Here is a 285,483-nt window from a genome sequence, read left to right as displayed (position 1 = left end):
GTGTGTGTGTTGTTATGTTACAGCTCCCCTCGGTGGAGTGAACGGCTGGGGTATGTGGCTCCTGTATGCACTGGCCGGCGTGTGCTATGGGGGCGTCCTGTTCTCCAGCTCTTCCTTCCTGCTTGATTTTCTGGGCGGTGGCGGGACCCGCCCCCGACTCCTCGCCACCCTGCACGTGGTCACAGGTGATCTGCCCAAACATCTCTCTCTGTGACAGCAGCAGCTGCATGGCTTGGCCCCACTTTAGTTTGGTCTGTTCTGGATAGTCATTTCAATTCAGATGATTATTTTAAAGGAATGACTGGAGTGTTCTAAGGTGATTTGTCAATTAGAAGAATTGGGCTCTCAGTTCATTTCCTGACTTGACTGAGTTGAAACAGAATGGGCTCAGCTTTGTTGGAGTGCAGGCCACACACACGGACAGAGACGTGCACACGCACACACACATGAACTCACACACACACACACACACAGACACACACACACACACACACACACACACACACACACCCATGCACCCACAGGGGAAAGGGGAAGAGCTAGCGAAACTCGTTACCACAGAGGGCTGTGTGTATTAATTCCTTATTTGATTCCAATCACTCATTCAGCCATATGCATTGAAGCACAGAATATAAGCAATAGTTGTTATTTAGACAACACTTTAACCTTATATACATGTACAAACCTAGACCCCTAATTCTGCAAATGAATTGAATGAATAATCAATAATCAAGGCTGGAATAAAAAGTATACACAGCCCTCCAAGGCACTGAGTTTGAGACCACTGGTCTGCTGTGTTTTTTAGGGTCACTTCATTAACATGTCAGAATCAAGACCTCAGAGCCATAGCTCTTTGAAATGACTTTGTGTTAATGACCAATTTGTAATCAAAGTGTCATTCAAAACCCAGAATGCATTTTGCCATCACTGCATGCTGGGGATTGAGGTCTGAAAGGGAAAAGTCATGTCTCAGTGAAAATGGTGAGATGGTATCCTGTAGAAATATTTCGCCCTTGTGGCTGTTTTCATTCTTCCTGTCTAATAAGGACCGATTTAAACCTGGGGACACATTGTGAGCTCAATCTCTGGCCAGTCAGTGGCATTCCATCAGTTAACTATCAGGTAGAAAACAACGGCCAGATTTGAGCATCCCTGGAACAGTGAGAACTTCCCTATTGGAGGAAGTCTGAAGTATCTATTCACTTTTAAGTCACTAGAAGGCAGGGTTGAGCCGTCAGCAGGAGTGCGCAATGAGAAATGAAAGGCAGAGTTTTCTGCCCCCTAGGGCAAATTCAGGTATTTGCAAAAATGTGCCTCAATTATTGCATGCCCTGATATACATGTACAGAATGTTTTTTTGAATGAGCTAATAAATGAATAGTTGAATTAATGAATGTCTTAATTTTTCTTAAGCACTTTGATCATCCATTCATTATTTACATTTTGCAGCTGCGCTCTCAAGCCTTTAGTTTCAACCTCTATTGCACTGATTGTACTGAAACGCATCTGGGGTTAGAGCTAACGTTACCATACTGAAAATGTCAACATTGAGAATGAACTGGGGTTAGTGCTTAGCACTAATGCTACCACGCTGAGAATGAACTGGGGTTAGTGCTTAGCACCAATGCTACCACGCTGAGAATGAACTGGGTTAGTGCTTAGCACTAATGCTACCACGCTGAGAATGAACTGGGGTTAGTGCTTAGCACTAATGCTACCACGCTGAGAATGAACTGGGGTTAGTGCTTAGCACTAATGCTACCACGCTGAGAATGAACTGGGGTTGGTGCTTAGCACTAATGCCACCACGCTGAGAATGAACTGGGGTTAGTGCTTAGCACTAATGCCACCACGCTGAGAATGAACTGGGGTTAGTGCTTAGCACTAATGCCACCACGCTGAGAATGAACTGGGGTTAGTGCTTAGAACTAATGACACCACACTGAGAATGAACTGGGGGTTCGGGCTTCGTAGTAATGTAAACACACCGAGAATGAACTGGAGTAAGCGCTTAGCACTAATGTTAACACACTAAGAATTTACTAGGTTTAGGGCTTAGCACTAACATTAACACATTGAGAATTAACTGGGGTTAGTGCTTAGCACTCATGCTAATGCACTGCGACTGACCTGGGGTTTAGTCGTTAACATACTGGGAATGAACTGGGGTTAGCGCTTAGCACTAATGCTAACACACAGAATGAACTGGGGTTAGCGCTTAGCACTAATGCTAACACACAGAATGAACTGGGGTTAGCGCTTAGCACTAATGCTAACACACAGAATGAACTGGGGTTAGCGCTTAGCACTAATGCTAACACACAGAATGAACTGGGGTTAGGGTTAGGGATTTTAACACACTGCATGTCTCTCCCCACACAGCTGTGTTGTGTCTGGGAGCCCTCAGCGTGTGTGGAGCCTGCCTCTGCGTGATCGTGCACAACCTACGGAAGGGCCTGATTGGTTGGTACCGGGATTTGGGCGGAGCTCGGTCTGGGGGGGCGGTGCTCCAGTCCTCCCCCGGAGAGAGTTTCTACATCGCGGTCCTGGCCCTGCTTTTCTCCAGCCTGGCCGCGGCCCTCAGCCTACGTGGGATGTCCCAGCCCCCTCCAGGGGGAGACTACATGCCCATCGAGTCCGGGGACAGTGATTCAGAGCCCCCGCCGGCCAGGGGGCCGGGCGAGGAGTGGGGGGAGGTGTTTCCTGAATGAAACGGGCTGAGGAGAGATCGCCGAAATGACCACCCCCCCCTTCCCCCAGACCCTCCTCAACTGCAACCAGTGGTCCACGTTACTGAGCTGCCACCTCTGCTCCATCTTCCTCCGTGACAATTTTTCATTTATTTGGTTTTGTTAGCCGTTGGAATTGATTGATTTCTGCAGTGAATTTGGAAATATATTTGTTTCTGATTAAGAGATACTTGGGGCAGGAAAGTAGAAAGTCTCTCTCCCTGTCTCTCCCTCTCTCTCTTTCTCTCTCTCTCTCTGTCTGTCTCTCCCTCTCTCCCTCTCTCTCTCTCTCTCTCTCTCTCTCTCACACACTCACACTCACACTCACTCTCACACTCACTAGCACCATGCTCCACCTTTGTTCTTCACTGTTTCTTTGCTTGTGCATGTGGGCTTTAGCCTGAGCACTGCGCCCCCTAGAGCATGGGTATAGTCACGGGAGGCCACTCCCCATCGGCCTTGTGCAACAGCACAACTCTGGTCAGTCGGGACCCTGCAGTCTGACTGCATCCAGCTGCCTATGTTGTGTAGCAACTGCGCAGCTTGGCATACAGACTGCTGGTGAAGAGAAACAATGGCAGGCTGAACCACTGACAGGCAGTGGCTTCTTAATGCCCCATCACCATAATTTTCAACGCTATCACCTGTCGACTGAGTTGCTGCCTATATATTGATGTTAGTAAAATTGTGTCATTCGACAGGCACTGTTGAAAAAGTTGATTTAAACATTGTATGAAGTGAGAAAACAAGCCTCTTAACTGCATGTACTCTAAGGATGAATGTTATTCTGAAGTGCGAAATGCAGAGCATGATGTGTATAGCCTTAAACTGCGCCCCCTTGAGGCGTGATGTGTATAACCTTGAAATGAATGTGTACAGCAGGGGAGTGCAATCCTTTCCGAAAAGGGTCCAGGTTTTTGTTTTAGCCCTGCACAATGACACTGGATTCTACTAATGAACTATTTATGGTCTTCAGGCAAGGCCTTGATAAGCAGTATCACAGGCCCTTGGACAACTATTATGTTCACCCTTTCAGTCCCTTGCCTAATATTAAGCCTAATATGACTTTGGTTGAGAAAGTTGAGAGAATGTACTAGGGTTTTGATAGGGGCTCAGAAATTGGTTGAAAAAGTAGAAATTCGAGAGTGGGGACTGAAGGGGGGGGGGGGTCAAACTCCAGTCCCATGGGGCCACGGTGTCTGCCGGGTTTTGTGGTTTTCTGTCCGTCAACAACAAGTTTAGGCCACCAAACGGGGTGCATGAGTCCCTCTTGCCTCATTGAGCTTCATTAAGCTTTCTACATGGCCAGGAAAATGCACTAAAAACCCGCAGACACTGCGGCCCTCCAGGACTGGAGTTAAACCCGCAGACACTGCGGCCCTCCAGGACTGGAGTTAAACCTGCAGACACTGCGGTCCTCCAGGACTGGAGTTAAACCTGCAGACACTGCGGCCCTCCATGACTGGAGTTAAACCCGCAGACACTGCGGCCCTCCAGGACTGGAGTGAAACCAGCAGACACTGCGGCCCTCCATGACTGGAGTTAAACCTGCAGACACTGCGGCCCTCCAGGACTGGAGTTAAACCTGCATACACTGCGGCTCTCCAGGACTGGAGTTAAACCTGCAGACACTGCGGCCCTCCAGGACTGGAGTTAAATCCGCAGACACTGCGACCCTCCAGGACTGGAGTTAAACCTGCAGACACTGCGGCCCTCCAGGACTGGAGTTAAACCAGCAGACACTGCGGCTCTCCAGGACTGGAGTTAAACCTGCAGACACTGCGGCCCTCCAGGACTGGAGTTAAACCTGCAGACACTGCGGCCCTCCATGACTGGAGTTAAACCTGCAGACACTGCGGCCCTCCAGGACTGGAGTTAAACCCGCAGACACTGCGGCCCTCCATGCCTGGAGTTAAACCAGCAGACACTGCGGCCCTCCATGACTGGAATCTGACACTCCTGCCAGTTTGGTTCTCATAAAGAGTTTAGGTAATATAATATAATATGCATTTCTATATGGTAAATCATCATATCCAAAATATAATACATATTTAAATGTTTGGTGTGTACATGTAGCAGTTTTATCCTAACTGTGTGTTCTGCGTATAATCAAGACAATGCATATGTTTTGGCCTTTTTAATTATTCATCAAAACACATTCAAAATATGCTTCTTCAAAGTTTTTTGCTTGTTAACATTACTTAAATCTCATAATCCAAATCTTCATGCACCAGTCGACTGTACATATTGAACAGTATATTCTTAAGGACCTAACATTTCAAATATTGTTTCTAAAGTAACAAGGCTCATATCCCACACTGAAGGCGAACAAAAAATGGTTCACAACCCTGGTCCACAGGGTTTGCTGGTTTTCACTATCATTTTAGTCAAGTTGATAAAGCAGTCCATTACACAATGAAATCACCTGTGATTTAAGGTGAAAGTAAAAAGCAGCAGTGCTCTTTTCTGCCAGGGCTTGACCCTTGCTTAAGCATAGAGCCCTTTGTTCTGAGGTTTCGCTCATTTGTTGTTTCAGGTGTACCTTGTGTCCATACATGAACAGATATCGTGTGTCCTGCAGTCTTCTAGCAGAGCAGACCTCGGTCAAAAAGTATTTGAAATACTTTAACTGTTAAGATGCCAGTTATCATTTTAAATCACTCACTGATCCTTCAAGGATTTTCAGGGAAATGCTACTGACCGACACACTCATTTTGTTCAGTCATATGAAATAATTAAATTCAGAATGTTTCGGAAAATAGAGGTATCTTTTTTTTTTTAATTTCAGAATTTCACTGGTGTCTAAAAAAAAGGTTGCTGTATTTCATTCTTTTGACCCAGGCCTTCAGGAGAAAGTTGTCCGATTGTTAAGCTGGTCTTTAAATGCTGAGCGTGGCTCGTGACACATGACACTGAGGAGGAGTTTATGTCGTGGCGCACTCTGGTTACAGGCTGCCCTGGGCTGAGCTGGGAGATCACCTCAGGGCATGTTGTCTCTGCTTTGGGCCACAGTGCACAGCGACTGCAGAACCAGCGCAGCAGAAACGAGCTGAGCTGTGGCCTGACTGAGGCCGGACAGGGGGGCGGCGCGGGGAATCTGCACTAGCATGCTCAGCCCGTGCAGCTGAAGTGGACGTCCCCTGGAGGGCATTTTGTTTTTTTTGTTGTTGTTTTGTTTTTTTGTATTGATGTCTTATTTACTTTACTACCATGTGAAGCGGCACGTTCCTACAACGGAAGATTGTTTTCGTAACTTAATTTTCGTAAATTTGTAATGTTTGTAAGCGTTCACGACCTTTTTTTGTATGTGCTTTGTACAGAGAGACTGTGACCCTGTGTTGTGTGTGGCCTTTTGCTCATCGGTGTGTGTCCGTGCGTGCGTTGCACCCGAACGATGCTGCTTTCAGTTGGCGCTGTCGTCCTGCTGAACTGCGTCGGGTTGTAGACTGTTAAGCTCTGCTATTTCCCTCCTCAGCCAATCAGGTGATTCTGAAATATACCTCCTCTCTCTCTCAGCCTGTCTCTCGTCTGGTGTTTGTGTGGTCTTCAGCAGTGGTCATGAGCGGGGAACCGTGCGCCCGCGTGCCTTCATGCACATCGCTCTCTGGAGTCACGTCAGGGTAGGAAAGACGGTGCTGAGAAGGGGGGGGGGGGTTTTAGTAGGGTTTTAGTAGGTGACCGAGAAGGACGTTGAACGAACACGTCTCCGTGGTGGCAATGCAACAACGCTGTCATCCTATGAGCTCATTGTTTGTTTGGAGCGCAGCACAGATTAAGAAAAAGTGTATTATAATCTTTTGGTGCAGAGTAATTACATCTACAATAACATCCCTGCAGATTCTGAAATGATTTATTTTCCTTATTTGAGATCTCATCCCTCCCTCCCTCCCTCCCTTCTTCACGATCGCTTCTCTCCCCCTCTTTGCACGTCGGCAGCCCGGCCCTGGCATTGGCTGGGATGCGTCGCCATAGTAACCTTGACACATTGTTGATGTCACCAGTGAATTTGTGAATGGAGAGAGAGACAGGGAGGAGGGGGGGAGCGCATGTTCCTTGACGCGGTGATGCGTGCATGCCCATGTATGTGAACACGCTAGCGTCCGTGTGCATGCCGTGTGCACCGCTGGCCCTGTCATCACCAGCTGACATGTGACGCGACTTCAAAGTGAGTGATTTTCTCACTTTCACACTCACGTCTGTAGGGAAAAAATCTGTTGTCTGCTATCTTCCTCTCTTCCCTGAGAGTGCTGTCTCTCACGCGCTCTCCCTCCCACCCTCCCTCCCTTGCCCTCTCAGTTGTTTTACGAGCCCCTCTCTGCACCGTGTGGGGGGTGGGGTGTGAACACTGCTACACTGACAGCTCCACTTTGGGGAGGGAGGGGGGGGGTGGAGGGGTAGGGGACGAAAAGTGAGCGAGAGAAGGAAAGGGAAGTGCCTGTAGACCGCAGACCTGAATGCAGGAATGCGGTGAGTTCTGTAGCTGAGACGGAGGGAACGACGGAGGGAAAGGAGAGGATGAAGAAAGAGGGGCACGGTGCCAGAGGAGCAGGGCAGTCCGCTTCCTGGCTCCCTCTTTCCTCCAGCCCTTCGGTTGACATTCAGGCGTTCCTGCCGAGGGAGAAAGAGGGAGAGAGGGAGAGCAGGGTTAGTGTTGACGTGTGTGTAAAAACTCTCTTGCAGCTACGTTTCCTCCCTGCCATGTGCACGCATGAGTCTCGTGACAGTGCCCATGGAGCGCGTGCAGTGTGTCAGCGCAGGGGTTAGCGTAGCGTAGCACTGCACGCTTGTGTGTCAGTCATTCAGCATGTGCCTTAGCGTAGTGTAGCATGCTTGTGTGCCAGTCTGTCAGCCCGTGCATTAGCATAGCATATGCTTGTCAGTCTGCCAGTGTGTTAGTGCAGCACTTTTGTGTGTCAGTAAGCCTGTGCATTGGCATAGCGTAGTGTAGCTTGTTTGTGTGCCAGTCAGTCTGCTGGTGCGTTAGCATAGTGTAGTAATGCATACTTGTGTGCCCATCATTCATCCTGTGCATTAGCGTAGCGTAGCTGTGCCTGCTTGTGTGCCAGTCAGTCTGCTGGTGTGTTAGCGTAGCATAGCCTGTTTGTGTGCCAGTCAGTCAGCTGGTGTGTTAGCATAGCGTAGCCTCTTTGTGTGCCAGTCAGTCTGCTGGTGTATTAGTGTGGTGTAGCGTAGCCTCTTTGTGTGCCAGTCAGTCTGCTGGTGTATTAGTGTGGTGTAGCGTAGCCTCTTTGTGTGCCAGTCAGTCTGCTGGTGTGTTAGCACGGAGGTTAGCAGTTGCCGGGACGGGGGGTAAAGGAGGGGGAGCCTGTGGTCGTATGGGTGTGTTTGTCCCACAGCCGGGTTGGGGATCAGGGGGTGGACGTTCCCTCCCAGTCCCGCCAGCTTTGGGATAACGGCTGTAGCTCTACGTTGGGTTACGTGCGTGATGGCATGCACATTTTTGGGGCACCATGCCTGTGTGCACCTGCCAGGGAACGCACTTGGGGGCAGATAGGAACAGTTCATCAGCAGTCTCTCACCGGTGGCCTGTGGCCTGTGGCTCCCTGTTACAAACAGGGTCTAAATCTTCCAGCATCCTTCCCAGGTCTGGGACTAATTCGTGCAGGGTTGGGGGAGGGTCACGGGGCTGTAGCAAATTACATTCTCAAAGAGGGGAAAAAAAGACTTACCCTCGCCTTTGAGGAACGTAAACTTTACTTTAACCCTCTCTGCTTAGCATTGTGGTACAACATATGTGACATATATAAACAGCACTTTAACTCTGCCTTTTTAGGATTGTGGTACAGCACTTTTGACAAACATGGACAGAACTTTTAAGTTCCTCTTATTGTACATTGTGGCACAGCACAATAAAGACTGTCACTCATACCATTTTTACCTTGCCTTCAGATCAGTGACCTACCATGTTGGCTCTCATTGTTGTTTTCTAATGTAACCCACAGCAACACATGGACGCAAGGTCTCCACGGTGCTGGACAAACTCCTGGTTCTTTAGCCAACGTTAGTACATTTCAATGATGTGACAACCAAATGTTGAATGATGTACATTGTTCCTGTCAAATAAGTAAATGGAGAATTTGAACGATAAGTTATTTATCTGAAGCTGCGACAATCCAATATTATACATCGTCTGAATATTTATAAATATTTGGATGGCACAGTGATGCAGTGGATAGAGTTGTTGCATCACAGCGAGAAGGTTACGAGTTCGAATCCACATGTTCTCCACATGCGAATGTGGGTTTCCTCCCACAATCCATAATGCAATACAAAGACATGCAGGTTAGGCTGCTTGGGAGGGCTAACAGGAGACTCAGCCTGTGTGCTCCGTCAAACTAACCTGTATAAGTAAAGCTTATTTATTCTTAAAGGATACATTTCTGCAGGGGTAAAACCAAGTGCGATACTGTACAGCGGAGATTCTGCACTTCAGAGAGCCTCTGCGGTTAAGGAGCAGAGCGGATGGATGGCTGGATAGAGTCTTTGACTGAGCCGCACTGCGCGGTTGCGCTTTGGCTACAGTCACCGGAACAGGAACCAGTACAAAGGGTCTGTGTACAGCTGAGGAACGGCAACTTTCCTCCAGTTATGAAACTAGTTAAAAATGGAACAAACTGCTATAAAATAGGACCAATAAGGTAAATGTTAGTTTCATAGAATTAGTCATGGCACCAGAGCTAAGTGAAATCCATCAGTTGGAGAAAGTAACTGAACTGAAATGAAACAAATTAAATGCATACTATACCACTCCAATTTGTCTTGGCTTGGTGGATTAAAAACCTGGCCAGACCCAGGACTCAAGGTGTTCCCACGGCCACCCCACATCCCCCGTCCTGATGTCTACAACCACCCTGCTCAGCTATGACGAATGTGGCAGCTCGCTGCAAGGCAGGGGTGGCTGCTTTTCCGAAAAGGGCTGGTGTGGGTGCAGGTTTTTGTTTTCGCCCAGCATTGATACCTGCTTCTAATTATCAAGGTGTTCATTGAAAATCATAAGTAAATTAATAATATTCAATTAGGTGTCATGGTGCTGCACAGACCCAGAGTCGTTAACGCGAGAGGATATATACGGATACAAAGGTTCTGAAAATCACACGTTCTGGATTGTGTGCGGTAGCGGCTCATGCGCCGTGGGTCTTTGGGGAGGGGGGCGGTGTTGGCGTGTGGCAAAGGGGGCGGGGCGGAGGTGGGTGTGTGATCCAGCTGATGCTCACAGCCGCCGCTTCCTCCATCGCCCTATCTCAGCCACAGGCGATAGCAGCATCAGCCTTTGGAGCCACACACGCACACATACACACATTGCCTCCACAACATCCCCGCAACCTCAGAACCGGATCGAGGCGGGGAAACCAGCCGAGGAGCAGCGATCTTTTGCCTGGGCATTTCGGAACCGCACGCCCGCTGCCCGCGCCGCTGCTAATAGTAAGTGCGGAGCGTTGCGTGAGGTGATGCCGCGCTCGTGCCCACAGAAATACTCACACCAGATGCTCTGCAAGGATGCTCGCTTGCACCTGCATGCTCAAAATGCATTTGCATGTACGAGCGAGCAATTGTATATTCCGATTTACGCGTTGAGTAGTGCCAGGGAATCGTGGATGGGGTGATGCTAAGGTTGATCAGAGAAAAAGAGGGGAAATCAGGGAGAGGGACCAAGTGCGATGCCGTGTTTGTTAATGTTACTCATCCGAGTGGAAGTAAAGACGGCGTAAGACTGGAAATCAGAGCTAGGCTGCGCGGCGTTGAAACGGTGATCGCTCGCTCGCCGGGATGCTAGTCACCAAGACCGGGCTGATCAGTGGCGTGTACCGACATGCATTATGTAATGCGGTGCGAAAGACTGAGATTAAAATGTACGATAGGTATTCAGTCATCGTCACCCTTCACGGCAGATGACTGACGCGGTCGGTGCGAGGGACCAACGTTAGGTCTCTTTTGTGCTTCTACAGGAACCGCATCAGCGGGGTCTATCCTCCTGTCTGTCTGCCCGTCTGTCAGCCACGGCAGCTGGAGGTTTTCACCGTACGTGGGGGTAGGGAGGATTACACCGTGCAGCAGAAGCAGCAGCAGTGTATGGTGTAGTCGGGGTAGCTGTGGGTGCGGAGCTGCAGTGAGTTGGGGGGTTACGTGCAGTAGTAGCGCGTGAGCGTCACGGTGAAACAGAGCGGTTGTGAGCGGAACAGTGCATTGCGCGAGGTGCAGTGCTCCATACGGAGATGTGTAAGGACCTGAATGGAGAGGGCTAGGAAGGGTACACCGTGTTATAAATATGAGCGTGGCATGCAGAAGCTGCAGGAGAAGTGTGCGCAGCAGGAACTGCACAGCATGCACACTGACAGCTGCAGAAAGGGAGAATACATACCGTATATAAATACTGCACCTGTGCGAAAGGGATGTGGTGTGTGCAGGTTAATAATGGGCGGTTTTGGGGGTGAAAGCAGAATCTGTGTGGGGAGAGACAAGCAGAATATGAACTGATGGAGCAAAGAGACTCTGTGGATGGGTGAGGTGCACTGTTTAGGGGAAAGTGTGTTATGTGTGGAGTGAAAGGATGTATAGTGAACATGAAGGGACTACAGAGTGTAGATAAATGGCTGTGGTTTCAGGGGTACAGGGTGTAGTTAAATAAAAGATTACAGGGTGTAGATAATGGGGTACATGATGTAGTTAAATACAGAGGTTCAGGGTGTAGTTAAATAAAAGATTACAGGGTGTAGATAATGTGGTACATGATGTAGTTAAATACAGGGGTACAGGGTGTAGTTAAATAAAAGATTACAGGGTGTAGATAATGGGGTACATGATGTAGTTAAATACAGGGGTACAGGGTGTAGTTAAATACAGGGGTACAGGGTGTAGTTAAATAAAAGATTACAGGGTGTATATAATGGGGTACATGGTGTAGTTAAATACAGGGGTACAGGGTGTAGTAAAACACAGGGGTACAGGGTGTAGTTAAATAAAAGATTACAGGGTGTATATAATGGGGTACATGGTGTCGTTAAATACAGGGGTACAGGGTGTAGATAAATAAAAGATTACAGGGTGTATATAATGGGGTACATGGTGTAGTTAAATACAGGGGTGCAGGGTGTAGATAAAAAAAGATTACAGGGTGTATATAATGGGGTACATGGTGTAGTTAAATACAGGGGTGCAGGGTGTAGGTGAAGGTGCACATGGTGTTGATAAAGGGCTACAATGTGTAGTTAATAAAAGATTACAGGGTACAGGTGAATAAAGGACTACAGGGTGTAGTTAAACAAAGGGGTACAGAGTATAGATAAACAAAGGGGTACATGATGTAGTTACATAAAGAGGTACAGGGTGTAGTTAATAAAGGACTACAGTGTGTAGTTAATAAAGGACTACAGTGCGTAGTTAATAAAGGACTACAGGGTGTAGTTGAATAAAGGAGTACAGAGTGTAGATAAACAAAGGGGTACATGATGTAGTTACATAAAGAGGTACAGGTTGTAGTTAATAAAGGACTACAGGGTGTAGTTAATAAATGACTACAGTGCGTAGTTAATAAAGAACTATAGGGTGTAGTTAATAAAGGACTACAGGGTATAGTTGAATAAAGGAGTACAGGGTGTAGTTAAACAAAGGGGTAAAGAGTGTAGATAAAGGGGTAAAGAGTAGTTAAATGGGTACACTGTGTACTTAAAGGGGTACACAGTCTATTGTGTTGGTGGTAAAGTGTGTAGATGGGGAGTGTGCAGCATGTTGTTTGTAAAATGTGTATGTGGAGTGTGTAATGTGTTGGTGGCAAAGTGTGTAGAGCGGGGGAGTGTGTTACTGGTAAAGTGTAAATGTGGATTGTCTAGTGTGTTGACAGTAAAGTGTGTAAATGTGGATTGTCTAGTGTGTTGACAGTAAAGAGTGTAAATGTGGATTGTCTAGTGTGTTGACAGTAAAGAGTGTAAATGTGGATTGTCTAGTGTGTTGACAGTAAAGTGTGTAAATGTGGATTGTCTAGTGTGTTGACAGTAAAGTGTGTAAATGTGGATTGTCTAGTGTGTTGACAGTAAAGTGTGTAGATAGGACAGTGTGTCGTGTGTAGAGGAGGGTGTGTGAGGGTGTTTCTGGTGAAATGTGTAACAGAACAGTGCATAGTGTGTTGGTGAAAAAGTGTGGAGATGGAACAGTGTGTGTTGAGTCGGTAGTAAAGCTTGTCGATGGAGCAGTGTGTAGTGTGTCAGTGGTAAAGCATGTAGATGGGGAGTGTGAGTGTGTTGGTGGCAAAGTGTGTAGATGGGACAGTGTGTCGTGTGTAGAGGAGGGTGTGTTGTGTGTTCCTGGTGAAGTGTTTAATGGAACAGTGTGTAGATGGAACAGTGTGTAGTGTGCAGATAGGGAGTGTGTAATGTGTTGACAGTGAACTGTGTAGATGGAACAGTGTGTAGTGTATTTGTATTAAAGTATGTTGATGGAACAGTGTGTAGATGGGGAGTGTGTAGTGTGTTGTTTGTAAATTGTGTGCATGTATATGTGTATCTGTGTGTGTGCAGGCGTCTGAGTGTGTATGTTTGTGTGCATGTGACTGTATGTGTGTCATTTTCATCTCAAATACAATAGGACGGAGCAATGTCATGAGTGTTAACTTGCTCTCGTCAGAATATTTATTCAATTGAGTGGAAAAAAAAGGGACAGTTTGAGAGACTGCCCGTTTGTATTTACTGTGTGTGAGAGAGGGCGTGAGATCGAGAGAGAAAGAGAGAGAGAGACTGAGAGAGTGAGCGCGCCCAGTGAGAAGCATGGGGCTGATGATGTAATGCTAGTGGCTGTGGTAGAGAGGGGAGTGTCGGCACGTGCCAATAGGGCCCAGCAGCAAGGGTGTTGGTGCCCCCTCCTGGCCAGATTGTGTAACTGCATGTTCCAGCTGCTCTGTCTTCCCACCTTGAAAGCGTTTGGATCTTCTGCCCACCGAGACGCAATCTGATCCTGCCCTGTGATCCGATTCGATTAATATCCGCCAGTGTGAGACAGAGGGTAGCCAGAGGAGGAGATACTGGCTGAACCTGGGGAAAAGGGAGGGAGGGTGGGGCTTTCCAGAAAATATGTTTACCTGCTACCTGAGGGGTGTGCCCACTCTAAACATGAACCTAATCTGCAGGCCAATGTCCGTTTGATGTCTGACCAAGATTTTTCCAGGGCTTGCCCCTCCCCCCATGTTAAGGTGTGGTTCTGCAATAAGAGATGATTTCAGTGGCAGGGTTCAGTGTTCTGTCCCTCTGCTACCACTGAAACGCTGACCGCAAACGGGGTGTGAACCCTAAAATGCGGGAAAACACACTGGCACTATACAGACAGACCTATACACACCCACCTTACTTTATGTTCTATGGTAAATGTGCTATAGTGTATATACGTACACTGACACACCGTACACTGACACACTGTACACTGACACACTGTCAGACAGTACGTTACGGTGCATACTGGGCACATTGAAACACAAACACTGTACAAACACTGTCTACTCTCATGTGTATATTCAGAAAGTATGCACAAATGTATTTTCTCTGACATGCACTGACACACAGTTTGTGTACTCACACATAAACTGACACATGGTCATATACCCTCTGGCACACACACACATACATCAACACGTTCACACAGAGTGCACATGCCATGGTGCAATTGCACATAAAGTCACACATTCACAGTACACATACACTGGTATACTTGCACATACATCGATATACCACACTCCAACACACAGCCCAGTGTGTATTTATGTGTGTCACCATGTATTCAGCAGGGATGAGGTTTTCTGTAGTTCAGTTAAGTTAGGAAATTGAACTGAATTAAAATTATCTTCCTTACTAGCACACAGTGCATGTAATGTATATGAACGCACACACGCATACATGCTCGCCCATGCGCACACCAATATGAACATGCAAACACTGCTGGGTGTGAGAGAGAGAGAGAAAGGGGTTAAAACATCAAAGCACCAGGTGTGCCATGCCTTCTCCCAGCCAATCACGGTGCAGGCTGTGTGTGGGTGAGAGGGGGAGAGATAGAGAGAGCAAAGAGGGGGAAGAGAAAACAGAAAGAAAGACCCAGAGAGGATTGTTCTGACTCAGTAAGTGTTCTTAGCACCGTATTTACCACTTCCCAGCTAATTATGCTATCTATACCTCTAACAGTCTGTTTATTAAATACATCTCTCTGTGACTATTTGCTGCTATACACTTTTACTTGGTAATGAAATTTTCTCTGTCATTTTTAGTATCTGGCAGTCCATGTAAATGTCATGTACATAACCACAGTGAGGTCCTTACACTGCAAGTTTCATCAAAGCAAGCTATAGTGAGGGGAACCAGAGAGGCGAGAGAAGCAAAAGATTGAGGGGTTGAATTAAACATTTTTTTTTATCGACATTAGGACAGCCTCGGAGGAGATGAACAGGGCTGTGATATGTTTGCTGTTACTAATACTAAGTCTGATTCTGTAGTGATGGTAATGCATGTTTTTTGATGATATTACAGCATCACAGGCTCCTTACCGCCTGCAATGAAATATCAATTATCTCCATTCAGAAGGAGATTACATATAAACTTTTGTCTGCACCCTATTCGTTGGAGAAGACAGTGTTGTTTTGGCGAGGTGTTTGAAATAGTTCTGAGTCTCCAGTCCCTCGGCGTACGCTTTTATAAACGAAAGAGGCGAAAGCGAACAGCAACCAAGGGGTGCCTATCGCCATGGCGAGGGGGGTGGGGTAAGGAGCTTTTGGGTGACCTCATCCTCCTTCTGTATCTCCCCAGACAGTACTGGAGTCTGGGGGATCGGTGTGGAGCAGAGCAGTTCGGTCAATAACAGCATCACGCTGGGGCGGCAGCCATGCCGTACGCACATACCACGCTGTTCTATATAGTTTAAGGAGTGTGTTGCAGTTACAAAGTTCAAAGTGCAGTGAGCCCTCTCACAACTGCATGGTTTGAGTGTTATGGAATATGACACACTCACACACTGTGAGTGTGACAGAGGATGACCCAGTTCTGGAGCTGGCCTGTTCTTCTGTATTCAGTATGACATAATTTATTTCAGTTACAGTGCTTTAGAGTGCATGACTACTTGAATATTTTAGTTATGTGTTCGTTTTGGCAGTTATTACAGTAATATAGTGTATGGTCCTATCAGATGTAACTTTAGGCACAAGTAGACTGTCACAGTGCATGACAAGTCTAATTGTCTATGTACTACAAGTGGCATTTTTTGCAGGAAATTTTTGCAGGGGTCAGAACTCATTGATAGAGATTAAGAATGGAAAATATGACCATGTTATGAACAATGACAGACTATAAGCAACAGAAGAGCATTGCAGGGCATTTGGCATATGGGCAGGCTATTCGACATAGATTTTTCCTAAAGGTTAAAACATTTATGATGATTAAATGTTGAAATGTTAAAGAATGTATGACATTGTGAAGATCCTGTAAGCTGCGTAAGATAAAGCAGCAATGGTGTAGAACAGTCTAGTAGAGAATAGAGAGTAGAGTGGTGTGATTACTCAGTAGAGAGTAGAGTGGTGTGATTACTCTACTCAGTAGAGAGTAGAGTGGTGTGATTACTCAGTAGAGAGTAGAGTGGTGTGATTACTCAGTAGAGAGTAGAGTGGTGTGATTACTCAGTAGAGAGTAGAGTGGTGTGATTACTCAGTAGAGAATAGAATGGCGTGCACATAGTGCTATAGGACTTGGCTCTATAAGTGTGATTCTCCGACCCCAAGGGACTGTTACAGAACTTCCTTCTTTGGCTTTCTCTCTCTCCCTCTCTCTGGGCTCATTCCAATTCCTTATTTTTCTCCTCTTTTTACTTTCCTTTTCCCCTTTTCTAAGGCCTTTCTCCACCCATCTGGAGAGACTAGGAAAAGATAAAAGAAGAATAAGTTAAGAAGGGGAAATTCAGAACGTGAATTAGGCAAATCTCAAAGATCAGTTTGAAGCCACGTCAGTTACAGATGTGGCAGATGGGGAGAGGTGGATCCACAGGTCGATCATTTATAAGTCAGACTTTCTGAAGAAATACTTCCGCAAAGGATGCGCTGATGTTTTCTTGCTCAAAGAAAAGATTGGGAGTTCCTAACTTCTAATTCTAGCTCCTAGAAGGAACATTTAAGGGGTTGGAATGTCCTTAAAGATGGTGGCGTACGATCAATTACTGGATCAGGAGCAAGGAACAGATAAAAGAGCGATTGGAATGAGCCCTCTCTCTCTCCATCTATTGCTCTTTCTCTCTCTCCCTTTCTCTCAAATTAAAATATGCTTTATTGGCATGGTCACACATCAGCATAGAAATGCCAAAGCAAGTTTACAATATGTTGACAATAGTCGCAACAACAGCTATATGAACAATAATAATGTACAATACTACAATACTAATTACTCTCTGGTGGGGGTGGAGTTGGGGGGGGGGGCGTTCTTAATAATACTGGTAATACACAAACAGCAAAACAAAAAACAATAGAAAATATACGCTACAGTACAGTCCTTAAGTATTTGGACATTGGCATTGGTACAATTTGCAATTGGATTTGAACAAACATCAAACAATGAATATGAGGTTAAAGTGCAGATCACCAGATATGGATGTAAATACCGTCAAATTAAAGGTGAGTGTCTGCACCTCAACCTCATATTCATGGTTTCATTTCAAATCCAATGTGCTGGAGTACAGAGCAATAGAAGATAAATACTTATGGACCAGATACTTACAGACTGCATTGTATTTCCTAGGGACAATAGGATGGTGGAGTTGTCTGTTCACTGTCTCTCAGGCTATGACACGCTTTTACATATTCTGCAGCCAGTAGTGCTGCGGGTCCCATCCCCCATTTCTGTACACTTTTCTCAATGTAGCAGAAAGTACACTCTCTCATCTGTCTCTCACGCTCTCTCTCATTCTCCCTCTCTCTCTCTCGCTCTGTCTGTGCCCCAGTCTATAGAGGAGACTGATCATGTAAAATGGTAATATGGACTGCATTTATCCAAAGCACTTTACAATTACTGACTCTTATTCACCCATTCACACACAGATTCACACAGCAAAGGCTGCCATACAAGGCACCAATCAGCTCGTTGGGAGCATTTGGGGGTTAGGCGTTTTGCTCAGGGACACTTCAACACACCCAGTGTGGGGGACTGAACCAGCAACCCTCTGACTGCCTGACGCCCACTCTTCCCCTTGCACTAACATCGCCCCCCCCCCTGTGTTCCCCCCCCGTGTGCCCCCCCGTGTTCCCCCCCCCGTGTGCCCCCCCGTGTTCCCCCCCCCGTGTTCCCCCCCCCGTGTGCCCCCCCGTGTTCCCCCCCTGTGTGCCCCCCCCGTGTGCCCCCCCGTGTTCCCCCCCCGTGTGCCCCCCCCGTGTGCCCCCCCTGTGTGCCCCCCCCCGTGTGCCCCCCCCCGTGCCCCCCCTGCAGTGTGTGCACCCGCCAGTTGGCCTCACATCCCGTCCCGCCATGGCGCGCTTGGAGCGCGGTCGGTCGAGTGAGGGGGGCGCCCCACCCGGCATGGGCAGCGTGGGTAGCGGGGTGGCTGGCGAGCAGGAGTTCGCCATGAGGAGCGTGGGCACCCGTACCCAAAACAGCCTCCCTCGCGGGCCACCGCCAACGCGCCGCGGCCTGGAGGACCGCAGCTACAGCACCGAGCGCCCAGCCCCGCCCACCGGCTCTGAAAGCACGGCCTCCAGCGACGAGCGGACCTACACCACGGACCGGACCGAGCGCACCTTCACCACCGACCGCACCTACGCCACCGACCGCACCGAACGCACCTTCGCCACCGAGCGCACCTTCACCACCGACCGCACCTACACCTCCGACCGCACCTACACTACTGACCGCACATACACCACCGAACGCACCTACACCGTCGACCAGCCCCCGCTGCCCAACGATGGCCCAGCGCCCAACGGTGAGCGCCCTGTCGCCAACAGCAACCGCCCCGTCGCCAACAGCAACCGCCCCGTCGCCAACAGCAACCGCCCCGTCGCTAATGGCAACCGGCCGGTCTCCAACGGCAACCGTCCGGTTTCGAACGGTAACCGCCCTGTTGCCAACGGCAACCGACTGGTCTCCAATGCCCTGTTCCTGAATGGAGTGGGCCGTCGGGAGGTCCCACCGCTGGGGGCCATCGGCCTGGACATATGCGGGAACAACGTGGTGCTGAACAACGAGAAGAACAGCAGCGGGCCCCCCCCACAGTACAGGGCCCCCCCCACGGCCAAGCTGGACAACAACAACCCCCCGAAAATCCTGCCTGTGTCTGGCAAGCTGGAACAGGTGAGCCCTAAGAGGAGGAGCTGCTGTGTATACTACAGTATACTGTAGTTATAGTGTAGGTCTGTTGGAAGATTATCAGATGTAAGCGGCCATTTTGAATACCATGTTCCAAAGTAGTTGTGCTGAACAAAATGGCTTCGATTTTCAGATGTTGTTTTGGAAATACTTATAAAACCATGTAAAATTACAATAATAGAGAAGTATGACACTCATTTCAGAGGAAACGTTTGATCAACAGGACCTTGTGCTGCATTAATGGCTCCCTCTTTTTCTCTTCCTCTCATATGATCCCCCCCCCCCCCCCCCCCCCCCCAGAACAATGACGGGTTGGTACGTCCCTCTGCCTTTAAGCCAGTGGTGCCCAAGAGCTTCCACTCCATGCAGAACCTGGTGTGCCCGCCCCACACAGGGGGGGGTGGGGGCCGGAGCGCTGGAGGGAACGGCGGCCCTGGGGCTCCCGGGGGCCACAGAGAGCCGGACAGTCCGGGGGAAGGGGGAGGCGGGGGTGGAGGAGGAGGAGGGGGCGGAGGAGGAGGTGGAGGAGGGGAGGGGGGAGGAGGTGGCGGTGGCGAGAGGGGAAGAGCTGGGGGTCGGGGCGGAGGACCAGGGGGACTCTCCGACTCGGGGAGGAACTCCCTGACCAGCCTGCCCACGTACGCGGGTTCGGGGTCGGGGTACGGACCCCCCCACCCGCTGGGGCCCCTCAGCGCCTCCACCAGCCACATCAACAGACTGGGCACCACCGCCCTCGACAAGCCCGGCTACCAGAACGGCCTGAGTGCCTCCGACAGCGGCCGCTCCTCATCCGGGAAGAGCTCCTCCTCCTACCAACGCCTCAGCCACCTGGGCGACGCCCCCGGCCCCCTGCGCCCCTCCCCCTCCTCCGACGACATCATCCAGGACCTGGAGGACCGGCTGTGGGAGCGAGAGCAAGAGGTGAGCGAGGGGTGGGGCGGTCTGTGGAGAATGTTGAAGAAGCCCTTGCGCACTGCATGCAGTCAGAAATATTACATTACATTACGTGGCATTTAGCAGACGCTCTTATCCAGAGCAATGTACAACAAAGTGCAAATCAATCACAAGAACAAGTGCAAAAGTAGACCTGAGAGGACAGTACAGTTCCGAGTACTAGTGTAAACATACAGAAATTCAGAACCCTTGAAGAATACAATCAACTTTCAAACTAGCATACCACAGTTGGCAGCTAGAATACAACAACAGCCAATAAAAACAACAATACCTATACAAGTAACAATATCTATACATAAGTGCCATTACGGTCTAAGGCTAATCACAGTGATTGTGAGTTGGGGAGGGAAAGGTGTAGCCTGAAGAGATGGGGTTTCAGTCTGCGCTTGAAGGAGGTCAGAGACTCTGCCGTTCTGACATTCACTGGGAGGTCATTCCACCACCGTGGGACCAGGACAGACAGCAGTCGTGAGCGTGAAGTGCAGGTGTGGCGAGGGGGAGGCGCCAGACGGCACGAAGTGGCAGAACAGAGGGGTCTTGTTGGTGTATAGGTCTTGATAAGGGATTGAATATACACAGGGGCTGATCCTTTAACTGCCTGGTATGCGAGCACCAAAGTTTTAAATTTGATGCGAGCCATAACAGGCAGCCAGTGGAGGTTGCTGAGCAGGGGGGTGACATGTGAATGTCTGGGAACATTGAATACCAGATGGGCTGCAGCATTCTGGATGAGTTGTAGGGGTCTGATGGCAGATGCTGGAAGGCCAGCCAGCAGAGAATTGCAATAGTCCAGGCGGGACAGGACCATTGCTTGAACAAGGAGCTGAGTGGAGTAGGTGGTGAGAAAGGGTCGGATTCTCCGGATGTTGTACAGGAAGAACCTGCACGCCCGGGTCACCATAGCGATGTTCTTGGAGAAGGATAGCCTGTTGTCCATCACCACTACAAGGTTTCTTGCACTAGGGGATGAGGTCACTGTGGTATCCCCTAGTGAGATGGAGAAATCAGAGAAGGGAGAGGTTAAAGCAGGGATGAAGATCACCTCTGTCTTATCTGGGTTGAGATTTAGATGGTGGTTGCCCATCCAGCTCTGGATGTCTCTCAGGCAGGCAGAGATATGGGTAGAGACCTGTGTGAACCCGAGAGAAAGAGTTGGGTGTCATCGGCATAACAATGATAGGAGATGCTATGAGCAGAGATAACGGGGCCAAGGGATCTCGTGTAGATGGAGAAGAGGAGGGGTCCGAGGACTGAGCCCTGGGGGACTCCTGTAACAAGGGGGCGAGGGGTTGATACTCTTCCAGCCCAGGACACCTGGGAGGACCGGCCAGAGAGATAAGATTGGATCCACGCTAAGGCTGTGCCACAGATCCCTGTAGATGCCAGGGAGGCTAAGAGGATGGAGTGGTTGACCGTGTCGAACGCCGCAGAGAGGTCAAGAAGGATCAGGACAGAGGAGAGAGAGGTTGCTCGTGCAGCCTGAAGGGACTCGTTGACAGAGTGCAGTCTCCGTCAAGTGGTCAGGTCTGAAGCCAGACTGGTGGGGGTCCAGCAGGTTATTCTGAGAGAGGAAGGAAGAGAGTTGGTTGGAGGCGGCTCATTCAATGGATTTGGATAGAAAAGTAAGGATACCGGACAGTAATTTTGAATGCAGGAGGGGTCAAGAGTGGGTTTCTTTAGGAGCGGGGTGATGTAGGCCCTCTTGAATGATGAGGGAAAGCAGCCAGAGGACAGAGAGGAGTTAACAAGGGAGGTGACAAACGGGAGGATGTCAGGCGTGATTGCCTGAAAGAGGTTTGAGGGAATAGCCATCATAGTGGTTTTATCATGATACAGCTTTGCTTGGGAGATTTTCATCCATACTGTGGGAAAAAATCCGAAGTAAGATTTTATTTTCCCGTGAAGATAAACAAAGGATAAAAACGACATTTGATACTCCTCTGAAACTGGTTTGGTGAGTTTATGAACAAGTTTGGTGTTTCCCTCTACACTTTTTTGCACTTTGTTGCAAATTTACAAATCAAAAGTCATCAATGAGTTTTTTCTGAAACGTTGACCTTAAAGGAGTCTAATCAGGAAATGTTTATTAGACCATAGAGGGGAGTGTAATATTGCCTTGGGACTATTACACTATTACATCAAAAATAATTCACTTGGGGTAGCTGTGATTTGTGAGGTGCATCCCCACTAATTTTAAGGCACTCCTTTAGAAATCAGAGAATTTTCAACAAATTGGGTAATTAGCAAAAACATACAATCATACAAAAGAAAAAAAAATTGTTCTGGAGTTATTCCCAGGGGGCCGCAGTGTCTGCAGGTTTTTTTGTGATTTCCTTTCAATCGGCTGTCAACTAAGGCTTTGAGAACAAGGCGTGTGGACTCTTGAATAAACCAAGGGTGTCGAGAACAACCCAAAAAACCAGCAGGCCCTCCAGAGCCGGAGTTTTGACACACGTGGCGTGGAGTCTGATCGTGTGACCCCTCCAGGTGCTGCACATGCGACGGAACCTGGACCAGAGCGAGGCGGCCATCGTGCAGGTGTTTGAGGAGAAGCAGCGCGTGTGGGAGCGCGACATGGAGGAGCTGCGGCAGAACTACGCCGCGCGGCTGCAGCAGGTGGCCCGACGCGCCCAGCGCACGCAGCAGGCCCTGCAGGCCCAGATCGCACGGCTGCAGCAGGACAAGCGTCGCCTGCAGGACGAGATCGCCGCCCTGCTGGCCCACCGCGAGGAGCTGGAGCGCAAGTGCCTGGACTACAGGAAGGAGCAGGCCGACATCCTGCCCCGCCTGGAGGAGACCAAGTGGGAGGTGAGGGAGGGGGGTGTTTCCCTGGAATAGACCAATTAGGTGAGGGAGGGGGGTGTTTCCCTGGAATAGACCAATTAGGTGAGGGAGGGGGGGGTGTTTCCCTGGAATGGACCAATTAGGTGAGGTTTAAATAACTTAAACCACCAGAAAGAGCGACAAATATTTGACTACCCTAGTGTAAAATCCAGTTTTGACCAACTTTAAATGACCTAGCTTGAGCTGTTTTTTAAGCTTGGATACCTTGCCTCTTTAACTGACATTATGTTCATGTCCACAAAATTGTGACTGCAATTCTATACAGCTTCTAATCCTGGATGTCAACAAATGTTGTATTTACTGTATGTCTAATGTTAGCTCTGTGCTGTAGCTTGTTTGAAGCACATGGCTGTGTGTTTACAACATAAGCTAATGGAAAGAAAGAAGTGGGGTTTGAGGTTTGAGTAATTTTGGATATCTATGAATTGCACACATACATACACACACACACACACACACACACACACACACACACATTCATCTAATGAGTAGCTAAAGCCATTCTGATTTAGCAATATTAGGCGTTAGATTCATCTTTGATAAATGTTGATTTATCCACGGTGTAGGGGTCAAGACCGCAAGTAAGATTAAGATTTTCTGTGACTTCTCTTTGCTGCCCCTATTGAATTTGCCATATGTATTAGTTGGCTAGCTATTGAAAAACTGTTCTTGACTATAAGATCAGGAAATGGCTTTAGGCTAGTCACACAATTTGGTGTGTAAAAAAATGGCAGCGCTGGACTCCTTCCGGGTTTTTGCAAATACTATCTATGATCACCAGACAAGCTCAGTAAAGTGTAGAAGACTAGGTCTGATTGTAATATGACTTTGTGGTCCCCCTCCCCAGGTGTGTCAGAAGGCAGGGGAGATCTCCCTGCTGAAGCAGCAGCTGAGGGAGAGCCAGTCGGAGGTGACCCAGCGGGCAGGGGAGATGGTGGCCCTGCGGGGCCAACTGAAGGAGCTCAACGCCCAGCTGAAGGAGAGGGAGGAGACCATGCTGGGCCTGAAGGACTCCTACAGCAGCAAGGGCCTGGAGCTAGAGCGCTGTGAGGGGGAGCTTCAGAAAACACTGACTGAGGTGCACAGAGAGAGTACACTGACACTGACTGACACTGAGCACTGATGCCTGCAAATACTGCACTGACACAAACACACACAGCACTGACACCCGTATATACAGCACTGACACAAACACACACCACTGACACCTGTATATACAGCACTGACACAAACACACACAGCACTGACACTTAGAAATACAGCACGGACACAAACACACACACCAATGACACCCGTATATACAACACTGACACAAACACAAACAGCACTGACACTTAGAAATACAGCACGGACACCCGTATATACAGCACTGACACAAACACACACACCACTGACACCCGTATATGCAGCACTGACACAAACACACACAGCACTGACACCCGTAAATACAGAACTGACACAAACACACACACCAATGACACCCGTAAATACAGAACTGACACAAACACACACACCACTGACACCCGTATATACAGCACTGACACAAACACACACCACTGACACCTGTATATACAGCACTGACACAAACACACACAGCACTGACACTTAGAAATACAGCACGGACACAAACACACACACAAATGACACCCGTATATACAGCACTGACACAAACACAAACAGCACTGACACTTAGAAATACAGCACGGACACCCGTATATACAGCACTGACACAAACACACACACCACTGACACCCGTATATGCAGCACTGACAGAAACACACACAGCACTGACACCCGTAAATACAGAACTGACACAAACACACACACCAATGACACCCGTAAATACAGAACTGACACAAACACACACACCACTGACACCCGTATATACAGCACTGACACAAACACACACACCACTGACACCTGTATATACAGCACTGACACAAACACACACAGCACTGACACCCGTATATACAGCACTGACACAAACACACAGCACTGACACTTAGAAATACAGCACCGACACCCGTATATACAGCACTGACACAAACACACAGCACTGACACCCGTAAATACAGTACTCTCACACACACAGCACTGACACTTTCTCACACACACAGCACTACAAACAGACACAACACTGACACATACATACTCACACACAGGGACGGCACTGACACACAGATTGAGGAACAAGGTATGAACTGGTGAAGGCCTACACTGACATTGGCAGGATTACCCACACACTAACAGTGACTCACCGATGCCTGCTCATACTCACACGTACAGGAATAGCAGTGATATTCAATCACACTCCTTTCTTAGGTCCCATGCTTACAGCGTCATTTATTCATATCAACTGGCACACTATTACTGTTTTAGCTTAATTGGTGTACTGAAAGCCCAGTAAACGAGAAAAGATGTGTTATATGTGAGGTGTGCAACTTTAGCTGTCTCATGTGTGTAATGTATGGGAGGCGTAATGTTTTCACAGCAAGTTCAAGGCTCTGCATTTTCTTTTGTTCATGGGATAAGCACTCTTTCTCTCTCTCTCTCTCCCCCCCTCTCTCTCCTCTCTCTCTGTGTCTGTCTCTTGCGCTTGCACACTCTCAGGTGTCCCTCCTAAGGGACAAGCTGGGCGTGTTTGAGGCGGAGGTGGTGGGACTGAAGCGAGCTCTGGGGGAGCTGAGCGTGGGCGGGGCTGCAGCTGGGGCAGGGGGCGGAGCCCGGGCGGCGGGAAGGACCCGGGGGGGGCTGCCCTCCCCCCACATCCCCGCGGAGACCGCCCCGCCCCCGCCGCCGGCCCCGCCCCCGCCCTCGGCCCTGCCCCCGGGCCCGCCCGCGGGCGACGCCCTGCTGAGCCTGCAGTCGGACGAGGCCAAGGTGCAGCGGCAGGAGGCGGGGGGGCTGCGCCGGCAGCTGGAGCGTCTGCAGGGCGAGCTGCGTCTGGAGCGGCAGCAGCGGGAGCGCCAGGCGCACACCTTCGCTCAGGAGCGGCACACCTGGCAGGGGGAGAAGGAGCGGGTGCTGCAGTACCAGGCCCAGCTGCAGGTCAACTACGTGGAGATGCTGCAGAAGAACCAGGCCCTGGAGCAGCGCATGGGCCAGCTCAACACCAAGATGGTCACTTCTCCGACCTCACCTCCGCCTGCCCTCCCGCCCCTCGCTCTCGCCCTCCCTCTCTCCCTCTCCCCGCCCCCTGCCACCGAGGACAAAAAGCCCCCCGCCATGCACCAGCTGGCGCCGCCCTGGCCCACCCCGACCCGCTTGGAGAGGATCGAGTCCACGGAAATCTAGGAACCCGGAAGTGTCCCAATGGAGCACTCAGCTCAATACAGACTGAAATCCAGACTGTTATCGATATCTGTCATTCAACACAGTCCAGTGCAGTTATCCTGCAGCACCGATATCTGTCATTCAACACAGTCCAGTGCAGTTATCCGACAGCACCGATATCTGTCATTCAACACAGTCCAGTGCAGTTATCCTACAGCACCGATATCTGTCATTCAACACAGTCCAGTGCAGTTATCCTACAGCACCGATATCTGTCATTAAACACAGTCCAGTTCAATTATCCTACAGTACTGATATGTCATTCAACACAGTCAAGTGCAGTTATCCTACAGCACCGATATGTCATTCAACACAGTCTTGTGCAGTTATCCTACAGCTCCGATATCTGTCATTCAACACAGTCCAGTTCAGTTATTCTACAGTACCGATATGACATTCAACAGTCTTGTGCAGTTATCCTACAGCACCAATATCTCTCATTCAACACAGTCCAGTTCAGTTATCCTACAGTACCGATATGTCATTCAACACAGTCTTGTGCAGTTATCCTACAGCTCCGATATCTGTCATTCAACACAGTCCAGTGCAGTTATCCTACAGCACCGATATCTGTCATTAAACACAGTCCAGTTCAGTTGTCCTACAGTACCGATATGTCATTCAACACAGTTTAGTGCAGTTATCCTACAGCACCAATATCTCTCATTCAACACAGTCCGGTTCAGTTATTCTACGGTACCAAAATCCATCCTTCAACACAGGTCAATGCAGTTTAACAACACATCTGCTATTCCTCTATGCAGTCCTAGGATGCACTGACAAAGGAACCAGAAAAGGAGGTGAAAAGGAGGGGTGAAAAGGAGGGGTTAGTCAGGGACTCAAGAGGAGGGGGCACTTTGTGATCAGTCCATGGCAGGACTAATGGACTTCTGGGGTGGGAAGTGCACAGGGCAGGGGACATTAAGATTTTTGGGCAGTGAGTTCTCAAGCTGGCAGATCACACACACTCCAGCAGTGAAACTCCAACACCAACACTTATACACTAACACTGGATGCTCCAACACTGACTCTAATACTCCTGTCTGACTGGCAATGAACATCAGCTCAACATCACCAGCTCTTACACACTGAATACTGATACGCAAATAACTCCTCCAAAGGAAGATTTCAGTACACACACTGACACAGACACTCCAAAACATACACTGACCCCACTCACAAGAACCGAGCAGACTCTCTCAATCACTAGCCGAGAGGTCTGTGGTTGTACACACCAAATCCCACCACAGAACACTCAGTACCATATCTCCGGCGGAGTTCCTGTGGAGTGTCAGCCTGCCCTGGAACCGGAAATTTGGAGAGTTTGTACATGAACTTGGATAGTTGGATAGTTCACATCTGCCCTGGGCTCACCAGGCCCCGAGAACAAGCCCCAATCAGGCACCAAATGAAACTGACAGAGAAGTCTGAAGGAGACATGCCAAGCCCTCCCTTGGCCGAGACCAAAGGACATTATGAGAGTGCCCCCCTGTGGTCTGGTGGTGCAACAAAAAAAAAAATCCCCAATTAGACGCATTCTCCGGGTGACAGCAGTTCCAGCACTTTTTGGGTTTCAAGGGGAGGTGGAATAAGGGAGTTTGTTGGTATTGTAGTAGGTTGAAGGTGTAGTGACCTTGGTAAGTTTTAGATGGTGCAAATAAGCATGGCAGAGACACAGGACTTGTTTGATGTACAAATAGAGAAAAGTGTGTACAGGGGCAAAGGAATGGTGTGGGGGGGTAGGGAGAAATATCTGTTTTTCAGGAGTAGGGGGGAGGGGTGGACAAAAGTGCACCATAGAGCTTATCAGGGATGTTGGAGTTTTAGTGGTCTTAGGAGAAGGGGGGAAGCATATTTCAGGTATAAGGGGTGGAGCTTTGGGTAGGTGGACTGAGCGATATTATTTATGTGGATTGAAAGGAAGTGACATTTGTCAAATCCAGACACTGGGGGCAACACATGATCAATTTCAGTGGATGGCAGAATGGTGCTAGCGTGGTGCTGGAATTAGCATTAGTGGTGGATGTGGGGATGGTGCTAGCATATAGCAGTGGATCTGGAGATGGCACTAGCATTAACAGTGGATGTGGAGATGGCCCTAGCATTAGCGGAGGATTCGGGGATGGTGCTAGCATATAGTGGTGGATGTGGCGATGACACTAGCATATAGGCGTGGATTTGGGGATGGTGCTAGCATTAGCGGTGAATGTAGAGATGACATTAGCATTAGTGGTGGATGTGGGGATGGTGTTAGCATATAGCAGTGGATCTGGAGATGGCACTTGCATTAGCAGTGGATGTAGAGATGGCATTAACATTAGTGGTGGATGTGGGGATGGCACTAGCATATAGCAGTGGATGTGGGGATGGCACTAGCGTATAGCGGTGGATGTGGGGATGGCACTAGCGTATAGCGGTGGATGTGGGGATGGCACTAGCGTATAGCAGTGGATGTGGGGATGGTGCTAGCATATAGCGGTGGATGTGGGGATGGCACTAGCGTATAGCGGTGGATGGTGGGGATGGCACTAGTGTATAGCGGTGGATGTGGGGATGGCACTAGCATATAGCGGTGGATGTGGGGATGGTGCTAGCATATAGCGGTGGATGTGGGGATGGCACTAGCGTATAGCGGTGGATGTGGGGATGGTGCTAGCATATAGCGGTGGATGTGGGGATGGCACTAGCGTATAGCGGTGGATGTGGGGATGGCACTAGCGTATAGCGGTGGATGTGGGGATGATGCTAGCATATAGCGGTGGATGTGGGGATGGCACTAGCGTATAGCGGTGGATGGTGGGGATGGCACTAGCGTATAGCGGTGGATGTGGGGATGGCACTAGCATATAGCGGTGGATGTGGGGATGGCACTAGCATATAGCGGTGGATGTGGGGATGGTGCTAGCATATAACGATGGATGTGGGGATGGCACTAGCATATAGCGGTGGATGTGGGGATGGTGCTAGCATATAGCAGTGGATGTGGGGATGGCACTAGCGTATAGCAGTGGATGTGGGGATGGCACTAGCGTATAGCAGTGGATGTGGGGATGGCACTAGCGTATAGCGGTGGATGTGGGGATGGCACTAGCGTATAGCGGTGGATGTGGGGATGGCACTAGCATATAGCAGTGGATGTGGGGATGGCACTAGCGTATAGCAGTGGATGTGGGGATGGCACTAGCGTATAGCAGTGGATGTGGGGATGGTGCTAGCATATAGCGGTGGATGTGGGGATGGCACTAGCGTATAGCGGTGGATGGTGGGGATGGCACTAGCATATGGCAGTGGATGTGGGGATGGCACTAGCGTATAGCGGTGGATATGGGGATGGCACTAGCGTATAGCGGTGGATGGTGGGGGTGGCACTAGCATTAGCGGCGGGTGTGGAGATGGCACTAGCATTAGCGGCGGGTGTGGAGATGGCACTAGCATGTGTCGGTCAGCGGACACTACTGCTTTTCAGGGACACCAGAGAGCACATCTCTCTTGCACTGTCAACGGTTGCAGTGACTGAAGACAAACACCAGGGGGCAGAATGCTTACACAGGGCTCCCAATCAGAGGAAGAATTACTTGAAAATGACTTTCATATTTCTTTGTATTGAACAGTGATAGCGAACAAAAAAAAGGCTTAACTTTGTTAACGTAATACCTTGATCTATATTGATGTTTCTTTGAGTAGGACAAGTCAGGGATGATAAAATTGGAACGAGATGGTTGTGATGTTGCCTGACAGAGCGGGGTTCCACCAATCATGGATTATATTGGTAACAACCAAAACAACAATGTTTATAGTGATTGATGGATTCTAATTCCAGCTAATACCCACAGGAATTCTACACTGCCAGAAAGTAGAGACAGACATTGTAACCCAGATGTATAGTGTAAAACTACCCAGCAATCACTCTTGACAATTTTCCCTTGGTTTTTACCAATGTGCCCTGTGATTGGTGGAGCTCCTTTTTTTTTTCCTCAGGAAGGTGATGTGACAATTGTTATCGTTTTATTATTCCTGGGGGAAGTGAGGGTTTAGTGAATGTTTGTGTGGAAGCTGGTCAATGAAGCTGAAAATCTGTGTTAGACAACAGTGACATGTAGCAGCAGATAGCAGCGGAGCCAGAGGTTCTGATTGGCTGATGGTAATATTCAGACATAACAGAAAGAAAATGTATAAAGGAATTTGTGGATATATCGCAGATTATATATAAAATTCTATATTATAGATAGTATGCCTCCCTCTACAAGGCGCCACTGAGTGACAGGAGATCAGACCTGTTGTGTGTGAAAGAAAGATGAGACAAACATGTGTGAATGTGTGTGTGAGCATGTGTGTATGCTTGTATGTGTGTATATGTGTGTGTGTGAGAGAGAGAGAGAGAGAGAGAGAGAGAGAGAGAGAGTGTGTGTGTGTGCCTGAATGTGAATGACACCTGGGCCAGTATTCATAAAACATCCAGGAGTGGGCTGATTTGGGATACATTTTTCCTTTATATAGCTCATAATGGGTAAGGTTAGTATATAGGCCCATTAATCCTGATCCAAATCAGCACTCCTACCTTTAAATAAACATTAAATAAACATGGACCCTGCACTTGGAGTATGGACATGTCCATCTGAAAACCAGGCCATGTTTCTGAGTGTATAGCCCCAACAACACGGCCCAAGATTTTGAGCTTCGGTTGTGTGTTTTAGCCCCAGGCGTGATCTCATTACCGTGGCTTTCCTGGCATCCTGTCGCAGTCTGGCTGCAAAAATGCAGGAGGGAGGAAATTGAGGGATTGACATGGAAACAAACAGAAGGGAAGGAGAGGAGGGAAAGATGATAGTAAGAGAAAGTGAGATTTAAAACAGAATACACAGCTTTTATAGTTATGAAAGAGTGAGGGATGGTGAGAGGAGAGAGAGTGAGGGAGGAAGGAAGAGAGAGATAAGAGAAAAAGAGGGAAGGAGAAAGAGAGAGAGGGGTAGTAGCTAGGTAAAAAGGAGAGAAAGAGAAGGGATGGATCATCCATGGCCAGATTTGCTGCTATGGTCTTCTGTTGTATTCTGCTGTGTTGTTGGTAGAAACAGAGGCAGATGTATATATCATTGTTATTTATGTGTACATATTTATTCCAGTATACCAAGCTATTGCGTGTGAATACTTTAAGAGGATTATTGTGACTTAATGAAACAGACATTTCAGCTTTTATTTTTTAAACTATATGAATATATATAAAATATTTACTTTCAATCTACTACATGGTACAAATGAACCAAACATATCCAAAATCATTGTCTGTTTGTTTACTTTTATTGTTACTATTATTAGTGTAACTCTTGTAATGTTTGAGAGAACAAAATGCTACCAATGTTTTTTTATAATTATTTTTATCATTTTTATTTATGTTACTGTAATGGCTTGATGGAAAGCATACTCTAGCAAAAATGAATTTAAATAATAAAGATGTGAGTAAATCAATAAAACTACATTTCCCAGAGGACTATGTATGATTTTTGCCTGGGTATTCAACACTCATATAATTTTCTACATAATTATATGTTCTTCTGTATTCACAAATAGAGCACAGAAAACATTTATTCCTATCAGGCTTACATACCCCTACAACACCAAAGCTTCCACGTAGGTAAAAGGTTAATAATAGGTTATTTGTATTACATTTTCCTATGATAGATAAATAAATACCACCAATCTTGAGAGATGAAGTGGGAAATTGCTTAAGCTAGTATTACTGTATTACAAATGTTCGAACTTTTTTTTTTACCTGTCCAACAAAAAAGTACAGTATAACAGTAGTTTCGTTCTTCGAAAAGAACGAAAGATGGCGCTGTTTACACATGGAAGCCATACTTGGTCTTTTTTTTTTTTTTCTGAAGCTCTTACGTGACTGAGCAATGCCTTCAATTCCTCATGCGTTCAGAGAAATAAAACCGTACAGTACAGACACGTCAACATGTGTACTGCGTGATTTTATTGATTTCTTCTCGTATCGTTGTACTTTATATCTTTCTTTGTATTGTGACAGCATTTATCTACGTCACGACAGCTGGCTTTCTCTAACGGTGCGATTTGTCCCTTCAGGTTTGCCGTACGAAAAGATAACCTTTCTCCTCTCAACCCTGTAACTTTTACCGGCATGGCGTGGATTAACACCGAATTAGCAGGTTAGCTGTGAATGAGATCTTCACACTGAGAGGAGTAGAAGACTCGTAGTTTCGGTGGGTTTTATAGGTACACATAATATATGTTACATTTAATAAATGTGATAATTAGGACGGCTAACGCGCTGTACAGCAATATATTTGAGGAATCAAGGAAGTAACGCTGGCTAACCTTACATTTGCTAGCAACAGAAATTGAAATTGAATTATATCTTAATCTCGGTGTTCCACGGCTTTGGCATATGAACCGATTTATATTCGTTAGCGAACATATACAGCTATAATAGTCTATTTAACTACCAACAACCGATATCTATCCATGTTCCCTTTCTTGTAATTAATAATTTAGCTCAGATACTTGATCTGTAACTTGTGCTGTGGTTTTTACTGTATGTTATCAGATAGCTTGCCAACCGTTCATAGAATTTTGCTTTCTGGTCACTCGTTAATTAGCTTTAACTGAAGGCATAGTCGTTTGTCAGAACAGTTGACCCCCGAAGGACATTGACACTCGACTAATTTGCCCAGTTTAGCAACGTGTGTTTGTATCAACACTTTCAGCAAATAATTAAAGACCCACCCTTCTCTGAAACGTGAACATCAAATACTTCTCATGTGAATCATTAAGATAAGGCTAACGCTTATTAATAATATTCTTTTCTGCTTTTAAATGGATGAGAACTTTTTATTTATTTAAAGGCTTGGTCATTTCAAAAATTCTGTGTGTGTGCGATTTGTCGCACACGGTGTAGGCTATGCTCCCAAATAACGTGAATTTAATAACACCAAACCCCCAAATGAGCCTCATTCAGTTATTTGGGAGCATACATTGTTCGGACTCTTCCTCTTTACTCTTTATTTACCTCTTTATTTTTCAGCTCCGAACCTTTCAGTTTCTCTGTTTCATTGTCCACATGCTGACACGTTCTTTTCGGTCTCCTAGCAACCGGAGGGGATGTCTGCACAGGTGCTACGTCGGCAGGTGGCTGTTCTTCGGCTCCTATCCTCCACCCCCAGGAGAGATGTCTGGAGGTTCCAGCGGTGGGACAGTGGTCACAGCAAGGAGGTGGAGGCGGAGCATGTGGTGCTGTTTAACTCCGCCGCGTGCCAAACACACTGGCGCATCACTGCTGCCTCATGTGGGGCAGAGAAGGAGCAGGCCCTGCCCCCTCTGGCCCTACCCTTCTGGCAGCAGAGTAGTCCCTGCAGCGTGCAATCGCCCCAGAAGCTGTCCTTGATCTTGCAGGACCTGGACACCTCGCCCCCCCCCGCCAAGGACCCCGTCCCCTTCGAGCCCCGTGCCTTCCAGAGGTGCCGGCCGGAGTACGCTGCCGTTTACTATGACCCCGCCCGGCGTCCAGCGCCCATCTCCGCTGACGAGGCCTCCCTGCTGCTGGATAAGGTGTCGGTCCTGCGTGGGTCTTCCAGGCACCAGGATGTGCTGGGGATCCTGGGCGAGCTGGGCCGCCTGCCCCAGGAGAAGCTGTTCTTGGTGCAGGACCACCCCTGCTTCTCCACGCTGCTGCGCTATGTGGTGGACAGCCTGCGGCGCTTCTCCGACGCCCAGCTGCTGGAGGTCCTGCAGGCCCTGGTGTCCCTGGGCCTGGCCCCCGGCCACGGCATGATGGGCCCACTGGAGGCGGAGCTTGGGCGGCGGGCTGACGCCATGGACCCGCGGCAGCTGCTGATGGTGGCGGATCTGTGGAGGTGCCTGAGGCGGGTGGTGCCCAAATTCCTGGAGCGGCTCTACTGCAGCGCCGAGGGTTGGCGCTGGTCCAACTTGGGCCCAGCAGAACTGGTGCAGCTGGTCTACGTGATGGGAGAGGGCCGGACTTCCACTCCGAGCCTGCTCCTGGTCCTGGGGCCGCAGCTCCTCCGCCACCTGAACCAGCTGACCCCCGAGGAGGTTGGAGTGCTCTGCCTGGGCCTCTTCAAGTCCCAGAGCTCACTGTCGTTACACGATGTCACGCAGCTGGTGGGCCGCGCATGCGCTGTGCTGCCCCAGATGAGCGACTACGGGCTCGTTAACGTGCTGAAGCTGCTGCGCTTCAGCCATCTGGACCACCAGAGGTTCCTGAAGGCTATAGGGAAGGAGGTCCCAAAAAGGGCGCCTCATATGGGCGTCCAGGGCCTGATGCACGTGGCCCTGGCCTGCTCCGCGCTCCATTTCCGTGACGACGGCCTCCTGCGCGCCCTGGCGGACCGTCTGCCCGCCCTGGCGCTCCAGTGCCGGAGCAAAGATGCCGCCAAGCTGCTGTGGGCGTTCGGGACGGTGGGCTTCCCGTCCAGCCAGGCGCCGCGGCTGTACCCCAGCCTGGAGGAGGCCATGCGGGAGCGAGCGGACGAGTTCCGCCGCTACCCCGAGCACCTCCTCACCGGCCTCCTGGGCCTGGCCTTCGCCGGGATCTTCCCCCGCGACCTGCTCGCGCTGGCCCTCAGCCCGGAGTCCGTGGAGCTGGCGGTGAGCTCGCCCCACCTGGAGCTGAAGAAGGACCTGTTCACCCTGGATGCGACGGTGGGGCTGGAGGTGCCGGACTGGGCAGGGCCGCGGGTGCAGGAGGGCCTGGCGCAGGAGGTGACCGCCCAGCTGTGGAGCTTCGTGCAGCAGGACGTGTGCGTGAAGCCGTCGGTGCTGGAGGCCGAGGCACTCCTCCAGAGCCTGCTGGGCGGGGCGCGGTTCGTACGCAAGCACATGATCCTGCCGCACACCCGCTCCATCGACCTGGAGGTCCACCTGGACCCCTCCGGGGACCCCATTCCCCTCTGCTCCGAGGACAACCTCCAGGGTCAGGCAGAGAGTGCCACGAAGAGGAGCCACCTGGCCATCACAGAGGACCTGCTGGCCCAGCTGACCAAAATCACGGTAGATCCCTCCACAAAACAGCCCGATTCCCCTCCCGCCCACTCCACGCCGCCAACGATAACCAGCGACGAGCCGTTCCCCAGTGAGGTAAACCTGACTGAAGGGCTCCTGGGGTCTCCCCTGCCCCAACCTACTGAGGGGGTGCAGAGGCTCGCTGTGCAGGTGACCAACAGGAACCAGTTCTGCTACCATTCCAATCACATGTTGGGGCTGCATACGTTGAAGAGGAGGCAGCTGGTCCTGTTGGGCTACCGGGTGGTGGAGCTGTACTACTGGGAGTGGTTTCGACTGCTGAAGCGCTCTCGCTCAGAGAGACTGACTTACCTTCACTCCAAGATCTTTGAAGACCTGGACTGAGAAACTGGCCTGTCTTCAGTGCGGAATCTTCAATAACCTTGGCTGTGGGACAATCCTCTCTCTCTGCACTGAGAAATGGGTCAACTTGTGCTGTGAGAAAGGTGGCTCTCTGCATCGTAAAAGACCTTCCTTTGAGCTGCACGCGAACACCTTTAGCTTAGAGGGCGGCAGCAGTTAGAGACATCTCATTCAGCCAATCAAAAGAGAGGCCTACGTGCTTCTCAGTGCCTCCAATTTAGATTATAGACGATTACACTGTTGAATTGAGTGTAACAGCGATGTATGTGCCATGTTTTGAAGGGATCTGTTTAAAGGGAATACACCCACATTGAATTTCAGAGATCAAGTGGTCTTTTGCGCTCCTGCAGAAACCTGGCACTGTTAATTGGGTTATGACATTGCTTCCTTGATGTAGTATTACAATTCCTGGGCAGTGTCCCACTGGAATTGAAGTGTCTTACTGGAATCGCAATATTCATCAGTGTGAAAATGTATCCAGGCATTCAATATTTATGATCATCAAATGGGAAATTCCAACATTATGGATGTGACATTTGGACACAAAATGACAAGCAAAATTCCTCAGACTCATGACTCTTCTTACATGATAAAATATGTTGATGCATCATATGAATATGAATGTCATAGCAACCAAAACAATAATTAAAAAAATAAAGTTTAAATAAAATACAAATAACTTGCATTATGGATGTGACGCAAAAGATGGGTATTTTGGGGAGACTATACAAAGTCAGTGCATTTCAAAGTCTCATGCAGAAAGAGATGCTTGGCTGAACATAAAAATAGCATTTTTTAAACTATTTATGTCTTCGTCTTGGAGATACCTGCATTATGGATGTGATGCATCTGAAAAGCACAATGTTTGACGATCTCCTTCCCAATCAAATTTTTGCATAACACATTTGCTGTCATCGGAAATGATACTAAGTATCTGTTTTGACATTGAGAAAACCATCTGAAATGGTTTTGAATGTTTTCAAGATGGCCACCAAATAGCATTGTTTTCAATGTAATGTATAATGTAATACGTTTAATTTTAAGTTTATTTTTTCATGCTCAGGCTGACATTACTGTGGAAGTGCCCATATGGCATGCCTGCTTGCACTAAGCCTCTGGTTTGTCTTCAGCCACGCAAGGGAAGAGGTTCCTCTCTTTCAGGAGTGACTGACATGAGCAAGCATTCTTATTAGATCCTGTGTTTGTGAAATTAGAAGGGCAGTAATTAGTGCAGAGGGGGAGCTGCACGCCCAGGCTGAGAGTCTCTCTCATAGCAAGGAGACGGGGAGCCCAGGAATACCCCTGTGGGGACTGAGTGAGGGGCTAAAGAGTGTCACCTCACACTCTTTAGCCCCTTATGGGCGGATGCAACCTGCACGTTACGTCTCCCTTAAATTAATATGTGATTAGAATGTTCCCAACTGAACATTCTAACACTGAAGGCTCTGCCCACTCTCCTCCATTTTCTCTGCTTTCTAGCGATAGGTGGCGAAACTGCCAAGAAGTATAACTTTTTGTCTTTAGAACAATTAAGGAAAGCATAAATGTACTAAAAGCTGCATACATTTATTTCTTTAACTTTTCCATTTGTTCACTATATCCATAAATAAATAAATTGCCCTTTGTTCTACATCACAGGAGCACAAATTTTGTCCAGTCGTTAATGTCTAATTATGCTAATTATCCATTATATAAGGAGAATGAAATGTTAGCCAACAGTGCCATGATGGATTTGTTGAAATTTCCACTTTTTAACAATTTAAAGTGACAAGTTTTTTATATGACATTTTTCTTACATTACAAGTTTTCTCATATTTGTAGTGGCACAGAAGCCTCTGGGAATATGACTCGCTCACTCGTGCCTGCTTAAAGTGGTCCTTCTTTATACAGTTTGAACAATTTCAGTTATTCCTTGGCCTATCTTCAATGCATTTATGTCATATTTTTTAGTTAAAAAAAAATCCGAAATTTTTTATACATTATTTTCCGAAGCTTCTCCTATGCTAAAATCAATGTTTCTTGCGGGTGTGTATGTTTTGTATAGGTACATCCTGCAAATATTAGGAAAAAGCATTGACACTAGCTGAAATGATTGAGCAAAAAATATTTCTTGAAGGAAAAATGGGGATATTTTTCATGATGGAGCATCATTATTCTTTGAACAAGAGGATTGGGGCGGGGGGGCTCTCAGGACCTCACTTACAAGACCATTTCTGATTTCTTTCAGTTCTTTTTCTTACAAAGTCATCTTCTAAGAGGAACGAGTAACAAAGCCCTTTCAGCACATGATTCCAAGAGCACCCATTTCATGGCACGACCATTACAACAAATACATTGGGCCTCATGCAAGACAATCTTTCTGTTCTTATCATAAATTTCTCATGCTTAGAAAAAGGGCTCTTACGAGTGCCATGTCAGATTCAACAAGTGCTCTTAAGTTCAGAAAAATCTGATATTATAATAGATATTATGTCCGTTATAATACAGTATTTACAAAACTTTAGGTGGGCTTTGTCTGATTGATGGGCCAATGGGATTAACAAGAACAAGGGACATTTGAAATGAGAACTAAGCAATGCAGAAAATTGTAGAATGCGCCAAGTTCTCTTAAATCATTCATACCAGCGATTTAAGAACAAATCTGTTGGTACAAGTGGTTCTTGCATGAGGCCCATATTTATGTAAATATTTGCGTATGAAGATTGTTCGGTCTCAGCCCACATGCAATAAGTTCCCACAACCTGTTGCACTCATACTGCATTGGTTTGCTTGTCACTCTGAAAAATTGGGCCTGCTAAATAATATAGCCACAATAAGATCTGCACTAAATCCTAACACAGCATAAAACTGCATGCCAAAATATGAGCGTTGTTGGTGTCCACTAACCCCCACGGCTGTTCTGGAAATGAAATGAATGGAAAATGGTCCTAGATTGTACATCTTTCCATCTGTGTGTGGTTTTAAGTACCAAAAGCAATCTATCCATTCTCACTCCCTCTCATGGGCTGTACCAAGACCAGGCTGTTTCAGTGACTGTGTCTTTAAGGCTCTTTGACGTCAATGAACCTCTGTTCTGATAGGTTGATCTCCAGTGAAGTGAAGGCCATCTGTGCCGAGCGGTTGGATTTGTTCTGGTCACAACTTCACGGAAGTCCAAATGGCTCGTTTAAAGGCACACTTACTTGGGGGCAGTTTTTTCATACTTTTGTAGCGTTTTTCTAGCACCTCAAACTTTACAGTCCACATTGTACAGCATGGGACATTTTCCACAATATGGGACCTTTACATTTTTAAATTATAGGTAACCAACTCCAACTGTCCCTGCTAAAAAAAAGTCCAGCTGATACCAGGCTAAACCAGTCAAGCTGGTTTAAGCTGTGTTTTTCGACACTTGACCAACTGTCATCAGCCAGTCCACCAGTTGACCGCCAGCTTACTCTACCAGCTTAACCCTTTTTGACCAGCTTTGTCCCACTAGAGACCAGCTTCGCCCAGCCACAGGTGAGCTATGGCCAGCTAGAACTGTTGCAACAGTAGCTTAAACCATCTTAAAATCCCAGCAGGGGTGTTGGACACGTGGCTGTTCCTCGTGTGCCTCCTCATGCGCTGTCCTTCCATCGCCATGGCGGAGGAGGAAGACAAGGAGGAGGGAGGGTGAGAGGAGCTGCCATCCTTGAAACTGCTGTAGTTTTCCTTGCAGGTGAGTGTGTGTGTGCGTGCGTGCGCATACAAAGACTTAAGCTCGTAATTCTCTTCTCATAAAGACACAGCCCGTGCCTGAAAATGGGTCTTGATGGGAAGCAATGAGGAACAGGTCTCAAACTGTGCTGCCCTCAACCCCCACACCCCCACCCCCGCCGTTGTGTCCGAAAGACCCCCCAGGGCAGATGGAGACAGCGCGGAGCTTCAATAGCAGCCAGGGGATGTGGAAGTTGCCCTTTGTGCTCCGAAACCGACGTTGCGGTGTGAAAACGAAGCCCAGCAACAAGAGCGTCAAATGCAACCAAACTGAACGTCACCACCGTGAGTTAAAGGTGATGATGATGATACAGTCATCGATGAAAGACAGATCAGAGCTATGCGACTGGATGCAAGGTCAAGGCATAGTCCTGACCTAACAATGCAGGGAAATGCACTCGAGAACACAACCTTCCTTTCTTTCCATACAAAGCGCTCTTTAGAGACGTGAGCCCAGGGTTGTGTCTTTGAGACTGCCAAAATGTGAATAGCGAAGGAGGAATGGACACATGCAGCAGGGCACGTTCCTCTGAATTTTACCTGTGCCTGTGCTTCTAATTGATTTCACTGTCTCGTTGCGTTTTTAATATTTTTTATAATACAGCATGCTTGCAGGGGCAAGAGCAACCAATTTCGCTGGAGTTTAACCCCCCTCCAGTTGTCTTGGTTCTAGCAGTTTTAGCTCTCTCAAGTTTTAAGCGGAGGCTTTCTCTGTGGGCTTTTCCATTAACTGCTTCATTGATCTCAGTCTGTTTACCAACTAACCATATTATCCATCACCCAATAATGTATCTTGGTTATGTTCTAATCTGCTGTGACTTGCTGTAAAATGCTTGTAGATGATACCCTCTTAGCTCTTGCTAATGCTGTGACAAACGTTACAGTGGAAATGGACAGAAACTTAAACTTGCACTTTCAGAGTCCTGACAGGATGTGGACTTTCATCCCCAGTTTACCAGCAGGGTAATTCAGAATGTTGCTGCAGTGTTCCAGAAACTGCTTCTGAGCGGAGCCACATCAAGCACCTGAAAGTGACCAGGCGCTGAACAGGAGCATCAGCTGTCGGCTCCTGTTCTCCTCCCGTTCTTCTCCTCCTGTTCTCCTCCTGTTCTTCTCCTCCCGTTCTTTAGCTGCAGCAGTACGGAGCTCCCCTAGACACCCTTAGTAAAGAAAAAAATAATAATGTATTTAAACACAGAAATCCTTTGTCTAGGATATCCATGCAAATGCAAAACTGAGTGTATGGATTGGCCCACCGAATTGACACTGTAAAACTGAGTGTACGGATTGGCAAACCGTGAGTACCAATTTTCATGCTGAAATATTTTTCTTTTCACCTAGGGTGCCTGTGGGGGCTCCATACAGCAGAGTTCTGCTCCTCGATCTGTGAATCCCTCCCAGTCCATCAGGAAGCTGCAGGTTATGTGAAAGCAGAGCTCCAGGGTTGTCCTGTGACTAGCATGTTTTGAAAGGACAGGATGAGATTAATGCAAACATTTCTGGGAGCTGGTGTTTTTGTACTTCTGTTCGTCATGTGAATTTTATATGTGAATTATTCACCAGGCAGAGGTACAAACCAATTACCAAGATCAAATGGCAGGTGTGTGTGCGTGAGTGTAATCCTGTGTTTATATGTGCTTGCAGGTGTTGGTGTGTGTGTGTGTGTGTGTGTGTGTGTGTGTGTGTGTGTGTGTGTGTGTGCGTGTGTGTGTGTGCGTGTGTGTGTGTGTGTTTGCATGGGCTTTGTGTGAGTTATTGTTCGGAATACAATGCCATGATACAGAACTCTCAAATTGACATAATTAATTATAGGGTCAGATATACACTAACCACTTTATTAGGAACATTGTTACTTTATTACACCTACTTATTCGTGTGATTATCTAATCAGCCATCATTGTGTGGCAGCAGTGCAATGCATACAATCATCTAGATACGGGTCAGGAGCTTCAGTTAATGTTCACATCAACCATCAGAATGTGGAAAAAATCTAAGTGACTTTGACCATGGAATGAGTGAGCAGTTCTGCAGACAGAAACACCTTGTTAATGAGAGAGGTCAGAGGAGAAGGGCCAGACTGGTCAAAGCTGACAGGAAGGTGACAGTAACGTAAATGACCACACATCGGTATGCAGAAGAGCATCTCTGAACACACAATGCGTCATAACTCTAAGTGGATAGCATTAAAATAAGTCTCATAAAGTACTTAATAAAGTGCTCACAGTATATTTCTGAACTCTGTGGGCCAAGGATCATCAAATCATTTTCTTTGAGGGCTGCTGGTTTTCCACTCTCCCTTTACCTGAGACTCGGATGTGAAGCCAGTCTGGTCATCCAATAGCGTTAATTGTTCAAATAATTACCTTGGAGGAAAGAAAACCAGGGCCAGATTTGGATTTGAGGGCCAGATTTGATGATCCCTGCTCTGGGCCATTAGGTAGAGGTGAAGATGCCGTGATCATGAGATGAAGGTGCATCTCCAGCTTTACCCACACCTGTCTGATATCACAGAACTACTGTGGAGGGCTGCATTACAGTGTGCCCCTGGCTCAGGGACCCATTTCACGAAGCAGGATTACAGAGGTAGCAGGATAACTGCAGTGTAGGAACATGGACTGAAATAAAAATGAAAAAAGCTGTTCCAGGTTTTACTCAGTTCAGGTAACCAGCTATCTCAGTAATCCTGTTAGAACCTCAGCTGCTAATGTAGTGGGCACGGAGGGGGAGGGGGAGGGGGAGGGGGGCGGAGTTAGACACGGAGGCGGAGCTACTTCGCTATGGATACAGGGTTGTACATACAGGAAAGAAGCGTTTGTCAAGAGACAAACTTAGGGGCTGTATTTGTTTCTGGTTTTCATGTTAACTTCATTTATTTAGTTGGACCACTCATTTTACACAATATGATATTTTAGGTAAAATAATCACTATAATCAATAGTAATAACAGCCCAAAAATGATTATTTCTGTGTCTATTTGAAATGTTTCTGCATAGTTATTTAGCTAATTGAGGCAGAGTAATAAATGTAAATAAAACACTTACCGCAACCCCACCCCACTCTTCAGAACTGCGGCATCAATATTATAAGCAATAACTACTGCTTTTCATGCATATTTTTTTTTCTTCTTTTCATCTCCATTTTTGAGGGGGGCGTCAGCACAAATTGTCCCTCCAAATCTAAAATTTTGCCCCCAGCCTACCCCAACATCCAAGAGGTACAACGTGTGCTTGTCCCAGAAGCTCCTCCTGTGCTAAGCGATGAGCCTTGGAGATGCCTTCCCCGCGCCGAGCGGAATTGAAAGCTGTGCGGAAGGGCTGGGTGGGGGTGGGCTGTCCATTGATGGCCAGTGGAAGGCTGCCGCCTGATTATTTGCAAAGAAAGAACACAAGGATCCCCAGCGCCAGCTCGATGAAGGCCAGCTCCACACAAAAGGCCCAGAGAGGAGGAGGAGGAAGGAGGAAGGAGAGGCCCTGTAAACTCTCACATTCGTGGCCATGCTCTGGAAACAATTCAAATTGACAAAATGTCAAACAGGTTAACTTTCCACACCGACATGCTGAATGCAAAAAAATGTAAAAATGTATAAATGTAAAAAAAACTAGAATAAAAACATACACCTCTACATTGAGCATAATTATATGGGTCTTTTTTTCTCAGTATATGAATATAATACAAACATCCATCCATCATCTTAACCTGCTTATCCTGAACAGGGTCGCAGGGGGGCTGGAGCCTATCCCAGCATACATTGGGCGAAAGGCAGGAATACACCCTGGACAGGTTGCCAGTCCATCGCAGGGCACATGCACCATTCACCCACACACTCATACCCACAGGCAATTTAGACTCTTCAATCAGCCTAATCTGCATGTCTTTGGACTGTGGGAGGAAACCGGAGTACCCGGAGGAAACCCACGCAGACACGGGGAGAACATGCAAACTCCGCACAAAGAGGCCCCGGCCGACCGGGATTCGAACCCAACACATTAATTTCTTTTTCTAAATATATTTGTTATATTATTATTTACCATTTGGAACTAATATATGTTTTACAAGTACAACTTTGAAATTTTAAGGGAAATTATATTCTAGATGCTCCTGGCCTGCAAAGAGAGAGTAGCCAGGTTCTGGGCCCTCAAGAATTCTGACCCATCAGCTAGGGAGTTTCTTTCAAAAAAGAGAGCGAGGAAATAATATGGACCAGCTAAGAAGAGCAGTTAATTTAAAAGAGCTTACAAATTTAAGCTATGAGAATGCTTTGAGAGCAAAACAAGTAATTTACCACATTGGACATCATTTCCAAGGCTATGGGCCCAGAGTCGCCATTTTGCATGGAAACTCCATCAGTATACCAGATCCATGCACAAGGAGAGCCTACACACGCTCACTTGATTATGATTACAAAAATGTTAGTTCCTTTACCCTTCTCAGAGGAACGAAAGGACAGCACAGACGTCACTCCTTGCTAAGTGGATTGTTCTGGAAGTGGCACTCTGGAGTAGGCCCCTGATTCGCCCAGCTGGCTTTTTGCTGTGTGTCCAAGACGTACGATCCCCCAGCGACTCGCTGAAGGATTATCCAGTCTAGTCTTAGAGCTGTGCTTTGATAATCATGCTGAAATCAGTATGAGTGAGCTTCTCTCTCAGACCCCACTGCTCTGTCTGACTTTTAAATTCAGCAAGGACAAACAGGAATGGTAATGGATTGCATCCATGCATTCACACCGGACTTTCCAGGTGTCGAATCTCTTTCCATTAAAGGGATGAAACTCGCTTCAACCCTCACCTCCCCTCCCCATTTACCTGGGCCATATGTTAAACTACGCCCTGTCCAATCATCATCACCATGGAAATGGACAGAACCAGGCCATTTCCTAACAGGCAGACTCAGGGACACCCAAGCACATATTGACTGACACGCATGTAAGTACATATGCAGGTATTATGAGGACCTACGTTTAGTCTCAGTACAAAGATATTTAGGGAATAATAGCTTAATGCTCATCATTTTTAATTGGCCACAATAGCAATTGTTTAACTTCCGAGGGTTTTCAAATCAGAAAAGGATGTTTGCAGCAACTCTATTGTAAAGAAATACTCAATGTGTAAATACATATGAGAGCTGAGTGTGAATGCAAACACATTGAACTTAAGCCCTTATATAAACTGTTATTCCTCCTATAACATGACCTTCAGAAACAAGTTTGTAGAGAGAAGGATGGTGTGGATGCCATGATTCAGCTTGCCAGGTTGGATCACAATGTCCCCAGGCTTTCTGTAAGCTTACATCTTTTATTATAGCTGTTGCCATGCGTACATGCACACACACATGCACACAGGGCAGTGAATACACATGCCATCACCCTGAGCTTTGAAGAGTGACTTCTTGTCCTTCTGAATCTTCTGTTATAGATAGAGCTCCCTACCCAGGAGATGAAATAAGCCAGTAGAATCTCCCCAAAATATAAGCAGTAGTACTGTGCAGTGAGACCCAGGTATCACCGCCAGCCAGCTGACATACAAAAACTTATATTCTCTTTCTATTGAACCATAGAGCGTATGAGTTCAGTGTATTGGACGTGCTTTTCAGATACAGCACAGAAAGAAAATAGGGCCACACCCAGAAATGGCCCGAGCACTTTTTAGAATAACAAACACAAGTTGACATGCAAGGTACTGGGCAGAAGTGAACCCAGACACAGGTTGCCAGTGTATCATAGTAATGACTGAGCATGCTTGTTATAATATTTTCAAGGTGAAAATCCTGCATAGTGTGCCTTTAATTTACCAGTTGTGGTGGATCTGGCAACTTATGTGATAACAGGTGGTCACAAAAGTTCACTTTCACTCTCCAATTACGAGTTCCTTTCCAAACGAAACTCTAAGAGCATGCAGCACACGTTCTTATTTTTCATAGATAATGCAGCAGCACACGCTCAGAAATAAAGGTACAATGTAGGTACCTTTTTGTTCTTTAAGGAACCCAGAAGGTGCAATAATGTTCTATTTGGGAACTAATAAGTACTTTTTACTGGCAAAAAAGCTACTAATTAATTGTGTATTGCTGGGGTACAATTCTATGTACAAGTGTTTGCACCCTTTTTGTGCCTTTATTTCTGTAGCGTGTTCGGGGAAAGGTGACAACCAGCAATGTGGTCTGACATGGTAATACTGAGCAAGATATCAAGCCTAATTTTAATTGGAGTTTGGATTTTTTCCCCTGCATTCAGCGTGTAAGTTCCTGTGCAGTGCCACATCAAATTTTAATACTTGTGGTGAATGACACACCAGTGGAAAACAGTCTATGGAGGGGAAATATAAGAACACAAGCACATTGAACTGATTTTGCTACAAAAGTACCGATGTGAGAAGATATCAAATAAGTTCTTTTTTTTTATACTAAACTTGTAAAGTTTATAAAACATTGCAGAAGTGTAAACGTACACTTTTAAACGTTTATTCTTATTTCATGCTTTCACTGGTGCCCATTAAAGTGACTTGGAGTCAGAGTTTAGTTGGTGGCGTGTTGCCGTTCTCTGTGCCAGACTCTCTCTCTCTGTGCTCAATTGCTCTAACCTTTTCAGTGCATCACCCACACAGCCACATACACCTGGAATAATTGCTTTTTTATTTTCTCCAGATCGCTGGTGTTCTGCTGGCTGCCACCTTTTCATTTCTTTATTTGTTTAAAAAAAAATAGCTGGGCAACCATGCACCCTGCATGTCTATTGCTAGTTTAGTTATAATTCATAAATATTCAGGTGAATTATCTGTAAATAACTGACTGGCACTTTAGTGTGTGTGTGTGCGCCCCTGTTTGTTGCTGCTGAAAAACAAGATGTGGTATTTCTGATGCAGGGCCTGGCTCTCTTGCCGACCTCTGACCTCTGTCTCTCTCACTGATCTCCACATTAGCTCCCCCCACCCCACCCTCTCTCTTTCTCCCAATCCTCTCTCTTTCTCCACATCTCTCTTCCTCCCTATCCTTCTCTCTTTCTCCCTATCCCTCTCTTTTTCTCCCAATCATCTCTCTTTCTCCATATAACAGAACATCCTAGTCGCATATTGGTGATCTTACACTGAATGTCTTTATTTTACATTTTTTAGCTGAAATTTCAATATCATTTGACAATATCAATTATGGATTGTCTGAGCGCTCTGACCTCTGTAAAGCATATGACTTCATTGCTAAGCACTGAGCAGTCAACCAGAGGAATCATGATTGTCTTCGAATGTACCTCCAAACATTTCATATATAAAATAGGGGAGACCAGGGATGGTTTAAACAATGGGTTAGTCGAAACACCATCAATTTGACCAAGAAGGGATGAGTTGTGGTAATGCGATCACTTTTGTCCAGACCTATATACCCCTTTGAGCTCACACTAGATGACGTGTTGAAGTTGATGTTGATGATTCTATATTAAATATTAGGTGTTTTAAGGTACAATGATTTTGAGGTACAAAAGTAATAATTCTCACCTCGTGTATTTTTCGTTTAGCTGTTACAATGTTGTTGGTAAAAACTTCTAATAAGCTGTTTCTCTAGTCATATATGATGCTTCAAACCCACTGGTCATGTAATGGCGGCCTGGGATGGGGACGGTTGTGATAATAAATGCAGATTTGCGTTCTCAGCATGCAGGTAATGGAAGAGAAAAACACACAGGGGAGTCACACTAAAGCACATTCTTGTATGTACATGGGTAGTCAACTGACATATTCACTCACACGTGCACACACACTGTTACAGTATATTTTTTTGGAAAGAGATATTTAGAAATAAAACATTTAAACACTAAAAACCGTCATTTATTTCATTTGAAAAATATATTGTTTTGAAGGGTGACATTATAAAAAAGATGTGCACATTTGCTAAAAAGGATTTTTCTTTTCAAATGATCTTAAAAATAGGCAATTTTATATTTTATGTGGAATAAAAGTCTTTACTTTTCATTTGTTTTATTGAAAATAATGTACTTTAGGCCTATACAAAAGTTTTGGGGTGAATGTAATAGTGCGGATCTGCCGTACCACGTAAATTATTGATGGGGCAGTGCAAGTCAAACAGAATATTTAATTGTCTGTAGTCGCCATTGTCCACCCGAAGCCAAGCCAGTCTCAAGTCCTGCTAGAGAGTGGGCCTCTGGTTCCCTGGAGAGGCTCCTGCTGGTGAACCAGTATGAATTACTGCAGGAATATTTAAATACACCTACAAATAAACTACAAATAAATTAAACCACACCATACACCTGAGGGTATAAAACTAGTCAGAAAACGGTCTGCCAGAATATCAGCCATTGGAGTATCACTTGTAAATTATTCTCCTTATTACAGGATACTCGGTTTAATAGTCAGCAGTGCAACGATGTACGTTGTATTGCGATCATGCCAACTCGGTGGACTTTTTTTATGCATATATCAAAAGTTCGGCTTCGCGATCTAAACACAAAATATTCGTTGTTATCGTCAATTGCGAGATACATTTATTCATGTAGGCTATTTCATGACATAACGTGTGCATTAATTCGTGACGGAATGATGAATCATCTACATTATTAACATAGGTACAAGTAAGGGGGGGGGGGGGGGTGACGTTGAAGGGAAGAAACATCGTTGGCATAAATAATACCTGCTCTGTATAAATAGAACATGGTTCTGGAAAGAAGAGACGGACATCTGTAAGCCAAGACCAGTAGTTTGAATTTTAGCGTACATACCACGTGCAGTACAGCCGCTATGACCGACTCCACGCTTCCGCTTCTCTGCGTCCTCGGGCTCATCGCGCTGTCTTCTGCCTGCTACATCCAGAATTGCCCCCGAGGAGGGAAGCGCTCCTTCCCGGACCCCATCACCAGACAGGTAATGCGACATGCCGACATAATTTAATTTAAGAAAATGAATTCACGCCGTTGCCTTCCTTCTAACTTTTCAGTTGTGATTTGTGTCCAACCGTGCGTAAAGTTACAATTTTACGCATAGGTTATCGTAAAATGGTATCACAAAGAACACAGGCATTACGATACTATCGAGGCTCCAGTTCTTGAATCGAACAGATAATTGGTTGTGTTGTGTTATCATTATGAACATCGTGCGATGTATCTGGTCCAAAGTGTTCTGTGGGCTATAAATGCGCAAAACGGCACATAATGAAACAACTTTAAAAAGTCCATTACCAAAACAGAAAACTGAAGCGCTGCATCTTTCTCAAGGGAAACGTTTCAATTGTACTGTCAAGTCGTACTCCTTATCTAAAAACAACACTAAGTAAGCGCGCCTGTTTAAAACGATTCTGCTCTGGAAAAGCGGTTTAATAAATTAACCCACAAGTTTGAGAAGTAGATTATTACAGGAATATGGTTCCTTTTATGAGCAAATTTAGCTTGTTTAGTAAAACTGGCTTTACTCCTATTGTAATACCCAATATTGCGCCCAATGTGTTTAATTTTATATAAAAATTTTCCGGCAACTAAGTGGCTTCTATTGGTTACGCAAATAGATGGTATTATAGTTATGCAGCTAATTAGAACTGAATGCCATGTTACAGGTATGCGGGAGTATGTCAGGCGTATATGAGTTTTGCCTGTCTGCACGTCTACGCTGCAGCACCACAGATCCACGAAAGACAATGTAGGAGAAATCATTCTATTGAGTCGATTTTGAAAATGGGATTAGCACTTTTCGCATATTTATCTCGGCATCATATTGGGAAATGGTGCCTGTCGAATAAGATTATTCTGAAACGAATCTACAGGTTGGTGTGTCAGCTAATCATTTGAATATATCGCATGCGCTTCACGTAACCGTTGTATTAAACTCCGACACATTACAATATATTTTTTATATTTTCACTAAGAAACATTTTACTGCATGCGAAATCAAGAGCAACCTTGAATTACTCGACTTAAGTGCAGCTCTGCGAACATAAAGGACCACAGTGCACCGTTTATCGGTGTTGTATTTACATTCATATATGCAATCAGCATCTTTCATTATTTCGAATAATTGGTAAAAGCCGACTTTTTTTATTGACAACACTACGCCTGTTTCATAAAGGTAAGAGTAAGTTTACATATCACAGACTGGCTTCGATCTAAGAAAACACTTAAATTGTTCATTGTGTACCAGCTGCGATGGCAAACGAGCGGCTCTCTTCCTCCGTGTCATATGCAGTGCATGTCCTGCGGCCCCGGGGACAAAGGCCGCTGCTTCGGCCCCAGTATCTGCTGCGGTGAGCGGCTGGGCTGCTTCGTGGGCTCCCCGGAGACGGCGCGCTGCCTGGAGGAGAACTACCTGCCGTCCCCCTGCGAGGCTGGAGGGAAAGCCTGCGGCTCTGAGGAGGGGCGCTGCGCCGCACCGGGGGTGTGCTGCGACTCAGGTCAGACTGTGTTCGGTTTGTGGTGTATTCGGAAACCAGCCGCGTAGGATACACGCTCTCCAGAGCCTTATAATGTCTCTGTCCGCTTGTAACGGTAAATGGTGTGGCATGTTGGAGGTCCGTGCCCTGGCAAGGCATGGCACATTCAAAAGATAGCGCTACGAACTCACTGCATGGATGAAATTGCATTCACGTGGAAGACGCGCTTATCCGGTGCGATGGGCAGAGTGGAGAACATGAGCGTTTCTCTCAGGCCTACAGAGCAATGGGGGAAAATGTCTATTAAAATGTAAAATATGACCACAATATGTGTTCAGAGCATTGCACATAGGACATACTTGGACATGTACAGAGGAAATCGTTTAGGTAACTGTTGTGGAAGCAGGATGAGTAATGTCCAGTTCTGTGCTTAGCATTTGTTATTTAAAATACAGGATGCAAGGTAGACATTATGTCCAGGACTACATGTGTTCTCTGCCTGTGTTTCTAACAGAGAGCTGTGCGCTGGACCCAGAGTGCTTGGAAGACAGCAAGCGTCGGCCCCCAGCAGAACAGAACACCAGTTTGATGGGCGGCTCACCTGGAGAACTGCTGTTGCGAATGCTTCACATGACCAATAGGGGGCGCAGTCAATACTAACCACACCCCCTACCAATGGCGCAGGCAATCAACGGCATAGGCAATGCTAGCCTACTCAGAAACGCTCTGTTGCACAGGCTTGAATTCACACACAACTAGCCAATCCTGGATATATTATATATATATTTTTTGGAATCTGATATTGTAGTAATTGATTTAATGACCAATAAGGGGCCCTCTGCCAGTGCTTTTTTTCCATAGCCACAAACCCAGACATGGCTTTTCCCCACTGTAAACTCAGTCCTGCTTGATAATGATTAATTAGTCACACTTCACTCTGTCTCTGTCTCTCTCTCTGTCACACATATACACACACACACACACACACACACACACACACACGCACACAATATACTTCTGTCTATACCCAATACACTCAAACACAGCGATCAGACTACCTGTCAGCAAGGAGCTCTCAATAAAAAATAAAAACGAGCTCCAATCATTATGTTTACTGTATGCTGAACCTCCCCAGCAGGATATTGTACATTTTATTGCTGAATTACTAATATGCACTGCATCACAATGGTGTGGAACCAGTGTAAATATGTAGCAAATAAATCCCTTTCTTGCACTGTTACTTGTGTCACGTGTCTGTCATGCCCACTGAACACCGGATGAGTCACCCTCCTGACCTTTGACACAGGAAGTGAAAATAACATGGGTGTCCTTACAGGGCATATACACTCAATGAGCACTTTATTAGGTAGACCCGTACACCAGCTTGTTAATGCAAATATTTAATCAGCCAATCATGTGGCAGCAACTAAATGCATAAACCATGCAGACGTGGTCAAGAGGTGCAGCTGACAAAGGAAAATATGAACTGAAAAAGAATGTTAAGTGCTTGAATGGATTTTATTTAGTTAATATAACACTAAAACGTATCAAACCTTTCAGCAGATCATTAAAAATGTAAAACTTACACTTCCATGTAACCATCAAAAAAAAAAAAAAAAAAATGAAACACAGGACACATGGAAAACCTAATTACCTCCAACAGGATCAAAATACGTATGTGCAGCATTTTGGATGTACATTGTGCTCGATTGCAAATGGAAACATCCACAAAAAAAGAACAGACTGCAGATGACACTCGGTAAAAAAAGGAGCAAGGCACCCATTCCTAGACAGGATATCTATGGTTCTCAGCTTCGATGATTTTATTTGCTGAAGTTCTATGGTCCCTTGCATTGTTCCATTGCCCCCACGCCCCCATACTCAAGGCTGGTGTCTGTTCCCATTTATTTCAGCCCAACACCTTTTCCCAGGCTGCCACAGTACAAAGCCCCCCCAGCGGAACCGTACCAGTAAGACCCACCCCCCGGGCACAGGGTAGGCTGATTTCTATGGTCACTCAGCGAACTCATTACCTGCTCATCTGGGCCTAAAATGGCTGCCAGTTTCAGAGATGAAAACAGAACTTGGCAGACCAGCAGAGCGCTCGCTGCTAAACCGTGCTCTCTCAGTATTGTTAAGGGTGCCCGGGTGTCTACCATTTCCACCCTATGCTGAATCAGGGAGCATATATTCATTACCACCTTAAGCAGTTAATCGGCTCTGTTGGTAATGTAACTGACAGCCCGGTGCAGCAGACTAACGGCTTGGCAGCGACCCTGCGGCTCTCCAGGACCAGGGCTGGGGCACCTTATACACATCAACTGCATCTCACACTTAGTGCAGATTAATCCATTACCCTGACACACGAAACATACCATTCAGGGCCACAGAAGGGCCCAGGAAGCCATTATTCAGCTGAGATCAGCCAAAGCCCACCAACAGCCTGACAGCTACATTCTACACACACGCCCGTCTCCGCCAGTAGTGCGACTCTTCACGTCCAGATTCTCTGCCTTGTCGTACATATTGTTGCAGAACACTCCTGTAAAACTATATTTCACATTATACATAACTTCACTCAGCTGAGTTTCCATTTAAATATCGTGCGTCTTGAAGGATAAGTCGTGAATACGATGACGAACTCGCAGAATTGTGAACTTCATGAACCAATAAAAAAAATAAACGTGAATACATAACAACCAACAGATAATTCTGCACATTCAAGTAGGAAGCATCTCCAGCGCTCTGATTCTATGCCTGTTGAATAATGAACAGTTATTACATGCTGCGGACTGCCTGCTGAAGTCTCCCTCCAGTGGGTTTTTCCGTGGGAAAATAACGCGACGCTTTCACAGCCCTGGACCTGTGTCGTCACAGTCTTGACCCTGATGGAGCAGCATCAGCCTGCAGGGTCACAGAGCAGAGAGAAGGGCATGTGTGCGTCATATTATCTCCGCTTATATAGCTACGAGAGCATGGCTAAGAAAATGGCAATTATACATTCATAATGGGAGGTGGGGGTGGGGTTGTGTGCGAGTGTGCGTGGAAAAGTGTGTGTGCGCACGCGAGTGCCTTTGTGTGTATGAGTGCGTGTGAGTCTGTGAGCCTGTGTGTGTGTGTGTGTGTGTGCGCGAGTGTGTGTGTGTGTGTGTGAGAATGTGTGAGCCCCAGTCTGAGTGTGTGAGCATGTGTAAGAGTGTGTGTGTCTCTACCTCGTGCTGCTTCCCTGACAGACGGTCCCAGAGCTGCAACAGCTGGCCTCCAGCCAGGGGCTCCAACTCCTGCAAGAGCAGAGTAGCTATGATTGGTCAAGAGTGGTCAGGAGCAGTTATGATCGGTCAGGAACTCTTAGTTCTTCCATAACTTGGTAGCACAATGCAGGTTTGATTGTTGCCATTTGCACAGTTTTTGAGCTTTCCACAGTCCACACATAGTAAGTGAGAATCTAATTAACAGCAATTAACAGCTTGAGGGTTGCAGTAATGGTTCCACGAAACAACAGCAAACACATTGGGGGGGGGGGGGTTGAGGGCATTACACTCTTAGACTGGCTGTGTGTGGGCTTTGAGTGGATGAATAACTGGTTTTCTAGGACAGGAACTGTATCAGCATGGCCTTGGTCTACCAGGCAAGCTAGAGGGCTTCAATTCAGTGACCAACAGGGACAGGGAAAAACTCAATCAGATTTTTCAATCAGCAGGGCATTCATGGTAAACTGGTAATCCAACAGCCAAACATTTCAAAAAAAAAAAAGACACAAAAGGAAAAACGGCAGGAAAGTTTTTTTGGAGACACACAGACCTGTCCATCCCTGCTGATCTGGACCTTCTTGTTGTCGTTCCATGGGTTGAAGAGCTGGTGGGTGAACTGGAAGGGAAGGCTCTCCTTATGGATCCACTCCACCTTAAAGACCCCGCCAAGTCCAGTGAAACCCCAATCCTGGCACTGCTCTGGTCCGATATCCGAACTCATCCTGGCGTAGCCCTGACAGCAAGAGATTCCCCAGAGTTATGCCTCAACACCCACGCCAAGAGTCTTGTAGAGGCTCCTCACTAAGCTGGGATCTGGTACTATGACACCACAAACTCAGCTGGAATCTGGTACTATGACACCACAAACTCAGCTGGAATCTGGTACTATGACACCACAAACTCAGCTGGAATCTGGTACTGTGACACCACAAACTTAGCCGGAATCTGGTAGTGTGACATCACAAATTTAGCTGGAATCTGCTGCTGTGACATCAGAATCTCAGCTGGAATCTGGTACTGTGAAATCACAAATTTAGCTGTAATCTGGTATTGTGACATCAGAATCTCAGCTGCCAATCTGCATTCTGCCAGCCACCACTCATGTTTCTGACAAGACTGGAGGTTCAATATATTACTGTATTAACAACCTACTTAAAGCACAAAACAGCTTTGAAATTCACATTTGAGATGTTAACGGATGCATCTTAACTCATTGAACAAAACATGATGTTCTCTTAAATTTATGTCAACCCACAGACCTTATTTTCAATCCTGGCTCAAAAACATTTACTCAGTTCTGGGGTTTAGGACTACAAACTGCTCCAATACATACAAAAGGGACTTGATATGAACATCCTAAAATGCTAAATATTCAGAAATTATTTAGTGTAAGATAGGACCTTTTTTGTTTCCTTGATTAAGAAATGTATCATTTTAATTTTGGCAACCCATAAACTGTTAATAGGAAAATTTTAAAAAGACACATAAAATCAATCCAAGACATCATCCAACGGTATGCAGGATAGGAACAGCCGTTAGCATATAGGAGTGGGTTAACAGGTTTCCTTATTGGTATTTTTTAAACCAGTTAGGTTATGTGACATACATATAATAGATGCTACATACAAATACAAAGCTGCTTTTTTGGCACCTATTTTCTGTGTAATTGAAGTCAGTAAGTTAAGGCCAGTTTATAGTTAGGCGATGTATGATGGGACGATGAATATCCCTACATTGTCACCAACATTCCATTATTGCCCAACTTTGATTTTGAACGCAGTCGCTCATATAAACAATTCACTCAGGACACATCGCTGAATTAGAATCGTTGCGAGCTCAAGACACGGAAGCAAGCTGATGAAACTTTGCTGAAGATAATTACAGATGAGAATGTTCTATAATAAGGTTGTCATGACAATTAAGCCAGCGATGGGGTCAAAGTTCAATACAGTTCATGCCTCAGCGATGGGCACAATGATGACAGCGATCGCTCTAGTATAAACTAAAAACTGACCGAACGACAGATGTGATGATCGCTGGTGCCAACGGTCTTACATGACCTAACAATGAAGTGGCCTTTACTGCTGGGCCTGAGGGCTACTGAGGACAGCAGACCCACCGTGACAGAAACTGCTCACAAACTCATTCATAACTCTACCCAGAAACGGCTCACCAACTCATTCATAACTCTACCCAGAAATGGCTCACTAACTCATTTGTAACTCCACCCAGAAAAGGCTCACTAACTCATTCGTAACTCTACCCAGAAAAGGCTCACTAACTCATTCATAACTCTACCCAGAAACGGCTCACTAACTCATTCATAACTCTACCCAGAAACGGCTCACTAACTCATTCATAACTTCTACCCAGAAACGGCTCACTAACTCATTCATAACTCTACCCAGAAACGGCTCACTAACTCATTCATAACTCTACCCAGAAACGGGGACTGATTTGTGGGCCGACTGCAGAACATCACAAATCTCAGACTGTAGGAGAGGGCACGGAAGTTGCCGGAACAGGGCAGGAATTGGGAATGTGGTGGGAAGGTCCGGGAATGTCGGGGGCTGTACCTGGAAGTGGCCGGAGCCCTTCACGGAGAAGACGAGGAAGACGCTGGCGCTGTCCTGGAAGGCGCGGGTGAGCTTGAGCTGGCTGCCGGGCGTGGTGGACCAGATGCCCCTCTGCTGAGAGATCTCGATGTTCCGCAGGCTGCTGCTCTTCATGATGAAGTAGCGCACGGGCGCATGCTGCCGCGGAGACGGGGAGGTGGAGCACTACAGACACAGACACAGACACAGACATGCACGCGCACACGCACGCACGCACGCACGCACGCACGCACGCACGCAAACGCACGCACACGGACACACACGGACACACACGGACACACACGGACACACACACAGGTGCACGCACGCACACGCGCAAACACACGGACACACACACACGGACACACACACACGGACACACACACACGGACACACACACACGGACACACGGACACGGACACACGGACACACACGTTTCATGAACTTATTTATTATGCTGAACATAAAAAGAAAGAAAAGTAATGATGTGGCGCTGACTGTATGAACATGAATCTGCATGGGAAGCAGACATAAGCGCTGACGCTTTCTACCTTCAAAGAGGAGGGAGGGGAGGGGCTGGCACTGGTGCTGTTGCTGTCGCTGGACTTGACGGAAAGCTGGTCGGTGCGGTCGTCGCCTGGTGGTCTGGGGTGCAGGGCGCCTCTCTCCCTGTTCAGTTTTGGCTGAGGGACGGCCGGGGAGGGTGAGAGCCTCAGGGACCTAGAGTCCCGGGACAGGGAGGGGCGCAAAGCAAGAGCTCAGCACAGGGTCCCAGAACAATAATTACTCACGGAAATGCTCTTTGTCTTTTTGCTTAACAACAAACATATCTGAATTGCTCAAATAGAGATGATAAACAATTACATGTACAATAGGGTACATGAATGAATTAACTAATGTAGTTGTTAACATTAATTGACATACAAATGCATTAAGCATGAACTTTTTATTAGCTAATTATTTAACTATACTAACTAATGTACTAGCTACTTGAATATTTATACATAAACTTATAATTAGCATTAACAAATACATTTAGTTTTTTCATTCCAATATGAATTGGCAATTGTAAATTATATAATCGGATAACTAAGCAAACTAAGCAAAAGACTGTCTGCAGACAAAACCTAGACATATTCTGTTTCTGTGGCTGAAACAAAGTGAGAAATATTAGTTACAATGTGCACTTTCTCGGAAAGGCTCCGTGTACATGTTATTTTAACCAAATAACCAAAGAGAGGTGAGGTAGGTTAGCTGTGTAATCAGCTGCTGTTGATAACTGAAGCACAGCATAACAAGTGAGAGCCAGCAGACCCGGGGGTTCTCCGGGACCAGGGTTGGGGCCCCAGCAGACCCTGTGGGGTTCTCCGGGACCAGGGTTGGGGCCCCAGCAGACCCTGTGGTTCTCCGGGACCAGGGTTGGGGCCCCAGCAGACCCTGTGGTTCTCCGGGACCAGGGTTGGGGCCCCAGCAGACCCTGTGGGTGAGGGACCCTACACTAGCCGCTCTCACCGGTCAGTCAGGACGGGCAGGTGTTCAGCCATGTCGCGGTCATCTGCGCTCCTGCGGCAGTGGGCGGTCCTCCAGGAGGAGGGCTGGGGCGGGTCCTCAGAGGACATGGGGCGGGGCCTCTGGCCGATGCCGGCGGGCTGCTGCAGCCCCGCCTCCTGCTCCTCGGTGCTGAGGACGGTCACCAGCGCCCGCATGGTGGCCTCATCCACCTGGGACCAGGGCTTAGAGGGGGCACGGATCCTCCGCAGGAACAGCCAGTGCCACTTCTGCCTCAGCTGGAAGGCCAGGCTGGCCGTCTGCAGAGCGGGGCACACACGGCATGCTAAAACACCCTAAAACATCCCGCTAAAACATCCCGCTAGACACGCTAAAACATCCCGCTAGACACCCTAAAACATCCCGCTAGACACCCTAAGACACCCTAAAACATCCCGCTAGACACCCTAAAACATCCCGCTAAACACCCTAAAATATCCCGCTAGACACCCTAAAACATCCCGCTAGACACCCTAAAACATCCCGCTAGACACCCTAAAACATCCCGCTAGACATGCTAAAACATCCCGCTAAACACCCTAAAACATCCTGCTAGACACGCTAAAACATCCCGCAAAAACATCCCGCTAAACACCCTAAAACATCCCGCTAGACACCCTAAAACATCCCGCTAGACACCCTAAAACATCCCGCTAGACACGCTAAAACATCCCGCTAAACACCCTAAAACATCCTGATAGACACGCTAAAACATCCCGCAAAAACATCCCGCTAAACACCCTAAAACATCCCGCTAGACACGCTAAAACATCCCGCTAAACACCCTAAAACATCCCGCTAGACACGCTAAAACATCCCGCTAGACACGCTAAAACATCCCGCTAGACACCCTAAAACATCCCGCTAAACACCCTAAAATATCCCACTAGACATGCTAAAACATCCCGCTAAACACCCTAAAACATCCTGCTAGACACCCTAAAACATCCTGCTAGACACGCTAAAACATCCCGCAAAAACATCCCGCTAAACACCCTAAAACATCCCGCTAGACACCCTAAAACATCCCGCTAGACACCCTAAAACATCCCGCTAAACACCCTAAAACATCCCGCTAGACACGCTAAAACATCCCGCTAGGCACCCTGAAACATCCCGCTAAACACCCTAAAATATCCCGCTAGACACCCTAAAACATCCCGCTAGACACCCTAAAACATCCCGCTAGACACCCTAAAACATCCCGCTAAACACCCTAAAACATCCCGCTAGACACCCTAAAACATCCCGCTAGACACCCTAAAACATCCCGCTAGACATGCTAAAACATCCCGCTAAACACCCTAAAACATCCTGCTAGACACGCTAAAACATCCCGCAAAAACATCTCGCTAAACACCCTAAAACATCCCGCTAGACACCCTAAAACATCCCGCTAGACACCCTAAAACATCCCGCTAGACACGCTAAAACATCCCGCTAAACACCCTAAAACATCCTGCTAGACACGCTAAAACATCCCGCAAAAACATCCCGCTAAACACCCTAAAACATCCCGCTAGACACGCTAAAACATCCCGCTAAACACCCTAAAACATCCTGCTAGACACGCCAAAACATTCCGCAAAAACATCCCACTAAAACAACCCGCTAAAACATCCCGCTAGACACGCTAAAACATCCCGCTAGACACCCTAAAACATCCTGCTAGACACGCCAAAACATTCCGCAAAAACATCCCACTAAAACAACCCGCTAAAACATCCCGCTAGACACGCTAAAACATCCCACTAAAACATCCCGCTAAACACCCTAAAACATCCTGCTAAAACATCCCGCTAGACACGCTAAAACATCCCGCTAAAACATCCCGCTAAACACCCTAAAACATCCCGCTAAAACATCCTGCTAGACACGCTAAAACATCCCGTTAAAACATCCCGCTAGACAAGCTAAAGCATCCCGCTAGACACCCTAAAACATCCCGCTAGACACCCTAAAACATCCCGCTAGACACCCTAAAACGTCTCGCTAAAACATCCCGCTAAAACAACACCCTAAACCATCCTGCTCAATACGCTAAAGCAATCTGCCCAGCACTCAAGTTTCCAAAGCTAGAAAATAATATAGAATGCAACGCACACTGCAGTCAATGCTCTCTGGTAATAGATTTTGTAAAGTGAGCAGGTTTGGTCAGAACTGGTGGAAACCTCGTCTTGCTCGTGTAAATAAACACAGTGTATTCCCAGTGAGCAGTAACAGCAGTGTGCGTTGCATTCTTCATTTTTACCATGCACCTGTTCTAAATTCTTTTAATGTTTGCTTTGCTCTATTATATTAGCAGAACTCAAGTTTCCCCACCCAGGATACGTTTTTTTTATTTTATTTATTTATTTATTTATTTATTTTTAAATCAACTGCACAAAATTGAATAGATACACCAGGATGTGCTGTTTTGCTGGGATGGCAGTTTCACATGAGCAGCAATTACATGCAATTACAGTAAACCCTTGCTGCCCGTGAGCTAATAACCCTTACGTAAGCAGGTATAAAGACCGGTCAGATCAGCAGTCTTCGTGCAGGTGAGTATTTATGAAGGGGTAAACGCTCCCTTTGTGAGAGGAGTGTGAGAGAGAGTGGGCGATGCACCCTTACCTCTCGCTCCAGTTTGAAGTGCAGCCATTCGTCGATGTGCATGTGAGCGCGCTGGGACAGGGAGCGGTCCTCAGCTTCACTGTCACTGCTCTCGTTCAGAGGGTCCGCTGTGCAGAAGCACAGTTTATTACTGCAATGCAACAATGTGCACCTTCTGGTCCAACCAGCAAGATCAATCCAGCACAGAAAAGTATCTGAATCCAAAACAATTACTGACGTGACGCAATGTAGTGTAATGTGACGTGATGTGACGTGACATACTGTAATGTAGTGTGATGTGACGTGACGTGACATACTGTAATGTAGTGTGATGTGACGTGACGTGACATACTGTAATGTAGTGTGATGTGACGTGATGTGACGTGACATACTGTAATGTAGTGTGATGTGACGTGACGTGACATACTGTAATATAGTGTGATGTGACGTGACGTGACATACTGTAATGTAGTGTGATGTGACGTGATGTGACGTGGCGTAATGTACTGAATTGTGACATGACATGACGTGACGTGACGTAATGTAGTGTAATGTGATGTAGTGTAATGTGATGCGATGCGATGATGTAATGTGATGTAATGTAGTATAATGTAATGTGATTGATGTGATGTAATGTAATGTGATGTAATGTAGTATAATGTAATGTGATTGATGTGATGTAATGTAGTATGTAATGTGATGTGATGTAATGTAGTATAATGTAATGTGATTGATGTGATGTAATGTAGTATGTAATGTGATGTGATGTGATGTAATGTAGTATAATGTAATGTGATGTGATGTGATGTGTAGTGATGTGATGTGATATGATGTAGCGTAATATAATATAACAGTGTTACCTTTCAGCATGGCGGGCTCCTGCAGGGCGGTGCTGGGCAGTTTGGCGCAGCCCCCGAACACGGCCACAGAGAAGGGGGTGACCGACGAGCAGCAGCGCACGCTGGCGATCCTGTGGGCCCGGGTCATCTCATCATAGATCAGCCAATCCGTGGGCAGGGACTGAACCGCCGCGGCCTGCCCGTTAGCTGGGGGAATCTGGGATATTCACAGAGCAAAACCAGTCTAACCTGCTCAATCACAGAGCAAAACCAGTCCAACCCGCTCTAACAGGGCAAAACCAGTCCAACCCACTCTAACAGGGCAAAACCAGTCTAGCCCACTCTAACAGGGCAAAACCAGTCGAACCTGCTCTAACAGGGCAAAACCAGTCTAACCTGCTCTAACAGGGCAAAACCAGTCGAACCTGCTCTAACAGGGCAAAACCAGTCTAACCTGCTCTAACAGGGCAAAACCAGTCTAACCTGCTCTAACAGGGCAAAACCAGTCTAACCTGCTCAATCACAGGGAAATACCAGTCTAATTTAACTCCCTCCTACATCTTCAACAGAGTCAGCTTTATTTGCGGTATTCGGGTGACACCTACTGACAAGTTTAGAAATTCAGCGCTCGACAGTGTTTGGAAGCGGTCCACTCCCGACATATTTTCTGAATCCCTTGAATAACAGTTTTTCACGGGGCGCTTATTGAGGCGGCCGTCTCTTCCACTGACTGCACCCGCCCAGGGGGGACGTGCGCCCAGGGGGGACGTGCGCCCAGGCCTGCTCACCTTCCTGCAGTGGGGCTGGCTGAGCACGGAGGTGGGGTGGAAGCGGACCTTCTTCTCCTTGGGGCCGGCGAGGCAGCCCCGCTCTCGGTCCACGTGGATCAGGTTGGGGTACATCCCGGCCACCAGGGCGGCCTTCACCACCGCCCAGTTCTCCGAGTTCATGTTCACGTCCCGGATGTCCCCGCCGCCCCGCGCCCGCACAAAACCTGCCACCGGGCAGACGCCAGGTTAACCACCACCACGCAGACACAATAGCACGTCTGCTGGAAGAGCGTGATCATGGAGTGAAACTGCGTCAATACGAGACCGCAATTGACAAACGTATTTAAAATACCTCAATATAATTTTTTTTTTTTTACATTTTAGGTACATTTTAGATTCAGGTACATTCTTGCAGATCCCTGCAGAATTCTCAGAGACCTTTCTGAAAAAAACATCTCACAATCACGTGAATGGTAAATGGTGAATGGTAAATGGTAAATAGTTGGCATTTATATAGCACCTTGATCCAAAGCGCTGTACAATTGATGCTTCTCATTCACCCACTCATACACGCACTCACACACCAACTGCAATTGGCTGCCATGCCAGGCACCAACCAGCTCGTCAGGAGCATTTAGGGGTTAGGTGTCTTACTCAGGGACACTTCGACACACCCAGACGACTGCTCTTACCTCCTGAGCCACTGTGGCCCTTACATGTGAAAGAGTATCGGTGAGATAAGAGGTGTCTTAATGTTTAATGTTGTCTGGAAAGCTTAAGAGTAGTATTCCACGGCTCACCGATGGCTCGCAGTTGGCCCAGCAGCTGGGTCCTCATCCCGATGATGATCTCCATGGCAGCCTGGGACAGGAAGTTCTTCTCACAAAAGGCCCTCTCCCAGCCGTCGTTACGGGCCTTCTGCCACGCCTACGGCGACGGACAGCCAATCACAGAGAGACACACACACATGCTCATGGGGGTCAGGAGTTCGCATACTCCTATTCATTGGAGATGTTACATTACATTCCTGCCGCAGACGCTCTGACCAATGAAAGAGCAGCACCATCCACCAGCAACACACATCTGCCTAATTACATTCCCCGACCAGAAAGTGTATGCATTACAAAAAAAAAAAACAAAAAAAAAAAAAGTTTGACGGTGGATGTAAACATTAACTGAAGCGCCTGACCCATATCTGCATGACTGCATGCATTACACTGCTGCAACAGGATTGGCTAATACGATAATTGCATGAAGAAGTAGGTGTACAGGTGTTCCTAATAAAGTGCTCAGTGAGTGTATATTACAAGAACAGCATAAAGCTTTTACATTGTGTAAATGTGACTACTGAAATGACTTTTCCCCCAAACAACATATTTCTGAGAGTTAGTGACCTTTTTCTTAAATTCCTTTGAATGTTCCCCTAGTATTACAAGGGTGTGTTGACAGAAAATAATTAGCCAATTCGTTCTACTTCTACAAACCAAGAGAAATTCGTTTCAAATCAATATTTCACGTTCGTGAGTTTTCATAAAATATAATTTCAGTTTTAATTTTAATTTAATGTTTTTAACAGTACTTTACCAGAGGCTGAAAAAGTGAACAAATTACTTTTACAGCATTCATTCATATAACATAAAAGCATATAAATGTACATCAAAAAAACGGTCTTCTTAAAATGTAAATAACTCCAGAAAGTGAACTATCCCTTTAATTCATGAAAAAAATCACGAGATATGCTTTGAAACATAATTTTGACTGCAACAACACAAAGACACAAAGACGAAAGCAGACTGATATATGCAAAGGGGAAAATGATCAGAGGAAAGCTATTTTCATAACCTTAAACATAAAACAAAAAAGTTGTGATCAGCAACACGTCACACCAATAAAACTGATTACTGTGTAATATAATATCCATCACAGAATGGCAACTCAATGCGTTGAATACAAAATTTGTGTTTTAGTTTAGGTTTTAGGTCAAATGCATACATAGCACTTTAATTCATATTTATTAGGTATTGTGAGTGGTTTCTCATGCAACAGATCAATAACAAGCAAACAGCCACACAGGCAAGCAGGGAGAAATGCTAATTACTCACTCATCCTTCTCATTAGTGTCAGACAGGCTAATTTTACTAATTGAGACAATTGAGTGACCTGACGCTGTAATTAAATGGAAACTAAACTGCATTAGACAAAGCTTAATAAACACACGCACACAAACAGACGCGCATGCGCGCACACAGACTCCATCCATATGCACATGTAGGGGGGACTGAACTACGATTGTTTTTTGAAGCAAAATAATAGATTTGACAAGATTCCTTTTTTATGGACTGACTGTTGTCAGTGGTTCTGTGGAGGTGAGCTCTTGTTGTCAGTGGTTCTGTGGAGGTGAGCTCTTGTTGTCAGTGGCTCTGTGGGGGTGAGCTCAGGTTGTCAGTGGCTCTGTGGGGGTGAGCTCTTGTTGTCAGTGGCTCTGTGGAGGTGAGCTCTTGTTGTCAGTGGCTCTGTGGGGGGGAGCTCTTGTCAGTGGCTCTGTGGGGGTGAGCTCTTGTTGTCAGTGGCTCTGTGGGGGTGAGCTCTTGTTGTCAGTGGCTCTGTAGAGGTGAGCTCTTGTTGTCAGTGGCTCTGTGGGGGTGAGCTCAGGTTGTCAGTGGCTCTGTGGAGGTGAGCTCTTGTTTTCAGTGGCTCTGTGGGGGGGAGCTCTTGTCAGTGGCTCTGTGGAGGTGAGCTCTTGTTGTCAGTGGCTCTGTGGAGGTGAGCTCTTGTTGTCAGTGGCTCTGTGGAGGTGAGCTCCGGTTGTCAGTGGCTCTGTGGGGGTGAGCTCTTGTTGTCAGTGGCTCTGTGGAGGTGAGCTCTTGTTGTCAGTGGCTCTGTGGGGGTGAGCTCAGGTTGTCAGTGGCTCTGTGGAGGTGAGCTCTTGTTTTCAGTGGCTCTGTGGGGGGGAGCTCTTGTCAGTGGCTCTGTGGAGGTGAGCTCTTGTTGTCAGTGGCTCTGTGGAGGTGAGCTCTTGTTGTCAGCGGCTCTGTGGAGGTGAGCTCTTGTTGTCAGCGGCTCTGTGGAGGTGAGCTCTTGGTGTCAGTGGCTCTGTGGAGGTGAGCTCTTGTCAGTGGCTCTGTGGGGGTGAGCTCTTGTTGTCAGTGGCTCTGTGGAGGTGAGCTCTTGTTGTCAGTGGCTCTGTGGAGGTGAGCTCTTGTTGTCAGCGGCTCTGTGGAGGTGAGCTCTTGGTGTCAGCGGCTCTGTGGAGGTGAGCTCTTGGTGTCAGTGGCTCTGTGGAGGTGAGCTCCGGTTGTCAGTGGCTCTGTGGGGGTGAGCTCTTGTTGTCAGTGGCTCTGTGGGGGTGAGCTCTTGTTGTCAGTGGCTCTGTGGGGGTGAGCTCTTGTTGTCAGTGGCTCTGTGGGGGTGAGCTCTTGTTGTCAGTGGCTCTGTGGGGGGGAGCTCTTGTCAGTGGCTCTGTGGAGGTGAGCTCTTGTTGTCAGTGGCTCTGTGGAGGTGAGCTCTTGTTGTCAGTGGCTCTGTGGAGGTGAGCTCTTGTTGTCAGTGGCTCTGTGGAGGTGAGCTCTTGTTGTCAGTGGCTCTGTGGAGGTGAGCTCTTGTTGTCAGCGGCTCTGTGGAGGTGAGCTCCGGTTGTCAGTGGCTCTGTGGAGGTGAGCTCTTGTTGTCAGTGGCTCTGTGGGGGTGAGCTCTTGTTGTCAGTGGCTCTGTGGGGGTGAGCTCTTGTTGTCAGTGGCTCTGTGGGGGTGAGCTCTTGTTGTCAGTGGCTCTGTGGGGGTGAGCTCTTGTTGTCAGCGGCTCTGTGGGGGTGAGCTCTTGCTGTCAGTGGGAGCAGAGGCTCTGTTAGGGGTACAGTCCAACCTGGAAGGCGCGCAGCAGGGCCATGTGGTCGCTGAAGGTCCCGGCGGTGAAGCGCTTCCTGCAGAGCAGCGAGGCCCGTTTGTGGGAGGCCTGGGCGGGCAGGACGAAGGGGTCGCGGTGCGCCAGCGTGCAGGCGATGGTGAGGATGGGGTCCAGGCACTTGAGCACCACTGCGCACAGCACCATCTTCCCCAGGTGGGGCTCCACGGGCAGGTCGGCCAGGTGGTACCCCAGCTCCGTCAGGTCCTCCCATGGGTCCATGGCGTCGATGGTCTGGGGGCACAGGCCCGGGAGTAACGCTTTTTATGTGCTCAAAATGCTTTTACTAAGACCACAAAAGACACAGACTGGGACCTGATACAACCGTACAGAATAAATACAATAGAAAGCTTGAATTAATTTGGATAAAAATTTATATTGAGAGAAAACACTTTTTCGCCGTTAAGAGTGTTCGGTATACAAATGGGGGAGAGAATAGGAAAAGTGTACACACATCTTTAATGATAAACTCAGGGCTTCAGCCAATCAGGCGCTCTGATCTGTCTGCGTCAGCTGCTCCAGCTGCACAGCTCTGCAGAGGGACTGCAGGAGCGAGGGGTGCGGGAGGAGGCGCTTACCTTGAGCATCTGCACGGCGTTTTTCACGATGAGCGTGGGGGGTGGCTCGGGTGCTTTGGAGAGGAACTCTGCGATGGGACAGGTGATGGGGGCCAGCAGCTTGGTGTGCAGGCACAGTTCCTTTTAGAGAGGGGCGAAACAAGGGGTGGGTTAACCACAGCGGAAATCTGGTACACTCACTCTAACCAAAGATCAGCCCGACAAGCAGTACTCTGGGGCTGCTGTTTTCCATGGCGTTTCCTGCCATCTAGTGGTAAAACGAGGTACTGTGGCTTTGTGGGAGCCACTGTGTATATGTGAAGGTGTGTGTATTTGTGTGTATATGTGAAGGTGTGTGTGTGTGTGTGGGGGTATGTGTGTGTGTGTGTGTGTGTGTGAAGGTGTGTGTGTGTGTGTGTATGTGAAGGTGTGTGTGGGTGTATGTGAAGGTATGTGTGTGCGTGTGTGTATGTATGTGAAGGTGTGTGTGTGTGTATGTGTGTGTGAGTGCGTGTGTGTGTGTGTATGTATGTGAAGGTGTGAGTGCGTGTGTGTGTATGTATGTGAAGGTGTGTATGTGTGTGTGAGTGCGTGTGTGTGTGTGTGTGTATGTATGTGAAGGTGTGTGTGTGTGTGTGTATGTATGTGAAGGTGTGTGTGTGTGTGTGTGTGTGTGTTTGTATGTATGTGAAGGTGTGTGTGTGTGTGTGTGTGTGTGTGTTTGTATGTATGTGAAGGTGTGTGTGTGTGTGTGTGTGTGTATGTGAAGGTGTGTGTGTGTATGTATGTGAAGGTGTGTGTGTGTATGTATGTGAAGGTGTGTGTGTGTATGTATGTGAAGGTGTGTGTGTGTGTGTGTGTGTGTGTATGTGAAGGTGTGTGTGTGTGTGTGTATGTATGTGAAGGTGTGTGTGTGTGTGTGCGCGTGTGTATGTATGTGAAGGTGTGTGTGTGTGTGTATGTATGTGAAGGTGTGTGTGTGTGTGTGTGTGTGTGTGTGTGTGTATGTATGTGAAGGTGTGTGTGTGTGTGTGTGTGTGTATGTATGTGAAGGTGTGTGTGTGTGTGTGTGTGTATGTGAAGGCGTGTGTGTGTGTGTGTGAAGGTGTGTGTGTGTGTGTGTGAGAAGGTGTGTGTGTGTGTGTGTGAGAAGGTGTGTGTGTGTGTGTGTGTGTGTGTGTGAGAGTGTGAGTGTGTGTGTATGTGAAGGTGTGTGTACCTGGAGGGGCATGCGTAGTAGCTGTGGCACTTGGTATTCCAGCATGTTGTTGAATCTCAGTCGGCTGAAGAGGTGGAAACAGATCCCAGGTCTGCAGCGCCCAGCCCTGGAACACATCAGCAAATCACATCACCCAGCTTGCTAAAAAGTCATAAAATCCCATGCATCTCCACACATCTAAGAGTGACATGGCCAGGATGAAGTCAGTTCGCAAGGCTGCGATCCAGGGAATACATGCTCTTTGAATTAAATTCTTCAGTTCCCTATTGCAGCCACGGGAACAGGGTTTTTAATGTGACTCCTCAAACCAGAAACACATGTAACTCTGCCCGGTGACGGGGTCATTACCTCCCCTTCCTCTGCAGGGCGCTGGCCTTCGATATCCACACCATCTTCAGCATGGTCACATGGTTCAGAGCATCAAAGGACTTCTGCTCAGAGAAACACAGCAGAGAGGGGGATGAATGCTCAGAGAAACAGCAGAGAGGGGGATGAATGTTCAGAGAAACAGCAGAGAGGGGGATGAAAGTTCAGAGAAACAGCAGAGAGGGGGATGAATGCTGAGTTGGAGTCTTTCAGCATTTCTGCATGTTACTTGCTGTGTGCACTTACACTTTTGAACACTGTGTGGTGTATAGGTGCACTGAAGGTGAGCATGCAGGTAGTGGAAACAGGTGTGGCGGATGAGGAAAGGTGCTGACTAGCTAAAGGTTACTACACTCAGCATGTGTGACTCGGCAGATGCACGTTTCAACTTGGGAAAGTACCTCTTTGACTTTGCCGGCGTCGATGACAAAAACCACATCGTTTACGGTGATGCTCGTCTCTGCAATGTTGGTGGAAAGTATCTGAGATGGAGAGAGGAAGAGAAGAAAAAAAAAAAAGGAAAGGTAGACCAGGTTTCAATGTCCATCAGGTTCTTGTGTATTCCAGAAACTTTGTTTTTCCTGAATCCTGAGACTCACTATTTTACGAACACCTGGGGGAGAGGCCTTCAGAACTTTCTTCTGGTCAGAGGTCTGCATGTTGGAATGAAGTGTGAAAACCTGGTACCTGAAAAAAAGAAGAAAAGAAGACGGTTTTTACTCAGTCACACTGCATTACATTTACGTAGGAGCTGTGATCCATCATTATGTCTTTGCCTCAAGCAACATGTGGCAAAAACAACAGAAATCTTTATGTAAAGGATAAAAACATACAGAAATTCAGGATATGGTTACCAAATATGGTGAGCATTTGGACAGTCCATCCATCCATCCACTATCTTAACCCGCTTATCCTGACCAGGGTCGCAGGGTGGCTGGAGCCTATCCCAGCATACATTGGGCGAAAGGCAGGAATACACCCTGGACAGGTCGCCAGTCCATCGCAGGGCACACACACCATTCACTCACACACTCATACCTATGGGCAATTTCGACTCTCCAATCAGCCTAACCTGCATGTCTTTGGACTGTGGGAGGAAACCGGAGTACCCGGAGGAAACCCACGCAAACACAGGGAGAACATGCAAACTCCGCACAGAGAGGCCCAACAGGAAATTCAGGAATTCAGGAAATCAACTGAAATTCACAAATTTAAAAAAGGCCTATAATGTTTCATGGACCATTCTCAATGAAATGGGACTGATTACTTATGCCTTTCTGAAACTCCTTCACTATGGCAAACCAAGGTCAAATATGTAATTGTTTTGGATTCAAATGCTTTTCTGTGTTCGACCTGCCTAGTGGAATTGAGCCAACCAAGAGGACCAGAAGGTGGGGTTTGCACTTTTTGAGAGTAGTTTCCAATACACCAGATAAGCTCACGTAAAGCATAGAAAAGTATTAAATGCAAAACTATTACTTATTTGACCCAGGCCTGTACTGTAGTAGGCAAGTGGTCTATGCCCCGATGGATGCCATTACCTGTGAGAGTGATCAGCGAATCGTTTATCATCGTACAGGATGCGATCTTTCAGCCCCACTATCTCATCATATCCCGGCAAGAAGATCAAAACTGCACCTAAATTGGCATGAAAGACAATTTTGCACAATTAAACCAAACCACGGAACCAGCAACTTACGGTCAGCAAATTTGGCTTGGTTGCTACATTGCAAGTACACAAAGTGAGAAACCCTGTTCGATCACATCACCGCAGTTTCCAAAACTTTAGCCAGCTGGACTGCAAAGGCTAATTTATGTTTTGGTGACAGTGTTGGGCAACAGAGTGTCTGCGGACAGACCCTTGCCAGACAACATTTTGCATTTATAGAACCCGGACAGTGCCAATTGTTACTATAACAACAAGACACCGAGCCCTCTTCTGCCAGCTTCTTCTCAAACTCCATTTTGCTAGCCAGCTATGTAAACAAAACGTCTTCATTCACAAATACGAGGAGTAAAACAGCATCATCGCCATGGCAACCTTTTTGTTTTCCTTTCAGCCAACCAATCACAACTGCACGACACTTCCGAGGGGCAACTGCGACCTTACAAAAATCTGCTGGTACAGTGACACCAAGTGCCCACCCCCAAGTGTTGCGCTATAACTGCAACCTTAAAAAACGTAATTGACCTCAACAACAGGTAGAAACTGACCAATATGTGCATATCTGTCTAACATCGTGTTTCTAACAATGGGTTAAATAACCCATTTGTGCTGAAACTTCGGAAATCACATTTTATAACCACACCAGCACCAGGTGTTGAAAAGCAGAAAAGTTATTGCGCTGCACTTTGAAAATTTTATATCACATGCTTGGGCAGCCCTGCTCTAGCTGTTGAATGAGGTGTGCTTTATTATGATTGGAGTGAAAGCCTACAGGATGGTAGGATGAGGGGCCATGCCAGAGTGAAGCAGCTGGCTGAGGGGGGGGGGGGAGCATCGCACCTTCATCGGAGCTCTGGCAGATGTTGGAGAGGAGGTGCATGATGAGGTCCAGGTCCACCTTCTCATCGTCAAAGCTGTGGTGGTACACCTTGAGCAGCTCCTGGTCCTCCGCACTCAGGCTTGCCGAGGACGCCTGCACAAGCGATGACTCGTCCAGTTTCCCCGCCTCCAGCGAGGAGCTGGGACAGAGGGAGGGGCTTTCACCATGGGCTCCTTTCAAGCCGACCGGGGACTGACCTTCCCCTTGAACCTTGCAGACTTCAGTGGTTACCGGAGGTATTGCAGTTTATTCAGCCTGTCCATTTGAAGTCCAATCAAAGCTATGACTTTACGGAGGCAAAATTATACTACATTGGACAGCTGCATTTCTACAGACAGGCCAACATGGTCAGACAAAAAGCTGGAGAACATTTGCACCTAATGCCTCACGCCTCAACTCCATATGAGCTCTCCTAGGTGTCGGATCTGAAATGATCGACAGGCACTAATTTCTGTATTTTAAGATGGGGATAACAAGGGTGCCAGCCAATGAAATCTAAAGAGTCCCTCACAGCCCATTCAAAAAACCGTGTTCCTAAAAACCGTGTTCCTACTTGAAGGCACTCCGGGTTGCAGTGCGGTCCCCACAACCCCAGTAGAGTGCATGCAGGGCGCTCTCTGATGTTCTTACATGTAGGACTCCAGCAGGTCCACGGCCTCAGCCTGGTTGAAGTGCTTGGCCCAGTCCAACGCCGTCCTGCCAGACAGACAAATGGACAGAGACAGACAGACAGACAGACAGACAGACAGACAGGTACATTGGTAAGACTACGCTCGGTTAACGGTTGCTGCCAAATTGCGGATCACCCGCTGGTGAGATTTTGGGTGAGGCTCACCAGCCGTTGGAAGCCTTCATATTCACGCTGGCACCCATGCTGAGGAGCTGCTCCATGGGCCCCAGGAAGCCCCGTGCCGACGCCACCATCAGCGGAGTGGCACTCGTCCCGCTGTGCCTGTAGTCCACTGTGGGGGGGGCAGGGGGCCAGGGAGCCGAATCAGAAAGAGGGGGGGCAGGCGAGAGAGCAAAATCAGGTTCCTTATTCCAGGGCCAACACTCAATGACATCTAACATGCATGTTACATGTGCCATCTTCAAGGATTTCTTGGCTGAAGGGCCACTTAGGGATTCTGTCTGCAAATGCAAGGTTCCTGCCTTCTGGTGGTGTTCTAATGTGCAGACCAATGAGCTGGTGATGTTCTAATGCACAAACCAATGAGCTGTCTGGTTTGTTACCTCCGTCAGTACGCTTGCTATTGCAAGACGTGATATGAAGTGACATCAAAATTAAGAGTTTGCTAAAAACTTACATTTATTTATTTATTTATTTATTTAAATCCGACCAATTTTCCATGACTTTTCAAGCACCACTTTCCATGCCTCTTTCAAGAGTGTATTTTCAGTGTGCCCCGAGGCCTGTGGGAACTCTGTTACAATTGAATTTAAATCATTCTTAAAGCCAGCGCAGATCAAAAAGTCTGACGACACAGTTGGTAAGACCGCTTCAAATCCATTTCACAATAAATTTTGTTCCGTGTTAACTACAGAATTTTAGAGCACCCACAATTGTCCCAAATATTGAAAGCCTTAATCCTGGAGTCCCGATCCACAACAATGAATAGTAATACAGTCATTTCATTAGTGAGCATTTCGATATGGACAGTTACTCAGTCCAGTCTGCTCTGGTGGTTTTTATGAATTTGTTTTTGCCATGAGACCAGACCCGGATCAATTATGTAATTGTTTTCAATTCAAATACTTTTCCTGCTCGATTGATCTTGCCTGGTGCAATTGAGCCAACCAACAGGATGAGAATGCGGGTTCCGCATGTTTTGAGAGTATTTCATAGGTTCAAATTCAGCAGACAAGCTCAGTAAAGCATAGAAAAGTATTTGAATCAAAAACACTTAGATATCTGACCCAGGAGTGCGTGAGACTTCTCGTGAAAGCCTTACCGCTGACGTTCTCGCTTAGGATGAGGTTGAAGAGCTGGACGAATGCCTCGGCATCCTGACTAAGGAAGACATCGGAGATGCAGGCATCCATTTCCTTCAGCAACCAGGGGTCCAGAGAAGCCACGTCTTTCTCACTCTGGAAAGACGCAGAGATTCAGACTAAAAGACTCCAGTGATTCACAGGGATTCAGAACTGCAGTGATTCACAAGGATTAAGATTTAAATGGTCTAGTGAAATACAAGTGAACAAAAAAAACTGACCCAACCATCAGCTGAGTTTGGGACTGAACCTGAGGAAATGTTGTTTCCTTTACATCCAACGGTATAACTTTCAATGTTGAAGTTTTCCATGCTTTCCAAAAACATACAATCAAGCACAGAAGTGAGCTTGATGGACAAAAAGTATATATTTTTTAAAAACTAGTCAAACCCTTTAAGACAGCCCTTTAGTACACATCTAAGATGGTGAGTAAAACGCCTGAGACCAGGGTTGTCGGGCTGTTACCAGCTGGCTGAAGGCGCTGTCGTCCAGCAGGTCGTTTTCCTCCAGGGCTCTGATGCTCGTCCTCTCACGCTGAGGCTCCTGTCGAGGGCCGCCATCTCGCACCCGACACCACTCCGTCAGAGACGTCTGCTGCTTCTCCTCTGGACCGCCGCCAGCCACAACGGCAAGCAAATTACTGACCACCTCGCCAACAACGTTTCATAAAGCCACAACGGCAAGCAAATTACTGACCACCTCACCAACAACTTTTAATAAAGCCACAACGGCAAGCAAATTACTGACCACCTTCACCAACAACGTTTCATAAAGCCACAACGGCAAGCAAATTACTGACCACCTTACCAACAACGTTTCATAAAGCCACAACACCACGCAAATTACTGACCACCTCACCAACGTTTCATAAAGCCACAACACCACGCAAATTACTGACCACCTCACCAACGTTTCATGAAGCCACAACACCACGCAAATTACTGACCACCTCACCGACAACATTTCATAAAGCCACAACACCACGCAAATTACTGACCACCTCACCAACGTTTCATAAAGCCACAACACCACGCAAATTACTGACCACCTCACCAACGTTTCATAAAGGCACAACACCACGCAAATTACTGACCACCTCACCGACAACATTTCATAAAGCCACAACACCACGCAAATTACTGACCACCTCACCAACGTTTCATGAAGGCACAACACCACGCAAATTACTGACCACCTCACCAACGTTTCATAAAGGCACAACACCACGCAAATTACTGACCACCTCACCGACAACGTTTCATAAAGCCACAACACCACGCAAATTACTGACCACCTCACCAACAATGTTTCATAAAGCCACAACACCACGCAAATTACTGACCACCTCACCAACGTTTCATAAAGCCACAACACCACACAAATTACTGACCACCTCCCCAACAATGTTTCATAAATTGAAAACAACACACAAATCACTGAACACCTCACCAACTGACCATCCAACAAAGAAACAACACCACACAAATACACAAACTATGTTCTTCCATAAGACGAGAACACCCAAAAAAACATCTCAACAACACTTTATTACTTTATTAAACTTTATTAAAGCAACAACATAACTCAAATTAGAGAACACCTAACTAACGATGGCCTTCCACAAAACAAACACACCACAAAAATTCACGAATAATGGTCTTTCATAAAATGACAACAGCACACAAATCAGTGAACACTTCACTAACAATCTTTCATAAAGTGACGCCACACAATTTAGTGAACACCAACAAAAGTATTTTTTTAAAGAATTTACTGTTACTGAATTTACAGCCTAGCAATAGGAAATGATGAAGGGCGCATGCAGCCGTTGCTGAATTCAGGAAAAAGGAGGGAAAAAACACTGGGCCGACGCTGCCAATCACCTTTTAGCATCTCCTTCCTGTATTTCAGCATGTCCTTATTGGTGTAGCCAGTTGTCCGTAAAATGTCTTCCAGAAAAACTTCTTTTACTTCAAATGGCCTTCCCTTAACTGGAAAAAAGGAAAAAAGGAAACAAGAGGCTTATTCCATCAAACAACTTTCGCCTGGTTTTTAAATCAACAGTCTGTAATTTACAAAGCAGAATTGATATCTGAATTCATACAATGAATAAATTATAGAATGAATTACCCAACTTCAATGGCCAAATTAATTATTTTCAGAAGACAGAACAAGTTTCTTTTAATGTCTAAAGCAACATTTTGTTTCATCAAACAAAAAAGTTCTGAATTTAAGGTGTGTAAACGTCACTGCAGGCTAAAGGGGCGGGGTCTAAGGTGTGTAAATGTCATTGCAGGCTAAAGGGGCGGGGTCTAAGGTGTGTAAATGTCATTGCAGGCTAAAGGGGCGGGGTCTAAGGTGTGTAAATGTTGTTGCAGGTTAAAGGGGCGGGGTCTAAGGTCTGTAAACGTCGTTGCAGGCTAAAGGGGCGGGGTCTAAGGTGTGTAAATGTCATTGCAGGCTAAAGGGGGGGGGGTTTACGGTGTGTAAATGTCGCTGCAGGCTAAAGGGGCGGGGTCTAAGGTGTGTAAATGTCGTTGCAGGCTAAAGGGGCGGGGTCTAAGGTCTGTAAACGTCGTTGCAGGCTAAAGGGGCAGGGTCTAAGGTGTGTAAATGTCATTGCAGGCTAAAGGGGGGGGGGGGGGGGGTTTAAAGTGTGTAAATGTCGCTGCAGGCTAAAGGGGCGGGGTTTAAGGTGTGTAAACACCATTGCAGGCTAAAGGGGCGGGATCTAAGGTGTGTAAATGTCGCTGCAGGCTAAAGGGGTGGGGTTTAAGGTGTGTAAATACCATTGCAGGCTAAAGGGGCGGGATCTAAGGTGTGTAAATGTCGCTGCAGGCTAAAGGGGGGGGTTTAAGGTGTGTAAACACCGTTGCAGGCTAAAGGGGTGGGATCTAAGGTGTGTAAATGTCGCTGCAGGCTAAAGGGGGCGGGGGTTTAAGGTGTGTAAATGTCGCTGCAGGCTAAAGGGGGGGGGGGGTTTAAGGTGTGTACATGCGGCCGGCTCGGCTGGAGGCTCACTGTGGATGACGGGGCAGGAGCCGAAGTATCGGACGAAGAGCTCGACGTCGAGGGCGGCGCTGGAGAGGATCAGCTTCAGCGATGGCATCTTCTGCAGCAGGTCCCTCATCTTCGTCAGGAGGAAGTCGCACAAGCCGTCTCTCTCGTGGACCTCGTCCTGTAGGGGCCGAGAACATGCATCGCGTCACCACACGCTCGCCAAAACACGCCTCCCTCCTTCAGCGTCCCACACAGACCAGGGCCCACATTCAGAAAACATCTGAGAACAGCTCCACTGATTCCGGAGAAGTGGCTAAGGTACACGACTGGGACCGGGAAGGTTGGTGGCTCAAGCCCTGGTACAGCCGCGATAAGATCTGCATACGTCTCATATCCTCATAACCTCGTCTTTAATCTGAAGTCTAACGCATCTCAGGGTCCCTGGTCTCAGAAGCTTTATGAACACAGAGCCGTGTGCAGTGGGGTCACACAGAGCCGTGTGCAGTGGGGTCACACAGAGCCGTGTGCAGTGGGGTCACACAGAGCCGGTGCAGTGGGGTCACAGAGCCGTGTGCAGTGGGGTCACACAGAGCCGTGTGCAGTGGGGTCACACAGAGCCGGTGCAGTGGGGTCACACAGAGCCGGTGCAGTGGGGTCACACAGAGCCGTGTGCAGTGGGGTCACACAGAGCCGGTGCAGTGGGGTCACACAGAGCCGTGTGCAGTGGGGTCACACAGAGCCGTGTGCAGTGGGGTCACACAGAGCCGTGTGCAGTGGGGTCAGCAGTGCTCTGACTGGGCTGCTCACCAGGATCACGTGCGTGACGGTGGACATCGTGCTGTCTCCGGCCATCAGTGTCCGCAGCAGGACCCCGCAGGTGCAGAACGTCAGCAGCGTTTTGGGGGACACCCTGAGGGACGAGCCGAAATGGAAAAAACACCAAGGCCCACGTTCCCGATCTGTTCTTTCATACAGGACAATACAGTAATTTATCTGACGCGTTTATACTGCGGCCGTGCCGGACCTGCTCTCCAGCCGGATCTGGTAGCCGATGGTCTGGCCCACGTTCTCGCCGCGCTCCGCGGCCACGCGCTCGGCCACGGCGATGGCGGCCAGCCGGCGCGGCTGCGTGCAGAAGATCCGGCAGGGCGCCCCGTTCCGGCTGCAGTCGTCCAGGAGGAACTGCGGAATCTGGCCAGAGAGGGGGAAACCATCACCAGCAAACTCCTCCAATCCCCTCAAACTGCCCCGATCCCCTCACAAAGTCCCCCAATTCCCCCCACCTGCCCCGGTACCCTCAAACTGCCCCGATCCCCTCCCAAAGTCCCCCAATTCCCCCCACCTGCCCCGGTACCCTCAAACTGCCCCGATCCCCTCCCAAAGTTCCCCAATATCTCACAAGAGAGCCACAAATGATGGCACAGAACGTGGCCGTGGTGACAGAGCAGTTCCTCAGTCCTCACCTGTGTGGTTTTCCCGGAGCCGGTCTCCCCCACCACCAGCACCACGCGGTGGTCCTTGATGATGCGGACGATCTCGTCCTGCCGCTCGTACACGGGCAGCGCGCGGCGGAACAGGTCCAGCTCCGACGCACCCCTCCTCTGGGGCACCTGCGGGATCCCGTTATTCAGCCTCCCGCTCGTCCGGTTCTTATCCTGGCAGCTGTCTGGGAAAGCCGGAACGCCGACACACAGGGACGTTAGCCAAACCCCCGGCCAAAATCCAAAATGCTGCATCGTCACAAAATTTTATATGATTTTGGCACGCTGACTTGGAAAGCAGAAACCCCTGGAACAAAAATTGCTTGCATTTCTATTCTGGGAGATATGAGCTAACAGAAGTGACACAGCTGCTCAGCCTGAATTTAGACAGTTTATCTGCCTCCAGTCATGCCACTACGCTGACTTATCTTGCCAGACAGCTGAAGATGAGCAAGGTACAACTTTTTTTTTTTTTTAGTCTGCAGACCGTGCTGCCATGGTAACCCTGAGCAAGGGGCTTAACCTGAACTGCATTCACAGGATATCTAGCTGTATACATGGATTGTATGTAAACCTGCACATCTGTAAGCAAGCCATGCAAGTCATTCTCAATCAGGGAGTCTGAGGGCGACTGAAGTGTAAATTATGGCAATAGGGGAGGAACTGAGTAACTGAAGTCAGAGTATGCATGCTGTAAGCCAGCCTGCAGACTGGCCTAATTTATTACATTACGTTACTATACTTTATCATACACTTACCCAGAGATTTTTTGTATTTTTACACAGTGCACATGCATACAGCTGGATACTTACTGAACTAATTCAGGTGCCAGTTATATACTTGAGCAAGGTGCTTACTTGAATTGCACAGTAAATATCCAACTGTATACAAGGACATGAATTGTTGTTTCTTGCTTTGGGGAGTGGCAAAGAAATGCTTTCTTCGGGATGTTTTTTGGTGGGGATGCTAAAAGTACCACCCAATGCAATATGATAATATTGGGCGGACCATGTTTTCCCCAAACACGGAGGGGATCCCCCTGTCCCCCCGGGATCTTGTCTATGATTGTATTTATTTATTTTTTTATCACTGAAGCTGTGCCAGACCCTGCCAGCTTACCCGCCTCCAAGGCCATAGACAGGCCGCGTTCGGTGCGGGGCGTGAGGTCGGCGCGCTCCTTGTTGGTGATGGGAAACCTCTGCAGCAGGCTGCGGATCACGTGCTTGGCATTGTGGGAAAGGGTGAAGCTCATCACGGACTGGGCCGTCTCCGTGCCGTCCTTCTTAGAGACGGTGAGGAATCGCCTCATTCCCTTTCTGTGCGGGAAACGCGGGTTTGTGAAACCAGCATAATGCAAATCCACATGCACAGTTGCAGATCACTGCACTTTAAATTGAGTGGATGGCCTGAAATTTACAATTTTTCCTCCCAAATGAATGCATTGAATTGTAAGTTCTTTCCTGAATTAAAATGTAACTGAATTCATTTAAATCTAGACTCAGACCTATCGATTCTTTAAAGGGTTAACAGCTAAGTTCAGGAAATGGAAGACATGAAACTGCGGTTAAGAAGCAGTGCGGTTAAAAGGTTACTTACCCTCGACTCTTGGAGATGTAGCCTAAAGACTGGGCCAAACGATGAATGAAGGCCCTTTCTGTGCTCGTCAAGGAAGATGGAAACTCCAGTTCTGTAAAGAAAATTCAATTCGATGTAAAAATGAATGTACTTTTTAATACAATAACCATTTTATGATTGGTTCATGCAGCCGTCTCTTCTTTAATCCCAAAGTTTTCTTTTCTGAGACATGAAACGCTGAATATCAATTGGGCTGGGAACTAACCGTGCAAGTACAATACTTCAGTATATAATTATAATATTATAATACACATGCAAGCAGTCCGGGGATCCGACTAAACAGAACAATGATGGCTCGAGCCACACATTTCACATAAATTGAAAAACGTTATCGGCGTGATTATATATTTTGAGATAACGTTAATTAAAATAATTTTGCATTAGAAGGATGTGCTACCTTTTTCTTCGCTGTACTGGAATCTCTCAAACGAAATATTCACTGCAATCTTCACCTCTTCGTCGATGCGAATGTCTTTGAACCCCTTGGCCCTAGAGATGCCAGTCTGCTTTGGCTGAGACATAGCTGGCCGAGGGGACGCGCTGCTGGGACGTGACATGTTGTTCTGCATAAGACAAAAGACAGGACAGTAAGCTACAGGTGATAGCTACGTTACCTGATGGATGATATTGGAAATGTGACTCCCTTGCTAATTAGTTAGCTAGTAATAGGTAAAATGTTAACGACAGTCCGAACATAGACAATTAGCTAGCGTTAACTTAGCTGTGTTTTTAAATTCCCTGGTACCATCATCATAGTGTGAAAGTATTATGCGTGAATTACGTTAAGTATCCCTGCGTTCAGGAATACAATGCGAAATTGATGATGGTACCAGGACATTGAAAACGTCTCATGTTATCCTACCTAGCTAGCTACGAAAATTAAGTTGTGAGTATTCGTGTATCAGCATATCATCAGCGACTGCTAATTTACATTCTGTTTCGTTTCTTTAGACAATAGTCAGCTCATGTACGCAAGTGCGAAAATTAAAGCACAGCGTTAGTTTAACTACCGTCAGTTAACTAGCCTAGCCTGAGGGTGTAAGTTAACTGACTTAACATTTCATTACACAATTAGCGAGACAGCGCTAGCTAGCAATCAGATTGACTGTGCTAGCCAGTGCTAGCTCATGTTAGCGAGTAACCTACACTAACTAGCAGCCGCTCACAAGGCCTGCTTAACATGCCACGTAAAGACATTTCCTTTATTTCTAAAGTGGCATATGTACGGCAATAATATAATATTTAAAAATATAATCAAAGACCGGTAACCTTTCTGTATCCCGACCAGGCGATATCCTGTTCGTGCGTTCGATGTTTTCAGAACTCGGTTTAAAAAGCAGGAACTCAGACCTGACGTCATGAGCTATTCTCCCGCCTCTCTATCGCGAATAACCAATCACAAACAGACGTAGAAACTTTCACTAAACCAGACAGGTTAGCATTTTGTCAAAGTAACTTTTCTCCCCATCCCAAAGCGTGCGGCGAGATATTTATTGATTGGCACTGCTGTAATGTATGTGGCAAATGAGAAGGTTGTCAAATATTTCCATATTTTAACATGCTTGCTCATTCAGCAGTCTCCTTTCTACTCTCTGGCAAGGGACACCTCCTTAATTTGCTCCAAAAAAAAACTTTTTGAATACAATGTAAAAACTTTGAATCTTTTCTATTGATTTACTTTTTACTTGTCAAAAGACAATTTAGCTTTTTCATTGTGACCGTCAGTTGTATATTGCATTTTGACTGAATAAGTAGGGGGTAGATATTGCATTGTGTTTTCAGTTGTATTTGAATGGTAAATGGTTTTTATATAGCACCTTTATCCAAAGCGCTGTGCAACTGATGCTTCTCATTCACCCATTCACACACACACTCACACACAAACAGGTTTTTACTGGTTTACAGGTTTCTTTACAATTAAACATTTTTTCTTTTTAAAACACTTCAATTAATCAAATAAATCATTTTAACACAGCAACAAACATGAACTAAGGGTCAAAGGATTTTACATATATAGTTCACTAAGGAAAGCTAAACAAACTTAAACAAAAAGTGTTTTGGCAATTAATTACAAATAAGGAACTTTACAAAAATGTAACATAATCAATACAAAATGTAAAGACACAAAAGGTGGATTACAAATCCCAAACGGCACAAATGTAAAGAAAAAAATGTCCATTTTGCTCAGGTTTAGAGCAGGTGACGAGGACCAAATGCCTCACACACGAACGGGGCACCAGCCAGCTCATCAGGAGCATTTGGGGGTTAGGTGTCTTGCTCAGGGACACCCAGTAACACTTTGACACACCCAGGTTGGGACTGCCAGACAACTGCTCTTACCTTCTGAGCCAATGTCACCCCACATTTAAGATATATAGTAGGCATACTGAGACAACAATTTATCTCTATATAAATATCTTTTTCTATGCTCCGGGCAAGGGCAAAGCACGAGTCCAGCCCAGGAATTGCAGTACTTTTGCCTGTTATAGCTTTTTCATTTAAATGTTTTTTTTTTATTTTTTTTTATTTTTTTTTAGAAAAGCTATATTATTGTCTATATTGAATATCAATTTGACATAGAGCCATCAAATAAGCGCATCATAGTGTGCTTAACTGGATTTGCAAAACACTTTAGAAAATTATAATTATAATTAATTATTTTAATTATAGGTGTATTATATACAGTTCAATATTGGTGGAAGATTAATTAAAGTAAGATAATTTACTGTAAATCAAATCAGCAATAAATCCCTATTCTATATTCCCATATCCTGTATACTATTTTCCTCTGCTGCACAAAATCAATTCAGAGAAGAAATTAATGTTGGATCTCTCTACCCCACCCCACTCTCTCTCTCTCTCTCTCTCTCTCTCTCTCTCTCTCTCTCCTGAAAGATTCAGTAATTATTCAAGTTTACTTGCTTGAATAATGGAAAGCATCATGTAATTCTGCAGCTGTTTAATTAATTAGCTAGCTGTTCTTTGCGCTTGTGATCATGTGATCTTTCTACTTACTGTATGAAGTAAAAAAATCAAAGAATAATTTAGTTATTTTTATCCTAGTCCCGAGAAAAAGCTACATATGTCTGTAGTTTCAACTAACTGAACGATCTAACAAAATGAATGTCAAACTTGAAAAACATGGCCACTTAATCATAAAAATGTGAGGAATTAATACAATTGTGGAATACAAGTGCCTTGTATCTGCATCTTTTCACGACCATGAACAGGTCACATACCCAGTCTCCATGGCAATAAACTTAGAGTATAACAAAGATACGAGATTTCTTTCAGGTACAGTGTGTCCACCATGGCTCTGATCACTATAAATGCTATTCAAGGACCACACATATAATTCATTCCCAAGTCACATTAATGTTTTTTGCTGGCAAGACAACAGAATACAATGGGAATGAACAAGGTTTCCAAACTGAAGTCTTTGTGAGTTTGCATTTAAGACAAAAGTAAACACAGTAGGCTACAGATGTATATTTGCAGACTTGTACAATGAATGGGGCTCATCATCACAAGAAGCATGTTCTTGTTTGCGAAATGCTTTTCTTACGTAAACGTAAAATCTCAATTACTGGCTTTGTGTTAATTAACAATGTTGTTCTCAGTGATAACAGAAAGCACCATTTCGGCAAGCCCACTGTCCAGCTTATCGGAGAACAATATGGTCAACTATACTATACTGACTGAAATTATTTTGACTGAAGTGTCTTTCAACTGTCAAAAAAAGAAAAATAATAATAATAATAAAGGCAAAGAAAACATTAAATAAAACAATAACATGGGTAAAATAGTAGCATAAGCGTAATAATAAGTTAAAAAAGGGTTCTAATTTAAGTTAACTTAAGTGAGATTTAAAGGGAGACAAATTTAGCCAATTGGATTTAGCTACAGGCTTATAAAGTGATCCCTCCTCCAGCCTTTGTCAAAAAGAGTCCTGGTGCAATACATGTGGAGCCGTTAATTTATACAACAATGGTCATTGCATGTGTTCCTGTATTGATCCTTGGAGGTCATTTCTCATGCACAAGACAGCCCCTCTGTTTATCTAACAATGGATTTAATTTACTGATGAGCACACATCTGCACATCGCGATCCAGTGTGCCACTGGGCACAAGAAACACATACTCTACTTATATAAATCCAGTCGGCACTCATATAATTTGTTTTCTTGACACAAACACCGCTTAGAAGCCCACCTGGCCACAAGCTTTTTTAAGGTTTGCTAGGTAACCATGGATTTCAGAGGGGAGTTAGCTTTAAGCCAGGAGGGTTATATAGAGATCAACTAGCTCAAGCGTGTGGCATGCAGGCAGATATTTGCCCATGGTGACTGATCAAATGCAATCCCCTGACCATGGAACAACAGGCAGTTACGAGCTATATATTTACTGATGAGATATATTTACTCTATGCAATATCATGTTAAATCTATAAATACGTTTTCTGAAAAATAACTAATTGTGTGTTTCTACCAAGAGTGCAATTTATGGGGTTACAACCCCCCCAATAATACATTTTTGATATTTTCTGTGTTTGTCAGAAAGATAGTTGTATGGCACACCCACCCCCTGATACATAAAATATAATAATTTACTGGTCACTGAGAGATGGGGATTTCATGTTGTGATTGCGATACACTGATCAACAGTCAGAGAAATTTTCATTTCATAGAATTCAGCAGAAATTTTCATTTCATAGAATTCACCAGAAATTTTCATTTCATGGTTCTTTTTGCAATACGCACGCAAGGTCGGTGGTTCTAATCCAACTGTAGCCACAATAATATCCGCACAGCCGTTGGGCCCTTGAGCAAGGCCCTTAACCCTGCATTGCTCCAGGGGAGGATTGTCTCCTGCTTAGTCTGTACGTCGCTCTGGATAAGAGCGTCTGCCAAATGCCAATAATGTAATGTAATGTAAAATTAACCAAAGTAGGCCTATTGACAAACTACAGTATTGTGAAGAGAGCTAACGACTTGAGAGTTTACAAAGGGGTAAATAAATAAAATTACGTTCTTATCATTAAACATGTTTTTACAGAAATATCTCTCAGTTGATGAGCATCTTTAAGCTTCACCTTCAACTCACGTAGAGGTTTGTCTTGTAACCGTAATAGGCATATGGACGCTTCAGCTGCATCCTCCCTTCGTGCTGATGTGGGCAATCATAAACATTAACCGGCTACTCAGCTTTCTTACATGAGATTGCTGCAGTTTATGAGGGCGACTGAGTTAGGTAGTCAAGCTCACACACTAGGCTACGAAGTAATTACACATAGAGACATTAGTGGTCATAAAATATTAGTTACGGACAGTTCTTTCATGGGCTATGCGCAAATCTATTGAATTTAAACTGTATTTATGAACAGGCGTAAATCCTGCTGTTTGGCTTTTTAAAAAGAGAGAGGGGGGAATCAAGGAGAGCTGGCAGAAAGCTTAGGATCCCAGGCAGCTGCGGACCAGCCCCCTTTCGCTTCCATTCCATCAACAGTTTACAAGAGGATCCGCTCACGCAGCGCTCCCTCCCTGATTTTAGGATTGAGATATGCACCCGTTGCGTGCCCTTGGATTAAAGTGCCTATACTTTCGTTTGCATCGTAAACAGGCAATGGCCCAGGGAGGAATGGCTATCTGATAGCGCAACAGTTAGTTTTCTGAGATCACAGACTCTTCAGAAGACCACAAGTGCGGGTAGGAACAGTTTGCATTTTTGGGGAGATCATGGCGGCGGCCGCGGTGGAGGTGAGTGTTAGTAGCGGCAGCAGTGACACATCTAGCACCGGCGAAGAGGAGAGGATGAGGCGGTTGTTTCAGACGTGCGACGGAGACGGAGACGGATACATCAGTAGGTAACTACATAAATGCTCCATGGGAAATTTGCGAGGAAATCTTCCAAAAAGTGAAACGGCAACAAAACTACAGTTGGCTTGCTAGACTAGTTGACCCTGGTTCGAAATAATTGCGAGACACTGTTTGCAAACAAGCTAAGCTAGCTAATTAGCTGCTAAATCAAATGCAATGCTCATGCCTGCCTGAAGTTTGCGCAAACTTCGACACCGTTACATTCTTCTTCTTCGAGTCTCGAGTTTAAGCAAGGGTCTAGCGAAATGTGTATATGAAAAGATGACACTTTTTTTTCATTGCCAAAATTGCGCACCATACAAAGTTTTTGAGAGGCAATTATTCATTTTCACAACCCCAGTCCGATGACGGCGGAAATGTCGCAATAATTTATCAATGCTGCAAACTTAACTGATGTTGACTTTTAGTGAATGTTTTGGCGAATATAGCCTAGATAGTTGGCTAGCTAGCAACAACACTGGATGCCTTTGTATTAGCCAAGTAAAAATACTACATCCACAGACAAACTGTCAGAAATAGACCTTGGTCGGTCACTTAATTTGTATATAATTAACTAAGTTAGAGAAGCCACATTACTACCACATTATTTTATGTTCATGTGATTCATTAGCTAGCCAACGGCTATGTTAGCTAAGTGGTCAAATACATTACGGCTTTTCTGGCATTATTTTCACGTAGCCTAGCCTGCCAAAACCAGAGAGAGCATGAGTTTAGCCATATGCACTGATTAAATTAGTTCGACATGTTGCGGGATTGCCAACTTATATTCATGACTTTTTTTCTCAGTGAAATTGATCAACTTCTTAAACTTATCGGCTGTCAAGCACGACTGGTCTTAAGACTGACCATAGGCACCTATCGGCTATCTCACACTATTACTCTATTCAGTATTCTCACAGCTGCCGCTACTTGCGTCTGTAGGACTCTTTATACGTCCTATTTCCCATTAATAGAAAATAGCTACAGATTTAAATGTGATAAATGGCACTGCCATTTTAAGATATTGGTAAACTTTCTGTTAGGTTACATTTTAAAACGACCTTTAAACCACATCTTTATTTTGATTGTCTCATTATTTTCTTTTGATTTTTACTTAAAATATTATGGTTTGTCTACCCTAGTTGTCCCTTGAGTTGTAAATATTTGTAAACACCCTAATAGTTTTCATGGAAATGTAGAATAAGCCACAAAACTGTGTAACTTTAAAAATAGTAATACTTCCTCTGAACTGACTCATTAAAAAAAACAAAAACATTTAACTCCTTTAAAAGCACTACGTAGAATATGCAGTTATTGAAATAAAGCAGTCATCATGTCTGCATAGTGCTCATCGAGAAGTAACAATTAAATTGACACTTGAAAACCAGATCAGTGATCAAACCTTAGATTGATTGGCTTTATGGTCAGTTGATTCAGCTTCAGCATGTGACTGCTGCTAACCTATATCTTAAAGCTTGGTTCTGTAATGATGACAACCACACAATCATATGAACATAATGACATGACAATATCAACACGTTGGGAATGTCGTGCCCCTCTTCCCGTGGGCTGTGTGTAGACAGTGGTGCGTCCTGGTTTCATTTCTCTCATCTCCACATGTCTACTTCTCTGCACCAGCAGCTTGTCAACAAACCATTTTTTGTTTTCTGAAGAGGACAAACAAAGGTGAGCGTGTTGACCTTTCCACCTCCTGAACGGCGCTCTCTCACTCCCCGCCCCCCTCACAGGAATGATCTGCTGATGGTGTGCCGGCAGCTGAACATGGAAGAGTCTGTGGCGGAGATCATGGACCAGCTGGGAGCGGACGAGCGGGGGAAGATCTCCTTCGAGGACTTCACCCGCTGCCGCATGCAGCTGCTGGGCGAGATCCGCAAGGAGGAGGGGGCGCTTTCGCTCCTCTCCGACACCTCCGACAAGCGGAGGAAGCTCCGGGACCGCGTCGCCTCCTGGCCGACCAGCAGCGAGAACAGCCTTGGTGAGCGGCGGTTAAGATTACTGTCCACACGTGGTGGAAATGTGCTTTTACGGCTCTACGTTATAATGTAAATACATTAACCTCCTAAGACCCGCACTCTTTTTTTGGTTCTCTTTGCTATTTGGGCTTATTGGGACCTGATAAGTATAAAAACTAAGCATCATCTTTTGACATGATGTAGTTTTTGAGAAAAATGATCGGTCTTAAGAATGAAGTATTATGGATGTACAGCCCAAAATGTGGAGTCCACGCATGTGTACGCCAGGTCTTAGGAGGTTAAAGACATTTAACAACATTCCGACATTCAGATACCAATTGCATAAAACATAGGTCCAGTAGTAATTACTGTAAGTTGCACAGGTCCTTATTGCTCATATTTAAAAAATGTAGTGTAAAAAAAGAGTGTTCCTGCTCTGAGATCATAGTGGCCTTTTGACTCGTATTTTTGAGGTCAAGGAATTTGACCCTGTGTGCTTGTTCTTCTGTGCTGTGTGCTGTGAGTCCACTCCGTACCCCATACAGTACTCTGCCTGTGTGCTTGTTCTTCTGTTATCAGGCCCCACTCTGTACCCCATACAGTACTCCGCCTGTGTCTTGTAATGTAAAACTGATGATAGAGGGCGTATTCATGTACACATGGCGCTCTCCTGAAGGCTTAGCCAAGCTTTCCGAGCTGCACTAGCATGCTTGCAACTGGCATGTCCTTGGTTGTTTCAGTAGAGTGAAAAGTTGCATTGTGGGACTGAATTAACACTATATGAGGTTATGTAAGTATGTTTTGATCTACAAATAATCGCTGCAAATTCCAGAAAAAATTATTTTTATAACACAGGATGATTTGAAGGTTTGTTTTTATTTATTTGGTTGGTAAATCCATACGCCACTAGGTGGCAGTATAAGTACATTTTGATGTGAATTAAATGAGAGTTGCTAAGACTGCATTCCAGAGTTCATACATGTCACATCACTGGCCAAAAGGACTAACTCCTGAGTGGTGTGTGTGTGTGGGTGCGTGTGCGTGTGCGTGTGCGGTGTGCGGTATGCGGTGTGCGGTGTGCGGGGTGTGGTGTGTGTTGAGTTTGGCTCATCCCTCTCTCTCCTGCTGTACCACAGGTGCCCTGTCAGGGGCGCGAGAGAGCTGGGAGTATGACTCTGGGGCTCGAGACCTGCAGAGCCCGGACCTGCAGCCGTCTGGGCACCCTGCGCAGTCGCCCCAGACACAGCCCCTGCAGCCCGCCCTGCAGAAGCTTCTGGAACAACGGGGGGCAGGGCTGGAGCAGCAGGCCGCCCTCCAAAAACTGGTGTCCCAGACCGGAGCCCGCTTCGCCCCACTGGGGGGAAACTACCTGGAGCTGGCCAACACGGTGAGTACACCAAAGCTGTGAGGACTCTCTATACCACAGGTGTCAAACTCCAGTCCTGGAGGGCCGTAGTGTCTGCTGGTTTCTGGGGTGTTCTGGGTTCATTCAAGTGACTGATTGGTTAAAGTATCCACACGCCTTGTTCTCAAGGCCTTAATTGGCCTTAATTGGCCTTATTTGGCAGCTGATTGAAAGGAAACCGCTAAAACCCGCAGACACTGCGGCCCCCTGGGGATTCAGTTTGACACCCCTGCTCTATACCATCACCAACTCTGGCCCACAAATCCCCTCCTGGTTTTCCTTTCACCTGTGTAATTGGTTCTACTGATTGGCCAGACTGTCTTCACATCTGGGGCATGTTCGATCTGAAAACGGGTTTGCTTCGTTTTGCTACGGTTTCTTTGTTAAACGATATGTTTTCTCCCAACAACGTGCAATGTTTTGCAACGGGCTTTGAGGTATGCTTGCTCCCGTTTGGTGGGTGTGTCGCTTGCATGTGTGTTCTCCATCAGTGATGGACAGCCCACTTGGGCTACTGTACTGTATATCACCATGCTCGCAGCCCTGGGGTCCCACTAAAAACACATCTGCTGCAGCATTTGCCATGTTCATTCAACTCAGGAGGGACTTCTTAAACTGGTCTGAACTCAACATCTTTTAAACTGGTTTAAGGGTTCGACATTAAGAAAAATATGTTTTACAAGGCACTGTCAGTAATTTAACTTATGGTATTTTGGATGGTTACACTATTGTGGATCCTTTATACACACAATGGTGCAAAATATCGCCGCATCGGGAGTAAAACTGAACTGAACTGAACTGATCTTAAACCCTGAAGTGGTGCCAGGGACATAACAGGGAAGTCTAGTGAGAACATTCTTCATGTTCAAAGAGCCTAGCCTGGATTTCAGTACTTGATGTGAAGAATCACTGTGGAGACTGCACATTTGGTTGAAGATGTAGTGTATGGCTATATCCTGCAGAGGGCAGTGTATGTTTGGGTAGGAGACTTCCTGAAGTGTCCTCCCTGTTTCACGAGAGCATGTCCAGTTCTGTTGCTCATTGTAGATTATACATTCAGTATACTCTCACTGAGCACTTTATTAGGTAGCCCTGTACTCCAGCTTAATGCACATATTTACTCAGCCAATCATGTGGCTGCAACTGAATGTGTAAAAGCATGCAGACATGGTCAAGAGGTTCAGCTGTTTTTCAGACCAAATGTCTGCATGGGGAAGAAATGCGATCTAAGTGTCTTTGACTGTGGAATGATTGCTGGTGCCAGATAGGGTGGTTTGAATATCGCAGAAAAAGCTGATCTCCTGGGATTTGCACGCCCTAGAGTTTGCAGAGAATGGTGCGAAAAACAAAAAACATCCAGTCAGCAGCAGTTATGCAGGCAAAAATGCCTTGTTAATGAGAGAGGTCAGAGGAGAAGGACCAGACTGGTCAAAGCTGACAGGAAGGTGAGAGTAATGCAAATAACCACACATTACAACAGTGGTATGCAGAAGAGCGTCTCTGAACACACAACAAGTCAAACCCCTTAAGTGGCTACAGCAGCAGCTTAAAAAATAAGTCTAAAATAAGTGTCACTGAGTGTAAATAGCCTATGCTGAGAGATCAACTCACTCAATGTGATTCCATCATGTCTATAACGCATTATGAAAGGAAAGGTGGTTTCTGTCATGCCTGGTCCTTGTTGTGTGTAAAAGTGTGCAGAGATGATTGTCCTTCTCATAGTATTTGTCTGTTTGTGTGTAAAATATAGTGTACCGAAATGTTGGACTTGTCGAGGATGTTTCTTCTATTTAGCTTGTCTCAGTGAAGGACCAGGTTAACTGCACAAGCAGCTGTATGTTGTAGACATGGACCTTTCGTGGATTTTGACCAGGTGGCTGAACTTCTCTCCTCTCTCTTTCTCAACACCCCTCTCCTCCCTACGAATCAAGAGCTGAGATCCATCAGAAGGCAAATGCATGATATTATGTTCCATAATATGCGTTCGGTCATTATGCTTTTTTTGTTTACGCGATTCTCATTGGTGTTCCCTGTAATTGCGGAGAGAATTCTCCTGGGTAACCCCGGACCACCTATCGACCGCCCGCACCCCGAGCCCCGATCGCACGCCTTCATTAACGCATCCATATTTATTATTAATCGCGGGGGGTATCTAATGTGCCGGCTCGTCCCCTATCGCGTTTCAAGGGCACGCTCCGTGCACGTGCGCGTTCCGCTTCCCATGAATCATTGAGGGCTTTATTGGCGTTCGCGCCGCGACAAACTCCCTCAGGCCATTATCGCGGCCGCTGGCGGGCCCGGGGGTTAAGTGATGTCATCCCCGACGGAGAGCGAAGCCGTCGCTCCGCTCCGGAGCTGTAGTCCTCTGCCACGTCCGTAGCGTGCGGGAGTTACCTCCTCCGATCGCAGGTCCCCGTCACACCGCCGCGGAGCCCTCAACTGCATCCCACTGCTGCGCTCAACTTCTGTGTCTATGGGCTGTCAGGTAGGGAGTTAGCGTTGTTTATTTGTTTTTGTCCTCTTCAGTGCTCGCTGCTGGCCGTTCTGTCGGCCGTGTATGTGTGCGACTGCCGGGTCTTTGTGAGAGAAGCGTTTAGCAGGCGGGGTTAGGTTTGGTATCTCGAAAGGAGAGGGTGCAGCACTTGCAACCGGCACTTGGACGAACCGAACCTGTCCAGCTCTGTGAAAACATTTTTTTTTTGTTGGGGCCATTCAGTGTCAACTCAAATGAAGTGCACAGAATGGCCCGCTGGTATTTTTGAGCACTGCATGATTATCTGTCTACTTTGTGACACAAAAAATGAAGTATTCTACAATGTGTTTAATTGAGATGTCAAGACTTTAGTTTGAAGCTTAAGGTGTGCTGTAGCTCGAGCTTTGCGGATGTGACACCCACCTGGTTCTGCAGAGCGGCTTGGCTTTTTAAGTCCCACACAGTGGGCCTGTGTTTACGCGGGAAGATGAAAGCCGGGTAAGGGATTATGAAGAGGAAGCTTGTTGATTGTCTGCTTGGCGGCGGGATGCCGATGCTCGGGGGCAGAGCATGCCGTCTGCTTCTCCCAACCCTGCCAGTGAACTGAGGTGCCCTTAAAGGGGGGGGGGGCTGCAACAGAGTGTTCATTTTCTGGGGGCCTGCGGGGCCTGTGATTGGCTGCAGAACGGGATTTATTTAAGCCAGTTGGCCGTGCTAACGGTGTGATTCCAATTACCCAGCATGCCCTGCTCTTCCTGCTTATAACCAATGGCAGAACACCTTGGGAAGACTAGCCTGCGCTAGAGCACTTCCAGAGCTGCTTAACCACAGCCGGGCTTCAGGCTGGGGGAGGCGGGCCAGCTCATTTCCTGGGGGGGGCTGGTATGTGTGGCGGCTTTTGTTTCCACCAATTATCCGAGCTCAGTTAATTAGCTGTGGGCCGCACTCCAGTGCGGGTTCACTCAATTAGTCCCCAGTAAAGTGTCTGGCGTGTTTGGCACTGAAGCCGGCTGCGGATGTGGCCCTCCCCGCCCGGACCGGGCCCTTTGTGGTGGCTGTAAAAGCTTTTCCCCCCGCAGAGACGCTTACTGCATGTTTAGGCATTCAGCGGCTGCTCTTTTCCTCAGCCTGCATTCTTCCCACACAGCGCATGTGTACAGCGGGACACCGGCTGCAGAGCTGCAGGTTACGCACCACCCTGGGCCGGACAACTGCAGGGGGTCAAGCCTGCGACCCTGGAGTTAAGGAGCCAATGACTGCAGACAAAACTACTGCTACTAATGCTACTACTATTATTAAATAGTGGGATTATTAGAGTTGCTGGCTGCTTTGGCCTCGTCAATTCAAGGTTCCTCCATTGTCCAAAATGAATGAGAGCACTGCTTTTGAGATGTCCAGTACATTACCGAAATTGCCAAGCTTCCTGCTGGCAGCATAGCTACCTTTCTGGCCACCCTCCTGGGCAGGCGAGAGTAATGGCTAGAGATGAACTCTGTAAGGGAGAAATCATTTTTTATATTTTTTCGGATTTACTAACGTTGCAAATACAAAAAATATACTGATACTTTTGTCTGCCTTTGGCTGAGTTCCTTATATCTGTCTAAGGTAGACCGCTAGCGGCATGATTTCGTCTGGTAATGATTTTGTCCTTTTTCAGTCAGGGCGAATATCAAAGAGGTCTTTTCATTCTGGCTGCTTCTGCTTCCCCACGGTTATTTTTGGGGTTTAGTAGCGTGCGCTGAAACTCCTGACAGTTTTTGGGAGGCTCACTGCATCCTTGTGAAGGTGAGATTGGGTTGTACTGCTTTTTATCGTGCCCCATGCCACAATATTTAGAGCAATCAAAGGAGTACATTGAATGTTTATTTTCTTTCAGGAATTAGCTTCAGGCCTTTCTTGTGTTGATGCATGTTGGCAGTTCAGTTCACTCTCTTGTTCATTTGGTTCTCTCTTATTTAGCAGTAAAGGGGGAGGGGGGGTGATTGATTCCGTTGCTAAGGCCAATATTCAAGTAGCAGCTGTGCTCTTAGATTAGCATGCAACCCATCAATGAAAATGTTGAGTAATAAAAATAAAAAAGCGTATAATGATAGTGATTTGTGTCTTTTTAATGGGTTTAGAATGTTACCTCACGATTACACAAGGGTGCCATTTCCCCAAACTCCACTTCCTGTTAATGAAGTTTTCTCGCGTGCGATCATCAACGTTGTGCTTGCCGTTTTGATTTCATTCCTGGCGCGCGTCTCTGAAGCGACAGCTTACTTTGTGTAATGTCTGCCCAGCTGTTTGTGCCCGGAATCTGTGAAGGAAACAGACTTGGCTGCGATGGAGGAATGAAGGAAACGGTGGGCAGGGCTTTTCCTCTTTGCTGTTGATTAAGGAGAGATGGTCGGCGCTTGGGGAATAAGGAAAAGGGGGGGGGGGGGGGGAAAGCCGTTAAGGATAATCTCATTAACAGAGTTTGTAAACGTTCCCTTTGGCCAGTCCCTTGATTTACTCGAGTAAGAGGCTCTTTAGCGCAATTTCATTAAGGCTCTCATTCTCCTAAGAGGGTCTGTTGCGGGCAGACCAATCACTTCAGATGAAGCACTTCCTCCGAATCACGAACCCGCCGGGCCATTAGCTTTCGCAGAAACTATCTCCATCTCTTGGACGGGAAGCGTCCTCCTGGGCTGGTGGTTTTGTCGAGCGCTCTGTTTGCGGGCTATTTAAATATAAACATCCGCAGGCCGCAGATTATATGATGCATAATGACTTGGTATGCGAGCGGGAGTTCACTCGCTCGGTCTAATTGAAAGGCGGCCACCTAACCACGGCTGCCGTTTGGAAGAGATTCAGATGGGCTTGCCGCTCGGTCTTTCTGAACGACCTCCGCTGGATTGCGGATGCGCGGGATTCTGTGGAGCTCACAGTGTGGTTTTGTTGATCACAGGGCCGCGGTGCTGTTTTCCGTTTGCTTGGGTTCTCGTCCCATCCAGTGTGGAAACCATTCAAACAAAATGGCAGCTTCCCAACCCAGAGTGCATGGCTCTTGGCTGTAGCTAAATGAACATTTGAGCAGGAGTTCTTGATAGGCTAGATTTCTGCTAAATTATTGTTGCTAGGTGGTTATGAGAATAATGGGGTCACCGACAGAGGGGAAACCGTTTAAACCAAATTCTTAGAAATAAATTATCTCAAGCTCGTTCCCATCGCAATTTATTTTGTCCTGGTGTTTTTATTTGAGAAACATGGTCATACTTCAAAATAATTGCTGTCTTACAATTATGTGCTTGCACCTTTTATATTTTGGTGAAATTTGGTATTGGTGAAATTTTAGGTGCAAATATCTCTTTGCAATCAGTCTGCTTTTGATATATTATTCCCAAAGTTCTGCCCCTGACAGTTCTTAAGCAGAAAAGGCTGAGGGGAACACAGGTGTTTATGAATATTCACAAGCAGTGAGTGCGTTATGCAGACTATTCTCCGTCTGATTGTAATCATTGTATATGTGGAATTAATTGCAATTCAGTCGCAAACTCCACATCAGAAACATTTCAGCCCGGCTGCTCATGAATACTGGAGAGTGCCGAATGGGAAAGACTGTTTACCTGAACCCTTAGAGACAGGGGGATGGGAATCCAACGGAAAGGCTTTTTATTTTTAAATGACAAAGTGAAAGGAAATCCCTGCAGAAAACTGAAGGGTGCTGGTAGAGCAGATGAGACACTGAGAGTGATGGGAAGAGATGCTGCAGTAACCCCCCCCACACACACACACACACACACACACACACACACATACACACACACACACACACACACACATACACACACACACACACACACACACACGCACACACACACACACACACACACACACACGCACACACACACACACACATACACACACACACACACATACACACACGCACGCGCACACACACACACAAGCACACACACACACACCCATACACACACGCACACACACCCATATACACACACATACGCACGCACACGTACGCACACACGCACACACACGCACGCACACACACACACACGCGCACACACACGCACGCACACACACACACACACACACACACACACACCCATACACACACGCACACACACCCATACACACACATACACACACATACGCACGCACACGTACGCACGCGCACACGTACGCACACGCACGCACACACGCACGCACGCACACACACCCATACACGCACACACACACGCACACACGCACGCACACACGCACGCACACACGTACGCACACGCACGAACGCACACACACACACGCACACACACACACACACACTTCAGACGAGGTTGTATACTTTCATGGAGCTGCGGTCTCTTGGCTCTTTAGATATGTCCGACCAGTTGCATTCTGGAATATTCCTTCCTGGGATGCAGGTGCAGAATTCCTCAGGGAAGTGAGGCCCGGCTTAGCCTTGAGGTGCTAGCAGTGTGTGGAGTCTCGCTGTGGTCTCAGGCCTTGTTGTGTTCGCTGCACGAGCTCTGGGTATAGCAGGGATAGTGAGGGACGGCCCACACTCTACAGTATTTTCTTGAAAACAAGGCGCTACACTTGACGGTCAAAGGTTACTTTGGCGGAGTTGACCTGTCAAATTCTTGTGCACTAAATATAGTACCCGCCCCCCCCCCCTCGACTTTTAATGGGTGCTCCATGTTCTTACTTGTAGCAGAAACGATTGGAGGTCTTAATCAGCTATAATGCTTTTTAGTGTAGCATTTTGTGTTTTTGTTTGTGTTTTGTACAGCTAAAATGTTGGACCTTCTTTTGGGGGAGGGGGTGCTGATTTTAAGAATTTATCATTTAGACTGTGGTGGTCAAGGAACAAGGAATTATTTTTGACAGGTTATTGCCAAGTAAGAAATTAAATTCAATTATTTATTTAATTTGAAAATGTCTTCCTAATTTAGTCATGTTTATTCAGACGGAGGGAAATGCCGCGAATGGGTAACGGAATCAAAGAAAGTGGTGGGGCGGGGATTCGAACCCTACCCAGACCGGGAAGATTTGTAATGGTAAATGGCAGGCATTTATATAGCCACAGCGCTGTACAATTGATGCTTCTCATTCACCCATTCATACACACACTCGCACACCAACGGCGATTGGCTGCCATGCAAGGCGCCGACCAGCTCTTCGGGAGCATTTGGGGGTTAGGTGTCTTGCTCAGGGACACTTCGACAGAGCCCGGGCGGGGGATCGAACCGGCAACCCTCCGACTGCCAGACGACTGCTCTTACTGCCTGAGCCAATGAGACGACTGCTCTTACTGCCTGAGCCAATGAGACGACTGCTCTTACTGCCTGAGCCAATGAGACGACTGCTCTTACTGCCTGAGCCAATGAGACGACTGCTCTTACTGCCTGAGCCATGTCGCCCCCATTTGTGTACGAGGTGCGAGTCGGCCGGTGAAGATGGCAGCGGCCGTGCTCTCCTTCACATGCCTCACGATGGCCCTCCTCCTCTCTCTGCCTGTCACATGTGTGGTTTTATAAAATAACTTTCTTTTGAGTTTTCCTGGCTTGGTTTGTGTGCTCACGGAGGCAAGGTCACTGTCTGATCTTACATAATGGCACGGGTCATCTTCGCCCCATGTTACAGCCTTTCGCTCCATTGGGGTGGAATATCGTTCAGAATTACCATTTGTGTCATCATCAGAATGAGCACCCAGAGAAGACCTGTAGTGCCCCCAGTGGATTAAGAGGCCCAGAATATCAATGCCAATATCTAAACCAGCGGAGCAGAAAACCCTGTGTAATCTACCTACCTATAAAAATGTTGAGTGGATAATGCACTAACTTGTGTGTAGAGCACGGGTGGCCATCAGCCAATCCTGGTCCTGGACAGCCGTGGGGTTGAATAACTTGTTTTGGGTAACGTAAAGAAGAATATACGCTCACAGATGCTCAAAAATGACAAGAAGTTATGCTCTAAACATTCTTATTCCATTATATACAGTTATGACATTATGCGTAGCCATTACATTTTTACTTTCTATATACATGACATCCCCCAACATGCACAGAACACGCGTCAATACACTCTGTGAACACACATGTAACACATACTAACATACTGTGAACATACACGAACACATTCTGAACACATGGGTGATTCTTCTCTGGGTGTTTGAATGATGTAAGCACTGTTTAGAGCAGTGGTCTCCAACCCTGGTCCTGGAGAGCTACTGGGTCTGCTGGTTTTAGTTTTCACCTTAAAATCAGCACCTGTTGAGACCCAGGTAACCAGGTGAGGTGAGTTGATTCATTAAATTAGAGCAGTTGATTATAGTTAATTGCAGGGTAAGAACGAAAACCAGCAGACCCAGTAGCTCTCCAGGACCAGGGTTGGAGACCACTGGTTTAGAGGAACATTTCTCAGTGTTGGGTAGCTGCTGCAGGAGAAAGGTTTCTTTCCCAGATCTGGTTTTGGATGCTCCATTTCTGTGCATACGCCTGTCACAAGCATGGTGAAAAAAGATGGCGAGCTGGCATCTTTTCCTCTCCTGTCATACCTAAACAAGATGGCCGCATTATTATGGTGTTAGCGTGCTGCTGGCTGGGGGTTTGAGCGTCTCCCAGACACTGACTCGTCTCCAGTTCCCTTACGGATGGAATTATGTTTGTGCCAAACTGAGGGTGTTAGTGTCCTCGTTGCCAAAACTGTGGTATTGTTGCTTCCTGGCAGGTTTATCTGATCCTTCTTCAAGGCTTCCAGTCTTTATCCATGATCCATGTGATCACTCTAGCACTTAGAACCATACTTCCCTCTCGAGTTTTCAGCACACCTGTACCTGGTTATGATTTGCACTTTATTGTATGTCGCTCTGGGTAAGAGTTTCTGCTAAATGACTGTAATGTAATGTAATGTAATGTGATTTCATTTTAATTTTGCGCTAATGATGCTAAGCCTCATCTGCAGCGCAATGGCAAATAAGCTTTGGCGAAACCACAGGGGCTCAGGTGGATGGGTGAATATCACCGTGTGAATCGGCACCAAGGTATGAATGAGCGCACCATGGGTTTTTCGGTGGGACAGGAACCAAAATGATGCTCTCCCCCCGCTCCTGTGCCCCACACCCGTGCCCAGGCCATGGTTAAAATGCATTATCCACTTTTATTCCTTTATTGCCTTTGAATTGGGTGTTTTCCTGCCCTGCGAAGAGGGGGAGCTTTTTGCATCAACAAGCTTTCTGTGGGTTTTTTGTCCCATCTTTGGTCTCGGGTCGCCCCACTTTTGTCTTGTTGCCCCAGCGGAAGACAAGATGGCGGTAATCGCAGACTCTTTTTGTGAGTGCAGGAAGACACGGCCTTTCAAGGGAAGGCCGAGGGAAGAAAAACAAACAAAAAAAACAAAAAAACGGGGGATGCCCAGACCTCTTCTCTTTATTTTCTCTGAGATGGAAGCTGGATCTCTCTGAGTTTTCACCAGAACTGCTTTCCATTAATCTGCTCGCGGCTGCTTTACATTGGCGAGGCACTGCTCTTCTCCCGCTCTCTAAAGGCCCGTTGTTGCATGCTAATGCCGGGTGTTCGCTGCACGGGGCAATTACATTTTCGCTGAGATTTTCTCCCAGATTAAACGGGCAGACGTTCAAGATTGGATTGCCTGCGAGCGACTGAAAACGTGGCTCCGTCTCGGGATTTCTAACGCCGTTTAATCGCCCGACGCCTGTGCTGCCCTCTGCCTGCTGATTAATTATTTTGGGTAATTAAGTGCCTTCTGATTAGCAGTGCTGTTTTTGTGGGAGAGACAGGGCGGCGTGTTGTGTTATAGACCCACTCGTTCTAATTGCTCCCTTGTATTTGCTGTGTGAGCTGAGTGCTGCGTGCCTGTCTGAGGTACTGTGGGGGGTCATTATGGGGTCCCCAAGGGGGGAGCCGATTCTAGGATGTCCCTTGTACAAACGCGCCAGACCTGTGTAGGATACTGTATTAAATATATATATACTTCATTCCCAAAACTTTAACCATTTAAAACAGACTTTATCCCAGTCCTTGTACTGTGTACCAATCATTTAAAAATAAGCATTTATTTTCACCACTCTCATGAACAAGATGGTTATTTTATGTGATTGGACATTTTGACTGGTGAGGGTGAAAATTGTCATGGATCTGCAGGAGTCTATTCAAAGTGTACTGGCTTATAAACAGTCCGGAAAAGTGTTTTGATCCCGATCTGGAACCCACCTGTGCACCTCACTGATGGAAGCCGACTCTTAGGGGCGTGGCCAGGTGTAGGAAGCAGGTGTGGGGGGTGCTGAGTGCTGGGGTTGAGCTGGGGAGGGGTAGGGGGGTGTGGACATGGTGTCGTAGGGCTGTACCCGTCCCACCAGATCCCTCTTCCACAGCGTGCAGGAGGAAGACGATGCAGTTTCAGTGACTTTCAATTAACGTGTTCTCCGCTCTGGACAGAGACCAGGCTCATGAATGATTTATAAGAGCTCTGCTTTCATCTGTCAGAGGCCAGGGCTTCTGATAGCCAGCGTCTGTAATGTCTGCAAGGAGGAGTGTGTGTAGCCAATTTCTGTCTGTACGGGTAGTAGGGCGCATAATTCAAGCGTATTGCTTGCACGCTTATGATCGTAGTTGGCAGTTAAGTGTAATGGTTCCTGAACCGCTTGCTTCAGCTCCCAAGGTTATAGGTTTGGTTTCCGTGCGCGGCACTATCTCTGTACCCTTGAGTGAGGTACTTAACCTGGGCTGCTTCAGTAAAATGCACAGCTGTGTAAATGTGCTGTATGTGCAGAGTGTAAGCTGTGACAGCCACTCGGGATAAGAGCTGCTTAATGCCCCAATGTAAATAAAATGGCCTCTGTTCTCACTGCCCCAGTGAATTATAGTGAGACTCCTGTAATTAAGTTAGGAATGTTATTAAGTTACAGTGTAGTTATAGAGAAGCACAGGCAGAGTGGCAGTTTGTGTTATTGCATGTTTATAATCGTAAGAGCTTCCAGTCAGAACATCCTTTGTCGGTGCGGAAGGATGGAGATGATGCCCTCCTCAGCTCCTGAGGTGTCTGTAATGAAGGACTGCGCTGTGGATGCGGGCTGACTGCAGCCTCCTGATTGGCTCACAGCCCATGTGGGCTGACTGCAGCCTCCTGATTGGCTCACAGCCCATGCGGGCTGACTGCAGCCTCCTGATTCGCTCACAGTCCGTGCAGACAGAAAAATATATGATGATGATGATAATTATAATAGCAATTATAATAATACAATTATAATAATAAGAATAATTAATATTGTTATTATAAATTCATATTGCTCCCCTGTAATTGACCTCGAGCGCCATTATGTCTGGCCCAGGAAACCTATTTGCCATCAGTCTCCACCGTGTCGTTTCCCTGCAGTGGGCTTGAGGCTGTCGTCCGTCTGTCCCTGCTTCAGTTCCCTCTGCGTCTCGGCGATATTCCCACAGTGACCGCGCCGTTCCCCCGCCGCCTCGCCCCGCAGCATGCGGCTCGTGGAGAGTCGCTCTGGGGAGGGTTTGTGACCACCCCCCTCAGTATTGCTGAAGGTTCGATACCTCGATTCCCCAACGCGCTGATTTCAGTACGATGATACCAAATCCTCTCTGTTGGCCCAGTAGGAAGCAGAAGCTGTAACATACTGGGAGGGCCTGACTCAGCAATGAGGGATTCAGAGCACTCTTCAGTTAACAGCATCGGTGAATGGGTTTATATTTAGTACAGGTTATGGTCGGTAATGAGCCTGAGTGGATGCTAACTGTAATGGGTATGGATAAATCACAATGCGGTGTGTGTATTAATATGCACAAAGCAGCTCAGTGGAACGCCCCCTCTCAGGGAGACCCCAACGGGGAAAAACACCCCAGCCTTCCACACCTCCGTAAACGCCGGGCGCAGGGCGTTTTTATTTTCCGGAATATCAGTGAGTCACTGTCCCTAGTTCCCTCGCACGGTGACTCCGTCTCTCCGGGGTTTGAACCGTGAGGAATGACCGTAGAGTGAGAGAGAGAGACCACTTTGAAGACCGGATTGGGGCGGGTCATTTCACATTTCCATCAAGGCCGCTCTGGCCAGTGCCAGTGTCCAGAGTTTTATTTTAAAAGCCTGCACGCATCACATGCGTCAATGCTCTCTTCCTGGTTCCTGCGGTCAGCTCTGTGTGTTAACATTGACCAGAGTAGCTATAATAATGAAGGAGAGGGTTGAGCTAAATAACTAACTCACTAACTGACTAATTTAGAAAGGTTCTCAAAAGGTGTTGAAGGGCTTTTGGCTCAGTCTTAAAGATAATAATGCCTCAAGTGGGAAATCTTTTACGAACGGCTTGAATACTTGAAATTACTCTAAAATATGCATATTGAGACAAAATCTTTCTTTGTTTTGTTTACTTGAATCGTTGTGGAACAGAAATGGAAAGCCCCAAGATGATATGTAAGGCTCAGAAACGCGGAAGCTGCATGTGGGCCTTAAACGAGCAGTATAAATACACTAACTCCACATTTACCCGCTTCTGATTCTCCTCACGGGTCCGGCTCAAAGCCCTTCCTCACCGCTTTGTCGTTCAGCGGGAGAGCGCCGTACAGAGGAGCCTGAGTTTTCTGGTGCTGGTTTTCTCACCGCGCACATCTGAAGAAGGGCTTTGTAGGCTCAGACATGTCCTGGTACACGGGCCATGACTTATTCATGCGCTGAAGGCCTGTGAACAGCCGCTGCCTGGAAGCCCTGTCACAGCTTCAGCTTCCCGGTGACACTGCAGATAAAACCGGCTGACTGTGTGACCGCGCTCCACCTCGTGAACCCCATTCAGAGAAATGGCATTTTACAGACACCCCTGTAACATCTGTGCGGATTACTGCCAGTTTAAGCGATGTCCAGTTTGGGTGATTATTCTGGAGTGTTCAGATTTTACCTGCATATGAAGAGCTAGTGTTTCAAATGCTCATTCAACCCAGGTCTGATCCTTTAGGATGCTGAATAAATAAATTACTTGAGTGCGTAAATTTATATTTTATTAATGTGTACTTACATAATAATACTAACAATAATACTCATCATCATCTTGGGAATAATAATGGATTTTATTTCTTAAACTTAAACTCTGTATAGGCTCAGTCTGCTTTCTGTTGAACTGTAAAGCGCCCACACTGTGTCTAACCCCCACCTGGGGGATGCACGGCAGCCATTTTGTGTGCCAGAATGCTCACCACACTTCAGATAGGGACAGGGGTATTGATCTGGATTTTCAGGTGGCAAGAACAGAAATTCTAGTTTGGGAATTTTGCCTGGTATGAAAATTACTTCCAGATGGTTCCTCAGTTCATAGATTATGGAGATAGGGCTCAATGCACCAAATAATAAGGAATGTTATAATTTATTTCCTGATATATGCTTTTTTTCCCTTTTTTTAAATAATTTTTTGTTTCGTTTTTTTTTTTTTTTTCAACAGAGACTAATTTAAGGTCACCCCTTCACTGAAAACACTTGCATGCTTATGTTGCAGGCTTGTCCTAAACCGTAATACCAGTAGAGGGCACTGCTGATGTAGCTTTCCGCTTATAGCCGACAGGCTAAAGAAGACTAAAGCCAAAACAATTTTGACTAATAGCAGTCTATTTTTGACTGTGCTTTTGTCAGTTGAGATCAAGAAAACAAAGCATTACTTGCAAGTCCTCATGGGATGTTTGGGAAATATTCATGACCGAGTGTGACACATGGAAAGCCATAATTCGGTTGACTGTGATATTGAAGGTTATTTGTGTTTAATGAAGTCTGGGAGACTTCTTAATGAATAGCCTGTTATGGTTTTATGCTTCTGAACATATTACCCCCACAGTGAAGTCTGTTTTGAATACAGAATGCTGGGTGTGTGTTAAATTGTTTTAACTGCTGTGGTAAAAGCTGTATGTGTGTCTCTGTGGGTGTGTGTCTGGGGGGGGGGGGCAGCACTGGAACAGAGGTCTGTAAGTCATAAGGAAGACGTGCCTTCTTGGATTTCAGAGAACTGGAAGGGCTCTATCTGTGCTGTATATACCACCAGATGAGAGGGAGAGGGAGAGGGAGAGGGAGAGGGAGAGGGAGAGGGAGAGGGAGAGGGAGAGGGAGAGGGAGAGAGAGAGAGTTGGAGAGGGACGACGAATGCGTGAGAGAGAACCAGCGACAGAGGGAGGGAGAGATAGACCAGGGAGAAAGTGGCAGTGTGTGTGCTTGCATGTACATGCTTGCCCGGGTGTGCATAAGACAGAGAGGCATTTGAGCTTCGAGAGTGAAAGAAGGACAGCCTCGGAAAGGCTCAGGCACAACTTCAGCCAGGGCTGGGAGGAGGGCAGTGGGGGGGGGAGGGGGGTAACGCAACAGAGACAGCCTCCCTGTGGCAGGAATCCGCCAGCCAGCAGAGCGATAGAAACTCGTGTGTGTACACACACACACACACACACACACACACACTCCAGCGCCTCCACGCCCCACTGGGAGGTCCCTCCACAGACGGGCGTGCGCGTGGGGATGAGGGGCAGCTCCGTGGGGTAGCGGAACCGCTGGGAGACTCCGGACGGAATTCCTGGAGACTCCCGCAGTTTTCCGCCACGAGAACGCCGGGGAGACGCGTGCGGGCGGCGCTAACGAGGAACGCCGCTGGATTCGGGAGCGCGGAATCTGCATGGATTCGCCTCTGAGCGCCGTGTCTCCGGGCAGGGGGGGTGGGAATGGGGGCGCTTCGTCTGTCCAGGGGGAAGGAAAACGGTGGCGTTTTAATTTGAAAATGGCCGGACACGGATCCATGTGGGCAGAGCTGGAGGATTAACATACCTGAACAGGAGACTGCCTTTTCTTTTATTTCTTCTTTTTTTTTTTTTTCCTGTTTTTCATCCTCACTTCTCCTGTTGGAATCTAAATCATGAACTCTGGAGCTGCTATGAAATTTGGGAGTGCCCCCCCGGCTGAAGTTAGTGAGGTAAGGAGGCAGGTTAGCCGCAGGTTTTGGCGTTCTGTGCCCCGTATGGCATTAAAGCTCTGTGGGGGATTGGGCTTGCTTCCCAGATGGCTGACTGCTGAGGTTCTGTGGCGTCTTAATCTGAGTCATCGGACCCCACCTCCCCTCACCCCCCCCCCCTCACATTAACTGAAGGTGTTCAGAGTGGGGGGGCTGAGGTGGGCTGGTGGAATTAAGCAGCAGAAACGTAAAGGGACCCCAACCAAAGCCAGTCTTCTGCATGAGCCATGGCATAACTGCTCCCTTTGAAAAAGTTTAAAAACCATATGTAGTGACCATTCGTGTGTGTGTGTCTGTGTCAGCTTGCATGCTTGCATTGGTGTGTGTGTGTGCCCGTACGTAAGCATGCCTGCATTAGTGTGTTCAGTGGATTGAGGATTAAGCAGGCAAACCCATTCTCTCTCTCTCTCTCTCTCTCTCTCTCTCTCTCTCTCTCTCTCTCTCTCTCTCTCTCTCTCTCTCTCTCTCTCTCTCTCAAACATCCGCACACACACACACACACACAAAACATATGCACACCCATACGCCCGCACACACATGCACACACACACACACACATGCACACACGCGCGCGCACACACACACACACACATATATACATACACCCACACACACGGACACGCACACACGTACACACACACATGGGTTTAATTTGGTGAACACATCCCCGTGCTCATGGCTGTGTATGGAGGAGCTCAGTGCAGAGGTAGAGCCTTCTGTAATTGGACTTGGAGACCACTGTGTGATTACTGTTCCAGACTGTGCATGTGCCTTATGACCTCATTTCCAGTTTAAGGTGGAGAAGGTACTGAGCTTTACTAGAACCAGGTCGGTCCAGTGCATTCTGTTTCCATTCGCCCTTCACAGTTTCTTAACATTGAGGAATTCCACAAGGTTTCTTCCTGTCAAGGTTTCTTTCTGTCAAATCAGGGAGATTAGCCTTGCCGCTGGGCTTGCTCTCGCAGTGGTTTAGGCCAGGGTTTGCTGTAAGACAAAGTTCATCTTTGTTTTAGTGACCGTTATCTTGCCGTCGACTTTTGGTCATTGTTCTCTCTGTATTGATCGTCATTACCGGCACCATGTCCGTGTCATCCTCACCTTCAGCGTCATCACCGTGATCAGCAGACATTTCCCAGTGGAACCGCAGGGGGTACAAACGGACTCTAGGGAGAGCATACCAGCGCTAGAGCCATGACTCATGAAGGTCATTTGGGCAGGAAATGGTCAGGATTGTCTCACTGCTTTTGCCCATAAAAGAGTCTGAGAGCAGTTAGTAAGCCTCAACCAGTGTACCGCCCTCACTGTGACTTAGCAGCAAGCCTCAGCCAATAACTGCCCTCACTCTGTGACTTAGTGACAAGCCTCAGCCAATAACTGCCCTCACTCTGTGACTTAGTGACAAGCCTCAGCCAATAACTGCCCTCACTCTGTGACTTAGTGACAAGCCTCAGCCAATAACCGCCCTCACTCTGTGACTTGGCAACGAGTCTCAGCCAATAATTGCCCTCACTCTGTGACTTAGCAACAAGCCTCAGCCAATAACCCCCTCACTCTGTGACTTAGCAACAAGCCTCAGCCAATAACCGCCCTCACTCTGTGACTTGGCAACGAGTCTCAGCCAATAATTGCCCTCACTCTGTGACTTAGCAACAAGCCTCAGCCAATAACCGCCCTCACTCTGTGACTTGGCAACGAGTCTCAGCCAATAATTGCCCTCACTCTGTGACTTAGCAACAAGCCTCAGCCAATAACCGCCCTCACTCTGACTTAGCAACGAGTCTCACAGAGTAACCGCCCTCACTCTGTGACTTAGCAACGAGTCTCAGCCAATAATTGCCCTCACTCTGTGACTTAGCAACAAGCATCAGCCAATAACTGCTCTCACTCTGTGACTTAGTGACAAGCCTCAGCCAATAACTGCTCTCACTCTGTCACTTAGTGATAAGCCTCAGCCAATAACCGCCCTCACTCTGTGACTTAGCAACGAGTCTCACAGAGTAACCGCCCTCACTCTGTGACTTAGCAACAAGCCTCAGCCAATAACTGCTCTCACTCTGTGACTTAGCAACAAGCCTCAGCCAATAACTGCTCTCACTCTGTGACTTAGCATCGAGCCTCAGAGTAACTGCCCTCACTCTGTGACTTAGTGAGGAGCCTCAGCCCCCTGAGTGACCCCTCTTCTGATAACTGATCTGGGAAAATGCCCAATTGGAGTGTTGTGGATTGGACCGATCTGTCTCTGATATTCACAGCCTGCTCTAGGGGCTGTCTCGGACTGGACCAGTGACATCTACACTTTATACTGCAGGCTAGTGATATCTGTGCTGTTCCACATGGAAATAAGCGGTTCCATGTTGACCTACCTTGTTAAATAATGGTAAAATAGACTCATTTTATTGACTTCAGTGCAAAAAATGCCTGGAGTGGATAATATAAGTAAAGTAACTGGCAATATAAGTGGTAAGCAATATAATGCCTTGCATGCTGAGCTAAAGGGGAAAACCGCTCCCCCCAGGCACACAAACCTAAACCTTGAGGTCCATTGTTTTAGTACACAGGGGGGCTTTGTTAATGGGCCGTTTGCTCAACTAGAGTTTCACAGCAGACCCCGGCAGCAGAAAACAATGTAAAACAACATTAACATGCCATAACTTTCTTGGCTTGACCTGCAAATGAACTAGACTTTATGTTCATGGCTATGGATAACTGATGCATTTTGTGAACTGTACCTTGTGACCTGTGTTCTGTAGTTGTTCAATGACTTTCGTGATGCACTTACTATATGTCACTTTGGATGAAGGCGTCTTCCAAATAAATGTAATGTAATATGAAACGATGTAAAATGCGGTCTTGGTTTGAGGCTGGTCTCCGTGCATTCTTGCTTGTCTTAGAGATTGCACATTCAGCCAGGCAGCTTGACTTTTTTGTTATGTTTTTTTTTTTTTTACTCTCAGGAATTCCAAAGGAAACATCTCCTGTGTTAGCCTCTTCAGGCCTCCCCCCCCCCCTCCACACCCCTTCCTAAAATGCAAATTTAAACCTGCTTGTTAACTTCACCAAAGGTCATTTTTCCTTCACCATCTTATCTGGAAAAACCCCTTTCCTTTCCCAGCTGCGCGGAGCCTGAGCGTTTCAGATTTATCCCGGCGATAAGCAGGCGGAACGCGTCAAAGCCCCCGGCAGCTCTGAACACCTCTGCATCGGCCGGGATTGCGCCCGTGATGTACGACCGGCCGGGGCCTCCGCCCGTAAACAACGCTCCAGAGATCGATGTGGAAGGATTGCGTTAAGCCGCGGAGATGACGGGCGGGCCGCGTGTTTCAGACGCGCCGCGGGTCGCCGCTTTCATTTACGGCCCCTATCGAGGTCGAGTAGGAATCCGCTGAAGCGGAGCGGGTAGAAGTGCATTTTCAGTAGAATTTACTGCCCTTTACTGGCCTTTACTGGCCTTTAGTAGCCCTGCTAAAAAAGAAAATAACACCTCAAAAAAAAAGAAAAACAATCGCCTGTTGACGTGACTCGGGGGTCAGCTTTTAAAATCCTCCCCTAAAAGTATTTATTGGTCTGTTGTTTAAACTCCAGGGGCTCTTAGGGTGTGTGTGTTTACACTGCCCACTGTGATGAGGGAGAGACAGAGGACCCAGCGTGAGCTGAGCGTTGATCGGTGTCGCTACAAAAATAGCTGAAATCGTTCCGTCTCCCTGGAGTGACCCCATGCTGAAATTATGGGCACCTTTCTGAGAAGTGTAGATGGCTCCAATAAATGTGTTTTTACAGTTTAGTAAAATAAACGGGGCTCAAGTGTGGGTTTTTTCCCCCCACACTTGCCTGGTTGGGAAATGTATATGCTTCTATTTATGGTTGACTGGATTTTGCTAATTTTACCTAAAGTGCACTGAAACACCCAAAGCTCAATCTGTGAAACCGGCCCATTATCTATCATCTGGCATCAGATATTGATAAAATGTCTGTTACAGAAGAACTGAAAGCTACTGAAGAAGGACAGTGCTTGAAGGAGCAGGCTAAGAATGGGCTAGTTGAGAGCAGGCTAAGAATGGGCCTGGCTTTTGATATTCATATTCATATTTTGATATGAAGGCAGATTCCGACCCTGTTCAGTCCGACACTGCTTCTCTTGATGACATTGCATTACCGTTATTTAGCTGTTGATTTTTTCTGAAGCGACTTACAGTTGATTAGACTAAGCAGGGGACAATCCCCCCTGGAGCAATGTGGGGAGACCCAGAACCCGCTGGAGAGATTATATATCTGTCCTGGCCAGGGAACGCCTCGGGATCCCCCAGGAGGAGCTAGAATGTGTTGCTGGGGAGAGGGACGCCTGGAATACCCGGCTTTGCCTACTGCCACCGCGACCCGACTCCAGATAAGCGGGTGATGATGGATGGATGGATGGATGGCAATGTGGGATTAATGGGCATGGGCCCAACAGCTGCACTGATCTCATTGTGGCCACACTGGGGAACCCCAAACCTTCTTGGTTCTAGCCTTAAGTCTCAACTTAACCAATAGGCTATAGGCAGTGTGTCCAGAAACTGACCGAAACGCGTTTTATTGTATATGGCATGGTCCTTCTCTTTTCATTTTGCCGCTTCATCTGAGACTTGCTTCCAACTTTCAGATTTTAGGCGGCCCAGCATGCAGTTATACAGAGAGAACCCGATCATGTCTTTTTCTTCTTGCACGCAGCTCTGCTTCTGTGCTGACTTAGCTTAGCGGAGGCAAGTGGAGAGTTGAATGGACAAATTGTGGGTTCGCACTGAATTGTCACTTACCTGATGGGACCAGTTTCCCAGCAGTTTTACTTACCCTGGCCAAGTGTTAACCCTGATACCTCTTTATTTTGTATTTTATTACCCCCGCGCCCCCTCCCCTTCACCCTATACAGTTGTGTTCAAAATAATAGCAGTCCAACATGACTTACCAGATCAATCACTGTTTTTGGTAGAAAATATATTACTACATGGGAAATAATTTACCAGTAGGTGTAGTACAGTCATAGAAAACCAACAGACCCAACATTCATGATACACATGCTCCTGAGTCTGTGTAATTGAATAATTAATTGAAAGAGGCGTGTTCAAAATAATAGCAGTGTGGAGTTCAATTAGTGAGGTCATTCATTCTGTGAAAAAACAGGTGTGAATCAGGTGGCCCTTATTTAAGGATGAAGCCAGCACATGTTTGCACGCATTTCTCTCTGAAAACCTGAGAAAAATGGGTCGTTCCAGACATTGTTCAAAAGAACAGCGTACTTTCATTAAAACGTTGATTGGAGAGGGAAAAACGTATGAAGAAGTGCAGAAAATAATAGGCTGCTCAGCTAAAATGATCTCCAATGCTTTAAAATGGAAAGCAAAACCAGAGAGACGTGGAAGAAAACGAAAGACTACCATTCGAATGGATCGAAGAATAGCCAGAATGGCAAAGACTCAGCCAATGATCAGCTCCAGGGTGATCAAAGACAGTCTGAAGTTACCGGTGAGTACTGTGACAATTAGAAGACGCCTGTGTGAAGCTAATCTATCGGCAAGAAGCCCCCGCAAAGTCCCACTGTTAAAAAAAAAAGACACGTGCTGAAGAGGATACAATTTGCCAAAGAACATATCAACTGGCCTAAAGAGAAATGGAGAAGCATTTTGTGGACTGATGAAAGTAAGATTGTTCTTTTTGGGTCCAAGGGACGCAGGCAGTTTGTCAGATGACCACCAAACACTGAATTCAAGCCACAGTACACTCTAAAGACAGTGAAACATGGTGGTGCAAGCATCATGATATGGGGATGTTTCTCTTACTATGGTGTTGGGCCTATTTATCGCATACAAGGGATCATGGATCAGTTTGCCTATATCAAAATACTTGAAGAGGTCATGTTGCCTTATGCCGAAGAGGAAATGCACTTGAAATGGGTGTTTCAACAAGACAACGACCCCAAACACACCAGTAAGTGAGCAGCATCTTGGTTCCAGACCAACAAAATTAAAGTTATGGAGTGGCTAGCCCAATCCCCGGACCTTAATCCGATTGAAAACTTGTGAGGTGACATCAAAAATGCTGTTTCTGAGGCAAAACCAAGAAATGCAGAGGAATTGTGGAATGTTGTCAAATCATCCTGGGCTGAAATACCTGTTCATAGGTGCCAGAAGTTGGTCGATTCCATGCAACACAGATGTGAAGCAGTTCTCAGAAACCGTGGTTATACAACTAAATATTAGTTTAGTGATTCACAGGAATGCTAAGTCGTGAAGATTTTTCAGTTTATACAGTAAATATTTGAGTTTGTAAAGAAAAATGCAGACACTTGCTATTTTCTTGAACAGCCCAATATTCATTTTTCTTCATTTTCTGTAAAGTAATTAAAAAATTGACACATTTTTCTTCATGTTTTGATTTAGGATATAATGTGCGGTGTCCCCAATGCATCGAAATAAAAACTATTATAAGGATTTTGAGCTTTACTCATGTTTTTAAACACACTGCTATTATTTTGAACACAACTGTATGTCTAATGGAGGCCTCCCCAAAGTGAAACAGTTTGGGTCAGAATAAGTATTTGACAGGTCCATCCATTATATTCCAGAGGAGATATTCTCCCCCACCGTAAGTAAGGCAAGACAACTTGGAGCATATTGCATCACACGGCATATTACACGCCTCTTTCGTTCCGCATAAAATATAGCCCTGTATAAATAAAAAAAGAAAAAAAAAAAAGGGCAGAAATATTTGCTGTTTCGTGGTTCCAGAGTCAGGACTTTGGGTATGAGAAAGGTGTGTGGGCACAGTGTGGCTTACAGTGTCAGCACTGGGTGCAGTGTTCACCTCAAAAGCTAGTGAAAATGGCTGCAAACACCAACACATGAAACGGTGGCCTTGTGCTGCCTGAGCGTGAGATCTGGCCATATCCTGTTGGACACTGCGGTGTGTGTGTGGGGGGGGGGGTTATAGTGTGCTCTAGCCCCTGTGATATGTATGCTCTTGTTAGTAATCAGCGTGCGATTCCGCTCCTCTTTCATCCTGTCCGCCTGGCGTAAACGAGGGAAAGTGTGCCCGCGTCTGCCGCTGCTCTTATCAGCAGAGAGGCCTGCTGGGCGGGGGGGTTGTCTGTGCCCCTCCAGGGCCCTCCTCATTTACAGTCACGGCGCCTCTGAGTGGATCCGGCCTCGCCGAGCTGCGACCCAGATGTGTCTGTCAGCACCGCCCATAACTGCCCCTTTTCCGCGGTTCCGTGTTCGCAGCGAACGGTCCGGCACTCCAGTCTGAATCACGAAAATAATGAAGAATGTTTTTACCTCAGAGGGGACGGACTACCCAATTGCAGTGTTCAGATTTCATTCTGTTGAATGGGCTTGTTTTTCTTTTTCTGCGGCCCGATAAGTGTTCTCGGTTGTTACGAGCGCGGCTCTGATTGCTGCCTGTAAGGAGCTCTGTGGAATCGGCTTTGCTTTGTGAACCCTGGCCGCATCTGAGAGGTGGTGGGGCAGCGAACAACCTGACGATGGCAGGGTGTGGATGGGGGGGTGGGGGTGGGGGTTTGGAAGTTTCCTTTCCCGGTACTTACCATCGCTCCGTTAGCTCATTAGCTGTTACTGTTGCTCGAATTACTCCAATGACTGCATTCACTTGACGGTTGTAGTAGTAACCTTAGTAACACGTTTCCTATGTGAAACAGAACAGCTGCGAGCTGACGTTCAAGAGTTCATCAAGAGGCCATGTGATGATTTAATTGAATAATTGAGCGGAAATTTTGAAACCATTACCCACCTCTTCGCCCAAACCCTACCTTGGGAGCTGCTTTTGGTAAAGATTTACTTGGGGTGGGAGTGATTGATTAATTGGGGCGAGGGGGATTTTTTCTAGGGGGCTTGTGTCCATAGCACTTCCTGTTTCCAGGGTCCTCCTTTTATCGATGCTGATATGAAACTATTCCGTCTGCACCCCACGCTGGTATTGGTGCACTATGATTGGGGAGTGCCTCTTTCCCATCCATTAAAATGCAGTCCGCTCTTCAAAAATGTCCTGTTACTTGAACCGCAGTCGACAATCAGATCTCTTTACCGGTTGACCTAGGCGAGCTGGCTGACCTCCTGCCTGCTGGCGGGAGAAAAGAAAAATCTCATGAGCAAATTAATGTCACATAACATCAGCTACGTGATGCACTGCACTAGCGGGGGGGGGTGTGTGTGTGCGTGCATACAGAAGCAGTGTCACTGTTTCTTGCACAGACTCTTGTGATGATGTGGTCAGTCATTTGGTCATTCCAAAACTGTCATGAATGCAGCACATTCGAGCAATACAAAGCCGTCCTGAGCTGTTACACCATCACACCATGAACCTCCACTGGATTATCCCCACTTGTGAGCGTGAGTGTTTGTGAGAGAGAGAGAGAGAGAGAGAGAGAGTGAGTGAGTGTGTGTGAGGGGGTCAGGAGGGAAATTTCTAATCATTTTCATATCTTATTTAAGTTTTAGTTAGGTTATGTGACATACATATAATAGATGCTACATACAAATACAAAGCTGCTTTCTTGGCACCTGTTTTCTGTGTAATTGAAGGCAGTAAGTTAAGGCCAGTTTATAGTTAGGTGATGTATGATTGGACGATGAATATCCCTACATTGTCACCAACATTCCATTATTGCCCAACTTTGATGTGGGGCGACATGACTCAGGCAGTAAGAGCAGTCGTTTGGCAGTCGGAGAGTTGCCGGTTCGATCCCCCGCCCGGGCTGTGTCGAAGTGTCCCTGAGCAAGACACCTAACCCCCAAATGCTCCTGACGAGCTGGTCGGGGCCTTGCATGGCAGCCAATCGCCGTCGGTGTACGAGTGTGTGTATGAATGGGTGAATGAGAAGCATCAATTGTACAGCGCTTTGGATAAAGGCGCTATATAAATGCCAACCATTTACCATTTAGTTTAGACTAACATTTCAACACCTAGCACCTAAAATTTTTAGCTGAGACCAACATTTCCTCGTACCCTACGCCAGAGATACTCTAATCTGGCCCTCCAGGCTGGCAGTGCCGGTTCTCACTCCTCCCCTCTAAGCGGGAACCCGTTTAAACCTGGGGACACATGGCGAGTTAAATATCTGCCAATCAGTGACCTTAATCAGTTCACTGTCAGAGAGGAATAGCGACAGTACTACTGGGTCCCCCGCCTGAGAGAAATACAGGAGTTCAACTCTGAGATGGCTGCTGATAATGAAGTATGAAAGATGATTTGAAGGGATTATAAATGAGAGCGCGCTGCCCAGCGTTGGCGCTGGTGGGGCCGGGTCTGAGAGCTCTCTCACTGCACAGTATTCACTTTAATGCCCTGTCTGCTTCACTGTTCCAATCTCAGAGCAATTAGCCACAGATAGCAGGCCATTTTAAACCAGTGTCAGGGGAGGCTTCGGGTTCAGTGTCTGAGGAAAATGAGCTTCACCATGTATTAATGCAGCACTGCTTCTTAAATCACACACACACACACACACACACACACACACACACACACACACACACTCTCTCTCTGGCTCTCTCTCTCTCACACACACACACACACACACACACACACTCTCTCTCTGGCTCTCTCTCTCTCACACACACACACACACACACACACACACACTCTGGCTCTCTCTCTCACACACACACACACACACACACACACACACACACACACACACACACACACACACACACACTCTCTCTCTGGCTCTCTCTCTCACACACACACACACACACACACTCTCTCTCTGGCTCTCTCTCACACACACACACACACACACACACACACTCTCTCTCTCTGGCGCTCTCTCTCACACACACACACACACACACACACACACACACACAGTAGAAGCAGCTTCCACCCCAGCTCATAGCCGTGTGTATGCAGTCTCACCCGTGTGAATGAAATGCCCCCAGCATTCATTAATACAATGTGGGGAGCTCAGAGAGCCTTATCTCTGCAGTTTGCTGTTGTCGGCTGGGACTGCTGGAATTGAAGGTTGTAGTTTTGCCAGCATTAATTACTACAACGACTACAACTATAGAATGTACTGCAAGGTGGATTCGTCCACCAGTGTTCATTTCCACAATGGCTTGGACTGCCTTTACAAATGAGACTTTGGTGCAATAAGCACTTTTATGTTGAGTTATTAACGGCTGTAAATGTTGTACTGTGAATGTTGCCTGTATAACCTGGAGGCCTAAGATCTGATGTAAATTCCAGCTAAAGGTGGGCTAAGATGGTCACAATGGCTTATAGCTGGTCAAGCATATTTACCAGCTTGTATAGTCCGTTAGTCAACCAGTTTGACGACCAGCTTACTCTTCCAGCCTAACCTGCTTTGACAAACTTTATCCAGCTTTGACCTGGCAAAGACCGGCTATGACCAGTTATAAGTGTCGAAAACACCGTTTAATCCATCTCAAACCATCTTAGAATGCCAGCTGGTCTTCTCTGGAATTTTCAGCAGTCTTCCTCCCCCATATCTGTTCTGTTCGGGAAATCATTTTCCGCTCGCTGTAAGGAGCTTAACTCTGGAAGCTGGCTGCGCTCAACTAATTAACCCCATTGCCCGTTTTTTTTTTACCCCAAGCTAGCCACCACCATTCCCTCTACCTGAAACGCCCACATCCCGAATTTACAGTACATGAGTTATTTTTTATCCCAAGCGACTTACTGTTGATTAGACTGAAGTAGGGGCCATTTCCCCCTGGAGGCAATGTGGGGTTAAGGGCCTTGCTCAAGGGCTGAACTGCAGCACTGATTTTTGTACTGTGCTTACACTGGGGCTTGAACCACCTACCTTCAAAGTCCCAGTCACACACCTTACCCACGAGGCTATAGGTTGCCCATACCGGAGTGCACCGACCGCAGGTCAACGGCAGGTGAATATGCGGAGGGGCCCGCGTGGCCCCTCTGCAGCTGCATGTGATCACCTGACCCGGTTCAGTTCGCCCAGCTGAGTGTGTGTGTGAGTGCGCGTGTGCGCGTGTGCGCGTGTGCGCGTGTGCGCGTGTGCGCGTGTGCGCGTGTGCGAGTGTGCGAGTGTGCGAGTGTGCGCGTGTGCGCGTGTGCGCGTGTGCGCGTGTGCGCGTGTGCGCGTGTGCGTGCATATGCGTGTGTTTCCTGAGCGTTTTGCGCAGGGCGCAGCTCCATGTTGGCTGGTTGGGGATGGGCTTCCTACAGGAAATCTGAGGGAAGGAGCTCTGTTGGTCTGTTTACTCCCAGCCAAACGGCCATCAGTCCCAGCGCGAGGACTAACACCGTTCCCTCTCTCTGCTTCTCTCAAACTCGTCTCGGTGAGTCTCCTGGTTTCAGCAGCGTTGTGCGAATTCCTTTCGTTTTTTTATACGAACACTAGATGTGTTCTTGTGAAATCTGTGGCAGCTCTTTGCGGAGAGGAAATGGTGTCCACGGTGAGGAATGCGAGCTATGCGCCGTGCAGATATCCTGCCAGCCGCCGGGGGCCTTCGCTCTGCCACTGCGCGTGCTGTGCTCGCTCGCGGTTTGAAGGATGGCTCTCCTGGTTTTGATCCGTATGGTTCAAACACAGGGCTGTGTGCAGATCTGACTGTCCTCAGACTGAGGTTAGAGGCTGTTGCCTGGGGTTTGTAGCTCTGTATTGACTGCCCTCGCCTGAGGTCTGATTGATTGCTTTAGCCTGGGGTCTAGTATCTCTGGATTGATTGGTTTTGCCTGTGGTCTAGTAGTGCTGTATTGATTGCTTTTGCTTGGGGATTGTAGCTCTGTATTGATTGCTTTTGCCTGGTGTTTCGTAGGTCTGTATTGATTGCTTCTGCTGGGGGTTTAGTAGGTCTGTATTGATTGCTTTTGCCTGGTGTTTCATAGGTCTGTATTGATTCATTTTGCCGGGGTTTAGTAGGTCTGTATTGATTGCTTCTGCCAGGGGTTTAGTAGGTCTGTATTGATTGCTTTTGCCTGGAGTTTAGTATCTTGTATTCGTGGCTTGGGTTTAGTAGGTCTGTATTGGTGGCTTTAGCCTCGCGTTTGGTCGGTATGTATTGGTGGTTTTGGCATGGGGTTTTAGGTGGTTGTAGTGGTGGCTTTAGCCTGGGGTTTAGGTGGTTGTAGTGGTGGCTCAGTAACTGTTTTAGTGTGTGTTTGTGTGTTATGAGACTGGCCTGTGAAAGCGTGGTGCTGTTCAGCTGTGTTAAGTTATGTTTTGGTAAGTCTGTGTCACGGTTGTGTGAGCCTTGGTGATTCTTGTTGTGATTCAATCCGCGGTGTGTGGGGGGCTGTACGATCCCTGCTTTTTGTCGGACTGACAGCCGTTTCAAGTGTGACTGTTCATCTGGGCCAGAAGCCCCCGCTGTCTGTGATCCTGCGATCCTACTGACCCCCCTTTCCAAAGGACACTGGGCTCCGGTTGCCAAGTTTAAGTGTCTGTTCCCGTGCAACTGACTGACGTGACGGTCATAGCCTCCCCACGATTGGGGGCCAGACCCCACCCTGACCTCCCCCTTGCCCCCCCCCCCCCCCCCCCCGACAGGAAGGAAATGTTTGGGGGGGCGGGGGGGGGGACTCCAAAGCCAAGTCAGAATGAGTCTGCTCAGAAATCAGTCAGAATGAAAAGGGGGGGGGGGGTGTGAGGGTGTAGTTTAACGCAGGGGCAGAGGGCGTAGCCGATTTGGGCAAGGGCAGCTCTGTTTCCTGCAGACACATTCCAGCTCAGGACAAACGGGGCACGCACTGGAACAATGCAGACATCGCTCAGCACTGTGGGGGGAGCGTCAGTGAGCACAGAGACCCAGCACCTTCTGTGTACGCTGCGTACGTGTAAACGGTGAGCCCATCGCTGCTCAGGGTAAATGCACAGGTTACTGGGGAGGCGCAGGAGCCAATGAGATGTGCCTTCTGTGAGGGAAGCAGGGTCATGATGTTTTATTTGTTGTGCGTCTAAGTCTTAAGTGTGTGTGCATTTCCTGCTGTTTATGTCCTCTCCCCTAGTTCTGTCCTTTCTCACGGCCGTCTTTGGATTTGTGTCATTACAGGGTAGTTCGCGTACATATCTGCTTTGAATGCTTTTACAGCTATCCTGCAAACATTTTATCTTTATAAATAATTACTTGTCAGTTAATCATGCAATCATACAAAAGCTTCATGTAAGGGTTACTGAAGGCGATGGCATTTGGTCAAACCAAATTTGTTTTTAAATTTTTGAACTCCTATTAATTCATGAGCAATAATGGTCAATATTGAAATTCATTTGATTTAATTTGCTGCAAAACTGAAGACGATGCATGAGTATTAAAAGCAACATTGACACAATTTAATTTAGAAGTAGTTCCAGTCAGTACATAAATCCCACATTTACACGACAGTTTATCAGGTGCAATTATCCAGAGTGGATTTACACAGACTAACAGTCCATTTATGCCGCTTGATATTTTGCTGAAGCAGTTCAGGTTAACGCATGAATGTTCTTTGTGGAAGTTTTTGAATTCCTTTGGTGCACTTGTCAAGCTATTTCAGATCACAAAGCTGTGTCAAATCAGTCAATGTATGAGGCTACAGCGTGGGTTTTTCTTAACATTCTGCTTTATAGTCATTCACCACAAAGACATTCCTTCTACACCAAGCAGAATGACCTCTGACCGTTTACATAATTCTAGTCTTTTGTCAAATACACATCAAGTACCTTCGCCCAAGGCAGCGTCTCCCCAGGGAATTGAACCCGCAACCTAGCGGTTACACTGCGCCACTGAACAGCTGAAGTGTGCTGAGCGCAGGTGTGGAGCACGCGGATGTGGAGCCCCCTCGTTCCTCCGTCTGAGGGCAGCGAGCGCGTTTAACTCCGCACGGTGGAAACGGCGGACTGCGGCGCAGTCACGGGGAAAAGCGCTGCGTTTACCGTCGATGCGCTGTCCTGCGCGCTCCTGCTGTCTTTCCGCTTCAGTGGCGGCGGGAAGCGCGTTGGCGGCAGCGGCAGGTCTGTGGCGGAGGCTCTGCGCTCGCTGTGCTGGAGTAATGAGCTGGAAACTGCTGGCCTTGGCATATTAGCACCGCCGTTAGCGACGTGCCACTCCTGCCTGGCCTAACCCCAGGGCCCTCCCTGACTGAGCCTGGAGCTCCGCCCGTTAACTCCACCGGACCGCTACGGCAGGGGCAGGGGCCCGAGTGTGGAGAGAGGTGGCCCCCGGAGTGTGGGGGCCGGGGATTGACCGAGTGGGTCCCAGGCTTTTAGCGTAATTCTGATTCCCCAGGGGAAATGAGAACGAGGCAGCGCCACAATGGGCCAATAGGAGCGCTGGTGCTCATGTGCAGGAATATGTTTCATTAATGAAAAGAAACGCACATTGAGGGAGGTTTTTATTTTTTATTAAGGTCTACATGCATCAGCGTTCTCTTCCTGGTTTTAGTATGTAAAATGCTCACAAATCAGTTGCAAAGAGCAGCAACGTAGGTTTTTTTTACCCTACCCCTCCGCCTCCTGTGGTCAGCTCGGTCAGTTCTCTGTGCTAACCTTTAGCAATGCCATCCTATAATTCTGCAAAAACATACATCATGTCACGTTTCACATCGTTTGGCAGCTCTGAAAATAGCAGTTTTAAATACGCTTGCTGCCTCCAGGATGATGTGAAAAGCATTTGGCGGTTAAACGGCACAGACTGAAACTTGGCGCTCACACGCTGCAAAAAGCAGCCTAAAAAAAAAATAGTGCTTTTCGCACAGCGGAAGAGGGATTCTGCCTCAAACAGAATTCATCAGACAGGCAGACACTGTAATGCATTCAATTAGCCTGCTATTGAACGGTTCGCATGTGATGCGCTCGTCTCTGACAGCCTGCCGGCTGTAGCGGAATTAGATAAATGAATCCCATCTTTCTCTCCAGAGCAGAAAACTTATTTTTCGTGCCAGTGAGCTTGGAACAGTCACATTCCCACTTTGCCAAATTGGTTAGTGGAGAACTGAACACAAAATTAACTAGACAATTTAGGTACGTGTTTATTTTTTTGGTTTTTCGACAATGTAGCACAGCATGCCGTGTCAATGTTGAGTCTGTGGCCACTGGAGGTTTTTAAAAAAACCAAAAGCGATATTGTTTAGAGATTTCTTCCCATGGGGGAAGTTTTTTTTTTTTTTTTTCTCACCAGTGTTTGAGTGCTTTTCTCCTCACTATGAAGTTCTCCTCATTTGGGGGGTTCGAGCTTGGTGTTTATCCTTTTCATTTTGCGCTTCTGCTACCTGTAAAGCATTTTTGTAACGATCTAAAAACTGAAAATACAAATCTAATTTAATTGAAATTTTTTTTTCCCCTTAGTTTAAAAAGTCTCATGGCATTCATCAGTGCTCTTTGCTGCAGACTCCACTATCGATTCAGAAGAGCGCGTGTCGGCATAAATGTGTCCCTGACATTTCTTATCATACACCAACTTGCTGGTCAGGCTCACACAGACTTTAGTGGGAGGAAGGCACTTCCTGTGCAGCTCAACAGGCGGACATACAGTTCCTGCCCTTTACCGGTTAGGAAGTGTCAAAAGCGAATGTCTCCCTGGTGGAGAACGTTTCCCAGGCCCTCTGCTAAATTGGTGACAATATTAGCAGAGCGATGTCGCAGAGTAATGTAGCGGAGTGATGCAGATAACTTTTTTTTGTTTTTTTTTGGTTGTTTTTTTTGGGGTCACCACAACTGTTACGCCATTGTGTTACATCATCTGACAGTTCACATTGCCTGGCTTTGTGTGTTCTTTAACGGACCACCTCATCCAAGTGGTGGGGTAGGTTGTATTTATAGCCCGTTTCCAGCCCATTTCCCGCTCTGCATGTTTAATAAAAGCAGGTTACTGGCTGACTCTAATAGTAGCAAGCCCAGTGTGTTTGTGAGAGGGCAACAGTGGCTCAGGCAGTAAGAACAGTCGTCTGGCTATCATGCATGCTATTGTTGCTGGTTCGATTCCCACCCTGGGTGTCTTGAAGTGTCCCTGAGCAAGACACCTAACCACCAAATTCTCCTGAGGAGCTGGTTGGTGTCTTGCATGGCAGCCAATGGTGTGTGAGTGTGTGTATGAATGGGTGAATGAGAAACATCAATTGTACATTGCTTTGGATAAAGGCGCTATATAAATGTCAGCCATTTACCATTTATACATAAATAATCTCACAGTAGGACTGTGTCCTAACCTTATTCATTATGAGATGAAAGGCAGACCTGACCCAAGATCACAGCCAGTATTTGTGACGCATCTCCCAGTAGGAGTGCAGATCCACGGTGAATGCATCTCAAAGTGAATTTCGTGAAAGCAATGCATTTTTGAGAAACTGAGGTCTGATGTTTTCTGCTTCACTGGGTCTGGTGTTTTAATTTTCAACCTCAGTGGTTTTCGTTTTGAATGGTGTCAGAGACGGGAGTGTAGAGCTGGTGATGGGCTTGTTCCTTGGCTTCTTGAGAGCATGTCTAATGTTGCTTTCTGTTTGCGATGCTATCATGTAATTTCCTGCGACGTGGAATATGGATTCATAACGGCGTTTACACCTCCCCTCCCTCCACAACCCCCAGATAATCCTTCCTTCTGAGAAGTCGTGTGGCATTACCTCACCTTCACTAAAAACAGCAGCAAGGGGCTCAAGATGTCCCCCACCCCACCTGCCTCCTCTTTCTGTGGAATGACCCCAGCTCCACGGCCACCATCGACGTCAGCCATCGCCATCATCAATAAGTCTGACAGCCGACTGTCGTGTTTCGCTAGCTCACTTCACATCGGATGTCTATGATGTTTTCACTCATGAGATTAAGCAACGATGCTCTTATTCAGTTGTAACCATAGACTACGTAAGAATAGGTTTTGCAACCTGCTAGTCTCTCATGAGACGACATCTGTAGTACATGCACGATCACGTAGCCGAAGTGAATAGCCACCAACTTTATCATTTGGACTTAAATAAGGCAAAACAAGCAGAACTGACGCGTGTCAACCATCGAGAAATGAACCTCAGTAATTCTCTAACTTTCACACTGCCATCGAACGTGACGCGATGGCTACAGTGGAGCCGCTGTTATTAATTACAATGGATTCGTTCCCAGTGTCTGCTGACTGATGGCGGTGGCTGACGTTGATGGCTGCAGTGGAGCCGTGCCGTTGGGCAGAATGGCAATGGGCACCGCCAATAGAGCTGTTGTAAGGACTGGCAGTCCAAAATGACTCAATCTCCTGCAAGCGCAGAAACCTCTAACCTATCAGAACCTAGTGATGAGAACAGGCTAGCAACAGCCTGGCAACAGGCTATAAAGCCTTGCCTTTTGCCTACCGCTAAAGTGCACTTAAATGTATAATAATAAAAATTATGGGAGTGTAATTTCATTTTTGTTAAGGGCCTGGCAGTCCCCCCCCCCCCCCACCGCCCCAGCTCTGCTCATTGGCCAGTTGATCCACTGTGCCCCACGTACTGACGTGCTCCACGGGGTGTCTGAAGCTGGGTGTGAGGTGGGGGGGGGGTGGGTTCAGTCTTCCCTCCCTCATTGGCCGGCGTCTGGCACCACGCCGACGCCCCAACTGTAAAGGAGTGATATATTCACTGCGCGATTCGAAGCCACTGAATGTATACAGTCCGTTTTATTTGAAACGGAGTGGGGGAAAAGCCCGTCTTTGTCCAATGTAACTGAGATGTGAAATATGCGCCCCTGTGAACGTGCCCAGCCTGCTGCAGTGCCGTGGTGTCCAGGGGTTTATGGCACAGGCCTGTGATTGAGGCAGTGGGTGCCTTATTCTGAAAGGTTTAATGGAGCTGTACGAAAATCCTTTTCTCGTGAAGCATGTCAATAATTCTGCCTGTATGCCCAAGCAGGCCTATGCGACAGCAGCTGAGATGCACGCATTCTGTATTCAGTCATACATTCTGAATAATTTCAATGATATTTTCTGCACTCGGTTTCAGAATGTGGAAGAGAAGCGATTATTATTCTGACGTGAATGGATTTGATCATTAACACGCTCCTTAAATCCAGGACAGAGACAAATGCACACACTTATGTGCCCATGTGTGAATCTTCCTCATAACGCAGTGGGGTTCCTCTGCGTAGATCAGCCATTTTGCGTGTTTATGGAACAGCTCTGTGGCTGGAGTGGATTTAACCTTGCAGTTTACAGCCTATAGGCTCTTATTTCAGCCTCATAAGCCTGTGAACCTCATTTTCACTTAGTGAAATGTACGTACGCAGTATTGGATCCAGTGTGGTTGGGGAATAGGGTGGTTCACTTCGTGAAATGTACGTATGCAGTATTGGATCCAGTTTTTTTTATTTTTATCTGTAAACTTGTTTGTTTGCATACTTTTATAGTGAAACATTTGAATCCGTGCCATGATGGCACAAAAACTGGGAGAAAAGCGTTTTCTGTTGCACTATAAAGTTTACTGCTGTCCCTGCCCCAATTGTGATGTACCTCTCTGGAGTATATGTTATATGGATGTTGTGTGGGTGAATTGTTACCGCTCATTTTATCTGGATAGCAAGCTGTGATCGATGAATTGGGTGGTTCATGAATACTTTATCCAAATAAGATGGACATACCTTCTGTGACTGGCTCCTGTGCTATCGCCATGTGACTAGAAACACCGCCGATATGGCGGCTTCAGAGGAAAAAACTCACTTTTTCCATGGTTTGTTTTTTGTCATCACGTCTTTTTGGCGTGGAGAACATGTTTCCGTTCCCTCCTTTCATGTCTTTTTTCTTTTGCTCAGTTTTTCTTTAATCCTGTTTTTGTTTCTTGAAGGAGGTTAAGAGGAACAAAATGCTAATCAATAGCACCAAATCCGAGTGGACTTGCTCACAGTCCAAACCATGACAGGCCCATTAATACTTGGAGCTCAAAGAACAACGGGCTTATTCTTTTATGCATGCAGTTCAGATGTGTTCACTTTATCCTTGGCCACGCTGCCCGCTATTTAATTCAAAGCACTCCCAGGACTGAAATGGGGGACGGAACAAGGAAACGATCAGTCACTTTTAATTAATTTACATCCAGACCAAGGCTGAAATCTTCTCATAGAAGCGCTTATTATAGGTCAGGCATTAATAAATTATTCACATTTCAGATGCTGCTAATATCTTCCAGGGCTGTCTGAGGTTACAGGACAGACTACCCCACTGAAATGCTCTGCCTCCTTTAGAACTCACCCTAGGAGGAAGCAAGCCTCTATTCAGAAGTTTCTGGCGTTTGAGCTGTGGGCTTGGGTCATGTGCCTCGATTTTGTGGCAGGGGTCACATTTCTGGCTGCGGGGGTGGGAAAGGGGGGTCGGGGGGCAGTGCCGTTCCCTTCTCTGTTTTCTGCCACTTTCTCCCACATCGGTGCATGGACCGGGGCTCTCAGTGTAAAGAGGGACGCACATACGGGGTGAGTTGAGGAAAGATCTGCTCTTCCATCCGCCGTGCTGAGCCGAGGCGAGGTGTGATGTCATAGACTGGCTTTCTGACTGGAGGATGAGAACATCTGCCGCTGGAACGCACCAATAGATTGAATTTCTGCAGCTGCCAAGTCAACGTCTCATAAACCATAACTCTTAAACCACCGCTGTCATGGTGTTTAATAAATCTGCTTTACTGTATGTGTCATTAAGCAAATCCTTTGCAGCTTTTCCTATTCAGATGATTAAGCGGAGAACATGTTTTCATATTGGGAGTGCTGGTTTTATTTGGCAAGCAGTCTAGTGCCTTAGTGGTTTTCTGCCCAGGTATTTGGGGAAATGTGAACACAGTTTTGTGGTTGAGGAATGTTTGCCTTGGCCTTACTGAGACAATGGAGTGGAGTGGGATTTGTGGCAGAATTCTCAGTGGTGAGTAGAGTGGGAATTGTGGGATTTCTCTCAGCGGTGAGTGGAGTGGGATTTGTGGCCGGATTCCCAGTGGTAAGGAGGAGTGAATTGGGAATTGTGTGGGTATTCCCAGTGGTGGGGAGGAGTGAATTGGGAATTGTGTGGGTATTCCCAGTGGTGAGGAGGAGTGAATTTGGAATTTTGAGGGTATTCCCAGTGGTGAGGACTGAATTTGGAATTTGGAGGGTATTCCCAGTGGTGAGGATGGAATGAATTTGGAATTTTGTGGGTATTCCCAGTGCTGAGGAGGAGTGAATTTGGAATTTTGTGGGTATTCCCAGGGGCGAGGATTTGTATTTAAGTCCATGTGGTGGGGAGAGTGGAGCAGTAAGGCACAGATGTGTTTGAAAGGAATGACAGACACTCAGATCTTGGCTACATGTCGCAGAGAAGTGTGTTTGTGCCAGGAGTTGACTCACTCTGGCACATTCTATGCTTCCAGCACAGGGCCAACGTGGCCCTGTATATGTGTGCGTGTATGTGTGTATGTGCGTGGGCCGTGTGTGTGTGTGTGTGTGTGTGTGTGTGTGTGTGTGTGTGTGTGTGTGTGTGTGTGTGTGTGTGTGTGTGTGTGTGTGTGTGTGTGTGTGTGTGTGTGTGTGTGTGTGTGTGTGTGTGTGTGTGTGTGTGTGTGTGTGTGTATATACGTTCCATTAATGTCATAGTATGTAGTCATACTCTTAGAAATAGTTGCGTGTGGGTGCAGGTCTAACCGGGCGCCTCTCCGCTCTCCTCAGCTCCACCTGGCAGCCCTGGCCTCGCTGAAGGGGGACGTGGTGGAGCTGAACAAGCGTCTTCTGCAGAGCGAGCGAGAGCGGGACCTTCTGGAGAAGAGGCTGGCCAAGGCTCAGGTGAGGCCCAGGGCATGGCCCAACATCTCCCCAAAAATGAGCAGTGTGTCCCCCTTTTCAACCCGCTGCAGGGCCCAACACCGCCCCCTTTTCTTTGCTTTTAGTTAATCCTGGTTGTCATGGCATCTTAACTGCAACTATGGTTGATAGTTGGACCAAAATAAATGTGACAGTTAAAAAAAAAACGTTAGGGTTTTTTAAATTGTCATGTTGAGTGGTTGTGTGTCGTTGTCCCCCCCCATGTTAAAATGTTAAAATGAAACCGACGCTCTTGCCCGGTTGTGGGTTGCAGGTTCGTATCCGTTTGTTGGACACTGCTGGTTTGGCCTGTCAAACTGGAGGACTCGGCATCAAAGATTCACAGCGGTGCTTTTAAACTGATGTTATTGCACCAACTGGGGAAACACAGACTCAAATTGTCCTCCACTCTTGGCATGCAACTAAATTTGTTTAGGCAAAACCTGAAACTGCCTGAAAGGCGATTTTGTGTTACATATAGTCTTGTTAAATATTGTCCCCTGAATGAATTTGGTTCCCAGTGTCCGTGGGTTAGATGTCAACATGAGCTGTGCTAGTTCAGTTCTCCCAAGCCCCTGTATTCCGATAAAAAGGCGGATTGATCCCGGGAATGTTTGGCACAAGCAAGCCTATCCCATATGCCAAGCCTAATGGGAATCGTCAGTATCCATGCCAACCGCGCGGAATGTATCGGCTCTGTGTGACGGTGCAGCTGTGCGTGTGTGTATGTGTATGAGTGTGTGTGTTCATGTGTGTGTCTGTGTGTGAATGTCTATGTGCACTGGTTGGCGATGCATGCTCATGAAAGCTCAGATTACACACACGTGACGCTGCAGCCGTTGCGTGTTGCCAGGTGTGTTTGTTCAGGAGAGCGGCCGGTTGAAACCCAGCCCCTGGGGGCTTCCTGCTCCGCTCCAAACGGCAACAGAAGTGCACCTTAGAAAAAACAAAAAAAAGTGTAATTGTTTGTTTTTTGGCAGTCCCTCAGTGTTAATTAAAAGCTTCGCTGCAGGCAAAGCTGGCATGCGGGCATCAAGCTTTCAGTATGTTTGAGCCTGAAAGGAACCACTCGCCTAATGCAGGATTACCCAGAATCCTTAGCAGCGGTCAGTTTGTTGCATGGCTATTAGTAGCTGCAGTGAAAGCAGTTATTTGCGGGGGCAGAGACTGGGTTCATTAGGGCGAAAAGAGGTAATAAGTAGAACTGGCTCTTAACTCTGCACAGGGTTCAGCCAGGGCAAGCTCTTGGCCGGGCTCATAAACAGGAAGCACTTCGCTCGGCACCATTAAATACACTTGTCTGTGACCTTTGACCTCATCAGGAGACAAAATGCTGGGCCTGCTCGTAAATCCGCTGCCTGCATGTGCTTTCCCGTGCGGCACTGAGAGAACAGTTTGAGCATCATGGGGAGGGACTCGAGCCACAATGCTCTTCTGCAGGCCCCTTGCTACTTGCTGCAGGGGAAAAATACCCTTTGCTGTTTTTGGGATTTTACTGGGTAGCTTCACCGCCCAGGCCTGTCAGTTTAAACGGGGAGGGGAGATGTCAAACACCGTCTCGCTCCAAATGCATTTTGGGAATGTCCACGCACCTCTGCTGCATGTAAAGACACCAGACCGTCTCTGCCGATCTTTCTCTCGTCTGAAATGAAAAGACGTGTTCCACACCACTGTTGCTTCTTCATGGAGATGATAAATACTGTATGTTGTGGGATACACTGTCAATGGTGGGCCGAGACCTTTTATATTCCGTAGGTGCAGATTTAGGTGTCGATGGTAGGGAGTGGGAACATTTTAGATAAGCTGAAACATCACAGTCAAAACTTGGCTCTATTTATCTGAAATTAGTGATGTTGCGATTACAGTTTCACTTTTAAAAATGTTTTTGGAAGCTACAGTAGCCCAGTCTACCCATGTGTCCCTACCATCTTTAAAACCGAACCGACCGCCCTGTTTTAATCCCCCAGTGCTAATGACTTTCTCCTGGCAAGCTTTCAGCTGCACCATCCTTCAGCATCCTCCTTTATGGGCTTCTGTGGTTTCGGGGTTTAGGGTTAGGGAACTTATTTCGTATTCAGTATCCGTATTCCATATTCAGTTCCCAGCTGGGCCACTGCTGGTGTCCCCTTAACTACAAAAACCAAAAAACGAATTCTGTTTCCGCAAGTATTTTAGTATATTTGGCCTTAATCTTATTTCTATGACTTTCTTAAAAAAAAAAATTTTTTTAAACACACAAAAATATTGCCAATGAGGTCAGAGTTTTAGTAATTTCATGATTGACCAGTTCAACCAAACAGTAACTTAAAATAAACAAATATTTCACATTTATATTTCATATTTTACATTCTTTAAAACCTTTTTATAAGTAGACTTATTACAAGGATTAAACACTTAAGACAGGCTGTCTTTGAGTCAAGGTACCAGAATGGGACATGAAGCCCTTGTGCTTTTGACCCCCGGGGCGGTCCAGGGGGGTCATCACCGCATGAATGGGGGTCCCTGTGTCTGCAGGTCAGGAGTTTTCAGAAGACCTCTTGGCCGGTGTGGTTTGGTCACATGGGCTGAATGGTGTCATTGAATGGACGGGTCCCTGGCCTGTGTGCACTCCCTCTGGGCTCTCTGGCCGAACCTCAACCCCGCCTCACCCGCTTCCCCCACACCCATTGACTCCCCAGCCCGTGCCCAAGATTCGGGAACAAAGCGCTAACTGTTGCCGTTTGCGGTCTGCCAGAATGCACGCGCCTCCTGAACCTGTCCTCACCTGAATTCCACCGCACCCAAGAGAGGGGACTGCAAAGCATCCTGGGTTTAAAACATTTTTTTAATGCATGCCACCCCTTTGATTTACTTCTCAGCGCTTGTAGACATGTTCAGCGCGATGTTCAGGATATATGGTTTTTCCGTCATCGGAGGACCAAAAACAATCTGGCCTCCCGTAATGTCGTTTGGTTTGGCCGCGGCCCAGTTCTCCGACTGCCTCACTCAGTGAATGAAACTCATTGTGTTCCACTCTGTCTCCTCATCGGAGGGGGAAAGCCCTGCTGGAAAGTTCTCTCCTTCGACGCACGATTGTTTTCTTTCCTTTTTCTTTTTTTAAACATGCGCATTTTCTAACGCCGTCGGACGCCTGCCTGCTGTCGGTACGCCGTGGTCTCACGTTTCACTTCACGCCAAAATCCTCTCGCTCTGCCCTGCCCTGGCACACACGGTCTGCAGTGCGCAAGGTCTTTCCAGGAAGCCTTTTCCCCCCTCCTTTCCTCAACATTCCCATCCCCCACCTTTCCCGTCGGAACACCCGGAGCGCTCTGCGGGGTGGATACCCAGGGCTCCGATATGGCTTTAGATGTGCGCTCCCAACCGGAGTGTCTGCTGCGGATAATCACACGCAGGCCCCGGGATTCCGGTTACACAGGAACCGAGGAAGTCTTTTTCCCCACGGCCCCGGAGGAGCCGGGCAGGAGCGTCTGGGCGTCATCTCCCTCAGTTCTGTGCTTTATTCACACCACATGTGAAAACCGGGGATTCCTGGGATCAACAGAACACTCTGCTCTCTCCTTTCTCCTCTACTAACCAAGCCTGACGAGGAAGACTCCACAGAGATCCCGGGAACTGAGGAGAGATGTTAGGAATGGTCCGGGAGATCTTAGGAACTTTGGGGAATTTTATAGTTATAGTCATTTTCTTACTTTGGGCATTTTGAGGATTAGCAGTTGTCACAGTTTTAAAGCCAGGCTGTGAGTATTGATTCCCTTTGACCCTTTATTCTGTTACACTGTCGTTCAGGGATACTCCAGTCATGTCAATCAATCCAAATCCAGCCCTGGGGGGTATTTCATGAAGCAGGATTACGGAGTTAGCTGGATAACTGCGGCAAGTAAAACCCGGAACAGCTCTTTTTACTTCTGTTCCAGAGTTGGGTGGGTTCTTGGTTTTACTCAGTGTAGATGTCCAGCTAAATCCATTATCCTGCTTTGCTATACCGGTCCATGGGGTTCTTCCCTAAACTCAGCAATTATTGCTACAGAATGGCCAGACTATCTTCACATCTGAAGGGAGGGAAGAGAACCAGCAGAGTACTGTGATTTCAGAAATATGGCTGTAGCATACTTTGTCCTTAAGTTTGAGTAAAATGGGGTGTCTCGGTGGCGCAGCCTGTAGAGCACTGACCGCATGCTCATTGCGAGCCGCGACGTCGGCGGTTCGAATCCGACCGTCTGACATTTGTCGCATGTCTTTCCCTCTCTCGCTCCCATTCTTCCTGTCTCTCTATGCTATACTGTCCAATAAAGCTGAAAAAGGCCTAAAAAATATCTTAAAAAAAAAAAAAAAAGTTTGAGTAAAATGTACAGTAAGAAAGATGTGAAAGAAGGTTTTTTTAAAATATATTAATGATTATTTTCCATTGGCAAACAAACTCAGTGAAAGGAAAAAGTTTGATTTAAGTCTCAGCGTCAAACAGCAAATAAAGCTGGTTTCAAGGAGACAATCGCCCAAGTTCAGCAGCCGATCAAATATTTATAGTAGCCAATCCAATATTAGTTCGACTGGCAGCTTGGGGGGCAGATGTGTCCCCCCCCCCCCCCTTCCAAAGATGCACCCTTGGCCCTTTTATCAGTGAGAAGCAAAATTAATTATGATGAATTATTCATTCCTGTACATCATGGGAATGATGTGACTGAGTCTGCAATTGCACAGTGTTGGCATACCTCCCACTAGCAGCAGAATGCTCGGTAATAGCTGTCCATATTTTATCCAATTTTGTTTACGCAAATAAACTATGCATTTTATTCCTACATTGTTGTATAAGTAGTAGATATGAGCAGAACCTTATGCAGATTTGGACCTTATGCATATTTTAAAGAAAATAATCTTGTCCCAAGGAAAAAACAAAACGATATGAACGTTGGTGAATACGAGGCAAAATTGCCAATCCAGAACAAGCCGCAAACCGTTCTTATCAATTGATCTGTGTTTTGCGGATCAGACAGTGGAAGGCCGGGGTTTGATTTAATCCTGCCTGTAGGTCAGGAACCAAGTGACATGCAATTTACGGAAAATAATCTCACAAGAGATTTGTTTTGAAATGTTTCCTGTTTCTGTGCAGTGAGGCATCCAAGAGGTGAAGCATGTTCTTTTGATTCATTCCATTGTTTGTTTTTTTTATTGTTTTTGTGTGTGCGATCAATCTCTTGCTAAATTAATCCAAAGGGCACTGTCATTCTGTTGTGTGTGTGTGTGTGTGTCTGTGGTACTGCAATTCGGTAGAGAGTGTGTGTATATGTGTGTATGTGTGTGTGCGCATGTGTGTCTGTGGTACTGTAATTCTACAGAGTCTGTGTGCCTGTGTGTGTGTGTTCTGTGATACTGTAATTCCATAGTGTGTGTGTCTGTAGTACTGTCATTCTGTAGAGTGTGTGTGTGTGTCTGTGTCTGCATGTGTGCGTGCATGTGTGTCTGTGGTACTGTAAATCTATAGGGGCAAATTGCTGTAACTAATGCCGTCATTAATCTGAGCCAAAGACCACAAGCTGTGTCTGCAAGGCTCCTCGGTCTCCGTGGCGACTCACTGATGCTGCTCAGATTCTGCTGAGAGAGAAGCAGATACAGCACTCATCAGCACCCCTGGACAACAGAAGGGCCTGTCGTGTGTGTGCAAGTGTGTGCGTGTGTGTGTGTATTTCTGTGGTACTGATGTCTGTGTGCATGTGTATGTGTATGTGCGTGTGTGTGTGTCTGTGTGTGTGTGTGTGTGTGTGTGTGTGTGCATCTGAGGTACTGACGTGTGCGTGTGTGTTTGTGTATTTCTCTGGTACTGATGGTGTGTGTGGTGTGTGGTGTGTGGCGTGTGTGCGTGTGTGCATGGTGTGCGTGGTGTGCGTGGGTGTGTGTGTGTGTGTGTTCACCCAGTGTGAGCAGTCCCATCTGATGCGGGAGCATGAGGACGTGCAGGAGAGGACAACGCTGCGCTATGAGGAGAGGATCACTGAGCTGCACAGCATCATCGCCGAGCTCAACAAGAAGATAGACCTGCTGCAGGGCACCTCCATCAGGTCAGAGACCCTATACCCTCCTACACCACCTACACCTCCATCAGGTCAGAGACCCTATACCCTCCTACACCACCTACACCTCCATCAGGTCAGAGACCCTATACCCTCCTACACCACCTACACCTCCATCAGGTCAGAGACCCTATACCCTCCTACACCACCTACACCTCCATCAGGCCAGAGACCCTATACCCTCCTACACCCACCTCCATCAGGTCAGAGACCCTATACCCTCCTACACCCACCTCCATCAGGTCAGAGACTCTATACCCTCCTACACCACCTACACCTCCATCAGGTCAGAGACCCTATACCAGAGGTGCCCAATCTTATCCTAAAAGGGCCGGCGTGGGTGCAGGTTTTTGTTTTAACCCAGCAGTAACACACCTGATTATACTAATGAACTAATCGTGGTCTTTAATCAAGACCTTGATGAGTAGAATCAGCTGTCTTAGTACTGTGCTAAAACAACAACCTGCACACACACCGGCCCTTTCTGGATAAGATTGGATACCCCTGCCCTATACCCTCCTACACCACCTACACCTCCATCAGGCCAGAGACCCTATACCCTCCTACACCCACCTCCATCAGGTCAGAGACCCTATACCCTCCTACACCCACCTCCATCAGGTCAGAGACTCTATACCCTCCTACACCCACCTACACCTCCATCAGGTCAGAGACCCTATACCCTCCTACACCCACCTCCATCAGGTCAGAGACCCTATACCCTCCTACACCTCCATCAGGTCAGAGACCCTATACCCTCCTACACCACCTACACCTCCATCAGGTCAGAGACACTATACCACCTCCATCAGGTCAGAGACCCTATACCCTCCTACACCACCTACACCTCCATCAGGTCAGAGACCCTATACCCTCCTACACCACCTACACCTCCATCAGGTCAGAGACCCTATACCCTCCTACACCCACCTCCATCAGGTCAGAGACCCTATACCCTCCTACACCCACCTCCATCGGGTCAGAGACTCTATACCCTCCTACACCACCTACACCTCCATCAGGTCAGAGACCCTATACCCTCTTATACCACCTCCATCAGGTCAGAGACCCTTACCCTCCTACACCTCCATCAGGTCAGAGACCCTATACCCTCCTACACCACCTACACCTCCATCAGGTCAGAGACCCTATACCCTCCTACACCACCTACACCTCCATCAGGTCAGAGACCCTATACCCTCCTACACCCACCTACACCTCCATCAGGTCAGAGACCCTATACCCTCCTACACCCACCTCCAGCAGGTCAGAGACCCTATACCCTCCTACACCTCCATCAGGTCAGAGACCCTATACCCTCCTACACCCACCTCCATCAGGTCAGAGACCCTATACCCTCCTACACCACCTACACCTCCATCAGGTCAGAGACCCTATACCCTCCTACACCTATACCAACCAGCACGTCACCACAGGCCAAAAAAAATGAAAAAATAAAAAAATCTCACCATAACTCCGGAGGTTATCGAGTTCATCTTATTCTAAAGGGTTCTGTTAGGGTTATGTGACTGGGTTCACATTTAGATTATAGTGCAGCTCACTCTGGTTATTAGAAGCTCTGTTTATAGACAGCTATTCATAATAAAGGTCGTATCAAATGTATTGAAAAACATGAATTCCATTTGAATGAATGGGTAGCTTTCAGGAATCTCCGGATTCAGCTGAAATATCAGACCAGGATGACAAACGCAATGTTGGCCTGCAGCATAGATACGTTTGAACAAGATCTGCAATACACAATGTGACGAGACTCTAGTTATGGCTTTTATGAGAAAAATACCGTTTTACCTCAACATTTGGGTTTGTATGAGAGTGTAAGGATGCAAACTGCGCGGTGCAGTTTGAGTGTAGCGCTCGGCAGTCTTTGAGGGTTCTGCTTTGAATACGGGGTAATTAATGCAGACGGTCTGTTTACTAAAGTGCCATCAACACGGCCAGTCAGCAGGAGGATGGTCACCGCTGTGAGACCGCCGTCTGTCCCTTGCAATTACGATCTCCCCATCCAAGGGGCTCCCTGCATGTTAAGCGTACTCTCTGTGGTAACAGACTTGTCAAAAGATTTAGCATTTTTCTTTTTGAGAGATTGTGTGCGTGCGCTTGCACACCTTGCTTCAGTCAACTCGAGAACTCCAAAGTCGGTACAAAACCAAGTTAACCCATGTTTGACTAAAGACCAAAAATGGTGTGTTAGGAAAAATGACCACGGAGGTCATTCTGTTTGGTGTAGAAAGAAACCCTTGTATAACCCTGTGAATAATGCGTAAGAAATAGTATGTGAATCTAAAGGAAAAACACACTGTTGCCTCACATTGGCTGATTTGGAAAATTTCTTTTTCCAAACCAATTTCTGATCAACTCAACTAGCTTGACGAAGGAATTTCAAAACGTCCTCTTGGGATATTAATGGGTTAATACTCAACCTGTTCCTGAATCAGGCCATTTCTCTTGCCTGATTTATCGCTCGGGTAACAAATTAAACTTATGCCATTCATAACTTGGGAGGGAGAGCGTAATAATTTCTCGCCTTTTTCAATTACAAATATTGACTTTAGATTTCTGGCGTCAGAAAACGGAGCGCGAACCCCTGATTTATGGGGTTTGCGGAATCGCTGCGGTGCATGACTGCCCTCCGCACAGGAAACCCGCCCCCCGAGACTTTGGGCGAGTGAAGTATTTAAATAGGTCCCTGGGAGGGAGCGCGGAGTTGATTGTTTACCACAAAATGAAAACGGTCGATAACAAGAAAAAGTCCAAAGTGCTTCGCGTCGCAATTTGTTTTGCACGACAAAGCGTTTTCTCCACAAATGTTTGACACGCCAACAAGCACTGAAATTACTCTTTTCACAGACAAGCCTCGCTCTGACTGCCAAGCACTTCAAAAAGCATCATTATTGTTAACTCATGCGCAGCAACCAAAAATGATCTACGGGCAGAACGTCAACTGGATTTTAAGCAGATTTTTAAATAATGAATTTCTTAATTAGTTGTGTACAAGCATAAATTTAATGAGGGCTGTATCGCAGGAGAATAGATTCACCCGATAAATTGAACTTGTGGGCTTGAAAGAGCTGTAATTACACCTCAGAGTATGTGGCGTCTCGGGCTGTCGGCTAATTACATTTATTAATATATTAGTATTTGATTTTTTTATTGGCAATAGTTGACTAATCTACCAGCAAACTGTTTCATATTGAATAACAGCCCAGCAACAGAATGAGCCCGGATAGTGTTAGTATTTTAAGTAGACACACTCGTACGATATATGCTCATTTATATGTACTGTTCATTTTGAGGCTCAGTAACTTGCAATGGTGGTTGGTTACCTTTTCTGCCAATTTTGAGTGATTGATGGATTTTTTGTGTAATGTAAGCATATGTTATGTTAGTATACTGACTCCTTACAATAAAACTACAATTCTTTCAATAAACAAAATTTAAATGTAAATAGCTTTGAATAATAAAAGTATTAACAATAATATTTATGTGGCCCTTGGAATGGTTTGAGCATTTAACATTTTTTCCAATGTGTTAGTTTTGTCTTTTGGAGATGACCGTACTCTGGTAGGATTTTGGAGGACGTTTGTATAAATTTGAATATTAAGTACAGGGAACCTTTTACTGAATTTTAATTCAAATGGTGTAATGATAATTTCAGAACTCCTCTCTAAACATGTATGCATCAGGTCAAGGTACATACATATTCATGTGAGTAATTTGCATATGTTTTTGGGGAAACTTCTCAGGACAGTTATGACAGGCCTGTGTTTTCATATTCAGCTGTGCTGTGCTCAGGGACTGTTGAATAATGCAAAAATCACATTTTGCTAAAAACCTTTTTTTAATGAGGGCAGAAAATGGAATGTTCCAGAAAAGAAATAGAAATGTCAAAAATGCTGCCTCTTTGTGTGAATTCCAGTATGCGGTGGGGGGAACCCGGAGTCCAAGGCTGCGTCCAAAATCGCATACTAGCATACTCACATACTCGCATACTCGCATACTACTCGTACTAAATTCCGGGCTGATTTTCACTGAAACGTAGTGTATGTATGCCAAGTATGTGATTTCAGACGTAGCCCAGGACTGTCTCGTCTCTCTTTTTAGTAAGCCACACGATGACCTTTGACTTTTGTCCTTTGACCCCTTGCCTCAGGGAGGAGGATGAGTTCTCAGAGCTCCGGTCGGACCTCAGCCACAGCCAGCCGGAGGCAAATGAGGACGGGCGCAGCGTGGACCAGGACCAGAACTCCGTGTCCCTGCCGGAGAACCAGTCCACCATGGTCACTGCGGACATGGGTAAGACCCGGCCCCGGCCCCCAGCCCCCCCCCTCACCTGTTGGTGGTGAACACGCAAAGTCATTAAAACAGACCTTTGTGGTAAATGTATTCGGATTCTGATACTTTTCTGTGCTCTATTGAGCTTGCCTGGTGCATTTGAGCCTGAAAGGAGGAGCAGATGGGTAGGGTTTGCTCTTTTGGGATCATTTCATTTTTTCCAATTTGCCAGGAAAGCTTATATTTGAATCTTGTATACAAACACCATTTCAACACATGCTTTAAAGGAAGACAAGTACCTTCATAAAGACTACTTCTCTGGAAACGGAGGGTCTTGGAGGAGGCATGAAATATTGACAGTACACAACATTTTAGGCAAAAGTAGTGTTTAAGCTTCATACTGAATTTATTTTTGTTTTTAATGATGCTCCAATACCAACAATAATTGAGGACTCATCATATCCAGGGCTAGGCCTACTTCTACTGTGTGAATGGAAGTGTGATAACAGACACATTCTGGTCCAGCTGTTGCATGCAGAAACCTTGCTCTGTGCGGCCATTTGAATTATTTAAGAACTTACAAGCAAAAGGGTTAAGCAAATAGCATCCCTCCATGCATTTGGGCCGTGTGCCAAAATGATCGATAGGACTGTAATCATAGTTAGTGATGAGAGAGTTGAAAGAGGAGAGGGGCGACTTTGATAGATGGAGGATTGTTGGAGTGGAGTATCTTTGAAAGATGAGTGATGGTTGAAGGGGAGTATTTTTGAAAGATGAGTGATTGTTAGAGAGGAGTATATTTGAAAGAGGGTGGTTGTTGGTGAGGAGTATTTTTGTAAGAGGGTGGTTGTTGGAGAGGAGTATCTTTGAAAGAGGGGTGATAGTTACAGAGGAGTATCTTTGAAAGACAGGTGATAGTTACAGAGGAGTATCTTTGAAAGAGGGGTGATACTTACAGAGGAGTATCTTTGAAAGAGGGGTGATACTTACAGAGGAGTATCTTTGAAAGACAGGCGATAGTTACAGGGGAGTATCTTTGAAAGAGGGGTTATTGTTGGCGGGCATTTGGCGGGATAGTCAGAGACTGAGAGAGTTAAACTTCCGAAAGTAGGCGTATCTGAGGTGACGTCGGCATAGAACTCTGAGGGATCTGAGTCGTTAGGGAATGGTTAACATGGTAAGCGTGGGTGTAACGCATGCCCCAGGACCGTGGTGTCGGTGCGTTATCTCAGAGTGTAGCACAGAGAGGGGGAGCGACCCAGGCTCAGATGACTAAATTATAACCTGGGGTGTGAGGGCAGCCATTTTAATCAAAAAGAGTGCTGACCCAGGACCCCGTTAAGTGCTTTTATATTAGTTTATGCCATTTTGTTTGTGTGCATCAACTGTGCTTCTCCATGAAAGCCTGTGACCTGTGCCATGAATCCTGCACAGACATGTTGAGACTGGCATTCAGGCCATTTGTCCGTGTGTGACGTTTCGTTGAATTATAAACAAATGTGATAATGTATTGAACATGTACGCTTTTGCTCATGGAAAATTGACAGAAACCATTCAAACGGACCTTTACATACTGTAGTGTACGTCTTCCTATTTTGTTCTGTCTATATTGCTGAACGTCTTAGAGAACTCTTATCCTAATCGTATCTTCTTTCATTTTTCCTCTATAGCCCAGGGTCCACACTTGCTCTGGCAGTGACTTTATTTACTGTGTGTCTTTAGAGCGGTAATTGGAATTGTACTTGCCGGGTTGGTCAATTACCACGTCCGATCAGATTCCTAATTGCATTTGCATTTGTATTGTTTGGGAAAATATGCTATTAATTAATTACCCCCCCACCCCCAAACTGCCTCTCCGTATTCGAGTCTCTTTAAAATCTGCCACAGTAAATTAACATTTTAATATGCTGTAGTGGGGTTTGTTTGCACAGTTAATCAGTGACCTTATTGGACATGACAGCTGTAAATTGGTCTCGATGCCTGGACGTGGTTTCAGGCCTTTTAAACATGTTGCCTTTTGAAGCCAGGCTGGTTTTTTTTTCTTAATAAAATATGACTTTCAAACCCATTCGACTGATGCCTGCAGGTCCCCTTCAACAGCAGCCAATCCCAGTTCCCACAAACAGTCCTTAGTCCTTCGAGTTACCCACTGATCTTTGACCCTCAGGCTTCACAAAGGTCAGGGGTCAAAGGTTATCGATCCAGCAGGAAAGGGTGCTGGCTGTTTATGGTCTCTGATCTTCTTATCTGCATTTACTGACTGTTAGCTGTGGCTAGTTACTGTTAGGACTGTAAACTGGTGTACGGAAATAGTGTTTTTAGTGAATGTCTTGTCAAATTTGCTCAGGTATACATGACAAACAATCGCTGAGTTCAATCAATGTGTTTTTGAGAGGTGCATTATCAGGTCACTGCAGATAACTAAAGTAAATCTCCAGCTGTATAAAATGGTGCTATGATGCTATGACCGAAATGCAAAGTAAAGCCGAGTAAGTTGCTCTGGAGGACGTAATGTGATGGTGGCAATGCGCTCCCGCGACAGATAACTGCAGCGACCTGAACTCGGAGCTGCAGCGGGTGCTCATGGGTCTGGAGAGCGTGGTGTGCGGACGCAAGAAGAGCACGTGCAGCCTGTCGGTGGCCGAGGTGGACCGCCACATCGAGCAGCTCACCACCGCCAGCGAGCACTGCGACCTGGCCATCAAGGTAACCGCCATAACAACGAGCTTCTCTTACTTAGCACATCTCATACATAACGTGTGGCTCAAAGCGCTTTACGTTCGGCATTAAAATCAAAGCAATTACGAAGAATTCTACAGACCAGACGTTGAAGGATGTGTCTAACCGACCGGTTTGATAGAAACACGCAAGAGCTTTGGGCCGATCTGGCATCCTGACGCTGGGCACTGCAGTAATTACTGCATGACTGCTGCAATCCGCTGAGTAATCGAGAAGCATGAAGCATATGCCCCCCCCGCACTAAAGATAATGAGCAGCAGAGCCTGCCTGCTGACTGTGCTGGAGCCACTCCCCCCCCCCCCCCCCCCCCCCCCCCGTCCTTCTCCTTCCTCCAGTTCCCTGCAAGCACAGGCAGGCCCTGGCACTCTCCTACGGAGCCGGAATGGCGGCATTGTCCTCATTATCAGAGGCCTTTTGGCCCCGGGTCCATCACATCCCCTGCTGTCTGTAATCCACGGCTTTCTGGGACGAGAAAACGACCGTTGCGCCGACTCTCGAGGAGGAGGATTATTGGGGAGCCAGAGGGGTTTGCCAAAAACTTTTTTTTAAATAAAATAAAAAACACCTTTTTTCCTGAGCGGACGGAGTGCAGTATTTTCAGGGTAAGCGGTACATGAAAGCGCAGCGCATTCTTATTATCAGGCATTGAGCCGACTGTCACTCACAACCCAAGCCATTTCTGCATTCCTGCATTACAACGCCCAGAAGCCGCGTTGAGCAGGATGGGTAACCGGTGCCGTGGTGTCCCGGATCCCGGACGAGCCCCCACTATCCGCACACGGCAGGGCAGCGCAGTGGTGACAGATCTAGCCCTGTTAGCCTGAGTCTGCAGGTTTGATTCCCAGCAGTGGGGCACTGCTGTCGTACCCTTGGGCCAAGTGCTAAATCTGACTCATTACTGGCTCAGTCAGCTGTGGTGTAAAGAAATAAAAATAAGGATTTTATGTAAAAATGTAAGGATGTATGTTGTGTATGTATGTATGTTGCTTTGCATAGGAGCCTCTGCTAAATGCATGGTAATATAAATGGAGCCATAGGAAGATCTGGAATCATGACTATCCCTGTCGTTCAGCTTGTATCTGCCTTGAGGAAGAGTTTATGTTTCCCAGGACTAAGTGTTCGATGGGAATGTCCACCGTTCCCTCGATGTGAGGTGGGGAACTTCTTCATTAAGCAGGTAAATTAGGCATTGCTGGCTGCTGGGCTTTACCAGATTCCTCTGAAGAGTTTACGACTTCACCATATTTACTTTTTTCCACTTAAATAAGCATTGAAGCGGAGTGGTTTTTTTAAACAGCGAGGACAGTGGGGGGTTATGAGGGTGATGAATGCGGATGTGGGCTAATGGAGATGGGGGCCTGGCTTTGGGCCATCTCCAAGCTCAGTAAAATCCAGTGAATTATGTTTCCTAACGGAGAGGCTTTTAAAGCGACATCGCCAAGGATCTGAGCCAAATCTCATCCCCGCTGACAAGTTCTGCGAAAAAGATGGCTGAACTCGAATGATTTGCGATTCTTTGAATTCTGTCACATAAAACTGACACGCTGTATCTGTTACCGGAAGGCGTTCTTTGAGACGGATCACTCACAGTGATTAATCTCCATTACTGGACTGCCAACATCAGGAAAATGTATTCTGTCGATGTGAAGAGGAGAGTTACTTGCAGGTTTGATTCTCAAATGGAGCACTGTCTCTGTGGTTGTGGGCTGTTTAACCTGAGCTGTTGTCTTTAGTATCTGGCTGCAGAAATGGACTCAGTTCAGGAGAATGCGCAAACTTTAAAAACTGCTCGGGACAAGAGCGGCCATTACGCTCATGAATGTGGAGGTAGATGTGATGTGTCATCTGCATTTACGAGAGTGGGTGACCACATTTCTTCAGGACCAGAACATTGCAGGTATTCGACCAAAGTGGCAGAAAATGTCACATAATCACAGACCGACTATGCCTGGGGTGTCCGATCTTATCCAGAAAGGGCCGGTGTGTGTGCAGGTTGTTGTTTTAGCACAGGACTAAGACAGCTGATTCTACTCATCAAGGTCTTGATTAAATACCATGATTAGTTCATTAGTATAATCAGGTGTGTTACTGCTGGGCTAAAACAAAAACCTGCACCCACGCCGGCCCTTTTAGGATAAGATTGGACACCACCGGACTATGCGGTCACCCAGACTGTGATCGAGACTTTAATGGGCAGCGTCCTTTTGCCATGTGCATACTGCCATACCTTCTACATGCTGGTCTTTGCTGTACACCTGCACTGTTCATAGTGCCATTCTGCATTCAACCAAAACCTCAGCACTACTCACATCCTTCTGACAAAACTACGGTGTTGACCCTGTTGGGTTGAGAATGAAAAATCCACCCCTGTCTAATAACAAAGACACAACCCAGTCTGGAAAACAGTTCACACCGGATCCAATTATAGGATCGTTATTTCTGCAGAAAGAGCATGTCTGCTGTCTGAGTCAACACCGCGCTAAAAAAAGGATTATCTACAGCAATCCTTTATACCCCGTATGACGGACAGGGTGAACTGCAGTTTCAAGGACAAGCATCTCATTTTCCACAAGAATGTATGACTTGCTCTCGTCCTCCCTTTTTGTAATGTTTATGGAGGCCTGTAGGAGTTGGAGCTTCCTGGCCTGTGCCATATTAGTATCTGGCTCACACGTCGGTTTCTCCCTCGCCCCCCTTCAACCCAGAACCAGCACTGTGATTAATCTCTGAACTCTTCCCTCTGTTACCGTCTTTCTGTTCCTCTGGCTGTCTCATCTCTGTTACGGCAAGTTTCCTGTGTCCCTGCCCTCGGTCTGCTGCGCCCCTCTGTTATTTGTCGTTTGAGTTTTGATCCGCACCTCCCATCCCATATGTCCACAGGACCCAGAGAGGCTTGTTTGTAAACCGAGAGGCTGAAGGCTGTCCAGACGTTGGAGAAATGTTGTGCTCTTGACACCTTTAGACAGTTTTTCTCCGGGTATGTCCTGAGGGTGTAATATATGTGCTGTGTATCGTGAACACGGTGGTCCATCCTCTCGCCCCGCAGACGGTGGAGGAGATCGAGGGCGCTCTGGGGCGCGACTTCTACCCCAGCCTGTCGGAGGAGCGTCTGCGCTGGGAGAAGGAGCTGGCGGGCCTGAGAGAAGAGAACGATGGCCTGACCGCCATGCTCTGCAGCAAGGAGGAGGACCTGAACCGCACCAAAGCCGCCATGAACGGCATCCGTGAGGAACGCGACCGACTCCGCCGTCGGGTGAGCCTTGCCCCGTCGCCTCTCTCCCCAAACCTGTCTGCGTGGAGCGCCAACGTGTTCCTGTTACCGCTCAGCCTGGTCATTACCTCCTGTTCCCTGTGTAAATACCAGCTACTTACGTGTAACTATTAGGTCAATATTTAGATTTCAGTGGTGCTATGAAACAAAGTCAGTGTGTGCCATGAAACAAATGTACTATGGAAATACATTTTACGGTACATTTCATCGTACTTGCCGAATAGTTACACATAAGTAGCTGGTAGAAATACCATGTAATTAACGGGCTGTAACATAAAGCGTCGCCAACCATGTACTGTATGTACAGAATCTTTAGGCTTGCCTGATGCTCAGTTCTGTGCTTTTACCATTGAAAGTCTCTCTACTGTTCAGACCAAAACTACACAAAATTACAAAATTAATTTCATGTCTATTCATAAGGGGCTTGGCTGAGCACAATACTGTGATCACCAGGGATCATCAAATCAAAATCACGGTCCCCGAGGGCCGAGAACCGCTGCTTTTCCAGGAGTGAAGACCAGTCTGGCAAATCGGCAGTACTAATTGTTCAATAAATTACCCGGGTTAAAAAAATACAAAAAAAAACCTGGGATGGATTTGGATTTGAGGGGCCAGATTTGATGATCCCTGCTCTGTATTGTAGTATAGTCCAGGGGGGGCCCCTGCAGTTATGATGCAGAGTATCTGCTGAGTGTAGAGTCTGTGCCACTATCCCGCCCCGATCAGCTCTCCTCCTGCCACCATTTTGCCCTCCCTCCCAGGTTCCCATCATGTCGAGCGCTTAACCTGGCTGACTCGTCTGATGCCTGTCGGGGTGGAAGCGTTTAGTTTCCCTTCTCTCCGTGCCGAGGCTCTTGGCGGTTTTATAGAAAGCTGTAAGCAGCTGGCCTGTGCCCGTCTGGGGTCTGTGTTGAGTGTTGGCATTGCACAAGTCGCCTGTTCAGCAAATCCCGTGAGAGACACTGGCCCATCAGAAGGAAATCGGCCCTTATCATGAAAGTTTTTTTTTGGACAGCTCGAACCTTAATATCCTTAATGGCTTCGGTTCATTTGTCGAAACCACAGATTCTGTACAAGCCCGTAAATCTTGTCTCACTACTGTTCCAAGGGGTTTGTCCAAGTGCTGTGTTTCTGTATTGCAGTATAGTCCTGGTACCAACCAGAACTTTCTGTAGTTATGAAGCGGGCAGGCCTGAACCAGCCACCTGCTACGGCATGTGTCTGGTGAGTCTAAAGAATGGGAACGCTGCAGTCTTGCTGTATAAAGTGCAGTTGCTCAGATCCAGCAGGAGCTCTTCGACCGACGCAGTGACCGCAGCAGGAACACGGGGTTGTAATTAGCATGGCGCTTGGATCTTAGCCTTTCAGTTTGTGGACAGTATGTACGAATATAGACATGCGCTTTGGTGTGTCACTCAAACCGCTGTCAGAACGTAGCGGCGCTCGCGATCGCGAGGGATTTATTTCCGCTCGGAGGAAGAAAAACACCAGCGCCGCGTCCATCTGGCAGAGAGCGACAGGACGTCCCCGCAGGCTTCATTTTGGAACCGGAGCCCATTTGACAGAGCGAAAATAAGCCGGACTGGGCCGGATCGATATGCCTGCCGCTTTTAGACGCATAATCAGATCCCGTGTTCTCCTCTGGCTCTCAGAGGCCGGTTAGCGCTGTAATGGAATTAGCGCACAGAGACTGAGTTATGATGGAGGCTCTGGGTCTGTGAGCGTGGCAGTGGAGAGGGCTTTGGAGGTTCTCTCTGCTCTAGGGCTGTGAGCGTGGCAGTGGAGAGGGTTTTGGAGGTTCTCTCTGCTCTGGGGCTGTGAGCGTGGCAGTGGAGAGGGCTTTGGAGGTTCTCTCTGCTCTGGGGCTGTGAGCGTGGCAGTGGAGAGGGCTTTGGAGGTTCTCTCTGCTCTGGGGCTGTGAGCGTGGCAGTGGAGAGGGCTTTGGAGGTTCTCTCTGCTCTGGGGCTGTGAGCGTGGCAGTGGAGAGGGCTTTGGAGGTTCTCTCTGCTCTGGGGCTGTGAGCGTGTCAGTGGAGAGGGCTTTGGAGGTTCTCTCTGCTCTGGGGCTGTGAGCGTGTCAGTGGAGAGGGCTTTGGAGGTTCTCTGCTCTGGAGCTGTGAGCGTGTCAGTGGAGAGGGCTTTGGAGGTTCTCTCTGCTCTAGGGCTGTGAGCGTGGCAGTGGAGAGGGCTTTGGAGGTTCTCTGCTCTGGAGCTGTGAGCGTGTCAGTGGAGAGGGCTTTGGAGGTTCTCTCTGCTCTAGGGCTGTGAGCGTGGCAGTGGAGAGGGCTTTGGAGGTTGTCTCTGCTCTGGGCCGCCTCACCTTTCACCTGACCTGGGCCGTCTGTGTGCAGGAGAATGTCAAACACGGTGTGATGCTCTGTTCTGATTGGACCGTCCTTCTTAAAGGGCACTGAGTGTTATTCTCTGATTGGTTGAATGAATTAATACCTACATGAATCAATGAATGAATACATAGAAGAATTAATGAATGAATACCTACATGAATTCATGAATGAATACATACAAAAATTAATTAATTAATCAATACCTACATGAATCAATGAATGAATACATACAAGAATTAATGAACGGATACCTACATGAATCAATGAATGAATACAAACAAGAATGAATGAATCCGTAAATTATTGAATAAATGAGTAAGCTGAGGAAAGTATTTGGTTGGATGTAACCACACTTCAGTGTTGTCTGATGTCTGCTGGTGAGTAACTCGATTCAGCATTCAAACACATTTCAAAGCTTTGATTAAACTCAGACTCCAAATACAGGCATGACATGTTTGCTTGTAACGGGGAAGTTAGTTTTGAGGTTTTCAGAGAACAATCCTGAAATGGCCCACAGACAGCACACAGACTTCCCTGTGGTCTGGGTCGTGTTGACGTGTGTACACTATGCAGCAGAGTGTGTGGGGTCCATTCAGGAAATGAATTTAAATCAAGTTGAAACTTTGTTGGAGATTTGAGCATTTTTTTTTTTTTGAATTTTATTTAAATGTATTTCCTAAAATGACCCCAATTCTGGTTTCAACTTTAAAGCAGCCCTAAAGCACTAGAGCTTTAACGCTTGGCTCATAGAGGCATTGTTTTGTTTGGGGAAAAGCACATTGACTCCGTTTGTGGTATGTAGGCCATCACAGCGGAGACCTCAGGAAGTCAGTTATGAAATGAATCTGGATTTCTGAGAGAACAGCCAGTCGACCCACTGTCTCTTAATGGGGGTCAGAAATTAGAATAAATGTTTATTGTTTTCCATGGAGCAGTTCTTGACTCTTCTATGGCTCTCACCCAACTGGTTTAGTTGCTGGTTAATATAAAATGTTGGTCCCAAAAGTTTGACAATATCATAGCAGCACTCGACTAAAAAGGGCCTACTGCTCGATGGAGCCGACCCATGAAGGGTTAAACCCATCTGGAGTGATTAGCGGTCTGCCCGTCACATGACCAACTGCACTGAGGGGCAGGCTCTGGCTCTCAAGCCCCGCATGTACACTAGTGAAGTGTACCCTGTAGCACAGTGTATTTTCCTGGGGCAGTGTTCATTTGACTGCTGTGAATGCCTTCAGAAACGGTTATAAAGGTTGAATTTTTTCCAATACCATCATTTCACCACCCAACCCAACTTTTCTCCTGAATGACCCACGGTTTTGGAACCGCCACACCGTCCGGTTGGTACTCCGCCTCGTCGAGACTGCAGTTTTCCCTGCAGGTGAGGCTTTGTCAGTGAGAGCTCTTTTATAGTGGTTAAATAGCAGTGGGTGCTGTGAATTAATCCTCATGGGAAACATGAGATGTTCAGGCTGTGCAGTTCTCCTTTGAAACAGGGAAATTACAGGGATGGCTGAAATTGTATAATTATAGATCTGAGCTGATTCTCCTCTGAACCCATGATTATGTTTTTTCTTTTTTTTTTTGCTGGCCAGAGGGAGAGCTGTGGGCATGTGTGCAGAACCATCACAGTGCGTCCTTTGCCCTTTCCTGAAAAACCAGCCCCTGCCACGAGCCCCGCCCTGGTGATTTAGTGCTCTGCCCCAATGCATCAGGACCCCTGTGCACCAGAGCCCCGCCCCCTGTGCACCAGAGCCCCGCCCCCTGTGCACCAGAGCCCCGCCCCCTGTGCACCAGAGCCCCGCCCCCTGTGCACCAGAGCCCCGCCCCCTGTGCACCAGAACCCCACCCCCTGTGCATTGGAGCCCCGCCCCCTGGGCATTAGAGCCCCGCCCCCTGATTTGAACCTGTGTCGGCCCCATGTAGAATACGGATGTTTATGGCAAAATGTGTTTTTGTTCACCCCTCCTGCTCCCCTTCCTATAATACAGCGATCAATCTCAGGTAATGCCGAATAATATGGTGTCCCAACTTGACAGCGGAATCTAAATCTGATAAAGGATCTAATTAAATGTGGCATTCATTTCAAATGCAGGAAAATTCCAGCCCCGCTGTGATATTATATCCTGCAGTACAACGATCCTTTATTACACCACTCATTGAAGTTTTAGGTGCAAAGAAAGTGATACTCCGACACTTTGCTCTCATAACATCCTGGGTGTGCTTTGGAAGAGCATTACAGTGACAGACGTCTGTTTTCTCTCTGTTTATCTGTAAACACCGGAGACCTGGGAGAGGAGCTGAAACTCCAGTCTGCAGCTGTCTCTGCACGCTGCCTGAGAGCCATGAAAACGGCAGAATACCTTCACGCCTGTGCCGTGTGTCTCGTTTGCGTGTGTAGCAGGGTTAGCTCGTAGCAGTGCTCCCTGATGACATAACCCTCAAATTCAAGAGAACGTCGTTTTTGTCGATTTTGTCTTTAGCTGACTGGTAACACATTCATTCAACAAATCCTTGGACGAGTGAGAGGCTGTGATTCAAATCTCACCTCAGGCAAAAATCTCTCGCCCATTACACGTGGACGCCTCCTGAACTCTGCCTTCGTCAGACCTGGGTCAAACGCGTAATCGTTTTGGATTCAAATACTTTTCCATTCTTTACTGAGCTTGTCTGGTGTATTGGAACCTATTAAATACCCTCAAAAAGTGCAAACCCCACCTTCTGGTCCTCTTGGTTGGCTCAGTTGCACCAGGCAAGATTAATCGAGCACAGAACAGTATTTGAATCTAAAACAATGACGTATTTGACCCAGGTCTTTGCTGCCTGTGCCCTTCATGGTGCAATGCAACAGCCGAGAGTAAAGACCACTCCGATGGCAATGGCAGCTGCTCTAGCTGTGTGTCTGCATCATGTGACATGGCAGCATCTGGCTGAGGCACTGCATGCACAGAGAGGGCACTGCAGGAATCCACACATGCGCTCTGACACTTGCACATAGGTACAGAAATTCTGAATGCGTGTGTGGGCAGATGTGTGCCCACACATTTGCCCACACCCTGGGTGTGTCAAGATTTCCCTGAGCAGGACCCCTAACCCCCAATTCCAGGCTCTGAATGTGTGTATGGTCAGAGATTTCAGGGGGTACTGGGTAATGAGTGGGGCCCCGAATGCGTGTGTGGTCAGATTTGGGAGGGGTAATGCGTGGGGCTCTGAATGCGTGTGGGGTCAGATTTGGGAGGGGTAATGCGTGGGGCTCTGAATGCGTGTGTGGTCAGATTTGGGAGGGGTAATGCATGGGGCTGTCAGCAGGTGCGGGAGCTCCAGACCCGGCTGCAGAGTGTACAGGCCACAGGCCCCTCCAGCCCCGGGAGACTCACCCCCGCCAGCCGGCCCATCAACCCCAGCACCGGGGAGCTCAGCACCAGCAGCAGCAGCAACGACATCCCTGTGGCCAAGGTGGGGCTCGCTCTGTCTGCACACATACACACACACACACACACACACACACACACACACATATACGCACACCTATACGCACACATACACATACGCACACCTATACGCGCACCTATACGCACACCTATACGCACACATATACATACACATATACACACACACACACACACACACACACACACACACACACATACGCACACCTATACGCACACATACATATACGCACACCTATACGCACACCTATACGCACACATATATACACACACACACACACATATACACACATATACATATACACACACACGCACATATACGCACACCTATACCCACACATATACACACACATATACACACACACACACACATACGCACAGTATTCACACACATACACACACACTTATACACACATATACTCAGTATACAGACATACACACACACACACACACACACACACATACACAAATTCACACAAATACACACATGTACACACATACACAAATTCACACATACACACACATATTCACACGTATACATACACAAATTCACACATGTACACACAGTATACAAACATGTATACACAAATACACACATACGCATATACTCAGACAACACACACACACACACACACACGCACACATACATACATGCCAAAAGAACACGCGTACATACACACACGTTCTCACCCATGCATGCACACACATGCGCACACACTCAGCCTTCACTGCTCTGACGTGCCATGCGCTCCTCTTTATGTCCTGTCTGTGTTCTGTCAGGTGGCTGAGCGGGTCAAACTCTCCAAAACCCGGTCCGAGTCCTCATCCACCGAGAGGCCCGTCCTGGGCTCTGAGATCAGCAGCATCGGGGTAAGAGCTGCAGGAACCAGCACTGCTGAACGAGGGAGGGAGGGAGAGAGGGAGGGAGAGAGAGAGAGCAAGGGTGGGAGATGGAGAGAAAGAGGGAGAGAGGGAGAGTGGAAGGAAGAGAGATGGAGAGAGAGCGAGATGTAGAAAGGGAGTGGTAGAGAGAGAGCACTCCTCTCTGAAGCAGGGGATATTAATAGCTCCAGTATCTCTCTGCCAGAAGGGGGGGGGGGGTAGGAACCTGTCACTCAGCCATCTCTGAACCGCTCTCTCCTGGCTGCTTTCCAAAGACGGCCATCTCTGACACGTAAGGTCACCCCTTCCTTCAGCAGCCACTCCGACATAAAGAAATGAGGCGCGGACATTTTCTCCCAGGCAGGAACGATGATTAGCCAAATCAGCAGCCGGCCGGCCGTCTGCAGCAGCTCACTCTCATCCTCTCAACCACTCTCTTCTTTCTCTTCCTTCCTCGTTCCCTCTTTCTTCTCCTCTTTTTTTTGGAGAGGCGAATGTTACGCGAGGCCCACGCTTCTCATCGAACGTCTCGGCGTGAAAGAAGATCGATCGTAACGATTCGGATGCTGTTTTCCTTTTTAACGGAAAGCCAGGCTCGCGGCTGCGGTGGTAATGCCTCCTGTAAAAGGAAGTGCAGACAGCCAGAATTCCAGCGAGACCTGCCAGAGACTGGTTATGTAAGCACTGAAAAGTCATTGCGTTCAAAAACCCCCCTCCCACCCCAAACCTCCCACAGGTAGAGTCTGCTGCAGTGGTGTCGAGTCGCCCTCAGAGCTGTTTCCTACTTCTCTCTCCCCTTCAATGATTCCTTCTTTGTCCCAGCATCTCGGGGGTAGCACTGAACCGTGTGTGCATGTGCGTGTGCGTGCGCTTGCGTGTGCGCGTGTGACTGTCCTTCTGTGTGTGTGTGTGTGTGTGTGAACGCATGGATATACCTGTATGTGTGTGTACAGTATGTGTGTGTGTGTGTGCAGTATGTGTGTGTGTGTGTGCAGGGTGTGTGTGCAGTATGTGTGTGTGTGTGTGCAGTGTGTGTGCGGTATGTATGTGTGTGTGTGTGTGCGGTATGTATGTGTGTGTGTGTGTGCAGTATGTGTGTGAGTGTGAGAGTGTGAGAGTGTGAGAGTGTGAGAGTGTGAGAGTGTGAGAGTGTGAGAGTGTGAGTGTGTGAGTGTGTGAGTGTGTGAGTGTGTGAGTGTGTGAGTGTGTGAGAGTGTGAGAGTGTGAGAGTGTGAGAGTGTGAGAGTGTGAGAGTGTGAGAGTGTGAGTGTACGCGCTTGGACCCCTGCTGAAGTGCTGTCCCTGTTCCCGCAGGTGTCCAGTAATGTAGCAGAGCACCTGGCTCACTCTTTACAGGACTGCTCCAACATCCAGGAGATCTTCCAGACGCTGTACTCACACGGGTCCGCCATCTCCGAGAGCAAGATCCGCGAGTTTGAGGTGGAGACAGAGCGTCTGAACAGGTGCGGCCCATAGAGTTTCACACACATACGCATGCACACGCAAACCTACTCTATACCCACACACACACACACACACACACACACACACACAAACCTACTCTATACCCACACAGACACACACACACACACACACAAACCTACTCTATACCCACACACAGACAGACATACACACACACACACACACACACACACACACACACATACACACACAAACCTACTCTATACCCACACACAGACAGACACACACACACCTGTACACACAAACAGGGTTGCATGTAGGCTTAATACTGCTGAGCCCTAAGGCCTCAATTATCAGCACAATTACCCCCCCTCACTTCTCAGGTTTGTATTTGTGTGGGAAGGTTCAGCACCTGTCTCACGCTGAGCGGATGGGCAGACAAAAGAGCGCTGTTATTGTGCACAGAGTCCTCTGCTCACAGTGATTTTTCCAGAAGCTTCTCTCCAGGAGCGCTGCCTCTCGTCTCCTCCGAGCAAAAGCCCCACCCGCCAGCTGATGAATGAAGCCTCAGTTTGTTCTGCAGGAATATTTATTCAGAGATTAAATATTTATGCAGGCGAGTGCAGGTGAAGGTTTTTTCTTAAATCCAAGGTTTGGAATTAGTGTTTGCTTTCTTTATCCTCTCTCTCGAAAGAGACTTCTATTTGAAGTCAGAACTGAGTCAAGAAAATGAGTGTTTTCACCGCTAATCGTTGACTTACGCAGTGATTTAACTCCACATGAGGTACAAGGGGGGTGATTGATATAGCGTTTCCCAGATATCTGCTTGGTGAAAATCGGAAGTAGGAAGCAAAGATTTGTAGCTTTCCCAAAGTCAGATTTAAGTTTTCAACTTTTAAAAAAGGTTTTATACTTGGAACAGTCAGAACACTCAGTGTTTTATGTCCCTGGTGTTGTGTAAGGCTGTTTCAAAATGCCGAGGAAGGATGAATGGTAAATGGTGTGCATTTATATAGCACTGTACAATTGATGCCTCTCATTCGACCATTCCTACACACACTCGCACACTAACGGCGATTGGCTTCAACTAGCTCGTCGGGAGCATTTAGGGGTGAGGTGTCTTGCTCAGGGACACTTCGACACACCCAGGGTGGGGAATCGAACCGGCAACCCTCTGACGTCCACTCTTACCTCCTGAGCCATGTCGCCCTGTTGCCCTGAGTAAGTTGCAGATCAGTGTGTGTTTTGTGTGTCCGCGGGGTTGTGATTGGTGGCTGCCTGGCGCTGTTGTTGTTCCAGTCGCATCGAGCACCTGAAGTCACAGAACGACCTGCTGACCATCACCCTGGAGGAGTGCAAAAGTAACGCTGAGAGGATGAGCATGCTGGTGGGGAAGTACGAGTCCAACGCCACTGCCCTGAGACTGGCCCTGCAGTACAGGTACACACACACACACTCCAACGCCACCGCCCTGAGACTGGCCCTGCAGTACAGGTACACACACACACACTCCAACGCCACCGCCCTGAGACTGGCCCTGCAGTACCGGTACACACTCACACACTCCAACGCCACCGCCCTGAGACTGGCTGTGCAGTACAGGTACACACTCACACACTCCAACGCTTACGCCCTGAGACTGGCCCTGCAGTACAGGTACACACTCACACACACACACACACACACACACACACACTTATACACACACACACACATACACACGCACACAAACACACACACACATACGGATACACACACACACACACACACACATGCATATACGCACACACACATACACACCCACACCCACACACACGCACACACACACAACATTTTTTATGTTCCATTTCTTTTACTTAAGGCTATAGATGAGAATGTTCTAGTTAAATCCCATCGAAACCGCATATGCACTTCAGCATGCAGTGCAGTATATATTCACTTTTGTGATGGAGGCTGTGGAGACTGGCTGTTTACTTTGATATCGCTTAATGTAGTTGTGATAGAGACTGGCTGTTCACTTTGATATTGCTTAATGTAGTTGTGATAGACACTGGCTGTTCACTTTGATATCGCTTAATGTAGTTGTGATAGAGACTGGCTGTTCACTTTGATATTGCTGAATGTAGTTGTGATAGAGACTGGCTGTTCACGGCATTCAGCTACTTTGAGCAGGTCCAGCTTTCCTAGGGTGCCACCACACACACCAACCGGCCCAGATTTCTCCGGCTTCCCTCGATAACAGAATGCCAGGCAGTTCACAGAGCGTGAAATGGTTCAGGGTTCAACCTTTTCACTGCTCTGTTTTCTACTCTCTCACTCCGGTTTTCTGCCGGCCTCTGGAGAAAAGCGTTTTGAAATGAGGAAAACCTGGGAGAGAAAATCCTCTGTTGATGATTTCCCCCCCAGCATTCAGAAACTCAATTTTTAGCGAGATTGCTTTCCCCCAAGCTCCCGTCTCTTAAAGGTCGTAATGTAACGCTGAGCCCAGCCTCGTTAGGGGGGGCTCTTATGAGTATAATTAGGCAGCATTGGCTCGGGTCAAAGACTCGTCGTGAGACGCCATTCTTTGGGAATGATTTGCATTCCATTACCAGGCTCCGTCTTATCTGCGAGCGAGAGTTATGGAGCCGTTTTGTGCGGGATCTCCACGGAGCTAACGGCCGTAATGAAATAAAACGTCTCCTGTTCAAAGCGCCGAGGCACTCTCGCCCGCCATTCTGATGTTACCGCCTCGTTCTTTAAAGGCAGCTCATTGGCGGTTATGAAATGGAGTTGCAGGAAGGCGGTGGGTAAAACACTGGTGCTTCCTGTGCATTGTCAGTTGACTTTCTCAACAGCATCTTCACCAGCCCTGGGTCAGATATGGAGTTGTTTTGGATTCAAATACTTTTTTATGTTTTTACGTGTTTACTGGGATAATATAACCTATGAAATGCTCTCAAAAAGTGTAAGAGCCTGACTTCTGGTCCTCGTGTTTGGCTCAGGCATGATCAATTGAGCACATAAAAGTATTTTAATCCAAAATGTATTTGTCCCAGGTCTGGTCTTTTCCGGTCTTGGCGCCTCACCATGTTTTGTCCCTGTGTTGCCATGGCTGCATGGCAACACAGCGGGATGATTTATTCTCGTGGCTTATTCATTGGAGGGGTCAGAGGGTATGTTGCTTGTCTGTCGGGCACGGTGCCCCTTGCTCTGTCGTTTGCAGTGAGAGGGGGAGGTGCTTGGCTTTGATTGAGCCTCAGTCTCAGTGAACGTGACACTATGGGGATTGATGGACAGGGCGGGGGAGTGAGGGGAGATTATCTTTCACTCGGGGAGGACCGCCTAAACAGTCGCGCGAACGAGGGCCGTTTTGAAAGAGGAAGAAGGAGAAACGCGGACGTGCGGGGGAGGAATGCGGACGTGCCGCAGAAATGGAATTGGACGCTGCGTTTGTCGCATGGCTGCTCTTTTCCGCTGCATTCTGGGTAATTCTGCGTGGACACGGTCACACGGTCGTTCCTCTGTCGCCTCTCGGCCAGTCTCGGCTTGTCATTGGATTGGAGCCACGACCTCCGAACAAACACGCACACGTCCGTAACACCACCTCCGCCCCGTGTTAGCATTCCACAGTGAAAGAGAGCGGTAATCATTCATTCATAGTGCCCCACCTCGTATACCCCACCAGTTCCACCAAAACACAGTCCTCCAGAGCTGACCTTGGTAGTCCCTCTGTCCTGCCGATTCGCTTTTGCGATTCATAACGAATGTGTGATTGTAGATTACTTCCATCTGTGCATATGTTTGTGTATTTTTGTGTGAAAAATACTTGGGGTTCGCAAGTGAATGGGTGTGTGAGTGAATGGTTGCGCAAACCCTTAGCCCTTACTCCCTCCCTCTCTCTCCCTCTCCCTCTCCCCCTCTCTCTCTCTCTCTCTCTCTCTCTCTCTCTCTCTCCCTCTCCCTCTCCCTCTCCCCCTCCCCCTCTCCCTCTCCCTCTCCCTCTCCCTCTCTCTCTCTCTCCCTCTCTCTCCCTCTCTCTCCCTCTCTCTCTCTCTCTCTCCCTCTCTCTCCCTCTCTCTCTCTCTCTCTCTCTCTCTCTCTCTCTCTCTCTCTCTCTCTCTCTCTCTCTCTCTCTCTCTCCCCCCCCTCTCTCTCTCACAGTGAGCAGTGTATCGAGGCGTACGAGCTGTTGCTCGCCCTGGCGGAGACTGAGCAGGGCGTGGTGCTGGGCCAGTTCCGGGCGGCGGGGGTGGGCACCGTCGGTAAGTACCCGCCCACCCGACACGGACACGCCCCCTTAGGCCGCGCGGCTGCCTCTAATCAGCGCTGGCTTGTCTGTCGGCTCGGCAACCGACCAGTGAACCTGCGTTAACAAACCGGCATCAAAAGAGAGAAAAAAAAAAAAAAAAAACGACCAACCCACACGCACGTCTTCCAGTGTGGACACGACCAGGCGATTCGATGATGAACCTGCCGGCGAGCGCTTTCAGCGTTCTCTCCTCCTCAGCCCTGTACGGAGAGACTCATCCTGCAGTTATTTACGCCTTATTCAGGCTCCACGTCTGTTTTCTCAGCTTCATGAATAAATAAAGGCTAGAATGATGTGGAAAGCATAACAACAGGTAGGGAAAGAGAAGGGTCGGGAACGTTCTCCTCAGGGCCTCGGTATCGATATCTCACACGGTGTTTCCGGTTTGTTCCGGGCTTGTGGTAAGCCAGGCTCGCGTTCCCCGTGGTGGAAGATTAATACTCTGTCCTGTCAGTCTGTTGAGCGGAGGATTTGCCCTCTGCCTCAGATGTCATTACAGTGAAGGCCTGGCTGTGTGTTATGGGCCTTAGTCCTGGCTTTTCATCAGCTCCAGGGTTGAGTTTCCTGTCTGTTGCTTTCCTTGCTAAAGGCCCAGATGGCACTCTTTCACTGGGTGTTGTTTTGGCTCGCTGTGTCTCACTGGGCCTCTTTGGGGCTCCTTTTCTTACTGTGACTCATTGGTCTCATTTGTGTCTCATTGGCTATGTTTGCACTGCAGCTAAATTCTGTTGTCACTCCTAAAAACGGAGTGTGAATGTAGTCTTTTTTTTCTAACTGCCTTGTTGCGTTTTAAGCAGTTGTCCCTTTATGTCTCGCAAAGTGTGCCACTGTGCTGCGGGTGTTCAGTGACCCCTGACCCCTGACCCCTTTGCTTACCCCAGTGGAGCAGGGGGGTGACGAGAGCATCACCCAGGTGCTGAAGAGAGCCCACGACTGCCGCAAGACGGCGGAGAACGCGGCTAAAGACCTGCTGACCCGCCTGGACGGGAGCTGTGGGGCGGCCTTCGCCGTGAGCGTGCAGCCCTGGGAGAGCCTGTCCTCCAACAGCCACACCAGGTGTGTGTGTGTGTGTGTGTGTGTGTGTGTGTGTGTGTGTGTGTGAGTGTGTGAGTGTGTGTGTGTGTGTGTGTGTGTGTGTGTGTGTGTGTGTGAGTGTGTGAATGTGTGAGTGAGTGAGCGAGTGAGCGAGCGAGTGAGCGAGTGAGCGAGTGAAGCGAGCGAGCGAGCGAGCGAGCGTGCGAGCGTGCGAGCGTGCGAGCGTGCGAGCGTGTGCGCGAGTGTGCGCGAGTGTGCGCGAGAGTGCGCGAGAGGCTGCAGCGTTCATTGAATTTCTTTGCATTTTGTTTTCGACATACAGATTATATCTGAATTGCAAGAATTAGGGACGGCTAAAGCCCTGTACGGATCCCCTAACTCTCAAGCAGGAGGGCCAGTCAGAAAGCAGCCTCGGGTTTGCACATTGGTAGCGGAATGGCATGAGCATTCTGTGCTGGGGAGAGCAGGCGTTTATCGGACTGAGATCGGAAATTTAACCATCGGAGATGACCAGCGGCTGAGATATTGTGACCGGGGGCATGTTGTAATTATTTTCCCCGGTGAACTGACAGTGTACCGGGGGGGGGGAGTGTGTAAAATGTCTCTGTGATTAGATGGCCTTCTTTGGAAGAGGGGTGAAATGATGCGCGCACCAATCTGCTTTTTAACAGGAGCTGAATTGCATGCCGCTAATCTCAACAGCTTTTAAAATGGGATCCTGGGAAATTTAAGTAGCTGTGAGAAATGAGACGTGCTTGGTGAAAGTGTACGATGTTGGTTTGGCAAACGCTGCACTTACTTCAGTATAATGTAAGGCAGGCGTTCCTATCTTACCCTGAAAAGTGCCAACGTAGGTTCAGGTTTTCTTTTAGCCCAGCACCAAGACACCTGATTCTATTTTTCTATTTATCTATTTTTTGAGTGAGTGAGTGAGTGAGTGAGTGAGTGAGTGAGTGAGTGAGTGAGTGAGTGAGTGAGTGAGTGAGTGAGTGAGTGAGTGAGTGAGTGAGTGAGTGAGTGAGTGAGTGAGTGAGTGAGTGAGTGAGTGAGTGAGTGAGTGAGTGAGTGAGTGAGTGAGTGAGTGAGTGGAGTGCAACAAGGTAATATTGTTTTCTGGGTTCTACTTCATCTTGGATTCATTTTCCAGATTGTCCACCATTTTGTGGCTCCTTCATTCCAAGGTGTCAGTCATTGTAGCATTGGTAGAATTGTCTCTTCCTAGTGCAGGCTATCTCAGTATCAGGAATCTCCCCTTTATTTGTCAAGTCAGGCAGATCTGGGGAAATTGTCATTGTAATTAATCTATTCATTGAAAGGCAGCCGGTTTAATGTAGAGCGATTTTTCATGCTTCATCTCTCCCTGCTCATAACCTCTACAGGACAAGCTGCTGCTATGTGCGTGTGTCTGTGCGTGTGTACTTTATGCATGCATGCATGCATGTATGTGTGTGTGTGTGTGTGTGTGCGCGTGTGCTTATGTGTGCATCTTTGTCTGTGTGTGTGTGTGCGCGAAGCATGACGCTTCTGATCCAGCCCCGCTGAAAATGTGTGGGATTAAAGTTAATCACTGGAATGCTTCCTATAGACAGCGCAGGAAGCCCGCCACCACATTGTTGGACACGGCTGGGGCTTACAAACAAAGCCAGCCACGCAGTCACCTCACTGGGGCGGCGCGTCATTGAGTGGCTGCTCATCGGTTCTCTTACGCAGCTCCGTTTGAAGGTCGCCCTCTGTGCTTCTTCAGAGACCTCGCAGCACCCGGGTTTGGCCTGGGCTGGAACGATCCCGAGAGAAAACGCTCAGCTTCCTGTCCGTCTCGGGGAGAATGTACGGGACCGTGTCGAACGTCTTTTTCTCTTGAGAGTGTTTGGAAAGGTTTACTGACTTCTCCTCGTTAAACCCGTCGTTAATTACAGCTTGCCGCAGGTGATTGTTAAATGATGAACAAGCGTTCTGAGATGGTGTGTTAACATGTTTATGGGGACATACTGTCAGTAGTAAGGACTTTTCATCCATTATTGAAAGCGTATTTCATGAGAGAAGATTTGGCGACAGCCAGAAATGGTTCCTCAACAAAAAGCAAGACAGTATGTTCTCTAAACTTGTTCCTCACCCTCACACTGATGAAGGACTTAATTTAAAGCATGACACTGAAACTCTCCCAGGCTAATGCAGAATGTTTTCTCAGTGCGTCTCATTGTGGCTTTGAAGATTTGGTTGTGGACGTGTGTGTTATCCGACAGGGTTGTGAGGACGCGTGTGTTATCCGACAGGGTTGTGAGGACGTGTGTGTTATCCGACAGGGTTGTGAGGACGTATGCCTTATCACACCATTCGCGGCAGGCAGTATTGTGCGAGCGTTGTCTGTCTGAGGGAACATTAGCATGGGGGCCAGGAGTGACGTGATGCATTAACCCATCGACGCCCACACCCCACCCAATATTTCTCTCTCTCTCTCCCTCCCTCTCTTCTTCTTTCATCCCACTTTCCAAATATCTCTCTATCCCTCTGTCTCTGGGGTAGATCACATGCTTTTCTGGAGCATTCTCTGGGAGCACTTAACCCTTCTGCCAGTAGCTCTGGGACAGAGGGCAGAGGTCAAAGGTCACACGCTACTGATAGCCCCACTGATTGGGGGGCCTTTTAATGCACTAGAGGGAACTATCTCTGCCTCTACACTCCATCCCCACCCCTACCCCCACAGGAGCTGACCCCGTCCATTACCCTCCTCCTTGCATCTGCTTTCATGTCACTGGATCTCGGACCACAAACCTTCTGTGTTTCAGGGATCAGACTTATGGGGGCACAACGCTTTATCGTCTCGGCAAATGCGCAAATCACATTTCTGCCAGCCTTGTTGACCGAAGGACATAGTAGTGAACCATTCTTGCGCGCGTGTGTGTGTGTGTGTGTGTGTGTGTGTGTGTGCGTGTGCGTGCGTGTGTGTGTGTCTGTCTGTCTGAGATATGGGTCATTGATCAAATGTGTCTGTGAATGCGTGTGCATTCATGTGTATGTGAATGTTTGTGTGTATGTGTGTGGGTTCATATGTGTGCGGGTGCGCATATGTGAGTCTGTCCATATATATGTGTGTGTGTGTGTGTATGTATTGTATGTACAGTGTGTGTGTGTGTGTGTATATATTGTATGTACAGTGTGTGTATATATTGTATGTACAGTGTGTGTATTTATTGTATGTACAGTGTGTGTATATATATATATATATATATCTCACCGCGTGCTCACACGCGTGTCTCCGCAGCACCACCAGCTCGACGGCGAGCAGCTGTGACACAGACTTCAGCAGGGAGGACGAGCAGCGGCTGAAGGACTACATCCAGCAGCTGCGCAACGACCGCGCGGCGGTCAAGCTGACCATGCTGGAGCTGGAGAGCGTCCACATCGACCCGCTGAGCTGTGACCTGAAGCCGCGCGGGGACTCGCAGCGCCTGGACCTGGAGAATGCCGTGCTCATGCAGGAGCTCATGGCCATGAAGGCAAGCTTTTCTCCATTTCCTCCTTTTCGCTTCGTTTTCCTGCTTTTCCTGGCCTCTCCCGATGGGTGGAGTAGAAAAAAAGAGCAAGAAAAAGAAAAGATATTGGAAGTGAGCGATTGTAATGAGCCCTAGAAGTAGACCTCAGCTGACTCCAGCACATTCTGCACACTCAGGACCAGCATGGGCACTGACCTCTGAGTGTGCGGTTTGAGTCAGCTGAAAGCTCCTCCAAGCCTTTTTTTCTGGATTATGAGTTATCTTGCTGCTGTCAGCGCCTCATGGATAGAGTGACATGTTTGTGCACAAGGCCTTTCTTCTGTAACTTTTTTGTTGGATATATATATATATATATACATATATGTCTGGATTGTGAACGCTGCAGGAACTGCTGCCAAAAGAAAGCGTCTCTCCTCGGGTGAAGGGTTTCGCTTGCCTGTGCTGAATAATACATAACTCATACATACATGAATACATGAGTCATGCATGAATCTGAGGCAGGAGGAAGGGGCGATCTTGCTGTGAGAGGCTGTGTGGTTCAGTATGTCTCACTGAGAGAGAGGCTGTGTGGTTCTGCACATTCAGTGTGTCACACTGAGAGAGAGGCTGTGTGGTTCTGCACATTCAGTGTGTCACACTGAGAGAGAGGCTGTGTGGTTCTGCACATTCAGTGTGTCTGCGTCGTTCCCACACTCTCAACAGTTGCAGTTTAACAAAGCAAAATGCTCGATTGGCCGATTTTAATAACATTGGGAGTTTGGGACCTGAAAAACAAATATAACAAATAGTTTTTCATCTAAGTAAAGCTGTTTTTTTGTCAGAATTGGAGCATTTGTCATCATGACAATGGATCCACCCTGAACAGCACAGACACTGAATTGTCTTGGATTCCGTTTCATTATGCTATCCTGAAGCACACCAGTGGGTGTGCTTCAGGATACAATAGGCCTGACACCGTCAGGTCTCCTGCCGAGATATGCAGCACTCAGTTTCAACACTTCAGCCTGTCCCCAGCCTTCATGACTGCTAACCTCCTTCAGCGCTAACCTCCTTCAGCGCTAACCTCCTTTAGCGCTAACCTCCTTTAGCGCTAACCTCCTTCAGCGCTAACCTCCTTCAGCGCTAACCTCCTTTAGCGCTAACCTCCTTTAGCGCTAACCTCCTTTACCGCTAACCTCCTTCAGCGCTAACCTCCTTTACCGCTAACCTCCTTTACCGCTAACCTCCTTTAGTGCTAACCTCCTTCAGCGCTAACCTCCTTCAGCGCTAACCTCCTTTACCGCTAACCTCCTTTACCGCTAACCTCCTTTAGCGCTAACCCTTCATCACGGGGGCCTGACGTTGGGGAGGGAAACTGGAGGTAATACACACAGGTGCTGTGTCTCCTTTTTTAATCAGACCTCCCCATCTTCCTCCGTGGGCGCCCTGTGTGGAGGCCTGTTCAATATTTACCCGTCTTCTGCTGAGACGATAAGAGGTGACCCACCTCTCACGTAATGAGTGAAGAGAGCTGTGTGAGACACAGACAGGGATTGGATTAAGCGACTCTACAGAGTATTAAAGCATTCAAGGTTACTGTACATATGGTGCCAAGATCCGTTCTGGACACAGGGGAGCATAGAGTGATTTAATGTGTCGGATTGAGAGAGCATTGCTGTGTGTGTGTGTGTGCGTGTGCGTGTGCGTGTGTGTTTAGGGGTGTTCTAAGCTTTGTGGGATCATATACATGCGTGTTGCGTGTTATGAGCTCCGTGTGTTGTTAGCTGTGCGTTCAAGGACTGATAACGCTCTTGGAAGTTTACACAGGAAACGGTTTCTGAAAGGTTTTTTTGTATCATGTCTATCTTTTGTATATGGTGTGTTAGGGCTCTGAACTGTTGTTAAAGTCTATTATGCTGTGTGCTCTAGGGTCTATTAAGAACTCTGTGTTGAATAAGGTCAGCAAGATGTGTATGGTGTGTCTGTGTGTAGGGGTAGGGGTGGGTGGGTGGGTGGGTGGGGGTGTGTGTGTGTGTGTGTGTGTCTCTGTGTGTAGGGGTGTGTGTGTCTGTATGTAGGGTGTGTGTGTGTCTGTGTGGAGGGTTGTGTAGGGGTGTGTGTGTGTCTGTGTGTAGGGTGTGTGTGTGTGTGTGTCTGTGAGGAGGGTTGTGTAGGGGTGTGTTTGTGTCTCTGTGTAGGTGTAGGGGTGTGTGTGCGTGCGTGCGTGCGTAAAGTCTACACGTCAGGATGAATGTGGATAAGGCCTGTGTGTATTGAGCGCAGGTGGAGATGGAGTGCCTGGTGAAGGGGCTCATTGGTGAAGGGGCTCATTGGTGAAGGGGCTCATTGGTGAAGGGGCTCATTGGTGAAGGGGCTCAGGTGGCCTTGGTCTGTGTTGTTGTGTTGTTCACGGGCACAGCTCCTGCTGTGGTGCTCAGCCTGTCCATCCGCAGGGAGGTGACCGGGCTGCCGATGATGTCGCCGCGGCCCTTTATTTAGCCTTTGGTTAAGCAGCAGGTGTGCTGTGTTTTTTCAGCAGTCGTTTCTTGTGTTTGTGGTGCATAATGAGAGTGTCAGTGAAAGGTGGTGGTTGTGGTGTACAGTGCATTTGGGGGGGGGACTTTCAGTAAGCTGAATGTGGTGAACAGGACAGTGTATATACATTATCTATGTTATGTTAATTGTATTGTTACCATTGGTGAACATACATAGAGAACATTTAGAGATTTAGGGATATTTAATTATATTATTTAACCTTTATTTATTCAGGAAAATTCCATTGAGATGCATTGAGCTGAAATACATAAATTACACATTGAGGGACATTAAACAGAGTTATCTTAAAATTGCATTGTGTGCTAAAAATAGCAGACATTAGCATAGCTCACTGGCGTAACAGGGTGCTGTATGGTGATTAATGGTTTGAAGTGTAACTCGGGACATTAGTGCCAAGAAATAGGCGTAAATACAGTGTTTTGAGGTGGGAGGTGCAGTAGATGACAATGGAAAGCATTGTTCATTACTAAGAAAGGCTTGGCTGCATGATGAGGTAAGCAAGTGTGATTGGGTAAACCCTGGTGACCGGTCCACGTGATTGGGTAAAACCCTGTGACAGTCCTGTGTGATTGGGTAAACCCTTGTGTCAAGCCTGTGTGATTGGGTAAAGGTGTGTGACTGGCCCGTGTGATTGGGTAAAGCTGTGTGACTGGCCCGTGTGATTGGGTAAACGTGTGTGACAGGCCCGTGTGATTGGGTAAACGTGTGTGACAGGCCCGTGTGATTGGGTAAAGGTGTGTGACTGGCCTGTGTGATTGGCTAACCCTGCTCCTCCCTGTGGTGCAGGAGGAGATGGCGGAGCTGAAGGCCCAGCTGTACCTCCTGGAGAAGGAGAAGAAGGCGGTGGAGCTGAAGCTGAGCACGCACGAGGCCCAGGAGCAGGCCTACCTGGTGCACATCGAGCACCTCAAGTCCGAGGTGGAGGAGCAGCAGGAGCAGCGTGCGCGATCGCTGGGCTCCACCGGCTCCAGTGGGAAGGTAGGCTCCGCCCACACCAAGCCTCAGCCACGCCCACACTGAGTCAGCCACGCCCACACCAAGCCTCAACCACGCCCACGCTGAGTCAGCCACACTCACACTGAGTCAGCCACGCCCACACTGAGTCAACCACGCCCACACCAAGCCTCAACCACGCCCACACTGAGTCAGCCACGCCCACACTGAGTCAGCCACGCCCACACTGAGTCAGCCACGCCCACACTGAGTCAGCCACGCCCACACCGAGTCAGCCACGCCCACACCGAGTCAGCCACGCCCACACCGAGTCAGCCACGCCCACACCGAGTCAGCCACGCCCACACCGAGTCAGCCACGCCCACACTGAGTCAGCCACGCCCACACTGAGTCAGCCAGGGGGGGTCCAGGAGAGCCGCCAGCTCTGCTGTTTTCAGTTTTCACCCTAAAATCACCTCAGACCCAAGTAACCGGGGGCAGTGAGTTACCCGTGTAATCTACTGCTCAGACTGAATCAGTAAGTGCAGAGGCACAGTCAAACCCAACAGAGCGCTTTGCTCTCCAGGACCAGGGTTGCAGAACGCTGACCTGGGGTAATTGGCTAAGCGAGGGCTGTAAAAGTACCCCCCATCCAGGCTAAATGTGTTCCGCCAGCTCTGTAAAGTCCTGACTGGAGGATTCGTTTCCGCAGATGATAGCGCTGCCTGTCCATCACTGGGCCTGTGGAGTCACGTTGATTGACACGCCTCTGCTACGTATCGATTCGGGTGTTACCGTTAGTCACGAGCGCGGTGCAAACGTGGGAATTCTACCATAAATGTTATATCGCTGTGGTAGATTTGTGGATTATAAAAATATGTTGTTTTTGAGCCGGAAAGCCCATGATGCACGGCGGAGTGCTGTGTCGTGACCTTTTATTTTCCATCACTGGAAATGAGGCCTTTGTGTGTTTCTGTTACTGATGAGTTAATACGGAATCAAATGCTCTGTGATCTGGGGCCCCTCTTCCCTCGGTTGTTCTCCCATCTCAGACGGAAGAGGGACTCTTATTTCAGAAACCCGACACCGCCTCCCTCCTCCGGCGTCTCCTCACTGAGCCCCTCTCTCCATCCCGACCAGCCGAAGCGAATCGCTGCGGAGCCCCGCCAACCTGGCAACCTCCCAGCCCGGCCAACCTGGCGACAGGGGTTGGGTTTACTCCCTATAACAGAGTCTTAACCCTTTCTAGAGTCCGTTTTAAAAAAGAAATGTTTTTCATTTAAAGTGTTCTCGAGATGAGTGGGGTGTAAGAGGAGGGAATAATGTAAACACAACGTGTTGGGAAGCGGCCGCTTCTACCAGAACTTAACATCCGTTCAATGGTAGTTTTTCTCCTGATGAATGTGGTTTATGATTATGGTTGTTTATTCACTATCTCAGACACTAAAACACTTTGATCTGAAATAGGCCAATAATTCTAGAGAAAATGACAAATAAGTGCGCAATGTTGCTGTGTCCAGAAGCCGGTGTGTAGTCTCTCATGAGCAACAGTTTACCCCACCACAATGTCACAGCGAGCACATTACTATGTCACTGTGATCGTGTATGTGACTTGTACCAAGTTTTATGAAAACGGAAGGAATTATAGTTTACACACACACACACACACACACACACACAAAAGACACCAAAGCTTTTCTGGAAGTATTTTTTTTTACTTATTCATCATGGAAGTTGCGCTGTTCGGAGCACAGTGAGCTCTGTTTTGTGAACACGGTGAGTTTGCGTTACCCATGTAATGGTCTCTTCAGGACCGATGAAAACCAGCCAAGCTCGTGTCTCTCTCGGACCAGGGCTGCAGAACCCTGACCTGGGGTAATTCACTAAGGACGCCCAAGGTACTGTAGCCCTACGCTCCGGAACCTTCTGTGGAGATACCGAACGGGGGCGGGGGTCCCAGCAGCGCCTCGGGCAGTTCGGTTCGGCGGGGTGGGGCGGAAATCCATCTTCCTAAATCCACATCGCGGCAGCTTCAGTCTCTCTGCGTCTTTTCTTTCCTTTCGTTTCTTTCCCTCCTTCCGTGACGTAGCTGATAAGAGCTGGGCTTTGATCTCCGGTGAGTTTTTTTTCTCCAGAAGAGGCTCATCTGCTGTTGCTATGAACACGGAAATCTCCTGCTGTCAATCAAAGTGTGTTGTGGTGTGGAAACCCAGCAATTTGGCCTGCTGCCTCCGCCCCCCTAATCCCCCCCCTCGCCCTCTAGAGCAAACGTTTAAACAGCCTATGTGATTACATCATTCACTGCGTCTTTGGATTGCACACGCTTACAGACATACTAGCACCTATGCACACACACATACACATGCACATGCATGGACACACAAACGCATCCATGCATACACACCCACCCTCCACACACACACACACACACACACACACACACACACACACACACACATACCATCCTTGATTTGGAAAAATTGCTCACTCTCCATCTGGTCTTGGTTGTAAACGTGGTAACGGACTCTACTTTTATTGCCCACTCAGACTTTTTTGATAAAAGCCCACCTCCCCGTGTGAGATCATTGCACTTTGTCAGGGCTGATGCTGGGGGGCCATTCATCACGTGGAGGGTGTGATATCCACACGCGTGTGTCTCCGCGGTGCTGGGCTACAGCACAGGGAGTGCACAGAGCTGCTCAGGCCTCAGTCGCTACACACCGAGAAGCCGTCTGCTCTCCGCCTCGTCCTGAAAAAGGAGCTTCTCTCCTCACTCTCAGCTATACTACAGAATTATTCAGAACTAAATTTCCTCCTGGTTTTGCAGTTGCTTAGTCATGCCCTTTGTTGAAAGATGTTTGAAAGACTCCAGACGTTAGCAGTGTCTGAAGGGTTTTGGTTTAAAGTTACTAAAGTGTTTCAGATGCTTACTTGACCTAGTTCTGATGGGAACTCTGTGTCTATTTCAGTTCTTTCAGTTTCTTTTTAACACTGAACTGGGGAGAAAATAGCTTGTTTAAATATACCCAAGATTTATATAATTTGAAATGTAAATAGTTGAAAAGTAATTAAAGTATCCTATGTTATTCATTTGACAGCACCCCTGTTTTTTATTATTTTTAATTGATCACTGCATACAATTTGGCAAATAAATAGCTATGTACTACCACCTTGTGGAAGGGATATGCTACTACATGCATAGAGCTTTTTCTGACCATTATTTAAACGGCTGTGTTGTAAAAATTTGTGTGCTGAGACATAAGTGTACTGTGCAGAGGAGTGGCTTGGTTTTGCCACGTTATTGATTTGGCAGTCTTTGGGAGAAAGGTGTGTGTCTTGTCCATGTTGTGAGGACATTGTGGGGAATCTTACAGAGGTAGGAGGAGTTCGGTCTGGCTGTTTTCAGGATTGAGTCATGACTGGAACCAGCTGTAAATTCCTCAACCCCCACGGTGACTCATTATGTCAGACCCCCCTCCCCCATCTTTACGTTTCTCAGAGCAGGGAGGTTCAGAGAAGTCTCTGTTTTCTTAAGTGCTTTCAGGAAATTGATGCTGAGACGCTGTGACACACATTCTCACCCAGTTACCTCTGGCCAGGCTCTGCAGATTTGCATCCACAAGTGCGATTGCTGTTTTAACCTCTTCCAGCCTGTTGTTTTATTCACCAGTCATGCAGCTATTGGTTTATCATCCTAAAGTGTAATAGGCTGATTTGTGGCCTGGTCATCGATGTGTTGTTTTGTTCATCAGGAATGTGGAGACGGCTTGTCCAGCGTCACGCTGGCTGACCTGAGAACGCACAACGACAGTGACCTGGCCGCGGAGCTGGCCAACGCACTTAGGCGGTAAACCCTCACAATCCCCAACCCTCACAATCCCCAACCCTCACAATCCCCAACCCTCACAACCCCCACAATCCCCAACCCTCACAACCCCAACCCTCACAACCCTAACCCTCACAATCCCCAAATCCTTTTCCCTTTTACCACCTTTCATTTTATATGTCTGTGTCTCTGTGTCCGTCTTTATGAATTATATCCTTGCGCATGTGTGTGTGTGCGCGTGTGCGTGTGTGTGTGTGTGTGCGTGTGTGTGTGTGTGTGTGTGTGTGTGTGCGCGTGTGTGCACGTGTGTGTGTGTGTGTGTGCGTGTGCACGTGTGTGTGTGTGTGTGCGTGTGCACGTGTGTGTGTGTGTGTGTGTGTGTGTGTGTGTGTGTGTGTGTGTGTCACAGGGAGAAGAAACTGAAGAGTCGGGTTCAGGAGCTGGTTGCCGCCCTGGAGAGACTCACCAAAAGCAGCGAGGTTCGCCATCAGCAGTCCGCCGAGTTTGTCAACGACCTGAAGAGAGCAAACAGGTGACCCTGCAGCACCAGAGACGACCCAAAACCGCCCCGAAATCGCCCATGGTCCGTCAAAGCACCCAAAAAAGCCCACCACAAAACTCTGTGCAGGTTGAATGTCTGTGCTAGTCCATGCAAATCGAGCCCTCTAGTGGGCACTCATGGGCACTGCAGCCTCCTCAGTCAGTGATGGTTAGAATCACTCCCACCCCCCAGTGAGTTATGGTGCTCAAACAGCCCGGTGTAATGGACCGTATTTCTCTCATGATTGGAAGGCAGCGTTTGACTGATGGCACTTTCCTTATTGGCACCAGTTGTTTTTTCAGGCTGGGGTCTGTCAGTAAATTAAGGCCCTCTTTAGCAGGGGGAGGGGGCACAGAGTGGTGGGGTGGGACCTTCATTAGCAGAGTGCCCTGGGAGGACTGTTGCACTGAAGCAGAGAGACGGATGGCGTCCCCGACATGATTCTGTCCAATCTTAATCCCATCAGACCTGTATCCCCCCAGGGACTGGGCCCCAACCTCCTTACAGGTCCGCCACCAATCCAGTTTCATTACATTTCTGTTTATCCAGTTATTACTATTTGAGAACACCGGCCGGACAGCTGGAAACTGAAGTCCAGGGCTCTGTTTCGTGTGTCTAGGATCACTTGATGCATATTGTGTCTAGTTATCTTATGAATGAAATTCGGGCGTGACTCACGATTTCATGACTGAATCTAACATTGAATCATCTCGGATAACTCTGCTAAAAAGGAGAGCTGAATCGCACTCAGGATCATAATTCTGGTAAAGGGTACAAACTTTTAATGGGTGCTAAACATACTCCTTAGCACTGTAAGGGCAATGATAAAAACATTTAAACACTGTGGAGGTCATAAAGATCATGAATCTTGTTTAAGAATCGCAGAGATTGGTTGAATCTTGTGGCCACCAAGTGTCAATGTTTCACCCCAGAAATGTTTTGGCAATAATGGTGTCCTGTTTTAGTACGCAGTATTTTTTGTGCATATTTAATAATTTCCAATAATGGGTCTGACTGTACATGATCTAACATTTATTACAAGCTTTGTGGGTGACAGCTGGAATGGAGGAGCAAACTGCCATTCCTTTATAAAGCTTAGCTAACAGTATAAAGCTTAGCTAATTGAATAAAGCCTAGCTAACTGCATAAAGTCTAGCTAACTGAATAAAGTCTAGCTAACTGCATAAAGTCTAGCTAACTGCATAAAGTCTAGCTAACTGAATAAAGTCTAGCTAACTGCATAAAGCTTAGCTAACTGAATAAAGTCTGGCTAACTGAATAAAGCTTAGCTAACTGCATAAAGCTTAGCTAACTGAATAAAGCTTAGCTAACTGCATAAAGCTTAGCTAACTGAATAAAGTCTAGCTAACTGCATAAAGCTTAGCTAACTGAATAAAGCCTAGCTAACTGAATTAACCTTAGCTAACGAATAAAGACTAGCTAACTGAATAAAGCTTAGCTAAATGAATAAAGTCTAGCTAACCGCATGAAGCTTAGCTAACAGTATAAAGCTTAGCTAATTGAATAAAGCCTAGCTAACTGCATAGTCTAGCTAACTGAATAAAGTCTAGCTAACTGCATAAAGTCTAGCTAACTGAATAAAGTCTAGCTAACTGCATGAAGCTTAGCTAACTGAATAAAGTCTGGCTAACTGCATAAAGCTTAGCTAACTGCATAAAGCTTAGCTAACTGCATAAAGCTTAGCTAACTGCATAAGGCTTAGGTAACTGAATAAAGCCTAGCTAACTGAATTAAGCTTAGCTAACGAATAAAGACTAGCTAACTGAATTAAGCTTAGCTAAATGAATAAAGTTTAGCTAACCGCATGAAGCTTAGCTAACAGTATAAAGCTTAGCTAATTGAATAAAGCCTAGCTAACTGCATAAAGTCTAGCTACCTGAAAAAAGCTTAGTTAACTGATAAAGCTTAGCTAACTGAATTAAGCCTAGCTAACTGAATAAATCCTAGCTAACTGAATAAAGTCTAGCTAACAGTATAAAGCTTAGCTAATTGAATAAAGCCTAGCTAACTGCATAAAGTCTAGCTACCTGAAAAAAGCTTAGTTAACTGATAAAGCTTAGCTAACTGAATTAAGCCTAGCTAACTGAATAAATCCTAGCTAACTGAATAAAGTCTAGCTAACTGTATGAAGCTTAGCTAACTGAATAAAGTCTAGCTAACTGCATAAAGCTTAGCTAACTGAATAAAGTCTGGCTAACTGCATAAAGCTTAGCTAACTGCATAAAGCTTAGCTAACTGAATAAAGTCTAGCTAACTGCATAAAGCTTAGCTAACTGAATAAAGTCTGGCTAACTGCATAAAGCTTAGCTAACTGCATAAAGCTTAGCTAACTGAATAAAGTCTAGCTAACTGCATAAAGCTTAGCTAACTGAATAAAGCCTAGCTAACTGAATTAAGCTTAGCTAACGAATAAAGACTAGCTAACTTAATAAAGCTTACCTAAATGAATAAAGTCTAGCTAACCGCATGAAGCTTAGCTAACAGTATAAAGCTTAGCTAATTGAATAAAGTCTAGCTACCTGAAAAAAGCTTAGTTAACTGATAAAGCTTAGCTAACTGAATTAAGCCTAGCTAACTGAATAAAGCCTAGCTAACTGAACAAAGCTTAGCTAACTGAATAAAGTCTAGCTAACTGAATAAAGCCTAGCTAACTGAATAAAGCTTAGCTAACGAATAAAGTCTAGCTGACTGCATAAAGCTTAGCTAACTGAATAAAGCCTAGCTAACTGAACAAAGCCTAGCTAACTGAATAAATCCTAGCTAACCGAATAAAGCCTAGCTAACTGAATAAAGCCTATCTAACTGAATAAAGCCTATCTAACTGTACAAAGTCTAGGTAATTGAATAATGATTAGCTAATTTGGTGAAGGTTAGCTAATTGATTGAGTCGGGGGTAATTGGTGGAGGCACAAACCTGCACGTAAACTAGGCAGGGAACCCTTGCTGCTCTAACGGTGAATCTCACTCCTCCACTCGCAGTAACCTGGTGGCGGCGTACGAGAAGGCCAAGAAGAAGCACCAGAACAAGCTGAAGAAGCTGGAGTCCCAGATGATGGCCATGGTGGAGCGGCATGACACACAAGTGCGCATGCTGAAGCAGCGGATCGCGCTGCTGGAGGAGGAGAACTCACGGCCCCACGCCAACGAGACCTCGCTCTGAGGGACGAGGGACCCCGCTGCACAGGAAGTGACCTCGTTGCGTGCCTCCTCCGCCGGGCGTCAGCTTTTCGGCGTGACCGCACACGGCCACTAGGGGGCACCCACCCCCTATGGTCCGTCAAGGCAAACACACGTTTGACTCGCACCTGCAGTTCAGCTCCGCCCCTCCAACTGAAAGTATTACATCACTTCCTGGCAGGGAGTGGGACAAGTACAGTAGCACACAATATCCCTAGGCTTTGGAGTTTGAGTGACAGCTGCCAGTCAGTGCTGGAGACTAATATTAACTTAATTTGCTCATCTCTTTCCTGTTTTGCCTAAGACTGTGGGTGGAGTATTTTTATATTGGAGGAGGTGCTGTAATGTGCCCCCCCCTCCCCCACACCTTTTCATTATTTTACACCTGTCATTTACTGCTCCATACGCATAACCAAACTTTAGTTTCCTTCGCATTTGAAGTATTGTCAAATGTTTTTATGCAATTCCTGCCGGAACATGGCGCCAGCATCCTCAGTGCCCACGGGTCAGTGTGTGCGCTCCTCTAGTTCTCTTTTCACACGGACAGGGAAGCAGCTCTGTTCACACTGCAGTAACGGCCAACAAGCTTCTCTCCACATCCATTCATCTTGGTTTTAGCATTTTATTTACGCTTTATTTGCGCGGTGGCTAACGTGCCCCATGGGCCAGTCCTCGACTCCTCGTTTTTCGTGTCAGCTGCTGTCTATCCTTCTGTTCAAAATGGGTGGAGCTGAGAAACCTAGGATCAGCCAGCTCATTGGCAGGCCTAGCAGATACTGGCACAAGAGCCCTGTTCCTCAAGTAATGGTCCTTACAGGCCAAGATCTGCTGGGTTTCCACCCTCCCTTTACCTGGGAGTCGGGAGTGAAGACAGTCTGGCCAAACAGTAGCACTAATTATTCAGTGAACTACCTGGGAGGAAAGAAAACCAGGTTTGGCTGATTCCAGTTCCCCTTTTGCAGAATTAAGAGTCAAACTACTCAAACTCAGCAATACATGGCTAATGGTTTTCATGAACCTGAGCACCTTTTCAGATACATAAAAACAATAACGTTATTAACTTTGCTTCACAATAAAATACATTAAAATGATCAGTGGCAGTATTATGTAAGCAAACAGATTGGTTATTGTTGCATGTAGTAAGCCTATGTTACAAAACACCAGACCAACCTTAACAGTGTAAATACATTTTGAATGTAGCGTGGATTTATTTTTCAGATGAAATATGCAAAAAACATTATTACTATGTATATGTGGTTATTACAGAAGCAAATACAGGAAAGAAATTCCCAGTCAGCTGTGAAGGGGTTTGTATTTTCAGTGAACACAGCACCTCCTTGAACAGAATGACAAATACTAATAAAACTGCAATTCTGGGGAATTCTATATTCGTTAAATCAGATATTCAGTATTAAAAAAAGTGTGTATTGCGAAAGTTTATATGATTAGGTTTTAAAATATAATAAGCAGAAAGTACAAGAGCAGTGTGAATAAAATGTTTTTCCTGAAGGTATGTGTTACCAGGCCTTCACCTGTAGAATGGGCAGCATGGAAAGCCTTTGATGTTATATAATGACATCATCACTGGTGGCATACGTAACCATTATAAAGGCGCAGTGTGCCAATCGTGGATGCTCTCTCCCTGGCTAAGGGTCCAATTTTCACTGGACAAACTTATTTTCAGTTTTACTCTTTTGGGTCATCTTGTTCAAATCTTGAAGCAGAGATCTTGGAAAATGCCTGGTTGTTTATTCTCGGGGGAAAGCTCGTACTATGTTATATAACACGCACTGGTTGCGTTTTGCTCAACTACATAATTTTTCAGTGATCATGTAATGAAATTGTCGCACTGTCCGTCTTTTGATCCTGACCAACAAGGTTGTGACCTAACAAACACTGTTACTATCCTGTGCCACAGAGAATACAGTGTAAAATTCCCGTTGCCATTTGAAATGCCGCATCAGTCTCGTCTCTTTTTCAGAAATGATCAGTTCTCATGTGGTATACTTCACGGTTTCACTTGTTTAATTTTTGAGCATTTACGAATGAAGCCATCATTCTGTTTGGCATGGTTTTGATGGTTGTAGAATCCGCACCGAAGCATTTAAGGGTGACAGAGGATTCATAAAATTCTCTTTACAGCTTCATTAAATAATCTGATGCTTTTAACGGATGTTTTAAACTTGCATCCAGGTTTTATTGTGGCCTAAAAACTGGGGAGAGAAACAACAACGTCGAGTTCAGAAGTCTTTGACAGTTCAGTTTAGATTGCTTCTTAGTGGTTATCTTAAAGTAAGACTCTGTGGAGGTTCAGTTGGTAATTAGCTGTCATGCAGTGTGTTTTCCAGCTGGTTTCCCTGTGCAAATGAGCCTTGAAATTTGCAATGTAGCACAGCCATGAACTGCAAACTGAAATTCTATTTGGTCCACAATCGCCATGCCAGCAACACCCCCTCCTGGTCTGCGATCTCGGTCTCTGTCTCCACCAAGACACCCCCACCAAAATCTGCAATCAGAAATGTACAGCCCCCCGTGCCAACAAGTTAAACTGTGCCTAAGATGTAGCCTCATAGTTTTCCTGTAAGAACCCAGCCCTGGTAACAGGGCTTGCCGCCGTTGATGAAAACGAACATGTAGCTCACTTCCGTCTCGTCACAGCTGGGTCCTCTAAGTTCTGAGCTCTTTCAAAAAAATAATCTCGCATTTTACCGTTTCACGAACACATCGGCGCCTCATCGATCCGGCGGATGAGGAGAATTGTAAAGTGTGCAATTTCTGTTGCCACAACCCAGATAGTTTTACCCCCCTGGGAGGGGAGATGGTGAGAAGAGGGGGGTGAGGGTTTGGTAACTTTACCTAAATTGCACAGATCTGTTTTTGAATCAAATCTTTGCAATCATTTTTTTTATTTTAATACAGAATGTATTTGTTTATATAATATTGAAATAAACTGATTTCAAAATAAATGGTTGTCCAAATGTGTGCCAGTATGCGTGCCAGTAACAAATTACAAATTGTGTGTGTCTGTCCGTCTGTCTGTCTGTCTGTCTGTCTGTCTGTCTGTCTGTCTGTCTGTGTGTGTGTGTGTGTGTGTGTGTGTGTGTGTGTCCATCCCTGTGTGTGTGTGTCTGTCTGTCTGTCTGTATGTATGTGTTTGTGTTCCTCTGTGTGTGTGTCTGTCCCACTGTGTGTGTGTGAGTGTGTGTGTGTCTACGTATGTCTAAAGAGGTAGTATGAGGTAGTGCAGTGATTTTACTCTCTCCCCATATTTTATATTTTGTGGTTACACTATATGTATGATGCATGTATATATTTTTTAATTAGCCAGATTGTTTGGCTGAATAGGAGAATATATATATATACATAAATGGGTATTCCTTTTTGTAAGAGTTATTCAAGCAAATGATATTGCCAACTTAAATTATGCTGGACTAGTTTGTAACTAGTATGTAATAGGATGAAGTAGGATTGAAACAATTGAAACAATAGAATGCTTAATATATAGAATTTGTTCCCCTGGGAACATTGAATGGAGCTGTGATTTCCATTGTAGAGATGCTCTGCATTCAGCAGTGATATTGAAGCAGTTTGGAGTAGGTGCACTATCTTCAGTTCTGCCTTCTGCCACAGGGCGGTGCTGCTGTGCCATAAATGAGCCCTGCCGCGCACAAACAAGCAAAACAAGACGGTATGAAAATGGTCGAAATAAATATTATATTACGCATAATATCAAAATAAAACCAATAGAAAATACTAATACAACATTACCTTAAATGGATTCAGTTTCTAAAGAATGGATTCGTGATTTAAAATTGCACAGATTAATGAAATACTGCATACATGTCCCATCACTGCTGTGCCCAAATGCATGCATCATCTACAGTCATGAGGAAAAAACTTTTCACCTTACTAAATATGATACCTGATACCCCATAGCTTTCTGTCCCTTTGGACTGAGTGCTGAGTCGGAAGAGCCACAGATTCTATACACACTCCAGATACTCAGTTCCTGTGTTGCTTGCTCTCAGTGTCTTAACTACATGAGGATCTTAACTGTAGGAAGTTATTTATACACACACACACACACACACACACACACACACACACAGTACTGTGCAGAATTCTTAGGCACCCTAGACTTTATTATACATTTATATATATATATTCTTTTTTTATTTTTTTGTGTGTGTGTGTGTGTGTGTGTGTTAATATAAAAGAACACATTTGAGATTTCCAAATATTCATTTTCCAAAAGATTTAATTTTACAGAGACATTTGTGTATTTAATTTAAAAGTGTCTAAGATCAGAAGCAAGGAGCCAACCAAAGTCTGCAGAAGAACTGTTGGCAAGTTCTCCAACATGCTTGGAACAACCTCCCTGCTGACTGTCTTATAGACCAGCAGGACAGCGTTGGCTATCTCAGAAGTGATGCAGTTTTAACGACAAAGGGTGGTCACAAAAAATATTGATTTGATTCAGTTTTTAACTTTTCTGCCAAATTACTGAAATGTAGTGTAAAATGTATTGTATGTTTATTTAGGACCTTTCATTGAATTATTTTTGAAAGAATCTTATCTGAACAGAATGTTATACAAGTGCCTAAGACTTTTGCATAATACTGAAATGCAGATAAATAAATTTAAAACACAAAAAAACTGAAAATACGTAAACAACTGTAAGACATTCCAGCAGTAAGGTGGAGTGAGAGATGTAAAATGTAAACTATAGGATGTTTTTGTGCCTTGTCATCCTCAGAACATGCAGAAAAACATGTCCGCTTCAATATCATACAAGTGTCTTGAGTGAGAAAAACATGTCGCAGAGAATTTATTTTCAAAAGATTTAATTTCTGTAATTTTTATTAAATATTCCCTGTAGTGTAGGTTTCATCACAGTATATACTGTAATGTGGTTCTTTAGATTTAAGACCAGAGAACTGCTGGGTCGGGGGAGGATATCATGGTATTGTGCTTCCTGTGCCAAGGTATTTTACTTGGTCACAACTCTTCAACAGTGGGGAGGCAGTTCTGACAAGGTTAAAAACAGAAGTGAGTGTTTATTGGGGGAGAAACTGTGCTAGCGGACCTTGCCCTCTTGAACAGACACACGTCTGCAGGGAGTGTTTCAAGTATAACGGATGCCATAAAAAGTTTGAAATGAAATTTGCTTTGTAGATGTCCTCTGATTGGTTACAGACTGCACCATAAATCTGTGTAGGCATTCCTGCTCAATGCAGTGACAAATACAGAAAATCCCTGATCGCAGAAGTGTATCTACATACTCGTCATCTGATCTGTTGTACTCCGAGTTAGTCACTACCGAGCCCTATATTCACCTTTTCACTCATAGCTCAAGTTAAACGCACAAATACATTTTACAAGTTTAAAGTCAAATATTTGCCTATGATATATAGATGTGTGTATATTGAATATTTTTGAGCCAAATGTGAATATTTTTGAGCCAAAACAACAAAAATATTGTCACTATTCAAATTCTTATAGATGGAAATATTGGCCAACCAATGTTTCATACACAATAGGGACTTATACATCTCTCCCCTCTATTGCAATTTACCAACAAGTACAGGGTCACCATTAAAAATGTAGCATTTCAGCTCTTCCATTACAAAATATATGATGGTAAGTACAGCAGGTAGAAATGCATGTGAAAGACATTCCACACATTCCAGAAAGTTCTTTATCCAATAATTTCATGCCACGTCCCCTGTGTTGGATATGCAGAAAGTCACTGTGCACATCTGTCTTAACGTTGAGCTGTGATAGGCCGCCTGTGTCAGTGTTGTGCTTTCATTTCAGGGAGTTTCTGTTGACACTGCATGGGCGAGAGAGCCAGACGTCATTGCTAATTATTGTTTATTTTCCTCATCCTAATGTCTGATTCTCTGTTTAAGAATATATACACTCAGTGAGCACTTCATTAGATAGACCTGTACGCCAGCCTGTTAATGCAAATATTTAATCCTCATGTGGCAGCAACTAAAGGCATAATGGCATGCAGATATGGTCAAGAGATTCAGCTGTTTTTCAGACCAAATGTCAAAATGGGGAAGAAATGTGATCTAAGTGACTTTGACTGTGGAATGATTGTTGGTGCCAGATAGGGTGGTTTGAATATCTCAGAAACTGACCTCTCACCCAAAACAGTCTCTAGAGTTTACAGAGAATGGTCTGAAAAAGAAAAAACATCCAATGAGCAGCAGTTCTGGGGGGAAAAACATGTTGTTAATGAGAGAGGTCAGAGGAGAAGGGCCAGACTGGTCCAAGCTGACAGGAAGGTGACATTAACCCACACAATACAACAGTGGTGTGCAGAAAAGCATCTCTGAACACAAAATGTGTCAAACCTGTAAGTGCTAACAAGCAGCTGAAGTCCAATAAGTCTAATAAATACCTAATAAAGTGCTCACTCAATTTAAAAAAAAAGAAAATAGGAGAACATCATTTTCACAACTGGGGATCTGAAAATGTGAGACTAACAAAATGAAAGGGCCTTGTGGTTTGAAAATGTCAGCAATGAGCACTGTCATTGAGCCTCAATCTCTGAGAAGTTGATCTGCACAGCTGTGTTTCAGACCAAAACTCAAATCATAACTCATTCACAGAGGAGCCTTGTTCATCGGGAGGAAATTATCAATAGCACAGGCTCCCGAGCTTGGCCTTCTGCTGTCTGCTGGTTTCTGATCCAGACAGATTCCTGATCGTTTAAGGTTACTGAAAGCATGCTTTTCTGTTCTCCCATAATGACTCACTCCTGCTGACCTGAACACAATGTACGTTTGTCTCATTTTCTATTTGCTTTCAACTGCCAACCTGTTGCCTGGTCTTTATTGGTCAACTGATTAAGGAACTCTGCCTCTTCTATCTAAACAACTAATTTCCTACATAGCATACAGTATTACTAGCATGTAAATAATTATTGGTCTGAGAATTCATCTCACTAAAGGTCCTAGAATTAATGTTTTACACACTGTGACAGTAATATTGCAGCCCTCAGACTGCCAGAGTACTACTTCTCATCGCCAATTAGAAATTGTGAAAGTTCCTTGAACAAATTATTGATTTGTTGCACTTAATTAAAGCTGAAACAAAACCAGACTAGATGGGGAGATTGAGAGCCCGAAAAAATAATTGCATGTTCTGTTGCACAATAAGCCAGTTGGAACTTGCAGTTGTATGAAATACACAAACTGTGAAATACTGTATGGTTGGATGCAAACTACGTGTACTGACCATATTTTCTACTAATGCCATCTCCCCTATTCCCCTGAGAATGAGATGCACTTCTGCTTCAGACAGTATTTGTAAGGATGTATTTGTTTAATTTGCTGTGTGGTTAAGATGTGATTTATTTTCACAAACAAAACTTGACTGCCAACGTCAGGGGATCTAATTATAGCGGCAGCATTGCGGTGCTCATTTGGCACTCAATTCATTGGAAAGTAGAATTGTGTTCATGTTTCTTTGGAGGAAGGGGGGGTGGGGGGGGCAGTAAGTATTTGAATATGACTCCAGGGAAGGAATTTAGTTGGATTTAACAAGCACATGCAGAGTAGAGGCCCCTTATAAGGGTAATGTATGAACGCTAGATTCCTCCGGACAAACTGTTTTTTTTTAATGCCTTTGAGCTCATTTGTTGCACCGATAACAGCACTGTATGTTGCCTCGATGAGGACATTTAGCCCCTCCCACTTCCTCCGGTTTCACGACCATAAACGAGGCTGCTCTGGTAGGGTGGGATCTCGGCTTGCTGCCTGCTGGGTATCGATGACGTCACATTGTAATCGCACTGGGGGCGAACGAAAGGCAAAGATACGTAGGCGACAGCTAACTGTTCACACCCGTGAATGGAAGAAAGGCCCAAAACACACACAGTTTCCAAAATGGTGGTTTTTACTGGAAGCTTCTGAGTAATTATTTAGTGAACCGGGAGCATATAGTGTGCATGTGTGTCTATGTGTGTGTGTGTGTGTGTGTGCATGTGTGTCTATATGTGTGTGCGTGTGTGTGCATGTGTGTCTACATGTGTCTGTGTGTGTGTGAGTGTGTGTGTGAGAGTGTGTGAGTGTGTGAGTGTGTGAGCGTGTGCGTGTGCGAGTGCGAGTGCGTGTGCGTGTGCGTGTGCGTGTGCGTGTGCGAGTGTGTGTACAGGGTCTCCTGCCCTGGTACCCTCGGAGCTGTCACTCCCTCTCTGTCACCCTCTCTTCTTTCCCACTGTCTGAACAAAACAAAAAAATACCTAAAACATGGAGGGCTGTCTCCTCCCTTTAAAGAAAAGAAACATATTTCATGCAACAAAAAAAAGAAAAGGTACTGCACTGCCATAATTTAGGCCAGTATCGCTTAGTCTGAACATTACCTACTCAACAAAACTCTACTTTTGATATCTGATACTGGCCTACAGCAACAGTGTATTTTGTGCTTTTCTTGCTGATATACAAAGCGTTGAACAAATATTTTGAAGGTGATATGATAAACATAAGCACATAAAAACATGAAATAGACCCACTAAACCAATAGAACCAGCACACTGGCACCAGTTCAGCTCTGCTTATTCTGCTTGGTTTTTTACCTGTAGGATGGGACTAGAGGTACATTGACACGCCCCATGAAAGCCCCTGTAAGTACCCCTCTAATCTGGCCCCTGGCTGTCACTGCCCAAACAAAGGTCCCCTCAACTCACCCTGGAAAACTGCAGGTTCGGTTTTTATGTTAAACCTTAGTGTCCCCCCTGGGTAGTGGGTGTGAGTGTGTGTGCGCGTGCGTGTGTTTGTGTTTGTGTGTGCGTGTACGTGCGTGCGTGCGTGCGTGTGTGTGTGTGTGTGTTTGTGTGCATATGTGTTTGCGTATGTGTGTGCGTGTGTGTGTCAGTTCCTGTGTGTCCTCGATCACAGAATGTGTCACACCAGAAGCCCCCAAAACTCTGTTGAAGTGTTGAATTAATCCAACAAGAAAAAAAGCACTCGAGTTCTGCAATCAGACGGGTTTACAATTTGGTGGAGGAGGATCGAAAGTAATGATGCAGTCTGTACTTTTCCCAGATGAAGTCAATAGGTAACACATCCAAGCAGTTGCTATGCTACCGTCTGGAAGGTCATTTTAACATTTTATTGTTATATGTGACTGAAACTAAGGGGGTCGGGCAAACGGACAGCACGCCCTGGTCATAAAAACCTGTTTCCTGATAACGGGTCTAAAGGGCAGCGTCGAGTGGTAGAAAGAGAGCGGAGACCACGGCTTTCCAAGAGACGTGCGGTTCGCTGTGGAGGTTTCAACAGAAAAGGCTTCGACATAGAGACACGAAAGATGAAGTGGAGTGTATACTTGGTATTTGGACTTTTTGGAGTTAACGTACTCGCCCAGGCATTATCCCCAAGTGAGTATCCAAAATTTTTATTTTGAATATCGCTTAAATTAATTAATTCAAGAATCACAGGTCTCCTGCAGGTTACATTTTAATAGCTCATCATGGCCACAAAGGACTTATGGTTTTTGTTAAAATATTTTGCTGTCTTGTATGTTTGTGAATCATATTCGGCGTGCAGAAATTTGCTATCAGAGCAAAAACAGGAATTCAAAGAAGGTCTGTCTTTTGGAGGGAAAAGTGGTATCAGTGTAGCACTGTGGGCAGTGACCACACCCTACAGGGAGAAAGTAGAACATTCAGGCAAAGCGATCAAGGCAATGCGACCCTTGCACTGAGTACTGAGCCTGAACTGCCATCAGAGACATGGAGTCCATTTCACAGACTCACATTGACCTTAGTCCTGGACTTCATTGAGTTTTGTATGGAGAATCCACAATCAAAATTTAATACTTGAAATTATGTTCAATTTAAGTTTTATTTAAAGTACATTTTAGGCATTGAGCAGACACTCTTATCCTGAACAGATTACATTCGTTTTTACATAAAATGCATGTATACAGCTGGATATTAATTAAATAAATTCAAGTTAAGTACCTTTGCTCAAGGGTTCTACTCTGTTAGCATTTGGAAACGGGTGCCTGCTAAGGTTCTTTGGAAAGGTACCATTTAGGTGACTAAATACTCCATTTCCCTCCCCAGAGGAGGAATGTACCCTCCACATGGACCCCGGCACCGGAGAGGAACAGCAACCTCAATTCTTCTACTCTGAAGAAAAGAAGATGTGTCTTCCATTCTATTACAAAGGAGCCGGGGGAAACGGCAACCGCTTTGCCACTGACAAAGCCTGCATGGAGGCCTGCTCAGACAACCTGGCTGCAGTCTACCCAAGCGGAGGTGGGGGGTGTTGCCTCAGTCTACCCAAATGGTCATCAGATGAGAATTCCAACATTTACAGACCAAACCAGTGTATTCTGTAACCTCTGCGTCTGACCCTGGGCGGAGTAAAGGCGTTAAAGGGCTTCGTTTCGGAGAATGTGGCCGCACCGTTCCGCTCCAGAGAGGAAGGGTGCCCTGGCCTGTCTGGCCTGAACTGCAGGCAGCCCCGCAGGTGCCTGTATCGGAGGCGGGGCCGATCTGGCCCAGATGTTTGGGGTCCCTGGCCCGTCCCCTTGCCTCTCTTGTTCGTCTCACTGTTCTTATTGATTCTATTGGTTTTATTGTTATTACAAGTTTTATTGGGTTTTAATATTTTATCGTTTGATTGTTTTGAATTCAATTCAATTCAAAATGCATTTTATTTGCGTAGTGCTTTTCACAGAAGACTGCCACAAAGACGCTTTACAGAGTAACAGAACAGAAATAAAAAAAAATTGGAAATACCAGCCCAAAGCCCCCAAATAGCACACGAGGTAAACAACTCTCTCTACTGGAGAGAAAAAACAAAAAGACATTTTGGGAGGAGCCTGGCTGCCCATCCTCCGCTGGCCTAGAGGTTAAGACACTGTTCGTTGATGGTTTTGTATAGTTCATTTCCTCAGACGCTGATGCTGTGATGTTCCCTGACAGGGGAGGTGTGTGGGCTTCCTCAGGACCCGGGCATGTGTTTGGGCCGGTTCATCAAGTTCTTCTTTAGCAAGGAGGAGGGCACGTGTCGCACCTTCCTGTACGGAGGGTGCACTGGGAACGGCAACCGGTTCGACACCAGGGAGGACTGTCTGCAGACGTGCTTGGGTCAGTTTATCCCTTTATCTCACCTTCCCTCTATCCTCTCCCCTTCCCCGATCTTCTCACCCTTCTCCTGGTTCCCTGAATCCCACTTACATATGTCTGAGTCCATTCAGTTACATATGTCTGAGTCCATTCAGTTAGTCAGTGTATTTTAAAATTCTGGTGGTTTCATGTTCTGGTCCTATGATTATGATTATGATAAGGATCATTATAATAATAACAACAATAATAATAACTATTATTAGTAGTAGTAGTAGTAGCCATAGTCGTAGTAATTGTAGTAGGCCTACTACTAGAGCTCCTGTTCCAAACTCAGAAAGTTTTTGAATTTTTGAAAACTAAGCCAGCCAATCAAAGCTCTCTCGTTGTCTGTGTGACCTCATTTCTACCATGCACTCTGTAAGAGGTAGGGTGTGTTCTGCCGATGATTAGCCACAGAGTGAGACTGAAAGTGTGACAACATTTTTATGACGTGTCACTAAAATCATCAAGCTTTCGCAATACCATTAGTCAGAGTCAAATGCACAGCCCCCCTCCAAAAGTATTGCAACAGCAAGGCCAACTCATTTGTTTTTGCAATACACTGAATACATTTGGGGTTGAGATAAAAAGATGAACACAAGACAAGAGTTCAGAATTTCAGCTTTTATTTGCTGGCATTTACACATTTAAACTACTTAAAACATAGCACCTTTGGTATCAGACTACCCAATTTTTAGGTGAGCAAAATTATTGGAAGAGGGCGTACCTAAGTAAATAACACTTAATATTTGATAGCATGGGCGGCACGGATGGTGCAGTGGGTAGCACTGCCGCCTCACAGCAAGGAGGTCCTGGGTTCGAATCCCCGTCGGCCGGGGCCTCTCTGTGCGGAGTTTGCATGTTCTCCCCGTGTCTGCGTGGGTTTCCTCCGGGTACTCCGGTTTCCTCCCACAGTCCCAAGACATGCAGGTTAGGCTGATTAGAGAGTCTAAATTGCCCGTAGGTATGAGTGTGTGAGTGAATGGTGTGTGTGCCCTGCGATGGACTGGCGACCTGTCCAGGGTGTATTCCTGCCTTTCGCCCACTGTATGCTGGGATAGGCTCCAGCCCCCCTGCGACCCTGTTCAGGATAAGCGGGTTCAGATAATGGATGGATGGATGGATGGATTTGGTAGCATATCCCTTGCTTGCAATAACTGCATCAAGCCTGCAACCCACTGACAACACCAAACTGTTGCATTCTTCTTTTATGATGCTTTTCCAGACCTTTACTGCTGCCTGTTTCAGTTGTTGTTTGCCTTGGGGGTTTTTTCACTTCAATCTCCTCTTCAGGAGGTGAAATGCATGCTCAATTGGGATAAGGTCTGGTGATTGACTAAAACCTTCCACCTTTTCTCCCTAATGAAGTCCTTTGTTGTGCTGGCAGTGTGCTGTAGCCTATCCACTTAGAGGTTTGGCGCATTGTGTGTTGCTTTTCTGTAAACCACTGTTGCAATGTGTGGTTATTTGCGTTAATGTCACCTTCCTGTCACCCTTCTCAACTTATGTTTTTTGTTTTTCGCACCATTCTCTGCAAACTCAAGAGACTCTTGCACATGAAAATCCCAGGAGATCAGTAGTTTCTGAGATATTCAAACCACTCTATCTGGCACCAACAATCATTCCACGGTCAAAATAATTTGGTCTAACAAGAACAGCTGAACCTCTCGGCCATGTCTGCATGCTTTTATGCTTTTATGCATTTAGTTGCTGCCACATGACTGGCTGATTATTTGTATATGCCTACACCTCTGTCAACATGAATGTTTGTTTCGTTCTCTTGGATCACTGTTGTATACTGGTGAATACAATCACATTGGTCAAAGAATGCAATTTTAAAGACATTTAAGATATTTTGATTTCATGCTGTTCACACTTTATTTCAGGTGTAATTGATTGTTATTACGTCACGTTATTAATTACGTTAACAATGGAGCAACTAAAAATGTTTTGCTGTTTGGTGAGCTTCGGCGGACAGCGCGAGACTTTTTTTTATTTATTTCCCTGTTGTCCACTGGATGTCGCCCTTTCATTAGATGTTCACCAAACACCCGTATACTCGCTGTGTTTAACTTGCTTTCACATTTGTTATGTTCAGGGAAATCTGGTCGATCCGGTCCTGGTGAGATGGGGGGTTCTGATCCAAACCCCGATGAATATACCGGCAATAGTGGTAACTACTGTCATCAACAAACAAACACAACTTTCTAAGTTCACCACATACTCCTTAGATAAAATACATTTGTTCAGTTACCAACTTGTCCACCGAAAAAAAAAGTATTTTATATGTTTGCCCATATTCACAGTTAACTTTGTGTATATATATATATATATATATATATATATATATATATTTTTTTTTTTTTTTTTTTTTAATCCCTCTCTGTTTCGTCGTAGGCCTGATCGCCGGGGTTCTGGGTGGATGCATCTTTGCTGTGGCCTTAATCTCTGCCATTGCAGTACTCGTAAAGAAGTAGGAAACGCTTGAGTCTAAAATTCTCTTAAAGTGACCTCTACATTACATTAAATAAAACGTTGCATACAAACATTCCTTTTAGTAGATTGAGTGATATTGACATTTTTAGATTTTAAATGTATTGTTACTTTCATTATAACATTAAGTGCATGCAATTTACATGTACAACTGAATCTTACTGCATCTTTTCATTGCATCCTATGTTTTATTTTTCACACAGCAAAACCAGTGGCAGGAAGAAAGTCCCCGCACAGGATATTGAGTTGAGCTAGAAGAACCGACTGCTGTTCAGTTTGCTTCTGCAAACGTGGGTGGTGGATAATGCTGTTGATTTTGTATTTGAGTGTCTAAACTATTTTTCACGAAGCAATTTGTGTTGTGCATTCATTTTTGTTATAACTGTCATTGAAACTGTACCAATTATTACATCGTAACAGCACAGGGCGAACATGCTTGCATATGTATCAAAACCTAGTTTTTTGAGGCATCAGACTGTTATGTGATGAATTCTCTCTGCTCTTCCTGTTTGCCCAGTGATGGCCTGTTGTTTATATCTTTACATTTGTACAGTAAAAAAATAAAATTGATTGACATTATGGAATTCCCAACAATTATTCCTGTTCCCTTCATTCTTGAATCACAATTATGATCATTTATCATTCATAATTCTGTTATGTATGTTAAGAACCTTTTGTCTTTAATTTGAGGTTCAAATCTGCCCCTGTTTTGACCTCTGGCACCCTCTCGTCGTGTGTCAGTTCTGTCTTTGCTATCACTTATCACTTCCCTGTGACAATGAGTGAGGGTGTTCATGGGATTGCACAACAAACGTTCACTTAAACAAACATATATGATGAAACTCACAAACGGTATTATTAGACTGAGTAGAACCTGTTTTGTTTGGACTATCTGGCGAATGTAAATTGACGTCATTAGTTGTGACGAACAGCAATGCCATTTGTCCTTAAAGAAGGTCCATGTACTGTCACGGTGACACAGTGGTTAGTCAACCATTGTTACCTGGCAATAGTTCTGTGCTCAAGTCCTTCCTGGATCCTCTCCACGTGGTGTTTGTATGTTCTCCCCATGTTCGCGTGGGTTTCCTCCCACATCTAAAAACGCGTAGTCCAGGAACTACAGATCATAATTAGCCCTCCTGGTGAACAGAAATGTTATTAATGTGCATTGACTCTGTCAAATTAACCAATTAATTCGACTATATTACTGGAGCTTGAAGGTCAAATGAATTCATCTGTTTACAGTTCCATAGGCCTTAATGCTGTTTTAAAAATATAAAAAAATCCAGTCATAAAATCAGGCCATGAAGCACATCTGTCCTTCTGTTTTAAACTACAGTGGTATGCAAGAATTTGGGCACCCCTGGTCAAAAAGCCTTTTACAATTAATATCCAAGTGAACAGTAGCGAATCTGACCTCTAAATGGTACTACGTTAAACATGACACATTTCTTCACATTTTAAAGCACAAATACTTTTTTCTTTTAATTTAGTTTCAAAATAATAAAAAAGGAAAAGGTTTGGAAACCCTGCCAGTTAGGGAACTTGTTCCTCAGGCAACACATTGTAAAAAAAAATATATATTTTTTTTTAACAGGAAAAGGTTCAAATTAAACCTTTTCCTTAGCCCACAGATTCAACATTAATACGTTACTCCATCTTGAACGTATAGGCTGTGAGCTACTGGCAGTGGACGCTGTCAGCGCATGCAATTAAAAACTTCTGATGTTTCAGTATTACAATTGGTATTCTGACGTCAAAGCCACATCCCCTGGCCATTTTCTGCAAGAATGTAGTTCCCGATTGGGAGTACAAGTACCTACTGCAAGAAAGTAATTGTTCCTAGGGAGGATGGGGAGGGGTGGGGAGTCTAGACCCAAAGACGGATCATTTTTGACCCGTAGCACCACAGATGTAATCATTTATTTTAGACACCTTCAGAATTGGTTTTGTTGTTTTTATATAGATGTTTTTGGGGATATCATGAAATCCTGTCACAATACAAAAAACTAGATTGTATTTATTACACATCTTAACTTGAAAACGGGTGGCACGGGTGGTGCAGTGGGTAGCACTGCTGCCTCAGAGCAAGGAGGTCCTGGGTTTGAATCCCCGTCAGCCGGGGCCTCTCTGTGCGGTGTTTGCATGTTCTCCCCGTGTCTGCGTGGGTTTCCTCCGGTTTCCTCCCACAGTCCAAAGACATGCAGGTTAGGCTGATTGGAGCGTCTATAAATTGCCCATAGGTGTGAGTGTGTGAGTGTGTGAGTGAATGGTGTGTGTGCCCTGCGATGGACTGGCGAGCTGTCAAGGGTGTATTCCTGCCTTTCGCCCAATGTATGCTGGGATAGGCTCCAAATTTAACCCTAACACAGGAGAACAGTTTTTTGTGAATAGCCTTAACTTGCCTGTTCCATTCTCTTTTTTTTAGAATCTGCAACGAAATGCAAGTACTGCAAAGGTGGCTGCAGCTTGCGTCTGACAGAGATGGAGAAAGGAGAAAGCCTCTGAGAGAGCAGGCCTCTGAGGGAGCAGGGCTCTGAGGGAGCAGGGCTCTGAGAGAGCAGGCCTCTGAGAGAGCAGGCCTCTGAGAGAGCAGGGCTCTGAGAGAGCAGGCCCCTGAGTGCCTCTGAGAGAGCAGGCCCCTGAGGGCCTCTGAGAGAGCAGGCCCCTGAGGGCCTCTGAGAGCCCCTGAGAGAGCAGGCCCCTGAGGGCCTTGAGAGAGCAGGCCTCTGAGAGAGCAGGCCCCTGAGAGAGCAGGCCCCTGAGGGCCTTGAGAGAGCAGGCCTCTGAGAGAGCAGGCCCCTGAGAGAGCAGGCCCCTGAGGGCCTTGAGAGAGCAGGCCTCTGAGAGAGCAGGCCCCTGAGAGAGCAGGCCCCTGAGGGCCTTGAGACGTGCTCATTCTTAATAAGACGGCCAAATGTTGCTGTCAGATTTACCATTCATGTCTTGATTTCATCTATCTATCTGTGTATTTATATATCTTATCTATCTTTCAATCTATCTGTCTATATATATCAGTGAGCACTTTATCAGGTATTTATTAGACTTATACTTCCACTTGTTTGTTTGTTAAACTAAATTCTTATCATAGATATTCATGGTGTCATTTTCAACTGAAAAGCACATGTATGGGTGTTATGGGGTGGGCATGGGGTAATGCAGGGGTGGGGACGGAATACCACAAAAAAAAAGATCACTCATTGTTACTTCACTTGGATGTTTAAGCTTCACTGTGCAGAGTGATGTACAGTATGTGCAGAGTTTTACACTTGAATAGTGTTATCAGATTCATCAAAGTAAGAGTCATATTGCATCCAGCAGTTAAACTTTTGAAATTCTTTTTTTTTTCTTTTTTTTTTTTTAACAGTTTTTTTTTAAATAGTTATATGATTAGAAATGGACCTGTTTTAACATGGAACACACAGTATTAAGTGTGAATTTGCATTTGAAATAGAGGTGAATGTATGTAAAATAACAGTCATTTCATGTGTTATGTAATGTAAATGGCTGTATTATTGCAGTGAATCACTGTCAGCAGACTTTACATGTATTACCTGTTCATTTATGGTATTTGTTTGGTATTTGTTCAGGCATTTCCCTGCTTGTAAACACTTCCTGTAGCCAGCTAAGTCTCTTTCAATTCTGCCTTTTGGATTTTCTTCCCCATTCTTCCTAGCTCAGAAATATTCTTCGGCCTCCTTGCATGTACGTCATGTTTGAGATCTCTCCACAGATTTTCACAAATATTCAAGTCTGGGGACTGTGGTGGCCATTCCAAAACCTTCATCCGTCTTTCCTAGAGGTACTTCATGGTTGATTTTAAGATATGCTGTGGATCGTTGTAAAATTACATTACATTATTGACATTTGGCAGATGCTCTTATCCAGAGCGATGTACAAAGTGCAAAGTGCATACCCATAACCAGGGATAAGTGCACTGAAAGTCCCAAGAGGGAAATAGACTGTCTTGCTGGAATACCCAACCTTTGAACATCAGCCTCTTGAATTTCTTAATGTTTGGTGGAATCCATTCTTCCTTCCACTTGCACAGTATCTCCTGTGCCCCCAGCTGCCACACAACCCCAAAGCATAATGGATCCACCTCCATGCTTCACAGTTGGCATGGTGTTCTTACCTTCTTTGGTGGTGGCCAAAAAGTTACATTTTGGTTTCGTCAGTCCAAAGCACATTGTTCCAAAAGGCTTCAGGCTTCTCAATGTTTTCTTTTGCATACTTCTGAGACTTAATTTTGTGTTGAGGTCATTCTTTCTGGGATCTCTGCCATGTAGGCCTGTTGTTTAAAGTATGTTGTATTGTTGTCCTGTGAACAGCTAGACCTGTGTTTGCTACTCTTTTTTGCAGCTCTTTTGCAGTAATGTATGGGTTCTTCTGAGCATTTCTCACCAGGTCTTGGGACATTCTATCTGAAATCTTTCTTGGTCTTCCAGACCTTGCCTTGACTTCAACTGTTCCATTTATCTTCCATTCTCTAATAACGTTTCTGACAGTGGAAATAGGTAGTTTGAAACATTGAAAGCGTTTTTGTAGAGCCCTCCTTCTTGGTGGAAATTAACCATCTTCTTTCTCAAATCCTTGAACACATATACAGATTACTTGTAACAGACATTTACACCAGGGGTGCCCAAATTTTTGTACCCCACTGTATAAGTGTGCCACTGTGAGGAGCCATAGTGTGAAAAGTATGTTTAACTCCACTGTCTGTCCCTTCGTGATAATCGTTTCAATGAACAATTTTAAAAGATTTGCAGTTCCCATTTCCTGACACTGAGCAGAAGGCCTTGGATTCAATCAATGGTTGCTTTTAACTTTGACTTATAAATACACGTGTAATGTCTTTGTAAACAGTTTAAACACATCAATTCAACCTTCACCAGATTTAGCTTTAACCAAACTGTGTTTGTCGGGCAAATAAATAATATTTGCATTTATTTAGAAAAAAAAAGGCAAGGTAAGTTTCAGAAGTTAAAAATTGTTGGTTTAAAAACCATCAGTTGAAAGTGAATATCTCGATTGAACCTAGGTCAAAGTGCCTTATGTTGGATATGACAACAGATTGGTTTAATGTCAATAGGGAATTGACTGTTTTGCTGTAAACAGCCTTATCGCGGTGTATATGTAAATAATGGAGAGCAGAGGTCCAGAGGGACACCAGGGTTTAGTCAGCTCCCACAGACCTTTGCTCAGAAGTGACCCTTTATCGTTATTTTTTTAACTCTTTGCCTGAGGCAATTCTGAAACGTTTAAATAACTATTTTATTTGAATCTATCGGTGCGATAATGAATCGCTCACGTTGTGCAATTCCATGTGATTTCAGTGGACATCTCATTTAAAATATCCAGGATGTTTCAAGGCACAACCCTTCACTGTTGATGATACAATTATGATAACCCCAAATTACCCCCCCCCCCCCCTCTTTTTTTTATACAAAAGATTCGAGTTCAGTTTTGTGATACAATTTCTAGTATAGACCTGCAGTCTTTCTTTAATTAAGTCCTCTATTCTTTATGTTTCCTGGAATATACACATCAGGATTGTTTCATTAACGATTTAAAAAAATTTCAATTTCTTGCTTATTTTAGTTTCATATTTAAGCCCAGATACATAACTGGAAACACTTTGCTTCATTGCGTACATGAGTAATAGACATAATGGGGCAATTTACTCACCAAGAAGGTTTATGTATTTGTTTTCATAAACTCATCTTGGCGAGTTAGACGTTTCTGTTCGGTGAGTAGACTGAACTCAGGTAATTTGCTGCGCTGCGCACGTTAATACAATCGCAATTGGAAGCCCTCCGCCTAAAATCACTAGCACTGCCGGGAGTGAAAGAGTTAACCCACTTCGTGTTGCAAGGGCAGGGAGAGGGCGTCGGATAGTTCTATCTTGCCTCAATCTGTCTCTGACTGCTTCAGCTGCAGTAGTTCTGTGGATGTCGAACGATGGTCTGCGGTTGCGCACTGCTATAATTTAAGTTGGTTATTGTGTTATTTATGAATAACATAAATGAAAAATTGTCGCAGAAGTAACTTTATTTCGTTTTATAAATCCTTTTTATACATTTTGACGAAAAAAAACCAAGTTGAGTCCATTTGTAAGTGCGTAAGAGTAGAATTTGGATTGCCGCTCAAGTCAACAAAAAATATACAATAATAGTGTTCTCAGTTAATTAAAACAATGGGGGGACTCCTCCAAGAAGATTTGGCGACCTTATCTGACCTGGATGAAAAAAGTTTGTTGGAATCACTTACTGGACGATTCAAGCAGAACCACATTTATGTAAGTTTTGCCGAATGTTTTTATTTCATACGCGACCGGTCACAGATGTGTTGCAAATCACAGTACAATGTAGTGTATATGATGCGAGATCATTCCGCCTGCTGCACTAAGTAGGCTAGAACTGGTATGCTACTAGCTACGATATGTGACAACGAAATCAGTCAAACACGTGTTATATAGCCCGCATTACACCTTTTCGTTTCGGTAGTCTGTTTCCACCGGCCGCTCAAGGTTGACTGACTGGTTCCTTTGTGGTTTGTGTATGTTCCTGCGGTTACAACAGCTCCGATTCTTCCTTCCCCCAGCGCGCATCGTTGACAAGCTTGACGTTAAATGCTAGTAGACGTTAAATGCTAGTAAACGTTAACTTATTAGCACTGATTCTCAAGACAATACAGGTCTCGATTGGAAAACATCTGGAAATTGCTGACTTAGTTTTTTGTGCTGGAAGGAGTTCAGCCGATGAGTTGTCGTCTACTTGGGGAATGCCTGTCTGCTTCTGCTGCACGGTGAAGGCTCCATGAATGTATATCATATAGCATACTGTCAACAGTTGTTTGGAAACAAAGTCAATCTCTCAAAATAAAACGACCGTGCCGTTAAAATAGCGTTTAAAACAACGCTATAAAAAAGCGCTTTATTAAGCCTCAAAGACATTCCAATTTGACCGTTTTAACCGGGAGGTCGTGGTTTCCCATTGCCATTAACCTAGTTTAACGGAAATAGTGTTAGTCTAAATCTTGTGACACACTGTCGTCGCATCGACATAAATCTACAACTGAGGTAGCCTACATTTTTTGTACTTTAAGGGTTCTTTAATGTTCTATTTGGGTACAATGATAAGTAGTTGCACTTTACAAGCTAAAATGCGTAGTTGGGTGTACAAATGTATGTATCCAACCTGTGGGGTACCATCCCAGTGAGAAGCGTTTTTATCTTTTTAGGGACCTCTTTTCTGAGAGTTTGGTAAAATCAGCACGCACTGTTGAAAATAATTAGCCTAATTGGTGTCAATAATTTGTGTAAAATCCGGTAAACGCCTATATATACCTTATCAGCAACGAATCACACCCTCACCAGTCTGTATTTACGTCCAGATATAGCAGGGGTGGGCAACTCCACTCCCGGAGGCACGGTGTAGGTCAATTATGTTTGCTACCAACGCCTGTTCACTCGCAGATTAGATCACAGTAAAACATTTCACATTCTGACTGAAGAACAGACGTCAGCTGTTCATTAGCCTGTCAGAAAATATAACTAAAATGTGTAATTCAAACGTTTATGTAAACTAGTGGGATTATTTAAATGAAGAACTGAAACTAAATCCAGAAACCGATTGACCGCTATCCTTTCCCACACTAATATGCATAGATGTGTAAAATTACTTGTGTGGTGTGTTTCATAAGGTCAGGCAGGACTGTCTGACTGACTTTCTCCTATGAAGGTCCAATACAACAAATAATTAAATGTATTCCACCTTAAATAATAATGATGTGTTATTGAACTGTCGGTTTGATCCCAAGGGATTTACAGTTGATAGACTAATCCCCCCTGGAGCAATGAGGGGTATTAAATGCTCAAGGGCCCAACAGCTGTGCGGATCATTCTGGGGCTTGAATGTACCTAATTTTCATGTACCCACTAGGCTAGAGGCTTCCCCAAATATGGCAGGACCTATTACACAGCAGATCAGTAAATAAAAAAACTTGACTTTGGACCAGTCTGACATCACAGTTGCCCTTGCCCCAGACATCCTCTGCCTGGCTGGGTTCAGGGAAGCTGTTCACCGGTGCTAATCTGTTCTCCTTCCAAGAGTAAGTCCTAAAGTACAGCGCAGCCTGTATCGTAGTGGTTAAGGTACATGACTGGGACCCGCAAGGTCGGTGGTTCGATCCCCGATTGTGTAGCCACAATAAGATCCGCACAGCGGTTGGGCCCTTGAGCAAGGCCCTTAACCCTGCATTGCTCCAGGGAAGGATTGTCTCCTGCTTAGTCTAATCAACTGTATGTCGCTCTGGATAAGAACGTCTGCCCTATGCCATTAATGTAATGAGAGCACAGGGAGTTCGTACAAGGTCTAGTCCATTTTATATGTACAGCATTTTTTTACAGAAAGCTGTCACTAAGATGCTTTACAGAGTGAGAGAAGGGGGGAAAAGGTGAGAAATCAGGCCCCCAAATGGCAAGCTTGTTGGTTTTTGTTGGTTAAAAAAACAAAACAAAAAAACAAAACTCCCCAGTACAGAGAATCTCAGGAGGAAACAGGCTACAGAGGAGTCCATCCTGTGCTGGTCGACATTAGTGTGAAGTAAAGGTAGTATGGAAGCAATAGAGACGTAATAAATATATCATATATAGCGAATTAATTGGGCTGGGCGGGTTACTGGTGAGGTAATAAACTGACAGCCTTGGGCTTTTAGCATGCTTTAGCATTACAGAGACCGTAACTCTGGCTGCTGTGGGACCAGGATAGAGGAGAGTACATGCATGTGGATGTATTGTATGTTTGCCGGCCAGCTTTGAATGACAAAAATAACTCATTCCATCTTACTCTTCTCTCCACCTCCCACAGACTTACATCGGGGATATCCTCGTCGCGATAAACCCTTTTAAATATCTGCCTATCTATGAAAAAGAGGTAAGTGCAACTTTCAGACATCTATGTGATTGCTGAACTGATCCATGCTTGACATGATTTGATTGGACACCCTGGCTTAGCCTGTAGACTTCTCAGATACTGGGGAGACCAGCTTTGTGTGGTGATGTCATAGATTGTGACATCATTGCTCTCTGTTAGTTCCACACAAAACAAAGGTCTTTTCAGTTCATGTAGCCCTATTCCAGGGTGATTATTTTGTGTTCATGTGCTCATATGCTGTATGTCCTCCATCTTAGATTTTGCTGGAAAAATTCATTGGGGGGTGTTCACGGCTTTGATGGCTTTAAAAATGTAAATCAAAGGCAGCTTTGGTGCTGTGGCAGGGGGCTAATCAGTCATCCTGGCAGGGCAGAAGTTTTGGAGGGGGGCACCTGAAATGGGCACGACAAGATGGTGGATCTGTGCTTTGTGCCGCAGGTGTCAGAGAGGTATAAGTGCCATGAGAAAGCGGCCTTACCGCCCCACATCTTTGCTGTGGCAGACCGGGCCTACCAGTCCATGCTGGGACGCTTGGCCACGGGACCCCGAAATCAGTGCATCGTCATCAGGTGGGTGCTCCTCCTCACCTTCTCCTCACTGCCTCCTCACCTGTTCCTCACTGACTCCTTCAGCGTTTCACTCAAGGAGGGTCGCTATCGGTAATCCCCCTCCCCAATCTCACACAAACTCTCAGACTGGGACCCTTGCATGCAGGGCCAGAGCAATATTCTTTCAGGAGTACCAGAATTCCTAGCGCCCGCTTGCACATGCTCTGCAGGGCTCAACTTGAAGCCTGATTGGTCGATTTGGAGCACGCCAGTGAGCTCGATGTCTTGTTTCTCATACAGATGAAATGCTTTCGGGTCTCTATTTCTCTGTCTGGCTATGCATCATTTTTTCAGCAGTGTGGAGAAAAACTGCAAACTCACCAGTGCAGTGGGAGAATGAAATGTGGCGTCTTTCACTGGTCGTGAAACTCGCATCATTTCTAGGGAGTGAAAATGGCTCCTCAGCAATATATGAAATGCTTGTGAAGTATTTTCTAATTTCTTGTGGAGTGGTTCCATCACAGAAATGCAATGCTCACTGTTTTGAGCAAATTTATTCTAAACTTTTCAAAATGCCCTCTCTGATGTTTTTGTTCCCGAGTCATAGCTGCAAATGACTTCAGGGTTTGAAACGGGTTCCAAGAAAATCCCTGAATAATTTCCTGTCTGGCTACGGATCCTTTTCCATCTGTGTTTCTTGACAAATGAATCCCTCACTAAGAGAGACGGTATTGAAACCATGTGCCCTCATCGTTTACGCTTTCCCAGTGAGAAAATGACTATTTTTAGCAGTGAGACTTTAATCGTCTGTTTGAATTTCTCAAACATTCAGTCATGTTATACCAGTAACCCCTTTTCTTCATCACAGTGGCTGAATGAGTGGGTGCTAGTTACATACTAGGACTGTTTTAATGAAAAGCTTGTCTTGTCAGTGTCCTGTGATCTGTATTTTACGAGTAGTTTTCTCCTTATTTCTTTTGAGTGGTTCCGCCTTCTGTATGTTAAACCAACAATTTGCCAGCGCCTTTTACTTAAAAAAACGATGTTTCCATTCTGCGGTCACCACAGTTGCTTCTTGTTATGAAACATGAATTTTGTCACTCGTGTGGGTTTGCTCACTTCCACTATGTTACATGCATGTGGCCTTCCTGTTTTGCCATTTCTAAGAAACAATCGGAAAAGTAATGTTCGCTGAAGACGTTTTAGGGAAACTCTTTCCGCTGAGGAAAAGAGGGATGCATTGCTTTTTTTGCCCTTGAGAGGGATGGAGCAGTTTTCAGGAGTCCCTAAAACCCATAATTACAATACCGCCATCTTTGCCACCGGCTCCTATACCAAATAGGAAAGCAGTGAATGCAATCGCAAGCTGTCTGCTATCATAGTGTAACCTTCCCTCAAAGATAGGGCAGAATTTTGTATATGCGCTGAACTTCACAATAAAACCATAAGACACCACCTCCACCTAATTTTCAAATGTTCACCTTGCCACACAGTCCAGGATACTCTCCCAGTGAATGTTTGCACCAGAAAGTAAACCCCTTTTCTCCCCCGACTAGTCCACTTGAAATTTACAACACTGGGGAATACAAAAAGTGGAGTGTAAACAACAGAACCATTTGGAAATATGACTTGGCCGAGGCACTGGGTATTTTCTCTCCTGAAATGGCTGCACGTGGCCTTTTTGAATACTGACTCTCGGAGCATTTCCAGTGTTGTTCCTTCAGGAAGTTCTTTATTAGACTCTTGAGGAAAGAAAATTGGTTGTATCCATGCTCATGCATTTGCTGCCATGGAAGATTCTTCTCCTGGTTTGAAAGGTTAAGATTTATCTTGAGTTTGAAGTAAGATGCACAGATTAAATAAAAATTCTTAAGGTAATAAACTGCCCTGCAGGAAAAAAAAAACCCTCATGCAAGGTTTTGAAACAGCTGGTAGCTGGTTGACTGGTTAGACCAGTTCCATACTCAACATGGTTCGACCAGCCCAAGTTTTAAAACAGCTGGTAGCTGGTATTTCAATCTGGTAATAGCTAGATTTTATGCCAGGGTGCAGACATGTTTTTCACAGACCATGACAAGGTGGATGTTTACAATATATTCATCCAGTCACTGGCTGTTTGTTTCCCCTTTTGGAGTCACGACTCCAAGGGCGTGTTTCATTTACGGCTGTCGGTAAGTCCTTCCCCGTGCTCACAAAGAGAACGATTGGGTGCCATTCAGACCGAGCCCCGCCTCTCTTACACGTCATCCTACCTAGCGCTGAATGGACGTACCCGTCGCTGTGGTTACAGCCCCAGCTGGGGGGGGGGGGGGGGGGGGCAGGTCAGAGTGGCGGGTAGTGGTCTGGACAGAGGAGTGAAGGGTGATAAACGATGACAATGTAAAGGAAACAGAAGCGCTTCTATCCGATCCGTCTTCCATTCATACAAGCTGTGGGAATGACTAACAGGGCTATTTTTACCCCCCCCCGCTCTTACACTGGTGGGGGGGGGGGGGCATGTTTGTTTTGCTAAATTTCAAGCTAAAGCTGGGTGAGGTTCCCAGCTCTGTGAGCAGCAGGCAGGGAGTGAAAGATTAGTCCAGTCAATATGGTTGCCGGTGAAATGCATCTTTCTACTGAACATTTTGTGTTTTGTGCTCTTAAACAATATTAATATTATTATTGACATTTAATCATTTTGTTTATTAAAATGTTTAAATGCGCTAGGTGATACTTTGCTTCTGGAAGTCATATCTTTGCTCTGATGTGTCAGCAGTCAAAGGGTTGGTTACCACATGGGGGAATTTCAGAGTTAATATTTCCATAGAGATCATCTGCCCCTGGTCAGTGAAACCACATCTTAGTAGAATAACTACAAATACAATAATTGTATTTATGTAGACATGAGAAAGACCCCAATCTACATTGATGTCTCACAGAAGACCTGGCCGCGAATGTGTATATGTAGTAAACACTCACCGAGCACTTTATTAGGTATTTATTAGACTTCTTTTTTAGACTTCTACTGCTGTAGCCTATCCACTTAGAGGTTTGATGCATTGTGTGTTCGGAGATGCTCTTCTGTATACCACTGTTGTAATGTGTGGTTATTTGGGTTACTGTCTCCTTCCTGCCAGCTTTGACCAGTCTGGCCATTCTCCTCTGACGTCTCTCATTAACAAGGTGTTTCTGTCTGCAGAACTGCTGCTCACTGGAATTTATTTAGTTTTTTACACTATTCTTTGCAGAGACTTGAGACTAGTTTGCGTGAAAATCCCAGGAGAACTTCTGAGATACTCAAGCCACCCTGTCTGCCACCAACAATCATTCCACGGTCAAAGTCACTTGGATCACATTCTGATGGTTGTTGTGAATATTAACTGAAGCATGTGACCTGTAATTACATTATTGTGTGCATTGCACTGCTGCCACACAATTGGCTGATTCGATAATTGCGTGAATAAGTAGGTGTAATAAAGTAAAAATGTTCCTAATAAAGTGCTTGGTGAGTGTACAAGGCACCATTAGAAAAGACAGTAACATGGTAGCCGTTCATATATTACTACATTCGGCTGTGGTGCCCAAAATGTTGTGGTGCCCAAAATCTTGTTGGCTCACTTGCACAGAAACATTACATATTTGACCCGGGTCTGGTATTTTCTCACAGCAAATAACTTTAGAATCCCCTTTTTCCCCTCTTCATTTTCACGTCTTAAGAGGAACCACAACAACATGCACAGAGGGAGCAGGTGTGATTCTCCCACTTTGCAAGTCTTATCGCTCATGCAAAAGCGCACCATAGGCTTTGAAGTGTCTCCTCCAGAGTGCGGGCTGCTGTTCGGCATGTGGTCAGGCCTGGGTGCCTCCATTACATTTGGGTACAGAATTTCCATTTCATTTGGAGTCAATTTGCTCTGTTGTTGGTAAAGCACTGCGGTCATATGCGCTGAGCGCCTGCCTGACTGCGGGAGCAGAACAGGGTGCACACCTGGATTGACGTGCAGTCCACAGTCACCCAATCGACCTGCGGGCGTCGCTAGAGAGCACTGAAACTGAGCCTCCCCAAACCAACCTCCTGTACCCTGAACGAGGCAATCAGCCTATGGGGCTACTGGTCCCAGTCAGCACGCGCACAGATTCGATCCGAGACCGTGGGGCTTGTCCGTGTCCTTAACCGAATGAGCCACCCAGCTGTCCCCAGCGCGGTCAGTGTTGAGAATATGGGGTGCACAGTCTTTCTCCATCTCGCGTCTGTCTGAGCACGACTGTGGCGTGAGGAGAATCGATGGCCGGCATCGCGTTTTACAGCAGAGCCACCTCCTTCTCTGCACTCTCCAAATTCCATAGCGGTGGTTTCCAAAGTGGGCGGCATGGATGGTGCAGTGGGTAACACTGTCGCCTCACAGCAAGGAGGTCCTGGGTTTGAATCCCCGTCGGCCGGGGCCTCTCTGTGCGGAGTTTGCATGTTCTCCCCGTGTCTGTGTGGGTTTCCTCCGGGTACTCCGGTTTCCTCCCACAGTCCAAAGACATGCATGTTAGGCTGATTGGAGAGTCTAAATTGCCCATAGGTATGAGTGTGTGAGTGAACGGTGTGTGTGCCCTGTGATGGACTGGCGACCTGTCCAGGGTGTATTCCTGCCTTTCGCCCACTGTATGCTGGGATAGGCTCCAGCCCCCCTGCGACCCTGTTCAGGATAAGCGGGTTCAGATAATGGATGGATGGATGGATGGTTTCCACAGTAAGCACTGATGAAATATGATTCGGCATTCCACATCGGGGAGGAACTGAGGGAGCGAAGGCATTTCAACTCTTTGGAGAGGAGGGTTTTGTTGTGTATATTTTCAAAATGATTAAGCCAGTGTTCTAGAACTCCATGGCTTTCAGTTCCCAGTAGTGATTGTTACATCAACATTAGAGCATTGGAGTATTAGCACAAGAGCAGTCTAAAAACAAAAAAGTAAGTCAATCTCAACAAGTAATTTTGTCTTATATTTAGACTTCAAATATTATTTCGATTGTTTTTGTTAAGACAAAACTAATTTGCTTAGATCATTTTTACTTATTTCAAGATTTGGAATGTTCACTTGATTTTGAAATGTTGTCAAGCAAACAGTACCTTAAAAAAGCTAATGTATACTTGAGGGAAAGAAATGCTGATTGTGTGCAGTTTGAGCCACTCTGACGGGGGGGAGTGTTTTATTTTTCTTCTGTGGTTTCTCAGTGGAGAGAGTGGTGCTGGGAAGACGGAGAGCACCAAGTTGCTGCTGAGGCAGATCATGGAGTTGAGCAGAGCCAACTCCCAGCTGGAGCAGCAGATCCTGCAGGTGAGTGCTGGGGTTTGGATTTGAGCACGTTAGTGGGGATGTCCTGGTGGTGTAGTCTGTAGAGCACTATCTCTCTCTCCCTCTCTCTCTCACTTTCTCGCTCTCTCGCTTGCTCTCTCTCTCACTCTCTTTTTCTGGATATTTGCTTAGCATTTGATCTATTGTCAATTTGGTCAATCTAACTATTGTGGCCCTGGTGTGACCTTCACGATCCCTGGCTCAGAGAATCACTCTTATTCTTCCCACCTGAGTGATATTCACCAGGAACCGGTCGGGATGAAATGATATTCCCGTCCGCCCTGTTTGGTGGGACAGTTAATGCTGAGATTGGCAGTCTGACAGAGCTGAATGTCTGGCTTGTTTGGAAGAGTTTGTCTGAAATAATGCCCATTGTAATGTACCCTGAATGCTTCCTGTATTTGCTTATAAAGGGTTTTTTGATTCACTGTCAGAGAAGGGTGGGGACTATGGGAAGCTGCTTTGAGCCTGGCATCGTGGGAATGATCTATTCCTCCAGGTTTCATGCAAATCCACTCACCAAGTGAGTCAGGAAAGATGGCAGGAGGTCGCTGAATATAATTGAAGCATGAGGAACAACAGCAAGCAGGCAAACTATTTGGCGTTTCAACATCTATACATACCTAAAGCTTCAGAACTATATTTTAGAATGGCTACATTCGTGCCGTTTAAGAGTTACGATAACTATCCATACTGTTGCACATACATCGCCTGAAATCAAGACGATTGCTAACTGTGGTTTGTTTGCTAACAAGGCGGTGCTTAAGGTAAATGACTGGGGCACACTGGGACTGGGACAAGGTTGGTGGTTCTAATCCCGGTGTTGCCACAATAAGATCCGCACAGCCGTTGGGCCCTTGAGCCCTTAACCCTGCATTGCTCCAGGGGAGGATTGTCTCCTGCTTAGTCTAATCAACTGTACGTCGCTCTGGATAAGAGCGTCTGCCAAATTCCAGTAATGCTTTCTTTTTGTGATGTGACAAGGCACATTATGTTACAGTGAATGTACAGTAGGCATTGAAAATGGAGCATGAATGCGACAACTTATATACTTATGTGGGACCTAAAACTAAGGCTCAAATTTTTATAATATCATTATTCTTTTGACTGTCCTGTACACGGCACCCCTGGAGGGATTGAAAGATGCTGTCTTGGACCACAGCTTTGTATCATCTCGAAAGATCTAGTGGAGGAGAAACAAAAGGAGAAAAAAAACCTGCAGTTCCCTGGTGAGCAGAATCTGCTGACTGAGCGTTTGGCTTGTTATGTAACCGTGAAGCCCTGCAAGAAAAATATCAGAGTTGGTCTTTCTGGTCGGGCTTGCGTCTGAGGGTACGTTTCCAATTACACAGGTTGTAACTTGCCCAGCTGACAGTCCACATTTGGAATGGCTGGCGTTGAACTGTGAAGGGAGGGGGTGGTGTTGTTCACTTCACTGGCTTATTGCCCTTATTGCATTGCATGTGGTGGGAATGATCATGTAGCTCGTCTGTGTTAGCGTTTAGACTGGGGCTCGTGTGGCTCTCAGACGTGGAGCACGCATTATCCACGCGCTGTAGTCTTGGAGTTGGGCCTGTTCACACAGGCTGTGGGGGGGAAAAAATACATTCTCTCTACGGTTTACGTGTCTTCGCTTGTACCTGTATTTGCAATATGAAATGGAACCTTTTCTTTTTTTTTGTAAAAAATGGATGGTTCTGTGAAAGGGTAGCGTTCAAGTAAACCGGACACTGCGTGTGTTTTTCAGTGTCTCAGTGCACAATGAGCCCAATGCTGTCACTAGCTCAGTTTGAGGGAGCAGAACTACAGCACCCAGAGATGACGGGCCAACAGCCATGTTTTCAGCATAACTGATTAAAGGTGCCTGGTGACAACCCAGAACAGAATCTGATGCTCTGTACATCCTTTGAAAACATTGTTCTGGGGTTCTGGTGGGGTATGTCTAGCATTAAACTGCTCAAGGTCTAGGTCAGGATACAAGAAACGGAAACAAAATGCAACCTGGCTCATGTTGGGTTTGTCTGGGAAGTGCTCTGGCTCCAGTTCCTGCCCGGCTGTAGCCATGGTCTTTCGGGGCTCATTCTGAATATGTATGATTTTCTGCTGCTCTATGCAAAGAGGGTGTCTCAGGAAATGTTTTATGGCAATGTAGCGATTAACCCCTTGGTGTGATAATATTCCACAGCTGAATGTTTTGGGTGTTTTTTTTTGTCCTGTGGAATTGATGTACTCATAATGTACTGTAGAGATAGAGCCCTTGATCTTCAAGTAAGTGTGGTGGATGTTAGAGTAAGTGTGCTGCATGTTAGAGTAAGTGTGCTGCATGTTAGAGTAAGTGTGCTGGATGTTAGAGTAAGTGGTGGATGTTAGAGTAAGTGGTGGATGTTAGAGTAAGTGGTGGATATTAGAGTAAGTGGTGGATGTTAGAGTAAGTGGTGGATGTTAGAGTAAGTGTGGTGGATGTTAGAGTAAGTGTGGTGGATGTTAGAGTAAGTGGTGGATGTTAGAGTAAGTGGTGGATGTGAGATGAAAGTGTGGTGGATGTTAGAGTAAGTGGTGGATGTGAGATGAAAGTGTGGTGGATGTTAGAGTAAGTGTGGTGGATATGAGTGGTGAAGCTGTCCCTTTGCTTTGTTTAAACTGCTGTTGTAATATCTTCCCACGGCTCTCCGCCACTGTTTTACTGCGATGGATTTACGGTTTGTGCGGAATGTCGCCAGTGCCATGACAGACACATTTTCTCATGTCTGGGCCGTTGCTGGGGGTGGCCAGTGGTCAGAATGGGAGACTAGAGTCACTGAAATCCCATCCCCCACTGGGGGAGCATTAGATCATGTAACCCCCCTAGCTTGGGTCAGAGAGCTGTCATTCCCTGTGTGCAATGTTTATTTTTCTGTGTGTGTGTATGTGAGTGTGTGTGTGAGTGTATGAGAGAATGCCTGTGTGTGTGTCTGTGGATGTGTGTGAGAGAGAGTGTGTGTGTGTGTATGTGAGTGTGTGTGTGAGTGTGTGAGAGAATGCCTGTGTGTGTGTCTGTGGATGTGTGTGAGAGAGAGAGAGTGTGTGTGTGTATGAGAGAGAGAGAGAGAGAGAGAGAGAGAGAGAGAGAGAGAGAGAGTGTGTGTGAGAGAGTGCCTGTGTGTGTGTGTGTGTGTGAGAGACAGAGTGTGTGTGTGTGTGTGTGGATGAGTGTGAGAGAGTGCCTGTGTGTGTGTGTGTGGATGTGTGTGTGTGTGAGAGAGTGCCTGTGTGTGTGTGTGCCTGTGTGTGTGAGAGTGCCTGTGTATGTGTGTGTGTGTGGATGTGTGTGAGAGTGTGCCTGTGTGTGTGTGTCTTGGTGTGTGTGTGTGTGTGTGTGTGTGAGTGTGTGTGTGAGTGTGTGAGAGAATGCCTGTGTGTGTGTCTGTGGATGTGTGTGAGAGAGAGAGAGTGTGTGTGTGTATGAGAGAGAGAGAGAGAGAGTGTGTGTGAGAGAGTGCCTGTGTGTGTGTGTGTGTGTGAGAGACAGAGTGTGTGTGTGTGTGTGTGGATGAGTGTGAGAGAGTGCCTGTGTGTGTGTGTGTGGATGTGTGTGTGTGTGAGAGAGTGCCTGTGTGTGTGTGTGCCTGTGTGTGTGAGAGTGCCTGTGTATGTGTGTGTGTGTGGATGTGTGTGAGAGTGTGCCTGTGTGTGTGTGTCTTGGTGTGTGTGTGTGTGTGTGTGTGTGTGTGTGTGATTTGCGGGGGGAAGGAAACTGAGGGCTCTCTGGAGACAGGCTGAGTAGAGGGAATCCCTGCAGTCAAAACAAACTCTTTTCCAGCCCCACTAGTTTCATTTCTTACTGCTTCCTCTCTGGCGGTTTGTGCGTTTCCTGCGAGCTAGAGGCGCAGCGGTCCGGACGGGTGCCTGATTAAAAATAGGTGGGCCCAGCAGACGGGCATGGTTTCTGACCACGGGCGTGGCGGGTTGTGGCACAGCCTGGGGCGGGGTGTTTGTGTGCATACAAGTGTGTGTGTGTGTGTGTGTTTGTGTGCGTACAAGTGTGTGTGTGTGTGTGTGTGTGTGTGTGTGTGGGTCTCAAATTTTCAGAATGGGAGCTTCAGTATTGTATTTTAGCACGTCCATTCAGCTGACTTAGTGTAAATGCACTCGTGAGTTAATAAGAACAGCTGAGTTATGGAAAAAATATGCAGCACTTCTGGAGCTTGCAGCTGGCCTGATTTCTCCAGCCTGTCTTCTGCAGACATTAATCCTGACATGGCGCAGTGTTTGCTTGCACGGGCGTTTTCGCGTTTATAGCCGGTTCGGGTAACGTAAGCTGCTTGTTCTGATCTGAGAACATTATCAGCAGAAACTCTGGGATGGCCAGGGTTCGAGAGCGTCTCGTGAAGTCAGGCTGTGCTGGACTCACATGGAGGTTGAATCGGGTGAAGATTAAAGCCTGGGTTACTTTTTGGCTATAAAAAGCGACAAATTTACAGGGAAAACCTAGAATTTAATTGTGCTGTTCTGCACATTATGCTGTTCTGGTTTACCACATGTGTGTAACTGAGGGTTTGAGAGAAGATGAATGAGAAGAGAGGGAGTTCATGCATGCATTTGTAGAGAAGTGAGAACTAAAGCCAGGACTGTAGATTTGTGGAGAAATGAGAACTAAAGCCAGGACTGTAGATTTGTGTAGAAATGAGAACTAAAGCCAGGACTGTAGATTTGTGGAGAAATGAGAACTCGCATCACGACAAAAAAAAGAAGCCATTGCTTCACAGTTACGGCTGATGGCAGATTTGTTTCCATCTGCAGTTGACTCAGTCAGCAAGTTCTCCTTTCCTCAAGGTTTTATACACATCTTAACCCTGGGAAGAATTCAGCCCTCCCTCCCCCTCGTAGCTCATATTTATGTTTTTGAAGCCAAACTTGGCAACCACACCTACTGCGGGAATGTTTTGCCAGTGTAGACAAATCCAAAGCCTTGAGAGGAAATGGAAACGCTGGATGTGTTTTGTCAGAAATCGTGCTAACCGTTCAGTTGAAGGAGTCATCGATTTCTCACCAGGTAGAAAGGTAGACTTTTGGTCTAAATCACGACAGACGAATCTACATTCCTGTTCCAATCCTCCAATCACCATGTAGCAGACCACCACCACCAGTTCACAGGGCAAACAAACCCAGTTCACAGGGCAAACAACCCCAGTTCACAGGGCAAACAAACCCAGTTCACAGGGCAAACAGTCCTTCGATCAACAGTGCTGCTAGTGTCGTAGGGGCAAAAGGTTTTTCATTCCATTAATTTACAGGCATTTAGCAAACATCCAGAGTGACTTACACAACGGCAACAGTTTTACATAGGACATTTACATCTCCATTTACATACAGCTGGGTGCATGCTAAAGCAATTCAGATTAAGTGCCTTGCTCGAGGGTACGACAGCAGTGTCGTAGTTGGGAGTCGAAGCTGCAAGCTTTCTGTCACAATTCCAGTTCCCTAAACATTTTACTACACGCTGCCCAAGTTCGAATGTGACCATTGTTATTTTGCACGCAGCCCATCTAGCCGCTGTCTAGAGAGGATTAAGCCTCCTGGTTCAGACTTGGTAGTAAACACCACAGGAGCGTCTGTTTCTGCTGCATGATGGTGGTGAACCTTTCCATGCATTAACAGGTCGCTGCCTACGTGCTTATTCGGGGAGGGGGGGGGTCCCAGGACAATGTCTTGTGGGGTATTATTTGCTTAGCATGATTATATCAATTAACTAATTTTTAGAACTTGCAGTTTAACTTGGAGATTTTGAGGACTACAAATGTGTAGAAGTACTACAAATCCACAAAATGTCACCCTAAGGACTTCAACTGCAGGCAGAGTTCACCACAGTAAACGGGCAGAGGGGGCACCTCTTTTTGTGACGTGATGATGGTTTTTCCCCTGCCAGGTGAACCCTCTGTTGGAGGCTTTCGGGAATGCTCAGACCGTCATGAACAACAACAGCAGCCGTTTTGGGAAGTACATCCAGCTACGCTTCCACAACTCCGCTGGTACGTCCTCACCTGGGCAAGGCTGTTCTTCCCAGGCTCTCACCAGAATTTGTGCCTCGCAGATAATGTTTCCGTGGTGACTGATGTAGAGTGTGTGCCTGTCATGTGTTTCCGTGGTGACTGATGTAGAGTGTGTGCCTGTCATGTGTTTCCGTGGTGACTGATGTAGAATGTGTGCCTGTCATGTGTTTCCGTGGTGACTGATGTAGAATGTGTGCCTGTCATGTGTTTCCGTGGTGACTGATGTAGAATGTGTGCCTGTCATGTGTTTCCGTGGTGACTGATGTAGAATGTGTGCCTGTCATGTGTTTCCGTGGTGACTGATGTAGAATGTGTGCTTGTCATGTGTTTCCGTGGTGACTGATGTAGAGTGTGTGCCTGTCATGTGTTTCCATGGTGACTGATGTAGAATGTGTGCCTGTCATGTGTTTCCGTGGTGACTCCAGTGAAGGGAGCGAAGATCAACGAGTACCTGCTGGAGAAGTCACGCGTGGTTCAGCAGGATGAGGGCGAGCGAAACTTCCACATCTTCTACTGCATGCTGGCGGGGATCTCTCGCCAAGACAAGGAGATCTATGGCCTACTGGACCCCACGCAATACAGGTGAGCTCACCTGGGGAACGGCTGGGAGTGGCATGGTCCTGTGATGGCAGGTGAGGAAATGGCCCCCGTTTCCTCTGTTCCTGTAAACTCTTATCAGCACCTCTGCCCGAAACCCAGCGTCCTGTCATTCTGTGCTAACTTTTATAACACCAGGTTATCTGATTGCCTGACGCTCATTACGGTTACTTTCGTAATTAATGGTTAAATGTGTTCTAACGTCATAACGTGTGACCTATCGGAAAAATGTTACTCCCACGCCCCCACTTGAGCAGGAACACTTTAATGATTGCGCACTACTGTTTTTGAGCCACATTGGTTAAGCTACTCTTTACAGTACTGTTGGGTTTCTATGTTGTTTAATTACCAGGATATACCAGGGGAAAAACATGAAAAACTAATTCTATGGAATGACTGCTTATGGAGTACGTGCAGTGCAAAAAATATGATCCAAACATAAAAAAATTGTCACACTGTTTATTTTACTTCATATTTAAATGAGTGTGAAGTGGTGAAGCTGTCCCTTTGCTTTGTTTAAACTGCTGTTGTGTGTGCGAGCGAGCGTGCGTGCGAGTGTGTGAGTGTGAGTGAGTTTGTTTGTGTGTGTGTGTGTGTGTGTGTGTGTGTGTTTGTGTGTATGTGTGTGTGTGTGTGTGTGTGTGTGGATTATTGAGTTATATCAGCCCTTCAGGTAAGAAACGGGAGTGTGTACAGTGTTCAGTTTTATAGCTAAAGAGAGCTCATTAACTTTAGCTCCAGCGGGTGACGGAATGTATAGCAGGCGGAACAGAAGCATCCGCTGCACAGTCCCTTCATGCGCCTCAGGTGTAACTCCACGATCGGGGTGTGTGCCTGGAACCTGCTTGTCTGACAATAAATAGTGAGATGACAAAGCACTTCTGAAATTCTTCCCCAGCCTGTCGGGTCACATTACTGTGTGACACTTCTGAACGCTCACGTTCAGGTAAAAGGTGCCTTGTGCAGTATTTCCAACAGCACTTAATCTGAATTGCTTCAGCAACATAGGATTTAACAGCATTGTTAAAATTAACATTAAAAACCATGCAGTAGTTCCCTAATACTTTTTGTCCGGGAATCTCCATGAATTAGGAAATAGACTGTAGTAGTTGCTTTTAATGTGTAATGTTAACCTAAAACCAGATCCAGCTATCAGACCATCCTTGTCCGACCACATCCGGACATATTCTGTCGCAACTGGGACCTTTTTTTGAAACCGTAATAGGGTTTGTCCTCCTAGCTGGTAGGCGCTGGATTGAATGGATTGAATGAGGTAGTCCCTGAGTGCATCTGTCTGCTCCTCAGGTATCTGAACGGGAGGTAGTCCCTGAGTGCATCTGTCTGCTCCTCAGGTATCTGAACGGGAGGTAGTCCCTGAGTGCATCTGTCTGCTCCTCAGGTATCTGAACGGGAGGTAGTCCCTGAGTGCCTCTGTCTGCTCCTCAGGTATCTGAATGGGAGATACGGAACGGAGGACATGGTGCACGCTTGGAGCGAAAAGTACGCTGTGGTGTCCAATGCTATGGACATGGTGGGCTTTGAGGAACAGGTGAGACACATTCTCTTTCCCTCTCCCTCTCCCTGTCCCTGTCCCTCTCCCTCGCCCTCTCCCTGTCTCTCTCTCTCTCCCTGTCCCTCTCTCTCTTTCTCTCCCTGTCCCTGTCCCTGTCCCTGTCCCTGTCCCTGCCCCTGCCCCTGCCCCTGCCCCTGCCCCTGTCCCTGTCCCTGTCCCTGTCCCTGTCCCTGCCTCTGTCCCTGCCCCTGTCCCTGCCCCTGTCCCTGCCCCTGCCTCTGCCCCTGTCTCTGTCTGTCCACAGTGCTGGAACTATCAGCAGTTCAACACATTCACAAAAAAACATGACAGGCCTTTCTCAGTTGCTGATTTCAATGTCAGTGAATTTCCTGAATCACAGTACCTGACTTGAAGTTGAGTTGGCACCCAATACCTGCGATCCGCCTTGCGGATGAAGGTAGGGTATTGCGTAAGGAGGACTGTTAGCTTCTTTCATTACACTGAGGTGTGTCTCAGAAACTGGCAGGGTGCTGCCAGTAACTTGCAGAGAGAAACCAGTTTCCTGTGTCCAGTAAATATATGAATGTTGTTCCAGCCAGTCTCACTTATTTTGTCCAGTTTGTTTATTAGCTATCAGCTGTGTATTTAAACACCTGCATTTCCCACAAATTGCAAAGCTACAAAATATCACTTGGGAACATGCTCTTCCAAAGCAGCTATTGTTTGAAAATGTTATGTAAAGTGAGAAGTAAAAAGCAAATACTGAAGGATTAGGCTGAGGAACATGCCCTGCAGTGTTTGGTGTGTGCATGTTTTTGCTTTGTCTGCCCCATTTTGTACTGTCACAAGGAATTTGTCTCTGGAGTATAAGCAATGTGGCTTTCCACTTAGAGAGCTATGGTATGGCGGCATAGGCGAGTGTTGGCTCTGTGGATCCTTCGCTGAATTCTCTGTCTCCGGGCTACAGGAAAAGGTGGACATGATGACCATCCTCGCTGGGATCCTGTCCCTGGGGAATATCATGTTTGAGCCGACGGACGGAGAGATGGTGAAGGTGACCAACAAGTCGCTGGGTTGGCTGAAAGCCACCGCGGTGAGTTTCACTCTTTTCGCGTAGACCAGGGCTGCACTGGTCTTCTACTCAGCTAAGTACTTAATTAGCTGAATCATATCTTGATCTGACATCTGACATCTGTATGAGCACCAGCTACAGCGACAGACTGCACGTGTTTTGTTTTTTTACTGTGCTCCTGTGTGAAGCAGCAAAGTGCAGTTCCAACCAAAACTAAGGTAATTGGTTGGAACGAAAACCTGCATGCAGACCGGCCCTCCAGGACCGGAGTTATGCACCCCTGACGTGGACCCTCTCCACTGGCTCCCCTGCTCTGAGTGTCACCCGCATGTACGCCATTCCCAGAGCAACTTCCCCATTTTACTCAGTCTCCCATAGTCCTCAGGGGCAGATTTGAGCTGGTGACCATGGCATTCCCTCCCTGCCCGGATTGACCGGCTCTCGGTTGGCCTATCTGGTGAAATGAACTTAAAGCAAACACCTGAATGCAAATAAACTGAGGCCCCCACACATTTACACAGTGTAGGCCAGGTAAATGCCAGCAGGTATTGCGTTGTGTGTTTATTATAGATTACTTATCTTCTCTCAGGTCATTCGTAAACTGGCTAGAACTTAAGATGGTGGACAATCAGGGAAACAAGAGGATAATGAAGCAGAGACGAAAGAAGGTAGTTATTTTATGTAAAAGGAAAAGAGAGATTCAGTGATGCCCAAAGAAGACCAGTCACCGTGGTTGTGCTGTCTTTGACTCTTGTTTAATTTTTTATTTTGGGGGGGGGGCATTTCAGAAGCAGCTGTATAGTAGCTAGGTATTATGGCAAGTTAAGCACCCCTTTTTTACCGTATTTGTTCTTTTAAAAAAAAAATTCCTTTTCTTCCTTTGTTTGCACCTTTCAGTTCTGCCTGTGCTCACTTTTCACCGTAGAATGTTCCGGACCACAGGTGGAAGGGCGGGAGGGCACAGCCCTTCAGCGGCCCGGGGAAGGGGAGATGGAGCTGGCTTGCTTTAAAAACGGGACGTTCAGGCCCTGGAGGGTCCCGGAGAATAAATAAAAGGACAGCAGGAATATGGGGAGTGGGGGCCACTTTATCAGCCCTTCACACTCGTAGTAAAATAAGCAGGGGTCATTGTTTTCCCACGCTGCGGTGCTTTCTCACAGTGACCTCTGACCTTTCGGCTGTTCCAGGAGACGAGTCGCTGGTCCAGCGCTCAGTGTTTGGGCTCCCTCCCTGTGTTTTAAACGCGTGAGTTACTGCGTGTATCTTCGCGGTCCCGCCCACTCGAACCACGAGCACGACAGGACCTGCCCCGCATCTGGCTGGAGACGATAAACCGCGTGCCGTGGGGACAGGATGGAGCGCTTTATTTGGAAAGCGTACCCTTTTGATTGAGAGAGGAGAAAGTCGTTTATTAGACTGGAGCGTTTCCTGGCAGAACGGACCTTTGGCTCATTGCCAAATGCCCGTAATAAATCCACAATGCTCGGCATTAGACTTGAAAGGTGGATTTCATTTTACCCTACGTTATGTCCCGTATATTTATATCCGTGATGATTTTCTTCGGTTGCAGTTCATTTGTTTGCTAATATGCATATATTTATATCCGTGATGATTTTCTTCGGTTGCAGTTAATTTGTTTGCTAATTTGCAAGGAGTAAAATTAATCGAAATGGCAGCAGAGCCGTCAGGTGTAGTTACATCACGACATGTACGGTTATCAGGTTGTACCAGTTCTGCCCAGTCCTCTGGAAACACAAGGACGCATGTGACTAATTCCGCACGAAGCGCACACGTGCTGTCACGAACTCGGCCATTTGCCCTTTTTCTCCATTGTGTCTGAGTGATGTGTAGCTCCGCTCACTGCTCAGAAAACCACACGCTGAAACCATACACACTGACGTGGGGCTGTGATGAGCGTGCTGAGGGAGCTGTTGCCACTCAGTATTTCCAGCATGCCCACCAAAATGGGTGCCGCTGTATCTACAGAACATTTGTTTATTTTAAAGAGAACAAAGTGTTTAAGGACAAAAGTCCGTCTTGACCACACACCTGGTCTTGAGAGACTTTCCTTTCCTGTCTGTGTGATCCAGATATGGTCTACCGGTAATATTGATTAAGATCATTTCTGTCACCAGAGTTATAAATACTGAGATGCATTTGTTTTTCTCTTTGCGAAATGGAAGCTCCTTTGGAAGTTTTTGTATTTGTTCTGTGAAGCTTACGGAGAATGCTCTCATTCTGTTTCTGTTTCTTCACTCTTTGGAAATCAGGCAGATTTATAGGCATGTGTCATTTTAATTTCCTCCTTAATTATTTAATGAATCCAGATATTATAAAAAGTCATGCGTGCAGTCCAGTCCCTGATTGTGCATTCAGAAACTTACCAGAAGAAGTTTGTTTTTTCTATCTGACACTTCAAAAGAAAAGAAAAGATTCAACCGTCTCTGACGCATATCAAACAAATGTGGTAAATGGCAGTAAATGGCAGTGGTTATTTTAACCTGCAAAATGGCAGTTACGTGTGCTGCTGACTTCCTGCACGGGGGCCCTCCCTATCGCTCTCCCTCCTGGGGCCAGCGTTTGGCCCAAAACATGGCTGTATTGCCTCTCATTTTCACCACAGAGATTCTCTCATGGTACTGAGGAACCATGGTACATTTGATACCATGTGACCTTAGTGTTCCACAACAGTGTGACTTAGCCTAATGGCAATCAACATCCTGAGGACAGTGCTTTAAAAAGCACTCCTGTGTGTACTCTGAAGGCTGACCCATGCGTAATACTACTTTCTGTCCAACTTGCATCCGTATAAAGTGCCTGTGTGTTTTGTAAGGGGTAACATTGTGAGACGTTGGTGAACTTTTGGTATAATTATGCCTACCTTTAGATGAACAATCTGGAATCACAGGCCATTCTGCTCACTTCCTGAAAACATGTTCAGCTAAATTAAGTAATGATGTGGGAGAAGGTCACAACAAAGTGACTGGAACTGAGCTGTTGCAAAACAGGGTTTGTCTTCTGACTCAGTATTACTCCCTCTTCCCCCCGTGTGTGTGTGTGTGTGTGTTTGTGTTTGTGTCACTGGTACAGGGTCAGTTTGGGGTCCAGGACGAGGAGCTTCTTCGAAGTCTGACCTGCACCATGTCTATGACCCGCGGAGAGGCCATCCGGCGCTTCCACAACCAGCAGCAGGCTGAGGGTGAGGCCTAGGGCCCGGGGGTCCAGTTTCCACTTTCACTGAGCCTTAAGCGGAAACTGCTGAGCCAGCTGCCATCTGCACTGTCAATGCAGCAGAGCTAATTAAACGAAGCAGCAGCAGATAGAAGACAGTCACATAAGATGGCTGCTTATGTCTCACGCCTCTGGTAAGGGAGGTTCCAAGCATGCGTGGCTGAACTGGTGTGGGTAATGTAACATCCGTTTCAAGGCCCTAGTGTTGGCATTCAGGCTGCTAAGGGGACTGCCCCACCTTACATACAATCCCTGATCACTCCCTACTCCCCAGCTAGATCACTCCGGTCTGCCAGCTCTGGTCGCCTTATGGTCCCCTCTCTACGTGCACCTGGCGGTCGAGCTGCACGTTCACGCCTGTTTTCCGTTCTGGTTCCTCAGTGGTGGAATGACTTGCCTACCACTGTCAGAACAGCAGAATCCCTCCCCCTATTTCGACGCAGACTCAAAACCCACCTTTTCAAACTCTACCTTAGTCCTCCCTCCTGATTTCCCCTGCCCCTCCTTTCTGATATCCCTATCCTTGTCTAACCCCCCCCCCCCCCCCCAAAACATAATTTTTTATTTTTTTTTATTTTTTAAATGCACTTATGATGACAACTATGTTTAGAACAGCATTTCATGTGTGTTTTGCTAGTTCTGGATGTGATGCTTTGACTTATGGTAGAACCTATGCACTTGTAAGTCGCTTTGGATTAAAAGCGTCTGCCAAATGACTAAAATGTAAAATGTAAAATGTAACATAAGGTGTGGAGAAAAAGAACCACCTGTGGCGAAGTGGAATGCGTTCAAACCCTTTAAACACACACCTCGTAGTGGATTATTGTACCATGGCTGTTTGCCAAAGGTTACTGTGTCAATTTGCCTTCAAAATCCATGCATAAGTTGGTTAGCTGGTCAGGCGGTGTATGAATTTAGAATGGTGATTTAACCTGACTGAAACTAAATGGTTTTAACACACACCTTCCAGCCAATCAGAATCGAGTATTTACTCAGACCATGGTATAAGTCGACACAATGCACCGCACAAGGTACGTCTTTCCCGAGGGGCCTGTTTACACGTGTTCCTTTTCAAGGCCTTTTGTAAGTGAGCCATCTCTCTCTTAACGCCCAGCTCACATTGTAGAAATGATCTCATCATGTTCAGCGATGACCTGCCATATGTAGAGCCTGTGGTGAGAAACTTTATTGTCCCCAACAGAGAATTTGTGACGGAACCTTAAGTGCTGATATCAGACGTAAAAAAAAACATGACCAAATAAAACCAACTTCTTTACAAAGGCAGCAATCTGTCTGACTCACTGTGGTCAATTAAGATCCCATGACACTCATCGCAAAGAGTAGGGAGTGTCTTGGCTAAATTCCCAAGAAACTGGCTCTCTCCAATGATTTAATTGGAGAAAGAAATCAATCTCTACCTCGGCTGGTGTGTGGTGAGCTCTCTCCCACAAAATGGCTGCCGTGCATCTCCCAGATGGGTGCTGCACATTGGTGGAGGTTGAGGCGCGTTCCCCCTCATCTCTGTAAAACACAGCAAAAACCACGATATAAACGTAAGGAATTATTATTGTAGTATAAAGGTGTATAAGCACTGAAGGTAGTCTCCTCTGTCAGCTGCAGTATAGAGCTGTGTAAGTGCTGACAGTGTATATGGTAAATGGTAAATGGTTGGCATTTATATAGCGCCTTTATCCAAAGCGCTGTACAATTGATGCTTCTCATTCACCCACTCATACACACAATCACACACCGACAGCGATTGGCTGCCATGCTAGGCACCGACCAGCTCGTCAGGGCATTTGGGGGTTAGGTGTCTTGCTCAGGGACACTTCGACACCGCCCGGGCAGGGGATCGAACCGGCAACCCTCCGACTGCCAGAGGACTGCTCTTACTGCCTGAGCCATGTCGCCCCTAACGCCCCTAATGTCGGCAAAACAGCAGCTAGCAATGTCCTCAATAGGCTATGCACGTGTACAGTCTCAAGTGTATATATATATATATATATACATATATATATATATATATGTATATATATATGTATATGTATATGTATATATATATGTATATGTATATGTATATGTATATATATATATATATGTATATGTATATATGGCGGCACGGATGGTGCAGTGGGTAGCACTGCCGCCTCACAGCAAGGAGGTCCTGGGTTCAAATCCCCGTCGGCCGGGGCCTCTCTGTGCGGAGTTTGCATGTTCTCCCCGTGTCTGCGTGGGTTTCCTCCGGGTACTCCAGTTTCCTCCCACAGTCCAAAGACATGCAGGTTAGGCTGTTTGGAGAGTCTAAATTGCCCATAGGTATGAGTGTGTGAGTGAATGGTGTGTGTGCCCTGTGATAGACTGGCGACCTGTCCAGGGTGTATTCCTGCCTTTCGCCCAATGTATGCTGGGATAGGCTCCAGCCCCCCTGTGACCCTGTTCAGGATAAGCGGGTTAAGATAATGGATGGATGGATGGATATATATATATCCTGTTTCTGCCCCTGCCTCGCAGATGCCAGAGACTCCATCGCCAAAGTGGCCTACGGCCGTGTCTTCGGCTGGATCGTCAGCAAAGTCAACGAGCTGCTGGCCCCCGATGTTGACCTGGACGTCCAGCTCAGCGAAATAGGTACACGAGAGGGCCCGGTCAAAGTTCTGCTGTGGTTCGTCTGTGCATGTAAAGTGTTTGTTTGTACCTCTGAAGTGGTTCCCCCCTTGCCCACGGAAATCTGCCTAGCTTGCATTATGGCAGAGTCAAGAAAAACTGCTGTTTTTGTTATTACTGCTTTTGTAGTATAAAATTCTCATATGGCTCTACTGTATCTACTATCCAACCCCCCAGGTGGGGAAACCATAATGGTGCTGTTAAAAAGGGTTAAAAAGGGTTTTTTTGTGACACTGACTTACCGTATCTTACATTTCAACTGATGGGTATTTCATAGACCATGCAGACTACATGTTTAAATTCTCAGTTGAAGTGCACTAACCTTTTGGCAATTCCATTAAGTTTAAGATCCTTTTTTGTTTTTAGTGCCTTATTGTATCTAAATGCCATGTCTTGAGAAGTGCTTTTTAAATCAAGCTGTTGTTATCAGTCCTGGTTGTCTGGTTACGAGCATGGTTCTCTAACCTCTCTTCCACTCCAACACACAAGTCTTTGTTTGTCTAAAGGTCAATGGCTTCAACACCATTGTGCCTCAACCCTAACATTCTCCCTAAGGGCTAGGTTTTGTACAGATAGTACAAAGTTTTCTTGTGGGAAAGCTAGAAAAGCGTTGGAATCGCTGAGCGTTTGTTTGTTGCTCTTGCACACAGAGTCCGCAAACCACTCTGACTCTCAGACCTTTTCTCGAACGCAGGCATCCTGGACATCTTTGGATTTGAGAATTTTGCGGTGAACCGCTACGAGCAGATCTGCATCAACCTTGCCAACGAGCAGCTGCAGTACTTTTTTAACCACGTGAGTCTCTCCCTTCTTCTTAAAGCAGCCAGGTCACCCTCTGCAGTCCACCTCTGATGTTGCTCACAAAATGTATTTCATTGTCTTGTGTGTGACTGTGTGTGCTCCTCTGCTCTCCCAATTCCGTAGTGGAAGTTGGAGCAAAGAGTGCTGATAAATATGATTGGGCATTCCAAAGTGTGGAAAAAGGCTTTAGAGAAATCTTAATCATCACCACCAAACAGAAGCTGCAGAGGCCCTGGGGCACACTGCCTTATCGTCCTCGTCTTTCCACAGCACATCTTCCTGATGGAGCAGAAGGAGTATAAGGAGGAGGGGATCGAGTGGGACACCATCAACTTCAAAGACAACAAGCCTATCCTGGTATGTGCCCTGTGCAGCTGTGAGGAGAAGCCCGGACCCATCAGACACTGCAGCACTGACCCATCAGACACTGCAGCACTGACCCATCAGACACTGCAGCACTGACACTGACCCATCAGACACTGCAGCACTGACCCATCAGACACTGCAGCACTGACACTGACCCATCAGACACTGCAGCACTGACCCATCAGACACTGCAGCACTGACACTGACCCATCAGACACTGCAGCACTGACACTGACCCATCAGACACTGCAGCACTGACACTGACCCATCAGACACTGCAGCACTGACACTGACCCATCAGACACTGCAGCACTGACCCATCAGACACTGCAGCACTGACCCATCAATGACCCATCAGACACTGCAACACTGACACTGACCCATCAGACACTGCAGCACTGACACTGACCCATCAGACACTGCAGCACTGACCCATCAATGACCCATCAGACACTGCAACACTGACACTGACCATCAGACACTGCAGCACTGACACTGACCCATCAGACACTGCAGCACTGACCCATCAATGACCCATCAGACACTGCAACACTGACACTGACCATCAGACACTGCAACACTGACACTGACCCATCAGACACTGCAGCACTGACCCATCAATGACCCATCAGACACTGCAACACTGACACTGACTCATCAGATACTGCAACACTGACACTGACCATCAGACACTGCAGCACTAACACTGACCCATCAGACACTGCAACACTGACACTGACCCATCAGACACTGCAGCACTAACACTGACCCATCAGACACTGCAACACTGACACTGACCATCAGACACTGCAGCACTAACACTGACCCATCAGACACTGCAGCACTGACACTGACCATCAGACACTGCAGCACTAACACTGACCCATCAGACACTGCAACACTGACACTGACCATCAGACACTGCAGCACTAACACTGACCCATCAGACACTGCAACACTGACACTGACCATCAGACACTGCAGCACTAACACTGACCCATCAGACACTGCAGCACTAACACTGACCCATCAATGACCCAGCATTTTTCATTTGCAAATGGGGATTGTGGACAATGTTAAAAATTACAAAAATGTGATGGTGGAAAACAGGTTATTAAAGAAGAGGAAAAGTACACCTTTAAGACAAGATGTTAAGTAGTTGTAACAGTAGAATTCCTAACCGATCACAGGAAGAGAAAATGTTGATGAGACAGAGACAGAAAGAGAAAGAGAAAGAGAGAGGGTGGCATTCTCAGTAAAAACAAAAAGGAAAAAAAAAAAGTGCTGATAGTGTGGTGTAGATACTGCTTGTATTACTTCAGTGGTTTAGTCATTTCATGGAAACAGGGGCCATCTAGTGGTAGTGTGAACTTTAGGGGGAAAAATGTATCACTCCAATTTGATTACGGACACCTTTGGGCACAGAAATTCAGTCCAGTCCTGCAGGGGGCAGTATCATCTGCCGGGTGTACAGTACAAATACAGCCATTATGAAACTGAACTTAGCGTCAAGTCATTGGACTTGCTTGGAGATGTTTTATGATGATGTAAATGTTGAAATGGCAGAATATGTGAATGCTATTTGGTCTCCTCCCGACAGGATCTCTTCCTTACGAAGCCTTTTGGCATCTTCTCTCTCCTGGATGAGCAGAGTGCCTTTCCTCAGGTGAACCGTTACCCGCCTATGATCTTTCTCCATGTATGACTACCTGTAACATCTGACTGTTCAGCCATCAATCAACATTAAAATGGAATCACATTTGAAAATGAATGGAGTCCTTTCATAGTCCTTTCCGAATTGGTAACTATTCTCTGCTCTTTTAAGATTGGCCAACAGGTGGCAGCGTGCTGCTGAGTTACAGTAATTGGTAGTGCTGTCATAATATTTGTGCAAATAATAATTGAACTTCCTGAAACAAGGAGGATAATACTGGCCTTTAGACATGATATTTTGTTATTAAATATTAAGTCGGTTATATTATGCTCTAAGATGCAGCGATTACATTGCTGTGTTCGCTGAAAATTGTCTTTCCTGTTTGTTGATCCCATTTAGGCCACAGATAAAACCTTTGTTGACAAGCTGAACAACAAATTTAAGAGCCACGCGCACTTTGAGGTGGTCCGCAGCCACAATCCCCTGTTCGCAGTTGTCCACTACGCTGGGAAGGTGAGCTCAAGCGTCTGCTGCTCCCAGACTAGAGTATAACCCACATCTTCAGCACTGCCACTGAATATCATCACCAGGATAAATATTAATATACGATATTGAGATGCTGATACGGATTTCAGCCCTCATATGTGGCAGCCAGAGGACTATCTCTAAAGCAAGAGCTTGTTTCACCGCAGACCCCAGAAAGATTTAGCATCTGAAAATCAGTAATTTCCTGATTTATGATGAAAAAACAACACATATTAGGTGTATGTTCTTCTCTGAAATATTGCTGTACATCTCAATGTGGAAGTAGGGCCTTGAAATAGTTTTGTGCATCCAGTCTCTGAATTTAGAAGAGGAAGGGTCCGGCAATAGGAAAGGGGCTGAGAACGTGCTGCAGGCCCATCGGTCAGTCTGCACCGCTGAGCTCTGACTGTTTCCTTCCCAAGGTCCAGTACAACGGCAGTGGCTTCCTGGAGAAGAACCGGGACACGATTCCGGCCAGCATCCGCGGGCTGTTCATCAACAGCGTCACGCCTCTGCTCAGTGTCCTGTTCACAGGTGCTCCCGAACACGCCGTTACCGTGGTAACCATTCCTGGTGCCAGCCAACCCCGCCCACATTTAGAATGCCACTTCCTTCCCTCTGGCCTTTGCTTTAGCCTACTTATTATTATTATTGTTATTGTTATTGTTATTGTTATTGTTATTATTGTCTGAGGCGCCATCCTGTTCCCAAAGCCTTCAGGTTCTCTTATACTGGTGCAAGGCTGGCTGCACATTTTAATTAAGTTTCACTTTGTTTTTTCTAACCTTGTTTATTCGGATCATCCTCTTGTTCATACTGTTGATGTTTCATATTGTGAATGAAATAATTATTCTTAATATACACATTGTAATCTCTTGATCTAACTATGTGCCACAGTGCAGTGTGCAGTGAAACAGTGAACATTTTTTCTTCAGCTTATCAGTTATTACAGTGTTGTTTCTGGACCCCCCCCCCCCTTTTTGACTACACACTCAGTATTAGACTGATTTTTGTAGACGTACTGGTCTTCTGCTGCTGTAGCCTATCCACTTTAGAGGTTTGACACGTTGTGTGTTCATTGTTGCTCTTCCCCGCTCATGAGTGTGGTAGTTTTTTTTTAAAGGAAGTAAAAAATTGAGTTATTCACGAGCAGAAAGGGAGGAGTAGTTTCTAAGTGTAATGTAAGCTTATAATGGCACCTGTAGTGCTTTGTCATGTAATTTCTATTCTATGTACAACAGGCCTGGGTGAAGTATATCATTGTTTTAGATTCAAATACTTTTCTACGGTTTACAGAGCTTGTGTGGTGTATTGGAACCTATTAAATACTCTCGAAAAGTGCACACCCCACCTACTGATCCTCTTGGTTGGTTTAATTGCACCAGGCAACATCAATCAAGTATTTGAATCCAAAGCAATGACGTATTTGACCCAGGTCTGATGTACAGTAATAACTGGATGTTTGTGGAATAGTCTGAATTAGTTTTTTCTTCTTTGTATTTCAGCAACGATATCCCGGACAGGAACACTGATGCCGCGGAAAGCCAACGTACGCAATCTTTTCTCCACTCAAGTGGTGTTTGATGTATAGTGTCTGTCATGACATTAGTTCCATTGGCCACTAAAACCCCCGCTTGTGCAGTTAGACTACTGTATAGTGTTTAACGCTGAAGTGAATCTGCTCATATGTGTGCACTCTGTTCTCTCACATCTGGATTTCAGCTTCTTCAAGCTGCAGAGGACAACTTCAACTCCACCAGGAAGCAGTCTGTCGGGGCTCAGTTCAGGGTGAGGAAGTCTGCGTCCGGCATCGCATACTATCTTACTATTTAGGATGTCAAAATAGTATTAGTATGTCTAAAACCATAGCTGTATAAAAGAGTGTGCTAAAGCTACCCGGATGACACTTGACATTTATGAAATATCAAAGTGTGTGAACGCTAGACACTATTCTGGCATGAGTATCCCACAGTGCATTGCGCTAGGTCACGACCAAAGCAAACAGAAGGGCCGTGTTCAAACCAAAGGCATGAAATAGTTGAACAATGTAAACGCAATGTGTACTACGTTTAACTTTGCCTTGTGGAACGTAGTTAGAATCAATGGATATGTTTATGTGAAAATTTTAACTGCTTTTTTAAAAGTTTATGTTTGCAATAAAAGCTTGTCTGTACCAGTTCTGATGCTGACAGCACACTGCCCACTGTGGTGTTGGGTATCGCTGAACTTAACTTAAGGCCAGTTTATAGTTAGGCGATGGATGATCAGCCAATGGACATAACTACATTTTCACCATCATTCCATTATCGCTCAACTTTGATTTTGAACACTGTCGCTCATAAGAAGTATAAACCCATTCACGATACGAAGTGGAGTCATTGCGAGCTCAAGACATGGAAGCTAGTAGATGACACTTCTAGAATAAGGTTGTCATGACAACTCAGCCAGTGATCGGGTTAAATTTCAATGTAAGTCTCAGCCATGGGCACAGCGATGATGGCAACAACATGAAATTGTCTGTTGCTGTAGTATAAGCTAAAAGTTATTGTGACCGACCATCAAATGTGATCCATACATTGCCTACTATAAGCTTTAGAGAAACCATTAATTTTAACAACGTCAGTAGCATCCTGGAAGTCAACACCCTTACTACTGCCCTCCCACAGCACTCCTTAGCAGTCTTGATGGAGAAGATGTTTGCAGCCAACCCTCACTTTGTGCGCTGCATCAAGCCCAACGGCAACAAACAGCCCGACCAAGTGGACAGCAAAATCGTGATGGATCAGGTAGATGGGGCGGGGGGTCGGGGATGGGGGATGGGGGAACAGGGTTGGCCGACCCTGGTGTAAAACAAGTTTCTTGAAGGCTCATGAATTTTAATTTCATAAATGTGACCAAGCAACGTACCTCCAAATATAACAGAGCTCTTGTTTGGTCCCCTGAAAGCTGCGGTACAACGGCCTGCTGGAGACGATCAGGATACGCAGGGACGGGTTCTCCTGGCGGCCCTCCTTCAGAGAGTTCACACAGAGGTGTGTGTCCCCCTCCCGTCCGCCCCAAATCCCTCAGCAACGTGACTCTCCTGAGATGCAAATTCAAAGAGGCAGGGATGGTTAGAGTGACGCCTCTTGCCCATTTCCTCAGGTATGGCATCCTACTGCTGAAGCCAGATCTGCCCACCAACAAAGAAAGGTAAGGGCGGGATTTAGGTCTCTTCTACGATGATGAGTTGGGAATCAATGTGTGTGAGGGAATGTGTTGTCAGTTGGTTGGGGGGTGATTAGTTGACCAGATTTAGAGAGGCAGATTTGTGGGAATTTTACCAGGACACTATGGGACTCCCTTGGAGAGTCATCTTTACTGACCTCACTGAGGCAGAACTGTGTTAATATCTCATCTGAAGGGTCTGATCTGAACAGTGTACCCCTTTACTGTACTCGGGACACTGGTTTGGTCCAGAGGTATGACTGTTCACTAATGCCCATTCCATCAGCTACTTTTTCTAAGGAGGTCTCCCATCCAAACAGTAACCAAGCCCAAACCTGCTTAGCTTCAGCAGTTTCCTGTGTGACAGGTCATGATGGTATATCTACTGGCAACAAACGCATTCTTATGCTCTCAAGAGTGATGTTGTGATGGCCCAAATTAGGTCAGAGGTCATGTTGAGCTGGTGTGGAAAATAATACATGTAGGATGGATTACCTCAACACAGGTAATAAAGGTCACATTTTGTTGCATATTTTAATGATCGTAACTGTTTGAAGGATGCCATGGCCCCCTTGTGGTGACTATGATGAACTGCTCTTTTTCAGCTGCATGTCGATTCTGAACATCACAGAGCTCCATGGATGGAAATGTGGGTGAGTTGACTGGTATATGTCTAGTGATAGTTTATCACCATAGAGATGTTTCTCTCCTTCCTGGTCTTACCGCTGAACTGTAGTTCCTGGTTGAATGGTTGAGCTATGGAGTTCCAGGGGTAGAGCTTTAATTTCCCTCTGTGCTCAGTTGCAATTTAAGATGCAAAGGATATAGGCAACTCATCCTCTTTTTGTGAAGAGTGTCTTGTGTGCTAGATGGTGATCGTTCATGTGTGAAATGAAGGCTTCCAGCCCATGTTCCTAGAACAACAAAAGGATGACCTCATTAAAAGTTTGCAAATGCTTTTTAATTTCAATTCCTTTGATGGATTTTTTACAATATCTTATTCTGTCAGCGTTGGCCACAAGGAGAGATTTATGGTTTGAAAACTAAATTCAACATGTGGGATTGTGCAAGCTTGCGTAACCCACGTGATCCCCACTACATATTTTTCAGAACTATGCGCTATGTTTTGTTGATAATCCATTACAGTACATCTCTAAATCAGAATGCATCATGTCAGGTGAGTTAGGAAGTTTGGAAACATCATACAATTTGTGGAGGCATTAAGTTGAAGATGTGCATCTATAGTTTGGAAACAATATGCAAATAATTATTAACAAAATTAACAAAAATTTAAAAGAGAAATTCCTAGTGTTTGAAGTTGTGGCGATACATACATACGAGACAATGGTAAATGCCAACCATTTATCATTTACGAGACGGGTTATGATTGTAAATAGACGCCCTTTTGCTTGTTGACATTGTCACATTCTTTTCTTTTTGTGCCTTGTGTTTGGGCTGACTCATGATCCTCTTTGACAGCGCCAAGATTTTTTTTAAAGAGTATAATCTCAACTGCCATGGTGTCCTGATGAATGGGAAGGAGGGTGGGGAAGGAAGATTGTTCGATCTCTCTCTCTCTCTCTCTCTCTCTCTCTCGCTCTGTCTCTCTCTCTCTCTCTCTCTCTCGCTCTCGCTCTCTCTCTCCCTCCCTCTGTCCCTACACAGTTGACTTCTGGTAAAGCTTATTTTTATGCCAAATTTGTATGGGAATGTGTGTGTTTCCCACAAAGTGATTAATATCTTCTCAGTTAGAGAAATGCCCTCTAGTGAAGTGTGTACAACCGAGGCAGGGACTTCCAGTGCTTGTCCTGTACGCCTATGTTTTTCCACCCTAGATGTGTAGGGTCCATTTTGAATAAGGCAATATAGTCTGTTCCTGTGGTATTATTGGCTTCATTAGTATTCAAGTAACTAAAGTAAATCAATTGATAGAGTCGCTGAAAATAAAAGTGTGGCTTACTTGAAACACGCGTGCGCAAAAGAATATTAAAAAGCCTTTATTGTAACAGTATACAGGGGACTATGTATGAAAATTGCTGCAATTCCTAAACCCTTCCTCCAATTTTGATGTAAATACCCTCAAATTAAAGCTGAAAGTCTGCACTTCAATTGCATCTTGATTATTTAATTTCAAATCCATTGTGGTAGCGTACAGGGCCAAAATTATGAAAATTGTGTCACTGTCCAAATATTTCCGGACCTAACTGTATCTACTGATATAAAACATGAAACTGAGCAGGGTCTTCATCAGGGTATGACGAGGAATGGCTCGATGAGAAGTCTCGGTGGTGTCTCGGTGGCGCAGCCTGTAGAGCACTGACCGCATGCTCATTGCGAGCCGCGACGTCGGCGGTTCGAATCCGACCGTCTGACATTTGTCGCATGTCTTCCCCTCTCTCTCGCTCCCATTCTTCCTGTCTCTCTATACTGTATACTGTCCAATAAAGCTGAAAAAGGCCTAAAAAATATCTTAAAAAAAAAAATAATAATAATACTAAAAATAGAAACGGATATAAAGTAAAGTAGAATGTAAATATTTAAAAAATGAAAAATAAATATTAAGTGCAACAAGGCCTTTTTGAACACTCTAACTTTGCTGTTATTAAAACTGCTTATACTCGCACTAGAACAAACCGCCGCGTGGTAAAATAGGGGTGTAAACCTGAGATGTGTCCCCACAACCATCTGGATATAAACCAACGGGCCATTGGGCTCTCATCGTAAGCAGTACGTGTGCATTTCAACTTTCGAATGGAGATATTTATCCTCTGATGTCTGTCCTTTCTCCACCCAGGTCTGCCCGCCTGTTCTTTAAATACTTTCACCAGGAGGAGCTGGCCAGGCTGCTGGATAGACTGGGGAGAGCTGCACTTGTCCTACAGAAGAGTGAGTCTGTTAGACGTTCAGCATGGGTCCCGGTACTGACCGAGCGAGGGTTCAAATGGACCAAATGTAGACCCAAGTGTCTGTGATGTCACCCACTGACATAATATTATTCTGTATGAAGATCATATTTTCTGTTGAGAGAGAAAAGACTGATCTCTATATGATGTGGATGGGTCGCTGTGGAAGCTGGGCTTATACAGATATAGGTACAGATCTGTGCGGTGTGTGATGCCGGTTGTGTGCAGTTGGTTCGCCTGCTTGTGGCGGCGGTGCTAATGGGAGCTTTGCTCGCTGCAGACTGGCGGGCAGTGAGGTGCAGGAGGAGGTACCTGGCGCTGTTGGCGGAGGTGCGGAGACAGAGGCAGGCGCAGCGAGAGAGGGAGGAGAGAGAGGAGGTGGAGGCCAGGAGGCAGCAGCTCCTGGAAGAGGAGAGGAAGAGGCGCCAGGATGCAGAACGAGAGAACAAGAGTGAGAAGCTCCCTGTGTGCTGCCCATGCTACTAGCACTGCCTCTCTCTACCAGCAACATGCATTTTAACCAGTCATATCAGTAACATGCATTTTAACCAGTCATATCAGTAACATGCATTTTAACCAGTCATATCAGTAACATGCATTTTAACCAGTCATATCAGCAACATGCATATGAACTAGTCATATCAGTAACATGCATTTTAACCAGTCATATCAGTAACATGCATTTTAACCAGTCATATCAGTAGCATGCATATGAACCAGTCATATCAGTAACATGCATTTTAACCAGTCATATCAGCAACATGCATATGAACTAGTCATATCAGTAACATGCATTTTAACTTGTCATATCAGTAACATGCATTTTAACCAGTCATATCAGTCACATGCATATTAACTAGTCATATCAGTAACATGTATATAAATTGGTATCACTTCTGTCATATCTATTAACATCATATCTGTAGCAATACATAGTAGCCCATACATAGTAGCAAGCATCCTACACCATAGCCCTGAGAATGATTGTCTTGAGAAAGTTGTAGGTTAGGGATAGTTCATTACAGGAACATTGTTTAAATGTTTTCTTTGTGTGTATGTGTGTGTGTGTGTATGCCTGTGTGTGTGTGTGTGTGTGTGTGTGTGTGTCTGTGTGCCTGTGTGTGCCTGTGTGTGTGTATGCCTGTGTGTGTGTGTGTGTGTGTGTGTGTGTGTGTGTGTCTGTCTGTGTCCATGTATGTGCCTGTGTGTATGTGTGTGTGTGTCTGTGTCCGTGTGTGTGTGTATGCGCGCGGACGTGTGCTCCAGGACCAGTTTCTACACCCATCCCCCTGCCCCGGACGAAGAAGCCCCAGCCCAGGCCTCGCTCCATCCTGCCAGGAAGCCCGAAGGTGGCCCCCGTCCCCCGGCCGCGGAGCAAGCAGTTTCAGGTACGGTCCCCTCAAATACGGTCCCCTCAAATACACTCCTGTGTCCCAGCAGTTTCAGGTACGGGCCCTGGCCCCCAAATACACTCCTGTGTCCCATCTTGGATGTTTCTCAATACCAACAATGTAAAGTTCTGACCTCATGGGAAACTTCTTGTCAAGTTTTTGGGGGACTCTGCACTTCCAAGAATACAAGGGCAGAGAATGCTGCTTTATGTGTTTGAGATGCAAAGCGTGCTTGCAATGTGCAGTTATGCTACCACAGGCAGGTGTATCTAATGGCATTGTAAGGTTGTTTTACTAGCCTAAGTTGTATGCTAATTTAAGTTATCACTCGTACACTGCCATATAATAAATTCAAAAGAAACTCTTTTCAACATAATTTCACAGCCTTATATTTGCTAACATGTGTACGTGTATTGTACCCAAAGGGCAGGCTCTGCTAAGTCCATGTAGCCAAGCTAGCACCAGCAACACGTTAGCTGAGTCATTCCTCATTTAAAATCGCTCTCTGTACCAGCTAATATCTAGCTAGCGGTTGCTTCAGGATAAAACACCGCTTGGCTCAAGTTAATGTGTGCTATTATGACGGCGGATAGTACTGGCTATGAGTTAGCTGAGCCTCCTCTTTATGAAATTTGTATTAAACATTTTGTATTCATACATTGTGTTTAAAATGAGCTAAAATGCAGCTATTGTAACACATATGTCTTGCCTCATTTTCATTCTTCGAAAGATTTTAGCCACATTTATTGGTGAAATGAGAACTAAAAATGTATAGTTGTCTGGATTCTAACTGTAATTATGATTTAAATGATGTCAGTGAAGATTATATCTCAAGATGAGCTATGTGTAGAAACCTGGTCCTGGTGGTTTATTTCCCCTGATCTTCTCTTGACAGGCCACGCCCTTTGACAATGACCTGGATGTGAACAGTGACCTCGCCCAGCTGGTGGGTGAGTTTCGGGGGGAGGAGCGGGCCAAGGAGAGGCACACAAAGAGGAGGAAGACCATTCGCTGGTTCAAGGAGACACAGGCAAGGAAGGTGGTGAGGAACGGGGCGTTCCCCTGCTGGTTCCACGGCATGATCACCCGCAGGTGAGGGTCTCAGCAGCCGCCCGCCTGCCTCATGTACCATCAGCCTCAACGTCAGCACTGTCAACATCATTATCATCATCAATACAATCATCATCATCCTCACTGTTACCATCATCATCAATACCATCACCCTCATCCTCACTGTTACCATCATCATCCTCAGCTTCTTAAATTTGCTTCTGTAAATTATGTCCATTGTCAAGATGAAGAATAATTTGTGGGGGGTTGGGGGTGAATGGTTTGGGGTGTGTGCTCTGGGTTCAGTCTTGTCAGTTTTCCATGTTTTGACTGTTAATTATGTTTTTCTCCAGGCAAGCGGAGGATCTCATGACAGACAAGCCCATGGGCTGCTTTCTGATTCGGGTGGGACAAAGCCGGGAGGGCTACACGCTAACGTACAGGTATGCCGGCTAGCCTAGAAAGAAAGGCTGATCACGACTGAGCATGTGCGGAAACTAATGTGCAAAGTAATCTCACCAACAAATTAAGAAGTTGCCTGAATTCAATGTTCTCATTCACAATTTACGCTTTGAGATAAAAAGAGTCTGAAATAATATGTCATGCTTACACGTCCAGATTACAAGGCACTTCGAAATGGATACTTAGTAATGTAGCATGGGAACCGCATGAAAAAGATTTACGGATCAGGAAATATCGGTAGCCTCGTCATCGGGGTATAAGTGTTTGAATTAAATTTTATAGTCATCATTACAAAGGTGAAGTAATGTCATTACTGTAATCTTCCACTTTTTCCACACCAAAATATCTGCCCGACTATGCATGTGTTCAATTCTCATGGCACATAAGTTTCATCGTTTCAATCTTGATTTTAACAATGTAGTGCCTCACTTTCTGGTTTGCAATATATCGCTGAATGTGTATGAATGAATTGCCCTTAGTATAATGAATTAATTAATATATTACACACTCATTGATCACTTTATTCAGCAACTAAATGCATAAAAGCATACAGATGTGGTGAAGAGGTTGAGGTTCACAGCAGTCTCTCGAGTTTGCAGAGAACTGAACTGAATGGTGTAAAAACACAAAGAACATCTAGTGAGCGGCAGTTCTGCTGACAGAAACGCGTTGTTAGTTAGAGGAGTTAGAGGAGAAGGGCCAGACTGGTCGAAGCTGACAGTAACGTGAATAACCACACAACAGCGGTATGCAGAAGAGCGTCTCTGAACACACAACGTGTCAAACCTCTAAGTGGATAGGCTACAGCAGTAGAAGACTTGCGTCTAAAAAATAAGTCGAATAAATACCTAATAAAGTGAGTGTATATGTGTAAGTAAGTGTAATTAATGAAGTGTATTAGATTTTGTTTAATTTCCTTTGTGTCTGAGTTTGATGATACACATAGTTTCACTTTCCTTGGAGCATTAGTTTAAAAAGACAGCAGACTTGGGTTTGTTCAGTTGGGGGGGGGGGGGGGGGGGGTGCGGTTTCCTCTGTTATTAGTGAGCATTTATTTCTTTCTGTTATCTGTCAATCTTTTGCCTCCGGCGGTTCGTGTACTGACCTGACAGGACTCTTTTTCCCGACATATCTGACAGTGATTGGCATAAAAAATGAAATGAAACTTAAACAACAACTTCTTTGAAATGTACTTCTTTGATTAGTCACATGTAAATTAACCGTAGTGGAAATATTTGTGCATTGGGGAATTGGGACAGTATTAAGCCCAGTATTCACAGATTCTCTTGCATACCACTGTTGTAATAAGTAGTTATATGAGTTACTGTTGCCTTCCTGTTACCTTGAACTATTCTCCTCTAACCTCTCCCAGTAAAAATGCGTTTTCGCCAACAGAATTTCTGCGCACTGGACGTTTTTAGTTTTTTGCACCATTCTTTGTAAACTTTAGAGACTGTTGTGCATGAAAATTCCTGGGGATCAGCGGTTTCTGAGCTACTCAAACCATCCCATATGGCACCAATAATCTTTCCACGGTCTAAAAATTCCACGTTCAAAGTCACTTAGATCACATTTCTTCCCCACTCCGATGTTTGGGCTTAACAAAGGATCCTCTTGATCATATGCTTTAATGCACTGAGTTGCTGCCACGGCTGATTAGATATTTGCATTAACAAGCTGGGGTACAGGTCTAGCTAATAAAGTGGTCACCGAGTGTATGAAGTTATTTGGGTGTATAAAGAGTGTGTGACCTCTGTACAGGGGCAAAGACCGCTGCAGACACTACTTGATTGAGATGCAGACCAACGGCAAGTATGTGATCCTGGGAGAGGACAGGGCCCACTCATCACTGCCTGACCTGGTGACGTACCACACCCGCGTGGGAATCAAGCCCTTTATGGAGGTCCTCACTGTAGCCTGCGGACAGGTAAATCACACACACGGACACACCTGGGTCACACCTGGGGCACACCTGGGGCACACCTGGGGCACACCTGGGGCACACCTGGGTCACACCTGGGTCACACCTGGTATAGGCGGTTCCCAGTGTTTGGAGCAGGGATCCACACAGGGGCTGGTCCCAGTATTTGGAGCAGTGGCACATTGGCTGTTCCCTTATAAGCCAGGCTCCTCACAGGCTGAGTTTGTGCCGTTCCAGACGTGCGACCAGGAGCCAGACTACGAAGAGCTGAGGAACCTCATGTTGTCCCCCTCATTGGCTGACAGAGGCCCTGCCCCCGGGGGGGAGGAGTCTGGGCCTGGGTCTGAACGGGTGTACCTGGAGCTGCAACGGCTCTTCATCCCGCCCAGTCAGAACACGGGCCTGGAGGACCACGGACCCCCGGGACAGGAGGACCACAGACCCCTGGTCCTCAGGAAGGTCTTGGACCGCAGGTTCCGGGCGGAGAGCGGGGAGAGGCTGGACGACTCGCGGGGGGCGGAGTACGAGGATGAAACCGAGGCCGGGTCCAAGGGCAGGCTCGTGCCGCGTCTTTACCCCTCCATCCGCCTGGCCATGAGAGAGATTCAGCAGATCCAGCAGGTGAGTCAGAGAGGACTTTACAAATATGTATGTACACACACACACACACGTATACACACACACACACACACACACACACACACACACACACACGTATACACACACTCGCGCACACACACACACACGCACGTGCACACGTACACACACACACACACACACACACACACGTATACACACACACACGCGCACACACACACACACATGTGCACAAGTGTACACACACACACACACACATGCACGTGCACATGTACACATGCAGTACTGTGCATAAGTATTTTTGCACTTTCAGCATTAGTGTATCAGTAGACAATTTAAGAGCTAATTTAAGATTTCCAAACATTCATTTTCCAAAAGATTTTATGTTAAATTTTTGTATTTTTGTATTTCATTAAATAAAATAACATGTTAATAGACCACTTTTCCAATAAATACTTCATGGAGGCTGTCTGAGATTACCTGGAGAGCCAGAAGCAAGCGAGACAGCCAAAATATGCAGGAGAACTGTGGAAAATTCTGTAATATCTTTGGAACCTAAAAGCAGATTTTCTTATAAAACTGCAGGGCAACAAAAGAAAATCTGAAAAGAAATCTGTCCCTTCATATTCATGTTTTGGATATTTTCTTTTCTTAACATTTTAATTGTGGCAAAGTCACTGAACCCTGAGGTGCTCAAAACTTGCCTGATGAGATTTGGAGTAAAGCTTGTTATCACTTGTCAGATTTATGGCCCGCTCTAGAATAATTGGTCTCCTCTTTCATGCCAACGTACTGAAGCCTTTTCTGCTCAACCCTGTTGTGACTACTTCTTTTACTGTAGTTGCGAAATAGCATTTCATCAGTAATTATTTGGTGAAACATATTTGTGCATTTGTGGGTTTATTTATTGTGTGCCGGTTAGTACTTAGGCTCTCATCCTGTCAACTTGATTTATCGACACATCGTGTTCTCATGATTAGAAAGTCTAATAGTCTGAATGGTCTATTTGTTATTGTTAATTTTTTGGGGGGCGCAGGGCATGTATAGGATTATGGGCCCTGTAGGGTGTGTACATTTCAAGATTCACAAGCCTCCCTGCTTTGCGGTACATGCTGGAAACAGTCAAGTATATGTAATGGGTTCACTCATCAGTAATAAGCGCACGTGAGCAAGGTCATTGTAACGGATTGAGGCTGCTGCCCAGGTTAATTCCCCTGTCCTGATTGGCTGTCTTCTGTTTCTCAGCACTTTTCAGCCAATCAGGACCAGTAGGCTTTCATTCCTGGTGCCTGGAAGACTGCCGGTGAGACACACGAAAAGCTCCATTACCTGTGTCTATCACAAATGCACACCAGGGACATGCATTATCAAACGCACACACCCAAACGCACGCACACAAACACACACACAAACTTGAATGTGAGTAATACTTACCTGTGCTCGATTGTCCCCTGAACTTTACTTTCCTCTGACAACAATAATTATTTCTGTGGGTGCCTGTATGTTCAATAAATTATTTCTTGTGTGGTAAATAGCAGCACAGTCACACTTATACACCATACATACATGCATACATACTTTCAGCATGTAGTACCTCTTCAATAGAACATTAAAATAACATAGTTTGTGTTGGATGTGTTGTTCATTTCATTCATGGTCTATTTACTTTCTTTTTTTCAGATTGGTAACTCAGCAACTGCCTCAGCCACTTTCTGCGACTCTGCTACTTTTCACAGAAATAAAAACCCCTTCTCCCATTTCAGTGAAATATGAGGAGAAACTCCTCATTAGGATTTTTTTTTTTTTAAGTGTATTTGGCCGATACTAATTTAACAACGTTCTGTGTTACTGTACGTAGTCGTACTTCATGTTTTTGTGCATATTTAATTGTAAATATTAAATTGTGAAGTTTTATATATGATGGCTCCAAATAAAAACTTTTTTGTTTTATATGGCTTTCATGGGAGTGAATTATTATTTTCGGTCTCAGATAAATAAAACTTTTTTATTTTTTATTTTATTTTTTCCATAAGGATTAACAAAGAGAAAAATTCAGGTTGAAAAATGATTTTTCAGGTTGAAAAATGATTTTCAGGAGCTGTGTCATGGAGGTGTTGGTGGAAATTAGTTAAAGGATATCTGACAGGGCATGTAGCCAAGATGGAGACTCTTCTGGGGTTGCGACACAACTCTGGATGCTCTGGCATGAAATGGTCTGATGTGGGTGCAGGCGTTTGTGTCAGCCCAAACTCTTCCTGATTCAACGCATTGCACATCCTGGTCTTCAATCAAGACCTTCCTAAGTAAAATCAGGTGCCTTAGTGCTGGGCTGAAATAGAAATCTCCCTCTTATAATATTGTACACCCCTGTTCTAGAATGTAGGTACATGGAAAGTATTGAATGGCCTTACATCATGTATTCCTGTCCTCATATGCAAGACTAAAAAATTACATTACATTATTGGCATTTGGCAGACGCTCTTATCCAGAGCGACGTACAGTTGATTAGACTAAGCAGGGGACAATCCTCCCCTGGAGCAATATTGTGGCTTCACCGGGATTAGAACCACTGACCTTGCGTGTCCCAGTCATTTACCCTAACCACTACGCTACAGGCCGCCCTCACAGGCTATAGGGGATGTGATGCCAGATTCCACTTCTTCTATTTTTTACACTCGTCTGATCTCCTTTCTGGAATTTCATAGACTTAAAAATCAAGCGTCTATTAATTTACAATTTTGTTCAGTAAACTTAAAATTATGAGTAATCCAAATGCCAGTAATACACAAGTGTATTCCAGCATCATTACAATTGGGCACTTATTTCACTTGAAAATATGGGAAATTATTTGTTAATTTTTATTTCTAAGATAAAGCATGTACACATCAAATCATCTCTCTGCTACTATACCTGGTAAAATACAGAGATTCTGATTTCAAGAAAATAGTTTTAATTAAGTGAATGTGGAAAGATAAGCATGGCAAAAAGCTCCGTTCTTAATAGTTAGTCTTAGTGAACAGTTGCTCACATCTTTTCACTTTCATTTTAGCCTTGATCTCTAGTTTAGATTCTAAATGAATTTGCCAACGGGCTTTTTTGGAAAGAACAGGGCGGTGCTCAACCACTTGCATATATAACCTGAGACGAGACTCCAGCATTCTCATCGCACCATGGATCTCAAAATTGCTACTTTTCTCCTTGTCCTGCTTGCCGCTGTCACCATCTCTGAAGGTAAGAGTGGGTGCACCTCTCCACTGACCAGGCTAAGGGCCAGTGGTGTGGATTTATGTTCAATGGGTGTTGCTTCTTTTCCAAAGCTTGACCGTGCACTTGTAAATCACTGCCAATGACAAAAATGTAAATGTAAAAAAAAAAGTTAAATGCTGCTGTGTACTCCTTTTTTTCATAAAAAATGTGTGTGTGTGTGTGTGTGTGTGTGTGTGTGTGTGGGTGTAAGTAAAAGTCGTTCACAGAGGTTTCAAAACTGCACCACAAGAAAAACCAGTCTTAGATCACAGATGCCCTACTAGCCTACCTAAACAGCATGAAAGTCACATGATCAATAACATATTTAAATTATTAACCGCACAACATGTTAGGGTTAGAGAGAGCCAGCGGTGCTCTCTCTAAAATATCAAGAGCATTTAATAAAATGTAAATGTTGAAAATGAATCATTTAAATGTTGAAAATTAAAGCCCACCCAGTGTCCACTAGGGGGCAGATCTCAGTTAGGAAATTTACGCTTTAATTGTTTCAGGTGGTGTTTTCAAATGTTGCGTGGAAATTTCACCCAGAATCTCTCGGCAGCTTTTGAGAACCGTGGACAAGTATGACATTCAGAAGAAAGGTGGTGCCTGTGAAAAGGAAGCTCTGATGTGAGTAGTCAGCCAGTCGAAATGTAAATGCTAAAATAACCTATTTACTTTGAGCACCTTTATAAACTATCAAATATGTCCAGTAATTTGCCAACCTGTCAGTTAACGTAACAGGTTAGCTAAAATATAATATACAGTGCATTCATTTTCCGATTCAAAAATTATGAATTATACTCGTAAATAAATTGATAGGCAACACAATATGTAATTTGTGGACCACAATAATCATGACAACTTCAGCAATGCATATCACTTCACATCTTCCTGTTAAAGTAACTCCATACTGTTATGTTTCAGCTTGCACGTGAAAGGGAAGACATTCTGTGGCTCCCCAAAACTACTGCCAATCATCAGGCGGAATTCAAGAAAAAAACGACTCAGCCACAAAGATTAAAAATACATCCATCTGTCGGGAGCTTCCGTGATACCTCTTCACCTGTAGACTCAGACACCAGTTATAAGATTATATACTACTGAAATCCCTGTATGTGAAGCTCTTCACTTATAATTGAGAAGCATTTCTTTGAATGTTTTTAATATTGGATATCACTATGTAAGCAGACCTTCTTAATACTGGTTAATTACCATGTGTACACATTGAAGATGAGATGCAGTGACCGCTAACATCTCTATGTTCTCTCACTATACTCATCATTGATGAGTCTACCATGTACTTTGTTGATGGGGAGATTGCTGCTGATGCCACAGGTGACCATCTTTAGAGGCTCAAAAGCACTGCCGATTGCTGTTCTTAAGAAAGCAAACATAACTCGCACATAAAAAATTATTGCTAGCCATGTATTGGTGCAGTAGGCCTCGTTGTGGCTTATGTGGCTGCAATGAGAAGTAGGACTATGATAACCAGCATATATAACCGCTATAAATATGCCAAACCATGTACACACTTTGGAAATAAAGTTTCCTTATATTTTCTGCAAACATAACTGTTGTCTTGATGGCTCATTTCTTTCATTCAGATTTGCAAAAAATATATACATTATGTACCCATCTCTGCCAAGGCCTCCATAATGGTGGCTAGCCTACTGCAAAGATGCAAAATTCTATTAAATAAAAACCAGAAATAAAAACAGTTGAATAAAGGCTGTGGGCAGTTATTTTACTGAGGTATTATATTTCTCTAAGGACTTACATGACATGTTAGAAATTATCCTAGAATCTCATTTCTGCACACATGAGACAAATACAATGGGGGAGCACATTAATTTAATAGTGTTTATTCATCATTTTAAACGCACGTATGCACGCACACAGATACACACAGCAGTGTTTTCTGAGTGGCAGTCCTTCTTTCTTTGAGCATAGTGGTCTTGGTGTGTGTGTCATAGGAAATAGATTCAAAATATGAATACAAATATTAATATAAGTTACACATACATTGTTGCATGTAGCCTACAAGCTCTTTTGAAGTTCAATTTTTGATGTTCTTCCTTAGACCACAACCTTCCCCTGCGTGCAAAACTGGGGCAGTTGAAATACACTAAAAATGAAATAATATCAATAGTCAAACCCCTAGCCTAGAAAGTAACTACCGGTATCCTTTTTATCAAACCAACGAGCCAGCTACGCCCTCTAATGTTTGGGAAAACTTTTTAATGTGGAAAAGGTCGAAGGTAATGAAAATGGCAGCCACCGCTAGGGCCATCGTACAGGTACAACGATACACAACTTGACAAATTCAGCTGAACAGTAATTTCAGCTGTTACAGTAATGCACTGCTGTTACAGTAATGCACGGTATTCAGTTGTTAGCCTACTTTACGCAGTTGCAGTTAATGATACCTAGGCTGTTGACTAGTTTAACTAGTGCTAATTTCACATGATTTAGCTAACGTTAGCGCCAGAAGCAAGAACATGTCCCTGTTCGTTGTGTATTCGTCGCCAGTAAAACCTGCATACGCGGCTAGCAAGCTGTCACAAGTTAGCATTGCACTAGCTTTCAAATCTTTAGCTATATGCCGAAATAATGATCCTGTTTTAGAGTATAGCTTGCTAATGCTAATGCAACCGCTACACGTCCTGACTTGGCTAATATTAGCTTACAAGTTATCCTGCTATCATTATCTGCGACAAGACTAATCTTCCTGAGAAACGTTTGGCAAAACTGTGGTATAGCCGATGTATGTAATCACCTAGTGTTTTATATCCAATATGGAGAAATTGTTTTGGGGTTTTAGAAATGAAGATATTTTATGTTATGTGATACTGTATTTTGGTTTTGTGAGGTTTTACTTAAATGAAGTGTTTTTGGAAAAATATGGAGACTTTCACAATCTCTATATTTTGAGTGTAAAAATATTAATATAATGATTATTGGAAATGCCAAAAGCACATGGTTTTGATTGTGTATTGAGATAAATTGGGATTTTTCCCCTTCCCAAAGGCTGTGCGACATCATTCACCTCTGATAAAGTTCCCCAACCGTCTGGGCGTCCCAAGGCCTAATGGTGAGTTTGTAATGCTGCATATATCGTCCACACTGATCATTACTGCGAATTTGCACACCTGAGAAATCCACAGGTGTTTGGAGGATAATAGCGACAGTCTGCCAGCTGAAACTTTAGTGGGAGTGAAATATGCAATAAATGCAACATGTGGGAGTTTTTATTATTATTATTATTATAATTATAATTATTATTATTATTATTTACCACAAACGGAATATTACTCATTTTCACATGTTGCATTTAAAGCGAACTGGAGCTACACCTTGTGAGCAACTGATCCATGCGGCTCGGCATTTAAAAATGTTAAAGGGGAACTCCTGTCCGCTTTAGTGCAGGAAGCACTGATGATGGCAGCCCCCGCACAGTCGAGCGGCACCCACAGTTTACCCCCGCCTGCGGTGCCACCAGCCGCTCCCCTACGGCCGCTGAGCGTGGACCCCCCCCGTCGCCCCGCTGATCCCCTGGACACCGCCGCCTCCGTCGCCAGCCTTCCTCCCAGGTACCGCCGTAAGCCGCTCGCCGCCGAGGAGATGGACTACATCCAGGTGAGCTCAGACGATGGTCCAATGTCCTTTTTAAGCATTGCACATGAGACACATTGGGCCAGTTTCAGACAGAATAAGCCTAGTCCTTGACAAAATTCTATTTTAAATGGGAGATTCTCCATGCAACACCCAGCCTAGTCCAGGACTAAACTTAATCTTATCTATTCTTTTTTTTTTTTACCAGTGTGAGGTTTCTGAAAAATATTTTGAATGCTACACGCCTGTTTTTTTTATACTTCACATACAATGCAGTTCTTCTGCTGTGGTTTATTCGTTGAGGGCGATTCTAACAGAATTGATTCTGTACATCATTATCGTCAAGGCATTTCGCTTTTGGTATTGTATGAAATGTATAGTGTGGCGGTGGTGGTAAAAAAAAGCAAAACATCTTCTCTTTTTTGTCTTACAGCGTGGGGGACCAGAATGACCATGTTTGCGCCAAATACTTGCCAAATCCAGGGAAATCATTTCTCCTTTACTCTGCTGCCTTCTGTTCCTCATAACTACATGTCCCTGGCACAGGATCTCCATTGTAAGTCCCTCAGTGTTGTAGTCAATAAGCACAGTGCTACACCATTGTTAAAATGGGGCTGATAAGAACTAAGAGTCCACAGCTCATTAATCACACAGCACAGAATTAGGGTTTGGATGTTCCATCATCCTGTCTAACACATTTTGGATGCCCGCTGCATACAACTCAAAGCAATGGTTGTTTAAAATCAAGTGGGGTGTGTGTGTGTGGGGGTGGAAGTACAGCCGATCTTTAAGGATGGTTACAGAGCCGCTGTTACTCTTGGATCTTTGAAGCGGTTTATAATCGCATAGCCATATTTTCATGTTCAAATTATGTTGTATCTGCCGTATAAGAAATGTTGTCTAGCATAAAGCTATCTGTGCAGGCCTTCCTGTGTTTACTCAAGCATGTCGTCACATTTGAGTGATAAAATGGGTAGGATGCCACGTCTGATAATATTTATAGCGAAGTTCTTGTTCGCTGTCAGGAAATTAAATGATACAATCAGGACCGAGAATGAACATAAGAGGTGCAATGCCCATATTTGGGAAGATCAAATGAAAGTGTGTATTTGAAAATGTATATTCAGTTCTATAACTGAATTATTAAAATATTCCATGCGTTAAGTTTTGACATCTTGGAAACCGTCGTCTACATTTTCTAATGCTTAATGCAAATCCTGACAAATTCTCAGCTACTGAACGAGAAGCGATATGTCTAGGGACATGTTGCCTAACCCTGTGGGTGAAGAGAATAATCTAGAAGCCTTGTTAAATCACTGTTTTGTACAAAGTTAGAGGCTACCTGTGTTGATACGATTCCAATGGGCAGCCCCAACATATTGAAAGAGGAAAAACCTAAATTAAAATTAGTCTTATACATGTATCCAGGAGGAAAGAAATACTGACAAATTCTTCAGAATCAAAGCCAGTCAGTTTAAATAGGATACTACATACAGTAATATACATTGGCAACATAATTCATGTCAAGTCAGGCTCATGAGAAACAGCTTAGCATTCCTTTAATTAGGTACTGTGTCTAGTAAATTTAGAAATACTTTCAATTCCTATAGAAATATACAGTCATTAAAGAATCTAAGGAAGATTGAGAAGGATATCAAGATTTTCTTGCTCATCAAATTTAGATTTTTCCATAGACAGGTCTTCTTCGTGGATTGATTGTAAAGCACAACCCACTGTCAATGTCATCAGAAGGTGACACTGTACCGTGAAATTATCCATAAGAGAGAAACACAAGCAATGAGGACATCTATTTTTCTCCCCTGAAACATTCCTACTTTAAACAAACATTCCCGCAAGCATTAACATTCTCTGGTTGTACTTCCCTTAAAAATAAAGTACCAATTATTCTTTTGACAAATAATTAAACGAATGAATCACACTGGATTTCCTGAAGACATCATTTCCTCTTATAAGTACAAGATTTTTTTTTACCACTTAAAAAACAGTACAGTTGAAGGCTTCTCAAAGCTGCTACACTTGAAATGGACAGGCTTTGATGTAGGCAGTCATTTCTTTTTCACCATCTCTGAAATGAGCAGTTAAAAAGATATTCGTAGTGAACTTAGTAAGCCTATGATTACTTAATTGAGTCCTTCACATGGTGTGTACTTCCATTTCCCGTTTGCTCTTGTAATACCATTCAGATTTTTTGTTCTCAAGCACCCGTAATTAGTCTCCCTCTCTAAGCTCGGCGTTTCGCAAAGCCAGTGTCTTTTGTGAATGTCACGGTTGTACCAGGCTAAGCCCGTACCAATGTGTCCTGTACTAACACGGCTCTGACTGCTGTCTTTCCAAGCGGTTGACAAATTAACGGTTTCATGTTGAAGGATGCTGTGGCCGAGGGACATTTTGGCACATTTCTGCACGCTAGTACATAAAATCAAACCACAAACAAATGTCTTCAGTCATAACCAAAACATAAATAAACTGGTATTTAGTTAGCTCACTCGCCTTAGTGTGCCCCCTCCCCATTTGGGAATTCCTAGTTCTAATCTTGTAATCAACCCCAATGGTCACTGCTGCACATTCCGCTGTCGATTTGCAGACGAGCGTGTGCCCTCCTCTCCAGTGTGTGGCACTTTTCCCCACACGGCAAGTCGGACTCGCAAAGAAATGCATTATAGTGAGCCCAACAGGCTCTGAGAGTCCAACCCACCAGCAGGGGTCAGTCATCCCTTCCCTGGACAATGCTAGCCTTGCGCGGACAGTGTGCCACCTCGTGGGGCTGCACTGGGGTATGCCCACGTTCTCGAACAGTGGCATGCCCACGTTCTCGAACAGTGGCATGCCCACGTTCTCGAACAGTGGTATGCCCACGTTCTCGAACAGTGGCATGCCCACGTTCTCGAACAGTGGTATGCCCATGTTCTCGAACAGTGGCCGCACCGGATGAGCCACCAACCAGCCCCAAATACTCAATCGCCTGTCACGACTTGCATAAAGGTTTGCAGGTCTGAGAGAGAATGGATCTCCATTTGCAGACAAACTCACTCTTCATAGTGTGCAGTACTGAGTACGCTGTGGTATTTTTTCAATGCAACATCGCTGGTACAGTTTAGTTGTAAGGTTAGCTGCGTCAAATTCTCACACTTTAAAAGTGTGGCGTTTTTTCGGATTTTGTCATTATTCTTTCCACAGGTTATTACTAATCAACCACAAATAAGACATTTTGCATTAGTGTGAAGCAGTGGCAGTGCATTTTTTTTGTGATGCCGTTAGATTCACATTTGTTAAAAATGCTTTGCTGACGTATGGAAAAACGGGAGTTAATATTTGGGGAGGCCCTGTACCTGGACTGAACTTTGGCCTTCAGACATTTTATTTTTTACATTTACAGTTTTAAGAGCTCTAAAGGGGAGGTTTGAGTTGGCATAATTTCCCCCTGAGAAAAAAAAACAAAACAACTGCTGATTTTGAGCGAAAAGCATATCCAACCTGTCATGAAAACCAGAGGCCTACATTTTTCAGACTAATCACAGACTACTTCAGCAGAAGAAATTTGGTGTAAGTGGTCTGCGTGAGGCAGGGGGCACATTATTATGAATAATAATCTTGGCTATTTTAATACACCGCAAGGCAAAGCTTCCCGGGCCATACAGGGCAATGCGAACTCACACCCCACAATTTCACAGAGTAGTGTGCCTAGTCAGGGTGATTATCTCAAAGGGCACAACACTGGCCACTGTATTTGAGAAGCCAGATTTTAACTGCGGTCTTATCACTAGTACAATCCCCAAGAGTGAAGAGGGCCCAAAGGCTGCTTTTGGAACGGAGTTTCCACAGAATACATCTGAATGTGTGCTAATAGAAGGGTCGCTCTCTGTGTTCAAACGTTCTCTCAAACCCACGCCCCTGCGGGACGGCTGACGTGGGTTTAACTGAAACTGCCAGGACTGAAGAACGGAATGGCCCATGTAGCCGCAGTGGAGGAAGAGAGAGTGGAGTCCGGTGAGAGAGGAGAGAGAGGAGGGGGTCCTCGGAGAGGCTGCCCTGCGGTCGCTGCTGGCTGTCGGCTCTGCTTCGACTGCGTGGCTTTGGCGGGATCCTCAGTCCTCCTCCTGAGCTTCCAGGAAGTCGGCGATGCTGTCCACCACGTAGTCCGGCACAAAGTTCTTTTTTTCCAAGGCGTCGCTGTCCTTGTAGCCCTCGGCCTCGTCCATCTGGGAGACCCCCGTGAGCGTGAGCATGGTGTCCAGCCCGCAGTTGGCCCCGAAGAGGATGTCCGTCTCCAGGCGGTCCCCGATCATGAGGGCTAGGGCGGGGTCCACGCCGAACTGGTTGGCGATGCACTCGAACATGAAGCGGCTGGGCTTGCCGATGACGGTGGCCTTGCGCTCGGTGGCCGTCTCCAGGGCTGCGGTTAGACTACCCGAACCTGGGAGGAAAGGACACACACGTGCCTGGTCAACGGCCACACAGCCGGAAGCCCTGCACCGCTCCCGGGTCTGACGGATCAGGAGCTGTGCCATCGGGGAACGCCACACGTTTCCCCCAAAGAGCTCCCTCGTATGTGCCCATGTCTGTTTTAACAGTCGGCCCCCAAAGAATGGTTGGAATTCAGGAGTGAATCACACTGCTTGCCTTTCAAATGTCCATCCAGTGTGCATGGTGGACAAACTGCTGAATCTTGGGTTCCATTTAATAGAAAAACAATAACAACAGTCCTCTGCCCTTGTACTCTGATCTAGCATCAGCTCTCTGTGCCCATATAATAGTTAGTTACCCCTTTGAAGAATAGGGTTTTTTGTTTTTTTTGTCAGTGTTCTCGAACTCATTTGCTTTCAGTGACTAGCATTAGAATTGAGTTTAGTTTAAAACATTCTAATCAAATATTTGTGATCTCAACTTAAGTGTTAAACGTGTTTACAGCTGGATAAAGCTCAAATAAAAATAATATTCTACCTGTTAATAAACCATTTGTGATTATAATTTGCAAGATTCCCATTGCATATATGAAGTGGCAAATGACCAGAGATTTAACATAATGCAGTACATGCTACAATGCATGCAGTGTAGATAGTGAGACATTGTTACTCACAAACCTTTATCATCTCTAGCATGGTGGATGGGTCTGTTCGCCGAGGCTTGACGATTCCTTTAATGTATCAAGCAAGTTCAGCACAATCATGCAAGCAGCCAACGCATGTACCTGACTGATTCGGGTACGAATCGATCGGGTAACCTACCTGGTGTAACTCTACCACCTCTCAGCGGATGCCAGGGGTCGGGGTCTGTGGCCAGAAAGAGACAGTCCGCATTCCGCAAGTAGCAGCAAGCCTTTGCCAGTTTCAGGAAATTAAATTTTTCGTCGTAGCCAACCAAAACCGCCTTAACCTCCGAATCTAACGGACAGTCGTATATGCTCTCTCCGGAAACATCAGTCTCTTCCTCCACGAAAGGCACGCCAGCGTCCCGGAGCTCCTTGTACACTCCATTACCTCCGATGACAAAGACCTTGCCTTGCACCTTAGCCACGTCTCGCAGATAAACCGCAGAGCAGTACGCCGAACTAAAAATCTCTTCCTGCGCGACATCGGCAAAGCCCAATCTGGAAAACTTCTGAACGTAGGTTTCTCTAGGCCTGGTGCAGTTATTGGTAACGAAAAACACCCCTTTGCCTTGTTGTTTCAACAAACTCACTACCTCTGGAGCGCCGGGCACTGCCGTTTCGCCATTCCAAATTACCCCATCGCAGTCAAAAAGCACAAAGCGTTTGGCATTTAGCAGATCTCTGATTTGAGACCCTTTGATCTTCTGACAACCTTTGCTACTTACAGCACCTGCCATTCTGATAATGTGCGTTGGTTAGGTAGCAAGCTAGCTAGCTTGTTAGCAGTGTATGCCGAACAAAATGACGTCACTGCGTTATAGAATGGTTAAGGGCGGGTTCCTGTAAAGCTCCTTTGCCTTTACCCCCCTTGGTTATCAGACATCCACGTGGAACTGATCAGAAAAATTGAAAAACCTCCTCACGCGAGGTAGTTGCGAAATGTATACACCTCCCATCTCCGACAGAACTGTGACACAAGGCAGATATTTTTCATGTGAACGCCCCCTCCGCGTCTACGCGCCCATTCATTGGCATCCGCGCGGCCCTGTCATGGCGCTGCGCCCGGTTCATCCAATGAAGCAGCGCACAAGACCGGAGCGCTGCGCCACGCATTCTGCAGCTGCGACTGTACTGTTCGCAAAGCTTCTGTGGACTGGTTATAGTCTACTGGTTTTCCCCATGTGTTGTAGCTACACCCATAGTCAGTAATGGTCAAGAAGGGATTTGAAAGTGACCACAAATCTCTGTTTTTTTTTTGTTTAGACAAAGATTCAGTTATTTTCATACATCCTATCTAAAAATTTTAGTGTATATTTAGGGCACTCTTCGAATTCATGTGCTAAATGTTCAATCCTAAAATGTACAGTGGCCCTCACTTTTACATGTATGTCCCATGCTACATTTAGTGTCATCATTGTCACCAAAATATCACCAACTCCGGAGCCAGAAACCCTCCTAAAACTTCTACACATCTATCCCACTTCGCTGTGGTCTGTAAAGCACAGACCAGAATATCACCACTCCCAGGTGCCACTAGATGTCGATGTTGTTTTCAACCAAGATGGTAAAGAAGCGATGCTGATCATAGAGAAAATGTCCTCCGTCTTATCAAGTTATGACAACACGTCTACTGAAAGCACTGCACGAGAAATGGAATTCTTATAAGTACAGATTCGTGCCATGGATAGCCGTTAACCTGCGCAAAAACGAGAGGTAGCCTAACTATTGTTTCTGAGTCGGGTAGCCAATGTTTTCTGTGCCAGGCTATGACAAGAGCCAGTCACATAAGTCCAGCGAAGTAACCTTTCGTATCAAGCAAGCTTCATAGCACGATGTCGTTTACTTGACATGCTATATAGCCCACACTTTCTCTTGTTCTGCTATTTGTATGTGTGCGTATTTGACCCTAGCTCCGAAATGTAACTCGTGGCAAGGTTGCTTCGCAGTAAAAAAGGAATACTTGAGCTATATCCACCGTTTGCCTATTTGATTCTTTAATACGGTTATTTTACAGCTTCCACCTATGTAGGTTTTGCGCTTTGGAAAAACAGCTGTGCAACAGTTGCTATTACAGTTCCAGACTACCTTACCTTTGTTTTTTTATTTTAAGTTTACATTTTTTGTTTACAGAACTCTCCGAAGAGTAAAGAAGCATTCCCAGGACAAGTTGGTCCCAGACGAACACGTAGCCGCCACCTTGCTGTCCCTCTTCAGAGATCTTTTCAAAAATGACATCGGAGGACAAAGGGAGGTGTTGCCCTTGCTTCCAGAGTCATCTCGAACAGCATACCAAGTCCCACAGAATAGTGCGGAGTCACTTACAAAGTTAAACAGACATTTGGACCCCTGTGAAGTTATGTTCGAGACACTTGGGTTTTGCATTGAGCGACGGCCAAGCTCACTCCGGGCAGCAGGTACCGGCGTATTCGTTACCATGGGAATGGTACCGAAAGGAACGACTGTAGCCATGTATCCAGGTACAAGCAGAGTTAATTTAACATAAGCGTCTATGGTTCGCGGTCACGGAGGATCTATGCCTGATTAATCACCACTTCACAAAATATTGTCAGAGATATGACTTTTGAAAGCCGAAAACCGCCAGTCTTTAATTTATGTCCTTGAACTGTACCGTTTAGGGAACAAGAAGCTTTGGATTCTAAATATAGTAGCAGAGTAAATGTATCATTAACGTTACCTGTTTCCCAAATTGGATTGACATTCGCTATTTTATTTGCCTGTATCCACATACACACACATTATGCTGCAATTGCCCATAATCATTAATATAGTCTTTTGTCATGTACTGTAATGTATCAGCTCCTTGAAAAATTGTTCACTATTATTTTGTAAGGGTTTGGTTTTCCAGGTTATTCATTTGACAAAATATATGTTACACCCTACAAGTTCTAAATGTAGTTATTAATCAGTTGCAGGTACATGAATCATCTACAACCCGATAAATGAATAAATGTTTCATCACCTCATATGAAACTAATTGCTGTGTCATTAAAATGTAATCACATTAACAGATGGTCTTATACAGAATGGCTCACCATGTTGGAAAACATGAGTTCACTTTATATTTACAAGTAATCATGTTTTGTTCTTTATTTTTAAAGATTGCCTTTTATATATACAATGCACTCAAGGATTGCTGTCTGAACTAAACTGTACCTATTTGAAGGGACAGTTCTCATGTCCTTTGTGTACGGGGATGTAGCTTCAACTGTCATTGAAAGGCAAGCAAGGCATTAAGTTCAATGCAAATGCATTAATTCAAATCAATGACCATGATACTAAGAATGGTGAAGTGCCAGAATAAGATATCCCTAACTGCATTGTGTTCATAAACAAAAGCCTTTTGAAAAAGAAACAGTGAGCTCCAGAATTATTGGCATCATTGATTGCCAATGCACAAAAAAAGAAACAATATAATTATTGAGATAAACTCAAAATGCCAACATGTAAAAATAAATACTGTACTTTATTAATCTTTCAATAGAACCAACCAAAAACATTTATTTCATAAAATCAAAGTCCTTTCCTCTAATGCTTGACAAGGTTAAGGAACTCTGAGGGATTTGGATTTTGGAGTCCTTCACATTCAATTCTGCTCATATCAACTGCCCTATTCAGCTCAGCTCACAGGTTTCAGCTCAGCCCACAGGTTTTTGATTGGATTGAAGTCTGGGGTCTTGGGGTAAGGGCAACCAGATTGTCAGCCAAAATTGAGTATACTTGATGGAATCTATTATGTCATTGATCTTAACCAATACCCTTGGACCTCTGGAATTAAAACTGCCCCAAAACATGACTGACCCTCCACCATATTTCACCGTGGGTGAGGTACCTCTCCTTTTGTGCACGTCTGTTTCGACACCGAACATGCCGGTGCTGAATCTGACCAAAACATTCAGTTCTGGTCTCATCTGACCAGGGCACCTTCGTTCAGTCATAATTTGAATGATCAAATGAGACCAAAATTAATTTTTGCTATTGAAATTTGTCATGTTGCCATTTTGAGTTTATCTCGATATTTATGTTCTTTATTTAAAAAATTAAAAAATTAATAAAAACATAAATAAACTTTTTCTGTATTGCCAGTCAGGGTGCCAATAATTCTGTAAATGACTAAAGAGGTAAGCAATTTTTAAATGGGAAGCAGATGAGAGATGTTCTTAATATTCTATTCTCTGCATTCTTCAGTGCCACTTTCTCCCAGTTCAATTAACGGAAATTACATGAACTCTCATTGTTCCCTGTTTGTTGTCTTATTCACAGGCACGGTCTATCAGACGCATGAGCCTGTCTTTTTCCAGTCTCTGCGCAACCCTTTTGTGTTCAGGTGTATCGACGGTGTGTTAATTGATGGTAATGACAAAGGCATTTCAAAAACCGTATACAGGTAGGAACTAAGCAGTTGAGGCCCTCTGAAAGTATTGTAGTGTGTCAATAATTATACACTTCTGTATAATCATATAATATTGAAATTAAAGCAAATTAAACAAACATTTAATATTTCCCTTAATTAGGTCATCAAGCCTTTCTAGTCAGAGATGTCAGAATTCGGCCTTTCTGGAGGAAAGTTGGCTTAGGCAGGCTGTGTTATCCCAGTTGCTTTCCAGTTTAGAAAGAAAAAAAAAAGTTTTTACCTTCCTTAAAATGATATATAGTTATTTCTAGTTTTGTTTTCAGCTAATGTACTTTATATATTTAAATTTAGAATAATATTATGACATCAATCAGTATTTATTTTTAGGCTTTTACTACCAACCAATAACTAGTAAATGTTCAAGGCGAGATCAACAAGTATGTAGTGCTCAGGAAATAAAATATTTGACTATGTATATATTTTATAAAAATTGCAGTTGCTGTAGATTACGGGTCAATGTGTCTCTGATGCAAAACGTTTGCTGAGAAGTGATCCAACCTGGAAAACATCTGAAATGTCTGTTCTTTTTTTTCTCCATACAGTGTGTTTCAGTAAGCCTGTTGTTTGGTATCTGTCTCTGATAGTTTTTTTTTCATATTTCTCTGCCTATTAAAGGCTTCCTTAACTTTCATTGGTAACCTCTCCACTGTGCCTATATTACTTACTGATTGTTCCACAATTGTGTTACCTTAACTTGAGTTGGGCTGCATTATTAAAACATTTTTTAGGTGAAATCTGCACAGACTGTGATGAACTGGGCTTTGAAAGGTTTAGCACTGCTAACCTCTGCAGGTCACGTATTTTAGGTCGTGCAGTGGTCGGGACAGGCTGGGTCCTTTCAGACTGAGTGACATCACTTGGTTGATGGCCAGTCCTCACAACCCACTGGCAGTGGGTCAGTACGTGAACAACTGCTCAAATGGCAGGTGACATCTCTCCTTCAGTAAAGCATTGTGTAGCAGGGCTACCTAACAGCTTATTTATTTTCTATACTCAACTTTTCACTTTTTTTTAAAAGCTTATCTCTTTTGTTATTTTAGAAAAGGCTGCAAATGTATGTTATCAGGAGTTTGACGTCCCAGACAAATTTCCATTAGAACTTCGGCAGTACCTTCCGAATGTAAATTACAGGCACGACACAGACAAGTAAGTTGTTTATGAAATGTCACTATGTGCCAAACTTACTGTGATTTGTTCATTAATCATCTAGAAGTTCTGCTGATAAAGTAACGGTACATTAAGATGCATGAAAATGTCTGATTCTCATGGACTGTGTGCTTCCTGTGCATCTGATTCTCATGGACTGTGTGCTTCCTGTGCATCTGATTCTCTTCCAGGCCGTTAAGATGTGTGGTTCTTGTGGCCCTGAGAGAAATAAACTCTGGAGAGGAACTCTTCTCAAACTACTTCACCATTGTACATTAGAACCCCGCATGGTTTTCTATGTTCTTATAAAGGTTTAATAAAATGAAGATAATTATGCTTGTCTGGAATATGTGTCCTGCAATTGACTGGCAGCCTGTCCAGGGTGTATTCCTCTCACCCAGTGCTTGCTGGGATAGGCTCTAGCACTTCCCATGTCCCTGACCAGGGTTAGATAATGGATGGATGGAAGAATGATATATGGCTGAAATGATATGGCCTCGTTTTTGACAAATCTGTAGTTTTATGCAAATGAGGATTGATACTCAAGTACTTTTTTTAACACTGCCAGCTCAAGGTCTGGTCCCTTGAATGGCATACCATGTTGGCAATAGATCTGGCCTGTTTCATTATAATTATGAGCTTGTGAATTACAGTACATGCACTCAGTACACCAGCTTGTTAATGCAATTTTCTTACGAGCCAATTATGTGGCAGCAACTAAGTGCACAAAAGCATCCAGACGTGGTCAAGAGGTCCATCTGTTTTTCAGACCATATGTCAGAATGGGGAAGAAATGTGATCTAAATGACTTTGGCCATGGAATGATTGTTGGTGCCAGACAGGGTGGTTTGAGTATCTCAGAAACTGTTCCATCTCATGGGATTTTCACACACAACAGTCTCAGTAACGCAAATAACTACACATTACAACAGTAGCACGTAGAAGAGCATCTCTGAACACAAACCTCTAAGCTACAGCAGAAGACCAATAAGTCTTAAAAATAAGTCTAATAAATATCAAATAAAGTGCTCACCGAGTGTATTTTGGCATCGTCGTGGTCACGTGTGCATTGTGTCTTTCATGAGTACGACTGCCCAAAATGTAGTCCTTCTCTACTTTTCTGTAAAAAAGCTGTGTATGAACAGGTGCTAAATGAGAATGTGTCCTCTCATGAAGGCAAAGTCACAGGAAGATTTCCAGAAGTTTTATTTCTGGATCTGTACACCAGGTATTAAAGTACAACATAAAATACAAAATAATGCTCAACAAATGAAAAACAAAACCAGTGTTTTATGTACAAATATAAACAGTAAATATTTCCTCTTGAACATTTCTGATATTAAATGCCGTTTTGATTGTCTACATTTCAGGCTTTATTTGTACTTAAGTTTTTTTTTCCCCCCAAATGAACTCTTGACCAAGAAAACCTTCACAACTGCACTGTTGGTAATTTCTTTTGTAAATAAAGTAAAATACAAAATATACAGAAATTAATGATTTACGAAACAATTTTACAATTAAGATTTCTTTTAAAAATCATTTTCTTTACAGATTTTGGGGTGGTTTAAAATGTACACATACATCCCTATGGGTAAGTTTCCATTATTTCTACATTCTGGCTTTTTAACAGATTTTTTTTATTCCGATTACTTGTCTTTTTAGCCACTACCTTTTAATACAAACTTGATAAGTACTACCACCGAATTTGCTAAAGCTTTGCAAAAGTGATCCAAGGAGGACGAAAGGCATTCAAAACAGCACAACCTAACTGACCAAAATTGTGCATCTTTGTGTTTGCCAACTGGTGCTACAATGCACATCCTTCAAGTAAGTCTTTAAGGGAAAAAAAACAAAGGGGGGGGGGGGGGGGGAACAAAACGAGTTACAACGTTGTCATTGATGCAGCACCAATTACTCATTCACAAGCCAACATTCACTTTCTTGTAGCCTGAAGTAAACATCTGAAACAGAACTCCTCCCCAAAACCTTTAATCCCCCATGTCATCTCGTATTCCTGCTCAGAAACCCTCCGTAAACTTAACCACCTTCGTCACTGTGAGCAGGCAGTTCGGCCTCCACTAGAGTAAACTGCTGCCCACAAGTGCAACAAACAGGCCGCAAAACGGGCACCCGTTACTGGGTTTAGTGCCACTTTAGTGTTTGGGTGTCATCGGAAACGACCTCCAATGTTCCCCCAAAATGTTCCTCCCGCGGTCCCTTCACCCCCCCCCCCCCCCCCCCCCCAAAACACCACCCGTTCACTCGTTTATGAAGCCTCTCTTCACTAGAAGCTTCATAAATACTGAAGTCACTGCTGAAAACATACTGATGGACATCTGCCGTAACGCCACGTTCGGGCCCTCCATATTGACTCGCTGCAATCCACAGGGCCACTTTCTCCAGGTGTGGGAGGACTCCCAGGTGAGCCGTGATAGTGCAGAGGTCACCGGTCCTATGAGCTGCAGTGCATTGCGACCCACACAAATGTAGGCAAAGTCATTTTAGTGGTACTCTCTTCTCAAGACAAGGTCACGACTACCATGCACGGAGAAGCAGCTCACAACTGCTGCACAGAACAAAAAAAAAAAAAAAAAAAACGTGTTAATGACTGTACATATTTACAAATTATTGCCTTAAACGATTTTAAATGAAATCTTTGTCTGAGCACAAACTCATGAGGTCAAAAAAAAAAAAAACGGACATTGTCGAATCAGTCGGTGATTACGTAAATGTATCCATGGACTGAAGTATAACCTAAGTGTCAGCAAGTCGACGTGTCCTTTCTCCTAATTATCATACCTTGACCATCACAAATGCATAGATAAAGTAAGTAAACAGTGGTACTGCATTCACTCCACTGACTATCTCCAGCAGTCTCGAAGCCTGTACTCTCAAGGGCAACCGAGACCATCTGGTGAAGATAAACTCCCTTCATGCCACGGTGCTTCCTTCCCCAAGCCCAACATAACACTTGGCACAAGGCTACCCAGTCAAGTGTCACAAAGTAAGGTGTTAATGTCGAGTCCTATGATTAAAGAAACTAAAAGTCTTCTTTCTTTTTTTTTCTTTTTTTTTTTTAAATCACCAAGACGACCCTACAAGAGAACGTACAAGCACACGGCTTAAATTACATAAATAGTACAAGTCAGTCAAAATAGAATTATTTTCTCAAACATCTGAAACTAACAAAAGTTAAATGTGCCTTTTTTTCTTCTCTTTTTTTTTTAGCAAATTTATTATCCTGTACATTTGCTAGAAAAGCCATTTTAAAGGTACATACAAGACTAAGGCTAAAGTTGATGGCCTTGGTGCAGTCCAGAACACTCTTTTGTAATAAATACCCACCCTCTAACTATCCCAAAAATTATATATATTTATATAATAATTTTTGTGTATCGGACCATCTTTCCATGGTTCAATAAAATGGAAAAAGAAAGGTATTCAGCCTTTGAGGAACTGTAGGCAGGAGCAAGTTGTCAATCTAAATAAATAGTGATAGTATTCAGATGCAACATACCATTTTTGAATGGGGGGGTGGGGGGGTGGGGGGGGACTAAGAAATGTTTGGGGCGCCCAAAACTCCAAGCAGCTACACAGTTGTGTTACCATGCCAACACTGATAAACAGGATTAGCATTGGATTACTTTCCTAATTTGCCTCCTACAGATGATTTACCAATCAAAGTAACACAGTTAAAATCACCGTAATCACAACCATCACATACTTGGAAACTAATTAGTACAATATATTGAAATGGTCAATATTTTAAACCCAATTTCACAAAGGAAACCTGGCAGTGAAGCTCTTGCTCAGTAGGCTGGGGGCCGGGGGTAACTTCACCTTTTTTTGAAACCCAAAGATGAACTCCCTCTGGGTACAGTCTTGGTACTGGTTTCCACAGACAAATACAAATTTTGCTTTTCTAAGAATCTCAAGTGCTCCATAAAGTACACAAAAGCTCCACCGAGGAAAGCCTTGCACCAATGTGTGCATTTCTTTAAAATATAAAAACCTGGACCCTCTTATATAAAATGCTACATCAGCCAGGGTCTGGAAATGGAACCTGTAAACACTGATACTCTAATGTACCAATGAAGAAGATAAAAAGTAAAAAGTAAATAAAAATAGTCTATGGCAGCCAAGTTAGTGGCTAGGAAAAAACCTTTCATTGGTTAAAGGTGTGGTGGCCAGTTTTGTTGTCGTTTTTTTGTTTTTTTGTCGTTGTTGTTTAAAACGTTGAGATGCTCGTAGGAGTAACAAACGAGGAAAAAAAAACTTAAATAAAAAAAACTAGAGATCTCAAACTTACACCACGATATTCAGTTCCCACAGGATACAGACACAGACGTAGGACATTTCCATGGATTTCAAGGACTGAAAAATAAATGGCTATATTAATTCTTGAGAAATCAAGATTTAGTTCTATAACGATAAGACATCACTGATGTCATAGTAAAAAAGAAAAAAAAAAATTTATAATATATATTTATATTATATATATATATATATGTAAAAAGAAATAAAGTTTCCAGTGAATGAGGATATGTACAAGGTTTGACAATGGTCCCCTGGAGGGGGCAGGTGACGTTAGCGGTGACGTCAGTCTAGCTGCAGCGCCGTGTGCGCGTGCGCGTGCGTGTGCGGACGCAGCGTGTGCGCTCCCATGAACACGCTGGGCTCGACGCCCGCCAGGCTGCCGAAGTCCGTGACGGAAACCGCCATCTTGGCGCTGGCGATGTGGCGGGCGCGGCCCTCGTAGCCGGCGGACAGGTCGCCGGTGAAGGCCTCGGGCAGGCCCAGCTTCAGCCGTTTGGACGGCCGCTCCAGGTCCTCCCCGCACGACGCCCCCAGGCTGCCCAGCTCCGAGTGGTAGAAGCCGGCCGCGTCCAGGAGGCTCAGGCAGTCGCCATCCAGCTGCTGCTCGTGGGACAGCGCCCCCCGGTGGAGGCCCTCCAGGGTGGGGAAGCTGTAGGGGTCCGCCGGCTGGCACACTGTCGCCACGCTATTGGTCAGAGCTGCGGAGGCACAGGGCCGCCATTACCCCCCGGTGACACTCGCCCACACACATGCATCCATTTGGGCAATCGGCCGACCCACTGGGACTTAGAGGCCGTCCTGCACCCAGACAATTAGGCCGGGATTCACATCATCTGTCCTCAACTCCAACAATCTTGGAATTGTTATGATTAATTCTTACAATTAAGGGTGTATTTTTTTCCCCTTCACAGTTTGGCAAGTTCAGCTATGAAGTTGAAAAATGAAGTCACCAAACTGTTTGTGAAGGGGGGGGGGGGGGGGGGGTCAAATGCAATTGATTTTCATTCAAAAGTTTTCTGTGCTCAATTGATCTTGCCTGGTGCAACTCAGCCAACCAACTGAGGGGACTAGAAGGCGGGGTTTGCACTTTTTGAGAGTGTCATTAATTCATTCCAATACACCAGACAAGCTTAGTAAGTGTAGACAATTATTTGAATGGTCTGGTGGAGACCCAAAGCTCTGTGAGAACTCTGGAGGATGAAAAGGCGTACTCACCTGAGAGGTCACTGGCGGTGATGGAGTTGAGGATGCTCAGCTGCTGGTCAGCTGAGGGTTCGAGGCGTATGCCACCAGTCCCAGCAGAACTGTCCACCACCAGGCCTTCTGCCTCATCCACCAGCCTGTCCATCAAATCTCTGGGGGTGGGGCAAAGCAAGAGAGCACCTCCCATCATTTCTGGACAAAGCTCCGATTCTCCCAACACTGCATTTTCCCACCTGAATCCTGAGAAAATCTCAGCACCGCAACACGTTTGCATCCAAGGAGCAGCTAACTACAATGTCCATTCATATCCAGGTCTATGAGACTCTTTCCACACCAAAAGACATGGATGTTCTGCTTTCTGTAGCAATTATATACCTGCATGGACTGACTCTGCACCAGCAGTCGAATTTGAAGGCCTTGCTCACCGGTGAAACAGCTGTACCCCACCTGGGACCTGAACCTGCAACCTCAGGCCCAGTTCCCTACTCTTTCCCCCTCCCTCCCTCCTCCTTTCACCGTGCGTTCTCTCCCTCCCCCTTTCTCTATCCTTCCCCTCCACATCCCCCTCTTCCCTCCCCTGAATTGGCTCAGGGCACAGAAGAATCACTCACGTTACACCAGGGTAGATGCTGCACCTCTTTTTCCCAAACCGATTCTGCTGGACGAAGTAATCAAAGCGCTCCGACTTCTTCCATATGTAGTAGAAGGCCACACATTCGGCGACTGTCCTTGTTTTGACCTGGGGAAAAACCGCAAGGAATGCCATTACTTCCTACCTCCCGTTACCCCATGCCGAATGAGGAGACTGATCTTTACTGCACGGATGAATAACTTACACTTCATGCATCTACACTCACTGAGTACTATACATTTTCACTTTAGATAATTGCATGAATAAGCAAGTGTAATAATCAGTGAATCGTGTGGCAGCAGTGCAATGCATGCAATCATGCAGATACGGGTCAGGGGTTCAGTTAATGTTCACATCAACCATCAGAACGGGGGGAAAATGTGATCTAAGTGACTTTGACCGTGGAATGATTGTTGGTGGCAGACAGCGTGGTCTGAGTATCTCAGAAACGGCTGATCTCCTGGGATTTTCACGCACACTAGCCTCTAGAGTTTGCGAAGAATGGCGCAAAAAACAAAAATGCAAATAACCACACATTACAACAGTGGTATGCAGAAGAGCATCTCTGAACACAGAACGCATCATAACTCAGTGGATAGGCTACAACAGTGGAAGTCTAAAAAAATAAGTCTTATAAATACCTAATATAGTGTTCGGTGAGTGTATAGAAGATGATTGCATACCACTGAAATAGACTACAGTTTACATGTCAGGAGTATGCTTCTTTAAATGTACCTTTCTTTACCCAGTTAAACCGAGAACACTTTTGCAGTGACTCGAGTGTCATTTTAAAGTCATTAACAGTGGCTGACAGTGGCATGGGATCTTTAGTGACCACAAAGGGTCAAGACCTGGGTTTAACATCTGAAGCGAAATGTCATGCTGAGATGATGGGTTCAGCTGCACCTCAGAAGAGCACGCAGGGCTCTTACCTTGTGTTTCTGAATCAGATGGAAGTTCTTTTCGTACAAAAGCAGCGCATGTTCAAAGCTTCTGCATTCTTCCTCTGTCCAAGGAAGCATTTCATCTAAAAACGGCAAAATGACTTTAGAAATTTGAACTTGATCAATAAACCAAACTGGCCAGCCTCGCAGCAGCCAAGAAAATTATTTTTGTTCCTTTTATGTAATCTCACATTTTTCACCTGACGGGATTGTATACCGATTCTGCATTGTATTTGTCAAAAAAACATTAGAGAAAAACAAAAAAAACGAAATGAAAACATTTTATTTTTCAACAGTAAATGAAATCAAACAATGCATTTAAAAAAACAATTGCCATTGGTATCACAAGATATCACCCTCAAGAGATGATCAATCTTTCTGTCGTCAGACTTACCCTTAGAGGATGTTGCACTGCTCCGATACCGTTCTAGTGCATTGTGGATGTTGTAGTTGCATTTCATGAGCTCATACAAAGCCTTAAGGAAGAATTCACTCTGTTACACTCCCGCAGAACAGTGATACAAGCAAATAATCTAGTAAAAAAAAGCTTCTGCACTAAAACAAAAAGATTTAACATTGCTTTGTAACTGCACAGAATCCTCTTATTTTGTTCAGTCATGTCCACCTCAAAGGGTTTGTGCTGAACAATATAACACACACAGCTGCAGGAACAAAGATCTTTAACCAGCCTGGAATATACAGGCTGTCAGTGTCAAATTACATAAATAGCTCAGAGTCTTACAATAGTATATAGAAATTGAATACACAAAAACATAAGAATTTGAAATTTAAACTGAATTCACACCCACGCGCAGGGGTTTTCAACTAGTTCAATTTATGCAATTCAATTGGAGAACGTTTTTCAGAGAATTGTCCCATTATGGGATTTTAGGGATCTAGAGAGCAGACCTCTCCTGAGCATGTGCACATGCAATATTTTTAAACAAGAATTATTACAATTATTTGACAAGGAGGGACGCATTTTATTTTTGGTTTAGAATTTATGTTTTATTTCACGTCTATTTGTGCACTTGAAAATTCATATTTCCTTTTCGGTTTTGGTCATTCGAATATCCAAAAATTACCTCAGATGACATCCCCAGGATCATCCCCTTAACTGGACTTGTACTAAGTAATCAGCGGACCAATATAAATAAGTTCCACACTGTTGCCTTTTGGCCAATGTGCACAACACTGATCCGTTTGCGTTTTAAAGTTCAAATCGGCCGATTGGGACTTTTGGGAGTCCCCACAGGGCGCTGGGCTGACCTGCTCGTTGTCCCGGATGTGACCCCTCTCCGGCGTTCCCTCCGTCTTCCCGTCCGAGGCCCACGACGACGTCTCACACAGGTATTCTCTCACCCTGCTCTCCGGCAGGGGGTCCGGACACCACAGCAGCTGGTCCTCTTCGCTGTATACTGCAGACGGGAGAGAACGCGCTGTCAGCCGCACGTCTGCGTGGCCTATTCGATTCAGTTCTGTCCGCGTGGCCTATTCGATTCAGTTCTGTCTGCGTGGCCTATTCGATTCAGTTCTGTCTGCGTGGCCTATTCGATTCAGTTCTGTCTGCGTGGCCTATTCGATTCAGTTCTGTCTGCGTGGCCTATTCGATTCAGTTCTGTCTGCGTGGCCTATTCCATTCAGTTCTGTCTGCGTGGCCTATTCCATTCAGTTCTGTCTGCGTGGCGCTGTGGTGTGAATGCCGGTTCTCAACCCAACCAATTAATGCTGCCTTACATTATTCAAATTGCTCATTCAGCCATACACATAAAAATATTATGATTAAATAACACCTTTCGTACATGCTATACACCTTCAAGATGCAGCTCAAAGTCCTTACATTCAGCCAATTATAAAGAATTATATATTTAACTGCATTAAAGCACACTAACTACCACAAACCAATTATAAAATCAAGAGCTGAGGCCGGGATAAAAACCAACAAAGATAAGACCCTCCATTGCACAGAGTTTGAGACCACCGGTATAGTGCTTTTCACAGACGGCCACACAGACACTTTACAGAGTAACCGACGGGGGGGGGGGAAGGGGGAAACACCTGAATCACCACGTACTGCAGCAGGCCTGAATCACCACGTACTGCAGCAGGCCTGAATCACCACGTACTGCAGCAGGCCTGAATCACCACGTACTGCAGCAGGCCTGAATCACCACGTACTGCAGCAGGCCTGAATCACCACGTACTGCAGCAGGCCTGAATCACCACGTACTGCAGCAGGCCTGAATCACCACGTACTGCAGCAGGCCTGAATCACCACGTACTGCAGCAGGCCTGAATCACCACGTACTGCAGCAGGCCTGAATCACCACGTACTGCAGCAGATAAATAAATAAAACTCCCCTCAAACAGCGGAGAGAACAGAACTCCCCGATGTCTGCTCCTCGGGCGTGACATATGTGGTTACGTCATTAACCTCAGGTCGTTAGGGGCCTCCTTGTTAATAAAGCGATTAAGTTTGTCTGATGCGGCAGCCCACAGCGCCTGTAATCGAGTCCCAAAGCGCCCAGGTGTCCATCTGCTAGTCTACTTTGCAAAGAACAGGTGATGGCAGATTAGGATTAGGCTATATTTTACACATAGAATCTACATTAATGATTGCCAATTTAAATCCTGTATAATTATATATCCTAATGACAATATAATTGAGCAGTCTGGTTGAATTGACTGCAGTTTACATTGAGCAAAACATGATGGTAATGGCACATACAATCACGACAGGTGAGGGATATGGTGCCTTGCAATGGCTGCCAAGGTTTAGCACTTCACAAATATTTCACAATAAGATAAAAGGATAGGCAATAAAAAGGAGCAGAGACCAATAAATCACAAGCAGCCATCACCGACTGACCTTTTTCCTCGTTTCCATAGCAGCAGAGATGGGCCGGAATCTCAGCTTGATACTCCGACCCCACCATTATCTCCTAAGGTTGGGGGGGGGGGGGGGAGCAAGAGAGATTTGAGTTAATTCGGCTTTTACCGCCAGTTAGTTAGAATTGTTCCAACAAATGCAACAGATCTGCACCTTTCTGGAGTCTTCGGGACTCACTCCATCCTCTTCCCCGTCCGACTCTTTGTCCCCGTCGTAAATAGCATTTGCTGCAAAGGAGGCCAGCCAAAATTAAGGAGGGGATGATGGGAAATTGTACTGAGTTGCATCTGAACATCCAAACGGCGTAATTCTATTCACCTGACCAAATAAGTGTGACATATCACTTACCATCCGTTTTAAGCATTAAATGCTCCACTCTACACCATTACGAGTTACACACAGTAAGCTTAAGGCAGCTACGTTTACAACATATTAGTCCACCGGCAGCCATCACTACGTGTGAAATCCATAAAACTGTAACTGTGTTCTGGTTGGTTCTAATTCCGCAGAACGTACATCGAAGTGTTCTTGGGAAGAAGTCTGTGGCTTCGTGTGAGGTTACAGACGGGGTCAGGTCGTCTGCTGACGACTGCGTCTCTTCATCATCTCCCGAGAGTAGATCTTTTGCAATCTCCTCCTGTTAATAAACAAAACACAAAAAGAACTTCAAATTAGTAAAGAGACCTAATTTCATGAGCTCACTGAGGACAAATCAAAAGGCTGTTTTGCACAGTAATGTTTTTCTGCCAAATAATTCCTTTATATGGCACAAGAAAGTGCAAAGAATTAAGCAGTATGTTAGAAAAACGCAAAAACAGAGAGGAAAAAAAAAAAACCCCACCATCACCATCAATGCCATTCGGATGAACCTACACATGGCTGTAGATGTCATAGCTGAGTGATACACTGAAATGAGCACACAAGGCTGATTTGAAAACTCACCTTGTCTAATGTCATATCTGGAAGCTCGTCTGTCAGCTCCCCTGACGAACTATCTACACTGGACCCCCCAACAGTACTGACCGATGCCTCATAATGATAAATGGCTAGCAGCTCCTCCAAAGGCATGTTACTCTCCTGTGAACACAATGGCACAAATTCTGAATATACTTCAAACATAGAGATCAACGGTCTCAGGCTTACGCAGATTTTCATTCTAACCAATTAATGCTGCCTTAATTCATTACAATTACTCATATTTAACAGCATAGAAGCAACAGTTCACATTTCATTTTATATACATTACAGGCAAACCTACAGCCCAAATTCAGCAAATAATTGAACCAATTATCTGAGGCTAGGATAAAAACCAGCACACACTGAGACTGAGACCACTGATGCATTTGTATATACTTACTATATTTACACACATATTTTTTAATACCATTCAAAATTTATAAAAGCACATTGCAACCATGTTCAGATAAGCGCTACATAAAAAAGTTGTTATTATATACATCATATGATGTATAACACAAAGGCAGGGATGCACAACTCCTGGTCCTGGAGGGCCAGTCTGCAAACTGATTTTTGTTCCTACCAATTACCCTAATTCATTTTCTGACAGCTCTAGAAATTATGTTGGTTGACTCCTGTGCTTGAGCAGAGTAAAATCTTTAGGATACACTTGTGACTGTGGCTGCAGCTGGTGCATTTACAAATATCTGATCAAGACATTATTTAGCAAATAAATAATGAAGAGCAGAAGTCCTGAAGCGGGTCGGCCCTTGCTGTGCACCCCATGCACAAAGCCCAACGAGGAATTATCAAATCTTGCCCTCAAATCCAAATCCAGCTGTGATTTTTCTCCCAGGTAAATAACTGAACAATTAGTGTAACTATCTTCACTCCTGACTCCAAAGTTGTAACGGTACAATACGTAATTTTGGACTTCTAAAGGTCAAGAGAGGAATTGCAGAAACAAATACGCTCAAACCACAACACTGTTTATCCCACCCCTTCTCTGTGAACGCGCTGAAAACCTATTGGCTGTGGCAATTAGAACCAATTTTCAACCAATGAGCTTGAAGTATTGTACAGCTATACAATGTTTTGGTAGAGTGCCGGCCCGTCAACTGCATATCCAGAATTTAATATTTTTAGAGTCAACATGCTAGTGAGCCTTTTTCAATGATAGGAAGGGATTTACAACAATATTTTAACACAAAAATCTTACCTATTGTACCTTTATGTAATTAATCCACACAACTTGCTCTCAAGACTTTAATTAACAGCTCTTCAGTTTTACACCCCCTCTAAACAACCAAATGTATACTAACCGGAAATGTAAAACCATGGTGAAAAACAGTGGTCCTCACTATTGGTCCTGCAGAGCCGCAGGGTGTGCTGGTTTTTGTTTTTGCCCCAGTCTCAGCAATTAAGACCCAGAAACCAGGTGAGGGGAGTTAACTGTAATCAAATGCTTTAATTTAGAAATGAAGTGCAGTAACAACACCCGGCGCCTCTCCAGGACCAAGAGTGTGAACCACTGATGTAGGATATCATCGGTACAAACTGGCAATAAACCATGCTTTTTATGTTTAAAAAAAAAAAGATTATTATTATTACCTTCTGTAAATCCGCTATTTCTGCGCTGATGTTGGAATCTCCCTCCAACAGCTCCTCCTCCTCCAAGGTCCGTTCATCGTCGTACTCGTGGACCAACATCTCCGCTGTGGGGTCAAAGTCATGATCTTCCGAAGACAAAGAGCCAACTGCGGAATTAAAATGACTATTAAATTCAGAAGTTCTCTCGTAATACAAGTTACAACATATTAGCTTGCTAGTAAATTGCTTTATACAATGCCTGTTCGCAAAAGACCGAACAAAGTTAGTTAGCGCACTACCGCACAACCGGCAGGAAAAACAACAGAGGGAAAAAAGCATCTTACCTGGGCTCGTACTTCCAAAGGAAGCCTAAAGGAAGATAATCCCAACAGATTAACATTTCGTGAAACATCTTCAGTAAAAGTTCGGTTTTATCACAGTTGAGTAACCCAAATAACCTAGCCAACTAAGGTTAACATGTCGCCTATTTGTAAGCGCCATCATTGAGCCCTCGGAAGCTTAAAAAATCTACGATATTGCTCACTCTCGCTTTCCATACACCTATAAAAAAAGCTTGCCGACTAGCTATATGGATAGCCAGATTGCTCAATAATAAATAAATAAATAGCGCTCCGTTTTTTTCCGCTATCCGAGACCTTCTTACACAGATATTTGGTCACCAACTATATCGTTTTGTCAAAAAACGATGCAAATGTGGCAATTATCCTGACATAAAAGCATAATTAGTATTTTCCATTTTATACCTGCCGTTACCAATTACTGTCACTGCGCTCCGCAGTAGATCTAAGGAGCTAGCTGGGCTAACGATAGCTCGCCCAGATCCAAGGCACAAACATAAACAACCTTTACAATCTCAGCCCCTCGGTAACATGATTCTCCACGATCCTATTAATTTAAGATTAATTAATATATTACATGCAATGTGTCGATAAACTACACAAGTGGAAATGCGTCCCTTAAATAAACCCGCACATTATTTTTTTTTCTAGCTGGCTAATGTTAGCTGGCTAATGTTAAATGGGTACTTCACCACTGGTTTGACAAACATTCTTCCACTGTGTTTAGATACGGACGCCGGGGCCTAGCCCCGTAGGATCGCGCTTTGATTTCAAACTAATTTGACAACCCTAGCTCCCTTAATTTACCAACCTGGCCCGCGTTTACACAATACAACACCTTAATGAGCACAGTCGATTACATTTAAGCACATTTTAACCATTTCTATATCTAAAAATATACATTTAAAATCTGATGGTTCTTCCCTTTTTTCCGTCTTACCTCCGCCATATTGGTGCCTTTAGGCTAATTAGGTGCTTCAGCGCGGTACCCGGATCGAATCTGCGAACCAATCGGAGAACTCGCGATGCGCTACCTACTGCACTTTGAAACCATCGCTGCAATAACGTGTCAAGAACAGTTTGGAAAACCGCAAATTCTTTGAATATCGATTTGTAAAAATAAATTAAGCATATTCAGTTGGCCCCAGAATTATTGGCACCCCTGACAAATCTCCAAATCTGAAATAAATGCTGTAAACTAGAAAAAATATTGACATAGCTTTTTTTTTTTCCAACATACCCAAAGTGTACGCTTTATTAATGATTCAATGGAATCAACCAAAGTCTTAAATTTTTCAAATTAAAAATATATTTCCCCCGAAAAAAACTGATTCCACGATCATTGGCACCCCTGGTTTAATACTTTGTCCAAATACCCCTGGCAAAGATGACAGCCACCAGTATTTTCTTATAATTTGTGATCACATTTGGAGTGATTTTTTACCATTCCTCCAGGCAGAACTTTTCAGAATCATTGCTATTGTTTGGATATCGTCCTCTTCAGACAACAGGTTTGTCATTAGATAGCCATTCCAGAACATGTTTTGTTTTGTTTTAACCATTTCTGTATGGATTTTGATGTATGTTTAGAGTCATTGTCCTGCTGGACAATCTACCTATGACCAAGTCTCAGCTTCCTCGCAGAGGCAACCAGATTTTCTGCCAAGATTTACTGATACATTAACGAAAACGTCAATAATCTACCACCGTTTTGACAGCAGGTATGAGGTGCTTCTCCTTGAATGTATTCCATTTTGCCGCCGGACATTTTGATCTTGTGGTATTTTGGTCTCATCTGACCATAGCACTCTCATCAATTTTTTTTTAGACTTGGCGACCCTGAGACACAACCAGTCTCTGCAATTCTTAAACTACAATCCTTGGGTTACTTATATGGCCTCCCTCACCACCTTCCTTACCACCTGAGGGGATAATATGGACTTGTATCCTCTTCCTGGCAAGTTTGCAACCATTCCATTACATTACATTATTGGCTTTTGGCAGACGCTCTTATCCAGAGCGAGATACAACAAAGTGCATACCCATAACCAGGGATAAGTGCGCTGAAAGACCCTAGAGGGAAGTACAATTTCAATTGCTACCCGTACAACAAAGATAGACCAGGGCCTATTTTTTTTTTTCTTTTTTTTCTTTTTTAAACAACAAATAAACAAACAACAAAGCAAAAGTGACCAAACTTAACTATCCAAATACTGCTTACCTAGCCAACTAAAAAATACCGAAACACAACGTAAATCACAAAGACCACAATTAAGGTTCACAGGGAGTTGGGAGTGATGGGGAGAGGTGCTGCTTGAAGAGGTGCTTCTTCAGTTTGTGCTTGAAGGAGGGTGAGATTCTACAGTTCTGACCTCAACGGGGAGTTCGTTCCACCACCGTGGAGCCAGAACAGACAGTAGTCGTGAGCGTGAGGGGGAGGTTCGGAGAGGGGGAGGTGCCAAGCGGCCTGTGGAGGCTGAACGAAGAGGTCTGGCAGGGGTGATGATTTTTTGTAGGTAAGCTGGGGAAGACCCCTTAACTGCTTGGAAGGCTAGCACCAATGTTTTGAATTTGATGCGAGCCATGACAGGCAGCCAGTGGAGGGAAGTAAGCAGGGGGGTGACGTGTGAGTATTTGGGAAGGTTGAAGACCAGACGAGCTGCTGCATTTTGGATAATATGGAGGGGTCTGATGGCGGACGCTGAAAGGCCAGCCAAGAGGGAATTACAGTAGTCCAGGCGGGACAGAACCATTGCTTGGACCAGGAGCTGGGTCGAGTAGGGGGTGAGAAAAGGGCGGATTCTCCTTATGTTGTATAGGAAGAGCCTGCATGACCGGGACACCGCCGCAATGTTCTTGGAGAGGGACAGTCTGCTGTCCATCACCACGCCGAGGTTCCTTGCACTGGCTGATGGTGTGAGTGTGGTATCCCCGAGGGAAATGGAGAGATCCAGATGGGGAGAGGTATTAGCAGGGATGAATATCATTTCAGCCTTACCTGGGTTGAGCTTTAGATGGTGGTTCCATATGTTTTATGCCCTTATTGTTGCCCATACAGTGCTAAGTGCTATGTTTAACCCTTTATGTATTTTCTTGTACCCATAACCGACTTGTGGTGGTCAATTCTGAATTATGAATTGACAGTTCTTTGGATTTTTGGTTGACAAAGGGATTTTGCATCCTTTTACCCCAGTTTTATACTCTAGTGTATACAGGAAGTGATGGAATTACATAATATAGTTCCTTTAGACTGAGATTAAGTCAATTAAGTACAATTGTACTGCCAATTTCACTTTCTTTGGTTTTATTTACAATAATTGTTAGGGCTGCCAGTCATGTTGGCACCTGTGATTTTCAGAAACCATGGTGGGCATTCCCTTGTCTTCTGACCAGCCGGATAACACCGCTGCGATCATCCTGCACTTCAACCACTTTCACCTTTTGGATGTTGTGGATGACCTTGTGGATGTTGTGGATGACCTTGTGGATGTTCTTAACACGGTGCTAAATGACCCATCGTAATGAGGCAATCAAGAATCCACCATGACCAGCCAATGAAAGATCTTGACTGGGCCGGGATCAAGACGCGGAACAAAGGAGCAAAGCACTTAAGAGTGCACTTGGTAAATGGTTGGCATTTATATAGCCCCTTCATCCAAAGCGCTGTACAATTGATGCTTCTCATTTACCCATTCATACACACACTCACAGCGATTGGCTGCCATGCAAGGCGCCGACCAGCTCATCAGGAGCATTTGGGGGTTAGGTGTCTTGCTGAGGGACACTTCAACACAGCCCGGGTGGGGGATCAAACCGGCAACCCTCCGACTGCCAGACGACTGCTCTTACTGCCTGAGCCATGTCGCCCCTATGATGCACTTGTATAATCTGTCCTGGTTTCAGTACCACTGTCTGGATGTCCGAGCTGCATTGAACACCACAGTGGCACTGATCGCGGTTATCTTCTTCAAAGCATGCTGATTTTGTCTCCGCAAGTGTTGTGAGAGATCAAAAACTGAAAGAAAAATTTAATGATTTCTGTAGTATGTTCACTGTCACCTTTCCAGAGCTGGCTTACATTGGCCTACTGTGCAGAGCCGAACCACACTGGCTCAGGAAGTATGCTTGTAACTCAAGGGCTGTCATTTTGATTCCAAGTCCAAGTGTTGTACTATTGAAAATGCACCTGAATTGTTTCAGTGTATATGCAGTTGTATAAATGCATTGTATATGAAACAAATGTATGCCTAGATAAGAATGTTTGCTGAAGGCTGAAACATGTAATGTAGTCAATTATTTCCTGCTGCTACCAATACCCACTTAAAAATGTTTGTGTCATTATTCTGTGAACCAAAACATTTGCAGATTTCTTCACAGTACATTTAAAATTATTTTTATATTTATCATTTACAGTTTACAAAATCCACCGAAATGAAAAAAACAACTAAATTGTTTTACATATATTATTCTGTATTAGATTGTCATTTCATTGTTAGATTGGCCAACAATGTTCTCAAATTAATTATGAATATATGACCTGCAAATGTTTGTTGATCTGGGTGTTCTGGTGATCTTTTGTAATAAAAATGTGATTATTAGAACTATGTTTATGGAATACAGGTCAGGATACTTTGCCAGTCTATGGTTCAATGAGAAGAATGTACATTTTTTGTGTAAAATCTATATGTCCTTGGAAGAAAACTTACAAGGTTCACACTTTACAATAAGAGTATATGTATGTAAAGGCTAATGTATTTGCTAACATGGATACATTGATGTACAAACACATTAATTAATGAATTGTTATATATTACACATTAGCAAACCATTGGATAAATGTAATTAATTAGCGGGTCTCATTAGCTCAGAAAGTAAGAGTGGTTATCCAGCAGTTTAGTTGCCAGATGACCTGCCCCGGGTGTGTTGAATTATCCTTGAACCTAAACCCACCAAACAAGCTGATTGGTGCCTTGCCTTTCGCTTTCGGTGTACATGTGAGTGTGTCTGTTCTTTTTTTGTAAGGGTATTGCTAGGTTTAGCATATGGATATTGAAAAGTGTAATTGCATGGTTATTTGAAAAGTTTAAATGGATTGGTCATTTGGAAACGTTTTATGGATTGTATTTTACTGACGTGTATAGCACAATATGAGGGATTAATGCAAGGTGTAATATAAAAAAATGGGGGAGTTGGAAAAAAGCGCTATTTGCCATTTAGTGAACCATTCACAAATACATACAACTGTTTTTCTGATTCCAATATGAATTGGCATAAACTAATGTAGTTGTTAACATGACTTAAAAGTGTACCCATACACAAACAAAGCGTAACTTGTCAGTAGTAGTTGTCAGTAGTTAGTTAACAACTACATTAGTTCAGAAATCCTGGCAAAAAATAAAGGCAAGCAAAGAAAGTGCCGCAAACACCACAGTCCACAAACGACCAGCCTCACTGAACTTGAAAAACGTTGAAAATTGAACTACAAAGACAATCCTGCGGCCCTGGCCCGAGGCAAAGTCCATCAAAATACATTGTAGACTGGTTTCCGGTTTCATTTTGTCTTTGAACCTGTAGGTACAACACACATTGCGATAGAAACACACATCAGGACATGTAGGTCTCTTTGGATAAAAGCGTCTGCTAAATAACAAATGATTATTTATTTATTTATAGCTAGCATCCTCAGGATGGCCTACACAGTGGCACGGTGTTATTTTGTTGGGAATGTAAGGTATATTTCTCGAGTTATCAAAATACATTAGTTGTATTGTAGACTGGTTTTATTTTGTCTTTGAACCTGTAGGTACACCGCACGTCCCGATAGAAACACACGTCAGGACTTGTCGGTAGCTTTGGATAAAAGCGTCATCCTCAGGATGGCCTACACAGTGGCACGGTGTTATTTTGTTGGGAATGTCTGTCCTCCAGGGTCCTCGTCTCACTTGTCCCTGTGTTCGATTTGCACTTCATTGTGCGTCGCTCTGGATAAGAGCGTCTGCTAAATGCCTGTAATGTAATGTAATGTGAAAAAGAAAGAACGGGAAACCGCAATGTTGTGTGAATTCTGTTGGGTGAAACATTCGCAGCATTGAAAACCATTCGCGTTTTTCCCCTTTACATAGTTCTGAATGAAGATCAGGTATATCATTCTGAGTACAGTAAAAAATAAAATAAAAAAGGAACTTTGTACATGGGGTATATTGCAGATGTCTCATTAAAAATGCATGTCTTACGACATTTAAAACGAAATTAGATTGAAGGCTTCACAATAACCCACAGTCTTGTCCCGGAGGCTAGAACCTAAAGGCATATGGTGATGCAGCGTCTTTTGGTTATTACTGCTCTAGCCTTTGGAATAGCCTGCCGATGGGTCTTCGCGACTCCGAATCCGTAGACATTTTAAAAAGAAATCGTAAGACACACCCTGTTGTAGTTCTGTCTGTAACGTGGTACACAAATAAAGTTTTGCGTAGCCACGCCTGTATTTGCACTCGGCCTACACGGGCAGGTGGCTTCGTCGCCTACGGGAGATAATATTGTATTTTTCCAAATAGTTTCACTTGTTTCAGTTCGGTGCAATATGGACGCGTGCTCAGATAAAACAGTGCTACTGCGGCCGGACGTCTCTCGGGTAAGGTTGCCTGCTGTAGGCCGTCCCGTTAACTTGGTGTAGAATCAACTTGTTCGCTTGCTAGCTAACGACTCGTGGCCATAGTCCTTCGCCTCCGCGTCGTACAATAACCCCCTTGTTAACAAGATTATTCCTGATACACGTCGTAAATACAGTCGTGTAGGCTATTTATTGCATTTTCTGGAAGGCTTGGCTGCTGTGCAAGGATTATCCAGCTACTGAGCAAACTGTTTCCACGTGCTAGGCCGGCTATAGCTAGCTGGTTTGCTACCTTGGCGAGGCGATGTAATTTAGTGTTCCGGTGCCTCGCTTATTGTATGCGTCTGGCCATTTTGCATGCTTAGAGATTGGGGAAGCATATGAGAAGCACCGTACGTGGCACGGGTAAAGACAACTATCACAACATTTTCAGAGGCCTTGTTGGAAAACGTGACATTTCCCCCACGTAGTGTCGAGGACCCGGCCCTAGGCCCGCCTGATGAGAGATTGACAGAAGATGGGTTAGGCAGGAATGCATTGTTAACCCCTCGCACACGCCAATGGGGTAGGAGTAAAAGCTCCCGTAAGAGGAGAAGTATATGGTACAAGATAAATGTACAACCGTATATGGATACTGAGGAGTCTGAAGTCAGAGGACTTAGATTCAGGGTTTTAGAGAGCAAGGCTAAAGGCCTGACTGAGGCCATGCGTAGAATGTGTTCTAGCATGACCATGGAAGATGCTGAACACGCAGAACGGAAAATTGGAGACCCAGGGAGTTTTGCATTCAAGGAGACGATAGATGTGATAACATACTTGGTTGACACGTGTGGGCTGGCTCCTACAGGGGAGGAGCACGAGGCCTGGTTAAAGAAACAGGATGAGAAAGACAATGAAGATAATTGGGAAATCAAAGAGCAGGAGGAGATTGAAAAATGTAAAAGAGATAAGGAAAATGGCAAGGACGTCAATACCGAAAGAAAATTAAGAGGCTTCAAGGGCCTTCCTGAGGATAACACAAATAATTTATCGAATAAAGGACTGACTATAGAGGAGTTAAATGATGAATTGCACTCAGCTATTAGCTGGATGTCCTTTGTAGATCCCTTAAGGCGCCACAAAAAGGGGCACCTGAAGAGGGTGTTGAGATGGTGGCGGGCTTTAACGTCTGGCTTGCATGAGATCAAAGTTTGGAGGAAGTCAAGGAGAGATTATGAAATTGAAACAGACACCAGTGATGAATAGGTTCATTAAAAATTACATAATGGCTAGTGTTTTTCCACTCGTAGTAGGCCCCGGGCCCAGCGGACGCCAAAAGTAGCTGTGTTAAGTTAGCCTACACCACAGAAGTAAATAATTGTGTGCCATAGTGGCTAGCTAACGAAAACGACAACGCAGAAGAACCACTCAGCTTGCTTTGGTTGGATAGACACACACGGCAGTCTGCTGAGTGGTCAAAGAGGGAATGCTGCTTTCCACGTTTGTTTTGAGCAAGCACTCGTGTTTCGAAGAACTCGTTTCCTCCGCGTTTTCGTCCTTTTTAGTGAATTTCGAGTGCTTACTCTAAATTAACTTTTGATGAATTGCCTTGAAAAACTCAGCCTCCAGTTTCTGTTATAGTGTAAAGTACCTTTCGGGCGTACTGTATATCGTATTGAAAACCATGCAGTGTTTTTTTGTTTTTTTTCTCATGTGTCTCTATTAATTGTATGTAAATGATGTTCTTCCCATAGACTGTATAAAAGTAAGGCTCTTCCGTGCATGCACCGTCTTTTTGACGGTTTTCCCTTTTCTAGCTGGAGAGCCCTTGTGAAAGGAATGAGACGATTGACCTCTGGTGGCAATTACTAGCAATGTACGGGGAAATCCGGAAGTATTTGAATTTGAAGATGGCGGGCTCCTTGTTTACTTTTCTTCAGATTTTACCTTTTGCTGTCAGATGGCCTGACCTTACCTATGCCTAGTAATACTATTGTTTTGTTGTTGTGTTTTTTCTGTCTTTCAGTGTGTGATGAATCTTTCAAGCATGTTCAGCTGATGGTGACTGAGATGAGGACAGCATGCAGCGGACAGGCTGGAGGTGGTGACAGCGCAGTTCTTTGTGAGGGTGCAGCCAATAGCAGGATCGAGGCAGTCGGCTGCATAACTCGGCAGCGCACATCCGTGGACTCCATTTGCCTGCCTCGGAGGGACATTGATGTCTAAATGTGTTCAGCTCAACATCAGAGGTTGTGTTTGATAAACCTCCTGATGCAGATTTGTCTTGTTTGTAAGTGCTGCCAGTTTAGGCTGTCCTTATGAGGCACACATGCTTGCTATGCATGCTTTCGCACTCAGTCCATGACTGCAAACCATGGCCAGAACCCGCCCCTTAAGTAGCGCAGGTCTCCTGTGCTCGCTCCGGCAGCACATATACTAAAATTGGAACGATACAGATTAGCATGGCGCAAAAGCAAAAGCCACCGTTCATTCTTCTCAGTGGAGAAAGGAGGGGCCCACAGGGCCCCCTGCGCCCTGCGCCTGGTCGGAGGTTCGAATCTGACCCTGGCCAAATTGCCGAATTATCTGTTGCGTTGTGTATATGCAGAATTCAAGGGCCAAATAGTATAGGAACTATATTTCTGTACATGTATTGGCACTACATTAGTAACTGGCGCTATATGTACACGTATTGGCATTAACTGCATTGGAACTATGAATATGCAGATTGTCAGAAATTTTAATTGTAAATGCACATAATTTGAATGTCAGGAATTGTAATGTGTAGAATTTTAAATGAACGGTCACTTCAAATGCAGAATGTCAGAAAATGTAACTTGTCAGAATAATGCAGAGAGACTATTGGCTTTCTGTGCATGTTTTATTCTTATACAACATGTTGATTTCTGCAGCAGAAATGAATTATACAGAGATGTTGTAATTGTGAACATCAATGCAATGTATTAACTAACTGAAATAAAAAGACAAAATTAAAAAAGACAGAGAAAAGAGTTTGCTTTTCACTGACTCTATTGATGACTTTTTTAGTTACTTTTGTTAGATAAAAACAGCGATTGCAGTACACAATCCAAAACACATTTGGCAGGGATAATTGGCGTGGGACTGACTGACTGCCTGCTTGCCTGCCTTGTCTAGACAGTCAGTGATGCAGGAGAAGGAAGGACATTAAAAGCTTTGAAGCTTTGACTTGTATGCATGAGAAGGAAGGAAATCGTTCTCACTTTCAAAGACTCAAATCAAGTATTGTTAAATTCAGAAACAAAAGACAAGCATTTCCTTTCACAAGCATTTCCTTAAATGATTGCAATATGCAATGATCCAAACATTGACGCACAAGCTGCTTCACTAATACAATTGTGTTTAAAAAACATACTTAATTATGCTGAACTTTAGACATAAAGTAACAGCACTATACAAAATGGGAAACATTGATGCACACCACTGGGAGCTTTACTGTGTCCATATAAAAAAGTGTCCGTTACAAATGCAGCCAAGGTTCGAATCCGACCCCGGCCAAATTGCCGAATCATGTGTTGCGTTGTGTATATGCAGAATTCAAGGGCCAAATAGTATAGGAACTATTTCTGTACATTTACGATATCAGTAACTGGCACTATATGTACACTTATAGGCATTATATCATTAACTGCATTGGAACTATGAATATGCAGAATGTCAGAAATTCTAATTGTAAATGCATAATTTGAATGTCAGGAATTTGTAATGAATATGCAGATTGTCAGAAATTTTAATTGTAAATGCACATAATTTGAATGTCAGAAATTGTAATGTGTAGAATTTTTAATGAACGGTCACTTCAAATGCAGAATGTCAGAAAATGTAAGTTGTCAGAATAATGTGCATGTTTTATTCTTGTACAACACATTGATTTCTGCAGCAGAAATGAATTCTACAGAGATGTTGTAATTGTGAACATCAATGTATTAACTAACTGAAATAAAAAGACAAAATTAAAAAAGACAGAGCTTGCTTTTCACGGACTCTATTGATTACTTTTTTAGTTACTTTTGTTAGATAAAACAGCGATTGCAGTACACAATCCAAAACACATTTGGCAGGGATAATTGGCTTGGGACAGTGACTGACTGACGCAGGAGAAGGAAGGACATGAAAAGCTTTGACTTGTATACATGAGAAGGAAGGAAATCGTTCTCACTTTCAAAGACTACTTTCAAAGACTCAAATCAAGTATTGTTAAATTCAGAAACAAAAGACAAGCATTTCCTTTCACAGGCATTTCCTTTCCAATTACTAGTTTATTTTGTTGGATAAAACAATGATTGCAATATGCAATGATCCAAACATTGATGCACAAGCTGCTTCACTGTAATACAATTGTGTTTTAAAAACTTGCTAAATTATGCTGAACTTTAGACATAAAGTAACAGCATTATACAAAATGGGAAACATTGATGCACGCCACTGGGAACTTTACGGTGTCCATATAACAACGTGTCCATTACAAATGCAGCCAAGGGCACACTTTTGACATTTCAATGTTCGCATTGCAGGGCCGGCTTTTGTCTGGTGCTTCACCTCAGACCTGCTTGCCGTGGGTATCCCTACCAGCAGTCCAAGGACTGCAGGCAATGTAGCTCTGAGGGTCTTCAGCACACGCAAGCCTCTACACCTCGCCAAGGTCCCGGTCCAAGTAGAGGGTAACTCATAGAACTATATACAATAAAGTAGAGGGCAGCTCATAGAACTATATACAATAAAAGCGTCCTCCACCCAGCAAGTGGATCAGCGTCCCTGAGTGTCCTTCATCTCTGCCAACCACTCCTGCACCGACTTGCCGGCAGCAGTGGAGCAGAACGCGAAGTTGCCGAAACGGCTATGGCCAAATTGCCGCTGTTTCGGCTGTCCGCACTTTAGGCAGATGTACTGCTCCGTACGCTGCCGTTTTGATTTCGGTGGCCTGGTGTCTCCTGCCTCCGCTGCCGCCGCCACCGCCTTACTCCGCCACCACGCTGTTGTCCGTGGGACTGGCGGTATTGTAGCAGCGGGCACGGTGGCAGTAACATGGCTGGGCTGGGCTGGGACGGAGGGTGGCAGGATGGGCGCGTGGGCGTTCCTTCTTCGCTGGGTGGCTTGGCGCGATCGGTTTTCTGGGGTAACAAAGACGAAGGGCGCTTGTCCGGTCGCCTCGTCACCCTGAAGGAGCCGCCGTGGTGGAGGCAGCTGCTGGGAAGCAATGGCAGGGATGCAGGTACCCACCACATCCTGCTCAAGCGCAGCTCTCTCCCACGCCTTCTGCCTCCGGGAGCGACCTGAGAGCGATAAACACCACATGTTAGCATATCAGTCAGCAGAAAGCTACACATCACAGGGTTACGGCATACAATTTCTGCATCGTGCCACCACTTGCCACTGGGAGAGAGTGCGCTGGTTCAGCTCAAAGAGCTGTAGCGTTGTCTGGGCCATCTGTCTCGGGCTGCCAAGCACAAGCTCGCAGATCTTGACATAGCGTGCGAGCACTGCCGCCCACCGGGGCCTCCTGACTCCCTGGGATTTGACCCCGGTCGGGTACAGGCGGCAGAGCTGGCTGCAAATGGCCTCCACCAGGCGACTGGCGTTTGGCCAATTTGCAGGACCCAAGGTTTCTCCGAGAAGGCAACTGCAGGGGGGGGAACAGATAAAATGGAATTATACCTCTTGACACTCTGAAGGTATTTTTCTCCATCGATAGGGTGTCGCAAGTCTTTGAATGGCGTGTCTCTTACCGTTGGAGACTCACCTTTCCAGGGACAACGGACGTCTTGCCCTTCGTTGCCTTGAAACGCCCCTTCGCAATCCTCTCCCGGTGCCGGGATGGGTAGACGAGCCGGCTTTTGTCGGCGTCTGGGAGAACGCTCCACAGACTCACCAGCTCGTCCACCTTGGCATCCGACAACGAGGTCAGTCCACTCAAGGCCACCAAGGCACTGGCCAGCCGGGTGACATGCTGGTAGCCTGGCTGACCGTCAGGGCCTCTGAACTCCTGAAAGCACAAGATGCATGTGTCTTAAATGCACGTGTTAAAACACTTAAGGTACAGCTCTTTGTCACAAAGCAGTCCAGCTGTATTGGTATGCTTTGTATGGATCATTATTTACCTTAGAATCTTCCCCGGTGGGAGCCGGTGGAGTGGGCACCCGGGGAAAATCCAGGAGGGTGGCGGGCGACTGAGGAAAGGCTTCAGGGGCAGCTGGAGGTGATGGCCCAGATGGGGGTGCGTCAGCTGGATCTCCTGACCGGAGATGGAAGGGATGGAGGATGGGGTTGGGCAGTGGACCGTGGGGTCGTCCTCCTCCTCCTGAAAGCCATCATCCTTCACATCCAGATCCAGGTCTTGGATGTCAGCAGCCTCGTCCGGAGTGTCAGGGTCCAAGCTGACGTCCTGCAGCACCCTGCCTGTCTGTGAGTACAGGTACTCCACGCCAATGAGCGCCCCTGCAGAGTGGGCCAATGCCAATGAACAAACAGCTTGGATTAAAATTTGTGCCAAAACACACAAAGTCAAAGTTGGCACCGACATAAGGAGCTATGCACCAGTGTACTCGCCAGGCTTGGTGTAATCCTTAACCAGACTCTGGCCAAGCACCCTTTGGCTGAGCTGGTTAAGGGAGTGCTGCAGGTGGCCACTGTAGGAGAGCAGAGGCTGTGCTGGTCCCTCCACTGCAGCTGCGGCGCGGTCTTCGTTCCAACTCACCAGTCTGTCCAGCAGGAACGCCTGAAAGTGCATGGCGTTTGCACGATCCCCTGAAAGGAAGCAGAGCAGCACGTTAGGAAAATAAAAAATAAAAAATCACCTAGGCCTCAACCGATTTTTGCTCCGGTAGGGAGGTGGGTGATGGGCCTACCTGGGATGAACCGGTTGAGGTGGAGGTGGAATGACTCCAGAGAAGTTGAACCCCGCGCGCAGCTATACAGAGAGCCTGCGCATGAGGTGCCACACGTCCAGTCTGACCACCAGCTTGTCCCACTCATGGAACAAGGCAGCTGTCTTTGACCCGCCGAATGAGGAGCAGCAGTCCCGGTCCACGTAGATGAGCTGGGGGGGTGCAACCCCGGCGTCTCGGTAAGACTGCATTAGGCCAGCAGCCATGGGCAGCAGGCCCTGGCCCTCGGCAGCTGTCAGCACCGTTATCAGGACCTGCCCGAATTCGTTGCCGACGTTCGTTGCCCAGGCCGCTGTGTCTGCAGCGAAACCGGCGAGCTTCTTGGTCACCTGAGAGCAAGGAAGGGGAATAGACTCACTTCAGGAAAAAGTGGCACAGGAATCTTATGTCCGTGACATATAGCTATTTAACATATCTTACCTTCTTCGTCGAATCCAACTTGAGAATGGATCCGAAGGTGGAGGTGACCCTGGCCTTCACCTCCTCCAGTCGCGTCAGAACGTCGTAGCAATAGACGCTCAGCAGCCAGAGGGGTGTGGGCACGGGCGGCATGGGAGGGGGGTGGGGGGAAGTCATGCCGCTCGGAGCCCATGGCCAGGAAGTGCTCGCACTCGCCGAGGTACTGCATGGACCGCCGCATCCAGGCTTCGCTGTGCCCCTCACACAGCTTCCGGTACAGCTGGGTGGCGCTGTTCCCCAAAGAGCGCTCCCGCAGCAGCCTCATGACCCGCAGGTCGCAGGTCAGCCTGGAACAAGAACAATTTTTAATGTAGACACACAAGCTACATGGTGATGCGTGCATGCGTGTGTGTGCGCGTGCGTGCGTATCGGTCTTGTATGCATTTCTTATGTGTTATATGTGTAGGTAATACATACTTAGGTTATATATGCCCACAATAATTAAAGCAGGCTTGTTGTTCACAGAATGGACGTGAAAGTAAAACTTAAATCTCTACTTACTTGTATGTCAGAATCGCTGGAAACTGGTTCCGATGAGCCGGATCCAGCCGATTCAGCACATCGTGCGACCAGCCAGCTACCTTCTTCTGACATCTCTGGCAGCTCAGGTACTCTGTAGCCATCAAGTACCAGCCATCGATGTCCAAGACCCTCCGGATGGTCTTGTAAAGCCCAGCCTTTGTCAGTGGTCTCTTACAACCAGGCTGGGTGCATGTCAGCTTGAATGCCCACATGCAGAGGGGCATCTAGAGGAACAGTGGACATGCAAAGAAGGCAGCTGGCGAGGAGGGAGGCTGGCTGTAGATTAGCCGGGGCTGGGGAGGGTACCACCACAGACGCAGGTCCGTGGTGAGTACAGTCTTCCCCAAGCTGTCCCTGGTAAACAGCGCCCATCCAATCCACTCCTGCTGTTCCCTTGAGAAAGCTGCACGCCAACTCTCAGGAAACAGCAGCTGCAAAATACAAAAAAGAATGTGTTACAAACCAGAGTTTGAGTTTGGCATCTTTCATAAAAAAAACAAAAACCAAATAAAAAATAAAAAGTGTTCAGTGTTTTACGCTCACCTCAGCACTTTGAGAGGCAGGCCTTGGTGGCAGGAAGGACTGCTGTGGCTTGGCCCGTCCCTCCTCTTCTCCGGTGGTGGTGGTGGGAGGTGGAGGCGGGGGGAGCGGGTGTGGGACCTCTACGACAGCAGGATCGCCTTTGCAGAGACGTACCAAAAATGTAGGTTGTTTTTTTATTTATTTTATTTATTTTTATTTTACAAAAACCTGAGTGTTTGTGTCAATCAAGCATTGAAATGAGATGCTGTTTAACTATGATTACAAGCAGCTCAGCCCAAATAAGTGCCATAGTTATTATGGTTGTTAGTGAGGTACATTAGAAAGTGCATCTAGAGTAATGCCATGAATTTGCCCAGTGCCAGTATACCAGGGGGTGCAGGAGAAGATGGGTGTGATCAAAAAGAAAGATGAGCCTCTAAGACAGGGAAATGCAAAAGTTGCAGTTATGCGCAGGGTGAAAGCCACAGCTAGGCAGCGATGGATGGATGGATGACAGGACAAAGCTACAAAGCATGCTTAAACACATTTAATCTCTTACCCAAACCTACCATTCCTATTTCAAGGGGATCCTTCTTTCTCTGATAAATATTGCAATGAAACAACAGTTAATTCAAATTGCATTATACCAAACTGACAATACTTTATAAAACACAGTCAGTCAAAATAAAGATGCACAACTCACTTTCCTCCACGTCAAGGGCTATCTCCGCCAGTTCTGTGTCTGATGCCTCCGTTTGGATGGGAGGCAGAACTGGTTGGCTAGAAGACACCCCTACAAGTGTAAAAGATGTATGATTAATACACGTATTAATACACGTGGTCAGAAAGCACAAACAAAACTGAATAGAAGCTTGCCTGAAACTACAGGCCTGGGGGTCAGCAGCTTCTTGACCTTTGCCTGTAGTTCCCCTGTGGACAGTGAGCGCCGCCCTAAAAACGCAGAGATTGCAGGAGCGAGCGGAGTGGGAGCCGCAGGCCGGGGGGCAGCACGTTCTCGCTCCTGGTCTCTGCGCCTGATGTAAGCTACGGCGGCGTCCATCTGCGTCCCAGGCTGGGGTGTCTTCCTCCGAAGCCACTTGACGTAGCTGAGAGACATTTTTGATCAGTTGCACTTTCTACAATATTGCAACATAAGCACATACTCTAGAAAACAGTATTTTATGCCACTTACCTAATCGTGCTCCTTTCTTTGGACTCGTAGAGGTCCCTCAGCGTGCTCAATTTGTATTGGCCGAAGCCAATAAGGGCTTCTCCCTCCTGGCCTGGCTGGCTGGCCAGGGACCGTGCTTCATCCAGCCTTGTGGAACCTGACTAGCTCCACAAAGTCAGGGTAGGCGCAGGCGTAGCGGGTGAGGGCGTCCTTGTTGGCCATTAGTGGCAGTTGGGACACGCTGGTCTCCCGCTCCGGCTGGTGCCGGTACGCCAGGTGCACGGCGTAGCCGTCATTCTCCAAGAGCCACCGGAAGGTCTGACCCTGGTACTTGCCAAACTCCAGGGTGCTGTAGCTCAGCACCAGTTTGGCGTTCCCAGGGTCACCTTCCACAGAGACGACGTGGGCCTCAACGTAGTCCCAACCCACATCTTAGCAAAATAAAAACAATTATGTGTATCCCCCTGCATTAAAGCTCTATAAAGCCCCTGCAAAAACAACACTTCCAGCTGAAAAGGAATATTAATAAGGCCCCTATGCAAAGTCTTAACCCATGAAATAAAGCCCTCCCCAAAATTCATCCTTTCTAAAACCTGAAACAAAAACCCTTGATCTACCTGATCAAAAGCTTTTTGCTGGTCCAAACTCAAAACCCCAAGCCCCATCTCCCAACTCTGTGCCCAACTCAAAATGTCCCTGACAACAAATACATTATGGATCCCTAACCTACCTGGTACCGCCATGTCTGGTCTTCAGAGACCACCTCCCCTATCATCTCCCAAGCCCTGTTGACCAGTACCTTCCCCAACACCTTCACATCCACGCTTAACAGCGTGACTGGCCGCCAATTCCCTAACTCCCTTTTAAATGAGTAATTCCCTCCCTCATGGAAAATGGTAATAAACCAACCCTCCCAATTTCATTATAAATCTCAACTAAATCCTCCCCCAGAATGTCCCAAAAAAACCCATCTAATTATTTTGGGATGCCATGCCTCCCTGGAGCCTTGTCTCCCTTCATCCCAAACAGGGCCCTCGTTACCTCCTCCTTTGAGAGTGCCCTCCCCAAAGCCTCCTGCTTCCCCTCCCTCACTCTCCTCCACAGCTGCTCCACCATTCTGCTCCATCCTCCACACCCCTATCAGCCTCCCTAAACAGACTAGAATAGTACCTGACAGCTGCATCCAACTTGTCCTGCTGCTCCATCACCTCAACCCCCTGCTCTGTCAGCAAGACCTCCATTGCTGCTGCCACCTGCCTCTTCTTTACCGTCTGAAAGAAAAAGGCCGCCACCATCTCCCTCTCCCCCCTCCTCTTCGCACTCCCGTACCCTTGACAAAACTCCCTGATTCTCTCCTTCACTACCTCCCAATCCATCCAGGATTGAATTAAAAAGACATTTAAAAACTTGCCAGCCCAAATAAAACTCTAAACTGCTCAACAAAAATCTTATCCCTTAATAATTGAGTATTGAATTTCCAAATTCCCTCCCACCAGGCCCCTCCCTCTCAAAGAAAATTGGATCATCTGGTGATCTGAAGACCAACTCGGTGTCACCTGGAAATGATTACCTGATTCCCCCTGCGAAACAAAGAAATAATCCAAACGCCTATGGATACCCCTTTTGTTGCTCCAGGTGTATCTTGGCCCTTGAACCCCACACTCCTTAAACACATCAACTAATTTAAACTTAAACAAGAACTCTTAAATAAACCTATCCTGCCTCCTACCACTCCCTCATCCAATGAATTTAAATTAATTAAAATCCACCCCAGGACCACACACCTGTTTGACATTTTAGAAAAGAAAATCTCTCAGTTATGTTACATGGAGAATAAACATTTAAAAACCTAAACTCTAAAAATCCCCAGACCGTCAGCAAACACATTCCTAACACTCCAAATCCCTAAATTCCAACCTTTAACTAAAGAAATTACCGCCTTCCCTCCCGCCAAATGGCACTCTTGTAAAAAAACAAACAGAAAAAGGCACAGAACGCAAATAACGAAAGGAAGCTTGCCTCTTACCCCGGTCTTTAAGTCCCCTTGTGTTCAAAGAAATTAAAATCTTGTCTGCCATGACCAAAACAAATTAGAAACAGGCCTCACTCACTGCAAGCCCAAACTTTGGGCAGAAGCCTCCATCCCCTTTAACAAAGTGGCATCGTCGCAAGTGTACAGGATCTCCGCCTCCTCAGCCCAGTCCAGAGACTTGCCCTTCTTCTTGGCGGTCTTCCTAGCCACCGCCCCAGCCTTCTACACCACCTGCCTCCTCTTGGTCACTCCTGCCTCACCCCTCTACCCTGCATCACCGTTCGCTTGCACCCGGCCTGAGGGCTCCGCTGTAGAGGGCCTTGTGGCGCCCCGTGGGGAGAGAGAGGCAGAGAGAGCAAGAGTAGTTCATCAAAAATTATATTTTAATTGTTTCTGGCGTGCCTTCAGGGCACTTTCACAAAGTCCCAACCAAAACTTGCTTTCTCAGTAAAACGAAAAAAAAAGTAACCGGCCAAAAAAATAGGTACACCGGTCCGTCGGTGACTCTGGGTGGTCCGTTCCGCCCACGCCTTTTCCCGAGCCTCCGAAGCCCCGCGGCTCCACCGTGTTGTCGTTGTTTGTGGCTGTTTTCTCTAATCACTGGGCTGCGTCTGCGTCTGCGTCTGCGTAATGCATAATGTGTTTATACGCCCGGAAAGTTCATTCATTCTGTGTATTGACGTTAACGAATTCGGTGCCGTTTAAGTCATACAAACGTATTAAACAGCCCGAAAAACGGCTCGAAAGCCAACCGGCTAGCCCGCTCTGACCATTGCGAACACGAAAATATAAATCATTCTTCCGATTTTAATATAAATTTCATTAGAAAACGCATTGAAAGCTTACCTTTCACCGATGCGAGAGCAATGGCCGACGCGCCGATTTGAGTCAAAACGGGGGACGAGCTACAATTGGCCGGCTAAACACGTGATGAATTTGGAACAAACACGTGTTCAATTTGGAACAAATCCGGCCATCTGATTGGCTGAGCCGCTTTGTCAAAGTTGGTGAAAGTTGTAAATTGGAACAAGGCACGGCCTCTGATTGGCTCCAATATTGGAACATATTGGAACATTGGAACAGAGAAGATCGGTAAAGTGGCCAAATTCATTTGACTTTTAAGAGGCCAGCCTGTAGTGCAGTGGCAAGGTCGGCGGTTCGAGCCCCGGTATAGCTGCGATAAGATCCGCACAGCTGTTGGGCCCTTGGGGGATGCCCTTAACACCCCATTGCTCCAGGGCTGTTTCCTGCTTAGTCTAATCAGGACTTGTCGGTCGCTTTGGATAAAAGCGTCTGCTAAATAACATGTTGGAGCCAATTTGGGTATTGCTATATGTTGAGTGTGTTATGTGAATGTTGTCATTACTCCACCTGCACACTAGGGGCATAAGCAGCAGGTAATCATGGTGTGCACTGACAAAAGGGGTTCACAGGTGTAGGTAATGAGGGACTTAGTCTAATCTATAGTCTAATTAGGAAGCACACCGTGGGTGCAAGAGACTGTCGTGTTGGTAATGTGGTAGTGTTTGATCCATATGTAAATAAATGGCAAAACGTGGACACATGGCAGACCTCATTTTTGTAACACGAGTTGGAAATGCCGACAAGAAAACAAAGTTCCCTCTGGTGGCTATTTTTTGTTGTTAGGTAGCCACTAGATTTTGTTGAAAAACTTTGCTTCAGCCAGATGGATCCCTTTGATGTGCAACATGGAAGGACAACACTGTTCCACCCGGAATCCGGTATGGAATGCCTGATGAAAGCAAGCATCTGAGAATAACTGGTAGGACTATTTTGGAATTGTTACAAGCTGTGTGGAAGAGATTGGCCTTCTAACAAAGAGGATACAGGTGAATCCTACTACAATTCTAAATAAATCCTGTCAGCGCTGCTAATTCATTATCAAAATGAGTAAAGTGGAAACTAATGCAAATGTCAATCAAGGTGAAAAAGAGGACCATGCTAAAAGACACTTTTTTTTTTTTTAACTCACTTTTAAAGCATTGGAAGCAAAAATATTGTCTCATCAAAAGGAAAGGACTTCTAGGATAAAGAAACTATACAAACTAACAAAGGAAGTTGAGGAACTGATGCTTTCAAACCAAAATGTTTCTGAGGTGCAGACAAAATATCAAACGTTTTTGAAACTGTCTGTGGAAGCAACAGAGTTGCATGAATTACTAAAACCATTGATACCTGAGGAAGAAATGTCTAAACAAAATGAATGGTTTGAAATCCAAATGCAAAGCAACAAAGAAATAACACAAAAAATGGAAAAGTGGTTACATATCAGAGAGCAATGCAAAAAGAATGATGATGTCAATGACAATGCTGTGAGAAATGAAATTGTGGAAAATTATGATATTCAGCCAGGTGACAGTGTTTCTAATATGGAAGGAAAAACATGCACATCAGTTGGCCGTACCAGCCATAGGTCTACAAGATCATCAACTTTCTCTGCATGCCGTAAAGCAGAGGCTGAAAGGGCAGCTCTCCTTGTTAAAGAAGCTGCTCTCAAAGAACAACATGAGCTGGAGCTTCAGGAGGAGCAAATCAGATGAAAAAAGGAATTGCTTGCATTGCAAAGTCAAATTGCTGCCCACACAGCAAAGGTCACTGTGTACAGAGGTTCTGATGTGAGTTCCAGAGCTCATTCAGATGGAATGAATTCATATTTGGAATATTCAAAATGGCAACACAAATCCTCTCTCAAACCCTCTGCTCAGGAATTTGTTCCACAAAGATCAACCCATCAACTCAATCATCCACCAATAGGAGGCAGCAAACCTGCTATGCCAATGTGGTCACTGCTCAAGGATTCAAACTATCAATTCAATCCTCCACCAGTAGGGGGCAGCAAACCTACAATGTCAATGGGGGCACGGCCCAAAGGAACTAGTTCACAAGAAGTTGAATCAAAAGCTCATGTTCTGAATCACAAAGAAAGTATGCATCTAGGATTTCAGCAAACATATCAAACCACACATCTCACACAGGATCCCATCAGCATGCTGCTCTAGCACAAACCAATAAGGACCAAGACAATCTTCTTACCATCATGGAAAGGCAAAATGACATAACAGCTCTACGAGTGCAACAGCAGTCCTCACTATCACTACCCCCAAGGGATATACCAACTTGAGTACTTGAGTACAACACATTCATCAGAGCATTTGAGCATGGAGTGGAGGGAAAGGCTGCTAGCAATGTAGACTGTTTGTACTTTTTGGAGCAGTACACCAAAGGACAACCCAGGGAGCTGGTTAAAAGCTGTCAACACATGCCACCTGATAGAGGATATCAAAGAGCAAGGACACTTCTACAAGAACGCTTTGGAAATGAGCAAAGAATAGCCACTGCATACACGGAGAAAGCTCTAGGATGGGCATCTGTGAAAGCAGAGGATGTCAAGGCCTTACAAGCGTTTTCCTTGTTTCTACGCGTCTGCTGTAATGCGATGGAGGACATTAGTTATATGTCAGAGATGAACATGTCATCCAACATGCGTGCGATAATACTGAAGTTACCCTACAAAATGAGGGAAAAATGGAGAAACAGCTTATGAGCTACAGAAAAGGCGAAAGTGTCTTGCTTCTAATCCACTCTTTGGAAATATTCAAGACACATCTACTGCACCACCAAAATACAAGGATGGAAATAAAGTTTCATCACATGTTCGTATTAAAGAAAAAGGAAGCAGTTTTGCTACCTCTGTGGCAGCTGTTAATTCTAGACCCACAGCTCAAATGCAAAATGAGAAGCCAATACCTGATAAACCAACAAAGGTGTCATGTCTGCTGTGTGGAGAGGGTCACAGATTGGAGTTGTGCCCCAAAATGGAGAAGTTGCATCGGGAGAAAATTGACTTTCTGAAGGAGAAAGGCATTTGTTTCGGGTGTTTATCTGTTGGACATATTAGCAAAGACTGTTATAGGCGTCTGTCTTGCAAGTTGTGTAACCTGAAACATCCTACCATCCTCCATATTCATTCAAAGGAGAAAGAAGCCAAAGCAGCAGACACACAGCAAGAAGTATCAGAGAATAGTCTAACAGTTTATCTTAAGACCTGTGGCCATATAGGGGCCAGAGCTCAGGATTGTGTCTTGCCAATTGTGCCTGTACAGATTAAGGCTAAGAAAGGCAGCAAAATGCTACAGACCTATGCATTCTTAGATCCTGGCAGCTCAGCCACTTTTTGCTCCAAGCGACTAATGAGGGAGCTAAAGGTGAAAGGAAGAAGCATCAATATCCTCTTGAGAACAATGAATCAAGAAAAGTTTGTCAATAGTCATGTCATCTCAGGACTGGAGGTAGCTGCATTTGACAGTAACACCTACTTTGAACTGCCTGATGTGTACACACAGTGTAAGATGCCTGTGACTCGTGATAACATTCCACAACAGGAAGAATTAAGTGCTTGGCCACACTTAAATTCTGTGGAAATTCCTGTCATTGACGCTGATGTGGAGCTGTTAATTGGAACTAACGCTTCAAAAGTAATGGAACCATGGGAAGTGGTAAACAGCAATGGTACAGGACCGTGTGCTGTCAGAACCCTACTAGGGTGGGTTGTCAGTGGACCACTGCTAGGAGGTAATGAGACTGGGAGTAGCTGCCCCACTATCACAGCCAACCGAATATCCATTCCTAACATAGAGGAATTGCTGGTGAAGCAATACAATCAAGACTGTAAACTGAAAATTGCTAAAGGTTCAGCTGAACTCAACAACGGACATTACTGCTTGAGATTACCTTTCAGAGAGGACAATGTTACCATGCCCAATAACCGCCATGTTGCTGAGCAAAGAGTCCTCTGCCTGAAAAGAAAATTGGAGAAAAATGCCATACTTAAAGAGGAATACATCAATTTCCTTGGTGATGTCATCGATAAAGGCTATGCAGAGACGGTGCCAGAAAGTCAACTGGAAGGAAAAGAAGGAAAGGTCTGGTACATCCCACATCATGGCGTGCACCATCCTAAAAAAGGAACATTGAGAGTGGTATTTGACTGCGGTGCAAGCTTCAAGGGAATGTCACTCAATAGTCAGCTACTCCAAGGACCTGACTTGACGAATTCCTTGCTAGGAGTTCTCACAAGGTTCCATCAAGGACCCATAGCAGTGATGGCCGACATACAAGCTATGTATCATCAAGTCAAAGTGGCAAAACAGGATGTAGACTTTTTGCGCTTCCTGTGGTGGCCAAACGGTGACCTGACACAACGTCTCACTGAATACAGAATGACTGTTCATCTGTTTGGCGCAATATCATCACCCAGCTGTGCCAGTTTCGCCCTAAGAAAAACGGCTGAGGACAACAGAGAAAAGTTCCCAGCACATGTGACTGACACCATCAAGCACAATTTCTATGTGGACGATCGCTTGAAGTCCTTGCCTTCAGAGGCAGAAGCCATGGCCTTGGTGATAGACCTGACATCTGTATGCCAGTTGGGAGGATTTCAGTTGATGAAATGGATCAGCAACAGCAGGTCAGTGTTGGCATCTGTTGATATGGAAAAAAGAGCCAAGGAAGTGAAAAAGTTGGATTTCGACAGGCACAGTCTTCCAATCGAGTGAACACTGGGACTACAGTGGTGTGCAGAAACCGACACCTTCAAATTCAAGATGGCAGTCCAGGAAAAACCACTCACAAGACGGGGTATCTTGTGTGTGGTAAGCTCTGTGTATGACCCCATTGGATTTTTAGCACCCTTCACCTTACCTGTCAAGTTGATGCTGCAAAAACTCTGTAGGCTGAGCTACGGTTGGGATGAGTACATTCCCCAAAATTACCAGCTGCAGTGGGTGGGGTGGCTAGAAGATCTAAAGAGGCTCAGCACATTCAGCGTGCCAAGATGCATCAAGCCCAAAGACTTTGGACAGCTCACAAGTGCCCGACTACACCACTTTTCTGATGCTAGCGAGGATGGGTACGGCACAGGTTCATACTTGAGGCTGCAGAATGACAAGGAGAAGGTTCATCTTGCTTTCATTCTAGGAAAGGCACGAGTTGCTCCATTAAAGCATGTGACTATTCCAAGGATGGAACTAACAGCTGCTGTGCTTGCAGTGCGAGTTGACAGGATGCTGAAAGCAGAATTGCAACTAGAGCTTGAAAATTCAACTTTCTAGACTGACAGCACAACCGTGCTAAAGAAGTGAAACTAAGCGCTTTCACACCTTTGTAGCCAATAGGATCTCCACTATAAGAGAAGCCACTGCCATCTCCCAATGGAGATACGTTGACACAAAGCAGAACCCGGCTGATGAGGCCTCTCGCGGGATGAAAGTTCTTCTCAATTGCAGCAGATGGATCTATGGCCCAGATTTTCTTTTCAAGAATGAAACAGAATGGCCTCTTAACATCTTGTACTCTGCTTCAATCAGCAGTGATGACCCAGAGGTCAAAAGAGAGGCTACAGTGAACACTGTCGTCCTCAAAGATGCACCAGATGCAACAACTGTTGTCATTACCAAAGATGCACTGAATGCAACAAACCAGCTGATAACCCATTTTTCTTCATGGAAAAGGCTAAAGACCTCAGTTGCTTGGTTTCTCCAAGTGAGAAAGACGTTGCAGTGGTTGAGTAAGAAGAGGAAAGAAATACAAGCTTCTGCATCCAGCAGTGGACTTGACTTAACTCAACAAAAGAATAGAGTGGCAAAGGAGATGCAAAGGTTCAGAGCCACACTGGGTGGTCAACCCTTGACTCCTGAAGACATCGATGCTGCCGAAAGTGCCATTATTCAGTACAGTCAACTGGAAAGGTTCAGTGATGAAATAACTGCTTTGAAAAAAGGAACATCTGGAGTAAAGAAAAGCAGTCACATTTATAGACTCGACCCAGTGCTTGAAAATGGGCTTTTGAGAGTGGGAGGAAGGCTTAGCAAAGCAGCAATGCCTGATGTCATGAAATACCCAGTCATTCTTGTTAAAGACCAGCACATCTCCACCCTCATTTTACGCCACATTCATGAGCAAATGGGACATTGTGGAAGAAATCACCTGCTTTCCAGACTTCGTCGACAGTATTGGATCACCAGCGCAAATGCTGCTGCCCGGAAGATCTGCTCTTCCTGTGTTGTTTGCAGACGTTATAGGGGAAAGCTGGGTGAACAAAAGATGGCAGATTTGCCTCAAGAAAGACTACAACCTGACCTCCCACCATTCACAAATGTGGGCGTTGACTACTTTGGCCCTTTTGAAGTGAAGAGAGGCCGCAGCCTCATCAAACGCTGTGGAGTTATCTTCACTTGCATGGCCAGTAGAGCAGTGCATCTGGAAATGGCATACTCACTAGACACCAGCTCCTGCATCAATGCACTGCGCAGATTCATTTTCAGAAGAGGTCAAGTACCACACTTCAGATCAGACAATGGAACCAACTTTGTTGGCGCAGAACGTGTGTTGAGAGAAGCTCTGTCTGATCTGAACCACAGGAAAATTCAAAAATCTTTGCTTCAATCTGGAGTGAAATGGAGCTTCAACACTCCCGCTGCATCACATCATGGCGGAGTTTGGGAAAGAGTAATTTGCATGGTCAGACAGGTGCTGAACTCTGTACTTCATCAGCAAACTGTTGATGATGAAGGATTGCAAACTCTCCTTTGCGAGGTGGGGGCCATATTGAATGACCGTCCCATAACAAAGCTCTCAGACGATCCTAATGATCTAGAGCCCCTGACTCCAAATCACATCCTCTTGTTGAAAGGCAAACCTGCTCTGCCACCTGGGATTTTTGAAAAAAGTGAGTTATACACCAAATGATGATGGAGGCAAGTTCAATTCCTCTCAGATCTCTTTTGGCACAGATGGATGCGAGAGTACTTACCACTGTTACAGGAACGGCAACGGTGGTCAAGGCACAAGAAAAACTTTGTCACAGGAGACAATGTAGTTGTAGCGGACTCTACTGCCCCTCGTGGATCCTGGTTGTTAGGGAAGGTACTGCAGACCTTTCCTGACACACAAGGACATGTGCGGTCTGTTAAAATCCAGACCAAGTGCAACATATTGGAGCGACCAATTACAAATGTAAAACCCCACAGCTAACCCAATGACGGAATTTAGCGGGGGCCGAAGGGGGTTTTGCGTGATTGTCCTTCTGGCGTTGCTGGGAGAACATTAGTTGGGTTAATTATTATCCTCCGTACAAGAACAGAGCACAATTATATTTAAGAATATACTGGGTCTTTGGGTTGCCATGGGTCGGATATGGATTGACCTGCCCCATATCCCGCTTATAGCTGGCCAGAAACGGATCAGTACAATTCTTAATATTCTCCGTTCTCAAACGGGGTCGTATTGTACGCTTAGTGGTTACTATAGTTTTACTCGTTTATCTGACTCCATTTAAAATATCCATCCATCCATCCATTATCTGAACCCGCTTATCCTGATCAGGGTCGCAGGGGGGCTGGAGCCTATCCCAGCATACATTGGGCGAAAGGCAGGAATACACCCTGGACAGGTCGCCAGTCTATCGCAGGGCACACACACCATTCACTCACACACCCATACCTACGGGCAATTTAGACTCTCCAATCAGCCTAATGTGCATGTCTTTGGACTGTGGGAGGAAACCGGAGTACCCGGAGGAAACCCACGCAGAGACGGGGAGAACATGCAAACTCCGCACAGAGAGGCCCCGGCCGACGGGGATTCGAACCCAGGACCTCCTTGCTGTGAGGCGGCAGTGCTACCCACTGCACCATCCGTGCCGCCTCCATTTAAAATATAATTTAGCAATTTGGGTTTGCAACTTACGCGGACCTCGGGAGTGATTACATTCGACTTGTACCTGCGCCACCATTACTCAATAGATGCTCCCGGGATTAGCATTACTGCTGAAATCTCAGTTCGGTGGAGAACTCAGAGGCTGCCGGTCCAGTCAACACAATACTTGCAAACCTGCCCTGATAGTTGCGAGCCCAGGTCGGCGTAGCATTAACTGGGCTCCTTCGAGCTAATTTGGCAGGAACCGGCGCTATAACGCCCAAGGGTTCCCTTCGCACCAAATCACAAGAGCCATGCGTCCCCCGACCCTTAAGGGACAGAAATTGCTGGCCGCACAGCTTAGAACTACCACAGGTGTACCGCCCCGCCGATCGGTCGGTCTTCGGCCACCATTTCCCCCTGAGTATTTCAGTTGTCATTTAGGCTGAAAAGGTACAAGATGAATTAGAGTCATGGAGATCACGCAAGTTACAAGCAAAATAGTTTATTCGCAGACAGGTAGGTTATTAGCTTTAGAATATCACAATCAAGTATAAAATACACAAATGAAGAATAGAAATAGAGTAAATAATCATACCTAGCCTGCTTGGACTACACACAAACACAGAGTATAGAATATGCCGTATGGAAAGTCGAATACGATCTTCCTGATACTTACATACACGTACAATATGCTGTGTGGGAAGTCGAATACGATCTTCCACTGCTACACATACATACATACATACATACATACACAAGACATGTTGTGTGGGAAGTCGAATACGATCTTACCCGATTGGTCTGTCTCCCTTGCTTTTATGCCAAATCATACGTTTGAAACCAGGCGGCAGTGCCATAAATCAACCTGGAGGGGTGGTCAAATCTGGAATTTAGACCCACCTTTGGGGGTTGTTGAGTAGGGAAAATGAGATGATTACCAGGAGAGGACGTGTAGGTTTTCCCTTGGGATACTGAAACTATAGTTTATTAAATTCCATTTGGTATGAAATGTATCTCATCTGATTCCTTGATTTTATCAGATCACATCCATACCAAACAGATTACCCTTATGTTTTATTATGTTGCAGTTATCATGAAACTTCCCTCCTGATTATCCATTTTACATGCAATTCCTGTTACCATTACATAAGACTTAATGCAATAATACAAGGATCACATGGGCAATGTTTTCAAGGTGTTACCGGGTCTATTTACTATCTTAATAGCAGTTCTGAATATTTAATCTAAGAGAGCAGTCACCGGTGTAATGACAGCAGTGCCCAAATGAGGGCACTGTGGCATTGTCCGGAGTCTTCCCCCTTGGAAGTGACCAGGTATGGGGTCACAGGGAGGTCACCAATGTTCGGGAGGATTCTTTTCCCATGACCCAACTGGCCTTGGACCACTCATACATCTTAACTCCCCAACAGGTAGTCTAAACAACATTGGAACCCCAGCTCTCAGGCCCCTCACACATGGCAGCCCTTCCTGACCTTAACCACCATGCTACAGGCCGCCCCATCATATCTATGAATGCTGTAGTGGGGAGTTTTCATGATAACTGCATTATGCTGTAAATATGTCTTTGTGCCTCTCATGGTAATATACCTTTTGGATAAACCTGATTTGGGTGAATGAAAGGAAAGGAGACATCCCAGACTGTTTGGTTTCTTCTCCTTATCTCCTTAAATCCAGGCCTTGACCCTAAAAGTGAGTCACCCATCTATAATTTACAGCCAGGCCCACCAGGCAGGGGGCTAAAACACATGGCTTCTACAGAGACAGCTTTTGCCCAGTTTTCCTGAATGGTTGTGATATCAAAGGTAGACTGTTACAAAAACTAGACCATTACACCAGTCGCACTGAACCAATCAGAATAACACCAAACATCACTATATTCTGACCTGGGATTATCATGAAACATCTTTATACCATATCCAGTACTCCTGTACTCAAATCCTGTAGAAATGTGAGAAAAGGGGGGCCTCCAGGGCCCAAG

General features: G+C 45.8%; 13 protein-coding genes and 1 long non-coding RNA gene across 25 annotated transcripts in view; 10 read left to right on the top strand and 4 right to left on the bottom strand.

Moving 5' to 3' along the window:
- Window positions 1–6,244, top strand: part of LOC133142070 (transmembrane protein 127) — an 8,582-nt gene extending 2,338 nt beyond the window's left edge. Inside the window, exons 3-4 of the mRNA XM_061263023.1 lie at window positions 24–185; window positions 2,383–6,244. Coding sequence (XP_061119007.1) covers window positions 24–185; window positions 2,383–2,711 — 491 coding nt within the window. The 3' untranslated portion in view covers window positions 2,712–6,244. The remainder of the gene's footprint in view (window positions 1–23; window positions 186–2,382) is intronic.
- A 12,027-nt stretch (window positions 6,245–18,271) lies between these two features.
- On the top strand, window positions 18,272–26,149 carry LOC133141516 (leucine zipper putative tumor suppressor 3-like). The gene is made up of 6 exons (XM_061262086.1): window positions 18,272–19,042; window positions 19,358–19,527; window positions 19,612–19,978; window positions 22,499–22,819; window positions 23,703–23,933; window positions 25,466–26,149. The coding sequence occupies exons 1-6, from the start codon at window positions 18,272–18,274 to the stop codon at window positions 26,147–26,149; spliced, it is 2,544 nt and encodes an 847-aa protein (XP_061118070.1).
- A 6,108-nt stretch (window positions 26,150–32,257) lies between these two features.
- Window positions 32,258–37,224, top strand: LOC133105682 (FAST kinase domain-containing protein 5, mitochondrial). 2 transcript variants are annotated; one of them, XM_061215955.1, is made up of 2 exons: window positions 32,258–32,355; window positions 33,296–37,224. In XM_061215955.1, exon 2 carries the CDS (start codon window positions 33,308–33,310, stop codon window positions 35,570–35,572), a length of 2,265 nt encoding a protein of 754 aa, XP_061071939.1. In that variant the 5' UTR covers window positions 32,258–32,355; window positions 33,296–33,307; the 3' UTR covers window positions 35,573–37,224. The 2 variants fall into 2 exon arrangements, with proteins under 2 accessions (XP_061071939.1, XP_061071938.1); XM_061215954.1 differs by having other exon boundaries at window positions 32,264–32,409.
- Window positions 37,225–47,992: 10,768 nt separating this feature from the next.
- On the top strand, window positions 47,993–50,923 carry LOC133141758 (vasotocin-neurophysin VT 1-like). Its single transcript, XM_061262461.1, has 3 exons — window positions 47,993–48,188; window positions 49,500–49,704; window positions 50,198–50,923. Exons 1-3 carry the CDS (start codon window positions 48,066–48,068, stop codon window positions 50,341–50,343), a joined length of 474 nt encoding a protein of 157 aa, XP_061118445.1. The 5' UTR covers window positions 47,993–48,065; the 3' UTR covers window positions 50,344–50,923.
- A 259-nt stretch (window positions 50,924–51,182) lies between these two features.
- Window positions 51,183–79,350, bottom strand: ythdc2 (YTH domain containing 2). The gene is made up of 31 exons (XM_061262460.1): window positions 79,246–79,350; window positions 78,374–78,539; window positions 77,938–78,028; window positions 77,461–77,657; window positions 76,324–76,526; window positions 75,885–76,051; window positions 75,668–75,770; window positions 74,882–75,038; window positions 73,744–73,851; window positions 72,326–72,465; window positions 71,821–71,956; window positions 70,704–70,830; window positions 70,499–70,564; window positions 69,829–70,007; window positions 68,864–68,960; window positions 67,922–68,009; window positions 67,724–67,804; window positions 67,305–67,387; window positions 66,957–67,062; window positions 65,759–65,878; window positions 65,142–65,414; window positions 62,081–62,207; window positions 61,299–61,504; window positions 60,532–60,727; window positions 59,693–59,799; window positions 57,041–57,336; window positions 56,080–56,248; window positions 55,511–55,714; window positions 53,485–53,667; window positions 52,896–52,964; window positions 51,183–52,587 (listed from the first exon to the last, which is right to left on the bottom strand). Exons 2-31 carry the CDS (start codon window positions 78,531–78,533, stop codon window positions 52,555–52,557), a joined length of 4,272 nt encoding a protein of 1,423 aa, XP_061118444.1. The 5' UTR covers window positions 78,534–78,539; window positions 79,246–79,350; the 3' UTR covers window positions 51,183–52,554.
- Window positions 79,351–83,431: 4,081 nt separating this feature from the next.
- Window positions 83,432–170,658, top strand: mcc (MCC regulator of WNT signaling pathway). Of its 4 annotated transcripts, none has more exons than XM_061263655.1 (19): window positions 83,432–83,839; window positions 85,580–85,827; window positions 86,941–87,191; window positions 123,243–123,356; window positions 129,294–129,427; window positions 133,611–133,753; window positions 136,275–136,438; window positions 139,518–139,724; window positions 145,396–145,542; window positions 146,316–146,405; window positions 147,732–147,880; window positions 149,139–149,279; window positions 151,983–152,083; window positions 153,012–153,186; window positions 156,428–156,662; window positions 159,981–160,172; window positions 163,880–163,974; window positions 164,363–164,485; window positions 167,495–170,658. In XM_061263655.1, exons 1-19 carry the CDS (start codon window positions 83,712–83,714, stop codon window positions 167,673–167,675), a joined length of 3,018 nt encoding a protein of 1,005 aa, XP_061119639.1. In that variant the 5' UTR covers window positions 83,432–83,711; the 3' UTR covers window positions 167,676–170,658. The 4 variants fall into 4 exon arrangements, with proteins under 4 accessions (XP_061119639.1, XP_061119638.1, XP_061119642.1 ...); XM_061263654.1 differs by having other exon boundaries at window positions 129,285–129,427; XM_061263658.1 differs by lacking the exons at window positions 83,432–83,839; window positions 85,580–85,827; window positions 86,941–87,191 and adding an exon at window positions 102,376–102,625.
- Window positions 170,659–176,711: 6,053 nt separating this feature from the next.
- wu:fb59d01 (uncharacterized protein LOC322379 homolog) lies at window positions 176,712–181,793 on the top strand. Its single transcript, XM_061261903.1, has 6 exons — window positions 176,712–177,086; window positions 177,777–177,971; window positions 178,644–178,808; window positions 180,925–180,999; window positions 181,224–181,299; window positions 181,523–181,793. Exons 1-6 carry the CDS (start codon window positions 177,017–177,019, stop codon window positions 181,572–181,574), a joined length of 633 nt encoding a protein of 210 aa, XP_061117887.1. The 5' UTR covers window positions 176,712–177,016; the 3' UTR covers window positions 181,575–181,793.
- Window positions 181,794–187,248: 5,455 nt separating this feature from the next.
- Window positions 187,249–228,058, top strand: LOC133105553 (myosin-IIIb). Of its 2 annotated transcripts, XM_061215727.1 has the most exons (30): window positions 187,249–187,617; window positions 190,190–190,255; window positions 190,694–190,824; window positions 196,005–196,107; window positions 202,031–202,133; window positions 202,580–202,736; window positions 204,198–204,300; window positions 205,232–205,357; window positions 208,427–208,535; window positions 211,079–211,195; window positions 211,926–212,026; window positions 212,303–212,389; window positions 213,999–214,064; window positions 214,452–214,565; window positions 215,000–215,111; window positions 216,083–216,126; window positions 216,300–216,365; window positions 217,244–217,363; window positions 217,524–217,609; window positions 217,722–217,769; window positions 218,390–218,437; window positions 220,579–220,670; window positions 220,968–221,138; window positions 221,954–222,075; window positions 222,974–223,170; window positions 223,482–223,571; window positions 225,352–225,517; window positions 225,749–226,132; window positions 227,354–227,411; window positions 227,789–228,058. In XM_061215727.1, the coding sequence occupies exons 1-29, from the start codon at window positions 187,516–187,518 to the stop codon at window positions 227,378–227,380; spliced, it is 3,258 nt and encodes a 1,085-aa protein (XP_061071711.1). In that variant the 5' UTR covers window positions 187,249–187,515; the 3' UTR covers window positions 227,381–227,411; window positions 227,789–228,058. The 2 variants fall into 2 exon arrangements, with proteins under 2 accessions (XP_061071711.1, XP_061071712.1); XM_061215728.1 differs by lacking the exons at window positions 187,249–187,617; window positions 190,190–190,255; window positions 190,694–190,824; window positions 196,005–196,107 and adding an exon at window positions 197,256–197,354.
- An 801-nt stretch (window positions 228,059–228,859) lies between these two features.
- LOC133105559 (uncharacterized) lies at window positions 228,860–230,351 on the top strand. Its single transcript, XR_009703865.1, has 3 exons — window positions 228,860–229,339; window positions 229,917–229,984; window positions 230,282–230,351. It is a non-coding gene; the product is annotated as an uncharacterized LOC133105559 (long non-coding RNA).
- Window positions 230,352–231,597: 1,246 nt separating this feature from the next.
- On the top strand, window positions 231,598–234,140 carry LOC133105641 (alpha-ketoglutarate dehydrogenase component 4-like). 4 transcript variants are annotated; one of them, XM_061215858.1, is made up of 4 exons: window positions 231,598–231,654; window positions 232,385–232,448; window positions 232,779–232,947; window positions 233,403–234,140. In XM_061215858.1, exons 1-4 carry the CDS (start codon window positions 231,598–231,600, stop codon window positions 233,494–233,496), a joined length of 384 nt encoding a protein of 127 aa, XP_061071842.1. In that variant the 3' UTR covers window positions 233,497–234,140. The 4 variants fall into 4 exon arrangements, with proteins under 4 accessions (XP_061071842.1, XP_061071844.1, XP_061071841.1 ...); XM_061215860.1 differs by having other exon boundaries at window positions 232,779–232,993; XM_061215857.1 differs by lacking the exon at window positions 231,598–231,654 and adding an exon at window positions 231,849–231,921.
- A 278-nt stretch (window positions 234,141–234,418) lies between these two features.
- pdxp (pyridoxal (pyridoxine, vitamin B6) phosphatase) lies at window positions 234,419–239,058 on the bottom strand. Its single transcript, XM_061215854.1, has 2 exons — window positions 238,216–239,058; window positions 234,419–237,404 (listed from the first exon to the last, which is right to left on the bottom strand). The coding sequence occupies exons 1-2, from the start codon at window positions 238,814–238,816 to the stop codon at window positions 237,076–237,078; spliced, it is 930 nt and encodes a 309-aa protein (XP_061071838.1). The 5' UTR covers window positions 238,817–239,058; the 3' UTR covers window positions 234,419–237,075.
- Window positions 239,059–239,626: 568 nt separating this feature from the next.
- setd9 (SET domain containing 9) lies at window positions 239,627–243,991 on the top strand. Its single transcript, XM_061215856.1, has 6 exons — window positions 239,627–239,792; window positions 240,210–240,556; window positions 242,361–242,484; window positions 243,318–243,433; window positions 243,552–243,657; window positions 243,849–243,991. Exons 1-6 carry the CDS (start codon window positions 239,695–239,697, stop codon window positions 243,934–243,936), a joined length of 879 nt encoding a protein of 292 aa, XP_061071840.1. The 5' UTR covers window positions 239,627–239,694; the 3' UTR covers window positions 243,937–243,991.
- Window positions 243,992–245,915: 1,924 nt separating this feature from the next.
- Window positions 245,916–257,545, bottom strand: mier3a (mesoderm induction early response 1, family member 3 a). 4 transcript variants are annotated; one of them, XM_061215852.1, is made up of 13 exons: window positions 257,489–257,545; window positions 256,534–256,558; window positions 256,211–256,356; window positions 254,585–254,719; window positions 254,159–254,279; window positions 253,796–253,869; window positions 253,622–253,694; window positions 252,022–252,170; window positions 251,147–251,228; window positions 250,741–250,835; window positions 249,789–249,916; window positions 249,190–249,329; window positions 245,916–248,672 (listed from the first exon to the last, which is right to left on the bottom strand). In XM_061215852.1, the coding sequence occupies exons 1-13, from the start codon at window positions 257,495–257,497 to the stop codon at window positions 248,257–248,259; spliced, it is 1,593 nt and encodes a 530-aa protein (XP_061071836.1). In that variant the 5' UTR covers window positions 257,498–257,545; the 3' UTR covers window positions 245,916–248,256. The 4 variants fall into 4 exon arrangements, 3 of the variants coding, with proteins under 3 accessions (XP_061071836.1, XP_061071837.1, XP_061071835.1); XR_009703882.1 differs by lacking the exon at window positions 257,489–257,545 and having other exon boundaries at window positions 245,916–246,223; window positions 247,967–248,672; window positions 256,211–257,085; XM_061215853.1 differs by lacking the exons at window positions 256,534–256,558; window positions 257,489–257,545 and adding an exon at window positions 255,922–256,051 and having other exon boundaries at window positions 256,211–256,333.
- Window positions 257,546–268,568: 11,023 nt separating this feature from the next.
- LOC133141515 (uncharacterized) lies at window positions 268,569–271,265 on the bottom strand. The gene is made up of 8 exons (XM_061262085.1): window positions 271,021–271,265; window positions 270,500–270,806; window positions 270,176–270,389; window positions 270,022–270,123; window positions 269,711–269,920; window positions 269,275–269,611; window positions 268,917–269,159; window positions 268,569–268,796 (listed from the first exon to the last, which is right to left on the bottom strand). Exons 1-7 carry the CDS (start codon window positions 271,263–271,265, stop codon window positions 269,087–269,089), a joined length of 1,488 nt encoding a protein of 495 aa, XP_061118069.1. The 3' UTR covers window positions 268,569–268,796; window positions 268,917–269,086.
- Between the last annotated feature and the right edge of the window lie 14,218 nt (window positions 271,266–285,483).

Source organism: Conger conger, chromosome 12 (assembly GCF_963514075.1).
Source record: "Conger conger chromosome 12, fConCon1.1, whole genome shotgun sequence".
Classification (NCBI taxonomy): domain Eukaryota; kingdom Metazoa; phylum Chordata; class Actinopteri; order Anguilliformes; family Congridae; genus Conger; species Conger conger.
Note: the sequence above shows the minus strand (reverse complement) of the source record. Positions and strands in the feature narration are given on the sequence as shown.

Coding starts and splice junctions, on each gene's coding strand:
- LOC133141516 (XM_061262086.1), top strand. CDS start 18,272: ATGGGCAGCGTGGGTAGCGGGGTGGCTGGCGAGCAGGAGTTCGCCATG. Junction 19,528..19,611: donor CACAGAGAGCCGGACAGTCC/GGGGGAAGGGGG, acceptor AGGTGGCGGTGG/CGAGAGGGGAAGAGCTGGGG. Junction 19,979..22,498: donor TGTGGGAGCGAGAGCAAGAG/GTGAGCGAGGGG, acceptor TGACCCCTCCAG/GTGCTGCACATGCGACGGAA.
- LOC133105682 (XM_061215955.1), top strand. CDS start 33,308: ATGTCTGCACAGGTGCTACGTCGGCAGGTGGCTGTTCTTCGGCTCCTA.
- LOC133141758 (XM_061262461.1), top strand. CDS start 48,066: ATGACCGACTCCACGCTTCCGCTTCTCTGCGTCCTCGGGCTCATCGCG. Junction 48,189..49,499: donor CGGACCCCATCACCAGACAG/GTAATGCGACAT, acceptor TGTCATATGCAG/TGCATGTCCTGCGGCCCCGG. Junction 49,705..50,197: donor GGGGGTGTGCTGCGACTCAG/GTCAGACTGTGT, acceptor TGTTTCTAACAG/AGAGCTGTGCGCTGGACCCA.
- ythdc2 (XM_061262460.1), bottom strand. CDS start 78,533: ATGTCACGTCCCAGCAGCGCGTCCCCTCGGCCAGCTATGTCTCAGCCA. Junction 76,052..76,323: donor GCTCCGGGAAAACCACACAG/GTGAGGACTGAG, acceptor CTCTCTGGCCAG/ATTCCGCAGTTCCTCCTGGA. Junction 59,800..60,531: donor GGAGCCCGCCATGCTGAAAG/GTAACACTGTTA, acceptor GCTTCTGCACAG/CGGACCCTCTGAACGAGAGC.
- mcc (XM_061263654.1), top strand. CDS start 83,712: ATGGCGGCGGCCGCGGTGGAGGTGAGTGTTAGTAGCGGCAGCAGTGAC. Junction 87,192..123,242: donor ACCTGGAGCTGGCCAACACG/GTGAGTACACCA, acceptor CGCTCTCCTCAG/CTCCACCTGGCAGCCCTGGC. Junction 164,486..167,494: donor GACCTGAAGAGAGCAAACAG/GTGACCCTGCAG, acceptor CTCCACTCGCAG/TAACCTGGTGGCGGCGTACG.
- wu:fb59d01 (XM_061261903.1), top strand. CDS start 177,017: ATGAAGTGGAGTGTATACTTGGTATTTGGACTTTTTGGAGTTAACGTA. Junction 178,809..180,924: donor CTGTCTGCAGACGTGCTTGG/GTCAGTTTATCC, acceptor TGTTATGTTCAG/GGAAATCTGGTCGATCCGGT. Junction 181,300..181,522: donor ATTGCAGTACTCGTAAAGAA/GTAGGAAACGCT, acceptor TTTTTCACACAG/CAAAACCAGTGGCAGGAAGA.
- LOC133105553 (XM_061215727.1), top strand. CDS start 187,516: ATGGGGGGACTCCTCCAAGAAGATTTGGCGACCTTATCTGACCTGGAT. Junction 190,256..190,693: donor TGCCTATCTATGAAAAAGAG/GTAAGTGCAACT, acceptor TTTGTGCCGCAG/GTGTCAGAGAGGTATAAGTG. Junction 223,171..223,481: donor CACGGCATGATCACCCGCAG/GTGAGGGTCTCA, acceptor GTTTTTCTCCAG/GCAAGCGGAGGATCTCATGA.
- LOC133105641 (XM_061215857.1), top strand. CDS start 231,856: ATGTCCCTGTTCGTTGTGTATTCGTCGCCAGTAAAACCTGCATACGCG. Junction 231,922..232,384: donor CGGCTAGCAAGCTGTCACAA/GTTAGCATTGCA, acceptor CCCTTCCCAAAG/GCTGTGCGACATCATTCACC. Junction 232,449..232,778: donor GGGCGTCCCAAGGCCTAATG/GTGAGTTTGTAA, acceptor TGTCCGCTTTAG/TGCAGGAAGCACTGATGATG.
- pdxp (XM_061215854.1), bottom strand. CDS start 238,816: ATGGCAGGTGCTGTAAGTAGCAAAGGTTGTCAGAAGATCAAAGGGTCT. Junction 237,405..238,215: donor AGGTGGTAGAGTTACACCAG/GTAGGTTACCCG, acceptor CTTTCCTCCCAG/GTTCGGGTAGTCTAACCGCA.
- setd9 (XM_061215856.1), top strand. CDS start 239,695: ATGACAACACGTCTACTGAAAGCACTGCACGAGAAATGGAATTCTTAT. Junction 243,434..243,551: donor CGTGAACAACTGCTCAAATG/GCAGGTGACATC, acceptor TTGTTATTTTAG/AAAAGGCTGCAAATGTATGT. Junction 243,658..243,848: donor TACAGGCACGACACAGACAA/GTAAGTTGTTTA, acceptor ATTCTCTTCCAG/GCCGTTAAGATGTGTGGTTC.
- mier3a (XM_061215851.1), bottom strand. CDS start 256,528: ATGCTTTTTTCCCTCTGTTGTTTTTCCTGCCGGTTGTGCGGTAGTGCG. Junction 252,171..253,621: donor CTATGGAAACGAGGAAAAAG/GTCAGTCGGTGA, acceptor TCCCGTCTGCAG/TATACAGCGAAGAGGACCAG. Junction 250,836..251,146: donor CAGTGCAACATCCTCTAAGG/GTAAGTCTGACG, acceptor TGCCGTTTTTAG/ATGAAATGCTTCCTTGGACA.
- LOC133141515 (XM_061262085.1), bottom strand. CDS start 271,265: ATGCCCCTCTGCATGTGGGCATTCAAGCTGACATGCACCCAGCCTGGT. Junction 270,390..270,499: donor ACCTTCGGATCCATTCTCAA/GTTGGATTCGAC, acceptor CCTTGCTCTCAG/GTGACCAAGAAGCTCGCCGG. Junction 269,612..269,710: donor CAAGCCTGGCGAGTACACTG/GTGCATAGCTCC, acceptor CCCACTCTGCAG/GGGCGCTCATTGGCGTGGAG.